Source organism: Meles meles, chromosome X, assembly GCF_922984935.1.
Source record: "Meles meles chromosome X, mMelMel3.1 paternal haplotype, whole genome shotgun sequence".
In the NCBI taxonomy this organism is placed as follows: Eukaryota; Metazoa; Chordata; class Mammalia; order Carnivora; family Mustelidae; genus Meles; species Meles meles.
The window spans coordinates 68,420,677-68,709,034 of record NC_060087.1 but is presented as its reverse complement, the minus strand read 5'-3'; the positions used below and the strand labels follow the sequence as shown (position 1 = coordinate 68,709,034).

The following is a 288,358-nucleotide window of genomic DNA, read 5'->3' as shown; positions in this document are numbered from 1 at the left end:
GAAGAGCACTGGGTGTTGAATGGAAATGTTGAATTACTATATTTTACACCTGAAACTATAGTGAACTGCATGATAACTAATTGGAATTTGAATAAAAACTAAAAAGAAAAAACAAAAACAAACAAACAAACAAAAACAAATAAAACAAAAAGGAGACAAAGAAAAAAAGGTTTCTTAACTGTAGAGAACTGTAGAGGGGACATGGGTGGGAGGACAGATGAAATACATGAAGGGGACTGAGTACACTTTTCATAATAAACACTGAGTAATGTATAGATTTACTGAATCAATATATTATATACCTTAAACTAAGACAACACTCTATATTACCTATACTGGAATTTTTTAAGTGAAATAGTAATTTTTTTAATGTATTAGCAACATTTGGAAAAGTTTGACAAAAATTTATTCTAACTCTATTCTATTCTAACTCTAGAGGTTCCCAATGAATATGGTTGCTTAGACTTCAGTTCCAATAGGTTTCCAATGGTAGAAATCAGAAATGAGCAACAACAAAAATTGCTAGAACAAAAACATGAATTCAGCAAAGTTGCCACACATAAAATCACCATACAGAAATATGTTGCACATCTATACACCAATAATGAAGGAGAAGAAAGAGAAATTGAGGAATCAAACCCATTTACCATTGACCAAAAAACCATAAGATGCTCAGGAATAAACCTACCAAAGAGGTAAAAGATCTGGACTCTGAAAACTATAGAAAGAAATTGAAAAGGACACAAAGAAATGGAAAGGCATTCTATGTTCATAGATTGGAAGAACAAACATTGTTAAAATGTCTATAGTATGCAAAGCAACCTACACATATAATTCAATCCTTATAAAAATACTACCAGCATTTTTCACAGAGTTATAAGAAACAATCCTAAAATTTGTATGGAGCCAGACAAGACCCTAAATCATCAAAGCAATCTTGAAAAAGCAAAGCAAAGTGAGAGGCATCACAATTCCAGACTTCAGCTATATAACAAAGCTGTAACCACCAAGACATGATGGTACTGGTACAAACACAAACACATAGATTACAGGAGCAGAACAGAAAATCCAGAAAAGGACTCCCGTGTATATGGTCAACTAATCTATGACAAATCAGAAAAGAATATCCAATGGGGGGGAGGTTTCCTTAACAAAATGCTTTTGGGAAAGTTGGATAGCAACATGAAGAAGAATGAAACTAGACTACTTTCTTATACTACAAAAAAAATTTAATTCAAAATGGATGAAAGACCTACATATGTGACACAAATCTGTCAAAATCCTAGAAGAAAACACAGCCAGCAATGTCTTTGACCTCGTCTGCAGCAAATTCTTACTAGACAGGTTGCTGGAGACAAGGGAAACTAAAGCAAAAATGAATTATTGGAATTTCATCAAGATAAAGAGCTTCTGCACAACAAAGGAAACAAGGAAACTAAAAGGCAGGCTATGGAATGGGAGAAGATACTTGGAAGTGACATATCAGATAAATGGTTAGTATCCAAAATCTATAAAGAACTTATTAATCTCAACACCCCCAAAACAAATAGTCCAGTTAAGAAATGGGCAGAAGACATCAATAGACAACCAGACACATGAAAAACTGTTCAACATCATTCATCATCAGGGAAATACAAATCAAAACCATGATGAGGGGCACCTGGGTGTCTCAGTCAGTTAAGTGTCTGCCTTCACCTCAGGTCATGATCCCAAGGTCCTGGGATCAAGCCCTGTGTGGGGCTCCCTGCTCAGTGGGGAGTCTATTTCTCCCTCTCCTTCTGCCCTTGGTACTGCTCTCTCTCTCACTCTTACTTGCTCACTCTTTCTCAAATAAATAAAATCTTTTAAAAAATGATGATATTCTACCTCATACACGTCAGAATGGCTAAAATTAACAATGCAAGAAACAACAGGTGTTGGTGAGGATGTGGAGAATGGGGAACCCTCTTACACTGTTGGTAGGAATGCAAAATAGGGCAGCCACTTTGGAAAACAGTATCTGGAAAAAAAGTATGGAGGCTCCTCAAAAAGTTAAAAATAGAACTACCCTACAACCCAGCAATTTGCACTGCTAGGTATTTACTCAAAGGATAAAATGATGCAGATTAAAAGAGGTGAATGAACCCTGATGTCTACAGAAGCATTATCAACAATACCCAGGACACAGGGTTCATGACCTGAGCAAAGATAGAAACTAGGGATGCCTGGGTGGCTCAGTTGTTAAGCATCTGTCTTTAGCTGGGGTCATGATCCAGGGTCCTGGATCAAGTCCTGCATCAGGCTTCTTGTGCATCAGTGAGACTGCTTCTCCTTCTCCCCCTCCCCCTGCTTGTGTTCCTTCTCTCACTGTGTCTCTCTTAAATAAATAAATTAAATCTTAAAAGAAAAAGAAATTTTACTGACTGAGACACCCAGGAGTCCCAATTTCTTCATTTTCTAAGTATCAGTTTCCTCTTCTGAAATTGAGGGGGTTGGATTAAATTATCTCTGTTTCCTTCCACCTGTAAGGTTTGGTCCAATATTGTACTTCTCTTCCTAAAGACTAAAAATAATAAATAGAAAGTGTGTTTTACCCTGAAAAGGAAATGGGACAAGCACGAAGTCATTACTTATAAATTACTAAAATCAATAATTCTCTGAATGTATGGTTGTTGTTTTAACACATTTAATCAATAAATGCAGCAATTAATGCTTTACATGTAAATAATTTCACAAGTTTGGAAAGAGTGAAGAAATGAGAATTCTTGTGCATTTACATCAGTGAAATTCAAACTTATAGAAAGATTTAGTTTTTGGATCAATATAAATTACAGATAATTTTGTACTATTCAAACCTAATTTTATTTTATTTATTTTTTATCTTTTTTATTTTATTATATTATGTTAGTCACCATACAGCACATCATTAGTTTTTGATGTAGTGTAGTGTTCAATGATTCATTGCTTGTGTATAACACCAGGTGCTCCACTCAATACATGCCCTCTTCATGTCCATCACTGTACTAACCCATCCTCCTCCCCTCTGAAACACTCAGTTTATTTCTTGGAGTCCATAGACTCTCATGGTTTGCCTCCCACTCTCATTTCCTCTCTGTTCATTTTTCCCTTCCTTTTCCTAATGTCCCCCATGTTATTCCTTATATTCCACAGATAAGTGAAACCATATGATAATTTTCTTTCTCTGCTTAATTTATTTCACTTAGCATAATCTCCTCCAGTTCCATGCATGTTGATACAAACTTTGGGTATTCATACTTTCTGATGGCTGAACAATGTTCCATTGTATATATGGAACACATATTCTTTGTTTATTTGTCTGTTGAAAGGCATCTCAACTCCTTCCACAGTTTGGCTATCATGAACATTGTTGCTATGAACATTGGGGAGCATGTGGCCCTTCTTTTCACTACATCTGTATCTTTGGGGTAAATATCCAATAGTGTAATTGCTGGGTCATAAGGTAGCTCTATTTTTAAAGTCTTGAGGAACCTCCAAAGTAGCTGTACCAGATTGCATTCCCATAAGAGTGTAAGAGGATTCGCCTTTCTCCACATCCTCTCCAACATTTATTGTTTCCTGCCTTGTCAATTTTTGTCATTCTAACCAGTGTAAGGTGGTATCTCAGTGTGGTTTTGATTTGAATTTCCCTGACGGCTAATGATATTGAACTTTTTTGTGTGTGTCTGTTAGCCATTTGTATGTCTTCTTTGGAGAAGTGTCTGTTCATGTCTTTTGCCCATTTCTTGACTGGATTATTTGTTTTTTGGGTGTTGAGTTTGAAAAGTTCTTTATAGATCTTGGGTACTAGCACTGTATCTGTAGTGTCACTTGCAAATATCCTCTCCCATTCCATGGGTTGCCTCTTTGTTTTGGTGATTGCTTACTTTGCTGTGCAGAAGCTTATTATCTTGATGAAATCCCAAAAGTTCATCCCCAAACCAGGCAAAGACCCTATCAAAAAAGGAGAATTACAAGCCAATATCCTGGATGAAAATGGATGCTAAAATTCTCAACAAGAACCTAGTTAATAGGGTCCAACAGCACATTAAAAGGATTATCTATCATGACCAGGTGGGATTTATTCCTGGGGATACAAGGGTGGTTCAACATATCCAAACCAATCAATATTATAGAGCACATTAACAAAAGAAGAGACAAGAACCGTATAATCCTCTCAATTGTTGCAGAAAAAGCATTTGACAAAATTCAGCATCCTTTTGCTGATTAAAAATCTTCAGAGTATAGAGATAGAAGGAACATTCCTCCATTTCATAAAAACTATCTATGAAAAGCCCACAGCAAATACCATTTTCAATGGGGAAAAGCTGAGAGTCTTTCCCTTAAGAACAGGACCATGAAAAGGATGCCACTCTCACCACCATTGTTAAACATAGTACTAGAAGTCCCAGCAACAGTAATCAGACCAAATTAAAAAAAAAGAAAAAAAAAAGAAAAGAAAAGAAAAAGAAAAAAAAGAAAGAAAGAAAAGATATTTAAATTGGCAAAGAAGTCCAACTCTCTCTCTTCACAAATGACATGAAACTTTATGTGGAAAACCCAAAAGACTCCACCCCCAAACTACTAGAACTCATACAGCAATTCAGCAATGTGGCAAGATACAAAATCAATGCACAGAAATCAGTTGATTTCTTATACACTGATAATGAAACTATAGAAAGGGAAATTAGAGAATCAATTGCAATTACAAGAGCACCAAAAACCATAAGATACCTTGGAATAAACCAACCAAAGAGGTGAAGGATCTATTCTTTAGAAACAACAGAACACTCATGAAAGAAATTGAAGAAGACACAAAAGATGGAAAAACATTCCATGCTCATGCATCAGAAGAATAAATATTTTCAACATTTTGAGGAACCTCCATGCTGTTTTCCAGAGTGGTTGCACCAGCTTGCATTCCCACCAACAGTGGAGGAGGGTTCCCCTTTCTCCGCATCCTCGCCAGCATCTGTCATTTCCTGACTTGTTCATTTTAGCCATTCTGACTGGTGTGAGGTGATATCTCATTGTGGTTTTGGTTTGTATTTCCCTGATGCCGAGTGACGTGGAGCACTTTTTCATGTGTCTGTTGGCCATCTGGATGTCTTCTTTGCAGAAATGTCTGTTCATGTCCTCTGCCCATTTCTTGATTGGATTGTTTGTTCTTTGGGTGTTGAGTTTGCTAAGTTCCTTATAGATTTTGGATACTAGCCCTAGAATTACCCTATGACCCAGCAATTGCACTACTGGGTATTTACCCTAAAGATACAAACATAGTGATCCGAAGGGGCACGTGTACCCGAATGTTTATAGCAGCAATGTCTACAATAGCCAAGCTATGGAAAGAACCTAGTTGTCCATCAACAGATGAATGGATAAAGAAGATGTGGTATATATACACAATGGAATACTATGCAGTCATCAAAAGAAATGAAATCTTGCCATTTGCAACGACATGGATGGAACTAGAGCGTATCATGGTTAGTGAAATAAGTCAATCAGAGAAAGACAACTATCATATGATCTCCCTGGTATGAGGACATGGAGAAGCAACATGGGGAGTTAGGGGGATAGGAGAAGAATAAATGTAACAAGATGGGATTGGGAGGGAGACAAACCATAAATGACTCTTAATCTCACAAAACAAACTGGGGGTTGCTGGGGGGAGGTGGTATTGGGAGAGGGGGAGGGGTCTATGGACATTGGGGAGGGTATGTGCTATCGTGAGTGCTGTGAAGTGTGTAAACCTGGCGATTCACAGACCTGTACCTCTGGAGTTAAAAATACATTATATGTTTATTAAAAAAAAAAAAAGAAGAAGAAATATTGTTAAAATGCCTATGCTGCCCAGAGGAGTCTATATTTTCAACACCATCACAATCAAATCACCAATGGCATTTTTCAAAGACCTGGAACAAACAAACTTGAAATTTGTAAGGAACTAGAAAAGACCCCATACTGCCAAAGAAATGTTGAAAAAGAAAAACAAACCTGGGGACATCATGTTGCCCGATTACAAGTTATATTACAAAGCTGTGATCACCAAGACAGCATGGTACTGGCACAAAAACAGACACAAAAATCAGTGGAACAGAAGAGATAGCACAGATATGGACCCTCAACTCTAGGGTCAACTAATCTTTGAGAAAGCAGGAAAAAAATATCCAATGGATAAATGTCTTTCCAATAAATGATGCTGGGAAAACTGGACAACCACATACAGAAGAATGAAACTTGATCATTCTCTTATACCATACACAAATATGAACTCAAAATGGATGAAAGACCTCAATGTGAGATAGGAATCCATCAAAATCCTAGAGCAGAACATAGACAGTAACTTCTTTGACATTGGCCACATCAACTTCTTTCAAGACATGTCTCCAAAGGCAAGGGAAGGGAAACAAAAAAAAAATCAAACCTAATTTTAATTAAGTTGATATTACATCATAACCTGAGAAGGGGAAAAATTCTCCCTTGCCTTTGGACAACATTTCATGCTCATGGATAGGAAGAATAAACATTGTTAAAATTTCTATGCTGGGACCCTGGGTGGCTCAGTCAGTTAAGTGGCTGTCTTCAGCTCAGGTCATGATCTCAGGTTCCTGGGATTAAATCCCGCTCACATCAGGTTCCTTGTTCAGCAGGGAGCCTGCTTCTCTTATGCCTGCTCTGCCAGCTTCTACCCCTGCTTGTGCTCCCTCTTTCTCAGATAATTAATTAATTAATTAATTAATGAAAAGTCTATGCTTCCCAGAGCAGTCTATACTTTCAATGAATTATTAGATATAAGCAATTTAATCAATTTTTAAGTGTACTCATGAAATATAAGATTTGTCTAATATAACATGTTATATGAAGTCCAATTGTTTTTCAGTGTATAGAGAAAACTGTATAGAGAAATAGGAATGGCCTTTAATAAGTCTTTGCATAGAGAAGCCACTCCACACTGGTGAAAGACCACCATTATGTGGTACTCTACCTGAATACAGATATGGCAGCATTGCTCTAATAGAAAGAGAACCGGGCTGCTTGAGCATTGCAGTGCTCTTTCTGAAGTTACATAGTGTGACTCATAAACGGTTGGAAGCACTAGATGCTTCCATTTCCACGGATATTTGGCATAAATAGAAAATATGGGAGGCAAAAATGAGTCAGAGTTCTTTTTTAAAAAGATTTTATTTATTTATTTATTTATGTGACAGTGGGAGAGACAGAGAGAGAGTGTGTGCCTGAGAGGGGTTAGGGATATGCAGAGAACCTCAGGAAGACTGCAATGAGCAGAGAGCTGACGTGGGGATTGATCCCACAACAATGATATCATGTCCTGAGTAGAATTTAAGTGTCAGGTGCTCAACTGAGTCACCCAGGTGCCCCCATTTTTCTGATTTATTGCATTTAACAGAATATAAGGCTCACATAGAAAATAATATACCATTTATTGAGTTCTCATGATGGGCCAGATACTTTGTTAAGCTTCTTTGCACCTTTTTTATTGCTTAAATACTTTTTAAAATTATGTTCAGTTATTCACCATATAGTACATCATTAGTTTTTGATGTAGTGTTCAATGATTCATTAGTTGCATATAACACCCAGTGCTCCTCACAACATGTGCCTCTCTTTTAAGGCAACACAATCATGCAACTAGTAAGTAGCAGAGCTGGGATTTAAACCCAGATTCATGTAATTTCAAATCCTATCATCTTTTATTTTACATATATATATATTAATGTATTTGAGAGAGAGTGAGAGTGGGAGAGCACAAGCAGGGGGAATGGCAGAGGGAAAACGAGAAGGAGGCTCCTTGCTGGGCAGGGAGACCAAAGTGGTGCTCAATCTCAGAACCTGGGGATCATGAGTCAAAGTCAGACACTTAACCAATTGAGCCACACAGGTGCCCCTAATCCTATGTACTTAGTTATCATTCCGTAATACTCTCCTCTACATCAAACCCAGCTTAAGAAAAAAACTGACCTCATCAAAATAAAAATAATTTAATTATATGAAATATTTTCTTAAATTAAATATTAAAACATGATTATGTTTGTTCTGCAATGACTATTTATTGAAATATATTCTGCAACCCCCTCACTCTAACATCATCAGAATGTTTTTTAAATGATTTGCTTATTTATTTGACAAAGAGTGTGTGGAGAGGGGCAGAGAGAGAGGGAGAGAGAGAGAATACCAAGCAGACTCTCCACGAAATGTAGAGCCTGATGCAAATGTAGAGCCTGATCCTAAGACCCTGAGATCATCACCTAAGTTGAATCCAAGAGTTAGCCACTTAACCAAATGCACCACCCAGGTACACCACAACATTGCCAGACAACATCTGGGCCTTGATCTCAGATTAGAAAATAAAAGAAAACAGAGAGGAGTCAAGATGGCGGGGAAGTAGGAGGAGGTGCCATTTCAACCTGTACCCTAAAGTGAGCTGATTACCTACCAAAGAACTCCAACCACCCATGAAATCAGCCTGAGATCAGAATTATACACGTCTGGATCTTTACAGGAGCAGAAGACACCAGTGGCAGGTAAAGCAGAGTGGGAACATTGGACTGATATCGGAAGATAAACAAAAGGGGGAGAGAGCCACCAGACGTGACCTATTGGAAAGTAATACCCCAATACGAGAGTGCCTTGCATCTGGGGACCAGCATTAACTTGGAGTCTGGTTGAAAGCACTCAAAAAAAAAAAAAAAAAAAAGCAAAGGATCGTGGGGGAAATAGTGGGAATCAGGGCGGTTAGGGACAGGGACCTAAGTCCCCAGACCCAGGACAGCCTCCCCTGGCGCTGAGCCAGAGAGAGTGCAGCAGAGAAATCAGGTCTCGGTCCCTGAGCCGCCAAAATGCCTGAGCCGCCAGTGTGCCCAAGAACGAGTGGGGTCCAGCTCCCGTGAGGGGCTGGGAGCCTGGCCAGATGGCAATCCTGAACGCGCACCTCCCACACCCTCCCCTGGGAGAGGTGCTCATAGGTGATAGCCTGGAGCTCTGGCATCCGGAAAAAACAGACATTCCCAGCCCAGGACAGCAGGAAAATCTCAGTGTGTGATCTCTGCTTGGAACGTCTCTGGTGGTCTGGAGCTGCCCAGACAGCCGCCGCTGTCCTGGTATTGGGTACAACGAGGAGCTCCTGCATCCCCAGGGACCTTGACTCAGAACCGACTCTGCCAGCAGCTCTGCAGAGCATTCTGAGGCTTCTCTCTGAAAGGGAGGTCGGGGTGCAGTTTGCTCTCCTCTAAACCTCCAAAAACCATCAAAAGCTGTCAAGGCAAGAGAAAACAGATGAAAGAACATAAAAACCCCCAGAGAACAAGAGCCTGAAAAAAACTGTTTCCTCAGAGCCCACCCCCTTGAGGGGAGCGGGAGGACCTAACTCAAGGAACATCATTGTCTGAAAACCCATGTGGCAGACCCCTCCCCCAGAAAACCAACAAGGAAGGAAGAAAAAAAAAAGAAGACTACAAGAGAACAACCACCACTACTTCATAAATACACCTTTTATTTTTAACTCTTTACCAATATTCTGATTCCTTTTTTAATACATTAATACATACAGATAATTTTTAACCTATTTACCATCACACTGAGATGTCCAGTACATCAAATTCCTTAATAACCTTCTAACCTGAAATTTTGATGCATGCACCCGTGTTTTTCTTTTGCTTTTCTATTTTTTTAATTTTTTTAATTTTAACTTAGTTTAGCCTAGTTTATTCTCTTTTAATTTTTATTTTCTAATATACATATAGAGTTAAACTTCAAGGTAATCCACTTTCCCCAATCAATGCTACCCCTATAGGCAAACCAGTTTTTAATCACCCTGTAACTTAGGAAAGTTGAGTGCCTTAACAAAAACATCAAGATACATCCAGGAAGAATCAAAATAACCTTCCTCGCCAACACTGAGAATTTATAACGACTCTCCCATTTTTTTCTTCTGCTAGTGTTTCTGTGAATTTGTGTTTGTCCTGATAGTATATAAATCTTATACTTGGGGTTCTTTCTGATGAGGTTCTTCCATTTTTGTGCTTATATATATATATATTTTTTTTTTTTCTCTTGTCATATACTTTTATCAGTCTTTTTGTTTGTCTGTTTTTGTTTGTATACTTCATAAATCTTACCTTGGGGCCCATCTGGGCTGAGCTTTCTCTTTTATCTTCCCTTTTTTTCCTCTCTCTCTCTTTTATCTTTTCCTTTTTTTTTCTTTCCTCTTCTCTATTTCTTTTTCTTTTCTTTTTTCTCTCATTTGGGTGGGGAACCCTGATTGCACAAAAGCGTTCCGGGTGCACCTTGACTGCACCACAATCGATAAATCCAGCTGCATCTGTTCAGTCATCTCTTACCAAAATGACTAGGAGGAGGAATGCCCAACAGAAGAAAAATACAGAGGATGGACCTTCTGCAACAGAGCTAATGGTTATCAACATAGACAATATGTCAGAAAAGGAATTCAGGCTAACAATTATCCAGGCAATAGCTAGGTTGGAGAAAGCCATGGATGACCAAATGGAATTGATTAGGGCAGAACTGAAAGCCACCATGGATGATGTTCACAATGTTATGGCAGAACTGAAAGCCACCAGGGATGATGTTCACAATGCTCTCAATGAGTTCCAATCTAATCTAAATTCTCTAAAAGCTAGGGTAACTGAGACAGAAGATAGAATTAGTGATCTGGAGGACAAACAGAGAGAAAGGATCAGGAGGAAGCCTGGAACAAACAGCTCAGAAGCCACGAAAACAGAATCAGGGAAATAAACGATGCCATGAAACGTTCCAACGTCAGAATTATTGGAATCCCTGAAGGGGAGGAAAAAGAAAGAAGTCTAGAAGATATAGTGGAAGAAGTTGTCTATGAAAATTTCCCCAATCTCACGAATGGAAACAACGTTCATGTACTAGAGGCAGAGAGATTTCCCCCCAAGGTTTTAGATTCTGGAAAGTCCTTGTGACACCTTATAGTTAAAATGAGGAATTATGTTTCAATACAGACCCTCTTAAAAGCAGCTAGGACAAAGAAGCTAATTACATACAGAGGAAAGCCCATTAGAATAACGTCAGACCTTTCCACAGAGACCTGGCAAGCCAGGAAGGGCTGGCAAAATATATTCAGAGTACTAAATGAGAAGAACATGCAGCCAAGAATACTCTATCCAGCAAGACTGACATTCAAAATGGATGTAGAGATAAAGAGTTTCCAAGACAGGCAAGGCTTAAAAGACTATGCAACCACCAAGCTGACACTGCATGAAATATTAAGAGGGGTCCTATAAAAGAGAAAGAATTCTAAGAATATCATTGAACAGAAATATAGAAACAATCTACAGACAGAAAGACTTCAAAGGTAACACGATGTAAATAAAAAACTATCTCTCAATAATCACTCTCAATGTGAATGGCCTAAATGCGCCCATAAAACGACACAGGGTTGCAGGTTGGATAAAACGACAGGACACATCCATATGCTGTCTAAAAGAGACCCATTTGGAACCTAAGGATACACCCAGACTGAAAGTAAAGGGATGGAGAAGCATCTTTCATGCCAATGGGCCTCAAAAGAAGCCTGGCGTAGCGATTCTCATATCAGATAAATTAGATTTTAAACTGAAGACTGTAGTCAGAGATAAGGAAGGACACTACATAATTCTTTTTTTTAAGATTTTATTTATTTATTTGTCAGAGAGAGAGAGACAGAGAGAGAAAGATCACAAGTAGGCAGAGAGGTAGGCAGAGGCAGAGGGAGAAGAAGGCTCCCTGCCGAGCAAGAAGCCCAATATGGGACTCGATCCCAGGATGCTAGGATCATGACCCAAGACGAAGGCAGCCGCCCAACCAACTGAGCCACCCATACGTCCTCAACACTACATAATTCTTAAAGGGACTATCCACCAAGATGATTTAACAATTGTAAATATCTATGCCCCCAATATGGGAGCACCCAATTACATAAGAAAACTATTAATCAAGATAAAGAGTCATATTGATATGAATACAATAATAGTAGGAGATCTTAATACGCCTCTCTCAGAAATAGACAGATCATCGAAAAAGAAAATTAATAAAGAAATAAGAGCATTGAATGAAACATTGGACCAGATGTCCTCATAGACATATACAGAACATTCCACCCTAAACAACAGAATATTCATTCTTCTCAAGTACACATGAAACCTTCCCCAGAATAGACCACATACTCTGTCACAAAGCAGGAATCAACTGATACAAAAAGACTGACATTATTCCCTGCATATTCTCAGATCACAATGCATTGAAACTGGAACTTAATCACAAGGAAAAGTTCAGAAGGAACTCAAAAACCTGGAAGCTAAAGACCACCTTGCTTAAGAATGCTTGGATCAACCAGGAGAACAAAGATGAACTTAAACAATTCATGGAAACCAATGAGAATGAAGACACTTTGATCCAAAACCTATGGGATACAGCAAAGGCGGTTCTAAGGGGGAAATACATAGCCATCCAAGCCTCCCTCAAAAACATTGAAAAATCCAGAATACACCAGCTCTCTCTACACCTTAAAGAACTGGAGAATCAACAACAAATCAAACCAACTCCACATTCAAGAAGGGAAATAATCAAGATTAGAGCAGAGATCAATGAGGTAGACACCAGAGATACAATAGAACGTATCAATGAAACTAGAAGCTGGTTTTTTGAAAGAATCAATAAGATGGATAAACCATTGGCCACACTAATCCAAAAGAAAAGAGAGAAAGCCCAAATTAATACAATTATGAATGAAAAGGGAGAGATCACAACTAACACCAAGGAAATAGAAACAATCATCAGAAATTATTACCAACAGTTATATGCCAATAAGCTAAGCAACCTAGATGAAATGGATGTATTCCTGGAAAGCTACAAACTCCCAAAATTGAACCAGGAAGAAATTGAGAACCTGAATAGACCGATATCTACTAAAGAGATTGAAGCAGTGATCAAAAACCTCCCAAAAAACAAGAACCCAGGACCTGACGGATTCCCTGGGGAATTCTACCAAACTTTCAAAGAAGAAATAACACCAATTCTCCTGAAGCTGTTCCAAAAAATTGAAGCAGAAGGAAAACTTCCAGACTCTTTTTATGAAGCCAGCATTACCCTGATCCCCAAACCAGGCAAAGACCCTACCAAAAAGGAGAATTTCAGACCAATATCACTGATGAATATGGATGCTAAGATTCTCAACAAGAGCCTAGCAAACAGAATCCAGCAGCACATCAAAAGGATTATCCACCATGACCAGGTGAGTTTCATCCCTGGGTTACAAGGTTTGTTCAACATTCGCAAATCAATCAATGTGACAGAACACATCAATAAGACAAGAGAGAAGAACCACATGGTCCTCTCAATGGATGCAGAAAAAGCATTTGACAAAATCCAGCATCCGTTCCTGATGAAAACGCTTCAAAGTATAGGCATAGAGGGAACATTCCTGAACTTCATAAAATCTATCTATGAAAGACCCACAGCAAATATCATCCTCAATGGGAAAAAGCTTGCAGCTTCCCCGTTGAGATCAGGAATATGACAAGGATGCCCACTCTCACCACTCTTTTTCAACATAGTATTAGAAGTCCTAACAATGGCAATCAGACAACAAAGAGAAATAAAAGGTATCCAGATTGGCAAGGAAGAAGTCAAACTCTCTCTCTGTGCAGATGACATGATTCTTTATGTGGAAAACCCCAAAGAGTCCACCCCTAAACTATTAGAACTTATGCAGCAATTCAATAACGTGGCAGGATACAAAGTCAATGTGCAGAAATCAGTGGCTTTCTTATACACTAACAATGAAAATACAGAAAGGGAAATTAGAGAATCGATTCCATTTACTATAGCACAAAGAATCATAAGATACCTGGGAATAAACCTAACCAAAGAGGTAAAAGACCTGTACTCGAGTAACTACAGAACATTCATGAAAGAAATTGAAGAAGACACAAAAAGACGGAACACCGTTGCATGCTCTTGAATCGGAAGAATAAACATTGTTAAAATGTCTATACTGCCTAGAGCAATCTATACTTTTAATGCCATTCTGATCAAAATTCCACCGGTATTTTTCAAAGAGCTGGAGCAAATAATCCTAAAATTAGTATGGAATCAGAGGAGACCCCGAATTGCTAAGGAAATGTTGAAAAACAAAAACAAAACTGGCGGCATCACGTTACCCGATTTCAAGCTTTACTACAAAGCTGTGATCACCAAGACAGCATGGTACTGGCATAGAAACAGACACACTGACCAGTTTAACAGAGTGGAGAGCCCAGATATGGACCCTCAACTCTATGGTCAAATAATCTTTGACAAAACAGGAAAAAATATACAATGGAAAAAAGACAGTCTCTTCAATAAATGGTGCTGGGAAAACTGGACAGCGATATGTAGAAGAATGAAACTCGACCATTCTCTTACACCATACACAAAGATAAACTTGAAATGGATAAAAGACCTCAACGTGAGACAGGAATCCATCAGAATACTAGAGGAGAACATAGGCAGTAACCTCTTCTACATTGGTCACAGCAACTTCTTTCAAGACATGTCTCCAAAGGCAAAACAAACAAAAGTGAAAATGAACTTTTGGGACTTCATCAATATCAAAAGCTTTTGCACAGCAAAGGAAACAGTCAACAAAATAAAAAGGCAACCCCCGGAATGGGAGAAGATCTTTGCAAATGACAGTACAGTCAAAAGGTTGATATCCAGGATCTATAAAGAACTCCTCAAACTCAACACACACAAAACAGATAATCATATCAAAAAATGGGCAGAAGATATGAACAGACACTTCTCCAATGAAGACATACAAATGGCTATCAGACACATGAAAAAAGGTTCATCATCGCTAGCCATCAGGGAAATTCAAATTAAAAGTACATTGAGATACCACCTGACACCAGTTAGAATGGCCAAAATTAGCAAGACAGGAAACAACGTGTGTTGGAGAGGATGTGGAGAAAGGGGAACCCTCTTACACTGTTGGTGAGAATGCAAGTTGGTGAAGCCACTCTGGAGAACAGTGTGGAGATTCCTCAAGAAATTAAGAATAGAGCTTCCCTATGACCCTGCAATTGCACTTCTGGGTATTTACCCCAAAGATACAGATGTAATGAAAATAAGAGCCATCTGTACAGCAATGTTTATTGCAGCAATGGCCATGGTCGCCAAACTGTGGAAAGAACCAAGATGCTCTTCAACGAATGAATGGATAAGGAAGATGTGGTACATATACAGAATGGAGTAGTATGCCTCCATCAAAAGGATGATTACCCATCTTTTGTAGCAACATGGACGAGACTGGAAGAGATTATGCTGAGCGAAATAAGTCAAGCAGAGAGAGTCAAGTATCATATGGTCTCACTTATTTGTGGAGCATAACAAAGAACACGGAGGACATGGGGAGATAGAGAGTAGAGGGATTTGAGGGAAACTGGAAGGGGAGATGAACCATGAGAGACTATGGACTCTGAAAAACAACCAGAGGGTTTTGACGGGGCGGGGGTGGGAGGTTGAGGAACCAGGTGGTGGGTAATATGGAGGACACGTACTGCATGGAGCACTGGGTGTGGTGCAAAAACAATGAAGACTGTTACACTGAAAATAAACAAATAAAAAAAAAGAAAACACAAAGTAACAGAATATAAACACAACTATTAGTGAATGATCATTTATAACACAAAACTATATATGGTCCTCAGCTGTATTTCACGTTTTTAAAGAAAAAGATATGAAGAGTCTACAAATTATACATTTATGAACAAGATGCATCTCAAAGTCTATTATTTAGAATTTGAAGGTATTGATGTTATTAATGGTGGTCGCATTCCCAAACCATCACAAAAATCTATTTAATCCAGAACATAGGCAATACGCAGTAGTAGGCTGAGTGATACATGATCAGAGCTGGAGGTCTTGTGATATTAGAAATAGAAGTTTTCCCTTTGGTTTATTTATTTTTTTAAGATTTTATTTATTTATTTGACAGACAGAGATTACAAGTATGTGGAGAGGCAGGCAGAGAGAGAGGAGGAAGCAGGCTCCCTGCTGAGCAGAGAGCCTGATGTGGGACTCGATCCCAGGACCCTGGGATCATGACCTGAGCTGAAGGCAGAGGCTTTAAACCACTGAGCCACTCAGGCACACCATTTCCTTTGGTTTAATTAAAGACTAGCTTAGAACAAAACTTTTAAATCAGACATTTCCAAGTCAGCAACCAGCTATATCTCTTCCAGTTGTATCATTTTTTTTTAAGGGCCTGATTAGCCAGAGGGATCCATTTCATTGTAAACTTGGATTGACACTGCCTCTCCCAGAGGAACTTACTTGCGGGGCCCAGATACAAGGGCAGGCCAGGCCGGATGGAGACATCCAAGCAGTAGGGTGTGCATATATTAACTATGGTAAATTGAAATTCAATTGGCCACCCATATTGCCAACCTCTCATGACAGTGCTGTTTTCCCTGTGTGTTGCAATCTCATTGGCCACCTGTGTATAAGCCAGGCTCAACCACCTATATAAAAATTAGTCTGTGAGGCTTGGGTAGCGTGGTCGTCAGGAGCAGCATCGCCAGGAGCAGTGTAATGCATAATATTAATATATTATGCATTATATTGTATATATTTATATATAATATTTATATATCATATTTATAGTCTTTTCAAAAATAAATATTGCTGCGAAAATGGACAGCTATATGTAAAAGGTTGAAACTGGACCACTTTCTTATATCATATGCAAAAACAATTTAAAATAGATTAATGATCTAGGAGCGCCTGAGTGGCTCAGTGGTTTAAGCCGCTGCCTTCGGCTCAGGTCATGATCTCAGGGTCCTGGGATCGAGTCCCGCATTGGGCTCTCTGCTCGGCAGGGAGCCTGCTTCCCTCTCACTCTCTCTGCCTGCCTCTCTGCCTACTTGTGATCTCTCTCTGTCAAATAAATAAATAAAATCTTTAAAAAAATAGATTAATGATCTAAATGGAAGACATGAAACCATAAAACCCCTAGAAGAAAGCTTAGGCATTAATTTCTTTGACATCAGCCACTGCAACACTCTTCTAGATATGTCCCTTAAGGCCTAATGAAACAAAAGCAGAAAAAACTATTAGGACTACACCAAAATAAAAAAAAAAGCTTTTGCACAGAGAAGGAAACAATCAACAAAACTAAAAAGCAACCTATGAAATGGGAAAAGATATTTGCAAATGATATATCTAAAAAGGGATCAATATCCAAAACATATAAAGAACTTTATAACTGAACATCAAAAAAATCAAATAATCTGATGTGAAAATGAGCAGATGAACTGAATAGATACTTTTCCAGAGAGGACATACAGATGGCCAACAGACATATGAAAAGATGCTCAATATCACTACTTACCAGGGAAATGCAAATCAAAACCACAATGAGTTATAACCTTACACAAATCAGAATGACTAGAAAAATAAGACATAAAAATGATAAGACAAATAAGACAAAAAATAAGAAATAACAAATGATGAGTTTGTTGAAAAAAGGAACCATCATGCACTGTTGTTGGGAATGTCGACTGGTGCAGCCACTGTGGAAAACAGTATGGAGGTTCTTTCCAAAAAAATTAAAAAATAGAATCCCAAATGATTCAGCAATGCCACCACTATTTACCTAAATATTTACCCAAAGAAAGTGAAAACACTAATTCAAAAAGATATTTTTATTGGAGCATTATTTAAAATAGCCAAGATATAGAAGCAACCCAAGGAAGATGTGGTATATATATTTAATGGAATATTACACAGCCATAAAAAGAGAGGAGATCTTGTCATGTGTGACAACATGGATGGGCCTAGAAGGTATTATATTAAGTAAAATAAGTCAGAATGAGAAAGACATATGTCATATGATTCTGCTTATTTGTGGAACCTCAAAACAAAACAAAACAAATGGATCAACAAAAAGCATAAATAGGGGGGCACCTGGGTGGCTCAGTGGGTTAAGCCGCTGCCTTCAGCTCAGGTCATGATTCCAGGGTCCTGGGATCGAGTCCCGCATCGGGCTCTCTGCTCAGCAGGGAGCCTGCTTCCCTCTCTCTCTCTGCCTGCCTCTCTATCTACATGTGATCTCTCTCTGTCGAATAAATAATAAAATAAAATTTAAAAAAAAAAAAAGCATAAATAGGGACACCTGGCTGGCTGAGTTAATGGTGCAAGTGACTCTTGATCTTGGATTTGAGTTCAAGCCCCATGTTGGGTGTAGAGATTATTTAAAAATAAAACCTTTTTTTAAAAAAATGCCACACAGACCCATACATACAAAGAAATGATTGTTGCCAGATAGAAGAGGGTTGGGGTGATAGGCAAAATGTGTGAAGAGGAGTGGGAGATACAGGCTTCCAATTATGGAATGAATAGGTCACTGGGAGAAAAGGAAGAACATAGAAAATATAGTCAATGTTATTGTAACACCACTGTACTGTGACTAATGATATTCACAATTGTGATGAGCATGACATAATCATTATATTGTATACCTGAGACTAATATAACATGGTAGATCAAATATAATTAAATTAAAGAAATTCAAGGGATGCCTGGGTGGTTCAGTGAGTTAAGCTTCTGCTTTCAGCTAAGGTCATGATCTCAGGGTGTTGGGATTTAGCCCTGCATCAGGGTCTCTGCTCAGCAGGGAGCCTGCTTCCCTTTCTCTGCCTGCCTCTCTGCCTCCTTGTGATCTCCCTGTCAAATAAGTAAATAAAAAGTTAAAAAAAGAGATTCAAGAAGAATGTAAAAATTGGGACGCCTGGGTGGCTCAGTGGGTTAAGGCCTCTGCCTTTGGCTCAGGTCATGATCCCAGGGTCCTGGGATCAAGCCCAGCATTGGGCTTTCCGCTCGGCGGGGAGCCTGTTTCTCCCTCTCTCTCTGCCTGCCTCTCTGCCTACTTGTGATCTCTATCTGTCAAATAAATAAATAAAATCTTAAAAAAAAGTAAAAATTGAATCCCCACTGTGTGCAAGTCTTGCTACAGATCTTGCTTCTCATATCTTTCTCAGCAAAAAGTACTGGTTCTTTCCTCAGAACATCACAGTCACTGCAATTTCAAAGCTAAGCAAGCTAAGTGGGCCAAAGAAATTTTGTTGAAGACACATCTAACAAAAACTATTTTATTCTGGTCTTGGAATTTTTGAATTAATACAGTGGAGTTGGTGGGGCACCTGGGTGGCTCAGTTAGTTAAGCAACTGCCTTTGGCTGCCGTCATGATGCTAGAGGCCCAGGATTGAACATTGGGCTCCCTGCATAGGCAGTCTGCTTCTCCCTCTGACCTCTCCTCTCATGCTCTCTGTCTCTCTCTCTCTCTCAAATAAATAAAATCTTTTAAAAAAGCAGTGGAGTTGGTAAGCAGGGAAAGTTTTGTGATTCCTTGCTTGCTCTAATATCAGTGATTAAATATATAAATATTCCTTCAGTTACTCCAAAGCATTAATACATATGAAAAATGAATAGATTTCAAAATGAAGAAAATGAAAAGGCATTTTAGAGAAATTGTGATTCTATATGTTATATTTCAGGAATATTCTCAGACTAATAGTTTGTGTCATAAAAGTAAAATATAGGATATAGATACAGTATCTGATTTTCATGTACACATTTTCAAGCTAGTATTTCTTTTTATATTTAACTTTGACATTTAAATTGTCCAGCTAGATGAGAAAGTAAGTGGAAGGCACTAATCTGGAATCTGAAGATAATGAAGATCACAGTTGCCAACTACAGCCATCTGTCTGTCAGTAAAATAAAAGAAAAAATATCCATAACGGAAAAGAATTATATGCTTCAGAGTCATATAGAGTTCAAAGATACTAGATTCAAACTTTTTTTTCCCATTTTATTTATTTTTTTCAGCGTAACAGTATTCATTCTTTTTGCACAACACCCAGTGCTCCATGCAAAACGTGCCCTCCCCATTACCCACCACCTGTTCCCCCAACCTCCCACCCCGACCCTTCAAAACCCTCAGGTTGCCCCAACCTCCCACCCCTGACCCTTCAAAACCCTCAGGTTGTTTTTCAGAGTCCATAGTCTCTTATGGTTCGCCTCCCCTCCCCAATGTCCATAGCCCGCTCCCCCTCTCCCAATCCCACCTCCCCCCAGCAACCCCCAGTTTGTTTTGTGAGATTAAGAGTCATTTATGGTTTGTCTCCCTCCCAATCCCATCTTGTTTCATTTATTCTTCTCCTATCCCCCTACCCCCCCATGTTGCTTCTCCATGTCCTCATATCAGGGAGATCATATGATAGTTGTCTTTCTCTGATTGACTTATTTCACTAAGCATGATACGCTCTAGTTCCATCCACGTAGTCGCAAATGGCAAGATTTCATTTCTTTTGATGGCTGTCAGATTCAAACTTTTTTAAAGCTAAGCAAAGTTATAATGCAATATAGAAATTTTATTACTTAAGGTATTATTTGTTGTCACCATTTTTATTGCATGAAGCATTATGTTGTAAGACAGATGGATTACAAAATGTATCAATTAGTACAGCTCAAACTCCTTACACAACTGGAGGCCTAAGCTAGAGTATTCTTAAATTCCAATGCTTATGCCTTAGCTTTGTTATTAACTTCAAATGCACAAAAATCATTTAATTTCTGATATCACAAAAATACTATTTTTCACTATACAAAAACATCTTTCTCAATCCTCATGTTCTAAAAGTGCCTTTTATAAAATGAAATTTAGGATTTTTTTTTACAGTGGGGAGAAGAAAGTGTTATGTAAAAACATCCACTGAGTATTTTAACTATAATAAAAAATTCATTTTTATTTACATATAAAATAATTTTATTCAAAGTTCTTAATAGGAGCCACAAACAAGCTAATTACAAAAATTTTTTTTGTAGAGAACTTAATTATTTACCCGAGGCTGTTTATGGTATGAGGGTGAAAGAGGGAGAATCAATTACATTGCTGCTTTCTGAGCTGTAACTGATCTAATACTATCTGTAGAACCAGTGGATGGACTACTTCATTCATTGTATATAGAAATGATAATAGACAAGAATAGCTTTGCTATTCTTAGATATTCTTAATATCTAGTCTTAATAGCTCTGCTTCTTAGAAGCTCTGCTTCTAGCCCAATAACAATGGCTAATATTCCCTAGGAGTCTCAAAAGCAATATTAGACATCCATAGCTGCCTGAGCCAACTACAGTTAACTAGCAAACATTGTTCTCCTACTTATGCTGCTTGACAACAATAGCAAACAGCTTTCTAAATGAAATAGAGACCAATTTAAAACTCATAAAAGTAAATTCATATTTGTTTTACCTTTAAAAAAGGTAACAAAATACTGGTGATAAAAAACGTATTTTTTAAGTTTCTAAATATAAATATAGCCTTGAATACTAATGACAAATAAAAAGAACTATTAAGTTATAATAAAAGATACATACAATTTAATTTATCCTCAAATTTTAATATTTTAATACAAAAACTTTACATGATAACAATTGGTACTGCTAAAAGGTCAATTATTTTAATCAAAAAATGTCTAAAGTAGGATGCAATATAATATAAAACCTATCTTTAACATATCACTAATGTGTACTTACTGACTTCATAATGAATTATTAAAAATGAAAATTAGCTCTGTAATGGATGCACTAAACCATTTTTAGAATCACCCATCAAGTAGTTGGGGAAGATGGCTATGGAGGAGGAGGAGCTTAGACTCATCTTGTCCCGTGAACACAACTAGATTAACTACCAAATCATTTTAAATACCCCAGAAACTGACCTGAAGACTGACAGAACAAACTCCACTAAAGGGAGAGAAGAGGCCACATCAAAAATGTATAAAGTGCAGAGATTTGGTTTAGGGGAGAAAAGAAACACAACTGCTGTGGAGGGGAAGAAGCCCTGGTCCCACAAAAGGTGAGAGACAAAGGAGCACAAAGGGGAATACACAAGAAGACAGTTTCTCCAAAACTGATGTAGGAAAGATGTTATGGTTTGAAGCCAACAGGCAAGGAAGAATTCTTGAGATGTCTTTGGTGCAAAAAGGTGATTTTATTAAAGTACAGGGACAGGACCCATGGGCAGAAAGAGCAGCAATGGGATCATAAGGAGTGGCCCATTATATACTTTCAGGTTGGGAGGAGGTTAGCGATAGTGTAAGTCTCTAAGGGATTTTGGAAGCAAGGTTTCAGGACCTTAAAGGGGCTAGCTGTTGGTGGGAAAAAGTCATTTATAAGACCTTAGTCATAAGGCCCTTCAGATTTGTATCAGTGGGCCATATGCTTGGGGGTTTTAGAGATAAAGGAATTTTCCAAAGGAATTTTATGCATTAAAGTAGACTTACAGTATCCTGGGGGTGGGGGTCAGGCTAGGTTTGCCTTTTTCCCTTACAAAGTATTAACATAGAGGCAGTTGAGTCCCTAGAAGAATGTCACTCTGTGTTTCAAGGACTTGTCAATGGGCTATAGGTGGTAAAGAAATTTAATATGTTATTTCTTCTGCTTTGTTTCCCACATCAAAACCACTGGCTTGGGGAGTGCCTGGGTGCCTCAGTGGGTTAAAGACTCTGCCTTCAGTTCAGGTCATGATCCCAGGGTCCTGGAATCGAGCCCTGCATTGGGCTGTCTGCTAGACAGGGAGCCTGTTTCCCTTCTCTCTCTACCTGCCTCTCTGACTACTTGTGATCTGTCTGTCAAATAAAAACCAAACAAAACAAAATAAAAAAACACTGGCTTGGAAAAAAGGAGAGTCACTTAAATTTGTGACTCTGGCAACCACCAGGGCTTAAACCCTGGGGTTTTAAAGACCAGTGGTAGGGCACCTGGGTGGTTCAGTGGTTTAAGCCTCTGCCTTCAGCTCAGGTCATGATCTCAGGGTCCTGGATTTGAGCTCCACATCAGGGCTTTCTGCTCAGCAGGGAGCCTGCTATGCCCCTCTCTCTCCCCCTGCCTCTCTGCCTACTTGTGATCTCTGTCTGTCAAATAAATAAATAAATGTCTTTTAAAAAAATTAAAGATCAGTGGTGAGAATGGGATAGACCCTGGAGGGCACTGTACTGCTCCTGGAGATAAGGCAGACAAACAACCTGGGGGCAGACTGCATAAAAACAGCAATGTGAAGAACGCCTGGGGCACAACGGGGAGAGATTATGCTCTCTTCTCTAAGAGAATCCCTGATAGGCAGTGTTCACTAAGACACATTTCAGGGAATAAAGGAGCTGCATGGCACCATTTCCCTCCCCTCCCCTTCAGCATAAGCAGAGAGCACTAAGGAGCAAAATATCAACACTTGCTGCCTAGATTGCTTCTGATAAGCCTCACCACCCTGCACTCTAGTTTGAATGCCCTTTCCAGTCAATCAAGCTTGCCTCATTTCCACACCTCGCTAAAAATTACCACATTCAGGTCAGGGACCAAGCACTGCCTACAGTGCAGGCAAGGAGAGCCTCTGCAGACAACTGGACTAAAGAATAGCAGCCAAAACACAATGCAGAGCACACAGAACACAGCAGAGACACTGAATCACCAGGCTCTGTGTACTATATGAACTCTTCTTCATAAGACCATTACTTTCAGGATCAAGACACATAACTGGTTTTTCTAATACAGAGATGAACGCAGAGACTTAAACAAAATGCTAAGACAGAGGAATTTATCACAAAAGAAAGAACAAGATAGAGACACAGCCAGAGATCTAAGCAAAATATCTAATTAGCATACCTGATGGAGATTTTAAAGCAACAATCATAAAGGCACTCACTAGACTTCAGAAAGCAATAGAGACATCAATGAAATCCTTACCACAGAGATTTAAAAAAAAAAGTTTAAAAAAGAATCAATCATAAATGAAGAGTGCAATAAACAAGAAAGAATTATGCAAAATGAGAATAAACTTAGGGAAGTCAGTGACTTCACCAAACATAATAGCATTTGTTTTACAGGAGTCCCAGAAGAAGAGAAGAAAGGGGGTAGAAAATATATTTCAAGAGATAATACCTGAAAACTTCTCTAATCTGGGGAAAGAAACAGACATTCAGATCCAGGAAGTACAGAGAACTCCCATCAAAATCAAAAGAAGGACAACACCAAGACATATTATAATTAAGTTGGCAAATGTTAAGAAAAAACTCTAAAAAGCAACAAGACAAAAGTCCTTAACTTACCAGTGTAAATCTAGCTTGAGATTTCTCAACAGAAACTTGGCAAGCCAGAAGAGTGTCATGATATATTCAAAGCAATGAATGAGAAACATCTGTGGTTAAGAATATTCAATCCAGCAAGGTTATCACTCAGAATAGAAGTGGAGCTAAAGAGTTTCCCAAAGAAAATCAAAGAAGTTTGTGACCACTAAACCAGCCTTGGAAGAAGTATGATAGGGGACTCTTTGAATGCAAAGGAGATACCAAAAATGACAAAGACATGAAAGGATCAGGGAAAGTCTCCAGAAACAGACAAAACCACAAAATAGAAATAAATACATATCTATCAATAATTACTTTGAATATAAATGAAATAAATAATAAAAAGACATAGGGTATCATATGTCATAGGGTATCATAGAATAGATAAAACAAAAGACCTGTCTATATGTTGTCTACTAGACACTCATTTTAGAACTAAAGACACACAGATTATAAGTGAGGGGATGGAGAAACATTTATGATGCAAATGGACATCAAAATAAAGCCAGAGAAGTGATGCTTATATCTGACAAACTAGAAGTTAAAAAAAGCACTATAGAGGAGTCAAGATGGCAGAGAAGTAGCAGACTGAGACTACATCAGGTAGCAGGAGATCAGCTCAATAGCTTATCTAAATATTGCAAACACATATAAATCCAACGGGAGATCGAAGAGAAGAAGAACAGCAATTCTAGAAACAGAAAATCAACCACTTTCTGAAAGGTAGGCCTGGCGGAGAAGTGAATCTAAAATGACGGGAAGATAGACTGCGGGGGGAGGGGCCTGCTCCTGGCAAGCGGCAGAGTAACGGAGCACAAAATCAGGACTTTTAAAAGCCTGTTCCACTGAGGGACATTGCTCCAGAGGCTAAACTGGGGTGAAGCCCACGCGGGGTCAGCGTGGCCCCAGGTCCCGCAGGGTCACAGAAAGATCGGGGGTGTCAGCTCGCAGGTGTTAGAATGGAGAAGCCAGCTACAGAGACAGAGCTGAGGACTGAACTCTCATCTCGGGGTTACCTTGAACTGGTCGCGGGCTGGGTGAGTTCGGACCGCGGTTGGAGGCTGGGGATATGGGAGTGATTGGGTGCTGTCCTCTGGGGGCGCACTGAGGAGTGGGGCCCCGGGCTCTCGGCTCCTCCGGGCTGGAGACTAGGAGGCCACCATTTTCATTACCGTCCTCCGGAACTCTACGGAAAGCATTCAGGGAACAGGAGCTCCCAAAAGCGAACCCGAGCAGATTACTTAGTCCTGGTCCCCTGTAAGGGCGGTGCAATTCCGCCTCGGGCAAAGACACTTGAGAATCACTACAACAGGCCCCTCCCCCAGAAGATCAACAAAATATCCAGCCAGGACGAAGTTCATCTATCAAGGAAAGCAGGTTCAATACCTAAGACAGAAGCGGAATTCCAGAGGAGGAGAAAGCAAGGCATGGAAATTGTGGCTTTCTCCCCATGATTCTTTAGTCTGGCGGTTAATTCAATTTTTTTTCAATTTTTTTTCTTTCTTTTTTCTTCTTCTGCTAAATTTTTTAAAACTTTTACCCTCTTCTTTTTTTAACATTTTTGACTAGTTTATCTAAAATATATATTTTTTCTTTTTTAAAAATTTTCTTTATTTGTTTTATTTTTTAAATTTTTTCTTTTTTTTTGAACCTCTTTTTATCCCCTTTCTCACCCCCACAACTTGGGGTCTCCTCTGATTTCATTACCGTGCATTTTTATGGGGTCTTTGCCACACTTTCAGTATTTTATTTGCTCCTTCATATCCTCTTATCTGGACAAAATGACAAGGTGGAAAAAATCACCACAAACAAAAGAACAAGAGGCAGTACCAAAGGCTAGGGACCTAATCAATGTAGACATTGGTAATATGTCAGATCAAGAGTTCAGAATGACAATTCTGAAGGTTCTAGCCAGGCTCAAAAAAGGCATGGAAGATATTAGAGAAACCCTCTCTGGAGATATAAAAGCCATTTCTGGAGAAATTAAAGAACTAAAATCTAACCAAGTAGAAATCAAGAAAGCTATTAATGAGGTGCAATAAAAAATGGAGGCTCTCACTGCTAGGATCAATGAGGCAGAAGAAAGAATTAGTGATATAGAAGACCAAATGACAGAGAATAAAGAAGTTGAGCAAAAGAGGGACAAACAGCTACTGGACCATGAGGGGAGAATTTGAAAGGTAAGTGACACCATAAGATGAAACAACATTAGAATAATTGGGATTCCAGAAGAAGAAGAAACAGAGAGGGGAGCAGAAGGTCTATTGGAGAGAATTATTGGAGAGAATTTCCCTAATATGGCAAAGGGAACAAGCATCAAAATCCAGGAGGTGCAGAGAAGCCCCCTCAAATCCAAAAAGAATAGGTCCACACCCCGTCACATAATAGTAAAATTTACAAGTCTTAGTGACAAAGAGAAAATCCTGAAAGCAGCCTGGGAAAAGAAGTCTGTAACATACAATGGTAAAAATATAAGATTGGCAGCAGACTTATCCACAGAGAACTGGCAGGCCAGAAAGAGCTGGCATGATATATTCAGAGCACTAAACGAGAAAATCATGCAGCCAAGAATACTCTATCCAGCTAGGCTATCATTGAAAATAGAAGGAGAGATAAAAAGATTCCAGGACAAACAAAAACTGAAAGAATTTGTAAACACCAAACCAGCTCTACAGGAAATATTGAGCGGGGTCCTCTAAGCAAAGAGAGAGCCTAAAAGTAGTAGAACAGAAAGGTACAGAGACAATATACAGTAACAGTCACCTTACAGGCTAATAATGGCACTAAATTCATATCTCTCCATAGTTACCCTTAATGTTAATGGGCTAAATGCCCCAATCAAAAGACACAGGGTATCAGAATGGATAAAAAAACAAAACCCATCAGTATGTTGCCTACAAGAAACTCATTTTAGACGCGAAGACACCTCCAGATATAAAGTGAGGGGGTGGAAAACAATTTACCATGCTAATGGGCATCAGAAGAAAGCTGGGGTGGCAATCCTTATATCAGATCAATTAGATTATAAACCAAAGACTATAATAAGAGATGAGGAAGGACACTATATCATACTCAAAGGGTCTGTCCAACAAGAAGATCTAACAATTTTAAATATCTATGCCCCTAATGTGGGAGCAGCCAACTATATAAACCAAATAATAACAAAATCAAAGAAACACATCAATAATAATACAATAATAGTAGGGGACTTTAACACTCCCCTCACCAAAAGGGACAGATCATCCAAGCAAAAGATCAACAAGGAAATAAAGGCCTTAAATGACACACTGGACCAGATGGACATCACAGATATATTCAGAACATTTCATCCCAAAGCAACAGAATACACATTCTTCTCTAGTGCACATGGAACATTCTCCATAATAGATCACATCCTGGACCACAAATCAGGTCTCAATCAGTATCAAAAGATAGGATCATTCCCTGCATATTTTCAGATCACAATGCTCTGAAGCTACAACTCAATCACAAGAGGAAAGCTGGAAAGAACCCAAATACATGGAGACTAAACAGCATCCTTCTAAAGAATGAATGGGTCAACCAGGAAATTAAAGAAGAATTGAAAAAATTTATGGAAACAAATGATAATGAAAACACAACAGTTCAAAATCTGTGGGACACAGCAAAGGCAGTCCTGAGAGGAAAATATATAGTAGTACAAGCCTTTCTCAAGAAAGAAGAAAGGTCTCAAGTACATAACCCAACCCTACACCTAAAGGAGCTGGAGAAAGTACAAGAAAGAAACCCTAAACCCAGCAGGAGAAGAGAAATCATAATGATCAGAGCAGAAATCAATGAAATAGAAACCAAAAAAACAATAGAAAAAATAAATGAAACTAGGAACTGGTTCTTTGAAAGAATCAATAAGATTGATAAACCCCTGGCCAGACTTATCAAAAAGAAAATAGAAAGGACCCAAATAAATAAAATCATGAATGAAAGAGGACAGATCACAACTAACACCAAAGAAATACAGACAATTATAAGAATATACAATGAGCAACACTACGCAAACAAATTTGACAATCTGGAAGAAATGGATGCATTCCTAGAGACATATAAACTACCACAACTGAACCAGGAAGAAATAGAAAACCTGAACAGGCCCATAACCAGTAAGGAGATTGAAACAGTCATCAAAAATCTCCAAACAAACAAAAGCCAGACAGCTTCCCAGGGGAATTCTACCAAACATTTAAAGAAGAACTCATTCCTATTCTCCTGAAACTGTTCCAAAAATTAGAAATGGAAGGAAAACTTCCAAACTCATTTTATGAGGCCAGCATCACCTTGATCCCAAAACCAGACAAGGATCCCACCAAAAAAGAGAACTACACACCAATATCCTTGATGAACACAGATGCAAAAATTCTCACCAAAATACTAGCCAATAGGATTCAACAGTACATTAAAAGGATTATTCACCACGACCAAGTGGGATTTATTCCAGGGCTGCAGGGTTGGTTCAACATCCAAAAATCAATCAATGTGATAGAACACATTAATAAAAGGAAGAACAAGAACCATATGATCCTCTCAATAGATGCTGAACAAGCATTTGACAAAGGACAGCATCCCTTCCTGATCAAAACTCTTCAAAGTCTAGGGATAGAGGGCACATACCTCAATATTATCAAAGCCATCTATGAAAATCCCACTGCAAATATCATTCTCAATGGAGAAAAACTGAAAGCTTTTCTGCTAAGGTCAGGAACACGGCAGGGATGTCCATTATCACCACTGCTATTCAACATAGTACTAGAAGTCCTAGCCTCAGCAATCAGACAACAAAAAGAAATTAAAGGCATCCAAATCGGCAAAGAAGAAGTCAAACTATCACTCTTCGCAGATGATATGATACTATATGTGGAAAACCCAAAAGACACCACTCCAAAACTGCTAGAACTTGTACAGGAATTCAGTAAAGTGTCAGGATATAAAATCAATGCACAGAAATCAGCTGCATTTTGGTACAACAACAAAAGAGAAGAAAGCGAAATTAAGGAGTCAATCCAATTTACAATTGCACCCAAAACTATAAGATACCTAGGAATAAACATAACCAAAGAGGCTAACAATCTAGATGCAGAAAACTATAATGTACTCATGAAAGAAATTGAGGAAGACACAAAGAAATGGAAAAATGTTCCATGCTCCTGGATTGGAAGAATAAATATTGTGAAAATGTCTATGCTACCTCAAGCAATCTACACATTTAATGCAATCCCTATCAAAATACCATCCATTTTTTCAAAGAAATGAAACAAATAATCCTAAAATTTATATGGAACCAGAAAAGACTTCAAATAGCCAAAAGAATATTGAAAAAGAAAGTCAAAGTTGGTGGCATCACAATTCCGGACTTCAAGCTCTATTACAAAGCTGTCATCATCAAGACAGCATGGTACTGGCACAAAACAGACACATAGATCAATGGAACAGAATAGAGAGCCCAGAAATAGACCCTCAACTCTATGGTCAACTAATCTTGGACAAAGCAGGAAAGAATGTCCAATGGAAAAAAGACAGCCTTTTCAACAAATGGTGTTGGGAAAATTGGACAGCCACATGCAGAAAAATGAAATTGGACCACTTCCTTACACCACACACAAAAATGGACTCAAAATGGATGAAGGATCTCAATGGGAGAAAGAATCCACCGAAATCCTTGAGGAGAACACAGGCAGCAACCTTTTCGACCTCAGCCACAGCAACATCTTCCTAGGAACATCGGCAAAGGCAAGGGAAGCAAGGGCAAAAATGAACTATTGGGATTTCATCAAGATCAAAAGCTTTTGCACAGCAAAGGAAACAGTTAACAAAACCAAAAGACAACTGACAGAATGGAAGAAGATATTTGCAAACGACATATCAGATAAAGGGCTAGTATCCAAAATCTATAAGGAACTTAGCAAACTCAACACCCAAAGAACAAACAATCCAATCAAGAAATAGGCAGAGGACATGAACAGACATTTCTGCAAAGAAAACATCCAGATGGCCAACAGACAGATGAAAAAGTGCTCCACGTCGCTTGACATCAGGGAAATACAAATCAAAACCACAATGAGATATCACCTCACACCAGTCAGAATGGCTAAAATTAACAAGTCAGGAAATGACAGATGCTGGCGAGGATGCGGAGAAAGGAGAACCCTCCTCCACTGTTGGTGGGAATGCAAGCTAGTGCAACCACTCTGGAAAACAGCATGGAGGTTCCTCAAAATGTTGAAAATAGAACTACCCTATGACCCAACAATTGCACTACTGGGTATTTACCCTAAAGATACAAACACAGTGATCCGAAGGGGCACGTGTACCCGAATGTTTATAGCAGCAATGTCTACAATAGCCGAACTATGGAAAGAACCTAGATGTCCATCAACAGATGACTGGATAATGAAGAAGTTGTATATATACACAATGGAATACTATGCAGTCATCAAAAGTAATGAAATCTTGCCATTTGCGACGACGTGGATGGAACTCGAGGGTATCATGCTTAGTGAAATAAGTCAATTGGAGAAAGACAACTATCATATGATCTCCCTGATATGAGGACGTGGAGATGCAACATGGGGGTTTAGGGGGATAGGAGAAGAATAAATGAAACAAGATGAGATTGGGAGGGAGACAAACCATAAATGACTCTTAATCTCACAAAACAAACTGGGGGTTGCTGAGGGGAGGTGGGATTGGGAGAGGGGGAGGTGGTTATGGACATTGGGGAGGGTATGTGCTATGGTGAATGCTGTGAAGTGTGTGAACCTGGAGATTCAGAGACCTGTACCCCTGGGGATAAAAATATATTATATGTTTATAAAAAAAAAAAAAAGAAAGGATGAATACCCAACTTTTGTAGCAACATGGATGGGACTGGAAGTGATTATGCTGAGTGAAATAAGTCAAGCAGAGAGAGTCAAGTATCATATGGTTTCACTTATTTGTGGAGCATAACAAATGACATGGAGGATTTTGGGAGATGGAGAGGAGAAGGAAGTTGAGGGAAATTGGAAGGGGAGGCGAACCATAAGAGACTATGGACTCTGAAAAACAACCTGAGGGTTTTGAAGGGGCAGGGGTGGGAGTTTGGTGGAACCAGGTCGTGGGTAATAAGGAGGGCACATATTGCATGGAGCAGTTGGTGTTGTGCAAAAACAATGAATACTGTTATGCTGAAAAAATTAATAAATAAAAAAAATAAAACAAACATTATAACAATAAATAGAGTAGGACACTATATAATAAAGGGGACAATCCAACAAGATATAACAATTATAAATATTTATGACTCCAACATGGGAACACACAAATATATAAAACAAAAATAATATAAAGGGGCTCATTGATAATAACACAATAATACTAGAAGATTTTAACACCCTGCTTACATCAATGGATATATCATATAATCAGAAAATAAATAAGGAAGCCAGGGCTCTGAATGACACACTGAACTACATGACTTAACAAATATCTTGAGAAGATGTCCTCCTAAAACAGCAGAACACACACTCTTTTCAAGTGCACATGGAACATTCTCCAGAATAAATCACATATTAGGTCACAAAACATGCCTCAACAAATAAAAAAGACTGAAATTATACAATGCATCTTTTCTGACCACAGCATTATGAAACTAGAAGTCAACCTTCAGAAAAATTTTGGAAAGACCACAAATACATGGAGGTTTGGGGCACCTAGGTGGTTCAATCACTAAGCATCTGCCTTCTGCTCAGGTCATGATCCCAGGGATCATGCCCTGCATCAGACTCCCTGCTCAGTGGGAAGCCTGCTTCTCCCTCTCCCACTCGCCCTGCTTGTGTTCCCTCTCTCACTGTTTCTCTCTCTTTCAAATAAATAAATAAAATCTTAAAAAGAAAAACAACTGCCCTTTAAAAACAAAACAAAACAAAAAGATTACAAATACATGGAGGTTAAACAAAATGCTACTAAACAATGAATCGGTTACCCAGTAAATCAAAGAAATAACGAAAAAGTAAACAAACAAACTTGGAAACAAATGAAAATGAAAACACAATGTCCAAAACCTTTGGAAGGCAGTAAATGTGGTGCTAAGAGGGAAATACATAGCAAAACAAGTCTACCTCAGGAAGCAAGAAAAATCCCAAACAACCTTACCTTACCCCTAAAGCAACTAGAAAAGGAACCAAAAATAATATGTAAATCCAACAGAAGGAAGGAAATAATACTGATTACAGCAGAAAAAAATGATATAGAATCTAAAAACAATAGAACAGATCAATGAAACCAGGAGCTGCTTCTGTGAAAAATAAATTAATAAAATTGACCAACCTCTAGGCAGACTTAAAAAGAAAATGGAAAGGATACAAGTAAATAATATCATAAATAAGACAGAAGAAATAACAAGGAGCACCACAAAATATAAATAATTATAAGGAAATATTACAAAAAAGTATATACCAACAAAGGGGACAACCTGGAAGAAATGGATAAATTCATAGAAATATATGAACTATCATAATTGAAAGTCTAGGGCCAGATGGCATCACAGGGGAATTCTACCAAACATTAAAGAAGAGCTAATACTTTTTCTCAAACTATTCCAAAAAAATAAAAATGAGACAAAAACACAAACACATTCTGTGAGGCCAGGATTACTCTCATAGCTAAATGAGATTAAGATACCACTAAAGGGGGGAGTCAAGATGGCGTGGAAGTAGGAGGAGGCACCATTTCAACCTGTACCCTAAAGTGAGCTGATTACCTACCAAAGAACTCCGATCACCCATGAAATCAGCCTGAGATCAGAATTATACACGTCTGGATCTTTACAGGAGCAGAAGACGCCAGTGGCAGGTAAAGCAGACTGGGAACATCCGAAGATAAACAAAAGGGGGAGGGAGCCACCAGAGGTGACCTATCGGAAAGTAACACCCCAACACGAGAGTGCTCTGCGTCTGGGGACCAGCATTAACTTGGAGTCTGGTTGAAAGCACTCAAAAAACAAAGAGCAAAGGATCGCGGGGGGGTAATAGTGGGAACCTGGGCGGTTAGGGTCAGGGACCTAAGTCCCCGGACCCAGGACAGCCTCCCCTGGCGCGGAGCCAGAGAGAGTGCGGCGGAGAAATCAGGTCTCCGTCCCTGAGCGGCCACTGCACCTGAACGCCAGCGTGCCCGAGAACGAGTGGGGTCTGGCTCCCATGAGGGGCTGGGAGCCTGGCCAGACAGCAATCCTGAAACGCGCGCGTCCCACACCCTCCCTTGGGAAAGGTGCTCATAGGCGCTAGCCTGGAGCTCTGGCAGCCAGAAAAACCAGACATTCCCAGCCCGGGACAGCGGGAAAATCTCAGTGCGTGATCTCTGCTCGGAACCTCTCTGGCGGTCTGGAGCTGCCTAGACAGCCACCGCTGCCCTGGTTTTGGGTACAACGAGGAGCTCCTGCATCCCCAGGGACAGTGACTCAGAACCAACTCTGCCAGCAGCTTTTGCAAAACAGTCTGAGGCTTCTCTCTGAGAGGGAGGTTGGGGTGCTGTTTGCTCTCCTCTAAACCTCCAAAAACCATCAAAAGCTGTCAAGGCGAGAGAAAGCAGATGAAAGAACATAAAAACCCCCAGAGAACAAAAGGCTGAAAAAAAAACAGTTTCCTGAAAAAAAAAAAAGAGCTCACCCCCTTGAGGGGAGCAGGAGGACTTAACTCAGGGAACATCATTGTCTGAAAACCCACGTGGCAGGCCCCTCCCCCAGAAAACCAACCAGGAAGGAAGAAAAAAAAAAAAAAGACTACAAGAGAACAATCACCACTACTTCATAAATACAACTTTTATTTTTAACTCTTTACCAATATTCTGGTTCTTTTTAAATTTTTTAACCTATTTTTTATACTTTTTATAATTTTTTAACCTATTTACCATCACACTGAGATGTCCAGTACATCAAATTCTTTAATAACCTTCTAACCTGAACTTTTTGATACATATACCCGTGTTTTTCTTTTGTTTTTCTATTTTTTTAATTCTTTTTAATTTTAACTTAGTTTAGTCTAGTTTATTCTTTTTTAATTTTTATTTTCTACTATACATATAGAGTTAAACTTCAAGGTAATCCCCTTTCCCCAATCAATGCTACCCCTATAGGCAAACCAGTTTCTAATCCCCCTGTAACTTAGGAAAGTTGAGTCCCTTAACAAAAACATCAAGATACCTTCAGGAAGAATCAAAATAACCTTCCTCACCCACACTGAGAATCTATAACCATTCTCCCAATTTTTCCTTCTGTCAGTGTTTCTGTGAATTTGTGTTTGTCCTAATAATATATAAACCTTATACTTGGGGTTCTTTCTGATGAGGTTCTTCCCTTTTTTTTTGCTTATATATACATATTTTTTTCTCTTGTCATATACTTTTTTCACTCTTTTTGTCTGTCTGTTTTTGTTCGTATACTCCACAAATCTTACCTTGTGGCCCATTTGGGCTGAGCCTTCTCTTTTATCTTCCCTTTTTTTCCTATCTCTCTCTCTCCTTTTTTTTCCCTTTTTTTTTCCTTTTTTCCCTCTTTTCTTTCCCCTTTTTTTTTCTTTCTTCTTCTCTATTTCTTTTTCTTTTCTTTTTTCTCTCATTTGGGTGGGGAATCCTGATTGCACAGAAGCGTTCCAGGGTGAACATTGACTGCACCACAATCGATAAGTCCAGCTGCATCTGTTTAGTCATCTCTTACCAAAATGACTAGGAGGAGGAATACCCAACAGAAGAAAAATACAGAGGATGGGCCTTCTGCAACAGAGCTAATGGCTATCGACATAGACAATATGTCAGAAAAGGAATTCAGACTAACAATTATCCAGGCAATAGCTAGGTTGGAGAAAGCCATGGATGACCAAACAGAATTGATTAGGGCAGAACTGAAAGCCACCAGGGATGATGTTCAAAATGCTCTCAATGAGTTCCAATCCAATCTAAATTCTCTAAAAGCTAGGGTAACTGAGACAGAAGATAGAATTAGTGATCCGGAGGACAAACAGATAGAGAGAAAGGATCAGGAGGAAGCCTGGAACAAACAGCTCAGAAGCCACGAAAACAGAATCAGGGAAATAAACGATGCCATGAAACGTTCCAACGTCAGAATTATTGGAATCCCTGAAGGGGAAGAAAAAGAAAGAAGTCTAGAAGATATAGTGGAAGAAGTTGTCTATGAAAATTTTCCCAATCTCACGAATGGAAACAACGTTCTTGTACTAGAGGCAGAAAGATTTCCTCCCAAGATTTTAGATTCTCGAAAGTCCTCACGGCACCTTATCGTTAGAATGGGGAATTATGTTTCAAGAGAGACCCTCTTAAAAGCAGCTAGGACAAAGAAGCTTCTTACATACAGAGGAAAGCCCATTAGAATAACGTCAGACCTTTCCACAGAGACCTGGAAAGCCAGGAAGGGCTGGCAAAATATATTCAGAGTACTAAATGAGAAGAACATGCAACCAAGAATACTCTATCCAGCAAGACTGACATTTAAAATGGAAGGAGAGATAAAGAGTTTCCAAGACCGGCAAGGCTTAAAAGACTATGCAACCACCAAACTGACACTGCAGGAAATATTAAGGGGGGTCCTATAAAAGAGAAAAAATCCTAAGAATATCATTGAACAGAAATATAGAAACAATCTATAGACAGAAAGACTTCAAAGGCAACACGATGTCAATAAAAACCTATCTCTCAATAATCCCTCTCAATGTGAATGGCCTAAATGCGCCCATAAAACGACACAGGGTTGCAGATTGGATAAAACGACAGGACCCATCCATATGTTGTCTACAAGAGACCCATCTTGAACCTAAGGATACACCCAGACTGAAAGTGAAGGGATGGAGAAGCATCTTTCATGCCAATGGGCCTCAAAAGAAGGCTGGAGTAGCGATTCTCATATCAGATAAATTAGATTTTAAACTAAAGACTGTAGTCAAAGATACAGAAGGACACTACATAATTCTTAAAGGGACTATCCGCCAAGACGATCTAACAATTGTGAATATCTATGCCCCCAATATGGGAGCACCCAATTACATAAGAAAACTATTAATCAAGATAAAGAGTCATATTGATATGAATACAATAATAGTAGGAGATCTTAATACGCCTCTCTCAGAAATAGACAGATCATCGAGGCAGAAAATTAATAAAGAAATAAGAGCATTGAATGAAACATTGGACCAGATGGACCTTATCGACGTATATAGAACATTCCACCCTAAAACAACAGAATACTCATTCTTCTCAAGTGCACATGGAACCTTCTCCAGAATAGACCACATACTGGGTCACAAAGCAGGACTCAACCGATACCAAAAAACTGACATTATTCCCTGCATATTCTCCGATCACAATGCTTTGAAACTGGAGCTCAATCACAAGGAAAAGTTCAGAAGGAACTCAAACACCTGGAAGCTAAAGACCACCTTGCTTAAGAATGCTTGGATCAACCAGGAGATCAAAGACGAACTTAAACAATTCATGGAAACCAATGAGAATGAAGACACCTCGGTCCAAAACCTATGGGATACAGCAAAGGCGGTTCTAAGGGGGAAATACATAGCCATCCAAGCCTCCCTCAAAAACATTGAAAAATCCAGAATACACCAGCTGTCTCTACACCTTAAAGAACTAGAGAATCAACAGCAAATCAAACCAACTCCACATGCAAGAAGGGAAATAATCAAGATTAGAGCAGAGATCAATGAGGTAGAAACGAGAGATACAGTAGAATGTATCAATGAAACTAGAAGCTGGTTTTTTGAAAGAATTAATAAGATCGATAAACCATTGGCCACACTAATCCAAAAGAAAAGAGAGAAAGTCCAAATTAATAAAATTATGAATGAAAAAGGAGAGATCACAACTAACACCAAGGAAATAGAAACAATCATCAGAAATTATTACCAACAGTTATATGCCAATAAGCTAAGCAACCTAGATGAAATGGATGCATTCCTGGAAAGCTACAAACTCCCAAAATTGAACCAGGAAGAAATTGACAACCTGAATAGACCGATATCTAGTAATGAGATTGAAGCAGTGATCAAAAACCTCCCAAAAAACAAGAGCCCAGGACCTGACGGATTCCCTGGGGAATTCTACCAAACTTTCAAAGAAGAAATAACACCAATTCTCCTGAAGCTGTTCCAAAAAATTGAAGCAGAAGGAAAACTTCCAGACTCTTTTTATGAAGCCAACATTACCCTGATCCCCAAACCAGGCAAAGACCCTACCAAAAACGAGAATTTCAGACCAATATCACTGATGAATATGGATGCAAAGATTCTCAACAAGATCCTAGCAAACAGGATCCAGCAGCACATTAAAAAGATTATCCACCATGACCAGGTGGGATTCATCCCTGGGTTGCAAGGTTGGTTCAACATTCGCAAATCAACCAGTGTGATAGAACACATCAATAAGAGAAGAGAGAAGAACCACATGGTCCTCTCAATGGATGCAGAAAAAGCATTTGACAAAATCCAGCATCCGTTCCTGATGAAAACGCTTCAAAGTATAGGGATAGAGGGAACATTCCTGAACTTCATAAAATCTATCTATGAAAGACCCACAGCAAATATCATCCTCAATGGGAAAAAGCTTGCAGCCTTCCCGTTGAGATCAGGAACACGACAAGGATGCCCACTCTCACCACTCTTGTTCAACATAGTATTAGAAGTTCTAGCAACGGCAATCAGACAACAAAGAGAAATAAAAGGTATCCAAATTGGCAAGGAAGAAGTCAAACTCTCTCTCTTCGCAGATGACATGATTCTTTATATGGAAAACCCCAAAGACTCCACCCCCAAACTACTAGAACTCATACAGCAATTCAGTAACGTGGCAGGATACAAAGTCAATGTACAGAAATCAGTGGCTTTCTTATACACCAACAATGAAAATACAGAAAGGGAAATTAGAGAATCGATTCCATTTACTATAGCACCAAGAACCATAAGATACCTGGGCATAAACCTAACCAAAGAAGTAAAGGACCTATACTCGAGGAACTACAGAACACTCATGAAAGAAATTGAAGAAGACACAAAAAGATGGAAGACTGTTCCATGCTCTTGGATTGGAAGAATAAACATTGTTAAAATGTCTATACTGCCTAGAGCAAACTATACTTTTAATGCCATTCCAATCAAAATTCCACCGATATTTTTCAAAGAGCTGGAGCAAATAATCCTAAAATTTGTATGGAGTCAGAAGAGACCCCGAATTGCTAAGGAAATGTTGAAAAACAAAAACAAAACTGGCGGCATCATGTTACCCGATTTCAAGCTTTACTACAAAGCTGTGATCACCAAGACAGCGTGGTACTCGCATAAAAACAGACACATAGACCAGTGGAACAGAGTGGAGAGCCCAGATATGGACCCTCAACTCTATGGTCAAATAATCTTCGACAAAACAGGAAAAAATATCCAATGGAAAAAAGACAGTCTCTTCAATAAATGGTGCTGGGAAAACTGGACAGCGATATGTAGAAGAATGAAACTTGACCATTCTCTTACACCGTACACAAAGATAAACTCGAAATGGATAAAAGACCTCAACGTGAGACAGGAATCTATCAGAATCCTAGAGGAGAACATAGGCAGTAACCTCTTCGATATCAGCCCCAGCAACTTTTTTCAAGATATGTCTCCAAAGGCCAAGGAAACAAAAGCAAAAATGAACTTTTGGGACTTCCTCAAGATCAAAAGCTTCTGCACAGCAAAGGAAACAGTCAACAAAACAAAGAGGGAACCCACGCAATGGGAGAAGATATTTGCAAATGACAGTACAGACAAAAGGTTGATATCCAGGATCTATAAAGAACTTCTCAAACTCAACACACACAAAACAGATAATCATATCAAAAAATGGGCAGAAGATATGAACAGACACTTCTCCAACGAAGACATACAAATGGCTATCAGACACATGAAAAAATGTTCATCATCACTAGCCATCAGGGAGATTCAAATTAAAACCACATTGAGATACCACCTGACACCAGTTAGAATGGCCAAAATTAGCAAGACAGGAAACAACGTGTGTTGGAGAGGATGTGGAGAAAGAGGAACCCTCTTACACTGTTGGTGGGAATGCAAGTTAGTGCAGCCACTTTGGAGAACAGTGTGGAGATTCCTGAAGAAATTAAAAATAGAGCTTCCCTATGACCCTGCAATTGCACTGCTGGGTATTTACCCCAAAGATACAGATGTAGTGAAAAGAAGGGCCATTTGCACCTCAATGTTTATTGCAGCAATGGCTACGGTCGCCAAACTGTGGAAAGAACCAAGATGCCCTTCAACGGATGAATGGATAAGGAAGATGTGGTCCATATACACAATGGAGTATTATGCCTCCATTAGAAAGGATGAATACCCAACTTTTGTAGCAACATGGACGGGACTGGAAGAGATTATGCTGAGCGAAATAAGTCAAGCAGAGAGAGTCAAGTATCATATGGTCTCACTTATTTGTGGAGCATAACAAATAACATGGAGGACATGGGGAGATGGAGAGGAGAGGGAGTTGAGGGAAACTGGAAGGGGAGATGAACCATGAGAGACTATGGACTCTGAAAAACAACTAGAGGGTTATGAAGGGGTGGCGGGGGGGTGGGGGGGTTGGGAGGTTGAGGGACCAGGTGGTGGGTAATGAGGAGGGCACGTACTGCATGGAGCACTGAGTGTGATGCCAAACAATGAACACTGTTATGCTGTAAATAAACAAATAAAAAAAAATTAAAAAAAAAATGATACCACTAAAGAAGAGAACCGTAGGCCAATATCCCTGATAAACATGTATGTAAAAATTCTAAGTTAAATATGAGCAAACTGAATCTGACAATACATTAAAAGAATCATTCACAACCAAGTAGGATTTATGCCTGAGCTGCAAAAGTGGTTCAGTATTTGTAAATCCATCAATGTGATATATCACATTAATAAAAGAAAGGATAAGAATGATATGATCCTTTCAATTGATGCAGAAAAATAATTTGACAGCAACAACTCTTCATGATAAGAACCATCAACAAAGTAGGTTTAGAGGGAGTATATCTTAACATAATAAAGACCATATATGAAAAATCCACAGCTAATATCATCCTCAATGGGGAAAAACTGAGAGCTTTTCCTCTATGCTCAGGAATAAGATAGGGATGTCCACTCTCACAAATGTTATTTAACAAAGTACTACAAGTCCTAGGCACAAAAATCAGACAACAAATAGTAATAAATGACATCCAAATCAGCAAGAAAGAAGTCAAACTTTCACTATTTACAGGTGACATGATACACTATATAGAAAACCCAAAAGACTCCACAAAAAAACTGATAGAACTGATACATGAATTCAGTAAATTCCTAGGATACAAAATCAATATACAGAAGTCTGTTGGATTCCTATCCACCAATAATGAAGCAGCAGGGGAAAAAATGAAGGAATCAATCCCATTTACAATTGCAGCAGGATAATAAGTTACTTAGGAATAAACCTAACCAAAGTTTGGTTTGTAATGTGTACTCTACCTGTATTCTGAAAGCTGTAAAACACTGAAAGAAAGTGAAGATGACACAAAGAAATATAAATACATTCCATGTTCATGGATTGAAAAAATATTGTTAAAATGTATATAGTAACCACAACAATGTACACATGTAATGCAGTTCTTACCAAAATATCAACAACATTTTTCAGAGCTGGAATAATCAATTCTAAAATATTTATGGAACCACTAAAGACGCTGAGAAGCTAAAGCAACCTCGAAAAAGAAAAGCAAAGCAGGAAGCATCACAGTTTCAGACTTCACGGTGTATAATAAAGCTGTAGTGATCAAAACAGTATAGTACTTGTAAAAAATAGACACATAGGTCAATGGAAAAAAATAGAAAACCCGGAAATAAACCCATAACTATATGAGCAATTAATCTTAGACAGGCAGAAAAGAATATCTAATGCAGAAAAGAATGTCTCTTTAGCAAAATTATGTTGGTAAAACTGGATTAACACAGTCAAAAGAATGACACTGAACCACTTTCTTACACCATACACAAAAGTAAACTCAAAATTGATTAAACACCTAGATATGAGACCTAAAACCATAGAAGTGCTAGAAGAGAACACAGGCAGTAACCTATTTGACATTGACTATAACAAATTCTTTCTAGATATGTCTCCTGAAGCAAGGGAAACACAAGCAAAAATAAACTGTTGGATTACATCAAAATAAAAAAAAGTTTCTGCACAGCAAAGGAAACAATCAACAAAAGTAAAAGCCTACCAAATGGGAGAAGATATTTGCAAATAGCATGTCTGATAAAGAGTTAATATGCAAAATATATAAAGAACTTTTAATACTCAACCTCCCAAAAACAAATACTCCAATTAAAAATGAGCTTAAAGACATGAATAGACATTCTTCTAAAGAAGACATTCAGGGGGCGCCTGGGTGGCTCAGTGGGTTAAAGCCCCTGCCTTTCGCTCAGGTCATGATCCCAGGGTTCTGGGATCGAGCCCCGCATCGGGCTCTCTCCTTGGCAGGGAGCCTGCTTCCTCTTCTCTCTCTCTCTCTCTGCCTGCCTCTCTCCCTACTTGTGATCTCTATCTGTCAAATAAATTAAAAAAAAAAGAAGACGTCCAGATAGATGGCCAACAGACACATGAAAAGATGTTAAACATCACTCATTGTCAGAAAAATATAAATAAAAACCACAATGAGAGATCATCTTATACCTGTCAGAGTGGCTAAAATCAACAACACAAGAAACAACAATTGTTCACAAGGATGTTGAGGATGGGGAACCCTCTTGCACTTTTGGTGGGAATGCAGATTGATGCAGACACTGTGGAAAACAGAATGGAGTTTCTTCCAAAAGTTAACAATAAAACTACCCTACAGTCCAGCAATTGTACTACTAGGTATTTATGCAAAGAATACAAAAATATTAATTCAAAGAGATACATACACCCTGATGTTTATAACAACATTATCTATAATAACTAAATTATGGAAACAGCCCAAGTGCCCATTGACTGTTTGTTAAGGAAAATATAGTATTTATATACAATGGAATATTAATCAGCTATAAAAAATAATGAAATCTTGCCATTTACAAAGACATGGATGATGCTAGGGAGTATTATGATAAACAAAATAAGTCAGTCAGAGAAAGACAAATATGATATGAATTAACTCGTATGTGGAAACTAAGAAATAAGACAAATGAGTGAAGGGAAAAAGAGGGGGAGGAAGAGAGAGAGGCAAACCAAGAAACAGACTCTTAACTATAGAGAACAAAGCATTTTTACCAGAAGGGAGGTGGTTGGGGGGATGGGCTAAATAGGTGATGGGGATTAAGGGAGACAATTATTGTGATGAGCACCTCGGGATGCAGGGAAGTATTTTGTCATTGTACTGTACAACTGAAAAGAATATACTGTATATCAACTAACCAGAATTTAAATAAAAACTTTAAAAATCAAATAGAATAAAATCACCCATCATTAAGGCTAGATGCCTTATGTTTTTAGGTTAAAAATTGTGTTCAATATTACAATTCTCCTAATAGAGTTTTTATTATTTTTCACACAATAAAATTGCCTTCCCATTTCCCACTTCCAAAACAAAATCAATGATGTTAGTGACCATTCTGAGAACAAGTAATCCTCCATGCAGAACTTGATTCATACATAGCTCTTATACAAAAAAGTGACCAAAGCTTGCATTGTGGCTACAATTATACTTTTGCTCCATGCTTAAGACATTGATTCAATCAATGAATAACTAAAGGATGACCAAAATTTACTTTTCATGCTTAAATAACATTCAGTTAAGCCATTATTTCATTTTATTACCCACAATCAAAGTTTGAAGTAAGCATTATTGTCTACATCTCACAGATAACAAAGCTGAAATTCAGAAAGTTTTGGAGGAGGTTTTCTGTTACCATTTCAAAAAAATAAAATAAATTTTCATCACCCAAATACATTTAGTATTCAAAATCTATGAATTGACTGTTAGTTGAATTATCATTTTATCCATTTTAATTACTGATTCAAATATTTTCATAACCATTTTTAGTATAGCCATTTAGATAACCTGATAATCAGTACTCCACTTTTCAATTCAGTGTTTTCAGCCTAATTCATTGTCCAATTAATACAATGTCTTAGAAAAAATTATCTGAAACATTTTAGATCACTCTTATGTACTTCTATTTCAACTATATTCAAAATAACTGTGATTTAGGTAGAACAGAATTTTATAGGGACACTTAGGTGGCTCAACTGGTTAAGCATCTGCCTTCAGCTCAGGTCATGATTCCAGGGTTCTGGGATTGGGTCCTGCATTGAGATTCTTGCTCAGCAGGGAGCCTGCTTCTCCCTCTGCCTGCTGCTCCCCCTGCTTGTGCTGTTTCTTTCTCTGGCTCTCTGACAAATGAATCAATCTTAAAAAAAAAAAAGAATTTTACACATAAATACAAACTTATACAAGTATATATTTTTAAAAAGATATTCACATAAATAACTTTCAAATAACAAAAATGCACCTATAGCCCTAGCATAAGATGGTCTGAATAAAATTAAATTATTTCATAATTTTGTTAACCTATCTCCATAGGAAATGAGGGAAGACTGTTTTTTTCCCCCACTCCTTTTGGCAATAAAAGCAAATAAGATTATCAGATATAGCCCCCAAATCTACTGATAGTCTTAAAATAAAAGATCTTAGATTTATAAGAAAGTTATGCAAGAGATTTTCAGAGGAAGCAAGTAGTTTCACAATATTGTTTTCCTTAATTTCATTCTTTCAGAACTCAACACAGACATGGTAATAATATCACATTGCTAAATTCTTTAAAAGTCTAGGGTGCTTAAAAGAAGGAAGTCTCTTAAAAGATCCTGGATTAAAAAGGTTTGGAAAATGCCTTGGATTCTAATTAAATTTAAATCTTCTCATCTCAGCAGCTTTTCTTTAAACATGTCTTTCAGGGATGCCTGGGTGGCTCAGTCGGTTAAATGGCTGCCTTCAGCTAGGGTCATGATCCCAGGATGCTGGGATCCAGTCCCATATCAGGTTCCTTGCTTGGCAGGGAGCCTGCTTCTCCTTCTACCTCTGCCTGCCACTCTGTCTGCCTGTGCTCTCTCTTTCTCCCTCTCTCTATGACAAATAAATAAATAAATAATAACATGTCTTTCATAATAGACAATGGAAATTAAATATAAAGTGCAAACTATATCTCTCAACAAATTACCCAGACCCTAGATAGAATCATTCCTTTCAACCTAGAACATTTTATTTAAATCAGATTAATTCCTACCACTGTACTGTGACATTTATCATTAGTAAGTCCTTCTAGAAATTAGAGTAAACTAAAGTCAAATTGTATGTAGTTCTGTGGAACTTAAAAATCAATAAAAGATTTTCTTTTTTCTTTTTTTTTGTTTAATATTTTCATTTTTATTTCTTTTGTTGAATATTTTATTTTATGTTTTTTCCCTTTTTATTAATTTTTTCAGCGTAACAGTATTCATTCTTTTTGCACAACACCCAGTGCTCCATGCAAAACGTGCCCTCCCCATCACCCACCACCTGTTCCCCCAACCTCCCACCCCTGACCCTTCAAAACCCTCAGGTTGTTTTTCAGAGTCCATAGTCTCTTATGGAACTAGAGCGTATCATGCTTAGTGAAATAAGTCAATCGGAGAAAGACAACTATCATATGATCTCCCTGATATGAGGACATGGAGAAGCAACATGGGGGGGTAGGGGGATAGGAGAAGAATAAATGAAACAAGATGGGATTGGGAGGGAGACAAACCATAAATGACTCTTAATCTCACAAAACAAACTGGGGGTTGCTGGGGGGAGGTGGGATTGGGAGAGGGGGAGCGGGCGAACCATAAGATTTTCTTTTTTTTTAAGCTTCTAGAAAATCTGCAACATTTGGAAAACTGTATTCTCTTATTTCTTTTAAAACACAAATGGGATGGTCTGTCTAAATCTTAGTACAAAAGCATTTAAATGTTAATACTGTTTAGATTACCATGTGAGCATTTAGCCTTGTGATCTTATTATCATCAATAGTTAAATGCCAGTGAGAGATAGGGGCAACACAGCATACACTGCATGGTTTGCAAAAGAAGACATAATGTTATTTAACTGCTGTGGCAGAAAGTTCACTTCTACAAGAAGAGTTAATGCCGAGCTTATTTATATGATGTGCCATCTAATTACTTACCACAAGAATACCATTGGACTTAGAAACACTAATCTGTTATAACAGTTCTCCCTGGAAAGACAGAACTGCCCTAGGTAGTTCCATGCCAAATTCTCAGCATTTTGGTTATTCAATAGAGTCATACTTCTCCCCCCACCCCAAACTGGCAAGGTAGTTGGGATGTAATCATTTAATCTCTATAGAGAATAGCATAATCTTGGCCACAATAATACTTGCAGTTCTATGACTATGTGGCTATATTAGAGTTAACAGGAAATCCTAAAAGAACATAAATAGTGACCACCTCCCATATGCAGGAGATACAAGTTCCTAGATTTCTAGTGGAAAATCAGACACAATTTCTAAAAGACATTCTCTAAATCAAAGACTTGCCCAAATACATATGCTGCAATCCTTGAGAGATGGAACATTTCAACTGTCAGGTAGGAGAGAAAATTATATAAGAAGACAAAGAGAGGTTCAATGACCTTGATGGTCTTGGTAAAGCATATGGTAAATGCAGCAACCATGCCAATCAGGAGTCCAGTAAAAATGCCTCCTATTACAATCAAAACAAAACAAAACAAAATGTTTCCTTTCCCAGCCAAACTGTCCACTGCTTTGGTAAATGGTGTTTCATAGAAATATTTGAACTGCTTATAGAGCACCTGCAGAACAAAACAAAACAAAACAAAAAGACTATAGTAAATGTATCGATCAGAAAAGCCTCGAAATATGTCCTATGCATCTTTTTTAATTTTAGGTTTCTCAGCTTTGTTGTCTCCAACTTCCCTTTTCCTTCCCAACATGAGTTCCTAGAAAGTTTCCATATATCAAAAGATATTTCTTCAGATTAATGTCAAACTATGTATGATTCTGTTTGAAAATTGTCTGATGGACAGTAAAGAAACCCTTTATAGCTAAGGTATTCTTATCTTATATGACTGGGAAGACTGTTGCCTCCATTTTCCCCTTAATAAACTGACAGAAGATTAATATAGTATCAAAGAAATATTGCCATTTTCTAAAACATTAATGGCTAATAAATCACATTGTTTCAACTCATGTAATTACTCATTGGACTGAACTGATTATGGCCTAGATCACAATTCATTTTTTATTTAAGTCTCAGGGGTGAGCATAAGGAAACCTAATTCATTACCTAAAAAGTTCATGATTAGAATACTTAGAACAGTAACAGCATCATTAAGGAGAGATACTCCAAATACTAAACTACGAAGTTTTTCATTAATATGAAGTTCCTCAACTACAGAGAGTACAACCAGCCACGGGATCTACTGCAGCAATCAAACTACCAAACCAAAGGTTGTGAACAATGACAAATCTTGAATGTTGAAGTTCTTTACCTGAAACATGCCTATCACAAATGGATTCCACATGATTCCAACTACAGCATACAACAGAATGGTCCCTATGTTTTCCAAAAATGGCCAGATGGGCAAAAAATATCCCAAATCAAGGACTTTTGCTAAAAGTAAATATAGAAAAAATGTATCAGTGCCCATGACTGGTAGGGATTTGCATTTAAACTGTAAATTAGCCCTCCCATGATAAGACCTAGAAATATGAAAAGGCAATGTTCAGGTACAACTTTGGGCATCTTATGGAGGTGAAATCTTGGAAAAAAGAAATAAGAATATTATAGCATCTACATTATCAGTCATCTATATGTCACCATTCTTGTCAAGTCTCCTGATTTCAGGAAAATAGCTTCTCAGTCCTTTTACACTTTTTCATTTTCATAATGATTTAGCAAAGATGCAAAGGCATGGATAGAGGCATTTCCCTCTATAATGATAAAAATATTCACTAACAGAATAAAATTATCCATAGTTACCAAGTTTATTCAAGTGCCTATCAAATGTAGGCACATTTGAAAATGGAAACAACAATCCGTTTATTAGTTGGTAAGATTCTTTTTCTTTTTTCATGATCATACTAATGGTCATCAGAGCTTAAAAAGTATAAAACTGAAAACTATAATTTAAATGTCTGCTTTGAAAAATAAGAGCTGAAAAGGGCTTCAGTAATCATAGTTAATTCTTCATAGATAAGGAATGATAATTAATTTTCCATAAGGCAAATTGAGGTTAAAAAGGAAATTGAGGCTAAAAAGGCAAGGAGAGTTTTCATTGTTACATTGTTACATTGTTTCATTGTTACATGTTACATTGTTACATTGTTTTCTTTTCTTTTTTTTTTTAATATAGCTGGTGGCTTGCAAGTTTTTTTTTATTTTTATTTTTTCCCCATTTTATTTATTTTTTTAGCGTAACAGTATTCATTGTTTTTGCACAACACCCAGTGCTCCATGCAAAACGTGCCTTCCCCATTACCCACCACCTGTTCCCCCAACCTCCCACCCCTGAGCCTTCAAAACCCTCAGGTTGTTTTCCAGAGTTCATAGTCTCTTATGGTTCATTGTTTTCATTGTTACACAGTAAGCATGTGACAGCTGGGATGACAACCCAGCCAGGTCTCCTAACTCCTATGTTCCTGTAATTACCTCAAACTCTCAGTTGCTCTGATTGACAGACCTTTGCTTATATTAATTCATATCACTATATTATCAAAATACAGTCCCAACTTTAAAGTTTGTGATTTTTTTTTTTCCCTCACAGAATGATAAGGCGTCTTTCATCCTGTTAGGGAAATGTAGTCACCTCCAGCTGGCCACATGGCAACAGTTCTGTGTCTTATTCTGTATTTTTTTTATTTGCCTTTGCCCTAGATTAGGTGTCACAGCTTTATGCTCTAGCTTACAAGAAACCTATATATATATATATGTATATACATATACACACATATATATATACATATATATACACATATATATACATATATATATACATACATATATACATATCTTATCATCAACTCTCTTTGCTATAGAAAAGACCTTAACAATCATCTGAGCTAATCCACCCTTTCTTCTCTATGCTAATTCCCACCACTAAAATCCTCTTCTAATATACCTGTGAATTAATTGACTACAAATTTCTCCAGGATTGACACTACTTTTTACATTTATCCCCTAGCACATTTTTGGCACATAGAAATAGCTGAACACATACTTACCAAATAAATAATAAAAGAAAGCCAGCTGGCTCCTAAGATAGACTTTATTTTACAATAGTTTCAAAAGTGCTTTCATATATATTCTCCTAATTGACTCTCTTAACACACACTTAGCAATGCAAATACTGTTATTCCCACATCATAAACAATAAAAATGAGTCACAAAGTAGTACTTCACTCTTCAAGAAATACTTATTGATTGCCTAGGTCCCAGGCACTGGCTCTTAAATTGCACAAATATTCTGTAACTCAAAGTACTCTCTTTATACCACATTGCTTCCTTTCTTATCCTTTATAAAAGAAGTTTTTCTTCTAGGCATTGAAATAATTTGAAGGTTCTTCATGGGAAGGGTGGGGCCTTATTCTATTCCATGGGCCAAATATAATGCTCCATACATAAAACATGATGAAAATATTTGCTGAGTTAATAAATAAATGATAAGAGTTTGATTTTGATTTACATTCTCTTACTAAGGTTATGGCAAAAAATGATCTGGCAAAAATTTTCAGTAAAGTCCTAGTTAAACAAATGGGGCTGGATGACCTATTGGGAAATCCCTTCTGTCCTATAACCCAGAGATTAACATTTAACTAGACTATTTACTGAAACAAATATATCTAGTACTGCAAAAATGATTTAAAGGAACCTTAACTATCCATGAGTGCTAATTGTCACCCAAGACAATATGTATTTCTATCAGGAAGCCACTGAGACCAGAAGTCCAGTTCTGGTTTATGAACTTCACAAAGCATCTTCTCTCTCTGGGCCTCAGATTTCCTATCTATATAATGAGAGTATTGGATGAGAATGATCTCTAAAGGTTTTCTTTTTCCTGTTCTGACAATTTATCATGCTGTGAGGCTATGGATTTTGTATGTATTATCATTAAATATCATATCTTAGGGCTCCTGGATGGCTCAATAAGTTTAATGTCTGCCTTTGACTTAGGTCATGAACCCAGGGTCCTGGGATGGAGCCCCATGTCAGGCTCTCTGCTCAGTGGGAAGCCTGCTTCTCCCTCTCCCTTTGCCTGCTGCTCCCTCTGCTTGTGTGCTCTCTCTGTCAAATAAATAAATAAAATCTTTAATAAATAAATAAATATTACATTTCATGAATGGTAAAGCTTCAGTAGCTATAAAGTTACTTAAATAAAACTTTAGAATGCAGAACATGATTTAGAATAAATACATTAACAAATAAAATTTTAAAAACTCTTACATATTTTCTTGGCATCTTTTTTTCATTATGAACATACAAATAAATGGTCATTCAATCATAAACACATTGAACTATTAAAGGACTCAAAAGTTTTTGATATCACCAAGGGGAAAGTCAGATAAATTACTAAAATAAATAAATGTATGAATAAACAAACAAACAAACAAATAAATAAATAAATAGAGACACTAATACAGGGGAGAAATAGGAAGACCCTAGGCTTGCCTCATGCTGAATACTCAAGAAATTGATCTCAGGATTGCCAGAACAAACTGGACAACTAGAGGGAAAGAAGAGGCCACCTTGTGGAAGGTAGGAGATGAAGAGATGTGATTTGTTGGGAGAAACAGATTGTGGCTGTTATGGAAGGGAAGAGACCCTGACTGCAGGAAAAGGTGAGAGGGAAAGAGAGAGAGAAAGACAGGAGTGCACAGGAGATCACACAAGGAAAACACTTCCCCAAAGCCTTTGACTGGGTAAACAATACGGGCTAATTTTTGTTAGGTTTTACAACCAGTGGGGCTCAAAGACCAAAGTTTTAGAGGTATGCTTCATGGCCAGTGTGGAGTCCTGAGGGTGCTGCAGTGTTCCTGTGGAGAAGGAAAAACAGATAGCCCAGAAGCAAGTGGCCTGATTTCAGGATCCTCCGGGGTGCAATGGGAGAGATGTTTTCCCCCTTGGAGTACATCTGAGAGAGGTGGCTTTGCCTCTCTGGGGACAAAGGAGCCAGTAAGCAACATTATCATTTCACATAGATGCAGAGACACCTGATGAAGGTGGCTAACCTGGAAACTTGCTCTTTGGTATACTTTACTCCAAACTCCAAACCCTGTGTTTTGGTGCAACTGCCCTTCTGAGACAAATCTGCATCAATCCCAGTGTGGCAAAGCCCTTCCCAGAGGATAAAATGGATCCCTGCCATGCCAGGGCCCCAAAGTTTTGAGTTTTATATGCCAGCCACCTGCCTGGGATAGAACACAGGCATACTGTGTTGCTGGGTTGGCAGACATACTGGACATAGGGTGAAGTCAGGGATGGGAAGGAAATCTGGGACACATTAGGGAAGAATGGTTATTCTTCTGGGAGGGCTTTCCAGACACCAGCAGGTATGAGAGGATGAGGGGAGGGACTGATGCCATTTTTTTCCCTCACCCTTTAGCATAAACTACCTTCAGTAAGCAACACAGTGACAACAGTGGCAGCCTAAACCACTTACACCAAGCCCCCACCACTTTGCACTCTGAAGGCGCTCCTTTTCTCTAGTAAGTGTGTCTGAAAACCAGAACTCTGGGAACCTCCCTTGGAAGATGAGCTCAAACCCTTTGCATATACCACATCTGCTGATTCTAGAGTTCTGCGTAGCTTCAGCTCTAGTGGAAATGGCATTATGTTTCTTTTAATAAGCAGATCAGAGCACACCTAATTAAAACTTGCCAGACTTTGGCCAAATTCCAAATACTACCCATTGGAGGCATGGAGAAATTCTGCATAGGACTGATCTGAGGGAAAGAGCAGGCAAAACACAGAAGCATAGTGCACACTATATACACTAGAGACAATTTAGAAGTGCCAGGCCCCAAACAGTATATGACCTCTTTTTTATAAGGTTGTTCTTTCTTATTTAAATTCAATTAATTAACATATAGTATATTATTAGTTTCAGAGGTAGAGTTTAGGAATTCATCAGTGGCATATAAAACCCAGTGCCCATTACATCAAGTGCCCTCCTTAATGTCCATCACTCAATTACCACATCCCCCACCACCTTCCCTCCAGCAATCTTCATTTTGTTTCCTATAGTTAGGAGTGTCTTATGATTTGTCTTCCTCTCTGATTTCATCTTATTTTATTTTTCTCTCCCTTCCCCTATGATCCTCTGTTTTGTTTCTTAAATTCCACATATGAGTGAAATTATATAATTGTTTTTCTCTGATTGACTCATTTCACTTAGCATAATACCCTCTAGTTCCATCAACATCATTGCAAATGATAAGATTTTGGGGTGCTTTTTGATGGCTGAGTAATATTCCATTGTGTGTGTATTTTTATATATATACATACCACTTCTTTATCCATTCAACTATGAATGGACATCTGTGCTTTTTTTTGTATTTTGGCTACTGTGGAGATTGCTGCTATAAACGTTGGGGTGCAAGTGCCCCTTCAGACCACTCTTTGTATCATTCTGGTGAATACCTGGTAGTGTAATTGTAGGGTAGCTTTACTTTTAACTTTTTGAGGTATAAAGCTATTACTCTCAGCAGCAGAAAATGTAACAGGATTTCCTCCCCCACAGAAGAAGACAGACACCCAGACAAAATGCTAAGACAGAGGAATTTATCCCAAAAGATAGATTGAAAACAGATCACAGCCAGGGTTCTCTTTAAAACAGATATAAGTAATACACATGATCCAGAATTTAAAGCAACAGTTGTAGGATACTAACTGGAATTGAGAAAATCATAGACACCAGGGAGTTCCTTAACACAGAGACAGAAGACTTAAACACTGTTCAGACTTAAATGAAAAATACTATGATTGAGATTCAAAACTGACTGGTGTAATGATCACAAGGATGATGGAAGAAGCAGAAGAATGAATAAGTTATATAGAAGAAAAAATGTGGAAAATACCAATGAATATTGGTATTATATGATGAATAGAGGAGGGAAATAAAAATAGTAGATCATGAATGTAGACTTAGGGAACTCAGCAACTCCACAAAGCATAACAATATTTGTATCATAAGTATCCCAGAAGAAGAAGAGATGGAAAAGAAGGCAGAAGATATATTTCAGGAAATTATAGCTGAAAACCTCTAACCTGGGAAAGGTGACAGACATCCAAATACATGGGGCACAGAAAACCCCCATCAAAACCAAGAAAAGCAGGCCAACACCAAGAAATATCACTATTAAATTTGCAAACTATAAAGATAAAGAAATAATACAAAAAGCAATGAGACAAAAGAAGTCCCTACCCTACAAGGGAAGACAAATGAGGTTAGCAGAATATCTCTGCACAGAAGGCTGGCAGGCCAGAAAGGAGGGGAATGAGCTAAATGGGGGGAAAAATGTAGCCAAGAGTGTTCTCTCCAGCAAAAAAATCATTTGGAAAAGAAGGAGAGATAAAGAGGGGCACCTGGGTGGCTTAGTCAGTTAAGTGCTTGACTCTTAATATAAGCTCAGGGCTTGATCTCAAAGCTGTGAGTGCAAGTCCTGTGTTAGACTATATACTGGGTGTGGAACCTACTTAGAGAGAGAGAGAGAGAGAGACATAGTTTCCCAGACAAAAACTAATGGAGTTGGTTAGCAATAAACTACCCATGCTAGAAATATTAAAGAGAATTCTTTGAATGCAAAGAAAAAGACCAAAAGTGACAAGGAAAAGTAAGATCAGAGAAAATATCCAGAAACTATGGGGGAAAAGTCACAAAATGGTACTAAGTTCATATCTACCAATAGATGCTCTGAATGTAAATGAACTAAACACTCCAATCAAAAGACATAGGGTATCAGAATGGATAAAAGAAAAATAAGACCCATCTATATGCTACCTACAAGAGATTATTTTAGACTTGAATGTCTATTATTCTTGAAAAAAACAGCAGATTGAAAGTGAGGCAATGAAGAAATATTTATCATGCTAATGGATGCAAAAAGAAGCTAGAGTATCCATACTTGTATCAGAAAAACTGGATTTTTAAGCCAAAAACAGTAATAAAAAATTAAGAAAAGGGCACTGTAGCATAGTAAGGGGGGTTATCTAACAGGAATATCTAACAATTGTAAATAATGATGCTTCCACCTTAGGAGTATCCAAATGTTTACTACAATAACAAGCATAAAGAAACTCATTGAAAATAATAGAATAATAGTAGGGGAATTTAATACCCCCACTCACATAAATGGACACATCCTCTAAGTAGGAAAATCAATAAGAAACAATGGCTCTGAATGGCTAACTGGACCAGATGGACTTAAAAGATATATTCAGAGCATTTCATCCTAAAGCAGCAGAATACACATTCTTTTTGAGTGCATTTGAAAAATTCTCCAGAATAGATCACATAGTGGGTCACAAATCAGTCCTCAACAAATACAAAAAACTGAGATCATATCAAGAATATTTTCCAAGCACAATTCTATGAAATGTGAAGTTAACTATAAGAAAAAAATCAGAAAGACCACAACTGCTGGAGATTAAAGAACATCCAAGTGGGATGCCTGGGGTGCCTCAGTCAGTTTAGTGTCTGCCTTCAGCTCGGGTCATGTCCCAGGGTCCTGGAATCAAGTCCTGCATTGGGCTCCTTGTTTAGGCAGGAGCCTTCTTCTCCCTCTGCCCCTCCCCCCGCTTGCACCCTCTCTTTCTCTTTCTGACAAATAAATAAAAATCTTTAAAAAAAGAGAACATTCTACTAAACAATGAATGGGACAATCAGGAAGTTAAAGAAGAAATTTTTTTAAAAAGCATGGAAAAAATACATGAAAACAAATGATAAGGAAAACACCACAGTCCAAAAATTTTGGGATGCAGCAAAATCAGTCTTAAGAGAGAAATATATAGCAATATAGGCCTACTGCAAGAAGCAAGAAAAATCTCTAATGAAATCATAACTTTACACCTAAAGGAGCTAGCAAAGGAACAACAGATGAAACTTGAAGCCAGCAGAAGGGAAATTAATAAAGATTATAGGAGAAACAAATGATACAGAAACAAATAAACAAACAATAATAACAAAAACTTACTAGAAGAGATCGACAAAACTAGGAGCTAGTTCTTTGAAAAAAATTAATAAAATGAATAAACCCCTAGCCAGACATAACAGAAATAAAAGAGAAAGAACATAAATAGATAAAATCATGAATAAGAGAGTAGAGATCACAACCAATACCACAGAAATATAAACAATTATAGGAAAACAGGATGAAAAGTTATGTACCAAAAACTTGGGCAATCTGGAAAAAGTGGATAAATTCCTAAAAAGATATAAACTACCAAAACCAAAACAGGAAGAAATAGAAAACTTGAGCAGACCAATGAACAGCAAATAAATTGAATCAGTAATCAAAAATATACAAACAAAAAAAAGTCCAGGACCTGATGGATTCCCAGAGAAATTCTACCAAACATTTAAAGAAGAATTACCTAGATAGGTAATATCTATCCTCAAACTATTCCAAAAAACAGAAATGGGAGGAGAACATCCAAATTCATTCTATTGAGCCAATAGTACCTTGATTTCAAAACCAAGACTCTACTAAAAAAGAGAACTACAGGCCAATTACCCTAATGAACATGGATGCAAAAATTCTCAACAAGTCTAGCAAGTCAAATCCAACACTACACTAAAAGAATCATTCACAGGCGCCAGGGTGGCTCAGTGGGTTAAGCCTCTGCCTTCGGCTCAGGTCATGATCTCAGGGTCCTGGGATCCAGTCCCACATCGGGCTCTCTTCTCGGTGGGGAGCCTGCTTCCCCTCTCTCTCTCTGACTGCCTCTCTGCCTGCTTGTGATCTCTGTCTGTCAAATAGATAAATAAAATCTTTAAAAAAAAAGACTCTTAATCTCACAAAACAAACTGGGGGTTGCTGGGGGGAGGTGGGATTGGGAGAGGGGGAGCGGGCTATGGACATTGGGGAGGGGAGGGGAACCATAAGAGACTATGGACTCTGAAAAACAACCTGAGGGTTTTGAAGGGTCAGGGGTGGGAGGTTGGGGGAACAGGTGGTGGGTAATGGGGAGGGCACGTTTTGCATGGAGCACTGGGTGTTGTGCAAAAAGAATGAATACTGTTACGCTGAAAAAATAAATAAAATGGAAAAAAAAAAAAGACAAAACCAAAAAAAAAAAATAAAAAATAAAAAATAAAAAAAAAGAATCATTCACAATGCTCAAGTGGGATTTATTCTTGGGCTGTAAGGGTAGTTCAATATTTGCAAATCAGTCAAAGTGATAAACCACATTAATAAAAGAAAGGATAAGAACCATATGATCCTCTCAATAGATGCAGAAAAATCATTTGACAAAATACAGCATTCTTTCTTGATTAAAACTTTCCACAGTGTAGGGATAGAGGGAACATACCTCAATATCATAAATGTAGTGTGCAAAAAGCCCACAGCTAATATCATCCTCAATGAGAAAAAACTGAGAGTTTTTCCCTTAATGTCAGGAACAAGACATGGATGTCCACTCTCAATTGCTATTTTTTTTGTTTGTTTATTTTCAGCGTAACAGTGTTCATTGTTTTTGCACCACACCTAGTGCTCCATGCAGTACGTGCCCTCCCTATTTCTATTTAATATAGTACTGGAAGTCCTAGATTCAGCAATCAGACAACAAAAAGAAATAAAAGGCATCCAAATTGGCAAGGAAGAAGTCAAACATTCACTATTCACAGAGAATATGATATTCTCTTCAAAAAACCCAAAGACTGCCAAAAAAATTACCAGAACAAATACACAAATTCAATAAAGTCTCAGGACACAAAATCAATGTACAGAGATCTACTGCATTTTTATACACCAATAATAAAGCAGAAGAAAGAGAAATCAAGGAACTGGTCCTATTTGCAATTGTAGCAAAACCATGAAACCTAGGAATAAACATAAACAAACAGGTAAGGCACCTGTACTCTGTAAACTACAAAACACTGATGAAAGAAATTGAAAATGACAGAAAATAATAGACAAACATTGCATGCTAATGAAGTAGAAGAACAAATACTGTTAAAATGTCTATGCTACCTAGAAGAATCTACATATTTAAAGCAATCCTTATCAAAATACCACCAGCAGCTTTCACAAAATTAGAACAATCCTAAAATTTGTATGGAACAAGAAAAGACCCCCAATAGCCAAAGGAATGTTGAAAAAGAAAACCAAAGCTGGTGGCATCACAATCTTGGACTTCAAGTTGTATTTCAAAGTTGTAATCATCAAGACAGTATGGCACTGGAACAAAAACAGACACACAGATCAATGGAACAGAATAGAGAATTCAGAAATAGACCCTCAAATCTATGGTCAACTAATCTTTGACAAAGCAGGAAAAATATCCAATGGAAAAAAGACAGTCTCTTCAACAAAAGGTGCTGGGAAAATTGGACAGCCATATGCAGATGAAACTAGACCATTTCCTTACATCATACACAAAAATAGACTTAAAGTTGATGAAAAACCTCAATGTAAGGCAGGAATCCATCAAAATCCTAGGAGAGAACAGGCAGCAACCTCTTCAACCTTGGACTCACTCCATCTCTTATATGCACTCTCTCTCTCCAACAAAGGTTGCTTTCACCTCCTGCTGACTCACGTTTAATTTCCATTCTGTGTGAAGCCAAGGACCCTCTGAGCTGTTACTGTGGGACCCCATATGGGTTCTGGGGCCTGGCCTGCTGGAATCATCTTGGCGATCAGGACATGACCCCGGAGAGGAGCAGTGGTATCCCAAAACTGAGTCTGCATAGCACAATTTGGCCTGGGGAGGGGAAGAGTTGGTTTAATGCTGACATAATTCCTGTCTTGGTGCTTTTCTGTAAAACTGGTCTCTCCTTATGGGAGGAAGGAAACCTGGAAAAACCGATCTGATAACCTGTGTTTACACCTATCTTCCTTCTCCCAATTGCTTCAGCACCCCTGTGGCTTCTTCCTCTTCCCTGCCCCATCTCTGAGGAATTCCCAAAGTAGGCCTGTTAGCCCCAGGGCTTGTTCTATACTTTCTCTGGCTGGTGACTCAGGTGACAGGCAGGAGGTTGCTCCCCACTCCCCTTTGTGCTACTTTCACTGACTCTGAGGCTTTACTTTCACTTTAACTGAGAATTCTTTTTACTTTGGCTTCCAGACAACAAAGCTGTTAGTTGGCATGAAAGATTGAGTCACTCAGCTCCAGAGAAAAGGGACACTTGTTTCTTCCCGCTGAAAGGTGTTCTTAGGCGACAAAGAATAAGGAAGTGTAGGAGGTCATTAGTCCCGAAGTGGAGCCATCCTATAGAAAAATTATCTCCATGATAATTAATTTCTGGCTCACTTAGAGATGCACACGTGAGTATTGATAAACCAGTGCTGAGTCCCTACTGCAGCTGGGAGAAACTGAGACACATGAGAGGGGCAAATTGGCCCATTAGTGATGTTGGGCCAGTTCTCCCAATGAGCACCACATTCCATCCCCACTTTCTTTCCCCAGAGTAACTCAGATTCTTTCTCTCTTTCTTTACTTTTTGTCCACTACTGGACAGTTAGACACTCCTGTTTAGCAGTTCTGGGGTTCTGGGATTGCTTTGGGGATAGCTGGCCAATCCCATTGTTAAGGATCAAAGCTCAGAAATAAAAAAATTGTTCCTCTGCCCTGGGTTGTACCAGTTTTAGGCTTATGGGGGAGGAGACACGAATCAGGCTGGAATTGTCAAATGTTGGAAAAGGAATTTATACCTAATGTTGTTTTTATATTTTGTATACATCATCCCCTTACTATGCATGGCTCTATAACACTGCTTTGTCTGCTCTCTGAACGTTAACATTTTTGCCCTTTAAAGCTGTCTACTCCACCACTGCTTACAAAAACACTAAAAATTATATTGTCTGGAGAAATTTATAGTCTTATATAATTACCATAGGATTCAACCACAGTGGGTTTCCCTATCCTTAAGAGATTATCTTCCCTTTTGGTTTCTTGGAAAAACCATCATTTATATTCAGCTTCCATGGCTAGAACCTCAACAGCCCCTAACCTCATACTCTGTCCTATAACTCTGGAATTCCAGTACCGTTTGTTTGTTTGTTTTCATTTTTTCTAGGATTCTCTCTTTTAAACCATAAGCCTCTACTTTTACCAAAGATAATACAATTGGCATATAATGCTCTGACAAAATAGATGCCATTTTATTATGTTTGTTCTGTATGTTAGCATGCACACATCCTCATCTTGTAACCCTAGCTTAAATGCCTTTAAAACATTTGCTTTGCCAAATCCCATACTCAGGCTTGATAGATCTCCATTCCTCTGCTCATTTGTGTTGCATGCCAGAATGGGGGCAACAGTGAGCATGGCAGCAGATTTCCTATTAGAATATTTGCTACGTAATTGAGCACAATTTAAGCTGGACAAATTGAAGAGGAAGAAGCTAATATTCTATTGTAATAGTGCTTGGCCTCAATATCACTTGGGGTCTAAGAAACCTGGTCCACAAATGGGACTGTGAATTATAACACCATTTTACAGATTGATTTATATTGTAAGAAGGAAGGGAAATGTAATGAAGTGCCTCATGTTTTGGCCTTTATGGCCCTTTATCAGAACCCTAGATTAAAAGGACAATGTAAAGTTTCTGTGGTCCACATTCTTAAATCAACAGTGGGGCCTGAACTTAAACTGACTTTGACATTTGGTGTAATTTGGGGAGAACTAAAAATCTTATTGTCTCATTACTGCACCATAAAGGAGGGAATAAAATGATGCATAGTCAAGCCAGTTAATTTTGATAAAGTAAGAGAAGTAACTCAAGAAAAGGATGAAAACCCAGCTTTCTTTCAAGGTAAATTAGTGGAAGCTTTCCAGAAATATACTAATACAGATCACGATTCTCCAGAAGGACAGTCATTGTTGACTGTGTATTTTATCCTACATTCTGCAGCAGATATTAGGAGAAAATTACAGAAGACAACTTTGGGACCCCAAACTCCTATGAACCAATTTTTGGATATGGCTTTTGCTGTATTTAATTAATAGAAACAGGGCAGACGAGGAGGAGAAGTTTGTCTAAAATATGCAGCATGCCTGGCTCTTAGCCATGGCATCAGGAACCATGCCACCCCAGGATCACCCAATACGGAAGCCTGCAGGAGTCTGGCAAAACCAGTCTAGAGTCCCCAGCTTACAAAAGGTTGGGCCCCCATAAATGTACCTTCTGTAAGATGGATGGCCACAGGAAAAAGGGTTTTCCATCTCTCCTTCCTCCTGCCCACCATGGACACAACTTACATAACTGGCTTCTATATCATCCTCTGTGACTCTGGTGCCATTGGTTCCTGCTTCTCCTATTTTCACTACCAAGAAGTAAAGAACACCCCAAGATGTTAGGCCCTAGGGCCACCTTATGAGGTTCAAACTGAAGCACCTTCTAAATCAACATGAATTGAACCAAGAACCCCCTTGGACTTAAACCACCCACTTCAGATTTCCTCACAGGTGCCTCAAATAAAATTGACAGGGGGAAAAAATAAATTGACTTTTAATGGACACTGGTGCAATATCTATATTAAAGCTAATTTAATTTTTAAGTTTAAATAAAAGAGACATGTCCTTAGCTTTATCAGCATTGAATGTAATGCTTTTATTTTACCAAGGTTTATTAAAGGTTAAATAAGCTCATGTGATTTCTTACAATTTGTCAGCAAAAAGATAACTTAAAATGTTGGTTAATTTTCTCTGTCTCATAAGAGTTTTCATGAGTAATTGTTAAGAACAAGTAGGTTGAATAAGTAAAAAGGTTTATAGGTAAAATGTTTAAATAGCTTTCAGAAATTTTGGCAACCCGAAACTTTGAAGTTTTGCTAAGTTAAATGATAAATTGGATTGAATTCACTAGATATCTAAGTCTTTTCCAAATAAGATAAAATACCAAAGCATTGATTACTGAATGTAGGTTTGTGTTGTTGGCTTCTTGTTGCAGAAAAACAGTATACTTAGGTCTTGATTAACATACTTTAAAAAAAGTATTTTGTAATATTTTTCAAATGTATTTTTTCAATACATTATTGAAAAGATTACACTATAGAAAGCTTATTGAAAGATTACACTGAAGAAAAACTTACACTATAGAAAGCTTATTGAAATATTACACTATAGAAAAACATGTTTTTAAGAATTGTGAAATGTATTCAAGAATTTCATATCTAAAAAATTCTAGTGTAACAGATAGTTCACAATTTGTTATTACTCAATTTTCACTGGATACTAAGGCTCCTAAGAGTTAAAATTTTCCTAAATGTAAGTAAGACCGATGGAAATTAGGAAAACAACTTTGTATGTGGGAAAGTATAGACAGTGAAAAAGATGTAAGTAATGAAGGATAGTCAGAAGAAAAGCAGGCAGGGAGAAGAGCTGCCCCACCCCCTGCCTGCCTTAAGAGGAAATCACCTTTAAAAGGATTTTACACCACCCTGGAAGGAGCTTGCCACCCTTTCACATGTGATAGGTAGATGACAAAAACCTGATTGGGTGACAGGCACATGGAGGGTTAATCAGACTAAACAGCCCACCAACAAATCCATAAAAATCCCTAGATCTAACAGCCAAATCAGCAACCCTCTAGGGTTACTCTGCCTAAATATGGCAGATAGATTATCTGAATGGAAACTGCAGGAGACGTTCTTATGATGAGGCCTCATGAACACCTCCAAAGCAAACAATCTGCAACTGCGGGTCCATCATTTAATGAGATAGCTCAGGATTTTTATGCTTCTCAATAGGTAGGGTCTACAATCCCTTTCAGCCTAAGGAAGCCATAGAAGAGATCTTTGCCCTTCAAATCCCCTTATAAGAATAAGGAGGATAAAAATCCAATGGAGGAGGTGAAACAGGAAAACCAAAGAGACCCCATGAGAGAAAAAGCTCTTTCTGTTGTTGCTGTTGTTGTTTTTCCCTTAGCTTCTTTTCTAGATTCTATTCTTGCTAGACCTGCATCCCCACCCCACCTTACACATGTCTTGTAATACAAATAGCATATGTCCTCCTTGTAAGGGAAAAGGAGTTAACAATTCTCTAGAACAAATAACATCTATTTATCAAGGATATCATATGTGCATCCCAGATCACCAGAGCTAGACATCTTTTTTTTTTTTTAAGATTTTATTTATTTATTTGACAGAGAGAGAGATCACAAGTAGGCAGAGAGGCAGGCAGAGAGAGAGGAGGAAGCAGGCTCCCCGTGGAGCAGAGAGCCCGATGCGGGGCTCGATCCCAGGACCCTGAGATCATGACCTGAGCCGAAGGCAGCGGCTTAATCCACTGAGCCACCCAGGCGCCCCACCAGAGCTAGACATCTTGACACCAAGGTCCACTCACCCCCAACCCCAGGCTCTGAGTAATAACACCTGGGCCCTGGTCTTTGTTCTAACTGTTTCCTGGATCCCTAAGAGGAAATGTATACCAGACTTCCATCTTCAATAAAACCCCCAGACCCTAAATCAAGATTAGACCCCCCCTTTCTTTTCTGAGTCTCCTGAACACATACTCAGTCTGTTATCTGTACTCTCTCTCTTTCTCTTTCCAGTAAACTATGTTTTCACCTTCTGTTGGCTCATGTTTGATTTCCATCCTTTGTGAAGGTAAGTACCTTACTGGATGGTCCTATGTGACGCCCTTGGTCCTTGGACCTGGATGGGTGGCATGAAAACCATTGGGAACTGGATTCTGGCTGGTTAACACTCTCTCTCTCTCTCTCTATATATATATAAAGATATATCTATCTATATATATATATAAAGATATACCTATATACCTATATAAATAATATATAAATATATATAATATATATTTATATATAAATATAGATATAAAGATATTTATATCTATTTATATATAAAAATAAGTAAAAAAATAATTTATATATATAAATATATAATAATAAATATAAGTATTTATAATAAATATAATAAATAAAATATAAATAATATAATAAACTTATAATAAATATAAGTATTTATATATATAATTTATATATATAAATAAGTAAATAAATAAGTAAAGATATATATAAAGATATAAAGATATATCTATATATAGATATATCAATATATAGATATAGATAAAGATATAGATATAGATATAGATATTTATATATAAATATATATTTATATATAAATAAATATATTATTTATAATATATTATATTATATATATTTATAATATATTATAAATATATAATATAAATAAATGCATTATATTATATATTTATTTATATATAAATATGTATTTAATATAATATAATATAAATATTATATATTTATTTGTATATAATATACATAAATATATAAATATATTTATACTTATATTATATATCTATATTTATAGATATAGATATATATTTGTATATTAAATAGATATATAGATATATAGATATATCTTTATATATATCTTTATATGTATCTTTACTTATTTATTTACTACAGGACTACTCCAATTCCCAGTGCATATGCAAAAGTTTTAAGGTTTCTAAATCTCCAGAGACTTTCAAGTCCACTGCATATAAGAATCCCAAGATGTCACTGTGAAGCCACCTTTTCAGGGAAAACCATAGATGCAGAGATTTTTTTTTTTTTTCATAGAGAGGTGAAGGTGAAGGGGTTGACAAATTTAAATCAGCTGCTTTAGAAAACTCTATGAGAAAATGTTTTTCTTTATTCTGAATAACTGGCCTAATAGTTAAGAGCAGGGTGCCAGTAACTTTTTAACCATAATTCCTTTCTTTCATGTGGTATTTTTTTTTATAGGGCTTCTAAAAATAAGGCTAGGATTTTCTACTCCTACTTCCACCCCATGCAAATTATGCCTATTTCATCGGTTAATCAAACTGTCCAGGTTTCTCTATGATCAATGTGTACTTACTGCTAATAAACCTGGTGAGATTTCAAAAGAGAGGCTGACCTCCAAAATAGTTATATATCATTTTGTATTATCATTTCCTTTTGATTTTTTCTTACCTTCAAATTAGTCTTGAATTTAATCCTGATTTCTTCTTTTCTACTATTTCCCTTTCTCAAAATTTTTATTGGGGGGGGCGGTGAAGAGCAAAGATGGTGGCATCGTAGGAGGACCCTAGGCTTGTCTTGGCCCTTGAACACACTTCAATAACTATCAAATAATTCTGAATACACAAGAAATTGAACTGAGGATAGACAGAACAAACTGTACCATAAGAGGTGGAAGAGAAGCCACATAGAGGAAGTTAGGACATATGAAAACATGATTTTGGGGGCACATAGATTGTGGGTCCTGCAAAGGGTAGTGAGCCCTTGTTGCTGAGAAAGGTGATGGTGGGGAGGGGACACACCAGGAAATGCACAAGGAGAACACTTCCCCAAATCTATTGGGTGGTAAAACAAGAGGGGCTGATTTTCCTGAGTTTTTGCAACAAGCAGGGCTCAAAGACTCAAGTTTTAAAGGTCTGCAGGCTTGGCTGGGATAGAGCTCACAAAGCACTGTCCTACTCCCGAGAGATGGTAGACAAACAACCCCAGGTCAGACAGTGTGATCTGAGGATTGCCTAAGGCACATGGGGGAGACACTGCTCCCTCTACTTAAAGCACATCTTTGAGAGTTTCCATTCACAGACCCAGTTCTTCAGGGACAAAAGAGCCAGGAGGCAGCACTTCCATTCCACCCTTTCTCAGCACAGGCACAGAGAAATTTCCCAAGGGCTTCTCTCCCTGAAGCTGGCCATTTAGACTCCTTACTTGAAATCCCATGCCCCTGCATTGTCTTTTTTAAAATTCAATTACCCAGCTTATAGTATATCACTAGTTTCAGAATTTATGTTCATATCATTATCAGTTGTTCAAAACACCCAGTGCTTATCACATCACATGCCCTCCTTAATGCCCATCACCCAATTACCCCATCCCCCTACCCACATCCTCTCCTGTAACCCTCAGTAACCCTATATTTAGGAGTCACTCATGGTTTTTCTCGCTATTTGATGACTTCCTATTCAGTTTTCCCACCCTTCCCCTGTGATCCATTGTGCTGTTTTTTATATTCCATGTATGAGTGAAATAATACCCTCCAGTTTCATCCACATCAATGTAAATTGTAAGTATTCATCCTTTCTGATGGTTGAGTAATATTCCATTATATATATATATATTATATATCTATATTACATATATATATATATCACATCTTCTTTATCCACTCATCTTTTGATGGACATCTGGACTCTTACCATAGTTTGGCTATTGTGGACATTGCTGCTATGAACATTGGGGTGCAGCTGCCCCTTTGGATCTCTATATTTGCATCTTTGGGGTAAATATCTAGTAGTGCAATTGCTGGGTCCTGGGTTGCTCTATTTTTAACTTCTTGAGGATGCTCCATACATTTTCCAGAGTGGCTGTACCAGCTTGCATTCCCACCAACAGTGGAAGAGGGTTTACCTATCTCCTCATCCTCACAAACATTTGTTCTTCCCTGTCTTGTTCATTTTAGCTATTCTGACTGGTGTGAGGTGGTATCTCACAGTGGTTTTGATTTGTATTTCCCTGATGCCAGGTGATGTGGAGCATTTTTTCATGTGACTGTTGGTCATTTGGATGCCTTCTTTGGAGAAATGGCTCTTCATGTCTTCTGCCCATTTCTGGACTGGATTACATGTTTTTTGGGGTGTTGAATAATTTTTTTAAGATTTTATTTATTTGCGAGAGAGAGAGAGAAAGCATGAGAAGGGAAAAGGTCAGAGAAAGAAATAGACTCCCTGCAGAGCTGGGAGCTTGATGCAAGACTTGACCCTGGGACTCTGGGATTATGATCTGAGCCAAACACAGTCACTTAACCGACTAGACCCACTCAGGCACCCACTAGGTGTTGAGTTTGAAAAATACTTTATAGATCTTGGATACCAGCCCTTTATCTGTTATGTCTTATGAGAGTAACTTCTCCCATGCCATAGGTTGCCTTTTAGTTTTGTTGACTGTTTCCTTTGCTGTGCAGAAGTTTTTATCTTAATGAAACATGAATACGTCTTTTTTTTTTCTTTTGTTTCCCTTGTCTTTAGAGATATGTCTAGGAAGAAGTTGCTAAGTTGCTACAGCTGGGGTCAAAGAGAATGTTGCCTGTCTACTCCTCTAGGATTTTGATGCATTCCTGTCTCACATTTAGATCTTTCATCCATTTTGAGACTATTTTTGTGTATGGTGTAAGAAAATGGTCCAGCTTCATTCTTCTGCATGTGGCAGTCCAGCACCATTTATTGAAGAGACTATTCTATTTCCACAGGATATTCTTTCCTGATTTGTTGAGGATTAGTTTACCATTGAGATGAAGGTTTATTTCTGGGTTCTCTTCTCTTTTCCATTGATCCATGCATCTGTTTTTATGCCACTACTATATTGTATTGATGATTACAGCTTTGTAATTTAGCTTGAAGTGAGGCATTGTGATGCTTCCAGCTTTGGTTTTCTTTTCCAACTTTCCTTTGGCTATTTGGTGTCTTTTCTGATTCCACGCAAATTTTAGGATTGTTTGTTCCACCTCTGTGAAAAGTGTTGATGGTATTTTGATAAGGATTGCATTGAATGTGTAGATTGTCCTGGGCAACATAGACATTTTCACAATATTTCTTCTTCTAATCCATGAGCATGGAAGGCTATTCCATCTCTTTGTGTCTTCCTCGGTTACATTAATAAGTCTTCTGTAGTTTTAGAGGACAGATCTTTTACCTCTTAGATTAGATTTATTCCCAGGTATCTTAAGGTTTTTGGTGCAATTGTTAATGGGACCATTTCCTTTATTTCTCATTCTGCAGACACATTGCTAATGTATAAAAGTGTAACTGATTTCTGAGCATTTATTTTATATCCTTCCATCTTACTGAATTCCTGTATGCACTCTAGCAATGTTGGGGTGGAGTCTTTTTTGGGTTTTCACAGAAAGTAACATGTCATCTGAGAAGAAATAAAGTTAGAATTCTTCTTTGCCAATTTAAATACTTTTTTTTTTTTTTTTTTTTTTTTTTTTGCTAAGGCGAGGACTTCTAGTATTATGTTAAATAACAGTGGTGAGAGTGGACATCCCTGTCTTCTTCCTGATCTTAGGGAGAAAGCTTTTAGGTTTTCCCCACTAAGATGATATTAACGTGGCTTTTCACACATAGCTCTTATGATATCGAGGTATGTTCCCTCTATCCCTACACTGTGGAAAGTTTTAATCAAGAAAGAATGCTGTATTTTGTCAAATGTTTTTTCTGCTTCAATTGAGAGGGTCATAAGGTTCTTGTCCTTTATTTTATTAATGTGATTCATGTATGTATTATGTGTATTATGTGTATTAATCAATTCATTTGCAAATGTTGAACCACCCTTTCAGCACAGGAATAAATACTACTTGGTTGTGGTGAATAGTCCTTTTAACATACTGTTAAATCCTATTGGTTAGTATCTTGGTGAGAATTTTGGCACTGATGCTCATCAGGGATATTGGTCTGTAATTCTTTTTGACGGGGTCTTTGGTTTGAGGAACAAGGTAATGCTGGCCTGAGAGCAAGAGTTTGGAAGTTTTCTTCCCTTTTTATTTATTATTTAATTATTTTATGTTAGTCACCATACAGTACATCATTAGTTTTTGATGTGGTGTTCCATGATTCACTGTTTGTGCATAACACCCAGTACTTTATGCAATCCATGCCCTCCTTAATACTCATCACCAAGCTCACCCATCCTCTCTCCCTTCTAAAACCCTCAGTTTGTTTCCTGGAGTCTATAGTCTCTCATGGTTTATCTCTCCCTCTAATTTCCCTCCACCTTCATTTTGCCTTTCTATTTTCTCTGAAATAGCTTCAGAAGAATAGGTAATAGTTCTTATTAAAATGGTTGATAAAATTCCCCTGGGAAGCCATCTGGCCCTAGACTGTTTGTTGAGAAATTTTTGATTACTGCTTCAATTTCCTTGCTTGTTATGGATCTGTTTAAGTTTTCTATTTGTTTCTGTTTCAGTCTCAGTAGTTTTTAAATTCCCAGGAATGCATCCATTTCTTCCAGAATGCCTAACTTGTTGGCATATAGTTGCTCTTAATAAGTTCTTAAAATTATTGATATTTCTTTATTGGTGGTCATGTTGTCTCCTCTTTCATTCATGATGTTATTAATTTGGGTCCTTTCTCTTTTCTTTTGGTTAAGTCTGGCTAGAGGTTTACCAATCTCAATAATCCTTTCAATGAACCAGTATGTAGTTTCATTGATCTGTTCTACTGTTTTTTCTAGTTTCTAGTTCATTGATTTCTGCTCTAATTTTCATGATTCCTGTACCCCAGCTTGCCATAGGCTATATTTGCTGTTCTTCCTCCAGTTCCTTTAGGTATAAGGTTAGCTTGTATATTTGTGACTTTTACAATTTTTTGAGAAAGTCTTATATTGCTTTTTTTTTTTTTTCTTTTTCTCTTAGGACAGCCTTTGCTGTATCCCAAAGGTTTTGAACAGTTGTATATTCATTTTCATTTGTTTTCATGATTTTTTAAAAAATCCTTGATTTCCTGCTTGGCCCATGCATTCTTTAATAGAATGTTCTTTAGCCTTCAAGTGTTTGAGTTCTTTCCAAATTTCCTCTTGTACTTGAGTTCAAGTTCCAAAGCACTGTGGTCTGAAACTAAGCAGGGAATAATTTTTTGGTATCCACTGAGACCTGATTTGTGACCCAGCATGTTCTCTTGAGAAAAATTTGTATTCTTTTGCTTTAAGTTGGAATGCTCTGTTTATACCTGTGAAGTCCATCTGGTCCAGTGTGTCATTCAAAGCCCTTCCTGCCTTCTTGATCTTCTGCTTAGGTGATCGGTCCATTGCTGTGAGTGGGTTGATGAAGTCTCCTACTCTTATTGTATTATTATCAATCTGTTTCTTTACTTTGGTTATTAATTGTTTTATATAATTGATTATTTTAGGAGCATGATATTTATAATTGTTAGATCTCCTTGTTGGATAGACCCTTTAAGTATGATATAATGTCCCTCTTCATGCCTTAGTGCAGTCTTTGGTTTAAAATCTAATTTGTCGGGGGGAGTCAAGATGGCGGGGAAGTAGGAGGAGGCACTGTTTCAACTTGTACTCTAAAGTGAGCTGATTACCTACCAAAGAACTCCAACCACCCATGAAATCAGCCTGAGATCAGAATTATACACGTCTGGATCTCTACAGGAGCAGAAGATGCCAGTGGCAGGTAAAGCAGACTGGGAGTGTCGGACTGATATCGGAAGATAAACAAAAGGGGGAGGGAGCCACCAGAGGTGACCGATTGGAAAGTAATACCCCAACACGAGAGTGCTCTGCATCTGGGGACCAGCATTAACTTGGAGTCTGGTTGAAAGCACTCAAAAAACAAAGAGCAAAGGATCGCTGGGTGGCGGAAATAGTGGGAATCTGGGCGGTTAGGGTCAGGGACCTAAGTCCCCCGACCCAGGACAGCCTCCCCTGGTGCTGAGCCAGAGAGAGTGCAGCGGAGAAATCAGGGACCTAATTCCCCCGACCCAGGACAGCCTCCCCTGGTGCTGAGCCAGAGAGAGTGCAGCGGAGAAATCAGGTCTCGGTCCCTGAGCCACCAGTGCACCTGAATGCCAGCGCGCCCGAGAATGAGTGAGGTCTGGCTCCCGTGAGGGGCTGGGAGCCTGGCAAGACAGCAATCCTGAACCACGTGTGTCCCGTCCCACAGTCCCACACCCTCCCTTGGGATAGGTGCTCATAGGCGCTAGCCTGGAGCTCTGGCAGCCGGAAAAACCAGACATTCCCAGCCCGGGACAGCGGGAAAATCTCAGTGCGCGATCTCTGCTCGGAACCTCTCTGGCGGTCTGGAGCTGCCTAGACAGCCACCGCTGCCCTGGTTTTGGGTACAACGAGGAGCTCCTGCATCCCCAGGGAGAGTGACTCAGAACCGACTCTGCCAGCAGCTTTTGCAAAACATTCTGAGGCTTCTCTCTGAGAGGGAGGTCAGGGTGCAGTTTGCTCTCCCCTAAACCTCCAAAAACCATCAAAAGCTGTCAAGGCGAGAGAAAGCAGATGAAAGAACATAAAAACCCCCAGAGAACAAAAGGTTGAAAAAAACAGTTGCCTCAGAGCTCAACCCCTTGAGGGGAGTGGGAGGACCTAACTCAGGGAACATCATTGTCTGAAAACCCACGTGGCAGGCTCCTCCCCCAGAAAACCAACCAGGAAGGAAGAAAAAAAAAAAGACTACAAGAGAAAAACTACCACTACTTCATAAATACAACTTTTATTTTTAACTCTTTACCAAATTTCTGGTTCTTTTTTTTTTATACATACAGATAATTTTTTAACCTATTTACCACCACACTGAGATGTCCAGTACATCAAATTCTTTAATAACCTTCTAACCTGAACTTTTTGATACATACACCCGTGTTTTTCTTTTGCTTTTCTATTTTTTAATTCTTTTTTAATTTTAACTTAGTTTAGTCTAGTTTATTCTTTTTTAATTTTTATTTTCTATTATACATATAGAGTTAAATTTCAAGGTAATCCCCTTTCCCCAATCAATGCTACCCCTATAGGCAAACCAGTTTCTAATCCCCCTGTAACTTAGGAAAGTTGAATCCCTTAACAAAAACATCAAGATACATTCAGGAAGAATCAAAATAACCTTCCTCACCCACACTGAGAATTTATAACGACTCTCCCAATTTTTCCTTCTGTCAGTGTTTCTGTGAATTTGTGTTTGTCCTGATAATATATAAATCTTATACTTGGGGTTCTTTCTGATGAGGTTCTTCCCTTTTTTTTTGCTTATATATATATTTTTATTTCTCTTGTCATATACTTTTATCAGTCATTTTGTTTGTCTGTTTTTGTTTGTATACTTCATAAATCTTACCTTGTGGCCCATTTGGGCTGAGCCTTCTCTTTTATCTTCCCTTTTTTTCCTATCTCTCCCTCTCTCTCTCTCTCTCTCTTTTCCTTTTTTCTTTCCCCCCTTTTTTTCTTTCTTCTTCTCTATTTCTTTTTCTTTTCTTTTTTCTCTCATTTGGGTGGGGAATCCTGATTGCACAGAAGTGTTCCAGGGTGAACATTGACTGCACCACAATCGATAAGTCCAGCTGCATCTTTTCAGTCATCTCTTTCCGAAATGACTAGGAGGAGGAATACCCAACAGAAGAAAAATACAGAGGATGGGCCTTCTGCAACAGAGCTAATGGCTATCGACATAGACAATACATCAGAAAAGGAATTCAGACTCACAATTATCCAGGCAATAGCTAGGTTGGAGAAAGCCATGGATGACCAAACAGAATTGATTAGGGCAGAACTGAAAGCCACCAGGGATGATGTTCAAAATGCTCTCAATGAGTTCCAATCCAATCTAAATTCTCTAAAAGCTAGGGTAACTGAGACAGAAGATAGAATTAGTGATCTGGAGGACAAACAGATAGAGAGAAAGGATCAGGAGGAAGCCTGGAACAAACAGCTCAGAAGCCACGAAAACAGAATCAGGGAAATAAACGATGCCATGAAACGTTCCAACATCAGAATTATTGGAATACCTGAAGGGGAGGAAAAAGAAAGAAGTCTAGAAGATATAGTGGAAGAAGTTGTCTATGAAAATTTTCCCAATCTCACGAATGGAAACAACGTTCATGTACTAGAGGCAGAGAGATCTCCTCCCAAGATGTTAAATTCTCGAAAGTCCTCATGACAGCTTATAGTTAAAATGAGGAATTATGTTTCAAGAGAGACCCTCTTAAAAGCAGCTAGGACAAAGAAGCTCCTTATGTACAGAGGAAAGCCCATTAGAATAACGTCAGACTTGTCCACAGAGACCTGGCAAGCCAGGGAGGGCTGGCAAAATATATTCAGAGTACTAAATGAGAAGAACATGCAACCAAGAATACTCTATCCAGCAAGACTGACATTTAAAATGGATGGAGAGATAAAGAGTTTCCAAGAATGGCAAGGCTTAAAAGACTATGCAACCACCAAGCCAACACTACAGGAAATATTAAGGGGGGTCCTATAAAAGAGAAAAAAATCCTAAGAATATCATTGAACAGAAATATAGAAACAGGGGAGCCTGGGTGGCTCAGTGGGTTAAAGCCTCTGCTTTCGGCTCAGGTCATGAACCCACGGTTCTGGGATCGAGCCCCGCATCGGGCTCTCTGCTCCGCAGAGAGCCTGTTCCTCCTCTCTCTCTGACTGTCTCCCTGCCTACTTGGGATTTCTGTCTGTCAAACAAATAAATAAAAAAAAATCTTAAAAAAAGGAAATATAGAAACAATCTACAGACAGAAAGACTTCAAAGGCAACAGTATGTCAATAAAAACCTATCTCTTAATAATCACTCTCAATGTGAATGGCCTAAATGTGCTCATAAAATGACACAGGGTTGCAGATTGGATAAAACGACAGGACCCATCCATATGTTGTCTACAAGAGACCCATTTTGAACCTAAGGATACACCCAGACTGAAAGTGAAGGGATGGAGAAGAATCTTTCATGCCAATGGGCCTCAAAAGAAGGCTGGGGTAGCGATTCTCATATCAGATAAATTAGATTTTAAACTAAAGACTGTAGTCAGAGATACAGAAGGACACTACATCACTCTTAAAGAGACTTTCCGCCAAGATGATCTAACAATTGTGAATATCTATGCCCCCAATATGGGAGCACCTAATTACTTAAGAAAACTATTAATCAAGAAAAAGAGTCATATTGATATGAATACAATAATAGTAGGAGATCTTAATACGCCTCTCTCAGAAATACACAGATCATCGAAGCAGAAAATTAATAAAGAAATAAGAGCATTGAATGAAACATTGGACCAGATGGACCTCATAGACATATACAGAACATTCCACCCTAAAACAACAGAATACTCATTCTTCTCAAGTGCACATGGAACCTTCTCCAGAATAGACAACATACTGTATCACAAAGCAGGACTCAACTGATACCAAAAGCTGGACATTATTCACGGCATATTCTCCGATCACAATGCTTTGAAACTGGAACTCAATCACAAGGAAAAGTTCAGAAGGAACTCAAACACCTGGTAGCTAAAGACCACCTTGCTTAAGAATGCTTGGATCAACCAGGAGATCAAAGATGAACTTAAACAATTCATGGAAACCAATGAGAATGAAGACACTTTGGTCCAAAACCTATGGGATACAGCAAAGGCCGTTCTAAGGGGGAAATACATAGCCATCCAAGCCTCCCTCAAAAAAATGGAAAAATCCAGAATACACCAGCTGTCTCTACAACTTAAAGAACTGGAGAATCAACAACAAATCAAACCAACTCCACATGCAAGAAGGGAAATAATCAAGATTAGAGCAGAGATCAATGAGGTAGAAACGAGAGATACAGTAGAATGTATCAATGAAACTAGAAGCTGGTTTTTTGAGAGAATCAATAAGATCAATAAACCATTGGCCACACTAATCCAAAAGAAAAGAGAGAAATCCCAAATTAATAAAATTATGAATGAAAAAGGAGAGATCACAACTAACACCAAGGAAATAGAAATAATCATCAGAAATTATTACCGACAGTTATATGCCAATAAGCTAAGCAACCTAGATGAAATGGATGCATTCCTGGAAAACTACAAACTCCCAAAATTGAACCAGGAAGAAATTGACAACCTGAATAGACCGATATCTAGGAACGAGATTGAAGCAGTGATCAAATACTTCCCAAAAAACAAGAGCCCAGGACCTGACGGATTCCCTGGGGAATTCTACCAAACTTTCAAAGAAGAAATAAAACCAATTCTCCTGAAGCTGTTCCAAAAAATTGAAGCAGAAGGAAAACTTCCAGACTCTTTTTATGAAGCCAGCATTACCCTGATCCCCAAACCAGGCAAAGACCCTACCAAAAAGGAGAATTTCAGACCAATATCACTGATGAATATGGATGCAAAGATTCTCAACAAGATCCTAGCAAACAGGATCCAGCAGCACATTAAAAAGATTATCCACCATGACCAGGTAGGATTCATCCCTGGGTTGCAAGGTTGGTTCAACATTCACAAATCAATCAATGTGATAGAACACATCAATAAGAGAAGAGAGAAGAACCACATGGTCCTCTCAATGGATGCAGAAAAAGCATTTGACAAAATCCAGCATCCGTTCCTGATGAAAACGCTTCAAAGTATAGGGATAGAGGGAACATTCCTGAACTTAATAAAATCTATCTATGAAAGACCCACAGCAAATATCATCCTCAATGGGCAAAAGCTTGCAGCCTTCCCGTTGGGATCAGGAACATGACAAGGATGCCCACTCTCACCACTCTTGTTCAACATAGTATTAGAAGTTCTCGCAACGGCAATCAGACAACAAAGAGAAATAAAAGGTGTCCAAATTGGCAAGGAAGAACTCAAACTCTCTCTCTGTGCAGATGACATGATTCTTTATATGGAAAACCCCAAAGACTCCACCCCCAAACTACTAGAACTCATACAGCAATTCAGTAACGTGGCAGGATACAAAGTCAATGTACAGAAATCAGTGGCTTTCTTAGACACTAACAATGAAAATACAGAAAGGGAAATTAGAGAATCGATTCCATTTCCTATAGCACCAAGAACCATAGGATACCTGGGAATAAACCTAACCAAAGAGGTAAAGGACCTGCACTCGAGGAACTACAGAACACTCATGAAAGAAATTGAAGAAGACACAAAAAGATGGAAGACTGTTCCATGCTCTTGGATTGGAAGAATAAACATTGTTAAAATGTCTATACTGCCTAGAGCAAACTATACTTTTAATGCCATTCCAATCAAAATTCCACCAGTATTTTTCAAAGAGCTGGAGCAAATAATCCTAAAATTTGTATGGAATCAGAAGAGACCCCGAATTGCTAAGGAAATGTTGAAAAACAGAAACAAAACTGGCGGCATCACATTACCCAATTTCAAGCTTTACTACAAAGCTGTGATCACCAAGACAGCGTGGTACTGGCATAAAAACAGACACATAGACCAGTGGAATAGAGTGGAGAGCCCAGATATGGACCCTCAACTCTATGGTGAAATAATCTTCAACAAAACAGGAAAAAATATTCAATGGAAAAAAGACAGTCTCTTCAATAAATGGTGCTGGGAAAACTGGACATCGATATGTAGAAGAATGAAACTCGACCATTCTCTTACACCGTACACAAAGATAAACTTGAAATGGATAAAAGACCTCAACGTGAGACAGGAATCTATCAGAATCCTAGAGGAGAACATAGGTAGTAACCTCTTTGATATCAGACACAGCAACTTCTTTCAAGATATGTCTCCAAAGGTCAAGGAAACAAAAGCAAAAACGAACTTTTGGGACTTCATCAAGGTCAAAAGCTTCTGCACAGCAAACAAAACACAAACAAAACAGTCAACAAAACAAAAAGGCAACCCACGGAATGGGAGAAGATATTTGCAAATGACAATATAGACAAAAGGTTGATATCCAGGATCTATAAAGAACTTATCAAACTCAACACACACAAAACAGATAATCATATCGAAAAATGGGCAGAAGACATGAACAGACACTTCTCCAACGAAGACATACAAATGGCTATCAGACACATGAAAAAATGTTCATCATCACTAGCCATCAGGGAGTCTCAAATTAAAACAACATTGAGATACCACCTGACACCAGTTAGAATGGCCAAAATTAGCAAGACAGGAAACAACGTGTGTTGGAGAGGATGTGGAGAAAGGGGAACCCTCTTACACTGTTGGCGTGAATGCAAGTTAATGCAGCCACTTTGGAGAACAGTGTGGATATTCCTGAAGAAATTCAGAATAGAGCTTCCCTATGACCCTGCAATTGCACTGCTGGGTATTTACCCCAAAGATACAGATGTAGTGAAAAGAAGGGCCATCTGTACCCCAATGTTTATTGCAGCCATGGCTACAGTCGCCAAACTGTGGAAAGAACCAAAATGCCCTTCAACGGATGAATGGATAAGGAAGATGTGGTCCATATACACAATGGAGTATTATGCCTCCATCAGAAAGGATGAATTCCCAACTTTTGTAGCAACATGGACGGGACTGGAAGAGATTATGCTGAGCGAAATAAGTCAAGCAGAGAGAGTCAAGTATCATATGGTCTCATTTGTGGAGCATAACAAATAACATGGAGGACATGGGGAGATGGAGAGGAGAGGGTGTTGAGGGAAACTGGAAGGGGAGATGAACCATGAGAGACTATGGACTCTGAAAAACAACCAGAGCGTTTTGAAGGGGCGGGGGAGTCAGAGGTTGAGGAACCAGGTGGTGGGTAATAGGGAGGGCATGCACTGCTTGGAGCACTGGGTGTGATGCCAAAACAATGAACACTGTTATGCTGTAAATAAACAAATAAATGAATAAAAAAAATAGGGAGCATTTATAAAAAAAAAAAAAAAGTTGTCCAAATTGGCAAGGAAGAACTCAAACTCTCTCTCTGTGCAGATGACATGATTCTTTATATGGAAAACCCCAAAGACTCCACCCCCAAACTACTAGAACTCATACAGCAATTCAGTAACGTGGCAGGATACAAAGTCAATGTATAGAAATCAGTGGCTTTCTTAGACACTAACAATGAAAATACAGAAAGGAAATTAGAGAATCGATTCCATTTCCTATAGCACCAAGAACCATAAGATACCTGGGAATAAACCTAACCAAAGAGGTAAAGGACCTGCACTCGAGGAACTACAGAACACTCGTGGAAGAAATTGAAGAAGACACAAAAAGATGGAAGACTGTTCCATGCTCTTGGATTGGAAGAATAAACATTGTTAAAATGTCTATACTGCCTAGAGCAAACTATACTTTTAATGCCATTCCGATCAAAATTCCATCAGTATTTTTCAAGGAGCTGGAGCAAATAATCCTAAAATTTGTATGGAATCAGAGGAGACCCCGAATTGCTAAGGAAATGTAGAAAAACAGAAACAAAACTGGCGGCATCACATTACCCAATTTCAAGCTTTACTACAAAGCTGTGATCACCAAGACAGTGTGGTACTGGCATAAAAACAGACACAAAGACCAGTGGAATAGAGTGGAGAGCCCAGATATGGACCCTCAACTCTATGGTCAAATAATCTTCGACAAAACAGGAAAAAATATTCAATGGAAAGAAGACAGTCTCTTCAATAAATGGTGCTGGGAAAACTGGACATCGATATGTAGAAGAATGAAACTCGACCATTCTCTTACACCGTACACAAAGATAAACTTGAAATGGATAAAAGACCTCAACGTGAGACAGGAATCTATCAGAATCCTAGAGGAGAACATAGGTAGTAACCTCTTCGATATCAGACACAACAGCTTCTTTCAAGATATGTCTCCAAAGGCCAAGGAAACAAAAGCAAAAACGAACTTTTGGGACTTCATCAAGATCAAAAGCTTCTGCACAGCAAACAAAACACAAACAAAACAGTCAACAAAACAAAAAGGCAACCCACGGAATGGGAGAAGATATTTGCAAATGACAATATAGACAAAAGGTTGATATCCAGGATCTATAAAGAACTTATCAAACTCAACACACACAAAACAGATAATCATATCGAAAAATGGGCAGAAGATATGAACAGACACTTCTCCAACGAAGACATACAAATGGCTATCAGACACAAGAAAAAAGTATTCATCATCACTAGCCATCAGGGAGTCTCAAATTAAAACAACATTGAGATACCACCTGACACCAGTTAGAATGGCCAAAATTAGCAAGACAGGAAACAACGTGTGTTGGAGAGGATGTGGAGAAAGGGGAACCCTCTTACACTGTTGGCGTGAATGCAAGTTAATGCAGCCACTTTGGAGAACAGTGTGGATATTCCTGAAGAAATTCAGAATAGAGCTTCCCTATGACCCTGCAATTGCACTGCTGGGTATTTACCCCAAAGATACAGATGTAGTGAAAAGAAGGGCCATCTGTACCCCAATGTTTATTGCAGCCATGGCTACAGTCGCCAAACTGTGGAAAGAACCAAGATGCCCTTCAACGGCTGAATGGATAAGGAAGATGTGGTACATATACACAATGGAGTATTATGCCTCCATCAGAAAGGATAAATACCCAACTTTTGTAGCAACATGGACGGGACTGGAAGAGATTATGCTGAGCGAAATAAGTCAAGCAGAGAGAGTCAAGTATCATATGGTCTCACTTATTTGTGGAGCATAACAAATAACATGGAGGACATGGGGAGATGGAGAGGAGAGGGAGTTGAGGGAAACTGGAAGGGGAGATGAACCATGAGAGACTATGGACTCTGAAAAACAGCCAGAGGTTTTGAAGGGGTGGGGTGGTGGGAGGTTGGGGAACAGGTGGTGGGTAATAGGGAGGGCACGTTTTGCGTGGAGCACTGGGTGTTGTGCAAAAACAATGAATACTGTTACGCTGAAAAAATAAATAAAATGGAAAAAAAATAAAAAAATAAATAAAAAATAAAAAAATCTAATTTGTCTGATATAAGGATCACGATTGCAACTTTCTTTTGAGGCCCATTAGCATGATAAATTTTTCTCCGCCCCCTCACTTTCAATCTGGAGGTGACTTTAGGTATAAAATGAGTATCCTGTAGACAGAACATGGATGCATCTTGCTTTGCTGTCCAATATGATACCCTGTGTCTTTTGATTAGAGGATTTGGTCCATTTACATTCAGAGTAACTATTGTAAGGTATGAGTTTGGTTCTATTGTATTACCTGTAAAATCCCTGTTTATGTAGACTGTCTTTTTTAAAATTTCTAGTCTAGGGGCACCTGGGTGGCTCGGTGGGTTAAGGCCTCTGCCTTCGGCTCAGGTCATGATCTCAGGGTCCTGGGATCGAGCCCTGCATCGGGCTCTCTGCTCAACGTGGAGCCTGCTTCCCTTCCTCTCTCTCTGCCTGCTTGTGATCTCTGTCTGTCATGTAAATGAATAAAATCTTTAAAAAAAAATGTTTAAAATTTCTAGTCTATGTTACTTTTTGGCTCTCTCTCTGCTTAGAAGATCCCTTTTAATATTTCTTATAGAGGTGGTTTAGTGGTTACATGTTCTTTTAGTTTCTGTTTCTCCTGGAAACTCATTCTCTCTCCTTCCATTCTGAATGACAGCCATCCTGGATAAAGTATTCTTGGCTGCATGTTTTTCTCATTTTGTACCCTGAATATGTCATGCTAGCCCTTTCTGGCTTGCCATGTCCCCGTGGATAGGTCTGGTGCCAGCCTAATTTTCCTACACCTGTAATTTAAGAACCTCTTTTCTCAACTCGCTTTTAGGATTTTTTCTTTATTTCTGAAATTTGCAAGCTTCACTATTATATATTGGGGCGTTGATCTATTAATTTTTTTTTTTTTTTGCGAGTGGTCCTCTCTACCTCTTGGACTTATATGTCTGCTTCCTTTTCCTAGATTAGGGAAGTTCTCAGCTATGATTTCCTCAAATGTATCTTCTGTGTGTGTGTGTCTCTCTCTCTTTCTTCTTCCTCTGGCACCCCAATAATTCTAATATTGTTTTGCTTTGTGGTATCACTGATTTCTCAAAGCCTCCCCTCATTACTTGTTTTACTTTCTTTTCCTCAGCTTCCGTGCTTTCCATCTAGTTGTCTTCTATGTCACTTACTCTCTCTTCTTCCTCATTTACCCTAGCTGTTAGAGCATCCAATTTGACTCTTTCTCAGTTAGGACATTTTTAAATTTCAGTTTGATTTGGTCTCATTTCAACACTAAGAGATTCTCTAGTATTTTTTATGCCTAGCTAGTAACTTTTAATTGTTATCTGGAATTCCAGCTCTGATATTTTACTTATATCCATATCGATTAGATCTGTGACAGAGTATTACCTCTGGTTCTTTCTTTTCTTGTGGATTCCTCCTTCTAGTCTTTTTGCCCAGAGAAGAATGGATGAATGAGAGAACAAAAGCAAAAATATCATCCATCACCCAAGCAAATTATACACCAGACATATCGGAAGAAGTCAGAAACCAATAAAGCAAAATATAAAGAAAAAAAGTGGGGAGAGGGAGAATACATTCTCCCTTGTGATCTAAATAGAGTGTTACACTTGGTCCTAGGTGTATTTTTTTTTGTTTGTTAGAACACACTAAATCCCAAAATTGTAAAGATCACAAAGGTTATATGTATACAAAAATAAAATTGAATACAGTGAAAGGAAGCCAAAAAGATAAAATATATTTATAAAATGTAAATGTAGAAAATGAAAGTTATAAAAAGACTTAAAAGCAAAGAGTTGATTAAAAAAAGAAAGTAGTTAAAAAGAAAAAAAAAGAATAGGAAAATTTTAAAGTAAAAGATAAATAAATTAGAAAAACTTTGAATTCTAGATACTATGTTCAGCTACCACTGGAGTATTGTAGTCCTGTGTGCTTGTAAACTTGGTGTTCACCTGTTCTTTCAAGTGGTCTTCTGGAGGAGAGTCCCACTTCACTGATTCTCAGGTGTCTTTGCCTGGGCAGAGTTGCACCACCCCATGCCAGGATGCTGGGCTCAGTGTAAGCTGCTTTTGGTTGCTTTATATTCCCTGAAGGTTTTTTCATGCCTCTTTAGAAGATGAAAATAAAAATAGCCACACCCCCATCCCAGCATTGGAGCTGAAAATCTTCTCTTCAGTAAACCCTCAGGGATAAGTACTTTTCACTTTTGTGTGTCAAACTCTGCAGCCTCCTTTGGTGCATGCTTTCATCAATTCTCCTGGGGGAAGTTCATTTCTATCCTTTGCTGTGTCCCCACCTGGGGAGGGGTCACCTGGTAGTGCACATTCCCACACTGCCCCTCCCAGGGGAAGGGAAAGGTTTCTCCTTTTCCTATCCTTTGCAGGGTTCCCACATGGATAGCTCTTGCCGAACCATACTGCATTTGGCAGTTTATGGAAAAGCAAGTTGAGAGCCCCCACTTGGGTTCACTGACTGTAGCTGGTTTCCCCATTCCAATATTTGGGAACTCTGCTGGCTCAGGCACTCCTGCTCATTCTGTGACTCTGAAGATCCCAAGACCACACTGTCTTATGTAGGATTTTGCCCTGCCTCACCACCTGAGCACCTTTCAGGCAGGCATGTCTTTCACTGGAGCAGATTCCTAAAGGTTCTGATTCTGAGCACCAGGGTCATATTAATTTGCCATAACTGTATTACACAGCCTCCTTCCCCCCTCCAATTATCTTCTGATATATCTCCTCAGATTCATTTCTCCACACCTCCTACCTTGCAAAAATTTTTCACTTTTCTATTTGCAGAATTCCAGCAATTATTTTCTTACATCTCAGGTTTAATTCATAAGTGTTGAGAATGAATTGATAGTTATCTAGCTAAATTCAAGGGACCAGAAGAAATGAGGTCCCCTATTCTTCTGATGTCGAGGCTCCCTCAACATGCCTCTGCATTCTGGCATGACTGCCCTTCTCAGTCAAACTCAATCAGTCCCATCATGGTGAGATCCTCCCCTAGAAGACCAGAGCAGGTTCTGCCCTAGTACATCCCTAAAGTTTGGAGTTTTAAGATTAAGCAGGTTTGGCTGGGTTAAAGCCCAAAGTGTACTGCATTATTCCTGGCAAGCAAGCAAGTGGAGACAGATAGCATGAATGTGACTCTGTGAAAAATGCCTGGAATACATTGGGGGGAGGGTGGATTGTGCGCTCCTTTGGAATTGCTTGTCTGAATATAGTATGCACTGAAACTCCTCTCTGGGGACAAAGGAGCTGGCTGATAAGCCATTTCTTTCCCCCACTCCTCAACATAAACCAGCTGTACTAAAGAATACAGCACCCGCAGTTACTGTCTAAGCTGTTTATACCAAGTCCCCCCCCATACACACACTTTGGTGGTACTACTTTCCTCCTGCACGTGTGCCTAAGTACCAGCAATGTGAACTCCTTCCCCAGATGAGCATAAAATTTACACACAGTCTCCCAAATAGAGATTTCTGCAAGGCTTCAGTTATAGTGGAAGTATCACCAGCTCTCATTTGACAAGCAGACCAGAGAAAACCTATTTACAACTAGTCATATGCTGGCCAAAGTCCAAACACAGCCTACTGCATTCAAGGGCAGCTTCTTCAGGTGAATGTCATGAAGGATAGAATGGCTATACAACAGCTGAGTGCACACATCAGAGACATTCCCTGAAGCAGCATGCCCTGGAAAATATATGATCTTTTCCTCATAAAGTAATTATTCTCAGGTGCATGAACCATAACAGGGTTTGCTAACAGCGTAGAAGACAGAGATTTAGACAAAATGCCATATCAATCAATAATTACTCTGAATGTTAATGGGCTAAATGCTTCAATCAAAAGACATCGGATATCAGAATGGATAAAAGAAAATAACTCATCCATTGCCACTTACAAGGGCCTTATTTTAGCTCTATGATATTTGCAGATTAAAAGTGAGGGAATAGAGAAACATTTACCATGCAAATAGAAGTCAAATGAAATTAAGAGTTGGAATATTTGTATCAGACAAACTAGATTTTAAACCAAAGACTAACAAGACACAAAGGACATGATATCATAATTAAATTGCCTATCCAAGAAGAACATCTAACAATTATAAATACTTATGCTTCCAACATGGGAGCACCCAAATATATAAGAGAGTTAATAACCAATATAAAAGAACTCATTGATAATAATACAACAATAGTAGGGAACTTTAACACCCTACTTACATCAATGGACATATTGTGTAAGCAGAAAATCATCAAAGAAGCATTGGCTTTGAATGGGAGAGTGGACAAGATGGATTTTACAGATATATTCAAATCATTTCTACCTAAAGCAGCAGAATACATATTCTTTTCAAGTACCTATGGGATATTCTCCAGAAGAGATAACGTACTAGGTCAGAGTTCAGGCCTCAACAAGTATAAAAAGGTTGAGGTCATAACCATGAATACTCTCTGACCAAAACACCATGAAACCTGAATTCAACCAAAGAAAAAATTAAGAAAACCCACAAGTACATGGAGGTTAAACAACACGCTAACAATAAATTGGGCAACTAGGAAATTAAAGACAAGAAAATAAATAAATAAATAAATACTTGAAACAAATGAAAATGAAAACCCAATGGTCCAAAATCTTTGGGATGCAAGGTAAGGAGCCACAAGAGAGAAGTATATAGCAATAAAGGCCTAAATCAAGAAGCAAGAAAAATCTCAAATAAACAACCTAACTTTACACCTAAAGCAACTAGAAAAAGACCAAGAAATGCAGCTTAAAGTGAACAGAAGAAGAGAAAGAATACAAATCGGAGCAGAAATAAATATTCTAGAAAATAAACAAAACAATGTGACAGATCCATGAATCTAGGGCTGGCTCTTTGAAAAAATAAAGTTGATAAATATCTAGCCAGACTTGTCAAAAAGAAAAGGGGAAGGACCTAAATAAAATTGCAAATGAGAGGGGAGAAATAATACAGAGCAGATAAATAATTATGTGAATATTATGAAAAATAATATGTCAACCAATTGAATGACCTGGAAGAAATGGATACATTCCTAGAAACATAAAAACTACCAAAACTGCTTCTTTCCACAGTTTGGCGACTGTGGCCATTGCTGCAATAAATGTTGGGGTACAGATGGCTCTTCTTTTCACTACATCTGTATCTTTGTGGTAAATACCCAGCAGTGCAATTGCAGGGTCATAGGGAAGCTCTATTCTTAATTTCTTGAGGAATCTCCACACTGTTCTCCAAAGTGGCTGCACCAACTTGCATTCCCACCAACAGTGTGAGAGGGTTCCCCTTTCCTCAGGTCATGATCCCAGAGTCCTGGGATCGAGCCCCGCATCAGGCTCTCTGCTCAGTGGAGAGCCTGCTTCTCTTCCTCTATCTCTCTGCCTGCCTCTCTGCCTACTTGTGATCTCTGTCTGTCAAATAAATAAATAAAATCTTTAAAAAAAAGAAAAAGAGGGTTCCCCTTTCTCCACATCCTCTCCAACACACGTTGTTTCCTGTCTTGCTAATTTTGGCCATTCTAACTGGTGTCAGGTGGTATCTCAATGTAATTGTAATTTACATAAAATTGTAATTTTAATTTGAATCTCCCTGATGGCTAGTGGTGATGAACATTTTTTCATGTGTCTGATAGCCATTTGTATGTCTTCATTGGAGAAGTGTCTGTTCATATCTTCTGCCCATTTTTGACATGATTATCTGTTTTGTGTGTGTTGAGTTTGAGGAGTTCTTTATAGATCCTGGATATCAACCTTTTGTCTATATTGTCATTTGCAAATATCTTCTCCCATTCCGTGGATTGCCTCTTTGTTTTGTTGACTGTTTCCTTTTCTGTGCAAAAGCTTTTGATCTTTGTGGAAAGAACAAGATGCCCTTCAACGGATGAATGGATAAGGAAGATGTGGTCCATATACATAATGGAGTATTATGCCTCCATCAGAAAGGATGAATACCCAACTTTTGTAGCAACATGGACGGGACTGGAAGAGATTATGCTGAGCGAAATAAGTCAAGCAGAGAGAGTGAAGTATCATATGGTCTCACTTATTTGTGGAGCATAACAAAGAACACAGTGGACATGGGGAGATGGAGAGGAGAGGGAGTTGAGGGAAACTGGAAGGGGAGATGAACCATGAGAGACTATGGACTCTGAAAAACAACCAGAGGGTTTTGAAGGGGCAGGGGTGTGGGAGGTTGAGGAACCAGATGGTGGGTAATAGGGAGGGCACGTACTGCATGGAGCACTAGGTGTGGTGCAAAAACAATGAACACTGTTACGCTGAAAATAAACAAATAAAAAAAATTAAAATAAAAAAAACTACCAAAACTGAACTAGAAAAATAAAAAACATAAACAGACTTATAACAAGCAAGGCAAGTTAATCAGTAATCAAAAATCCCCAATAAACATAAGTCCAGGTCCAGATGGCTTCCCAGGAATATTCTACCAATCATTTCAAGAAGAGTTAATATTTATGTTCTCAAACTATTCCAAAAAAATGGAAATGTAAAAAAATTTTCAAATTCATTCTATTAATGAATTACCTGCTTCTAAAACCAGACAAAGTCTCCACCAAAAAAGAGAGCTACAGACCAATATCCCTGAAAGAACATTAATGCAAGAATTCTCAACAAAATACGAGAAATTTTAATCTAACAGTACTTTAAAAGAGTCACCCACCACAATGAAGTGGAATTAATTCCTGGGCTACAAGTGTGGTTCCATATTCACTCATCAGTTAGTGTGATATGCTACATTAATAATAATAAAAAAAGTATAAGTAACATATGATCTTTTCCATAGATGCAGAAATAGCATTTGACAAAGTACAAAATCCATTCATGATTAAAAAACCTCTACAAAGTGGGTTTAGAGGGAACATACCTCAACATAATAAAGACCATATATGAAAACCCCACAGCTAACATCATCCTCAATGAGAAAAAGTGAGAGATTTTCCTCTAGGGTCAGGAACAAGACAGAATGTCTACCCTCACCACTGTCATTTAACACAGTACTGGAAATCTTAGCCTCAGGAATCAGACAACAAGAAGAAATAAAAGACATCCAAATCAGGAAGGAAGATGAGAAATATTCACCTTTTGCCCATGACATGATATTCTATATAGAAAACCCAAAAGACTGCCAAAAAACTACTATAACTGATATAAAAGTTCAGTAAAGTCACAGGATTCAAAATCAATGCACAAAAATCTATTGCATGTTTTATTATTATGTTCAATTAGCCAACATATAGTACATCATTAGTTTTTGATATAGTGTTGAGTCATTAATTAGTTGCATATAATACACAGTGCTTACCACCCCAAGTGTTCTCCTTAATACCTATCACCTGGTTACCTTGTTCCCCACCCCCTTCCATTCTGTAACCCTGTTTGTTTCCCAGAGTCCAGAGTTTCTCATAGTTTGCCACCCTCTCTGATTTCTTTGCATTCAGTTTTCCCTCCCTTCTGTGGTATTTTGCATTATTCCTTATATTCTACATATAAGTGAAGCCATATGATAATTTCATTTCTCTGCTTTGACATATTTCACTTAGCATAATACCCTCTAGTTCCACCAATGTCAATGCAAATGATGGGTATTCATCCTTTCTGATGACTGAGTAATATTCCATTGTATATATGTACCACAACTTCTTTATCCATTCATCTGATGAAGAGCATCTAGGCGCCTTCCACAGTTTGGGTATTGTTGACATTGCTGCTATGAACGTTGGGGTAGATATGCCTCTTCTTTTTACTACATCTGTATCTTTGGGGTAAATACCCAGTAGTTCAATTTGTGGGTCAGAGGGTAACTCTATTTTTCACTTTTTGAGGAACCTCCATACTGTTTTCCAGAGTGGCTGCCCCAGCTTGCACTTCCTCCAACAATGGAAGAAGTTTCCCCTATATCCACAGCCTTGCTAACGTTTGTTGTTTCCTCTCTTGTTAATTTTTGCCATTCTAACTGGTTTAAGGTAGTATCTTATTGTGATTTTGATTTGTATTTCCATGATGGCTAATGATGTGGAGCATTTTTTCATGTTTCTGTTAGCCATTTGTATGTCTTCTTTGGAGAAGTGTCTGTTCATGTCTTCTGCCCATTTCTTGACTGGATTATTAGTTTTTTGGCTGTGGAGTTTGAGAAGTACATTATAGATCTTGGATACCAGCCCTTCCTCTGTAATGTCTTTTGCAAATATCTTCTCCCATTCCATGGATTGCCTCTTAGTTTTGATCAATGTTTCCTTTGCTATGCAAAAGATTTTAATCTTGGGGCGCCTGGGTGGCTCAGTGGGTTAAGCCTCTGCCTTCGCCTCAGGTCATGATCCCGGGGTCCTGGGATCGAGCCCCACATTGGGCTTTCTGCTCAGCCGAGAGCCTGCTTCTCCCTCTCTCTTTTTCTGTCTGCCTCTCTGCCTACTTGTGATCTCTGTCTGTCAAATAAATAAATAAAATCTTTAAAAAATATTTTAATCTTGATGTAGTCCCAATATTTCATTTTTGTTTGTGTTTCCCTAGACTGTGGAAATGTTTCTTGAAATATGTCACTGTGGCTGATGTTGAAGAAGTTACTGCCCGTGTTCTTCTCTAGAATTTTGATGGTTCCTGTCTCATATTGAGGTTTTTAATCCATTTTGAGTTTATCTTTGTGTATGGTGTAAAAGTATGGGCCAGTTTCATTCTTCTGTATGTAGCTGTCCAATTTTCCTAGCACCGTTTATTGAAGACATTGTCCTTTTTCTATTGGATATTCTTTCCTATTTGTTAAAGACTAGTTGGCCATAGAGTTCAGGGTCCATTTCTGGGCTCTCTGTTCTGTTCCATTGATCTATGTGTCTGTTTTTGTGCCAGTAAAATGTTGTCTTGATGACCACAGCTTTGTAATAAGGCTTGAAGTCAAGCATTGTGATGCCCCTAGGTTTGGTTTTCTTTTTCAGCATTCCCCTGAAAATTTGGGGTCTTTTCTGGTTCCATACAAATTTTAGGATTGTTTGTTCAAGCTCTGTTAAAAATGTCAATGGTATTTTAAAAGGAGTTGCATCGAAAGTATAGATTTCTCTGGGCAGCATAGACATTTAACAATGTTTATTCTTCTAATCCATGACATTGGAATGTTTTTCCAACTCTTTGTGTCTTCCTCAATTTATTTCATAAGTGTTCCATAGCTTCTAGTGTATAGATAATTTACCTCTTTGGTTAGGTTTATTCCTGGGTTTCTTATGGTTTTTGCTGGTATTGTAAATGCAGTCAATTCCTGAATTTCCATTTCTGCAGTTACACTGTTAGTGTATATAAATGCAACTGATTTATGCGCATTTATTTTTGTATCCTAACACATTGCTGAATTGCTGTATGGGTGTTAGTAATTTGGGGTTAGTCTTTTGGGTTTTCCACATATTGACTTCTTCTTTGCCAGTTTGAATGCCTTTTATTTCTCTTTGTCGTCTGATTGCTGGTGCTAGGACCTCTACAGCTATGTTGAATAATCGTGGTGAGAGTGAGCATGCCTGTCATGTTCTTTACTTTAAGGGAAAATGTCTCACTTTTTCCCCATTGAGAATGATATTTGCTGTGGGCTTTACATAGATAGCATTTATGATATTGAGTTATTTCTTCTATCCCTATGCTTTGAAGAGCTTTAATCAGCAAAGTATGCTGCATTTTGTCAAATGCTTTTCTGCATCAAAAGAATCATATGGTTCTTGTCTCTTTTGTTAATATAATCTATCACATTGATTAATTTGAGAAAGTTAAACCAACCTTGCATCCCAGAAATAAACCCCAACTAGTTCTGGTGAATAATGCTTTTATTTATTTATTTATTTATTTATTTATTTATTATTTATTTATTTTAATTTATTTGACAGGCAGAGATCACAAGTAGGCAGAGAGGCAGACAGAGAGAGAGAGACATGGAAGCAGGCTCCTTGCTGAGCAGAGAGCTGGATGCAGGATTCGATCCCCAGACCCTGGGATCATGACCTGAGCTGAAGGCAGAGGCTTTAACCCACAGACCCACCCAGGTGACCCTGAATAATGCTTTTAATGTATTGTTGGACCCTATTGATTAGTATCATGTTGAGAATTATTGCATCCATATTCATCAAGGATATTGGTCTTTAATTTTCATTTTTACTAGGGTCTTTTTCTGGTTTTGTGATCAAGGTAATTCTGGCCTCATAGAATGAGTTTGAAAGTTTTCCTTCCATTTCTATTTTTTTTGGAACACTTTTAATACAATTGGTATGATTTCTTCTTCAAATGTTTGGAAGAATTACCCTTGGAAGCAATCTGGCCCTGGACTCTTGTTTTTTGGAAGGTTTTTGATTACTGTTTTAATTTCCTTGCTGGCAATTGGTCTGTTCAGATTTTCTATTTCTTCCTGTTTCAGTCTTGGTAGTGTGTAAATTTCCAGGAATGCATCCATTTCTTTCAGATTGCCTAGTTTGTTGGCATATAGCTGCTGGTAAAATGTTCTAACAATTGACTCTTTGCTATTAGTCATGCTCTCTCCCCTTTCATTTATTATTTTAATTTTGGTCCATTCTTTTTTCTTTTGAGTAACTCTGGCCAGCAGTTTATCTTATTAATTCTTTCAAAGAAACAACTTCTAGTTTTGTTGATCTGCTCTACTGTTTTTCTGGTTTCTTTTTTATTGATTTCTGCCCTAATCTTTATTGTTTCTTTCCCCCTGCTTGGTTTAGGGTTTATTTGCTGTTCTTTCTCCGGGTCCTTTAGGGGTAAGGTTAGCATGTGCACTTTGGATTTTTCTAATTTTTTGAGAGAGGCTTGCATGGCTATGTTCTTACTTCCCTCCTAGGACCACCTTTGCATTATCCCATAGGTTTTGAATTGATGTGTTTTCATTCTCATTGGTTTCAGTGAATTCTTTATATTTTTTTAAATCTCCTGGTTGACCCATTCTTTATCATGATGTTCTTTACCCTTCAAGTGTTTGAGTTCCTTCGAAAATTGTCCCTGTGTTTGAGTTCCAGTTTCAAAGCATTGTGCTTTGAAAATACGCAGGGAACAATCTCAGTCTTTTGGTATCAGTTGAGACCTGATTTGTGAACCAGCATGTGATCTATTCTGGAGAAAGTTCCATGTGAAATTAGGGAGAATATGTATTTTGTTGTTTTAGGATGGAATGTTCTGTATATATCTACAAAGTCCATCTGGGCCAAGGTATCTTTCAAAGCTATTATTTCTTTGTTGATCTTTTGCTTGGATGACCTATTTATTGCTGTGAGTGGAGTTTTGAAGTCTCCTATTATAAATGTAGTATCAATATGTCTCTTTATTTTGGTAACCAGTTGGCTTATGTAGGTGGCTGCTCCCATGTTGGAGCCATGAATATTTGCAATTATTAGATTTTCTTGTTGGATAGACTGTTTATGTATGATATAATGTCACTCTACCTCTCTTACTGCTCTTTAGTTCAAAATCTAATTTGATATGAGGATTACTACCCCAGATTGATGTCTATTGGGCTAGTAAATGGCTTTCCATATCCTCATTTTCAATCTGGAGGTGTCTTTAGGTTCAAATGAGTCTCCTGTAGAAAGCATAGGGATGGGTGCTGTTTTTTTTTTTTTTTTAATCCAACCTGAAACCCTGTTTCTTTTGATGGGAACATTCAGCCCATTCATATTGAGAGTAATTATTGAAATATGTGAATTTATTTCCATCGAATTGTCTGCAAAGCCCCTGTAACTATTGATTGTCTTTGTTAATTACTGGTCTATATTACTCTTTGGGTCTTTCTTCATTTATAGATTCCCTCCTAATATTTCCTGCAGGGCTGGCTTGGTGGTCACATACTCTTTCAGTTTTTGCCTGTCCTGGAAGTTCTTTATCTCTCCATTCACTCTGATTGACATCCTTTTGGGTAAAGTATTCTTGATTGTATATTTTTCTCCCTTAGTAACCTGAATATGTCTTGGCAGCCCTTTCTGGCTTGCCAGGTCTCTGTGTATAGGTTGGATTTTATTCTGATATTCCTCCCTCTGTAAGAAATTGATTTCCTCTAGCCACTCTCAGGATAGCTTCCTTTGCTTTATGACTTGTAAGCTTCAATATTACATGTCAGGGTATTGATCTATTTTTATCAATTTTGGGAGAGGTCCTCTATGTCTCTTCTACATGGATGCTTTTTTCCGTCCCCAGATTAGGGAGTGTCTCAGCTATGTTTGTTCATATATACCTTCTAGTCTTCTCTCTCCACCTCCTCAGGAATCCCAATAATTCTGACACTGGAACTTTTCATGGCATCTTTGATCTAAGCTTATTTTCATGGGTTACTACCTGCCTATTTCTATCTTCTTTAGATTCCTTCCTTCCTTACTTCAACAACATCTATCAACTTATCTTCTAGATCACTAACTCATTCTTCTGCCTTATTTACTCTGGCTGTGAGAGTATCTAATTTAGACTGCATCTCATTCATAGTATATGTAAGTTAGGCTTGCCTAGATCTCTTCTCTCCCTTTAGAGATCCTATACTGTCAATAATGCTTTTTTTCAAGCCTAGCTATTTACTTCATGATTGCTACCCTGAATTCTGTCTCTGGCATCTTGCTTATATCCACATCCACTAGCTCTATGACTGGGGAGATTGTCTCTGATTCCTTTCTTTGTTGAGTTTTCCTTGTCCTAGTCATTCAGAGGAGGGATGATTGAGCAAATGAAAAGAGTAAAAAATATTAACCATGACCGAAGCAAATGCACCCTAGAAAAAACCTGAAGTGGTTGAAAGCTACCATATACACAACCAAAGGAAAGATATCTGAAACAATTAAAAATGGGGTCTGGAAAAATAGTGGAGTAGTAGGGGATCCTATTTCAATCTGTCTCCTGAATTGTGCTGGTTATCTGCCAGACCACTCTGAATACCCATGAAATCAGCCTGGGATGTAAGACAATATATCAGGATCTATACCAACAGAATATCTCTGGCAGCCAGTTTCAAATTATGAAGTAGGGACTAGCAATTCTGCAGGCAGATATTGGAAGTTAAACAGAAAGGGGAAGGAAGTGCCATAAGCGCTGGTGCTAGGAAGGTAAAATAAGACAGGAGCACAAAGGTGTCCTGCACTGGGGCCTGGGTACAGACTTGCAGACTGGTAGTCATGGAGAAAGAACTTTAGGGCAGCCCACCAGGCTGAAACCTGGATCTGAAAGGGTGTGAATCTGAACTGGGAGTGGCTGGCAGTTTTAGAAGTACAAAAGACATGCCTAGACCTGGAAGTGAAGGCTGGGAGTGCTGCTGTGGGGTACACAATGCAGGTAGCTGCAGTTTTTAGCATCGCAGAGAAAAACAGAGCCACTGTGACCTGGAGGGCTTTCTGGAGAACAGTCTGTGATCTCTCTGTTCAGAGACAGAAGTTTGGACGTAGTCATTTCTGCTCTGACTCTTGGAAAGGACACAGAAACCTGCCAGGGAAAGGTGCCAGAGAACAAAAGCCCCCTAAAACCAGTGTTCACTTAGCCCATCCCCAACCACAGGGTGCAAGACCATTCTGCCCAAACAAGGTTGCTTGAGTAACAGCTTGGTAGGCCCCTCCCCCCAGAAGACAGGCTGAAAGAACAAGAGACCAAGAACCCCAAAGTCCCTATAAATAGGTGCATCTTGCTTGGATTGTGGTCAAGAGTTTGGATTCTATAATTCCCTCAATCACCTCTCACAAGAATGACTAGGAGAAGAAACCTCCAACAGAAGAAAAATTCAGAGATTGTGACCTCTGCCACAGAACTAATAGATATGGATATAAGCAAGATGTCAGAAACAGAATTCAGGGTAACAGTTATGCAGACAATTGCTAGGTTGGAGAAAACCATTAGAGGCAAGATAGATTCTCTAAGGGCAGAAATGAGAGCTGATCTGGCAGAATTAAAAAATGTTATGAATGAGATCCAATCTAACCTAGATACTCTAACATCTAGGTTAAGTGAGGAAGAAGACTGAATTAGTGATCTAGAAGACATACTGATTGAAAAGAAGGATCAGGAGGAGGCCTGAAACAAACAGCTTAGAAGCCATGAGCACAGAATTGGAGAAATAAGTGAAACTATGAAACATTCCAATGTCAGAATTACTGGGATCCCTGAGTGGGTGGAGAGAGAGAGAGGACAAGAAGATATAGTTGAGCAAATCTTTTCCCTAATCTGGGGAATGGAACAACTGTTCATGTCCTAGAGGCAAAGAAGACACCCCCCAAGATCAATGAGGGTTGATCTTCAGAAAGACTTTCAGACATGTGATTGTGAAATTTGTGAATCATAAATTCAGGGAAAATATCTTAAGGGCATCTAGGCGGAAGAGATTCCTTATGTACAGAGAGAGGAACATCAGAATAACATCAGACCTGTCCACAGAAACCTGGCAAGCCGTAAAGGGCTGGCAAGACATATTCAGAGCACTAAATGAGAAGAACATGGAACCAAGAATAATTTATGTGACAAGGCTATCATTTAGAATGGATTGAGAGATAAAGAGCTTTCAAGGGCACCAAAGAGTGAAAGAATGTGTGACCACCAAGACAGCCATGTAAGAAATTTTAAAAGGGGTTCTATAAAAGATGAAAGATGCCAAGAGTGATATAGAACCAAAATTTACAGAGACAAACTATAAAAACAAGGACCTCATAGGCAACATGATGACAATAAATACATGTCTTTCTTTTTTTTAATTTCATTTTATTTTATTTCTTTTCAGTGTTCCAGAATTTATTTTTTATGCACCATACATATCTTTCAATAATCACTTGAATGGTCTAAACAGTCCCATAAAATGGCACAAAGTTTCAGATTGTATAAAAAAGCTGGACCCATCCATATGCTGTCTACAAGAGACTCATTTTGAACCTAAAGATACATCCAGACTGAAAGTGAAGGAATGGAGAACAATCTTTCATGCCAATGGACCTCAGAAGGTGGGGTAGCAATTTTCATATCAGATAAATTAGATTTTAAGGTAAAGACTGTAGTCAGAGATACAGAAGTCCACTGCATCATTCTTAAAGGGTCTATCCAACCAGAAGATTTAAAATTTGTAAATATCTATGCCCCCCATGGGAGCAGCCAACTACATATACCAACTGCTAATCAAAATAAAGATACATATTGATAAGAATACATTAATTGTAGGGGATCTTTACATGCCACTCTCAGCATTAGACAGATAATCTAAGCAGAAAACCAACAAAGAGCAAGAGCTTTGCATGACATACTGGACCAGATGGACCTCATAGATATATACAGAACATTCTACCATTTACCCCAGGGATACAGGTCTCTGAATCATCAGGCTTACACATTTCACAGCACTCACCATTGCACATACCCTCCCCAATGTCCATAATCCAACCACCCTATCCCTACCCTCCCATACCCCAGCAACCCTCAGTTTGTTTTGTGAGATTAGGAGTCTATTTTTGTTTGCTTCCTTCCCAATCCCACCTTGTTTCATTTTTTCATTCAAGACGCCCCAATAACCCCCCACCCTGCCTCTCAAAAATCCTCTTATCAGAGAGATCATATGATAGTTGTCTTTCTCTGATTGACTTATAGAATAGTCATTCTTCTTGAGGACAAATGGAGCTTTCTCCAGAATGGACCATATACTAGGTCACAAATCAGGTCTTAACTGATACCAGAAGATTGAGATTATTCCCCGCATAGTCTCAAACCACAGTAATTTGCAACTGGAACTCAATCACAAGAAAACATTTGGAGGAAATTCAAACACTTGAAAGCTAAAGACCATCCTGCTCAAGAATGCTTGGGTCAACCAGGAAATAAAAGAAGAACTTAAACAATTCATAGAAACCCATGAGAATGAAAACACATCAATCCAAACCCATGGGATATGGAAAAGACAGTCCTAAATGGAAAATACATGGCCATCCAAGCCTAACTCAAAAAAATAGAAAAATCCTGAGTACATCAATTCTCCTTACACCTCAAAGATCTTAAGAGTCAACAACAAATTAAACGTACCCCATGCACAAAAAGGGAAATAATTAAGATTAGAGATTAGAGATCAGTGAACTATAAACCAGAGATACAATAAAACACATCAACAAAACTAGAAGCTGGTTCTTTGAAAGAATTAATAGGATTGATAAACCACTGGCCAGACTTATCCAAAAGAAAAGTAAAAGGACTCAAATTAATAAAATTATGAATGAAAAAGGAGAGATCATGACTAACACCAAGGAAATAGAAATAATCCTCAGAAATTATTATCAACGGCTATATGCCAATAAGTTAAGCAATGTAGAAGAAATGGATGCATTCCTGGAAACCTATAAACTTCCAAGAATGAATCAGGAAGAAATTGACAACCTGAATAGACCGATATCTAGTAATGAGATTGAAGCAGTTATCAAAAACCTCCCCAAAACAAGAGCCCAGGACCTGACGGATTCCCTGGGGAATTCTACCAAACATTCAAAGAAGTAATAACTATTCTCCTGAAGCTGTTACAAAAAAAAAAAAATAGAAACAGAAGGAAAACTTCCAGACTCTTTCTATGAGGCCAGCATCACCTTGATCCCCAAACCAGGCAAAAACCCTATTAAAAAGAATTTCAAACCAATATCCCTGATAAATATGGATGCCAAGATTCTCAACAAGATCCTAGCTAATAGGATCCAGCAGTACATTAAAAAGATTATCCACCATGACCAGGTGGGATTCATCCCTGGGATGCAAGGGTGGTTCAACATTTGCAAATCAATCAATGTGATAGAACAAATCAATAAGGGAAGAAAGAAGAAACACATGGTCCTCTCAATGGATGCAGAAAAAAGCATTTGACAAAACACAGCATCCTTTCCAGATTAAAACTCTTCAGAGTGTAGGGAACATTCCTCAACTTCATAGAATCCATCTATGCAAAACCCACAGCAAATATCATTCTCAATGGGGAAAAGCTGAGAGCCTTTCCCTTAAGATCAGGAACATGACAAGGATGCCCACTCTTGCCACTATTCAACATAATGCTAGAAGTCCTAGCATCAGCAGTCAGACAACAAAAAGAAATAAAAGGTATTCAAATTGACAAAGAGGAAGTCAAACTCTCTCTCTTCGCCGATGACATGATATGTTATGTGGAAAACCCAAAAGACTCTACCCCCAAACTACTAGAACTCTTATAGCAATTCAAATTACAAATGGTAAGATTTAATTCTTTTTTATTACTGAATTCTTTAACCATTCATCTCTCAGTGGACACTTGAGCTATTTCTATGATTAGCTGCTATAAACATTTGGGTACATGCACCCCTTTGAACTAGCATTTTTATATTTGGGGGGTAAATAGTACAATTGTTGGACCATAAAGTAGTTCTACTTTTAACTTCTTGAGGAACCTCCATTCTTGTTTCCAGAATGGCTGCACCAGTTTGCACTCACCCCAACAGTGCAAGAGGAGTTCCTCTTTCTCCATATCCTTGCTACCACTTTCTGTTTCTTGTGTTATTGATTTTAGCTACTCTGACAGGTGTGAGGTGATAGATATCTCATAGTACTTTTGATTTTCATTTCCCTGATGAGCGGTGATGTTGAGCATCTTTTCCTGTGCCAGCTGTCTGTCTTCTGTGGAAAAATATCTACTCATGTTTTTTGCTCATATTGTAATTGGATCATTTATTTTTGGGGTGTTGAGTTTTATAAGCTCTTTTTTTTTTAAAGATTTTATTTATTTGACAGAGAGAGATCATAAGTAGGCAGAGAGGCAGTCAGAGAGAGTGAGAGGGAAGCAGGCTCCCCGCCGAGCAGAGAGCCCGATGCGGGACTCGATCCCAGGACCCTGAGATCATGACCCGAGCTGAAGGCAGCGGCTTAACCCACTGAGCCACCCAGGCGCCCCTATAAGCTCTTTATGTATTTTGGATACTAACCCTTTATTGGAGATGGCATTTGCAAGTATCTTCTCCCATTCAGTAGGTTGCCTTTTAGTTTTGGTGATTGTTTCCTTCTCTGTGCAGAAGCTTTTTATTTGTTTGTTTGTTTATTCATTTATATCATTTTTTAGAGAGGGGAGAAAGATGGGGGAAGGAGAAAGGGAGAGAAAGAATCTTAAAGAGGACTCAGTCTCACAACCCTGAAATCATGACCTGAGCTAAAATCAAGAGTTGGACACAAACCATGGAGCCACCCAGGCACCCCAAAGCTTTTTGTTTTGAGGCAGTCCCAATAGTTTATTTTTGTATTTGTTTCCCTCATCTCAGGATACATATCTAGAAAGAAGTTGCTACAGCCAATGTCAAAGTGGTTACTGCCTATATTCTTTTCTAGGATTTTTATGTTTTAGGTCTCATATTTATGTCTTTTATCCACTTTGAATTTAATTTTGTGTATGGTGTAAGAAAGTCATCCAGTTCCATTCTTTTGCATGTAGCTGTCCAGATTTCCCAACACCATTTATAGAAGACTATTCTTTGCCCATTGCATATTTTTTCCTGCTTTGCTGAAGATTAATTGACCATATAGATGTAGGTTTGTTTCTGGTTTTTCTACTATGTTCCTTTAATCTGTGTGTCTATTTTTGTGCCAGCACTATCCTGTTTTGGTCACTTTGTAATATAACTTGAAATCCAGAATTGTGATGCCTCCAGCTTTGCTTTGCTTTTCAACATTGCTTTGGTCATTTGGGATCTTGTATGGTTCCATACAAATTTTAAGATTGTTTGTTCTAGCTCTGTGAAAAATGCTGGTGGTATTTTGAAAGGGAATGAATTAAATGTGAGATTGCTTTGAGTAGTGTAGACATTTTAACAATATTTGTTCTTTCAAGCCATGGGCTTGGAATGTCTTTCCATTTCTTCATGCTATCTTCAATTTCTTTCACCAATGTTTTATAGATTTTAGAGTAGAGTTCTTTTACCTTTTTGATTAGGTTTGTTCTTAGGTAACTTATTGGTTTTGGTGCAATTGTAAATGGGGTTGATTCCCAGATTCTCTTTGTGCTGCTTCATTATTGGTATAAAGAAATGTAACAGATTTCTGTATGTTGATTTTATATCCTGTGACTTTACTAAATTCATGTATTAGTTATAGCAGTTTTTTGGTGGAATCTTTCATGTTTTCTATATATAGTATCCTGTCATCTGCAGATAGTGAAAGTTTAAATCTTTCCTTGTTGATTTACATGTATTTTAGTTCTTTTTGTTGTCTGACTGCTGAAGCTAGGGCTTTCAGTAATATGTTAAATAACAACAGTAAGAGTGGATATCCCTGTTTTGTTCCTGACCATAGATGAAAAGCTCTCAGTTTTTCCCATTGAGGATGATGTTAGCTGTGGGTTTTTCATATATGGCCTTTATGATGTTGAGGCATATTTGTTCTAAACCTACTTTGTTAAGAGTTTTTATCGTGAATGGATTTTGTACTTTGTCAAATGCTTTTTTTGCATCTATTAAAATGATCATATGGTTCTTATACTTTCTTTTGTTAAAGTAATGTATTGCATTGATTGATTTGTGAATTCTGAACCAAACTTGCAGCCCAGGAATAAATCCCCCTTGGTCATGGTGAACAATTTTTTAAATGTATGACTGGATTTGTTTTGCTAGTATTTTATTGAGGATTTTTCCATTTGTGTTTCTCAGAGATATTGGTCTTTAGTTGTCTTTTTTTTTTTTTAGTGCTGTCTTTATTTCGTTTGGGATGGCTCGTAGAATGAATTTTGAAGTTTCTTTTCCTATTCTACTTCTCAGAATAATTTGAGAAGAATAGGTATTAATTCTTCTTAACTACCCTACTACCTAGCAATTGTAGTGCTATATACTTACCCAAAGACTACAAAAATAGTATTTCAATGGGATACATACACCCCAGTGTTTATAGTAGCAGTATTTACAAATGTCAAATCATGGAAACAGCCCTAGTCTCCGTGTATTGATGAGTGTATAAAGAAGATGTGATATCTAGGGACACTTGGGTGGCTCAGTCAGTTACACATCTGCCTTCAACTTAGGTAATCATCTTCAGTGTCCTGGGACTGAGTACCACATCAGGGTCCTTGCTCAGAGGGGAGCCTGCTTCTCCCTCTGCCTGCTGTTCCCTCTGCTTGTTCTCTCTCTCTCTCTCTCTGACAAATGAATAAATAAACTCTTTTTTTTAGGGGCACCTGGCTAGTCCAGTGGGTTAAGCCTCTGCCTTCAGCACAGGTCATTCATGATCTCAGGGTTCTGGGATCGAGCTCCTCATTGGGCTCTCTGCTCAGCAGGGAGCCTGCTTCCCCCTCTCTCTTTGCCTGCCTCTCTGCCTACTTGTGATTTCTCTCTCTCTCTCTCTCTCTCTGTCAAATAAATGAATGAAATCTTTAAAAAATAAAATATTTTAAAAAGAGGTGTTATCTATATGTATATGCAGACATAATGGAATGTTGCTGAGCCATAAAAAAGAATTAAATCTTGCCTTTTGGAACAACATGGATGAAGCTAGAGAGTATTATGCTAAGTGAAATAAGTCAGAGAAAGACAAATACCATATGATTTCACACATATGTGGAATTTAAGAAAAAAAAATGGAAAGGTACAAAAAAAAAGGCAAACCAAAGACTGGCTCTTAACTATAGAGAACAAACTGGTGGTTACCAGAATAGAGGTTGGGGGGGGATGTGTTAAGTAGGTGATGGGGATTAAGGAGTATACTTGTTGTTGTCATGAGCACTAGATGTTGTATGGTTGTGTTAATCAGTACATTGTACACCTTAAACTACCATTATACTGTATATTAACTAACTGGAATTCAAATAAAAACTTAAAAAAATAGGCTATTATTTTCACTTCACAAAGGAAAAAAAGAAAAATGTTATATACATGTTGAAGTTCACAATTCTAATATATGACGAAACTAGGATTTGCATCAGGCAATTAGATTTAGAACCCATGCTCTTAGTCTGTACACTATATTTCCTTCATCTGTACTAGTGGAATGCAAGTTACAGAACAATATATACAATATGATTCCATCATGTGTTGAGTGTATACTATGTGCCAGGCAATTTTCCAATACTTCACATACATTAATATAACCATGATAGCATCTCTGTAAAATATTGTAATTTCCATTTCACCTATGATAAAACACGCTCAGAGAAGTTAGGTAGGATACCTTGTATTACACAGTTATAAATAGTATAATCTGGGTTTGAACCCAGGCAGTCTTGCTTCAAAGGGTGGTTACTTGTGCCTACTTCAGCAGGATATACACTAAAATTGGAACAATACAGAGAGGATTACCACGGCCCCTGTGCAAGGGTGACATGTAAATTCATGAAGTATTCCATATTTTTTTAAAAGCAGTCTTTTTCTTAACTTCCTATTATAAGAGACTTTTTTCTTATAACTGACTTAATAAATGTCATTATGTTTGTGAAAAAATGATACAGATCAAACTGTTAATAGCAGTTTCCTCTGGGAGGAGGGTTGCAGAGAGAACGTGAAGATATAATTCTACTTTTTACTTCCTATATTTCTATATGGTTTGCTTCTACAATGTGCATGAATTCATGTATTATTTGCATGATCAAAAACTAAATCATTCACATTGTTAGTGCTTAGAGTTGAGGCCACTAGCTGGCTGATGAGCTCACAAGTGTGCATAGTATGCTGCATTAGGCACAACTCTCACTAACAGCACAGGGGTCTTTGGCCCAATGAGGAAAGTTTGATAGTAATTCTTGCTACAAGTAAAAAGATAAAAATAAAATTAAATAAATAAAAATAAATAAGTCACACGCATAAAAGAATAAGAAAAAGTTTACTACCTTCTTTTTTTTTAAAGATTTTATTTATTTATTTGACAGAGATCACAAGTAAGCAAAGAGGCAGGCGGGGGTGGGGGAGCAGGCTCCATGTTGAGCAGAGAGCCCTATGCAGGACTCGATCCCAGGACCCTGAGATCATGACCTGAGCAAAGGCAAAGGCTTAACCCACTGAGACACCCAGGCGCCCAGTTTACCACCTTCTTTAGGATATATTGTTTCCAACCTTTTAATTGTCTTGTCCATTCTTTAGAATGAATTTGAACTCAGGTACAAACTGCCAAAGAAGACTTGGAAGCATAAACAAAGATCTACATAGTTGATACTTTCAGCTATGATCATCAATAGAGTTGTTGTTGTTGTTATTGTTTTACAAATAATCACTTCAAAATAATTATCACAAACATCCCATATAATAGGTTAATTCATATTTTGTCTGTCATACCAACCAATTTCTTTTAGGTTGTCAAAGACATCCTCTTCTAAAAAATAGTGCATTAATTTAGCTTGGTACCAGAGTAATGGCTCACAGCAAAATGAGAAAATAAGTTACAATCTCGCACCAGAAAGATAATGAAAACAATTATAAAAATTAGGTTTTCTAGCACTGTTACAACAAATGAATATTAAAAGAAAATGGAGATTTCACATTGTTCCTAACCCAGACTCCTTCAGTGGTTATGTCCCATCTCCTTTGCCTCTCTCACTCCTATATCCAAATTCTAGCAGTTTCCTGGCCTAAGTATCTTTGCCTTTCACTACTGTCATTTCATGTTGCATTGCTGCTACTGCTTCCAATCTTGTTCCCTTTCAAATCCACTTAACATGCTAGATTGATCCACCTTTCGCACCAATAGCTAAATCCTTCAGTGATATCTAATCATCCACGGATTAATAATAAAAGATATAATTTATTGAGTGTCTCTAAGTGAAAGGTGCCCTTAGGCAACATCTGCACTCATTTAATCTTCACAGTATATCTCCAAGTTATGGTTTTCTACACTTTTATAAAACAAAAAACAGCCTTGAAAAGACTTAGAGTAAAATTTGACATGAGACCTGAAGGTCCATGTGTTGTTGTTTTTTTTTCCTGTTTATTTCTTCAGTTTCTATTCCTCCAACTTGCTCCCAAAGCCCCAGTTACTACATTTCTTCATGAGTGTTCCTTCTATCTAAAATTTCTTCATATACTATCCTGGCATACTGTACATCTTTCAGTTTTCTGATTAGCTCTCACTTCTTCAGGGATACCTGCCTTGACCCATCTAGCCTGGTTTAGATTTCTCTACATTGCATTTGCCTCACCTTATCAATTATCACTCTAAGTAACCTGAAGGTAAATGTTTCGTCTTATTCATATTGATGTGCTTGTTCCCAAATATCATGCAAGCAGTCTGAAACTTATCATCAATAATGATTATTATCATTTTCTGAACTATTGACATATCAGATCATGTGCCAAATACTGTTATATATTCAACTCATTTAGTCCTCACCATAATGCTGTCAGGTAGGCATCAACATACCACTCTAATGATTGAGAAAACAACATTCAGAAAGAAATAATTTGCCAAAGATCCACAATTATTCAGTTATGGAGCCATGGAATCCAAATTTGTATCACACAAAAGCAGGTGCTGAGGATTTTTAGTCCTTCACTGTCAATTTCCACTGCTCATTTTTGGCAAATCCAAAAAATCCTGTAAATATTACTGTTATCTTTAACTGCTTGAAATTAAAGGCTAGAATAATGAGCTATGAATGTATTGAAGAGGAAATGGACATTAAAGAACAAGGTCATCTTTTTGCATGGGAGAGAGGGAGGAAGTGCTAAGAGAGTCAGCCACTATTGCACCCACTATTACATAAACCAAAATGTCGACTACCAGAAGGAAGACACTCCATCCTCAAAAAGGGAGGGGCATGGGAGAGGGAAAGGAGACACTTCCCTGGGCTAAGAAAAAACACATCAAAAGTTGCTGGTGGGGTTGGGAGAGGGGGAGGGGTTTATGGACATTGGGGAGGGTATGTGCTATCTTGAGTGCCATGAAGTGTGTAAACCTGGAGATTCAGTGACCTGTACCCCTGGGGATAAAAATACATTATATGTTTATTAAAAAAAAATTGGAAGGGGAGGCAAACCATAAGAGACTATGGACTCAAAAACAACCTGAGGGTTTTGAAGGGGCGGGGGTGGGAGGTTGGGGGAACCGGGTGGTGGGTAATAGGGAGGGCACGTATTGCATGGAGCACTGGGTGTTGTGCAAAAACAATGAATACTGTTACGCTGAAAAAAATCAATAAATTTAAAATTTAAAAAAAAAAGGTTGCTTTGGTGGTCCCTTCCTGTCCAAGTAAGCACTGGCACCATTTACAAACTTAGGCAATGCAAGTTTTACTTTTTCTTTTTCGTTACTCATCACGTTGTATTTTGGTCATTTTGTTCCTCAGGTTTGCAGCTGCTGTTGCCAGACGCAAAACCGAATGCTTGCCACCATTCCCAAGCAGGGAGATGGGAGAAGCAGTAGGAACATGGAGTCTATTAGTTCTCCATCTAGTCCTCCCCATCACCTAGCAGATGAGGAGAGGAAAGACTCCTTAATAGGAGTTTAACACTTCAGAGTTCTTCCCCTCCCCCCAGGACAGCAGTCACCAGGCAGCAACTTTCCTGCACCACAAGAGCACTAGTTTCACAGCCAATCCCCAGTGTTCAGGCCAATGGCCCTTAGCAACAGCCTTGGAAAAGGGCAGGGCCAGGCTTTGGGGCTTTGCATAGCTCAGCCTGAAGCGGTAGTGAAGTGACTGATTCTGAGTTACTTCTCCAAAGTAACCTTGTAGTGGAAATAATGAGCTCCATTAAAGTCTATTACACCAGCGTGTCTGGATCCAGGCAGGTGAGTGGAAAGAAAGGGGCCTCAAAGGGCAAAAAACAAGACTAGAGTGAAGACACTCTAGTTGGGGACTTCAGGATTGTGCTAATACAATACCATCCCCTCCTTGCCTTTCATACTTCAGTTTCCTCCTCTCTAGGTTTTCAAGGATGGAAGATGCAGGGAGGAACAAGGAAGGTGGTTCTTGTCCTCACCCAGATTGTGCTCCAAGAACTAACCGGTCTGGAAGGTTTCTGGGTCCTGAGCTCAGCTAATTTAAGTATTTCCAATACACCTTCAGTTGTTTTAAATGGAAGAGATAAAGAACCCTGTTCTTTAGGATGTTTAAGACAGGAGATGGAAGAGATAAAGAACACCGTTTAGGATAGGAGAGGGAAATGTCATTGGGTAAATGGCCAAAATCCTCAGAGAAGCCTGGGTAACCCCAGAAAGACAAACTGGTAATTTCTAAGAAGAACATATATTTGCATAGATCAGGCATGTCTTAGACTACAGTTTAGATAAATTATTTTGGCCACGTTGTAGGAAATATTATACAACAGTGGTTTCCAACATTGTGAGCGACATATGTAACCCTAAATTTTCTAGTAATGACTTAAAAATAGATGAGATTAATTTTAATATATTTTATCTAACACAAAATATACAAAATGTTATCATGCAACACATAATCAGTATCTAAAAAGAGATTTTACCTATATTATTTTCATATTAAGTCCTCCAAATGTAGTATGTATATTGTAATTACTGAGAATTTTATTTTGGACTAGGCCCACTTCAGGTGCTCAATACTCACATGTAGCTGGCTAATGGTTATCACATTAGGCAGCTTAGCTATAGAAGGACCTTTACATGGCTAAGAACATCATTCTGCCAAGGTTTTGGAGAAGCACAAAAACTGAAGAATTTGGAATTGATTATGAATGGTTAACATTCATCACACTCCTGTGTGTCAAGACACCATGATAGGTGCAAGGAGCAATGAGATTTGATCTCAGCCTAGAAAGAGTACATTGCTTTTGCAGAAAGCTTTATCAACTTGATTAGGGATTTCACCCAGATACTAAGAAGCAACAATAATAAGAAGCACTTTTAAAAGAAAATTTGGAGGGTTTTGACTATTTTTTAACTTTTTTAAACATTTTTAACATAACTATGTTATCATATACAGTACTAAAAGTCTGTAAGAGGGAATAATTTGGAATCAATAAGGACCACAATGGATGAAACGGAAGACTCACCCAACTGTTGGTCTGTGTTTCTCAAACTGTAACATAAAAATCATCTTGAGGACTTGTTAAAATATTCCTGGGAATCACTCCCAGATACTGTAGTTTCGGAGTGGGTTAAGGCTGATGTTGCTGGCCTAACGAACCACATTCAGACTAGCACTGGTCTATGCAACTGTACTCTTAATGATGTTCCTCTGAAAAAGTTTTGGAAAAACACTACAAAAATGTGACAAATCACATGCACCATGCTTTTGCATTTTAAAAACTCATGAGCCTCAGAAAGTAGAAATGTTGTATAATAGAATTTCAGAAACCTCTCATCTATCAGTTGCAAATAGACAGTGTTTTCTAACCATGACTGGATTACATTTTCAAGTCATCAAACAAAAAACTTTCTGCCATGCACTTTTGCAGAAATCATACTTGAATAAGCTGGGGTTTGTACTTGTCAAATTGCTTTCAGATATGTTTTCTCATTCTAGTATCAAAGATTTTATGTGGCAAAATTGCCTAAGATTATCATGTGAAAAATGTAGAAAACTCAAATTTTAAGATTTATGTTAGTTATTAACAAAAAATGTATTTATAAAATATGTTTCAAAGATAACCAATTATTACGATTTTACTTTAGCAGTAGTGTTTCAGAGGAAAAGACAATGTGGGGATATTACTACAAATATTACAGTTCATCTCAGAGGATATAGGAAGAACTGATGACTTTCATTCACTTACATTATTTATAAATCTTAATTGTCTGATATACTTTATTTTCTTTCTCTGTGGATTTTATCTCTATACTTAGGCATTGTCTCTGATTATGGTTTAGAACATGTAGTATGTTCCTTCAAAGGTATAAACCTGGTATCATGTCCATTTCCTATACAGAGCTACTATAGATATTAGCATAAATTAATGTAGTAATGAGTTGAAAAGTGTGCTTCAACTGTTAGCAGAATGTCATACCACTTCATGTGCAGTATGAAATCAATACAGCAAATAGTTATAGCCCATTAGAGATTTTTAGTTCTTACTGAAAACTTACTATATTTCTTCATATACACATTAAACATATTTACATATTACATATATACTATATATGTGTGTATGTGTTTATCAAAAGAAAATTAACCTAATTTTTGCTCCTCAAAGAAACATCACAGAATTAAAAGCTATTCCTCTTCCATAGCATAATGAATGGACAAAATAAAACATAAACCATTAGGATCAATTAATTAACATCATTCTCTCTCTCCCTATTTTTGTCTATGTAGGTGAAGCAGAGACAGGAAGAAGTTACCAGAATGTTAGATATTTACAAAATAAAGTATGAATTAATAGATATTTCTGTCAGTTTGAAAGTACTTCAAGAAATGAGGATGAAAGTTTCCACCCCTAAGGCACTACCACCTCAGATATTCAATGGCCAAGAATATTGTGGAGTAAGAGTAAATGTCCATTTTTATTTTATTTTCATTTCATGTCTTAAGGTCATATACATGGGAAAACAATACATTTATGGGTTGTGAGGGCCAGGTTTCTTCATTTATACAATAACTTAATTATGTTCTTGAAGATAAGGCAATGTGTGCTTCATTATGAAAAAACATATTGTAAAAGGAAAGAATATCATGCTGTTTGTTTTGAGATACACAGTATTGTTCATCATACATTATAGTATGAAATGACTAATATCAGGGGGAATTTTTTTTTATCTAACTTAGCTGGCAGATGTTTGCAAAGGCCCAGACAAGATAATTAACAAACTTACCTAGACACTTGAATTTAATGATTTCATAAGTGGAAATAATAACACTGATATTACAAGTTAATCTTAATTCCTTATAGGATTTTGAAATGTTTCACAAGGCAAAGGAGAACAAAGAGATTCTGAAATTCCTCAAGATGGAATGAATGCGCAGTGATGATACAAAAGATGTTTACTGAGATGGATCGGCATATACTTCCATATACATTGGTTATTTTTAATTATAATAATTGAAGTATTTCATTAAAGTTAATTGATATCTAGATTAACTTGCAATCACTAACACAGGGGCTCTTACAATTTCAATTTTGCATTAAAATAATTTCTCTTTTACAGAGTGAACATTTTATAAAGCTGTGTAAAAATTATTAAATTTCTATCAAGATCAAACTTTTCTTTTAAGTCACTTAGTAGCTGTAAGTTTATAGGCATGAAATAGACTTGTAGTGCAATTTTCAATTAACTTTCAGCTTTATTTTTAAATGTTTCTCAGTACATTTTTAAGAAGTTTACATACTGTATTGGGGCTGTTATAGCTTTTATTTATTTATTTTTAGAGAAAGAGGAGGGAGCACCAATAGGCAGAGGTAGAGGGAGAGAGAATCTTAAGCAGACTCCATGCTGAGTGTGGAACCTGACATGGGGCTCAATCTCACAACCCTGAGATCATGACCAGAGCTGAAATCAATTGTCAGAAGCTTAACTGAATGAGCCACCCAAGAGCCTGTACTGGAGCTATTTTTAAAAACGAAACAAAACAAAACAAAAAACAACAGATCATTGGGCCCCATTCCAATTCTTGCTAAATGGAAATTGGGGAGAGAATAAGAATTTGTATTTTAACAGACTCCTCGGGTAATTTTTTTTTTTGTACACTAAATTCTGGGAATTGATATTAAAGAATAACAAGTTTAGGTCACTCCTCTCTTTACCTCTACCTTTGACCTAAAATTATAGTCTTCTTCCAAATTTGTTTCTCTATCTGTGGTTTCTATATTGTTGCATTGCACCTCCATCCACCCAAACTCCAAGACAGAAACCTGAGAGTCATCCATATCACCCACTCTCTCACTTTCATATGCAATCTATTACCAAACCCTACATGAGTCTTAACACCCCAGTTACCCTACAGTTCTCTAGCTCTCCAGCTATTTACCTTTGTTCATAGCCTCATCAGTCTTGCTTGTACTATTGCAGGTACTACCTGTACTATCCCTGCTTCTAGTTTTACCATTCTGTTATTTGCCCACTGCTGCTAAATCAGTGCTTTTCAACATTTAATTAACTTTGTAAGGAACTGAGGAACTTGAAAACCATCATTTCTGGATTCTTTCTTTCTTTCTCTCCTTTCTTTTACTATTTCATTTTTTTAATTTAAATTTTGATTAGTTAACATAGAGTGCAACACTGGTTTCTGGAGTAGAATTCAGTGATTCATCAGTTATGCACAATGTCTAAAGCTCATTACAAAAAGTGCCTTCTTTAATAGCCATCATCCATCTAGCCTATTTCCCACCCACCTCCTTCCATCAACCCTGTTTTTTGCCTGTTATTAAGAGTCCCTTATGGCTTTTTCCCTCTCTTTCTTTCCCCTTTAACCATGTGTTCATCTCTCTTCTTACTTAAATTCCATGTATAGTGAGACCATATGGTATTTGTCTTTTTTGACTGATGTATTTCACTTAGCATTATACTCTAGCTCCATCCCTGTCTTTGTAAATGGCAAGATATCATTATTATTTATGGCTGAATAATATTCCACTGTATGTACCACATCTTCTTTATCCATTCATCTGTCGATGGACATTTGGGATCTTTCTATAATTTGACTATTGTTAATAACACTGCTATAAACATCAGGGTGAATATGTACCCCTTTTAGTATTTTCATATTAGTATTTTCTTATCCTTTGGATAAATACATTGTAGTGCAATTGCTGAATCATAGGGTAGTTCTATTCTATAATTTTTGAGGCTCCTCCACACTGTTTTCCAGAGTGGCTGCACCAGTTTACATTTCCACCAACAGTACAAGAGAGTTCCATTTTCATCACATCCTCACTGAAACGTGTTGTTTTGTGTATTGTTCATTATAGCCATTCTGACAGGTGGTATTTCATCATGGTTTGATTTGTATTTCCTTAATGATGACTGATGCTGAGCATCTTCACATATGTCTCTAAGCCATTTAGATGTCTTGTTGGAGAAGTGTCTATTCATGTATTCTGTCTATTTTTCAACTGAATGATTTTTTTTTCAGAATTTGAGAAGTTCTCTACAGATTTTGGACACTAACACTTTATCAGATATGTCATTTGCAAATATCTTGCCCCATTATGTAGGCTGCCTTTTAGTTTCACTTATTGTTTCCTTCACTATGCAGAACCTTTTATCTTGGTGAAATCCCAGTTGTTCATTTTTGCTCTTGTTCCCCTTGCTTGGGAGAAAAATCTAGTAAGAAGTTGCTTTGGCCTATGTGGAAGAGGTTATAACCTATGTTTTCCACTAGCATTCTGGTGGTTTCCTGTCTCATAATTAGGTCTTTAATCCATTTTGAATTTATTTTTGTTTATGGTGTAAGAAAGAGGCCCAGTTTCATTCTTTTGCATGTTGCTGTCCAGGTTTCCCAACACTATTTGTTGAATAGACTCTCTTGTTTTTCCATTGGATATTCATTGCTGTTTTGTTAAAAATTAGTTGAACAGATATTTGTGGGTCCACTTCTGGGTTCTCTATTCAATTCCATTCATTTATGACACTGCTATACTGTTTTGATAACTACAGCTTTGTTTTATAGCTTGAAATCTGGAATTGTGATGCCTCCTATTTTTTTCTTTTTCAGAATTGCTTTGGCTATTCAGGTTACTTTGTGGTTTCATATACATTTTAAGATTGTTCTAGCCCTGTGGAAAATGCCGGTGCTACTTTGCTAGGTATTGCATTGAATATGTAGATTAGTTTGGATAGTACAGACATTTTAATAATGTTTGTTCTTTTAATCCATGAGCGTGGAATGTTTTTCCATTTCTTTGTGTCCTTTTCAGTTTCTTTCATAAGTGTTCTATAGTTCTCTGAGTGCAGATCTTTTATCTCTTTGGTTAGGTTTATTCTTAAGTATCTTATTGTTTTTGGTGTAATTGCAAATGAGTCCAATTTCTTGATATTGGTGTATTACTATTGGTGTATTGATTGCTTTACTATTGCTTTACTATTGGTGTATTGATTGGAGTAACAGATTTCTGTACATTGATTTTTATAACCTACAACTTTGCTAGATTTATGTATTTTAGTAATTTTTTGGTGAAGTCTTTCAGATTTTCTACATAGATAATTATGTCATCTGCAGAATGAAAGTTTGAATTCTTCCTTGCCAATTTGGATGACTTTTATTTCGTTTTGTTGTCTGATTGCTGAGGCAAAGACTTCCAGGACTCTGTTAATTAATAATGGTGAAACTGAACTTCCCTTTCATGTTCATGACCATAGCAGAAAGGCTTTCATTTTTTTCTCCATTGAGGATGATATTAGCTGTGGGTCTTTCATAATGCCTTTATGATGTTGAGGTATGCTCCATCTACCCCAGTCTGGTGAGGGTTTTTATCAAGAAAAGATGCTGGGGGTGCCTTGGTGGCTCAGTCAGTTAAGAATCTGACTCTTGATTTTGGCTTAGGTCATGATCTCAGGGTAAAAAGATAGAGCCCCACATCAGGTTTCACATTGGCCATGGAGCCTGCTTAAGATTCTCTCTCTCCTGGGGTGCCTGGGTGGCTCAGTGCGTTAAGTCTCTGCCTTCAGCTCAGGTCATGATCTCAGGGTCCTGGAATCAAGCCCTGCATCAGGCTCTCTGCTAAGTGGGGAGCCTGCTTCCCCCTCTCTCACTGCCTGCCTACTTGTGATCTCACTCTCTCTGTCAAATAAATAAATAAAATTTTTGAAAATAAATGGGTTTTAAAAGATTATTTCTCTCCCTTCACTTTTCTATCCAAAAAAGATAAAGAAATAAAAGAATGGAAGCTCTATATTGCCAAATGCTTTTTCTGCATCTGTTAACAAGATTACATGTTTTTAATTTTTTTCTATTATCAATGTGATGTACATTGATTGATTTTTTAATATGAACCATCCCTGCAACCCAGGAAAAAATCCCACTTGGTTGTGGAGAATATTTTTTTAATGTACTGTTGAATTCAATTTGGTAGTATTTTATTAAGAATTTTTGTATTCCAGATGTAGTGAAAAGAAGGGCCATATGTACCCCAATGTTCATAGCAGCAATGGCCACAATTGCCAAACTGGCAAGAGCCAAGATGCCCTTCAATAAATGAATGGATAAAGAAGATATGGTCCATATATACAATGGAATATTACTCAGCCATCAGAAAGGATGAGTACCCAACTTTGTATCAACATGAATGGGACTGGAGGAGATTATGCTGAGTGAAGTAAGTTAAGCAGAGAAAGTCAGTTATCATATGGCTTAATTTACTTGTGGAGCATAAGGAATAACATGGAGGACTTTAGGAGAAGGAAAGGAAAAGGAATTGGGGGAAATGGAAGGAGGAGATGAAGCATGAGAGACTGTAGACTCTGAGAAACAAACTGAGGGTTTTGGAAGGGAGGGGTGAAGGGATGGGTGAGCTTGGTGGTGGGTATTAAGGAGGGTACATATTGCATGGAGCACTGGGCGTGGTGCATAAACAATGAATCTTGGAACACTGAAAAAATAAAATTTAAAATAAATTAATAAAAATTAATTAATTAGTTAATTAATTAAAGTAATTTTTGTATCCAAGTGTACCAAAGATATTGTCCTGTAATTCTCTGTTTTAGTGGGGTCTTTATCTGGTTTTGGAATCAAGGTAATGTTGGCTTCATAGAATAAATTTAGGCCTATTCCTTCCATTTACATTTTTGCAACAGTTTAAGGAGAATAGGTATTAATTCTTCTTTAAATGTTTAGTAAAATTCCTGTGGTAAGCCATCTGGCACTGGACTTTAGTTTTTCGGGAAATTTTGGATTGCTGATTCTATTTGTTTGTTGGTTATTGATTAGTTCCATTTTTCTATTCCTTCCTATTTCAGTTTTGGTAGTTTGTCATTTTGTAGGAATTTGTCCATTTCTTCCAGGTTGCCCAGTTTGATGCATATAGCTTTTCATAGTATTCTCTTATAGTTGTTTGTATTTCTGTGATGTTGGTTGTGATTTCTCCTCTTTCATTCATGATTTTATCTATTTCAGTCTTTTATCTTTTTTTCATAAGTCTGGCTAGAAGATTATCAATTTTATTAATTCATTCTACTGTGTCTTTTGTTTGTTTGTTTCCTTATCACTTATTTCTGCTCTAATCTTTATTATTTCCCTTCTTTCACTGGCTTTAGGCTTTATTTGTTATTTCTTTTCTAGCTGCTTTAGGTGTAAGGTTATGTTGTATATTTGAGACTTCTTTGCTTCTTGAGGTAGGTTTATACCACAATTATTTCCCTCTTAGGACTGCCTTTGCTACTTCCCAAAGGTTCTGGACTAACATGTTTTCATTTTCATTTTCTTTCATCTATTTTTTTAAATTCCTTTTTTATTTCTTAGTTAATCCTTTCATTCTTTAGTCAGATGTTCTTTAACCTCTACATATTTGTGGTTTTCCCAAAGTTCTTCTGGTGTTTGACTTCAAGTTTCGAATCATTGTGGTCTGAAAATATGCATGGTATGATCTCAGTCTTTTTGTATTTTTTGAGGCCTGATTTTGGATACAGTATGTGATCTGTTCTGGAAAATGTTCCATGTGCACTCGAGAAGAATATGTATATTCTGCTGCTTTGGATGAAATGCTCTAATATATCTATTAAGTCTATCTGGTCCAGTGTTTCATTCAAAGCCACCATTTCCTTGTTGATTTTCTGTTTAGTTGATCTGTCCATTGCTGTAAGTGGGGTGTTAAAGTCCATACTATTATTGATTATTATCAATGAGCTGCTTTATGTTTATTTATTGATATATAAATAACTATAAATCTATAAATAAATTGGTGCTCCCAAGTTGGGAACTTAAATATTTATAATTGTTAGATCTTCTCTTACCTATGATACAATATCCTTCATTTTTTTAAAGATTTTATTTATTTATTTGACAGACAGAGATCAGATTATTTCTTTGACAGACAAGTAGGCGGAGAGGCAGGCAGAGAGAGAGAGAGGGAGGAGGAAGCAGGCTCTCCGCCGAGCAGAGAGCCCGATGCGGGGCTCAATCCCAGGACCCTGGGATAATGACCTGAGCCGAAGGCAGAGGCTTTAACCCACTGAGCCACCCAGGTGCCCCTACAATATCCTTCTTAATCTCTCTTTGTTTTAAAATCTAGTTTGTCTGATATAAGTATGACTACTCCAGATTCATTTTGATGTCTATTAGCATGATGAATGGCTCTCCATCCCCTCACTTAAAATCTACAGGTGTCTTTAGGTCTAAAATGAGTCTTTTATAGGCAGCATATAGTTAGGTTCTGTGTGTGGTTTTTTGTTGTTGTTGTTTTGTTTTTTGATCTAGTCAGTCATCCTATGCCTTTTGATTGGGACATTTAGTCCATTTACATTCAGAATGATTATTAAAAGATATGGATTTAGTGCCAATTTATTTCCTATAGAGTTGGTGTTTCTCTTGATGTTCTCTGCTCCTTTTTAGGTTTTATTTCTTTTGGTGTTATTCTTCTTTCTTCTTCTTTTTTTTTTTTTTTCATTTAAAGAGTCACTCTTAAAGTTTCTTGCATGGATGGTTTAGTTGTCATGGATTCCTTTATATTTTTTTTGTCTAGGAAACTGTCTCTACTTCTAGTCTGAATGACAACTTTGTTGGATAAAGAATTATAGGCTGCATATTTTCCCCATTCAGCATGTTGAATATTTCCTTCCACTCCTTTCTGGACTGCCATGTTTCTGTGAACAGATCTGCTGTGAACTTGATCTGTCTTCTTTGTAGATTAAGGAATCTTTTCCCCTTGCTGCTTTCAAGACTCTTTCCTTGTCTGTGTATTTGGTGAATTTCATGTAAATTACCTTGGCAATTGCCCATTTTTGTTAAATTTAATAGGATTTTTCTGTTCTTAGATTTTGATGTCTGTGTCCTTCCCAGATTAGGAAGATTTTCAACTATAATTTGTCTCAATAAACCCTCTGCCTCTTTTTCTCTCTCTTCATTTTCTGGGGGTCCAATAATTCAAATGATATTATTTTTTTAACAAGTCACTGAATTCCTTATGTCTGTCTTCCTGGTCCATTACCTTTCTTTCTCTTTTTTTAACTTCATTATTTTCATAAAATTATATTTATTTTCATAAAATTATAATTTTATCTTCTGTAACATTGAGTCACCCCTCTGCTACATCCACCCCTGGTTTTATGGCCTCCACTTGGCATTCCATCTCAGTTATACCATTTTTCATTTAGACTGAAAGAGATGCTAGTTATTTTATTCTGCAGTAAAGGATTCTCTAGTGTGTTCTATGCTTTTTTCAAGCCTAATTAGTATCCTTATAAATGTTGTTTTAAATTATAGTACGTATATCTTACTTATATCTGTAATAATTAAATCTCTGACTATGTGTATTGCTTCTTGTTCTTTCTTTTGGGGTGAATTTCTCTGTCTTATCATTTTATCCATAAAAGAAAAGAACAAAGAGAAAAAAAAGAAACACACACACACACACACAATTAGATCCTTGGTGGGTTTTAGTCCCCTCATTAAAAGACTCAAGATCCATAAATAAATAATAAATAAATAAATAAAATGAAAGTAAACAAAAAATTTAAAGATATATAAAATACCTATATAAGTGAAAATTTTAAAACATTAAAAAGAAATTGAAAAAAATAAAATAAATGAAGAAATATATTTTTAAGATTTTTAAAAATTTATTTGTTTGAGAGAGATAGAATAGCAGACTCCTTGCAGAACAGAAAGCCCAACATGGGGCTCAACCCCAGGACCCTGAGATCATGACCTAAGCCAAAGGCAGACGGTTAACTGACTAAGCCACTCAGGTGCCCCAATGAAAAAATACTTTACAAAAATAAATAAGAGTAAAAAGTAAGTCAGATCCTATTTTACCCTAGAGCTAAAGCTTTGCAGCACTCCATGATCTGTAAACTTTGTGGGAACAAGTTGTTTGCTGATCTTCTGGAAGAGGGGCCTGTTGGGCTGATTCTCAGTTGGGCTTGTCCTAGTGGAACTGTGTTTCCAGGACTCAGGGAGGAGAGGCTTGGTGTAATTGACTCTGACTTCCACATGGTGATGCTGTTTTCCTCCCTAAAGGGTTTAAGCGCTGATACTTGGTATGAATCTGGTAGCACCCAGGCTCCATAGGCTGGGAGCTGAAAGTTTGCACTACCACCACCCCCACACACACACATACACACTCTTCAGTGAGTCCTCACAGAAAAGCAACCAATCACTCTTGTACCCTGCATTCATCTTGCCTGTGTCCAAGGGGTTTTGTGTATGTGTGTGTATATTTTGTTAGTTTGTTTGTTGTTTGTTTTAATCTCAGGTGTGCGACTGAATTCCAAAACCTCAAAACCTCAAATTTTAGTGACTCCTAGGGTGGGGGTGGACCCATGCTATTCCTCTGAGGGAAAATCTCGGGGCGCCTGGGTGGCTCAGTGGGTTAAGCCTCTGCCTTCAGCTCAGGTCATGATCTCAGGGTCCTGGGATCGAACTCTGCATGGGGCTCTCTGCTCAGGGGGAGACTACTTCCTCCTGTCTCTCTACCTGCCTCTCTGCCTACTTGTGATCTCTCTCTCTGTCAAATAAATAAATAAAATCTTAAAAAAATAAGAAAATCTCACCTCACTTTTGCCATTGGCCAGCTGGTCCCTGGAAAGCAGTTATACAAACATGCAGCAATTGTTTATGCAAAACTGAGCAGAAAGTCAGCACCTAGACTTGCTGTACTCAGCCGGTTTCCTCACTCCTATGCCTAGGAACAATGTAGCATTTAGGGTCACCATTCTTCCTGGAACCCAGGGGATCCTTAAACCAAGGTGTCACACCTAGGATTCCACCCCAGTTTGCCAACTGAGTACCCTTAAGCCAGGTACATTCCCCACTGTAGCAGACTTCTGAAAGTCCAGATTTTGCACTTCATTGCTTATAATACTTTGTGGTAGCCTGCATGAGCAAGTTCCCTCTCTGCTGCCATATCCACAGCTATATCTCCCCCAATTCATCTCTGTACCTCCTATCTTTCAAAAGGTGGTTGTTGGTTTTTGAGTCAAGATGGAAGAGAAGTAGCAGGCTGGGTTGACACCAGGTAGCAGGAGATCACCTAGATAGCTTATCAAACCATTCTGAACAACTACAAATCCAACAGGCGATCGAAGAGAAGAAAAGTAGCAATTCTAGAAACAAAATTGACCACTTTCTGAAAGGTAGGACTGGTGGAGAAGTGAATCCAAAGAGACAGGAAGATAGACCATGGGGGGAGGGTCCAGCAAGTAACAGAGCAATGGAGCACAAAATCAGAATTTTAAAACTCTGCTCCACTGAGGACATCTCTCCAGAGGCTAAACCAGGGTGAATCCCATTCAGGGACAACGTGGTCTCAGTTCCTGCGGGGCCACAGAAGGATCAGGGGTGTCTGAGTGTCACAGAGCTCACAGGTATTAGAGCAGGGAAGCCGACTACAGAGACAGAGCCAAGGAGTGAGCTCTCAACTCGGGGTTACCTTAAATTGTGATCCATGGCACAGGCCACTGCTCTGTGAGTGGGGACCCCACAAGACCCGGGGAGACTCCCCTGGAAGAGGGCAGGGATCTGCGGGGTTCAGAGACTGCGGGTGGGGGTGTATGTCAGAGACAGAGATGGTTGGTCACAGGCTGGGTGAGCTTAGAACACAGCCAGAGGCCAGGGAGATGGGAGTGATTGAGTGTTTTTCTCTGAGGGCGCACTGAGGAGTGGGGCCCTGAGGTCTCAGCTCTTCCACACCAGAGATTGGGAGGCTGCCATTTTCATTTCCATCCTCTGGAACTGTACAGAAAGTGTTCAGGAAACAAAAGATCCCAAAAGCAAACCCGAGCAGATTACTTAGCTTGGCCTCTGGTAAGGGCAGTGCAATTCTGCCTCGGGCAAAAACACTTGAGAATCACTACACAGGTCCCTCCCCAAGAAGATCAGAAAGAAATCCAGCCAAGACCAAGTTCATTTGCAAAGGAGAACAGCGGAATTGCAGAGGAGAAGAAAGCAAAGCATGGAATTCATAGCTTTCTCCCCATGATTTTTAGTCTTGCATAGTTAATTTATTTTATTTTATTTTGTTCTTCTGCTAATTTTTTTAACTTTTACCCTTTCCTCTTTAATGTTTTTTTAACTAGTTTATCTTAACAATATCTTTCAAAAAATATTTTTTGAACTATCATTATTATAGTCATATTTTATCCTTCATTGTATCTAACTTTATTTTTTTGTATACACATAGGGTTTTTACTTCTAAAAAAAAAACTTGGGATACAACTTCCTCTAATAGATCAAAATATACCCTAAATCTAGCACAGGGCTTTGTTCTAGTCTCCAGCTTGAGCAAATTCTCTCCACTTTCTTTTTCTTTATTCTCCCAACCATCTTATCAACCTCTTTTTTAGAAATTTAAAAAAAATCATGTTTATAGTCATATTCCATCCCTTCATTGTGTTTAACCTTATATATGTTTTTCATTCATTAAAATTTTGGGAGGTAGTTTCTTCTAAGAGACCAAAATTCTTCCAAAATTAAGTGCATGACCCTGTTCTATTCACCAGTCTAATATATATATATATATATATATATATATATATATATATATATATACATATATATACATATATATATACACACACACACACACGTATATATATTCCACTTTTTATATTTTCCTTATTTTTTCTTTTTTTAATTTTTTTTCCTGAACTTCTTTTTTCCCCCTCTCTTCCCCCCCACAATTTGGAGTCTCTTCTGATTTGGTTAAAGCACATTTTACTGGGGTCTTTGCCACACTTTTAGTATTTTATTCACTCCTTCATATATCCTTATCTGGATAAAATGACAAGGTGGAAAAACTCACCACTAAATAAATAAATAAATAAATAAATAAATAAATATTAAAAAACCAAGACGCAGTACCAAAGGCCAGGGACCTAATCAAAGCAGACATTGGTAATATGTGAGATCTAGAGTTCAGAATGACGATTCTCAAGGTGCTAGCTGGGCTTGAAAAAGACATGGAAGATATTAAAGAAACCATCTCTGGAGATAGAAAAGAACTAAAATCTAACCAAGTTGAAATTTATAAAAGCTATTAATGAGGTACAATAAAAATGGAGGCTCTTACTGCTAGGATAAATGAGGCAGAAGAGAGAACTAGTCTCTTCTGACCAGATGACAGAGAATAAAGAAGCTGAGCAAAAGAGAGACAAACAACTACAGGACCACGAGGGGAGAATTCAAGAGATAAGTGATACCTTAAGATGAAGCAACAGTAGAATAATTGGGATTCCAGAAGAAGAAAGAGAGAGGGGAGCATAAGGTATACTGGAAAGAATTATTGTAGGGAATTTCCCTAATATGGCAAAGGGAACAAGCATCAAAATCCAGGCGGTGCAGAGAACTCCACTCAATCAATAAGAATACATTCACACCCCATCATCTAATAATAAAACATACAAGTCTCAGTGACAAAGAGAAAATCCTGAAAGCAGCCCGGGAAAAGAAGTCTGTAACATACAATGGTAAAAACATTAGATTGGCAGCAGACTTATCCACAGAGACCTGGCAGGCCAGAAAGAACGGCATGATATATTCAGAGCACTAAATGAGAAAAACATGCAGCCAAGAATACTATATCCAGCTAGGCTATCACTGAAAATAGAAGGAGAGATAAAAAGCTTTCAGGACAAACAAAAACTGAAAATTTGCAAACACCAAACCAGCTCTACAGGAAATATTGAAAGGGGTCCTCTAAGCAAAGAGAGACCCTAAAAGTAGTAGATCAGACAGGAACAGAGACAATATACAGTAACAGTCACCTTACAGGCAATACAATGGCACTAAATTCATATCTCTCAATAGTGACCCTGAATGTAAATGGGCTAAATTCCCCAATCAAAAGACACAGGGTATCAGAATGGATTTAAAAAAAAATCAATATGCTGTCTACAAGAAACTCATTTTCGACCCAAAGTCACCTCCAGATTTAAAGTGAGGGGGTGGAAAACAATTTACCATGCTAATGGACATCAAAAGAAAGCTGGGGTGGCAATTCTTATATCAAATCAATTAGATTTTAAGCCACAGACTAAAATAAGAGATGAGGAAGGACACTATATCCTACTCAAAGGGTCTGTCCAACAAAATCTAACAATTTTAAATATCTATGCCCCTAACATGGGAGCAGCCAACTACATAAACCAATTAATAACAAAATCAAAGAGACACATCAACAATAATACAATAATAGTAGGGGACTTTAACACCCCTAATTGAAATGGATAGACCATCCAAACAAAAGATCAACAAGGAAATAAAGGCCTTAAATGACACACTGGACCAGATGGACATCACAGATATATACAGAACATCCCATCCCAAAGCAACAGAATACACATTCTTCTCTAGTTCACATGGAACATTCTCCAGAATAGATCACATCCCGGGTCATAAATCAGGTCTCAACTGGTATCAAAAGCATGGGATCATTCCCTGCATATTTACAGACCACAATGCTCTGAAGCTAAAACTCAATCACAAGAGGAAATTTGGAAAGAATCCAAATACATGGAGACTAAAGACTATACTTCTAAAGAATGAATGGGTCAATCAGGAAATTAAAGAATAATTGAAAAAATTCATGGAAAAAATAATAATAAAAACACAATGGTTCAAAATCTGTGGGACACAGGAAAGGCAGTCCTAAAAGGAAAATGTATAGTCGTACAAGCTTTTCTCAAGAAACAAGAAAGGTCTCGGGGACCCTGGGTGGCTCAGTGGGTTAAATCCACTGCCTTCAGCTTAGGTCATGATCCCAGAGTCCTGGGATTGAGCCCCACGTCAGGCTCTCTGCTCAGTTGGGAGCCTGCTTCCTCCTCTGTCTCTGCCTGCTTTTCTGCCTACTTGTGATCTCTGTCTGTCAAATAAATAAAATGTTTTAAAAAAAGAAACAAGAAAGCTCTCAAATACACAACCTAACTGTACACTTAAAGAAGCTGGAGAAAGAACAAAAAAGAAATCCTAAACCCAGGAGGAGAAGAGAAATAATAAAGATCAGAGCAGAAATCAATGAAATAGAAACCAAGAAAAAAATAGAACAAATCAATGAAACTAGGAGCTGTTCTTTGAAAGAATTAAAGACTGATAAACCCCTGGCCAGATTTATCAAAAAGAAAAGAGAAAGAACCCAAATAAATAAAATCATGAATGAAAGAGTAGAGATCACAACCAACACCAAAGTAATACAAACAATTATAAGAACATATTATGAGCAACTATACGCCAGCAAATTTGACAATCTGGAAGAAATGGATGCATTCCTAGAGACATATAAACAACCACAATTGAACCAGGAAGAAATAAAAAACCTAAACAGATCCATACCCAGTAAGGAGATTGAAGCACTCATCAAAAATCTCCCAACAAACAAGAGCCCAGGGCCAGATGGCTTCCCAGGGGAATTCTACAAACAGATAAAGAAGAATTAATTCCTGGGGCGCCTGGGTGTCTCACTGGGTTAAAGCCTCTGCCTTCGGCTCAGGTCATGATCCCAGGGTCCTGGGATCGAGCCCCGCATCAAGCCCTGCATCGGGCACTCTGCTCCGCGGGGAGCCTGCTTCTTCCTCTCTCTCTGCCTGCCTCTCTGCCTAGTTGTGATTTCTCTCTATCAAATTAATAAAATATTTTTTAAAAAAGAAGAACTAATTCCTATTCTCCTGAAACTGTTCCAAAAAATAGAAATGGAAGGAAAACTTTCAAACTCATTTTATGAGGCCAGCATTACCTTGATCCCAAAACCAGACAAGGATCCCATCAAAAAAGAGAATTACAGACCAATATCCTTGATGAACAGAGATGTGAAAATTCTCACCAAAATACTAGCCAATAGGATCCAACAGTACATTAAAAGGATTATTCACCACAAACAAGTGGGATTTATTCCAGGGCTGCAAGGTTGGTTCAACATCCACAAATCAATCAATGTGATACAAGACATTAATAAAAGAAAGAGCAAGAACCATATGATACTACCAATAGATGCTGAAAAAGCATTTGACAAAGTACAGCATCCCTTCCTGATCAAAACTCTGCAAAGTGTAGGGATAGAGGGTACATACCTCAATATCATCAAAGCCATTTATGAAAAACCCACTGTAAATATCATTCTCAATGGAAAAAAACAGAGAGCTTTTCCACTGAGGTCAGGAACACAGCAGGGATGTCCATTATCACCACTGCTATTCAACATAGTACTATAAGGCCTAGTCTCAGCAATCAGACAACAAAAAGAAATTAAAGGTATCCAAATCAGCAGTGAAGTCAAACTGTCACTCTTTGTAGATGATATGCTACTATATGTGGAAAACCCAAAAGACCCCACTCCAAATCTGCTAGAACTTATACAGGAATTCAGTAAAGTGTCAGGATATAAAATCAATGCACGGAAGTCAGTTGCATTTCTTTATACCAAGAAGAAGACAGAAGAAAGAGAAATTAAGGAGTCAATCCCATTTACAATTGCATCCCAAACCATAAGATAACTAGGAATAAACCTAACCAAAGATGCGAAGACTCTATACTCAGAAAACTATAAAGTACTCATGAAAGAAATTGAGGAAGACACACAAGAAATAGAAATATGTTCCATGCTCATGGATTGGAAGAACAAATATTGTGAAAATGTCTATGCTACCTAAAGCAATCTACACATTTAATGCAATCCCTATCAAAATCCCACCCATTTTTTTCAAAGAAATGGAACAAATAATCCTAAAAGTTGTATGGAACCAGAGAAGACTTCAAATAGCCAGAGGAATATTGAAAAAGAAAGCCAATGTTGGTGACATCACAATTCCAGAATTCAAGCTCTATTACAAAGCTGTCATCATCAAGACAGTATGGTACTGGCACAAAAACAGACACAGAGATCAATGGAAAACAATAGAGAGACCAGAAATAGACCCTCAACTCTATGGTCAACTAATCTTTGACAAAACAGGAAAGAATGTCCAATGGAAAAAAGACAGCCTCTTCAATAAATGGTGCTGGGAAAATTGGACAGCCACATGTAGAAAAATGAAATTGGACCATTTCCTTGCACCACACATGAAAATAGACTCAAAATGGATGAAGGACCTCAACGTGAGAAAGGAATCCATCAAAATCCTTGAGGAGAACACAGGGAGCAATCTCTTCAACTTCAGCCACAACAACTTCTTCCTAGGTACATTGCCAAAGGCAAGGGAATCAAGGGCAAAAATGAACTATTGGGACTTCATCAAGATCAAAAGCTTTTGCACAGCAAAGGAAACAGTTAACAAAACCAAAAGACAACTGACAGAATGAAAGAAGATATTTGCAAACAACATATCAGATAAAGGGTTAGTGTCCAAAATCTATAAGGAACTTAGCAAACTCAACACCCAAAGAACAAACAATCCAATCAAGAAATGGGCAGAGGACATGAACAGACATTTCTGCAAAGAAGACATCCAGATGGCCAAAAGACACATGAAAAAGTGCTCCACATCACTCTGCATTGGGGAAATACAAATCAAAACCACAATGAGGTACCACCTCACACCAGTCAGAATGGCTAAAATTAACAAGTCAGGAAATGACAGATGCTGGCGAGGATGCAGGGAAAGGGGAACCCTACAACACCATGCAGGTAAGAATGCAAGCTGGTGCAACCACTCTGGAAAACAGCATGGAGGTTCCTCAAAAAGTTGAAAATAGAGCTACCCTATGACCCAGAAATTGTACTACTGGGTATTTACCCTAAAGATACAAATGTAGTGATCCAAAGGGGCACATGCACCTGAATGTTTACAGCAGCAATGTCCACAATAGCCAAATTATGGAAAGAACCTAGATGTCCATCAACAGATGAATGGATTAAGAAGATGTGGTATATATACACAATGTAATACTATGGAGTCATTAAAAGACATGAAATCTTGCCATTTGCCACGATGTGGATGGTACTAGAGGATATTATGCTTAGCAAAATAAGTCAATCAGAGAAAGACAACTATCATATGATCTCCCTGTGTGAGGAAGTGGAGATGCAATGTGGGGGGTTGGGTGGTGGGAAAAGAATAAATGAAACAAGATGGGATCAGGAGGGAGACAAACCATAAGTGACTCTTAATCTTACAAAACAGAGGGTTGCCAGGGGGAGGAGGGTAGGAGGAGGGTGGTGGGGTTATGGACATTGAGGAGGGTATGTGCTATGGTGAGTGCTGTGAAGTGTGTAAACCTGGCGATTCACAGACCTGTACCCCTGGAGCAAATAATACTTTACATGTTAATAAAAAATGGTGGGTTTTTTTTTTTTTTAGATTTTTTATTTTATTTATTTGACAGATAGAGATCACAAGTAGGGAGAGAGGCAGGCAGAGAGAGAGAGAGGAGGAAGCAGGCTCCCCGCCAAGCAGAGAGCCCGATGCGGGGCTCGATCCCAGGACCCTGGGATCATGACCTGAGCGAAAGGCAGAGGCTTTAACCCACTGAGCCACCCAGGCGCCCCGGTTGTTTTTCTAATTGTAGACTTGCAGTGTATGTTCCCTCAGATATCCAGTTGATTTCTTTGGTGTTCAGAATGATTTGAAAACTATTTAGCTATATTCAAGGGATCAGACAAGCTTAGGCTCCCCCTAATCTTCCACCATTTTAATTCCTCCTTGGAGCCCATCTTTAATGATTCTAGTGGGCAGCCAAACTTGAGAAGAATAGCATTAGAGGAATTTTTCTAAAGTATGAGTTTAATGAAATTGATGTAACCTGCAGCAGAATTTCTCACAGTGGGGATAGGAAAAACACATTCTGGAAAACTTAATAAATATTCAGATTCCTGAGCCTTCCTCAGACCTCTAAAGCTGGAGCAAAAATATTCAAATTTTGAATGAGTAGTCCCAGATGATACACTGATTTTTGGAAATGTATAGGTAAGGATCTAAAGTGTATATTTGGGGCACCTGGGTGTCTCAGTGGGTTAAAGCCTCTGCCTTCAGCTCGGGTCTTGATCCCAGGGTCCTGGGATGGAGCACAACATCGGGCTCTCTACTCAGCGGGGAGCCTGCTTCCTCTCTCTCTCTGCCTGCCTCTCTGCCTACCTGTGATCTCTGTTTGTCAAATAAATAATTTAAAAAATCTATATTTGAAAAAAATGTATATTTGTTCTCTGAAACAAGGTTCTGTAGATTGTTCTTTTCCCACCTTTTAGTTATATCCAACTCTCTACCTCATTAACCCTGTTTACCTCTTTGTAATTTCCTAAATTTATCAGTTTTGCATACTCTTCTCTTCTGCACACATTTGCAGATCTACTGTGTCCTGCCAAATGCTTGACAATTACTGATATTTCAAGTAAAACTCTCTTATGATGAATTTTGTGACACCTTCCTCCCTAAAAGAATAAGACATTATTTTTTTTCTACAACCTAGATGATACCCAGTACCTATTTCTATCACAACATTAGCAACAGTTTAGAACTATTGCCTCCGTTGAAAGTCATAATAGCCAATACTTTTTCAGTGCTCACTTATGTTCCAGGATGTTCTAAAATAAATGAATAAATAAATAAATAAATAAATAAATAAATAAATAAATAACTTTAAATTACTTACCTCATGATGACCCAATGGGGTAAGTGTTATTATCATATCAAGTGAGTTGTGAATTAGTCATTTTCACCAGGCTATACATCTAATAAGTGATTACCCAGATTCTATACCCATTTCATAGACAAAATAAGAAACTCTTTCTAGACGGAGATTCTAAAAGGAGAGAAGACAGAAACAAAATGAGTCAGTGGTGTGAGTCATTACAAAACTACTCCCACAGGGTGGCCTTCCTTATGATCAGAACCCTGAGATATGTGGGAATAGAGTCCTTAAAATCCCAGCTAGTTTTAGGGGGACCATAAAACAGAAAAGACTGGTATCTTTTATTTCCAAAGTATACCCAAAGGAGTCCTACAGACTCTCTTTGTACAAAATTATAGAGTTGCAGTTCTCAACTGAATGTATAGGATGTTTGGACTGAAGGCAGCCCCATAGAGCCCTATATCTCCATTGCACTGAGATAGCATTTCAAACATTCCCACAACTCCTGTGCAAATAAAAGAAGACCAACCAAATGAGAACTATTAAAGGTTTTTTATTCAGGGATTATTATAACAAGGAGATACACTCCCCCCATCAACTGGAATTTTTCAGACTCAACACCAGGCAAAGGAGGAGAAAAGCTTTAAAGAAAAGCTTCAGATATGCCCTGCTTGGAAAGTGTTGGGATGAGGAAGCTGGAAGCAGATGAACTAGAAGCAGGGCAAACTATATTAATGTTAAGGGAGTCTATTTGGTTTTCTTCAGTTAGTCCTAAATTGGAAGCAGGGCTAAAAATTAGGAAAACTTGAAATTACTAATCAGGCCCTGGTTATTTGGGACTGATTGCTGCAGAGATTGTCTGACTTTCTGGATGGTTTACTTCAGATGTTGTGATTTGGCTTCCTGGGCTGACTCTTGCAGGTTATGGATTAGAGCTCTATTTTTGTATAAAAACTGGCCTCTGTATATTCAGTCTAACACTCTAATTCAAGAGAATATCAAAGGTGACTGAGTGTGAGCTAGCAGTTACAGAAGCCCTCTAATCAGGAAATGAATAAGAGACTTTTGTTTTGTTTTGTTTTGTTTGTTTGTTTTTTTATTTTTGATTTGTTTATTTACAGCATAACAGTGTTCATTGTTTTGGCATCACACCCAGTGCTCCATGCAGTACGTGCCCTCCCTATTACCCACCCCCTGGTTCCTCAACCTCCCACACACACACCCCCCGCCCCTTCAAAACCCTCTGGTTGTTTTTCAGAGTCCGTAGTCTCTCATGGTTCATCTCCCCTTCCAGTTTCCCTCAATTCTCTCTCCTCTCCATCTCCCCATGTCCTCCATGTTATTTGTTATGCTCCACAAATAAGTGAGACCATATGATACTTGACTCTCTCTGCTTGACTTATTTCGTTCAGCATAATCTCTTCAAGTCCTGTCCATGTTACTACAAAAGTTGGGTATTCATCCTTTCTGATGGAGGCATAATACTCCATTGTGTATATGGACCACATCTTCCTTATCCATTCATCCGTTGAAGGGCATCTTGGTTCTTTCCACAGGTTGGCGACCATGGCCATTGGTGCAATAAACATTGGGGTACAGATGGCCCTTCTTTTCACTACATCTGTATCTTTGGGGTAAATACCCAGCAGTGCAATTGCAGGGTCATAGGGAAGCTCTATTCTTAATTTCTTCAGGAATCTCCACACTGTTCTCCAAAGTGGCTGCACTAACTTGCATTCCCACCAACAGTGGAAGAGGGTTCCCTTTCTCCACATCCTCTCCAACACACGTTGTTTCCTGTCTTGCTAATTTTGGCCATTCTAACTGGTGTCACGTGGTATCTCAATGTGGTTTTAATTTGAATCTCCCTGATGGCTAGTGATGATGAACGTTTTTTCATGTGTCTGATAGCCATTTGTATGTCTTCGTTGGAGAAGTGTCTGTTCATATCTTCTGCCCATTTTTTGATATGATTATCTGTTTTGTGTGTGTTGAGTTTGAGAAGGTCTTTATAGATCCTGGATATCAACCTTTTGTCTGTACTGTCATTTGCAAATATCTTCTCCCATTCTGTGGGTTGCCTTTTTGTTTTGTTGACTGTTTCCTTTGCTGTGCAGAAGCTTTTGATCTTGATGAAGTCCCAAAAGTTCATTTTTGCTTTTGTTTCCTTGGCCTTTGGAGACATATCTTGAAAGAAGTTGCTGTGGCTGATATCGAAGAGGTTACTGCCTATGTTCTCCTCTAGGATTCTGGTGGATTCCTGTCTCACGTTGAGGTCTTTTATCCATTTCAAGTTTATCTTTGTGTACGGTGTAAGAGAATGGTCGAGTTTCATTCTTCTACATATAGTTGTCCAGTTTTCCCAGCACCATTTATTGAAGAGACTGTCTTTTTTCCATTGTATATTTTTTTCCTGTTTTGTTGAAGATTATTTGACCATAGAGTTGAGGGTCCATATCTTGGGTCTCCACTCTGTTCCACTGGTCTATGTGTCTGTTTTTATGCCAGTACCATGCTGTCTTGGTGATCACAGCTTTGTAGTAAAGCTTGAAATCGGGTAACGTGATGCCGCCAGTTTTGTTTTTGTTTTTCAACATTTCCTTAGCAATTCCAGGTCTCTTCTGATTCCATACACATTTTAGGATTATTTGCTCCAGCTCTTTGAAAAATACCGGTGGAATTTTGATCGGAATGGCATTAAAAGTATAGATTGCTCTAGGCAGTATAGACATTTTAACAATGTTTATTCTTCCAATCCAAGAGCATGGAATGGTCTTCCATCTTTTTGTGTCTTCTTCAATTTCTTTCATGAGTGTTCTGTAGTCCCTCGAGTACAGGTCCTTTACTTCTTTGGTTAGGTTTATTCCCAGGTATCTTATGGTTCTTGGTGCTATAGTAAATGGAATCGATTCTCTAATTTCCCTTTCTGTATTTTCATTGTTAGTGTATAAGAAAGCCACTGATTTCTGTACATTGACTTTGTATCCTGCCACGTTACTGAATTGCTGTATGAGTTCTAGTAGTTTGGGGGTGGAATCTTTGGGGTTTTCCATATAAAGAATCATGTCATCTGCACAGAGAGAGAGTTTGACTTCTTCCTTGCCAATCTGGATACCTTTTATTTCTCTTTGTTGTCTGATTGCCGTTGCTAGGACTTCTAATACTATGTTCAACAAGAGTGGTGAGAGTGGGCATCCTTGTCGTGTTCCTGATCTCAACAGGAAGGCAGCAAGCTTTTTCCCATTGAGGATGATATTTGCTGTGGGTCTTTCATAGATAGATTTTATGAAGTTCAGGAATGTTCCCTCTATCCCTATACTTTGAAGCGTTTTCATCAGGTACGGATGCTGGATTTTGTCAAGTTGTTTTTCTGCATCAATTGACAGGACCATGTGGTTCTTCTCTCTTCTCTTATTGATTTGTTCTATCACATTGATTGATTTGCAAATTTTGAACCAACCTTGCCACCCGGGGATGAATCCCACCTGGTCATGGTGAATAATCTTTTTAATGTGCTGCTGGATCCTGTTTGCTAGGATCTTGTTGAGAATATTTGCATCCAATAAGAGACTTTTTAAACATGGTGACTAGAGAGTAGAAAGATTTAGAGATATCAGTCACAGTTTAAAATTAGTTTATCTTTTAAAACAGAGAAAATAACTACAATGTGAATTTTTCCCTTTAACATCTTATTTGTCTAGTTTTCAGGCACAGACTAAGAAAACAGGAGGATTTTCACACAGCATAATAACACTAACTGGAGATGCCTATAGGACTGTTAATCATAGTAGTGTAAAAAGTCTTATGATTTGCAGATGATGCACTCTAACAGCCATCTACTGAGAAGGTCTTTTTCTCAACTCCCCTCCTAAATCCCCTGCAATGAACTGAATGGCAGCCCTGAACATATACATCCACATCTGGAGCACCTGTGTGTCACAGTCAGTTGAGCATCCACCTCTTCGTTTGGGCTCAGGTCATGATCTCGGGATTGTGAGATCAAGCCCTGCATTGGGCTCCATGATCAGCACAGAATCTGCTTGAAATTCCCTCTTCTTCTCATCTTCCTGCACTGCTCTTGCTGTCTCACTCTCTCAGATGAATAAATAAATTATATATTTTTAAAGATATGTCCTAATCCCTCGCACCTATGAATCTTACCTTATTTGGACAGAGAGGTTTTACAAATGTAGTTAAGGATCTTGAGATAAGAAGATCATCCTGGATTTTCCAGGTAGGTTCTAGATGTAATGAGAAGGATACCTATAAGGGTGAGGCAGAAGGATAGTATATAGAAGAGGAAGTACTGTGGCCACAAAAGCAAAGATTGGAATGATGTTACCATACACCAATAAATTCTTGGAATGAAAAGCAGTCAAAAGAGGCAAAGAATAGATTTTCCCCTAGAGCCTCCAGAAGGAATACAGAACTATTGCCACCTTAATTTCAAACATCTGGCCTCCAGGATTGTGAAAGGTTAAAAGTTTGTTGTTTTAAGCTACCCAGTTCATGGTAATTTTTTTATGAGACTCACAGGAAACTAATATGCCCCATGTACAATTTCCCCAAATTAAGACAAAAGAGAAAAAAAAAACCTGGGGTCATGGGTGAGGTCAGAAGTGGTTTCCCTTTATCCTGTTAATGAAGGGAGACAAGGATATTCCTAAGATTATACTATGTTACAGAAAGCTAGTGGAATAACACAAGAATCACTCCAAGCGCCAAGTCGTTTTTTAATAAATTTTGTAATACAGAGATTTTGAAATGGTAGGTGGCTACACAATAAAATTAATAGGGTTGTATGCTATGAGCTTTCTTTGAAAGATGAAATAAAATGATAGAAAATAATACATTATATGGCACATATTTGCATTTTTGTATTCAATTTAAATTTATTACTTCCAATAATAATTATTAATAATATTGTCTTCACTTAATGTGCCAGTCATGTGTTATCTTTTTTTTTAAGATTTTATTTATTTGACAGACAGAGATCACAAGTAGGCAGAGAGGCAGGCAGAGAGAAGGAGGGGCGAAGCAGACTCCCTGCTGAGCAGAGAGCCCAATGCAGGGCTCAATCCCAGTATCCTGAGACCATGACTTGAGCTGAACACAGAGGCTTTAACACACTGAGCCACCCAGGTGCCGCCAGCCATGTGCTATCTTATAAGTGAATGGGTCTACATCTTATAGCTGATGAAAAGAAAGGTTAGAAGATTAAATAATTTAACAAATGTCTAGAACTAGTAAGTGATACAATAATCAGGATTTGCAATGAATTGGATGGAACTAGAAGAGATTATGTTAAGTGAAATAAGTCAATCAGAGAAAGACAATTATTGTATGATATAACTTATATGTGGAATTTAAGAAACAAAACAGAGGAGCATAAAGGAAGGAAGGGAAAAAGAAAACAAGACAAAATCAGAGAGGGAAACACACCAAAAGAGACTCTTAACCACAGGAAACAAACAGGGTTGCTGAAGAGGAAGGGGGTGGGAGGATGAAGCAACTGAGTGATGGGCATTAAGGAGGGCACATGATGTAATGATGTAATATTACACTGTGTGTTATATACAACAGATGAATCACTGAACTCTACCTCTGAAACTAATAATACACTATATGTTAATTGGCTGAATGTAAATGAATAAAATAAATTTTTTAAAAAGTAAAAGAAAAAGAAAAAAAGTCTGGAAAATTTTAACAGGCTTATTGTCCCTGTAGTGAAAGTTTAGAAAGACAGGCAGGGTATTGAATATGTGTAGGCATTACTGGGGATATTAACTATATGACTCTTGGCAAATAATGTAATAATTTTCATCTGTAAATAGGGGATAATAATATCTACTTTGTATATTTGCATGGATTAAAGAAAATGATCCTTGGAAATAATTTCAAGGAACTCTGATATACAGAAAGAGCTTAATAGAGCTTAGTTGCTCTTCATTAAATTTCAGAAGAAAAGAGCATAATATTATGGCACATCCTTTTAAAAAATATTTAAATCAGAACTCAGGAAGGAAAAGTAGTCGATATTGTTCAGAAATATTGGAAGGTGAATAAAAAACCCGCAGCTACCTTGAGGAAAAGATTATGATTAAGACATACAATACATTGCCTGAGAGGAAAACCTGGGGAGTGAATCTCTTTGGGAAATTAGGGCATTCAAAAGTACACATGTAAATTCTCTAGTATGAGAATTTAGAAACCAACTCAATGCCAAGAATGAAATGCATGCTCCGAGAAGACTTGAGAAGACCCTAAACAGCACCCATTTTGGTAAAGAAGTTAAACTGTATTTGTAGATGACATGATCCTATACAAAGAAAACCTTAACAACTCCATCAGAAATCTACTGGAAGTAACAAATGAATTCAGTAAAGTTGCAGAATACAAAATTAATACCCAGAAATCAGTTGCATTTCTATACATTAATAGTGAAGTAAGAAAAAGAGAAATTAAGAAGACAATTTCATTTACAATTGCACCAAAAAGAATAAAATTCCTAATAAACTTAACCAAGATAGTAAAATATGAATGCTCTTAAAAGTGTAAAATATTGATGAAAAATTGAGGAGAACACAAACAAATGAAAAGATGTTCCATGCTTATGAATTGGAAGAATTGATGTTGTTAAAAATGTCCATACTACAAAAGTCCAATTACAAAGCAAGCTACAGATTCAATGCAATTTCAATACCTACAGCATCTTTCACAAAACTAGAACAAATAATCCTAAAATTTGCACGGAACCATAAAAGACTCTGAATAGCTAAATCAGTTCTGAAGGGAAGAAAAAACAAAGCTGGGAGTATCACAATTGTGATTTTAAGATACACTACAAAGCTGTAGTAATCCAAACAATATGGTACTGGTACAAAAATAGACACATAGACCAATGGAATAGAATGGAGACCCCAGAAATAAACCCACATTTATATGGTCAAAAATCTACCACAAAGATGGCAGGAATATCCACTGGCAAAAAGACAGTCTTTTCAGTAAATGGCGCTGGAAAACTGGGCAGCTATATATAAAAGAATGAAATTGGACCACCAAATTGGACCACTTTCTAACACCATACACAAAAATAAACTGAAAATGGATTAAAGGCAGAAATGTGATACCTGAAACCTTAAAACACCAAGAAGAGAACCCAGGCAATAATTTTTGTGACTCTGGCCATACTGACAGTTTTTCTAGATATGTCTCCTAAGACAAGGGAAACAAAACAAACTATTGGAAGTACCACAAAGAAAAAACTTTTTCAGAGTGAAAAAAACCATCAACAAAATTAAAAGGCAATCTACTGAAAGGGAGAATATAGTTGCAAATTATATATCTTACATATTAATACTTAAAAGATGTAAAGAACTTATACAACTCAACACACCTCCCCCCCCAAAAAAAAACTGATTTAAAAATGGACAGAGACCTGAATGACATTTTTCTAAAGAAGATATACTGATGGCCAAAAGACATATGAAAAGATGTTCAACATCTCTAATCATCAGGGAAATGTAAGTCAGAACTATAATGAGATTTCACCTCACACCTATAAGAATGGCTAAAATAAAAATGAAAATAAGTAACAACTGTTGATGAGCATGTGGAGAAGGGACGCTCCTTCCCTGTTGGTGGAATTGTCAATTGGTGCAGCCACTGTGAAAAGTAATATGGAGGTTTCTCAAAAAATTAAAAAAGTAGAAATACCATAGGATTCAATAATTTCACTATTGGATATTTATCCAAAGAAATTGAAAACAGTAATTCAAAAAGATATATACCCCCATATGTTTGCTGCAACATTATTTACAATAGCCAAGATATGGAGGCAAAGTAAGTGTTCATTAATAGACAAATGTATAAAGAATGTGTGGAAAACACACATACACACACACACACAGAGAAATATTAAGCAGCCACAAAAAAAATTTGAGATTGTGTGATTTGAGAGCATGGATGAACCTTGAGGGTATTATGCTAAGGGAAATAAGTCAGAGAAAGGCAAATGTCATATGATTTCACTCACAGGTGGAATCAAAGAAAGAAGAAAGAAAGAGAGAAAGAAAGAAGAAAAAGGAAGGAAGGAAAGAAGGAAGAGGACAAATGAATAAATGAAAAGCAAAATTGCACTTGTAAATATAGATAACAAACAGAAAGTTGCCAGAGGGGAGGGGGTGGGAGTTATGGGTTTTCAGTTAGGGAATGAAAAGTCATGGGAGTAAAAGGCAAAGCAGAAGGAATACAATCAATGATAATGTAACAGAGTTATATGGTGACAGATTATACCTACACTTGTGAGCATAGCATAATACATAAACTAGTCAAATCACTATGTTGTACATCTGAAACTCATGTGAAATTTTGTGTCAATAGCACTTAAACTTTTTTTTTCTAAAAAGATTGTAGCTTGAATGAACAAAGAAAAAAGAGACAAAGACTCTTAAATACAGAGAACAAATTGGTGGTCATCAGAGGGGTGGTCGGTGGGAGGATGGGTGAAAGAGATGAAGGAGATTAAGAGTACACTTATCATGAGGAACACTGAGTATTGTGTAGAATTGTTGAATCACTATATTGTACCCCTGAAATTCATATAATACTGTATGTTAATTATACTGGAATTAAAAAAATAAAAAAGGTTAAAAAAAAAAAACCTGTACCTTGATTGGCAAAAAAAGGAGAGAGAGAGAGAAAATACTGAAAATAATAAAATTAAAAAAAAATGAAGGTGGAGACAATACTATCAATCTGAGAAAAATTTAAAGGATAATAAGAGAATAATATTAACAATTGTATACCAGCAAATTAGAAAACCTAGATGAAACAGACACATTCTGAGAAATACACAAAATGCCAAAATTGACTGAAGAAAAAAATAGAAAATATATACAGGACTACAAAGAGTAGAGATTAAATCTGTCATCAAAATCCTCCCATTTCTTGGCTAGGACATCCAATACTTGTTAAATAATAGTGATGATACATTCCACTCTTGTTGAGACATTCCTGTCTTGTTTCTGACCATAGAGGAAAGGCTCTCAGTTTTTCTCATGGAGGATGATGTTAGCTGTGGGGTTGTTTGTATATTGTCTTTACTTAACTATAGAGAACAAACTGATGGTTAACAGAGGTGAGGTGGGTGGGGGAATGGGTTAAATAGGTGATGGGGATTAAGGAATGCACTTATTGTGATGAGCACTAGGTGTTGTATGGCTATGCTGAATCACTAAGTTGTACACCTGAAACTAATATTACAGTGTATGTTAACTAATGGGAATTTACATAAAAACTTAAAAAAATATCCCAACAAAGAAAATTCCAGGACCAAATAATTGTAATGGTAAATTCTACCAAACATTTGATAAAGAATTAAAACCAACTCTCAAAGTCTTCTGAAAAATAGAAGATGGAATGCCTTCTACCACATTCTATGAGGCCAGCATTACTCTCATACTAAAGCCAGATAAAAACAGCACAAGAAAGGACAATTCCACACCAACATTTCTTATAACTATACATGTAAAAACTTCAACAATTTACTTGGACACTGAATGAGAAAGTATAAAAACAATTATACACCATGAACAAGTAAGATTTGTCCCACAAATGTAGGCGGTTCATTATAAGAAAACAAATTATTGTAATACAGAACATTAATAGAACAAAGGAAAAAAAACACATGATCATCTCATTTGATGTAGTAAAAGCATTTGACAAAATTCCATGCCATTTCGTAATGAAAACTTTTAGAAAACTAGGATAGATGGCTATAATACAGAATACTAAAAAAGGACATTTATGAAAAACTGACAGCTAACATCATTCTCAATTGTTAAATTGTTAAAAGACAATTTAACAATTTTAACAAAAAATTGTTAAAAGAAAGTTAAAACTTTCCCCTAATGTCAGGAACAAGACATGGATGCCTGCTTTTGCCACTGCTGTTCAAGGTTTTACTAGAAGTTTTAACCAGAGAATAAGGAAGAAAAAAATGACCAAATTCATCCAAATTAGAAAGTACAAGGAAAAACTGTTTCTATTCACAGATGTCATAGCTATACATATTTTTTCATGGAATCCACAAGGTAGCTACTAGAGCTTAAATAAGGTCAGCAAAGTTGTAGGGTGAAAGATCAACATACAAAAAGTAGTTGTGTCTATACATGACAACAAATCTGAAAAGGAAATTAAGAAAACAATTTTTTACTATAGCATCACAAAAATATCCCTACGCATAAATTTAACCAAGGAGGTAAAATACTTTTACACTTAAAACTACAAATTAGGGATGCCTGGGTGTCTCTGTCAGTTAAGCTGCTGCCTTCGGCTCAGGTCATGATCCCAGGGTCCTGGGATCGAGTCCCACATTAGGCTCCTTGTCCATCAGGGAGCCTGCTTCTCTCTCTGCCTCTGCCTGCCACTCTGCCTTCTTGTGCTCTCTTTCTGACAAAAAAATAAATAAAATCTTTAAAAAAAACCTACCAATTATTCCTGAAAGAAATTAGAGAAGACCTAAATAAATAGAAAAACATCCTGGGTTCATGGATTTGAAGACATACTTATGATAAGAGAGCAGTACTCCCCAAAGCAATCCAGAGATTTAATGCAATCCATATCACAATTTCAACTTCCTTTTTTTTCAGATATGGAGAAATTGATCCTCAAATTCATATAGAACTACAAGGGATTCCTACTAATCAGTGCAATGTTGATAAAGAAGAACAAAGTTGGAAGACTCAAACTTCCTGATTTCAAAACTCACTACAAAACTTACTTACATTAATCAATAATAGCGTGGTACTAACATAAGGGTAGACATATAGACCAATGTAACTAAATTGAGACCCCAGAAAAAACCTATACTGTTATGGTCAGTTAATTTTTGATGAAGGTACCAAACTACTCAATGAGGAAAGAATAGTTTTTTTTTTCAACAAATGGTGCAAGTACAATCAGCTATCTACATAGAGAATAATTTATATGGACCCTGTACCTCAAACCAATATATAGAAATTAATTGAAATTGGATGAAAGACATGAATGTAAGAGCAAACACTGTAAACCTCTTAGAAATAAACATAGAGATAAATCTCTGTGTCCTTGTATTATGTAATTATTTCTTGCACCACAGATAAAAAGAGATAATTGGATTCTATTGAATTTCAAAATGTTTGTGTATCAAAGGCAACTATCAAGAATGTGAAGAGACAACAAACACGATAGGAGAAAATACTTGAAATTATGTATCTGATAAGGGTGAATATCTAGAATATATGAAGATTTATACAGCTCAGCAGCAAAGAGGACAATCCAATTTAAAAATAGGCAAAAGCTTGGATAAACATTTCTTTAAAGAAGATGCACTAATGGCCAACACATACATAAAAAGATGTTCAGCATCACTTGTTACTTGGGAAATACAAATCAAAACCATAGGGGCACCTGGGTGGCTCAGTGGATTAAAGCCTCTGCCTTTGGCTCAGGTCATGATCCTAGGATCCTGGGATCGAGCCCCGCATCCGGCTATCTGCTCAGCATGGAGCCTGCTTCCTCCTCTCTCTCTACCTGCCTCTCTGCCTACTTGTGATCTCTGTCTGTCAAAAAATAAATAAAATATTAAAAAAAACAAATCAAAACCATAATGAGATATAACTTCACACCAATTAATATGGCTGTTTTCAAAAGAAACAAAACCCAGATATTAAGAAACATTGGGGAGATTGTGGAGAAGTTGGAATGCCATGCACTATTGGTGGGAATGCAAATATCATAGCCAAGGTGGGAAAGAGTTTAGCATTCTCTCAAAAAGTTAAACGTGGAATTATCCTATGACCTCACATATACGAATTATCCTATGACCTCACATATACATTCTAGATATATGTAAATGTAAACACATGCTTATTGGAGCACTATTCACAATAGCCAAAAGGTGGACACAACCTAAATTCCATTACCAAATGAATAGATAAATTGTGGCATAAACACACAATGGACTATTATTCAGCTATAAATAATTGAAGTATTGATACCTACATCATGTATTAACCTCTAAAACATAATGCTAAATAAGAAAAGCCAGACACAAAAAGTCTGTATTTTATGATTCCATTTATATGAAATACCAATAATACATAAATCCATACAGACCAAATGCAGATTGTTGGTTACATAGTACTTGGGATAGTGGGAATAGGGAGATATTGTTTAATGGATAAGGAGTTTTATGTTGGTAAAAAATAACAAAAATTAACAAACAAGAAACTACAACATCAACTTCTGTCTGAGTTTCTAGCCTGCTAATCTGCTATACAAATTCTAGACTTTCTAGTTCCCATAGTTGTGTGAGTCAATTCCTTAAAATTATTCATATATCAGTATATACACAAATATATATGTATATGTATATATATATATATTTATATATATATATATATATAAGATGTGTATGTATATTCCACACACATATATATCACATTTATTCTGTTCTATTCCTCTAAAGAATCCTGACAGAGATTTTGGTACAAAGGGTTGTTCTATAGGAACAGAATCTTAAGGATGAGTACTTTTGTGATTTGGTTTTGGGATTTCTAGTACTGTTTCTCTAATCTGATTAGATTTGAAGGCATTACTGACTCTTTCCAATGGTATAAAGGGCATTGATAGTCCCAAGACATTAAGTTGTCAATAGAAAAAAATTAAAATATAACCACTGGATACCCCTAATCAAATACTTATAACAAGGTTCTGTGTAACCATGTATTTTATGCCATAAAATATTCTTGTCAGATTCGTGAATACAATGAGATGGCAGTCTCCCCCTAACTGCAATAGAGAAAGTGAGGAAAGGAAAAAAATATGCTGGTTTCTAATTTTTTCCCCAATTATATGGAGAGATAGATTACATGAATATAAATATGTACATATTATATGATTATAAGTGTGTATATATAGAGATATCAATGCAGATAGTGATGCATATACATATAGATGTATATTAAGATGCATTTCTCACAGGACATGTTGAGCATCTTTTCATGTGTTTGTTGGCCATCTGTATGGCTTCTTTGAAAAATGTCCTCTGTCCATTTTAATCAGATTATTTGTTTGTAGGGTGTTGCTTTATATCATTTTTTTATCACTTTGGATATTACGCTGTTTTGGATACATTGCTTGCAAATATCGTTTCCCATTCAGTAGGTTGTCCTGTCATTTTGTTAATGGATTCCTTTACTGTATAAAACCTTTTTTAATTTGATGTAATCCCAATAGTTTATTTTTGCTTTTGTTTCCCTTTTTTAAGGAGGCAGATCCAGAATTATATTGTTAAAGCCAATGTCCAAGAGACTACTACCTATATTTTATTTAGGAGTTTTATGGTTTCAGATCTCACATTTAGATCTTCAACCCATTTGGCATTTGTTTTTGTGTGTACTATAAGAAAGTGGTCCAGTTTTATCATTTTGCATGTAGCTCTCAAGTTTTCCCAACACCGTTTATTAAAGAGATGATCTGCTCCACATTGTATATCCTTGCCTCATTTGTTGTAGATTAATTGAACATAAAAGGATAGATTTATTTCAGGCCTCTATTCTATTTCATTGATTTATCTGTCTGTTTTTGTGCCAGTACCACTTTTTTTTTTTCATTTCTACAGCTTTGTAATATAGTTTGAAATCTGGGATTGTGGTACCTCCTGCTTTGCTCCTTCCCCCCCCCCCCACCAAATTGCTTTGGCTATTTGTAGTCTCTTGTGCTTCCATACAAATTTTAGGATTATTTGTTCTAATTTTGTGGAAAATGCTATTAGTATTTTGATCAAGACTGAATTGAATTTGTAGATTGCTTTGGGTAGTATGGATATTTTAACAATATTAATTATTTCAATCCATGAGCATAGACTGTTTTTGAGTTTATTTGTGTCATCTTTAATTTTTCATCATTGTCACAGTTTCCAGAGTACAGGCCTTGTACATTCTTGGTTAAATTTTTTTCCAGGTATTATATTCTTTTTGATATAATTGTAAATGAAATTCTTTTCTTCATTTCTCTTTGTGATGGTTCATTGTTAGTGTATAGAAATGTAACAGATTTCTGTATATTAATTAATTAATATCTCTGCATATTAATTTCATATCTTCAAGCTTTACTGAATTTATTTATTAGTTGTTTATTCATTATGATAGTTTTATGTGAATTCTTTAGGGTTTTCTAAATATGTTGCTATATAATCTGGAAATAGCGACAGTTTTACTTCTTCCTTACTAATCTGGTTGCCTTTTATTTTTTTTTATTTGTTTAGTTAATATATTTGTTTTTACTATCTAATTGCTGTGGCTAGGACTTCCATTACTGTATTGAATAAAAGTGGTGAAAATGGATATTTTTGTATTGCTCCTGACCTAAGAGTAAAATATTTCAGCTTTTTACTATTGAGTATGAGGTTAGCTGTGGGTTTGTCATATATGGCCTTTATTATGTTGAGATATGTTCCCTCTAAACCCACTTTATTAAGAGGTTTATCATTAATGGGTGCTGAATATTGTCAAATGCTTTTTCTGCATCTGATGAAATGATCATATGAGTTTTAGCCTTCATTTTGTTGACACCATGTATCACATTGATTAGAAGATACTGAACCATCCTTGTATGCCTGGAATAAATCCTACTTGATTATGGTAAATCGACCATAGAGTTGAGGGTCGATTTCTGGGCTCTCTATTCTGTTCCACTGAACGATGTGTCTGTTTTTGTGCCAGTACCATGTTGTCTTGGATGACAGCTTTGTAATAGAGCTTGAAGTCCGGAATTGTGATACCACCAACTTTGGCTTTCTTTTTCAATATTCCTTTGGCTATTCGAGGTCTTTTCTGGTTCCATATAAATTTGAGGATTATTTGTTCCATTTCTTTGAAAAAAATGGATGGTATTTTGATAGGGATTGCATTAAATGTGTAGCTTGCTTTAGGTAGCATGGACATTTTCACAATATTTATTCTTCCAATCCAGGAGCATGGAACATTTTTCCATTTCTTTGTGTCTTCCTCAATTTCTTTCATGAGTACTTAATAATTTTCTGTGTATAGATTCTTAGCCTCTTTGGTTAGGTTTATTCCTAGGTATCTTATAGTTTTGGGTACAATTGTAAATGGGATTGACTCCTTAATTTCTCTTTCTTCTGTCTTGTTGTTGGTGTACAGAAATGCAACTGATTTCTGTGCATTGATTTTATCATAATTTTAATGTGTCACTGATGTTTTTGTTTTAATAATTATAGCTATGTTTTTGTGTGTGCAGTGGTATCTCACTGTGGTTTTGATTTTCCCTAATGACTAATAATGTTGAACCTGTTTTCAAGAACCTGTGGACCATTTGTATATTTTTCAGGAAAAGTCTATTCAAATATTGTGCCTAATTTTAAAATGGACTAATATCTTTGAATAGTTGAATTGTAAGTTTTTTTAATATTACGGATATAATTTTTTTTCAAATATTTTATTTATTTGACAGAGAGAAATCACAACTAGGCAGAGAGGCAGGCAGCGAGAGAGGGGGAAGCAGGCTCCCCATGGAGCAGAGAGCCCGATGTGGGGCTCGATCCCAGGACCCTGGGATCACGACCTGAGCCAAAGGCAGAGGCTTTAACCCACTGAGCCACCCAGGCGCCCTGGATATAATTTTTTTTATCAGATATATGATTTACAATATTTTCCCCCATCCCATGCATTGTCTTTTCACTATCATGATGAGTGCTTTTAGAAGCACAAAACTTTCAGCTCTGATGATGTCCAATTTATTTATTTTTGTCATTTGTGTTTTTGTTGTCATATCTAAAGATGTTTGCCTAACTCAAATCCATCTTTGCTGACAAAGCAATAATAACATATATTTTTTAAAATCATGAAAACATGTGGACCCAGGACCCACACTAAGAAAATTGTAAAGCAAGACCACCATTCCATCACAAGCCTCTTTTTGCTGTTCTCACAGATAGGTCTGTACCATAACAAAATTTTCATATGTCTGTTGGCCATTTGTGTCTCTTTGGAAGTGTCTATTCAGGTTCCCTGCCCATCTTTAATTGGATTATTTGTTTTTGTTATTGTTGAGTTATATATGTTTTTTATGTGTTTCTGATATTAACCCTTTATCAAATATATGATTCACAAATATCTTCTTTGACTCAGTAGTTTGCCTTGTCATTTTGTTGATTGTTTCTTCTGCTGTGGAAAAGTTTTTATTGTGGTGTAATTCCAAGAGTTTATTTTTAATTTTTTTTCAACATCATTATTCATCAGGGAAATGCAAATCAAAATCACAATGAGATATCACTTGATACTTGTCAGAATGACCAGAATCAAAAAGATAAGACATAAGAAATATTGGTGAGAATGTGGAGGAAAAGGAACCCTCATACCTTGTTGGTGCAGCCACTATGAAAAACAAAATGTGGGTTCCTTAAAAATTTTAAAATAGAATTATCACATGTCTAGTAAAACTGCTATCTGGTATTTAGAAATACCAGATAGCAGTATTTGTGTGTGTGTGTGTGTGTGTGTGTGTGTGTGTGTGTGTGTGTGTGAGAGAGAGAGAGAGAGAGAGAAAGAAAATAAAAACACTTACTTGGGAAAGTATATGCAGCATTATTTACAATAACCAAGATATGGAAGCAACCTAAGTGTCCATCCATAGAAGCATGGATCAACAAAATGTGGTAATGGAATATTACTCAGCCATAAAAAGAAAAAGATCTTGCCATTTGTAACAACATGAATGGACCTACAAGGTATAATGCTAAATGAAATAAGTCAGACAGAAAAGACAAATACTAAAGATTTCAGTCATATGTATAATTTAAGAACCAAAACATGTTTGAAACAAAACTTTTTTTTTCTTTCTTCTTTCTTTTTTTATTATCATTAACATATAATGTATTTGTTCAGGGGTACAGGTCTGTGATTCATCAGTCTGACACAGTACACAGTGCTCACCACAATACATACCCTCCCCAATGTCCATCACCCAAACACCCAATCCCCCCACCATCCAGCAACCTTCAGTTTGTTTCCTGAGATTAAGAGTCTCTTACAGTTTTTCTCCCTCTCTGGTTTCTTCTTATTTTATTTTTTCCCTCTCTTCCCCTATGATCCTCTGTGGGTTTTTTCCTTAAAGTCCACATATCAGTGAGATGATATAAATGTCTTTCTCTGATTTATTTATTTTGCTTAGCGTAATACCCTCTAGTTCCAGCGACATCATTGCAAATAGCACTTCAGCTCAGGTCATGATCCCAGGGTCCTGGGATCGAGCCCCACATCGGGCTCTCTGCTCCATGGGGAGCCTGCTTCCCCCTCTCTCGCTGCCTGCCTCTCTGCCTAGTTGTGATTTCTCTCTGTCAAATAAATAAAATATTTGAAAAAAAAATTATATCCGTAATATTAAAAAAACTTACAATTCAACTATTCAAAGATATTAGTCCATTTTAAAATTAGGCACAATATTTGAATAGACTTTTCCTGAAAAATATACAAATGGTCCACAGGTTCTTGAAAACAGGTTCAACATTATTAGTCATTAGGGAAAATATATATATATATATATATATATATATATATATATCTCACATCTTCTTTATCCATTCATCTGCTGATGGACATCTGGGCTCTTCCCATAATTTGACTACTGTGGACATTGCTGCTATGAACATTGTGATGTATGTGCCCCTTCAGATCACCACATTTGTATCTTTGGGATAAACACCCAATAGTGCAATTTCTGGGTCATAGGGTAGCTCTATTTTTAACTTTTTGAGGAGCCTAAATACTGCACCAGCTTGCAGTGGCTGCACCACCTTGCATTCCCCAAAATTTTTCTTTATGAAGAAAAAAAATTAAAAAGAGGCAAGAAAACCAACTCTTAAATACAGAGAACAAGCTACTGGTTACCAGAGGTATGGTAGTTGGAGAGAGGGATGAAATAGATAAAGAGAATTAAAAATATACTTATCTTGATAAATGCTGAGTAATGCATAGAATTGTTGAATCTTTATATTATAAAATGTAGACATAAAACTTAGAGAGTTGTATTTTTACAACAGTTCCTTGATGACCCAGAACACCTTTTTCTTTTCTTTTTTTTTTAAGATTTTATGTATTTATTTGTCAGAGAGAAAGAGAGAGAGCACACAAGCACATGCAAGAGGAGTCAGGAAGAGGGAGAAGCAGGATCCCCACTGGGCAAGGAGTCCAATGCAGAACTCAATTTCAGGACCCTTGGGATCATGACCCATGCTGAAGGCAGACACTTAACCGACTGAGCCACTCAGGCATCCCCAGAATGACCTCTAAATATCTCCTTTTTGTATCTCCTTAGAGCGTATCAAATAAATTGTAGGGAGCAAAAAATGTAGAATGGAGTTGGAAGTGCTATTCACACTAACTATATAGACTGATGTATCACATACTGAGGTGGCAGTCACTATACCAGGTGCTCAATTTGTGGTTCTTCCCACCTCCACTACACTTTAGTTATTGTAAATTTAATACACAATCATTTCCAGTGCTTTCATTTAATATTTTATTAATATTTAGAAATAGTTGAAATCATGTATGATTTGCATGTATTTCATCTGATATTATGAGGAAATGAACTTATCCATTATTTCTCCCAAGCTCCATCTACATGAACAAACCAGTTTGCTTGTTTTGACTGACTTAACCAGTTTAAACCAGCCAGAAGCTGTCAATCACACATCATTTGACATTTTCTCCTGACGACTGGAAAAGTCACCACAAAAATCAAAACACTTCAGGAGTGAAGAGCCAGATTAAAATTAGAAAAGCTAAACACTGGAGGCAAAATCTGCACTTTCTTTTGTTTCCTAAATTATTTGCCTCAAAATACCATTTCACAGAGCAGACTTTCTGCTGCTATAGTAACAGCAACATTTAGTAGGACTAGGATCTGATACTTAAACACAAGTAAACTAAAAAAAAAAAAAGGTTTGGACCGCCGAATTTGACTTTATAGAAACATTTTTCAGAAATGTAGTGATCTTATATATGTGGTCTGGAAATAGAGGGGGCAGAAAAAGACAGTTTCTTTCATGCTAACTTTTAAGGAGAGACAACACTACAGATTTTGGAGTCACTAGGACTAAGGTAACTGCTATTTCTCAGCTGTGTGTCCCTAGTAAAATTATATAACTTCACTTTTTCCATCAAAAATATGGAAATAATAACACCTATTGCATTAATTATGGTTCTCAGAGAAACAATGTCAATAATACCAACAATATCTATATATATATGCATCTCCTATTGATGTATATAATATATAATGTATACTATATATAGAGAGAGAGAGAGAGAAAGAGAGAGAGAGAATTGGCTTAAGTGATAGTGTAGGTTGGAAAGTCTGAAATTTGCAGAACAGGTCAGTAGGCTGGAAATTCCAATAAAAACTGATGTTGCAGTCTTGAGTCCTGAGGCACTCTGAAGGCAGAATTCCTTCTTCCTCAGGGAGCCTAGGTCTTTTTCTCTTAAGGCCTTCAACTAATTGGATGAGTTTTCCCCACATGGTGAGTGATGTTTTACTCAAAGTCTACTGAATTCAATGTTAATAATATCTAAAAAATACCTCCAAGACAATATTTAAATGCATGTTTCAACAAATATCTGGGCATTAAAACCTAGCCAAGTTGATACATAAATTTAATCATTACATCTACTTCTCATGGTGTTGTGAAGATTAACTGAAATTATGTGGACAGAAGACCTGTAGAGTGGTCAGAGTATGTGCACAGTCTTCACCATGCCCAGTCACAATATAATAATTGGGATCTGAATGAAGAAAAGTAGTGAAGAAAGAAAAGGTGCTCTATGTAATCTATAGTCATTTTTGTTTTACTTAAAAGTAGGGGAATGGAAATAAAGTTACTAAAATAGGTGCCCATTACTGTCTCTCTGCTTCTTCCCCTACACTAACCCAGTATTGGGAAAATTAGTTATTTCAATGGCAATACAAATTAGTAGCTCAAAGTTTTCAAGAATCTCAGTCAGTTAAATAGTTTGAAAAGCTTCTGAAATTGAGTCCTTTTCTTTACCCTTACATTTTTAATTTGGGTCATTATGTTAACCTTCCCACAATGTGGACTTTTTAAGAAACCTGGGAAGATCACCTATTTTTAAAGTTATGCTATTTTGATGAAATTTGGGGAAAACATAATTTTTTCCATAAATCCCATGGCATGATATGTTGGAGGAATTAAAGACTTTGTCTTTAGAGCATACAGCTGTACTGGAATAAGAAATGGCACCAGATGGTAACTTAATTCCACAGGAAGAGATTCAGTGAAACAAAATGGTAAATAGGATTAATATGCACATAAAAATCATTTACATTTGTGCTGTTCTCTTTTCTCAGACTGTTTTAAAGACATAATGTTAAATAAAGGAATAAATAAAATAATCTGTTGTTGAATTTGTAACATATGGATGTAAGAAGCATAATAATAACAGCAAACAAAAGAAAGAAGTAACGGAATCATATAGAAGTAAATTTTCTATATCTCACTGGAATTAGGTCAGTATGAATCTGAGGGTGATTTTGACTAAAATGCATATTGTGGCCTCTAGACAAACAGTAGAAAGTTGAAATATAATTCAAAAATTATCAAATAAATTAAAAGATTATAATAGAAAATAACTAATTCAAAAGAAGGTAACATGGAAGGAGGAAAGGAACAAAAATATTATGAGGCATAGAAAACAAAAAGCAAGATAACAAATGTTAATCCATCTATATCAATAGTAACATTTGCAAATGGATATAAAAATCTGATCTGAAAGCAGAGTACATCAGATTGGATTAAAAGAGCAAGTTCTAACATTAAATTGCCTTTGAGGGATACACTTTGGATTCAAAGATAATAACTAGTTGAAATGTAAGGATGGAAAAGATATAGTTTGAAAACAACCACCATAAGAGAGGTAAATTGATAATACTAACATCATGCAAAATAGATCTTCAAAAAACAAAAATGTCATTAGAGAAAAAGATGGACATTTTATAATGATTTTAAAAATCAATCCATGAAGAAAATAAAGCAATTATAAAACTACATACACCTAACAAAAATTTCTAAAACAAGGAAAGCAAAAATTTGCAGAATTGAAGTGAAAAGTAGCCAACTTAGCAGTAATAGTTTGAGACCTTAAACAACATGTTTTCAATAATGAATAGAATAATTAGGCAGAAAATCAACAAAGAAATTTGAATAAAAATATAAACCAGTATGTCCTAGTAATCATCTTTAGAACAACATTAAAATACTTGCTCTTCTCAAGTGTACAGAAAATATTCTCCAGATATCATATGTTAGGCAATAAAACAAGGCCTACTAAATTTAAAAGGATTGGAATATAGGAAGTATGTTATCTAAACATAATAAACTAAAATTAGAAATTAATAACAAAAGGAAATTTGGGAAACACAAAATGTAGAAATTAAAAACAACAACAATAGCAGTCCTAAGTGACCAATGAGTCAAAGAAGAAAACAGCAAAAATTTAGAAAATATCCTATTACACTTATCTGATAGAAGAGATACCATAATCAATAAAATACTTTGATATAAGTGAAAAGAAAATCGTAACATCCCCAAACTTATGGGATACAGCTAAAGTAATCCTTAGAGGAAAATTTATAACTAACATTTTAAAATAAGAAATATCTCAAATCAATACACTAACCTTCAGCTTTAAAAAGTTAAAATAAGACAAGCAAGCTAAACTCAAGAAAGCTAAAGGTTAGTGTGGGGAATAAAAATAAGTTTAAAAAAAACCCACAAAAGTTGATATCTTGAACAATCATCAAAATTTGCATTTAGTTAGACTGATGAATGAAAAGAGCAAACTCAGAAAAGAAAAAAGGAACATCATGATCAACTACACAGAAATAAATAGGATCATATGGAACAGAATGAACAACCGTATTTCAACAAATAAGGTCATAGATAAAATGGATAATTTCCTAGAAATTAAAAAAAACTGTAAACTAAGAAGTAGAATATCAGAACAGATTTGTAACAAGTGAAGATATTTAATTAATAATACAAAGAATGTCCAAATAAAAAGGCCATGGATCAGGTGGCTTTACTGGTAATTTCTGCCAAACATTTAAAGAAAAAATTAGCACCAATCCTTACAAAAATTTGAAGAGGAAGATGAACTTCACAATTCATTCTATGAAGCCAGTATCACTGTGATACTGAAAGTAGACTAAGTCAACACAAGGGAAAAAATGACAGAACAATATTCATTAAGAATATAGATTCAACATTGCTCAAAAAACACTAGTAAATGGAATCCAGAAACATATAAAGGAGATTATGCACTATCGCCAAGAGACACTTATCCCAGGAATGCAAAGCTAGTTCAACATATTTAAATCAATTAATGTCCAGACATGATATCACCCTCAATGGGGAAAAACTGAGAACTTTCCCTCTATGGGCAGGAACTAGCAGGGATGCTACTACCGAAATCAATCTACATAAATGCAATCCAGGGATTAATATCAAATATCAACAGTATTTTTCACAGAGCTAGAGCACACGATCCCAAGATCTCTATGGAAATATAAAAACAAAACAAAACAAAAACAAACAAAAAAAAACTGGGTAACTCAGTTGGTTAGCAGCTGACTCTTGATTTTGGCTCAAGTCATGATCTCAGGGTCATGGGATCAAGCCCTTCATCAGGCAGTGTGCTGGAGATTCTTTCTTTCCCTCTGCTTCTTCCTCCTGCTCTCTCTCTCTCTCAAATAAATAAATAAATCTTGAAAAAAAAAGACCCTGAACAGTGAAAGCAACCATGAAAAAGAAATGTAAAACTGCAAGCATCACAATTCTGGGCTTCAAGTTATATTAAAAATGTGTAGTGGCCAAAACACTATAGTAGGGGCACAAAATAGACACATAAATCAATAGAATAGAAAAACCAGAAATGAACCCACAACTATGTGGTCAATTAATCTTTGACAAAACAGTAAAGAATATTCAATGGGAAGATGACAGTCTTTTCAACAAATGGTGTTGAGAAAACTGGATAACTCATGCAAACAAAGGAAAATGGACCATTTTCTTACACCATATGCAAAAATAAATTCAAAATGGGTGAAAGACCTAAATGTGAGACAGGAAACTATCAAGTGCTATAGGAGAACACAGGCAATAACCTCTTTAGCATTGGCCATCACAACTTCTTACTAGATAGGTCTCTTGAGGCAAGGGAAACAAAAGCAAAAATAAGCTATTTGACTTCATTAAGAAAAAAAGATTCAGCACAGTGAAGAAATAATCAACAAAACAAAAGACAATCTATGGAATGAGAAGATACATTTGCAAATGACATATTTGATAAAGGGTTAATATCCAAAATATATAAAGAACTCATCAAGCTCAGGACCCAAAAAATGAATGATCCAATTAAAAACCAGGCAGAAGACAAGAGTAGACATTTTTTCCAAAAAAGACATACAAATAGCTAACAGACATATGAAAAGAGGCCCAACATTACTCATCATGAGATATACAAATCAAAACTATAATGAGTCATCAATCACCTCACACCAGTCAGAATGGCTAAAATCAGCAACACAAGAAACAATAGGTGTCAGTGAGGATGTGTAGAAAGGGGAGTCCTCTCTCACAGGTGGTTGGAATGCAAACTGGTGCAGTCATTCTGGAAAACACTATGGAAGCTCCTCAAAAATTTTAAGGAGAACTATCCTAAGACCAACAATTGCACTAGTAGTTATATACCCAAAGAATTTTAAAAAATGAATAAAAGAAAAAGAATAAAAAAATGAATTCAAAGGGATGCATGCACCCCAATGTTTATAGCAGCATTATTTACAATAGCCAAATCATGAAAACAGCTCAACTGTCTATTGATAAATGAATGGATAAAGAAGATCACACACACACACACACACACACGGGATATTACTTAGCCATCAAAAAGAATGAAATTTTGCCATTTACAGTGACATGGATGGGTCTACTATAAATATAATGTTAACTGAAATAAGTAAGACAAAGAAAAATACCATATGGTTTACTCATATGTGGAATTTTTGCAACAAAACAAATGAGCAAAGGGGGAGAAAAGAGAGAGAGAGAGTCAAATCAAGAAATAGACTCTTTACTATAGAGAACGAACTGTCAGTTATCAGAGAGGAGGTGAGTGGAGAGGATTGCTTAAAAAAGTAAGAGGATTAAGAGGTGTACTTGTGATGAGCACCAGGTGTTGTATGGAAGTGTAGAATCACTATATCTTACACATGAAAAATAATGCACTGTATGTACCCAACTGGAATTTAAATAAATATTTTTTTAATTAATTTATTTATTTTTATTTGCTTATTTACAGCATAACAGTGTTCATTGTTTTGGCATCACACCCAGTGCTCCATGCAGTACGTGCCCTCCCTATTACCCACCACCTGGTTCCTCAACTTCCCACCCCCCCCTCCTGCCGCCCCTTCATAACACTCTGGTTGTTTTTCAGAGTCCATAGTCTCTTATGGTTCATCTCCCCTTCCAGTTTCCCTCAACTCCCTCTCCTCTCCATCTCCCCATGTCCTCCATGTTATTTGTTATGCTCCACAAATAAGTGAGACCATATGATACTTGACTCTCTCTGCTTGACTTATTTCGCTCAGCATAATTTCTTCCAGTCCTGTCCATGTTGCTACAAAAGTTGGGTATTCGTCCTTTCTGATGGAGGCATAATACTCCATTGTGTATATGGACCACATCTTCCTTATCCATTCATCCGTTGAAGGGCATCTTGGTTCTTTCCACAGTTTGGCGACCGTAGCCATTGCTGCAATAAACATTGGGGTACAAATGGCCCTTCTTTTCACTACATCTGTATCTTTGGGGTAAATACCCAGCAGTGCAATTGCAGGGTCATAGGGAAGCTCTATTCTTAATTTCTTCAGGAATCTGCACACTGTTCTCCAAAGTGGCTGCACTAACTTGCATTCCCACCAACAGTGTTAAGAGGGTTCCCCTTTCTCCACATCCTCTCCAACACACGTTGTTTCCTGTCTTGCTAATTTTGGCCATTCTAACTGGTGTTAGGTGGTATCTCAATGTTGTTTTAATTTGAATCTCCCTGATGGCTAGTGATGATGAACATTTTTTCATGTGTCTGATAGCCATTTGTATGTCTTCGTTGGAGAAGTGTCTGTTCATATCTTCTGCCCATTTTTTGATATGATTATCTGTTTTGTGTGTGTTGAGTTTGAGAAGTTCTTTGTAGATCCTGGATAGCAACCTTTTGTCTGTACTGTCATTTACAAATATCTTCTCCCATTCCGTGGGTTGCCTCTTTGTTTTGTTGACTGTTTCCTTTGCTGTGCAGAAGCTTTTGATCTTGATGAAGTCCCAAAAGTTCATTTTTGCTTTTGTTTCCTTGGCCTTTGGAGACATATCTTGAAAGAAGTTGCTGTGGCTGATATCGAAGAGGTTACTGCCTATGTTCTCCTCTAGGATTCCGATAGATTCCTGTCTCACGTTGAAGTCTTTTATCCATTTCGAGTTTATCTTTGTGAACGGTGTAAGAGAATGGTCGAGTTTCATTCTTCTACATATCGCTGTCCAGTTTTCCCAGCACCATTTATTGAAGAGACTGTCTTTTTTCCATTGAATATTTTTTCCTGTTTTGTCGAAGATTATTTGACCATAGAGTTGAGGGTCCATATCTGGGCTCTCCACTCTGTTCCACTGGTCTATGTGTCTGTTTTTATGCCAGTAACACGCTGTCTTGGTGATCACAGCTTTGTAGTAAAGCTTGAAATCGGGTAACGTGATGCCGCCAGTTTTGTTTTTGTTTTTCAACATTTCCTAAGCAATTCGGGGTCTCTTCTGGCTCCATACAAATTTGAGGATTATTTGCTCCAGCTCTTTGAAAAATATCGGTGGAATTTTGATCGGAATGGCATTAAAAGTATAGATTGCTCTAGGCAGTATAGACATTTTAACAATGTTTATTCTTCCAATCCAAGAGCATGGAACAGTCTTCCATCTTTTTGTGTCTTCTTCAATTTCTTTCATGAGTGTTCTGTAGTTCCTCGAGTACAGGTCCTTTACTTCTTTGGTTAGGTTTATGCCCAGGTATCTTATGGTTTTTGGTGCTATAGTAAATGGAATCGATTCTCTAATTTCCCTTTCTGTATTTTCATTGTTGGTGTATAAGAAAGCCACTGATTTCTGTACATTGACTTTGTATCCTGCCACGTTACTGAATTGCTGTATGAGTTCTAGTAGTTTGGGGGTGGAGTCTTTGGGGTTTTCCATATAAAGAATCATGTCATCTGCGAAGAGAGAGAGTTTGACTTCTTCCTTGCCAATTTGGATACCTTTTATTTCTCTTTGTTGTCTGATTGCCGTTGCTAGAACTTCTAATACTATGTTGAACAAGAGTGGTGAGAGTGGGCATCCTTGTCGTGTTCCTGATCTCAACGGGAAGGCTGCAAGCTTTTTCCCATTGAGGATGATATTTGCTGTGGGTCTTTCATAGATAGATTTTATGAAGTTCAGGAATGTTCCCTCTATCCCTATACTTTGAAGCGTTTTCATCAGGAACGGATGCTGGATTTTGTCAAATGCTTTTTCTGCATCCATTGAGAGGACCATGTGGTTCTTCTCTCTTCTCTTATTGATGTGTTCTATCACACTGATTGATTTGCGAATGTTGAACCAACCTTGCAACCCAGGGATGAATCCTACCTGGTCATGGTGGATAATCTTTTTAATGTGCTGCTGGATCCTGTTTGCTAGGATCTTGTTGAGAATCTTTGCATCCATATTCATCAGTGATATTGGTCTGAAATTCTCCTTTTTGGTAGGGTCTTTGCCTGGTTTGGGGATCAGGGTAATGCTGGCTTCATAAAAAGAGTCTGGAAGTTTTCCTTCTGCTTCAATTTTTTGGAACAGCTTCAGGAGAATTGGTGTTATTTCTTCTTTGAAAGTTTGGTAGAATTCCCCAGGGAATCCGTCAGGTCCTGGGCTCTTGTTTTTTGGGAGGTTTTTGATCACTGCTTCAATCTCATTACTAGATATCGGTCTATTCAGGTTGTCAATTTCTTCCTGGTTCAATTTTGGGAGTTTGTAGCTTTCCAAGAATGCATCCATTTCATCTAGGTTGCTTAGCTTATTGGCATATAACTGTTGGTAATAGTTTCTGATGATTGTTTCTATTTCCTTGGTGTTAGTTGTGATCTCTCCCTTTTCATTCATAATTTTATTAATTTGGGCTTTCTCTCTTTTCTTTTGGATTAGTGTGGCCAATGGTTTATCGATCTTATTGATTCTCTCAAAAAACCAGCTTCTAGCTTCATTGATACGTTCTACTGTATCTCTCGTTTCTACCTCATTGATCTCTGCTCTAATCTTGATTATTTCCCTTCTTGCATGTGGAGTTGGTGTGATTTGTTGTTGATTCTCCAGTTCTTTAAGGTGTAGAGACAGCTGGTGTATTCTGGATTTTTCAATGTTTTTGAGGGAGGCTTGGATGGCTATGTATTTCCCCCTTAGAACCGCCTTTGCTGTATCCCATAGATTTTGGACCGAGGTGTCTTCATTCTCATTGGTTTCCATGAATTGTTTAAGTTCATCTTTGATCTCCTGGTTGATCCAAGCATTCTTAAGCAAGGTGGTCTTTAGCTTCCAGGTGTTTGAGTTCCTTCTGAACTTTTCCTTGTGATTGAGTTCCAGTTTCAAAGCATTGTGATCTGAGAATATGCAGGGAATAATGTCAGTCTTTTGGTATCAGTTGAGTCCTGCTTTGTGACCCAGTATGTGGTCTATTCTGGAGAAGGTTCCATGTGCACTTGAGAAGATTGAGTATTCTGTTGTTTTAGGGTGGAATGTTCTGTATAAGTCTATGAGGTCCATCTGGTCCAATGTTTCATTCAATGCTCTTATTTCTTTATTAATTTTCTGCCTCGATGATCTGTCTATTTCTGAGAGAGGCGTATTAAGATCTCCTACTATTATTGTATTCATATCAATATGGCTCTTTATCTTGATTAATAGATTTCTTACGTAATTGGGTGCTCCCATATTGGGGGCATAGATATTCACAATTGTTAGATCGTCTTGGCGGATAGTACCTTTAAGAATTATGTAGTGTCCTTCTGTATCTCTGACTACAGTCCTTAGTTTAAAATCTAATTTATCTGATATGAGAATTGCTACTCTGGCCTTCTTTTGAGGCCCATTGGCATGAAAGATGCTTCTCCATCCCTTCACTTTCAGTCTTGGTGTATCCTTAGGTTCAAAATGGGTCTCTTGTAGACAACATATGGATGGGTCCTGTCGTTTTATCCAATCTGCAACCCTGTGTCGTTTTATGGGCGCATTTAGGCCATTCACATTGAGAGTGATTATTGAGAGATAGGTTTTTATTGACATCGTGTTGCCTTTGAAGTCTTTTTGTCTATAGATTGTTTCTATATTTCTGTTCAATGATATTCTTAGGATTTTTTCTCTTTTATAGGACCCCCCTTAATATTTCCTGCAGTGTCGGCTTGGTGGTTGCATAGTCTTTTAAGCCTTGCCGGTCTTGGAAACTCTTTATCTCTCCATCCATTTTAAATGTCAGTCTTGCTGGATAGAGTATTCTTGGTTGCATGTTCTTCTCATTTAGTACTCTGAATATATTTTGCCAGCCCTTCCTGGCTTGCCAGGTCTCTGTGGAAAGGTCTGACGTTATTCTAATGGGCTTTCCTCTGTATGTAAGAAGCTTCTTTGTCCTAGCTGCTTTTAAGAGGGTCTCTCTTGAAACAAAATTCCCCATTTTAACTATAAGGTGCCGTGAGGACTTTCGAGAATCTAAAATCTTGGGAGGAAATCTTTCTGCCTCTAGTACATGAATGTTGTTTCCATTCGTGAGATTGGGAAAATTTTCATAGACAACTTCTTCCACTATATCTTCTAGACTTCTTTCTTTTTCTTCCCCTTCAGGGATTCCAATAATTCTGACGTTGGAACGTTTCATGGCATCGTTTATTTCCCTGATTCTGTTTTCGTGGCTTCTGAGCTGTTTGTTCCAGGCTTCCTCCTGATCCTTTCTCTCTATCTGTTTGTCCTCCAGATCACTAATTCTATCTTCTGTCTCAGTTACCTTAGCTTTTAGAGAATTTAGATTGGATTGGAACTCATTGAGAGCATTTTGAACATCATCCCTGGTGGCTTTCAGTTCTGCCCTAATCAATTCTGTTTGGTCATCCATGGCTTTCTCCAACCTAGCTATTGCCTGGATAATTGTTAGTCTGAATTCCTTTTCTGACATATTGTCTATGTCGATAGCCATTAGCTCTGTTGCAGAAGGTCCATCCTCTGTATTTTTCTTCTGTTGGGTATTCCTCCTCCTAGTCATTTTGGTAAGAGATGACTAAACAGATGCAGCTGGACTTATCGATTGTGGTGCAGTCAATGTGCACCCTGGAACGCTTCTGTGCAATCAGGATTCCCCACCCAAATGAGAGAAAAAAGAAAAGAAAAAGAAATAGAGAAGAAGAAAGAAAAAAGAAAGGGAAAGAAAAAAGGAAAAAAAAAAGAGAGAGAGAGATAGGAAAAAAAGGGAAGATACAAGAGAAGGCTCAGCCCAAATGGGCCACAAGGTAAGATTTGTGGAGTATACAAACAAAAACAGACAGACAAAAAGAGTGATAAAAGTATATGACAAGAGAAAAAAGTATGTATATATAAGCAAAAAAAAGGGAAAAACCTCCTCAGAAAGAACCCCAAGTATAAGATTTATATATTTTCAGGACAGACACAAATTCACAGAAACACTGACAGAAGGAAAAATTGGGAGAATGGTTATAGATTCTCAGTGTGGGTGAGGAAGTTTATTTTGATTCTTCCTGAAGGTATCTTGATGTTTTTGTTAAGGGACTCAACTTTCCTAAGTTATAGGGGGATTAGAAACTGGTTTGCCTATAGGGGTAGCATTGATTGGGGAAAGGGGATTACCTTGAAGTTTAACTCTATATGTATAGTAGAAAATAAAAATTAAAAAAAGAATAAACTAGACTAAACTAAGTTAAAATTAAAAAAGAATTAAAAAAATAGAAAAACAAAAGAAAAACACGGGTGTATGTATCAAAAAGTTCAGGTTAGAAGGTTATTAAAGAATTTCATGTACTGGACATCTCAGTGTGATGATAAATAGGTTAAAAATTATGTGTATGTATAAAAAAAAAAGAACCAGAATATTGGCAAAGAGTTAAAAATAAAAGTTGTATTTATGAAGTAGTGGTGGTTGTTCTCTTGTAGTCTTTTTTTTTTTTTTTCTTCCTTCCTGGTTGGTTTTCTGGGGGAGGGGCCTGCCACGTGGGTTTTCAGACAATGATGTTCCCTGAGTTAGGTCCTCCAGCTCCCCTCAAGGGGGTGAGCTCTTTTTTTTTTCAGGAAACTGTTTTTTTTTTTTTTTCAGCCTTTTGTTCTCTGGGGGTTTTTATGTTCTTTCATCTGCTTTCTCTCGCCTTGACAGCTTTTGATGGTTTTTGGAGGTTTAGAGGAGAGCAAACAGCACCCCAACCTCCCTCTCAAAGAGATGCCTCAGACTGTTTTGCAAAAGCTGCTGGCAGAGTTGGTTCTGAGTCACTGTCCCTGGGGATGCAGGAGCTCCTCGTTGTGCCCAAAACCAGGGCAGCGGTGGCTGTCTAGGCAGCTCCAGACCGCCAGAGAGGTTTAGAGCAGAGATCGCACACTGAGATTTTCCCGCTGTCCCAGGCTGGGAATGTCTGTTTTTTCCAGCTGCCAGAGCTCCAGGCTAGCGCCTATGAGCACCTATCCCAAGGGAGGGTGTGGGACGCGCGCATTTCAGGATTGCCGTCATGCCAGGCTCCCAGCCCCTCACCGGAGCCAGACCCCACTCGTTCTCGTGCGCGCTGGCGTTTAGGTGCACTCGCGGCTCAGGGACGGAGACCTGATTTCTCCGCCGCACTCTCTCTGGCTCCGTGCCAGGGGAGGCTGTCCTGGGTCCGGGGACTTAGGTCCCTGACCCTAACCGCCCAGGTTCCCACTATTACCCCCCCCCACCGGGATCCTTTGCTGTTTGTTTTTTGAGTGCTTTCAACCAGACTCCAAGTTAATGCTGGTCCCCAGACGCAGAGCACTCTCGTGTTGGGGTGTTACTTTCCAATCTGTCACCTCTGGTGGCTCCCTCCCCCTTTTGTTTATCTTCTGATATCAGTCCAATGCTCCCAGTCTGCTTTACCTGCCACTGGCATCTTCTGCTCCAGTAGAGATCCAGACGTGTATAATTCTGATCTCAGGCTGATTTCATGGGTGGTCGGAGTTCTTTGGTAGGTAATCAGCTCACTTTGGGGTACAGGTTGAAATGGTGCCTCCTCCTACTTCCCCGCCATCTTGACCCTTCTAAATAAATACTTAAAATCAATTAATGTAATATACTAATAGAATAAAGGGAAAACATGATTATCTCAGTAAATACAGAAAAAGAATTTAACAAAATTCAATACTGTTGCCCAAAATATCTCACACATTGGCAAAGACTGAGTGCTCTTCCTACATCAAATTATAAATCATAGAAATACCATATGATTCCTATATATATAACCAAGAGAGATGAAAATAAGTGCTCAAATAAAACAACTGTACACAAATATTCTTAGCAGCATTATACAGAATAGCCAAAAAGAGGAAACAACCCAACTATCAACTGATTAATGGATAAACAAAATGGTTACAGCCATACAATGAGATATTATTTGCTAATAAAAAATGAAGTACTAATGCAAACTACAACATGGATGAATCTCAGAAACATGTTACTTGGATGAAGCCAGCAACAAAGGACCACATATATTGTGATTCCATTTATATGAAATATTCAAAATAATTAGATCCATAGAAACATAAATAGATTAGTTGTTGCATGAAGTTGAGGGAGTGGGAGATGGGCAGTGTCTGCTAATGGGTACAAGGTTTATTTGTTGGGTGATAAAATGTTCTAAACTTAAATCATTGTCATAGTTGTGCAACTCTAAGAATATACTAAAAGGCATTTAGTTGTATATGTTAAATGGGTGAATTTTATGGTATGTGAATTATATATTAATGAAGATATTTAAAGGAAACTATGCTCAAATAATACTTATATTAACAGTGTGTTAACATTTAGGTAGGAATTCAAAATTGTCTTTCCTAAATAAGAGAGAGACAACTGATAACATTTAGGAACAGCATGGAGGTGGTGGGGGGCAGAATACAAGAAGGCACCAATTAATCAAATGTGAATGACTCTTAATCAGTTTTACTGGAATTCTTCAAAAGAAAAGAAATATTTATTTTACAGAGAAAAAAAATAAGTCAATGCCAATCTTTCTATATTTCCACCATCCATATCAGGACAACAAAATTCACGTGAGCCTTCTTTTTTTTTTCCTTTTGCTGAATAAATGAAATATGTGAAGTGAAACATGACTCTACAAAATTCTCTGTATTTATACTTTCCTGAGGAAGTACATAATAGCCTGTTTCAAAATTCTGCTTCCATATTGGATGAGATAGACATAACAGACATATACAGAACATTCTATCCCAACACAACAAAATACATATTCTTTTCAAGCACACATGGAACATTTTTCAGAATAGATCACATATTATGCTATAAAACAAGCCTCAATGAATTTAAGAAAATTGAATCATACCATGCATCTTTTCTGACCATAATTGTATGAAACTAAAAGTAAATCACAAGAAAAAATTTGAAAAACAAAGACATGTAAAAACTAAACATTTTATTAAATGACTAATGGATCTATGAATCAATCAAAGAAGAAATTTAAAAAATACATGAAACAAATGAAACTGAAAATGCAATGGTCCAAAATCTATGGGACACAGCAAAAGCAGTTCTAAGAGGGAATTATATAGAAACATGGGCATACCTCAAGAAACAAGAAAAAACTCAAACAATGTAAACTTAGGCCAATGGAAGAAAAAAATAAGAACAAAGTCCAAGGTGAATAGAAGTACGAAAAGAATACAAATCAGAGCAGAAAAACATGGCAAAGAGAATTTAAAAACAAAAGAAAAAACTCAATGAAACCAAGGTCTTATTCCTTTAAAAAATAAACAAAATTGAAAAGCACTTAGCCAGACTTATTAAGATTAAAAAAATGGAGAGGACCCAAATAAATAAAAGCACAAATGAGTGAGAAGAATAACAACTGACACAACAGAAATACAAAAGGTTGTAAGAGAATGCTATCAAAAGTTATATGCCATCAAACCAGATAACCTATAAAAAATCGATAAATTCCTAGAAGAAATTCCAATCTTCCAAAATTCCTAGAAGCAATTCCAATCTTCCAAAATTAAAGCAAGAAGAAATAGAAAATCTGAACAGACTGATTATAAGTAATAAAATTGAATTGGTAATCAAAAACCTACCAAAAAATAAAAGCCCAGGACCACATGTATTCACAAATGAATTCTACCAGACACTTATTTTTTTTTATTTAAGTTTAATTAGCCAAAATATATTACATCATTAATCTCACAAGTAGTGTTTAGTAATTTATCAATTGTGTATAATTCCTAGTGCTTATCACATCACATGCCCTTCTTGATACCTATCAACAAATTCCCCCATACCCTCACCCACCTCCCCTCCAGCAAGGGAGGTGTTCTATAGTTTGTTCTCAGTTTTTTGTTTGTTTTGTTTTTGTTTTTGTTTTTGTTTTTATAGTTAGGAGTCTTTCATGGTCTGTCTTCCTCTTTTGTCACTTCCCATTCAGTTTTCCCTCCCTTCCACTATAATCCTCTCTAATGTTTCCTGTATTCCACATGTGAGTGAAAAAGCATGATAATTATTTTTCTCTGATTTACTCATTTCACTCAGCATGATACTTTCCAGTTCCAACCACGTTGATCCAAATGGTAAATATTCATGCTTTCTGATGGCTAAATAATGCTCCATTATATAAATATACCACATCTTCTTTATCCATTAATCTGTCAATGGACATCAGGGCCCTTTCCACAGTTTGTTATTGTGGATATTGCTGCTATGAACATTGGGGTGCAGATGCCCCCTCAGATCACTGCTTTTGTATCCTTGGGGTAAATTCAAAATAATTAAATCCATAGAAACATAAATAGATTAGTTGCTGGGTCATAGGGTAGCTCTATTTGGGAATATTTTTAGGAACCTCTATACTGTGTGTCTGTGTGGCTGTACCAGCTTGGATTTCCAATAACAGTGTAAGAGGGATACCTTTACTTCCCATCATCACCGACATTTGTTGTTCTTTGTCTTGTTAATTTTAGCCATTCTGACTGGTGTGAGGTGGTATCTCATTATGGTTTTGATTTGTATTTGTCTGATAGTGAGATTGAACATTTTTTAATGTGTCTGTTATCCATTTGTATGTCTACTTTAGAGAAGTGTCTGTTCATGTCTTCTGCCCATTTCTTGCCTGGATTATTTGTTCTTGGAGTGTTGAGTTTTACAAGTTTTTTTTTTTAATCAGTCCTGGATACTAACCTTTTATCTGATATGTCATCTGCAAATATCTTGTCCCATTATGGAGGTTGCCTTTTAGTTTTGTTGATTGTTTCCTTTGCTGTGCAGAAGCTTCTTATCTTGATGAAGTCCCAGTTGTTCATTATTCATTATTTGCTTTTGTTTCCCTTGTCTTTAGAGACATGTCTAGCAAGAAGTTGCTATGGTCAAGGCCAAAGAGGTTGCTGCCTGTGTTCTCATCTAGATTTTGGTGGATGCCTGTCTCACATTTAGGTCATTCATCCATTTTGAGTTTAACTTTGTGTATGGTGTGGGAAAATGTACCAGTTTCATTCTTCTGCATGTGGCTGTCCAATTTTCCCAGCACCATTTATTAAAGATATTGTCCTTTTTCATTGGATATTATTTTCTGTTTTGTCAAAGATTAGTTGACCATAGAGTTGAGGGCCCATTTCTGGGTTCTCCATTCTTTTCCACTGTGTTTGTGTCTATACCATACTGTCTTGATGATTACATATTTGTAATATAGCTTGAAGTCTGGCATTATGATGCCAGCAACTTTGGTTTTCTTTTTTAACATTCTTCTGGCTATTCAGAGTCTTTTGTGGTTCCATACAAATTTTAGGATTGTTTGTTCCAGCTCTCTGAAAAATATCTAAAGTATTTTGATAGGGATTGAATTGAATGGCCAAAGTCAAAGAAGTTTCTGCTTGTGTTCTCCTCTAGGATTTTGATGTGTTTATAACTTAAATTTAGGTTTTTCATCCATTTCGAATTTATTTTTGTGTATGGTGTAAGAAATTGGTCCCATTTCATTCTTTTTCATCTTGTTGTCCAGTTTTTCCACCAGTGTTTGTTGAAGAAACTATCCTTTTTTCCCCACTGGATATCCATTCCTGTTTTCTCAAAGATTAATTGACTGTGCAGTTGTGTTTATTTCTAGGTTTTCTACACTGTTCCTTTAATCCATGTGTCTATTTTTGTGCAAATACCATACTGTCTTGATGACTACAGCTCTGTAATATAGCTTGAAGTCCAGAATCGTATGCCTCCAGGTTTGCTTTTCTTTTCCAGGAATGCTTTGACTATTTGGAGTCTTTTGTGGTCCCATACAAATGTTAGGATTGCTTGTTTTAGCTCTGTGAAACAGGCTGTGGTATTTCATTGAATGTGTAGATTGCTTTGGGTAATATAGACATTTTAACAATGTTTGTTCTTCCAATCCATGCACATGGAGTGTTTTCCCATTTCTTTGGGTCCTCTTCACTTTCTTTCATAGGTGTTATAGTTTTGGTTAGGTTTATTCCTAGGTATCTTATAATTTTTGGTGCAACTTTAAATGGAATCAATTCCTTGAGGTATTTTTTTATTCCTGCTTCATTATTGAGGTATCGAAATGCAACAAATTTCTGTGCATTGATTTTATATCCTGCAACTTTCCTGAATTCATGCATTAGTTCTCACAATTTTCTGATGGAGTCTTTCAGATTTTCTACACAGAGCATCATATTGTCTGTAGTGTGTGAGCATTTGATTTCTTCATTACCAATTTAGATGCTTTTTATTTCATTTTATTGTCTGATTGCTGAGGCTAAGACTTCTGGTGCTATGTTAAAGAGTAATGCTGAGAGTGGATATCCCTGTCTTGTCTTGACTATAGATGAAAAACTCTGTTTTTCTCTATTGAGGATGTTATTAGTTGTGGGGCTTTTATATATGGCCTTTATGATGTTAAGGTATGTTCCATGTATCCCTACTTTCCTGAGAGTTTTTATCAAGAATGGATACTGTATGTTGTCAAATGTTTTTCTACTTATATGAAGAGGATCATATGGTTCTTATCCTTTTATTAATGTGATTTATCACATTGATTGAATTTTGAATATTGTACCACCCCTCCAGTCCACGAATAAATCCCACTTAATTGTGATATATAATTATTTTAATGTAATTTGAATTTGGTTTGCTAATATTTAATTGAGAATTTTTGCATCCATATTCTTCAGGGATATTGGCCTGTAATTCTACTTTTCAGTGGAGTCTTTGTTTGGTTTTGAAATCAAGGTCATGCTGGCCTCTTAGAAGAATTTTGGAGTTTTCCTTCCATATTTGTATTTTGGAACAGTTTGAGAAGAATTGGTATTGACACTTTTTTAATTGTCTGCAAGAATTCTCTTGGGGAGCCAGGTATCTGGCCCTGGACTTCTGTTTGGTGGAATATTTTTTGATTACTGCTTCAATTTCTTGGCTGGTTATGTGTCTGCTCAAATTTTCCACTTCTTCCTGTCTCAATTTTGGTAGTTTGTATGTTTCCAGATATTTATGCATTTCTTCCATATCTCCCAATTTGTTGGCATATATTTTTTCATAATATTATCTTATAATTGCTTGTATTTCTGTGGTGTTGGTTGTGATCTGTCCTCTTTCATTAGTGATTTCATGTATTTGGGTCATTTGTCTTTCTTTTTTACTTTTTGATAAGTCTGGCTAAGGATTTTTCAATTTCATTATTTTCCTTCAAGGAAGCAGCTCTTAGTTCTGTTGATCTGTTCCACTGTTTTTTTTTTCCTATATCATTTATTTCTGCTCTAATCTTTATTATTTCCCTTCTGCAGGCTTTAGGCTTTATTTGCTCTTTCTTTTCTAGCTCCTTTAGGTGTAAGGTTAGGTTGTATATTTGAGACTTTTCTAGCTTCTTGAGGTAGACCTGTATTGTTATATACCTTCCTCTTAGGATCTCCTTTTTATGCATCCTAATGGTTTTGGACCGTGGTGTTTTCATTTTCATTTGTTCCATGTATTTTTTTCCTTCTTTAATATCCAGGTTAACCCATTCATTCTTTAGTAGAATGCCTTTTGACCTCCATGTATTTATGGTCATTTCAAATTTTTTCTTATGGTTGACTTTGACCTTCATAACATTGTGGTCTGAAAATATGCATGGTATGATTCTGATCTTTTTGTATTTTTTGAAGGTTGATTTGTGGCCCATATGTGATCCATTCTGGGGAATGATCCATGTGCACTTAAAAAGAATCTGTTTTCTGCTTTTTAGGATGAAATGTTTTGAATATATGTGCTAGTCCACCTGGTCTAGTTTATCATTCAAATCCATTGTTTCCTTGTTGATTTTCTGCTTAGATGATCTGTCCATCACTGTGAGTGGGGTGTTAAAGTCTCCTACTATTACTGATTATTGTAAATAATTTTCTTTATGCTTGTTCTTATTACTAATTGATTTATATATATATATATATTTGTCTTCTCCCATGTTGGGGGCATAACTATTTACAATTGTTAGATCTTGATGGATAAACCCCTTAATTTTGATATAGTGTCCTTCTTCATCTTTTGTTACAGACTTCGTTTTAAAATCCAGTTTTTCTGATATAAGTATGGCTTCTCCACCTTTCTTTTGATGGCCTTTAGCATGATAGATGGCTCTGATCTCCTCATCTTCAAGCTGCAGATGTCTTTAGCTCTGAAATGAGTCTCTTGTAAGCAGTGTGTGGAAATTTGGTGCTTCTGGTGATGTGCTGTTACTTTCAAGTCTTTGTTGCTTTTGATCTTTCTTTGCCATTCAAAGCCTCCCCTTTAATATTTTTTGCAGGACTGGTTTAGTGGTCACAAATTCCTTTAGCTTTTGTTGCCCAGGAAACTCTTTATCTCTCCTCTATTCTGAATGATAGTCTTGTTGGGTAAAATATTCTTGATAGCATATTTTTCCCATTCAGCACATTGAATATATTATGCCACTGTCTTCTGGCCTGCCATGTATCTGTCTGTGGATAGATCTGCTGTTAACCTTATTTATCCTCCCTGGTAGGTTAAGGACCGTGTTTTCTCCCTTGCTGTTTTTAGGACACTTTCCTTGTCTATGTACTTTGTAAATTTGACTAGGATATGTCTTGGTGTGGACTGGCTTTCTGGCTTTTGTTGAATGTGATGTGAGTTCTCTGTGCCTCTTGGATTTTGAAGTCTGTTTCCTTTCCCAGATTCAGGAGGTTTTCAGCTATAATTTGCTCAAATAAACAACTTCTCTTTTATTTTCCCTCTTCTTTTGGGACTCCTATGATATGAATGTTATTACATTTTAATATGGAGCTGAGTTCCATAAGTCTACCTTCATGTTCCATTACCTTTATTTCCCTCTTCCTTTAAACTTCATTATTTTATATATTTTTATCTTCTATCACTGATTTGCTCCTCTACTTTGTCCATCTTCATTGTGTTTGCATCCAGTTAGCTTTAATTCTCAGTTATAGCATTTTTTTATTTCAGCCTGACTAGTTTTTAGGTCTTTTAGCTCTCTGCAGGAAGGGATTCTTTAGTGTTTTCTATGGGTTTCTCAAGTCCAGCTAGTATCCTTATGATTGTTGTTTTATAAATTCTGGTTCCAGCATCTTATTTATATCTGTTTTGTCTAAGTCCCTGGACATTATTTCTTCCCATTCTTTTTTGGGGGATGAATTCTTCCACCTTGTCATTTTGTCTGAGTCACTGTGTGTGTGTGGGGGGTATGTGATTGTTAGAAAAGCCTGTTATATTCCTGCTTCTGAGACTAATGGTTATATTTAGGAGAGGTCTTATATTGTCCTGGCCTGCTGCTTGATGTGGTGTTTCAGCATGTGCACTCTGCTTTTGTGTTTTGGTTACTCCTTCCCTCAGGTCAGTCATCTGCAGAGTTTCTCCTTGCTTGCAGTGGGGAGTGTTTGGACTTTTTCCACTGTTGGGTAAGTTTTACTTAGGTGTGTTTTGGTCTGCTTCTTAAAAGAAGTTTGATCCTGGGGCCCCTGGGTGGCTCAGTCAGTTAATCATCTGCCTTTGGCTCAGATCATGATCCATCGGTCCTGATATCAAGCCCCATATTGGGTTCTCTGCTCAGTGAGGAGCCTGCTTCTCCTTCTCCCTCTGCCTGTCACTCTGCCTGCTTGTGTGCTTGCTCTCTCTCTGTGCCAAATAAATAAATAAATAATAAATAAAATCTTTTAAAAATTAAATAGAAAGAAGCTTGATCCTATTTCCCATGGAGCTGAAGTTTTGCAGCAGTCTACCATCCATAGATCTGGTGTGTGCAAGGGGTTTGTTTAGGTCTTCTGGGGGAGGGTCCAGCTGTGCTGATTTCTCAGGTGGACTTGCTCTAGTGGAGATATACCCACAAAGGGTGAGTCATTTATGCAAGCTGTTCTAGCTTCCAGTGGGGGCGCTGTGTTCTCACTGAAGTTGGTTTGTACTGACGGGGAGGAGGGGAATGCATTATCTTGTTCTCTCAGTCTTATAGTGGGAAATTCACTCCTGCCACTCTTCATGAATTCCTCACAGAAGAGCAAACTCCCCTCTAGTGTCCCTAGCTTCCATGCCTTCACCCTGTGTCCAAGCTCCCTGTCTTCCAGGCTGCACAGTACCTCTGTGTTTTGTCTCAGGCCCATGGCTGGGTTTCAAAACTCCAAATTTTTGGCACCTGCATGGCACAGACCCACACTGATCTTTTATTTAGTTTTTAGAATTTTATTTATTTATTTGATAGATGGAGATCACAACTAGGCAGAGAGGCAGAGAGAGAGAGAGAGAGAGGAGGAAGTAGGCTCCCTGCTGAGCAGAGAGCCCGATGTGGGGCTTGATCCCAGGACCCTGGGATCATGACCTGAGCTGAAGGCAGAGGCTTTAACCCACTGAGCCACTCAGGCTCCCGGACACACTGATCTTTTAAGAGAGGATCTTGCCACACTGTGTCTGGTGCTGGTCTGTCCCAGAAAAGTAGTAACATGACCATGCAATGGTTCTGAATTTATACTATATTGCAACGAAAATGGAGACACCAAGATTTGCTGCTATCAGCAGGGGTCTCTGTTCCTCTGGTAGTGAGCAGGGCAGTACATGGGGTCCTGCCAGCTCTTTTGTCCCCAGAAAGGCCATGCCAACACTCCCACATGAACTCCAGGAAGGGGAACTGTTCCTCCCTGTGGGACCCAGAGGATCCTGAGACTACATTGTGCACTCCTGGGCCTCAGCCATCCTTCCCCACAGGTACACTGCTAAGCCTACCAGGCACAACCCTGACAAATTTGTAGACTAGTAAAATTTCAGACTTTGAGCACTGCTGGTTTATAAAATTGCAGTGAGTAGTCACCACCACTCCTTTTCCCAGTCAATGGTTTTAGGAAAGTTTTTCTTGACCAATCCCTTGTATGCTTTGATTCTCTCTTTCTCACTCCTCTCTCTGTGATTAAGATTCTCTCCTTTCCACAGCATCCACATTATTTTATCCCTCAAATGAACTCTCCACAGCTCCTTTAACAATGTGACCATTGTTCTACCTGTAGATACGCAGTTTGTTCTGTCACTCCTTAGAATGATTTCTTGAGTGTTCAGAATAATTTGATATTTATCTAGCTGTGTTTGAGGGATGAAGCAAGCTTAGGGCCCCCCTACACCTCCATCATCTTAACTCTGAGGTCAAAAATGTCATTTACGTGGCGCCTGGGTGGCTCAGTGGGTTAAAGCCTCTGCCTTTGGCTCAGGTCATGATCCCAAGGTCCTGGGATTGAGCCCCACATGGGGCTCTCTGCTCAGCAGGGAGCCTGCTTCCTCCTCTCTCTCTCCTGCCTCTCTGCCTACTTGTAATCTCTGTCTGTCAAACAAAATAAATAAAATCTTTAAAAAAAACAAAAAAAAAACAAAAATGTCATTTACTTTTGATGGATTTTTGACATTGTTAACTTATTTGATAGTAAAAGAATTTCAGTGCAGTTAACATACAGTACTGTATTGGTTTTAGGTGTAGCAATTCAACAATTTCATGTATTTATCAGTGCTCATCAAAATAAGTGTGAAAGGTGATTTTTAACACTATAATCCATAAGTATGTATATGTAGCATGTTGATCCTTATATTTTGAAATAATCTATTTATATAAAACAGAAAATATGTTTTGATTTTTCAGAATTTCACAGTAGCCATATTATATTATTATATTATTATTATAATAAGATATTATAGTGTCTTATTCCATCTTGTGAAAATTTGGATTGAAATGAAAAACAAACTATTAAATACAAACTATAGAATGCTTCATTGGAAAAGCACCTGGGTGGCCCAATTAGCTAACTGTCTACTTTCAGCTTAGGTCATGATCCCAGGGCCCTGGTATGGAGTCTGGCATCTGGCTCCCTGCTCAGCAGGAACTCTGCTTTTCCCTCTTCCTCAGCCTTTCTCTCTGCTTGTGTTATCTCTCTCTTTCTGTCTCTAAAATAAATAAATACATAAATAAATAAACAAAATCTTAAAAAAGAATGCTTCATTGGAGATAATGTACACTTGAAGGATGAAAAGTGGGTTGACATTGTTTTCAATACTCCACTGTGATTATTTTTTTTTAAGATTTTATTTATTTGACAGAGAAGGAGATCACAAGTAGGCAGAGAGAAAAGCAGAGAGAGAGGAGAAAGCAGGCTCCCTGCTGAGCAGAGAGCCTGATGTGGGGCTTGATCCCAGGACCCTGAGTCCATGACCTGAGTCAAAGGCAGAGGCTTAACCCACTGAGCCACCCAGGCACCCCTCCACTATGATTATTCTGAGCATGTAATAAAACTATAACATTGTATTAAACAATTGAATTAAATGTTAATTTCTTTATCTTGTTGAATATCTGTGTCATGAATAGCAGTGCTTTAAAAAGTATAAGGGAGGGGCGCCTGGGTGGCTCAGTGGGTTAAGCCACTGCCTTTGGCTCGGGTCATGATCTCGGGATCCTGGGATCGAGTCCCGCATTGGGCTCTCTGCTCAGCGGAGAGCCTGTTTCCCTTCCTCTTTCTCTGCCTGCCTCTCTTGTGATTTCTCTCTGTCAAATAAATAAAATCTTTAAAAAATAATAAAATAAAATAAAAAGTATAAGGGAGGTATTTATAAGACTCTGAATTGCTGGAGGAATGATTCACTCTTCATGTTGGTAGAATTCTATCTTACATTCCCATTTATAATATCAAAATAATTCACCATCATTAATATTAGGATAGTAAGCCACAGAAAGCAATAGTGATTTGCCACATTATTTATTATCATTTAAGAATATTTCAATTTTGTGGGGCGCCTGGGTGGCTCGGTGGGTTAAGCCGCTGCCTTCAGCTCAGGTCATGATCTCGGGGTCCTGGGATCGAGTCCCGCATCGGGCTCTCTGCTCAGCAGGGAGCCTGCTTCCAGTCCTCTCTCTCTGCCTGCCTCTCTTGTGATTTCTCTCTGTCAAATAAATAAATCTTTAAAAAAAAAAGAATATTTCAATTTTGTAATATAACTTTTCTCATAATTTAAATGAACTGAAATACAATTTTTGAATAAGTATAAAGAAATGTCCACATAGAGTATTGCAAGTAGTATGATCAACATTTAATAAAGCTCAGGAAAAGATAGTCACCAAACATTTTTTTAGCATTTTCCAGAATCTATTACAAGGCATCCTGTTTTCTCTAGAGTTCTCCATGGCCTATTTTTGAAGACAAAACAATGGAATAGCTCTTTGTGCTAGTCTAGTATGTGTAGCAAAATTTAGAATTTTAAAAAGGAAATTTAGAAATTGAATTCAAATTATTTTCTTTCTTCTTTTTTAATTTTCTCCTTTCACACGTTTTAAAACATGTATTACTCATCTAAAATTACTATTATACTATTTAGAAACTCCAGGAACACATAAATTATGTTTCTAAAAAGACTGAATTTATTTTAAAGCATTGTGTCAAGTTTGAATTTCAGCAAACAAAGCTATATCTTCATTATATGTTGATTTTGGCAAAGAGCACAGACTTGAATATATCAAATGATATAATAAAATAATTTAAATTAAAAGGGTTTTTTCAAAGTTTTAGTATGGAATTAAAGTATAATATGTATATCTTCTGGGTAAGTAATTTAAGCCATAATGTTTCTTGTTTTCTTAGAAGTTTTCATGATTAAAATTTTAAAAATAGAACTTTTTAATCTATACTTGTGCTATTCACTGGAATAGAAGAATAGAAAATATTCTCTCTGTTTAGATTAATAAATTCATGCAATATATGCCTAAGCTGAAAAAAAAAACATATCAAATATCTAAGAAGTAGTGGCATTCATGATCACAAGTTATTTTAAAAGAGGAAATGCTAAGAGTTTTTTAGCAAAGATCCTACAAAAACCAGTCTTGGGCACTGAATGCTGTGACCTATCTTATAGTAGTTAATTAAAATTCTGAGCTCTTTGCAAAAGGATGCCATTTTAAACTTGCATGCTATCATACATTCCTAACATATATACACATGTTTCACTGGGCAAGCAACTTAGAAATATGATCACATCATAGCTGTGCAGTTAAGCAGGGAACTTGTTAATTGAATGCATCTATTTTTTGTAGGAGGTCATCTGTTCTAATCACTGAAATGTACAATGAAAGGCTACATTTAGAAGCCTAGAAAACCTGTGGTTTACTACATACAGTTTCAATTACAAAATAATAGGAATGTTATAATTACCATAAGAAATTACAATTTCTAACATATCATAAATATTACCTGCAGCTATCTTTCAATCACAAAAATATCACATCAAAAGGATACATATTTTTATTAACTAAAATTAATGAGGCAATTTGGGAACAAGAGATGGATTCTTTCTTTCACTCTGCATTTTAAATTCCTCAACATAAAGCTACAGAAATACTTAAGCTGCAATAATAATACCACAAAAAAAGGACAGGTCTTTGCTTTTTAAAGTAACTGAAGTACATAAAATGCCTTGGAAGAGAACAATACAATTCCATGACATCTAAAATTTTTATGCACACCTCCCATTATCCTCATCATAATATTCATATTTTAGTTACATATTTGTTATGATTGTTTGCATGTGAAAAACCAACTAATCTATTATCTCAACATTAAGCTGATTTCTCTTGAAGCCAAGATAATTTTAAAAGCAATAGAGACTCCTTTTTCAGGATGCTTAAGGCAGAATGTTTAAGGTTCATGCTTGCTGCTTTGCCTGAGCTTCTGCTTCCTGAAATGAAAAACAAACAAAACAGATATATTTAAATATCACAAAGTGGACATCTACGTACATTTTGGATAAATTATCCTAGCTCAAATTATTAAGAATATTCAAAAGCTGGGGTGCCTGGGTGGCTCAGTCTGTTGAGCATACGACTCTTGGCTTCTCCTCAGGTCATGGCCTCAGGGTCCTGGGATCTAGCAAGTCCTGTGGCTGGTTCTACTCTCAGTGGGAAGTCTGTTTCTTTCCCTCCACCCCCTCATGTGTGCTCTTTCTCTCTCTCTCTTGAACATAAATAGATTTTTAAAAACAAAATATATTTTTTGAGGTTATATTAGATTATATATTTCAGTGAGTTGCCTTGTTCACATAATAAAAAATAGGAATCATCTTTTCATGACAGAGGATATATATATACACATTTATTATGTATATATGTATATGTATATATATGTATATGTATATATGTATATGTATATATATCTATTATGTATACATTATATACATATATGTGTGTGTATGTATATGTGTGTATATATATATATGTGTGTGTGTGTGTGTGTGTGTGTGTGTTTGTGTATCACCCACCACTAGGCTCACCTATCAAAACAGAATATTCAAAAACAAGGGGCGCCTGGGTGGCTCAGTGGGTTAAAGCCTCTGCCTTCAGCTCAGGTCATGATCCCAGGGTCCTGGGATTGAGCCCCGTGTCGGGCTCTCTGCTCTGTGGGGAGCCTGTTTCCTCCTCTCTCTCTGCCTGCCTCTCTGCCTACTTGTGATCTCTGTCTGTCAAATAAAAGCTTTAAAAAAAAGAATATTCAAAAATAAAAACAAAAACAAAAATGGCTTCTGGAGAAGACTGCCTTGCCTAAAATTTCTTAGTAGAAAAACTATAAAGGGTGCCTGGGTGGCTCAGTTGTCTGCCTTTGGCTCAGGTCATGGTCCCATGGTCCTGGGATCCAGTCCCACATCAGTCTCCCTGCTCAATGGGGACTCTGGTTCTCTCTCTCCCTCTCCCTCTGTGTGTATGCTCTCTCTCTAGCTCTCTCTCTCAAATATATGATTTTTCACCAAAATTGACTGTTCAAAAGCATTGTCACCTAAGGTTTACAGTAAATTTTGTTCAATTAAGGTTGAAATTACTTGGAAAATATGCTATTTGTTAAAATATTGTTCCTTTTAAATTTTACAACTGTAGGCAGGAAAAGAGGTCAAGTTGTTATTCTTCTCCTCTGGGCCATGAGTATCTCTAGCATAGGAACTCTGACCTATTGATGTGCTCTGGCACCTACCATAGTACTTGACACAAAATACACTGCAGGGAAAGTTTGTGGAACTAAAGATGGGTAGGAAGAATGACTTTGGTGAAAGATACTTCAGAGTTAGATTGTAGAAATCATGTGTACTAGACAATATCATTCTAAACATGTGCCATAAGTTGAATACTTGATAGTCTCAGGTGGAGTGGGGACGGTTGAATACTCCAAAATCGGCATCTGATACTATGCCCAGAAAAAGGGGAAAAAGAAAAAAAATACACTAGATTTTTACAAAACAAAAAAGAGAGAAATGAAAGAAAGAAGGACACTAGAGAAGACACTGAAATTAATGTTTAATACATCTTTACAAAACAGATAAAAAGTACTACTGACTCACCTTCCAAGACCCTTAAAAAAAAGTGGCCCTAAGCTCTTTTAAAACGTCAAACTCAGTGTCTGGCTGTCAAAATGAATATATCTTAGACCCACATTGTATATTTTGTTTCATTTTATGAAATTAAATTCCAAGAATTTCCTCACACAGAGAATGAATTTTACACCAAGATCCATCAAAGTCCTAACTCATATAGTTGGGGAAGTAGTTATATAAAAATGTAAATATGTTCTAATGTGAAGTCCTTTTTCTTTTACACATCCAATGCCTCTGAGTAACTAGTATTTTGGAAACAGCCTAATTCCCTAAAATCACATCCTATCAATCTTTGCTGTAATTTGTCATAAATACTTTAGTTCTCAGTTATCCTTTTTAATGGAAGAAATTATTATCACAAACATCCAAAACAAAAAGACAATTCAAAGTTCTTTATGATTTATCTTTTTAATACACCATCTTTAAATTATTTAGTTTTCTTTTTTTTAAGATTTTTTTAAAATTTATTATTTGACAGAGATCACAAGTAGGCAGAGAGGCAGGCAGAGAGAGAGAGGAAGAAGCAGGCTCCCTGCAGAGCAGAAACCCTGATGCAGAGCTCAATCCCAGGACCCTGGGATCATGACCCGAGCTGAAGGCAGAGTCTTTAACCCACTGAGTCACCCAGGCACTCTTATTTAGTTTTCTAATTACATTTTATACACCATTTGTGTAATTGGGCTGAAATATTTGTTACCACACATATCTAAGTAGCCAATATTTATAGTTCATGGATTATGTAATCAACCAGAGAGATTGGAAACAGAGATATGAGGCATCCTCCTCCTCTATTCTTAATATAAACATCATTCAATAAATGCACTGATTTTGAGTCAGATAATCCTGGGTTCAAATTCCAGGTCTGCTACTCAATTATTATGTAACCTTGAACAAATTATTTAAATTATCTGAGCATCAGTTTCCTCTACTGTAAGATGCCATTGAGGACACCAAGCTCATAGGTATGATATAAGGATAAAATAAAATGTATGTAGTTACAGACTATTCCTATCTAGATTTTCCACCTTATGTTATTTTAGCCTCCATGATTTCTTCATAATTAACATTAAGGAAATGCTTAAATAAAATGAAAATAATAAACAAAGAATAACGGTGGCAATAAAATCTAACCGTCAGAAAATGGCGAAAAAAAAAAAAAAGATGTATGTGAGGTGTCTAGCTCAGTGCTTGGCCCATTGCAGACATCCATCCTTCTTTCCTGCTTTTCTCCACTCCACTTCTTGCCTAATAACTTGCACCAACACCACAGCTAAGTAATATTAATATAAAATTTCTCTTGGAGATGTAGTACAATAGGATGGGCTTAGTGGAAATAGGAATGCTTCAAATCTCACAACAGAGGCAGATTCCATTGCTCCTCCCTAAAGCAGGGTGGTTCAACCAAAGCTAATGAGAACATTTCTCTAACCAGCATTCTCTACTCCGTCAACATACTAGTGAATAAGAGTTAATGACTTTTCTCTCAACATGACATCACCAAATTTTTATATTTTAGTATAAATACAATATTTTCTTTCATATCTTAAAATAATCACCTCCACTATAAAGAAATGCTAGGGCTAAGGAATGAACTTTTGTATTAATAAAAAAGAGTGATTTGTAAATATCAATATACACTGGTTTAAATGCATCCAATATAAAAAATAATATAAAAACTGTCTTCCACAGGAGGATTTATTTTATGGAAGTATATTGGTCATAAGGTACTTTTAAATATCAAGTTCTCCACTGCATTGATTTTGAATAGTTCTTAAATATAAAGACAATGTATGTTTATTATTTGGAAAGTGAAGAAAGGAGAAAAATAGTCACATTTAGCTATGGTTAAGTTCAGTCTCCTAACATAATTAGAATATAAATTATACAGTAAAAACAGCTATGTACTGCATTATAGTGTATCTTTATACAATTCCCTTTTTTATGTATTACTTATTTTTATTAGCATATAATGTATTATTTGCCCCAGGGGTACAGGTCTGTGAATCGTCAGGCTTACACACTTCATAGCACTCATTATATCACATATCCTCCCCAATATCCATAACCCAACCACCCTCTCCATACCCCTCCACCCCCCAGCAACCCTCAGTTTGTTTTGTGAGATTAAGAGTCTCTTATGGTTTGTCTCCCTCCCGATCCCATCTTGTTTCATTTTTTCCTTCCCTACCCCCCAAACTCCTCACTCTGCCTCTCAAATTCCTCTTATCAGGGAGATCATATAATAGTTGACTTTCTCTGATTGACTTATTTCGCTCAGCTCTAGTACCATCCATGTTGTTGCAAATGGCATGATTTCACTTCTTTTGATGGCTGCATAATATTCCACTGTATATATATACCACATCTTCTTTACCCATTCATCTGTTAATGGGCATCTAGGTTCTTTCCATAGTTTGGCTATTGTGGACATTGCTGCTATAAACATCAGGTGTACGTGCCCCTTCAGATCACTACCTTTGTATCTTTAGGGTAAATATCCAGTAGTGCAATTGCTGAGTCATAGGGTAACTCTATTTTCAACTTTTTATAAACTAATTTTTTAATTATTTATTTCTTTAAATATTTTTAAAAGATTTTATTACTTATTTGACAGAGAGAGAGAGAGAGAAAGCGAGCGCACAAGCAGGGAGAGCTGCAGGCAGAGGGACAGGGAGAAGCAGGATCTCTGCTGAGCAAGGAGCCCAATGTGGGGCTTGATCCCAGGACCCTGAGATCATGACTTGAGCTGAAGGCAGTTGCTTAACTGACTGAGCCACCCAGGCATGCCTACAAACACATTTTTTACTGAAAGCACTAGTTCATTCAGTAAATAAACTGTTTTTGTTGACCCTGTATTTGGATGTTTAACTTTGTTTTCAAAGTTTCAAGATTACATAATAGGTTGGCCTATCTCTAATATCTAATTTCTCCCATTTTTTTACAATTCATACAACTACCAATTTTCTTAAGACATAGATCAAATCACATTCTCTATTTAATATGCCCTATTCTGGAGACACACTGCACTACACTCTGCTCCCTGAACATACCATCATGTGAAGCTGCATCCCAGTGCAGTGGCTCCTATTGCTGCCTCTGTGAAAGACATCTTTGTGTCATTTCAGTATTTTTGAATCCTAACAGCTCAACTGTCATTTCCTTTGTGAAACTTTCCCCAAATTCCTTAGTAATAATGTATTATTATTTCCTCTGGTCACCTACACTTTTTTCAGTATATACAGAATTTACCATAATATGTGTTGGATTATAATTATAATTATATAATTATATAATTATATAAATTATATAATTAATAATAATTATTAAAATAATTATAATTATTTTTTGTTGTAGAATTATTGTATGCTTTTTCTTCACTAGGTTAAATACACTTTGAAGGTAGTGACTATGCTTCATTCTCTGTATTGGTTCCACCATTAATGTCAAGTTAGTGCTTGGCAGTCAATACTTGCTGAATGAATAAGTAAATGAATTACTCATAATTTTAATTGAAGGAGAGGGAGTAATGAGTCACAGAAAATAGATGATCTCTCCTTTCATACTTCCTATTATCTGCACTGAAATCAATGATTTAAATTGGATTTTCCTAACTTGATTAAACAAAAATACTTTACCTAACATTTCTTACAACTCAAATTATACAAAGCCTAAAATAAGACATTTTATCCATGGGAAAAGAAATTTCAGCAAGGAAACAGAAATTCACAGTGACTCAGAAAACAATGCTAGTAAATGTTCTCTGCTGAAAACATGAGCAATAACAGACTCTCAAAATTGAAGGAGTTGGAGTTCAAAGAATCTGTTTAACATAAAATTAGTTGCTAAGAACAAAACATAAAGTGATAGAACAGGTACATACATTCTGGTTAAGTCAGCCTGTATAGAAAAGAACTATGGTGAAAGGCAAAGAAATATTTAATGCCCATAGCTTTAAGACATTTCATTAAATAGGCAATCAAATTTTTGTATTCTTTTCTATATATGGTCTCCCCTGGAAACATTACCACTTGAAAAATTAATTTGTTGTTGGCAGGGAGAAAGCCCCAAATTTAGCCAGCAATTTAGTGACCAATTTTGAAACTCAAATGCTTTTAGTTAAGGCTTTTGCTTTCACACAAAGAAATAGATGCTGCCAAGAAGATTACTATGAACTAAGATCAGTTCTGCTGATGTAAAACCATGCATGACAGCTGAAATAATGGAGTCTTTAAAATTGGTAGTCAATTATGAATGGGTCAATGATAAATTTGCTGCTTTGGATAACCCAATGAGGAAATCACTCCACCTACCTCCTACTCATATACTTTACATATTTGATTATGCACATCTGTTTGCCATACCTGGGATTAAGTGCATGAAGAGAAGGAATATCTCCTTTCAGCCATGTTACACTGCCTCTAGCTTAACCTGAATACTTCATAAAGGTAGAACTCTCACTGACTAAAAAAACCCAGCAGCAATAAAATGGCTAATAAAGCAGGAAAAAAAATAATCATACCTTTGAACCAGGTGGGGCTGTCAATCCTAAAAAGGCATACACTGCATTATTTTCTCTGGCTTCAAAGAAGTCATCATAGTCCTTAATGAAAAGAAGGCAAGAAGAATTAGCAATGTACAACCAACAAAGGAAATAAAAGAATAAACTTATTCAAAATGAACTCATTGGTCAACCTTTTGGGTGGGGCATACAGACTACCTAACTTCCAAAATGCTAGAATTTTAGAAACAGAAGTGAAGACGCAAGGCATATTAGATCCTATTTAATGCGGGTTAGAATATGTGCAGTTCTGCAGGGCAGAAACTGCAAAATGACTTATTCCATATCATATAGCATTCAAATCTCTCTGAGGCCAAGTAGCTTTTTCCACAGCCCAAAGCAACCACAATTTGCCGGTAAGAGGTCGGTTATTTTTGGTAGGGAGCTGTTGTTCCTGTTTTGCATTATTTCCCCTTCATTATTGATTAAGGTAGAGATATCCTCAGAACCTACAGTATACCAGATATTAGCTAGGCCATGAGAGTAATAAACCTATGCTGTCTTCGGAGGAAAGGAATGAGATTTTCATGAAATATGACCAGAAGAGCAAATAAACCAGTAAGATGTTTCAATTCAGGGATTCAAGAAAAAACCCACATGACTGAATTTGGTTGGGCTTCCCACTGTCATCCTCTAAGTCACCAAGCATGCTTCAGAAGTAACACATAGAATTGTCTAAATTTAACTATAACATGTAATCAATAGCAAATCTACTTATAAAACACAGCCATTACCTATAGCTGGCCTTACTTTATTTAATTTAAAACACATAGAATCAAGTTTGACATTTTGGCTAATTTATTGAAAGTAAAAAGCACTCATAATTTGCTGGTTTCTCTAGAGATTCCCTCACCAATAAATCGTCAGTTACAGGGTTAAGTCCTGGCACTTGGAGGATCTGGAGATACAAAGTTTAAATATATGCAGGATTTCTGGTACTTGGAGGATTTCTTAAGCCATTGATGACCCTAAATTGGAACCTCACCCCGAGAAACATAAGTTTCTCTCTTATTTAGGGATTATTTTAACAAAGTCAGAATTATTCAGAGCCACTTGAATCTCCCCAAGGATTGATTCAAAGCATCTTACTGTGTCCCCTCCATGTTGGCAAAGGAATAAACCCTAAAGAGCAGACATTTAAGAACAGCCTCCTATGAGCTTACTCTTCAAAAAATGAAACTAATTGGATCTTGATAATAATTTCATACTGAGACACATGAGACTTATAAACTACTCAAAGTAAACAGACAATATACATCATTTCTAGACTCAACCACTTGATGGTAACCTCAAAATGCTAGTTGTAAGAGTTCAACATTCACAGAAGAGGTATTTCTTACTGCTTGTTCAAAGTAAGAATAACTCATGCCAGTCTTTAAATTCATGTGAAAGAAAGTAGGTTTCAACTATACTGAAATCTGATCATAAAGTGCTACTCTAGTTGTCTGTTTCAAGTGTTTTGGGATCAATGTGTATTATCATTTTTTGGTTCTGGACTTAGGTTTGTAACTCTGAGAGAAAAGAATATGATCCATTTCTCAATTAAGCCAGATTAATTAATTTATTCTGCAAATATGCACTTATAACCTACTACATTCTAATCATTTTTGGTGCTAAGAATACAAGATAAACAAAACATTAAGATCTTCATATCTATACAAGGCTCAATCCTAGGGAATGTAAATTTAAAATATTTACAAGGAGTATACAAAACCAATTGTGACATAGTCTGCTTCTTCTGTAGGAATTCACTTGAAAAAATAAAAGATATTTTGTTTACACCTCTGAGATTTCAATAAGATTAATACATAATGTATTCTACCATATATTGGTATCATATAAGTTACTAATCATGAAAAAATGCTCCAGTTCTTCATATACATATCAGAAGCTTTTTCAGAACCAAGATTATCCTTACAAATGTTGTACCTACTATAACAGAGCTTCATCTACATAGTAGATTGGTTATTTCCAGTCTAGAAATAAGAACCTAAGCCATAGTTCAGTGGTAGGATGTAATCCTCCACCCTCCACCCTGGGACATCTGGCAAAGTCTGGAGATACTTTTGGTTTTTCACAACTGTGAGGGTGTTACTGGTGCTCATAAATGTAAGCTGGGATGCTGCTAAATGTCCTACAATGCACAGGGCAGCCCCCAACAACAAGAATTATCCAACCCAATATGTCAGTTGTGCCAAGGTTGAGAGACCTTGAGATGTTTTAAACACGGGAATTTGATATGAAGAATTTATTTACAAAGGAACTGATGAAAGGCAAATAGGAAATAGCAAGGCAACCACCAAGATTAGCAACAGCAAGAAGGTGTTATCACAGTTATAGGGCTAAAGGAAGAAGTGCAGAAGATGATATTACAGAAACCAGGAGCTGGGATACCTAGTACCACAAAGGAGACACAGCCACTGCCATGGCCACCTCCAGAAGCGGGAAGGAAGTGAATACCTTGGCTTTTCCTCTCTTCGGTCCTCCATTCTTCCAACCAATTCTCCTGTTAATTGGCCAAGCCTAATAGGTAGCCAGTCAGCAATAGAGACTGGGAAATATAATTTACTGAGATCAGTAATCTCCCACACCATAATACAGAATGTAGGAAGAAAAGAATGAAAATGAGATCTTTGTATAAATAGGAAAATGACATATACAGTAGTTTAACAGAAAAAGTAAGAGCTTGAGAATAAAACAGATTTAGCTAGTCAGTTAACCTTCTTCTAGACCTCAGTTTTTTCATCCATAATACAGGAATAACAACACCTACCTCATGGGATTAGTATGGGAACTAACTAATAAAATACACATAAAGTATGTAGTATAATAACTGACATATCATATGCTTTCTATGAATGGTTATTATATACCCTTCTCTCTAAGAGTCTGTATAGGGAAAAATCTTAATTTTTATTTTTACTAAACTCTTATCTTAGTGCTTGATACACAGCAGGCATTAGATAAAAATTGGATTCTTCTTCCATTAACAAATATTTATTTGGTTGAGTCTCATCTCCTGCCCTTTCCTTTCCAGCTCCCTATTTCTCAGGGATACCTGATTTGTATAACACACTCCATTTCCTTACAGTGTGGTTTCTGAAGGAGAAATAAACCTGATCAATGGGGTTTCTGAAATGTTACCCTTATAACCTAAAATGTGTTTGTTTTTAAAGCCAAATGAATTAAAATTTCTACTTCAAAAAAAGTTAAGAAAATATATGCTGACTTATATTGGGCTGGATGGCCTCTGAGGCCTCTTCCAGCTTGTGGGATACAGCATTTACAGAAATTTCAATTACAGAGGCATTGAGGTTTCACTATCTAAATGAATAGCCTAATTGCCTTTTTCTTATCTTCAGAGTACATCATTACACATTGGTACTGTTAGTAACAACAGATGAAAACTTCAGGACCCTCCTTGGAAATAAAAAAATTCAATTCACAGAGAAAATATTTTGTGTCAATAAAATTCTCATTTTTCCCATGCTCCCTCCCCTTAATTTTCAGAATTGGCACACAAAAAAAGATCCCCACCAAAAAGTATCCTCTTACTTCCATGGAAACCTATAAACTAGAATATTTGGATTGCTGACTCTAATACATTTATTCTCCAGTCATGTTAATTCTGAGGACATAGCAATGCAAACAGTTCTTTACTGGAAATTCCTGTAAGCCTTACAAATGCTTTCTGTATTGACTCACCACATAGCTATGGATTCATAACCACACTCCAATTGTTTGAGGTGTGTGTGATTTTTCCAAACCTCACTTTCAACCAGCTCCGTAAGAGAAAAAAAAAAATTGTACTTGCCATGGAACCCAGAAAGGCCATAAGCTGTTAAAAATAAAGTGTTAAATATTAAATATACAGTGACAGAAGATTAAAGGAAACTACTCTATGGCTTAAATAAAGACTAAACATGGCATACTTGAAAGCACCAGTCACAAAGCAAAAGCACATTTTTGTTTTCCTTGTTTCTCAATGAGTTTACCTAACATAGCATTTTCTAAAACTTCATTAATAATACCAAAATAAAAGTATTACTGGCTTCAAGTAGGAAGTAAGATATTACTCTTTTAAATTATTTTTAATCCAAATAAGCAGCTGATTTCTCAGAACCTTCTTCATGGACATAGCAGAGATAACACGATTGCTCTAGATAGAAATAAGATGAAGTGGAAAGGCAGGTTGCCTGGCTGGCTTGGTTGATAAAGCATGCAACTTTTGATCTTGGGGTTATGAATTCAATCCACAGGTTGGTTGTAGACATTACTTTAAAATAAAATCATAAAAAAAGAAACGGAAAGGTAACTATATATTCAAGGTCGTATTTATGCATTTACAGGACATTTTGGGGGGAATGACTCATCCATTTGCTTCCTAGTAGAAATACCCCAGCTGCCTAGGATGGATGAAGAGATGAACAGGAGAAATGGCTCTATGCAAATTTGGGGGTGGGGTGAAAAGGATAGGATGGATTTGAGGTGATCCGTTTGATAAAACAAGAGTTTAAATTGATTTCTTACCCCACGGTACTGGCTTTCATTGAAAATCTGAGGTGGCAGAGGGTATCCTGTGGCTGGTCGATTGTTTTCAGGTACATTTTCTCTCATCCACTTCCGATTCTCTTCATTGGCTGCAATGTCTTTTTCTTCAAATCCTATTTTGTTAGCTTCTAAAAAACCAAGCACATCTTGCTGTTTCTTCTTAATCTAGAACCCAAAGGACAAAGAAACTATGTTGAATATACAGATTTTATTTATCAAATTTTTTTATTATGTTATCATCCATGTCCTTGCAAGTGTCAAGGAGGATTTTTGCTTTTTTATAGCTGAATAATGTTCATTTATTTATAGAATCACACTTTTATCCATTTATCTAACAGTGCACACGTGGGCTGCTTTCATAATTTGGCTATTGTATATAATGGTATAATAAACATGGGGGCGTATGCATCCTTTTGAATTAGTGTTTTTGTATTTTTGAAGTAAATACTCAGTAGTGCAATTACTAGATCATAAGGTAGTTCTATTTATAAAATTTTGAGGAAACTCCACAGTTTTCTGCAGTAGGTGCACATATTTGCATTCCTACCAATGCTACGAGAGAGTTTCCTTTTCTCCACATCCTTACCAACACTCGTTTCTTGTGTTTTTCATTTTAGACAACCTGATAGGCATGAAATGATATCTCAATGTGGTTTTAAATTGCATTTCTCAGAGTTCCTGAGTGACTCAGTCAGTTAAAACTTTTGTCTTTAGCTCTGGTCATGATCTCAGGGTCCAGGATCAAGCCCATCTGGCTCCCTGCATAGCAGGGAGTCTGCTTCTCCTTCTCCCTCTACCCCTTCCCCCTACTCATACACTCTTCTCTCTCTTTCAGTGTTGCTCTCTCTCTCTCTCAAATAAATAAAATCTTTTAGAAAAATAAAATAAATTGCATTTTTCTGATGATAAGTAATGTGGAGCATTTTTTCACGTGTCTATTGGCCATCTATATATCTTTTATTTTCTTTTACTTCAATTTTTAATTGACCTCTAGTTAGTTAACATATAGTGTAATATTGGTTTCAGGAATACAATTCATTGATTCATCACTTAACATATAACACCCAGCGCTTATTATAACAAGCGCTATCCTTAATACCCATCATCCATTTAGCCCATACCCTACTCAGCTCCCTTCACCAACACTCAGTTTGTTCTCTGTCCTTTAGAGTCTTTTATGGTTTGCTTCCCCCTCTTTTTTCCCCCTTCCCATATAGCCATCTATTTTGTTTCCTAAGTTTCACATATGAGTGAAATCATAATTGTCTTTTTCTAACTAACTTATTTTCTTAACATGGTACTAGATTGATCCAGGTGAATCATTACAAATGGCAGGATCTCATTCCTTTTGATGGCTGAGTAATATTCCATTACACACACACACACACACACACACACACACACACACACGCACACACACACATCCCACATCTTCCTTATCCATTCATCAGTTAATGGACAATAGGGCTTTTTCCATATTTCAGCTATTATTGATAATGCTGATATAAACATCAGGTGCATGTACCCCTTGAAATCTGTATTTTTGTATCCTTTGGGTAAACACCTAGTAGTACAATTTGCTGGATCATAGGGTACTTCTATTTTTAACTTTTTGAGAAACCTCCATAAAGTTTACAAAATAGCTGAACCAGTTTGCATTCCACCAGGAGTGAAAGAGGGTCCCCCTTTCTCTGCATCCTCGCTAAAATATGTTGTTTCCTAGGTTGTTTATTTCAGTCATTCTGACACGTGTGAGGTGGTATCTTATTGTGGTTTTGATTTATATTTCCCTGATGATGAGTGATGTTGAGCATCATTTCATGTTCAACATACCATCTGGATGTTTTCATTGGAAAAATGACTATTCATGTTTTCTGCCCATTTTTAAAATAGATGATTTGTTTTTTGGATGTTGAACTTACTAAGTTCTTTATAGGTTTTTGGATACTAACCCTTTATCAGATATGTCACTTGCACATATCTTCTCCCATTTGGTAAGCTGCTTTTAGTTTTGTTGATTGTCTCCTTCACCATGTAGAAGCTTTTTATTTTGATGAAGTCCCAAGAGTTAATTTTTGCTTTTGTTTCCCTTGCCTCCAGTAACATGTCTAGTAAGAAGTAGCTATGGCCAATGTCAAAGAGGGTACTGCTTGTGTTCTCCTCTAGGATTTTGATGGCTTCCTATCTCTCATTTAGGTCTACCACTTTTTTTCTTTCAATATTCTATTTAAATTTGATTTAGTTCAGGGGCACCTGGGTGGTACAGTTGATTAAGCATTTGACTCTTGGTTTTGGCTCAGGTCATGACCTCAGGGTCATGAGATCAAGCCCTACATCAGGCTCCACACTCAGCACGGAGTTGGTTTAAGACTCTCTCTCTCCCTTTGTCCCTCCCCACTGCGCATTCTCTCTCTCTCACTCTCTCTCTCAGCAAAATCAATAAATACTTTAAAAAAATGGATACAAGTTAGTTCACATATAGTGTAGTACTAATTTCAGTAGAATTTAATGATTGATTAGTTGCATATAACATCCAGTGCTCATTACTTCAAGTGCCATACTTAATGTCCCTTATCCAATTACCCCACCCCCTACCTATTTCCTCTCCTGCAACCCTGTTTGTTCCACATATTTAAGGGTATCTTATGCTTTGCCTCCCCACCGTTATCTTATTTTCTTTTCCTTCCTTCTCCCTATATTTATCTGTTTTGTTTCTTAAATTCCACATATGAGTGAAATCATACAGTATTTGTCTCTCTGACTGACTTATTTCACTTAGCATAATAAACTCTAGTTCCATCCATGCTGTTGCAAATGGCAAGATTCCATTCTTTTTGATGGCAGAATAATATTCCTGTGTGTGTGTGTGTGTGTGTGTGTGTGTGTGTGTGTGTGTGTGTGCGTGTGTGTGTGTGTGTGTGTGTATCAGTTCTTTATGCATTGATCAGTTGATGGATATCTCGGCATTTTCCATGTTCTTGGCTATTGTAGATAGTGCTGCTATAAAGATTGGGTTGCATATGCCTCTTTGAATTTTTGTATCCTTTGGATAAATACATAGTAGTGCAATTGCTGGGTCATAGGGTAAGTTTTTTTTTTCTTTTTTTTTTTTTTTTACTTTTTAGGGAACTGTTTCACAGAGTGCCTGCCCCAGTTTGCCTTCCCACCAACAGTGTAAGACGGTTCTCCTTTCTCCACATACTTGCCAACATCTGTTTTTTCCTGAGTTGTTAATTTTAGCCATTCTGACTAGTATGAGACAGTATCTCACTGTGGTTTTGATTTGTATTTCTCTGATGATGAGAGCGATCTTAAGCATTTTTTCATGTCTGTTAGCCATTTGTATTTCTTCTTTGGAGAAATATCTGTTCATGTCTTCAGTGCAGTTATTAACTGATTTGCTTTTTTAATTTTGGGGGTGTTGAATTTGTTAAGTTCTTTATAGATACTACCCCCTGATCTAATATATTGTTTGCAAATATCTTCTCCCATTCCATGGGTTGTCTTTTAGTTTTGTTTTGTTTTGTTTCTTTTTTTGATTGTTTCTTTTCATGTGCAGAAGTTTTTCCATTTTAATATATTTTTGTGTCTGGTGCAAGAAAGTGGTACAGTTTCATTCTTCTGTATGTTACTGTCCAGTTTTTCCAACACCATTTGTTGAAGAGACTGTCTTCTTTCCATTGGGTATTCTTTTCTGCTCTGTAGAAGATTAGTTGACCATATAGTTGTGGATCCATTTCTTGGTTTTCTACAGTATTCCATTGGTCTATGTGCCTGTTTTTGTGCTAGTGCCATAATGCCATGAAGACTACAACTTTGTAATATAGCTTATTCAGAATAATGGTTCCTCCAGGTTTGCTTTGCTTTTCCAGGATTGCTTTGACTATTTGGCGTCTTTTGTGGTTCCATACAAAAATTAGGATAATTTTTTTAGCTCTGTGAGAAATGCTCTTGGTACTCTGATAGGGATAGCATTAAATGTGTAGATTGATTTGGCTAAAGTAAACATTTTAACAATATTCTCCCAACCCATGAGCATGGAATTATTTTCCATTTCTCTGTGTCTTTTTCAATTTCTTTCATAAGTGTTCTATAGTTTTAAGATTACACATCTTTTATCTATTTGGTTAGGTTTATTCCTAGGTATCTTATTGTTTTTGACCCAATTATAAATGGGATCAATTTATTTTTCTGCTGCTTTGTTGTTGGTGTATAGATGACAACAGAGCTCTGTACATTGATTTTTTTTTTTTAATGTGTAACATTACACAATTCCTATATCATTTCTAGAAAGTATTTGGTAGAACTGTTTGGGTTTTCTATAGAGTGTATCATGTCTTCTGCAAAGACTCAAAGTTTGGCTTCATTCTTGCTGATTTGGATGCCTTGTATTTCTTTTTATTTTCTCATTGCTGAAGCTAAGACTTCTAGTACTAAGTTGAATAGTAATGGTGAGAGTAGACATCTCTGTCTTGTTTCTGACAATAGAGAAAAACCTCTCAGTTTTCCCCCATTGGGGATGATATTAGCTGTGGCTCTTTTGCATATGGCCTTTATGATGTTGAGTTATGTTCCATCTATAACTGCTCTTTTGAGGGTTTTTATCAAGAATGGATGCTGTATGTGGCCAAACGCTTTTTCTGCATCTATTTTGATGATCATATACAGTTCTTATCCTTTCTTTAAATAATGTGGTGTATTGCGTTGATTGATTTACAAACATTGAACCATCCTTGCAGCCCAGGAATAAATCTGACTTGATTATGAGAAATAATTCTCTTCATATACAGTTAGATTACATTTGCTCATATCTTGTTAAGAATTTTTTTTTTTTTTTGCATTCATGTTCATCAGGGTATTGTTCTGTCATTCTCCTTTTTAGTGGGGTCTTTGGGTTTGGAACCAGGGTAATGCTGGCTTCATAGAATGAGTTTGGAAGTTTTCCTCCTATTTCTATTGTTTGGAATATTTTGAGAAGAATAGTTATTAATTCTTTTTTAAATGTCTGGTAGAATTCCCCTGAGAAGCCATCTGACCCTGGACTTCTGTTTGCTGGAAGATTTTTGATTACAGATTTAATTTCTTTGCTGGTTACAGCTCTGTTCTGATTTTCCATTTCTTCCTGCTTCAGTATCAGTAGTTTTCAGATTTGTAGGACTATGTCCACTTCTTTCAGGTTGCCCAGTTTGTTGGCATATAATTTTTCATAATATTCTCCTATAATTGTTTGTATTTATGTGTTTTTTGTTGTGATCTCTCCCTTTCACTCACAATATTACTTATTTGGGTCCTTTCTATTTTCTTTTTGGTAAGTCTAGCTAGAGGTTTATCAATTTTGTTAATTCTTTCAAAGAATCAACTCTTAGTTGAGTTGATCTGTTCTGCGTTTTTTTTGTTTGTTTCTATATTGTTTATCTCTGCTCTGATCTTTATTACTTCCCTTCTTCTTTTGGCTTTAGGCTTTATTTGCTATTCCTTTTCTAGATCCTTTTAGTAGGTGTAAGGTTAGGTTTTATATTTGAAACTTGTTTGCTCCTTGAGGTAGGCCTATAATGTAATATACTTCCCTCTTAGTACCACCTTTGCTGTATCCCAACTGATTTGGACTATCATATTTTCATTTTCACTTACTTCCATTTAAAAAAAATATTCTTTAAGTTCCTGGTTAACCCATTCATTCTTTAATAGGATGTTCTTTAATATCAATGTATTTGTAGGTCTTTCCAATTTCTTTCTTTTTTTTCCTATTTTGGTGGTTAACATCAATTTCCATTGTGTTGTGGTCTTAAAATAAGCATGGTAAGGCCTTACTCTTTTTGTAATGGTTGAGGGCTGATTTCTGACCCACTATGTGATCTAGTCTGGAGAATGTTCCATGTGCCATTGAAAAGAATGTGTAATTTTCTGCTTTAGAATGAAATGTTTTGAATATATCTGTTAAGTTCATCTGGTCTAAAATCAATGAGGGAGACAAACCATAAGAGACTCTTAACTATAGGAAACAAACAGGTTTGCTGGAGAGGAGGTGGGTGGGTGGATGTGGTAACTGGGTGATGAGCATTAAGGAGGGCAATTAGCACTGGGTGTTATATCCAACTGATGAATGACTAAACTTTATTTCTAAAAGTAAAAATACACTATAGGCTAATTAATTGAATTTAAATAAAAAGAAAGTAAAATTACAAAATAAATAAAAAGGAAAAAGTTCATCTGGTCTAGTTTGTTATGCAAATCCATTGTTTCTTAATGATTTTTTGGTTAGTTGATCTATTGATGTAAGTGGGATGTTAAAGTCTCCCTACTATTACTTCATTATTATCAAAAAGTATTTTTATGTTTATTATTAATTGATGCATATTTTGTGTGCTCTCAGATTGGGGGCATATTTACAGTTGTTAAATCATCTAGTTGGATAGTCGCCATTATTATGATATAGTGCCCTTCTACATCTCTAATTACAGGCTTTGCTTTAAAATCTAGTTTTTCTAGATTTAAGTATGTGTACTCCAGCTTTCTTTTGGCATCCATTAGCATGACTGATCATTCTTCATCCCCTCACTTTCAATTTATAGGCATCTTTAGGTCTAAAATGAATCTCTTGTAAGCATTATATAGATTGGACTTTTAAAAAAATCCATTCTTATACACTATGACTTTTGATTGGAACATTTAGTCCACTTATATTCAGAGTGATTATTGATATATATGAATTTAGTGTCATTGCATTATCTGTAAAGTTGGCGTTTCTGTTGATGTTCTCTGTTCCTTTCTAGTCTTTGTTGCCTATGGTCTTTTTTCACTGTTCATAGAGTCTCGTTCAAAATTTCTTGTAAGGTTGGTTTAGTAGTCATGAACTCCTTTAGTTTTTTGTTTATTTGGGAAACTCTTTATTTTTCCTATTCTGAAGGACAGCCTTGCTGGATAAAGTATTCCTGGTTGCATATTTTTCCCCATTCAGCATGTAGAATGTATCATGCCATTCTCTTCTGGCCTGACAAATTTCTGGGGACAGATATGCTGTTAAATTTATTTGCCTTCCTTGTAGGTTAAGGACTTTTTTCCTTGATGTTTTCAGGGTTCTTTCCTTGTCCGTGTATTTTGTGATTTTGACTATGCTATTTCTTGGTGATGACCTTTTTTTTTAATTTTATTTATTTATTTGAGAGAGAGAGAGATCACAAGTAGACTGAGAGGCAGGCAGAGAGAGAGGAGGAAGCAGGCTCCCTGCTGAGCAGAAAGCCCAATGCGGGGCTTGATCCCAGGACCCTGAGATCATGACCTGGGCCGAAGGCAGAGGCTTAACCCACTGAGCCACCCAGGTGCCCCGGTGATGACCATTTTTTTATTGAATTTGTTGGGAGTTCTCTGTGGTTCTTGGATTTGAGGTCTGTATCCTTCTCTAGACTAGGGAACATTTTAGCTATAATTTGCTAAACAAACCTTCTGCTCCTTTTCTTAGTCTTCTTTTAAGACTCCTATAATATGAATGTCATTATTACACTTTAAGGAGTCACTGAATTACTTTAGTCTATATTCATGATCCAATATCTTCCTTTTCTTCTTGTTTTTAGCTTCATTATTTTCCATAATTTTTATCTTCTTTTTCACTGATTTGTTCCCTTGTTTCATCTATTCTCATTGTCATTGCATCCATTCTGTTTTGCATCTCAGTTATAGCAGTTTTTTTTTTTTTTTTTTATTTCAGCTTGACTAGTCCTTAATTCTTTTAGGTCTGTAGAAAGGGATTTTCTAGGTCTTCTATGCTTTTCTCAAGCCCCACTAATTTCCTGATGATTATTGTTTTAAAATCTGATTCAGACTTCTTGTACCTGTATTGATTAAATCCCAGCTGGGACTTTCTCCTGCTCTTTCTTTGGGGCGAATTTTTCATCTTGTCATTTTGTCGGGATCACTGTTTTTTTCTATGATTATTGGAAAGCTTGTTGTGTTCCCGCTCTTAAGAGTAATGGTTATACTAAGAAGAGGTAAAAATAAGTAAGTAAATAAGTAAGTAAATAAATAATTTTAAAAAGGTAAATCCTGGGTCTGCTGTTTGGTCTGCTTATTAAAAGAAGTTAGATACTATTTTCCCTAGAGTTGAAGATTTGCAGCCCTCTATAATCAGTAGACTTGTGTGTGAGGTGTTTGTGAGGGTCTTCTGGGGGAGGAGCCTGCTGTGCTGATTCTCACTTGCCCTAGTAGAGATGCACCTGTGAGACACACGAGGGTGGGGCTTAGTGTAAGGGACAGCAGCTTCCACTGGGTGGTGCTGTTTTGTTCACTGAGGTGGGTCAGTAATGATGGGGGGATGGGAACATGATGTTATCCCACTCTCTCCCTCAGAGCGGGAAAGCAGTGCTCATCACTTTTCAGGAGGCCCTCACAGAAGAGCAAAGAATCACCCTATTTGTGTCCCTGGCTTCATCAGATTCTTGCCTTCTCCCTGCCTACGTCCAATCTATCTGTCTGCCAGGCCACATAGTACTCCTTTTTTTCATCTCAGGCACACAGGTGAGTTTCAAAACTCCAAATTTTGGAGAACTGCCAGGTACCGACTGGCACTGCTCTGAGAGAGGGCACCGCAGCACTGAGTCTGGTCTCACTTTGTCTTGGAAATTGGTCACATAACCATGCAGCAGTTTGGAGTTTATGGTAAAGCATAGTCAGAACACACCACCAAGGTTTGCTGTCCTCAGATGGTGTCTCTCTACCTTCATCAGTAAATAGGGCTACATGTTGGTGTCTGCTGGATCTTTTGCCCATGGAGAGGCTGTGCTACTTCTCCCAAATGCAGGGGAAAGATTTCTCCCCAGGCAGCCAAGGGGATCCTCAGAAGATGTTGCCCACTCCTGGATCTCTGCCCTCCTTCCCCAATGGAGCACTGCCAAGCCTCCTTGGGACCACCCTGGCAATGGCACAAACCTCCAAAATTCAGACTTCTCACTCTGCAGCTCATAAAAACTTGCAGTGGTCAGCCCCTCTTATTTCCCAATCAATGGTTTTGGGGAAAAGATCTTCCTGTGTAATCCCCTGTACATGTCTTCAATTTCTCTGTCTCTCTCCTGCCCCCCCCCCCCCCGTCTCTGTGATCAGGGCTCTCTCCCCTTTGCAACACCTTCAGTTCTTTTCTCTTCCAAATTAACTCTCTGCAGCTCCTAACTTCCATGATGTGGCTGGCTGCTTTTCTACCTCCAGCTTTGCAGTCTTGCTCTCTCTGTCCCCAGATTGATTTTTTGTGTGTTCAAAATGATTTTATACTTATCTAGCTGTGTTCAAAGGACAGTGCAAACCCAGGGTCCTCCTACTCCTCCATCATACTCCATCTATATGTCTTCTTTGGAGAAATGTCTGTTCATGTCTTCTGCCCATGTTTTAATTTGATTATTTGTTTTGGGGGGACTATTGAGTTGTATTAGTTTGTTTTAATATATTTTAGACACTAACCCTTTATCAGATATGCCATTTGTAAATATCTGCTCCCATTTAGTAGGATGTCTTTTAGTTTTCTTGATTGTTTTCTTCACTGCATAGCAGCTTTTTATTTTCATGTGGTCCCAATAGTCTATTTTGACCTTTGTTTCCCTTACCTGAGGATATATATCCAGAAAAATGTTGCTAGATCCAAGGTCAAATACAGTAGCCTGTGCTCTCTTTTAGGATTTTTATAGTTTCAGCTCTCACATTTAGGTCTTTAATTCATTTTGAATTTATTATTGTGTGTGGTATAAGAAAGTGGTCCAGTTTCACTATTTTACATGTAGCTGACCAGTTTTCATAACACTGTTGAGGAGACTCTATCCCATGAGATCTTTTTTGCTACTTAGTCAAAAAATAATTCCTGATAGGGGCACCTGGGTGGCTCAGTGGGTTAAAGCCTCTGCCTTCGGCTCAGGTCATGATCCCAGGGTGCTGGGATCGAGCCCTGCATCAGGCTCTCTGCTCGGTAGGGAGCCTGCTTCCTCTTCTCTCTCTCTGCCTGCCTCTCTGCCTACTTGTGATCTCTGTCTGTCAAATAAATAAATAAAATCTTTAAAAGAACAATTCCTGATATAATTGTGGGTTTACTTTTGGATTTTCTATTCTGTTCTATGGATTGACGTATCTATTTCTATGGTGGTCCCCTACTGTTATGATCACTACACTTTTGTTAACATAACTTGAAGCCCAGAATTGTGATGCCTCCAACTTAGCATTTATTTTTCAAGATTGCATTGGCCATTCGAGATCTTTTGTGGTTCCATACAAGTTTTGGATTATTTTTTTTCTAGCTCTGAGAAAAATGTTGTTGGCATTTTGATAGGGATTGTATTAAATGTGTAGGTTGCTTTGGGTAGTATAGACATTTTCATAATATTTGGTCATCTAATCAATGAGCATGGATTGTCTTTCCATTTCCTTGTGTCCTCTTCAATTACTTTCACCAATGTTTTATAGTTTTCAGAAAACAGGTTTTTCACCTCTTTGCTTAGGTTTATTCCTAGATATTTTATTGTTTTTGGTGCAATTGTAATTGGGATTAATTCCTTAATTTCTCTTTCTGCTGTTTTATTATTAGTGTATAGAAATAGAGCAGATTTTTGTATGTTGATTTTGTAACTTGTGACTATTGAATTGATTTAGGAAATCTAATATCATTTTGGTGGAGACTTTAGGGTTTTCTATATATAGTAGGCATCTGAAAAGAGTGGAAGTTTTGCATCTTCCTTGCCAATTTGGATTACTCTTATTTCTTTTTGTTATCTGTTGTTGCTTGGACTTCCAGTTCTATGTTGAATAAAAGTGGTGAGAGTGGTCATCCTTGTCCTGTTCCTGATCTTAGAGGAAAAGTTCTTAGCTTTTCACCATTGAGTATGATGTTCACCATAGATTTTTCATATATGCACTTTAGTATGTTGAGGTATGCTCCCTCTAAACCTAGTGTGTTAAGGGTTTTTATCATGAATGCATGTTTTACTTTGACAAATGCTTTTTATGTTTCTATTAAAATGATCATATGGATTTCGTATTTTCTTTTATTGATGTGATCTATCACATTGATTGATATGTGAATGTTGTACCACCATTGCATACTAGGAAAAAATACCCAATTGATTGTGGTGAATAATTTTTAAATGTATTGTTGGAATCTGTTAGTATTTTGCTCATGTTTTTTGCATCTATGTTCATCAGAGATATTGCCCTGTAGTTTTCTTTCTTTCTTTCTTTCTTTTCTTTTCTATTCTTTTCTTTGGTGTCTTTATCTGGTTTTGATAATAGGGTAATTTTGGCCTCATAGAAGGCATTTGAAAGTTTCCCTTCCTCTTCTGATTTTTGGAATAGTTTGAGAATAGGTATTAACTTTTTAAATATTTGGTAGACTTTGCCTGTTAACTCATCTGGTCCTGGATTTTTGTTTGTCAGGAGTTATTTGATTACTAATTCAATTTCCTTGCTAATAATGAGTCTGTTCAAATTTTCTATTTCTTTCTGCTTCAGTTTTGGTAGTTTATATGTTTCTAGGAATTTATCCATTTCTTCTAGCTTGTGCAGTTGACTTTTTAAAAAATAATATTCTCTTAAATTTGTTTATATTTATGTGGTTTGGGTTGTTTTTTCTCCTCTCTCAATTGTGGTTTTGTTTATTTGAGTCCTTTTTCCTTTTTTCTTGGTTAGTCTGGCCAGAGGTTTATAAATTTTGTTTTTTGTTTGTTTGTTTGTTTGTTTAAAGCTTTCTGATTTTATTGATTTTTTCCTTTTTTTTTCATTTTACTTTCTATATCATTTATTTCTGTTCTAATATTTATTATTTCCTTCCATCTGCTGGTTTTAGTTTTTTTAAGATTTTATTTATTTATTTTTATAAGACAGCATGCACAAGTTGGGGGAGGGTCAAAGGAGAAGTAGAATCGTCATGGAGTAGGAGCGTGATGCAGGATTTGATCTGAGGACGTGAGCTGAAGGCAGACGCTTAACTGACTGAGCCACCAAGGCACCCTGGTTTTAGGTTTCATTTTTTCTTCTTTATCTAGCTCCTTTACGTGTAAGGTTAGGTGGTTTGAGATTTTTCTTGCTTCTTGAGGTAAACTTTTTTTGGTATAAACCTTTGCTGCATCCCAATGGTTTGGATTATTATGTTTATTTTTATTTTCATTTGTTTCCACATATTTTTTTAAAGATTCTATTTATTTATTTGACAGACAGAGATCACAAGTAGGCAGAGAGGCAGGCAGAGAGGGGGGAAGCAGACTCCCCACTGAGCAGAGAGCCTGACATGGAAATCAATCCCAGGACCCTGAGATCATGACCTGAGCCAAAAGCAGAGGCTTAACCCACTGAGTCACCCAGACACCCCTAATTTTTTAATTCTTCTTTGATTTCTGGGTTGACACATTCATTGTTTAATAGCATTTTATTTAACCTCCATGAATTTGTGGTCTTTTCAGATTTTTCCTTGTGATTGATTTCTAGTTTCTTAGTTTTGTGGTCAGAAAGGTGCATGGTATGATTTCAATCTTTTTTAATTTTTTGAGACTGGATTTATGGCTAATCTGTAGTCTATTATTATCTGTATTCTAGAGAATGTTCTATATGCATTTGAATAGAATGTGTATTCTGCTCTTTTAGAATGCAATGTTCTGAATATATCTGTTAAATCCATCTAGTCCAGTGTGTCATACATAGCAACTGTTTCCTTGTTGATTTTCTGTTTGGTTGATTTGCCCATTTATATAAATGGGATGTTAAATTCCCCTACTATATTGTGTCACTTTGATTATCTTCTTTCTGTTTGTTATTCACTGTTTTATGTATTTGGGTACTTCCATATTGGGTGCATACATATTTACAATTGTTATATCTTCTTGTTGAATTATCCACTTTATAGTATCTTTCTTTGTCTCTTATTTTAAAGTCTGTTTGCCCTGACTTCTTTTGACATCCATTTGAATGATAGATGTTTCTCCATCATCTCACTTTCAATCTGCAAGTGTCTTTAGGTCTGAAACGAGTCTCTTATAGGCAGCATATAGGTGGATCTTGTTTTATTTTTGATATGTCTTTTTTTTTTTTCATTCTCTCATCCTATGTCTTTTGATTGGAGTGTTTATTCCACTTACATTCAAAGTAATCATTGATAGATATGTATTTATTATCATTTTGTTACTTGTTTTGTGGTTGTTTCTATCACTTTCTCTTGTCCTTTCTTCTCTTGTCTCTTTCATTGTTTGATGGTTTTCTTTGGTGATATAATTTGATTCCTTTCCCTTTATACTTTCTGCTCTAAGAAGCATCCTAAAACAAACAGAAACGAACCTTTCCTTGACCATGTTACAAGTCAGAGTTACTCTACATTCAATTTTCATTGTTTAGAACAGAAATTGGATAAGAATTTATGAGCTAAACCTGCCTGTATATGAGGTTTGGAATATACCTCTACCACTCATGAGCCACTAACATGTGCTGCTAAGGTTATGTTTCAATCATATTTTCTGCCCTCAAACTCTTTCTTGTTTTTTTTTTTTCCTTTTCCAACACTGATCAAACATAATACTGATGAAACTAATAAGAAAAAAAAAACAGCATTTGTACCTGATGATTTAACAATATTTGGGGGGTTATAGATTAATAATCAGGAGTGTCTAGTAGACTAATGCATTTAATGGAAAATTCAATTAAATCAGTGGTTTTAAATCTATTGAAAACAATAGGTGTTCAGTTAATGTGAAGTGTGTCAAATAATTTGTCAATCATGTGCATATTTATAAATAAGTTTTATATAAAATGATACATAAATACAGTACTTCCAGGAACTTATCACATTAAAAGATATATTTTTTAAAGATTTATTTACTTTATTTTAAAGAGAAAGAGTGTGTGCAAGTGAGAGCATGAGTGCTGGGAGGGTTATAGGAAGAGAGGGAGAATCTCAAGTAGACTCTCCACTGAGCACAAAGCCAGACATGGAACTCAATCCCAGGATCCTGAGATCATGACTTGAGTTGAAATCAAGAGTCAGACATTTAACCAATGGAGCCAACCAGGCACCCCAACAGATATTTTTGAATAAATGAAGAGTTAATGTTATAGGTCACATGTTAAGCACTGCACATGGCCCTGGGCAAATGTCATTTTTATGTCTGTGTGAAAGACAAAAGCCATACAACATGTAAGATGAAGCTTTGAAGTCTTTCCCTCCTTCTTGAATGCTATGCTAAGAACAATGTATACTGTGCTGAGTTAAGATGGTTGTTAGGCCTAGTATCACAGAGCATTATAGCATATATTAATTGATATCTTTATCCTTCAACCATCAGCTGCAGACCCAAAATATTTTTCCTATCCTCTGGAACTACCTGACAATAACTATACATGCTTCCCAGAGTGTTTACATCTCTAGAAGTTTGAACAAGATGGGCCATAATAACACTAAGTAGGTTTTGCCCTGTCAAATGTTCAGCCTTGAATCATCAAGATATATAAATTTCCCCCTTAATTTAATCATATCTGTGAGTTTAAATTTACATATCAAATTTATTTCCAACTTCATTAGGTCCTCTAAAATATCTAAAGAAAGATAGCAGATTCCGTTCCAAGATTGCAACCTAATGGAAAATATTATACAACATGGTACTTCAATATGAAGCAAAGACAACCAAATATACAATGTGGTGAGAGTTGCCAAGTGAATGACAAAGCCAATGAGTGCAAGGACCTCAGAAGAGAGAGCAAGTGCCTACAGCTATTATTGATGTCACTTAGACTAATCTTAATAATAGCACAAATGCTGTATACTACATCTGTCTATACTGCATGAAATCTATAATTTTAGTGTAAAGATACTGTACTTAATAAAGTTTAATAAACTAGCCTGCTTTGAAAATTAAGCACACAAATATTATAACATATTGCACTAGAACAAAAAACTTGGAAACTTTCTAAATGGATACTTCACAATTTCTATGACTAAATGTTTATCCATAATTAAACTCTACAAATGAATAAACCATTGTGTGGGTGTGTGTTTGTCTTTTTTAAAGAGGTTAAATTTTGTGATCCATTCAACTTTTGCAAAGCAGAATTCAGATTTATAGATTTACTCCAATTGGTTCTGCTAATTTTAAATGCTTCCTTAAGAATGATCACTCCTCTGTGTAGGAAAATAATAAGGCTTTATTTGCTTAGCCTGTACCTAAAGATTTAACAGTGAGGTGAAGGAGGAGTGAACAAATAACATTTAAATATGCCAATATACTTACAAAATAAATCCAAAAGGAGAATCAAATCTGAATTACCACTCAGTTTGTTTGATGCTGGACAAGTGCCATGTTACCACTGTTATTACTGAGAGAGGAGGAAGCAGGCACCCTGTGGAAAGCCCAATGCAGGGGCTCAATCCCAGAACCCTACGATCATGACCTAAGCCGAAGGCAGAGGCTTCAACCCACTGAGCCACCCAGGCGCCCCTAGTTTTACTTTTACCACTTCATGTCTACACAGATACTAAGGCCCGAGTAGTTTATCTGAGGGTTTTGAAGGGGTGGGGGGTGGGAGGTTGGGGGAGCCTGGTGGTGGGTATTATGGAGGGCACGTATTGCATGGAGCACTGGGTGTGGTGCATAAACAATGAATTCTGTTACACTGAAAAAAAAAAGGCCCTAGTGTGTAAAGAAGAAAGAGTAGATATTTAAGGTAGTTTCTCAGAAATAGCTATTTCTTAAGGTAGTCATAGTAAGGAAAGTACAGTCACATTTATTTTCTAGGTTAAAAGGGCTTTTCTTGACTAAATTAATCAGTTCTGAAGAACCTCATTAATCCAGCTGTTTATTATTTAACACTTTTTTTCTGTCCGTATTTTTTCCCCAGAATCAGAAGGATTGAGGCTCAGAAGCTTCACAAGATTTAGAGTATGTGGGCTCACAGGAACTATGGTTTCATCTACCATAAAGGGACATTTTGAGATATTAGAAGGTGATCAGTAATTATTCCCAAATTCACAGGAATTTCAAGTTGTGGTTGTATTCAGACAAGACTGGGAGACAGATATTGTCTTTATTATTTATACCAATCAATCACATCTACAATTCATAGAAAGCCAGTTAAGTGACAGTTGGCAAGGTAAGTTTTTTATATATGCTATTTCATTTAATGTTTATAATAGCCCTATAAGGTAAATATTATTACCTCCACTTTACAGATCAGAATAGCAAAGCTAAAAAAGGTTAAATAAATTTACCCGAAGTTACAAAGCTAGTGAGTGGCAGGGGTGACATTTAAACCTAGTTATCTCTAACTCCAAAGCTTAAGTTTGTTCAGTGATACTTCCCTACCCAGCTTCATGATTACCTTATATAGATTTTTTTTAATTATGTAAGATTGGCAATCTCTTACAAAGAGCAATAACACCTTTTGATGTGTTCTTACTATATAATTTAATGCTAAATTCTACTTACCAGACTTTAATTTTGGTTCCATTATCATCCAAATGTGCCCACAATTTAATCAATCTCACATCATTATGAAAAAAAGTGACTAGACTACTCAATTCCAACTATAGGATCCTTTGCTGCTAGAAAAGGATTAGTGCTGGACTCCTGCCTAGGTAATAATAGGGGCTACCATTCAATCAAGAAGTGTAGCTACACTTGTGCTAAGCATAGCATAATGTATAGAGAAGTTGAACCACTAAGTTGTACACCTGAAAATAATGTAACATTGTATGTGAGCTATAATCAAATTAAAATATTATAAAAATAATCTAGTTTCTAAGTAAACACTGGGCCTCCAGGCCATTGTTCTTACCCTGATACAAGTAAAAATAAAATAAAATAGATATTATTTATAGTCTCAAGGAATTTATAAATTATAATTATAGGATTATAAATTCCATACTAGCACATAATTTAAGCAATGGAATATAGGCCCTTAATCAGTCTGGCCTCTTTCTGCTGCATGGTCATGGGTGGATTAGGGCTGGGGTAATTAGGAGAAACAAAAGAACACAGACTCCAAGTTAGGGTATGCTAATAATGTGCTGCACAATTTTATATGTACCAGGTCCCTGTTTGCATTGCACGAAATGTAATATAACTCTAAAGTTTAATTTAGTAATTATTATTTATTAAGGATTTTTTTATGGACCAGGCATTATACTAAGCCCTTTGTGTGCTTATCTTTTTCCCCCACATACTTATCTTTAGTTTCCACAACAGCTGGAGGCAGCTAAGGCAGCTGCTATTATTTTCATTCCAGACTGGTAGATAAAGAAATTATTAATGCTCAAATAAATTAGAAACTTCCTTCAAAGCCACACATTTGCTCAACATCTGTCAGAGTGAAAAGCACCACTTAAACACTAAGTATAATGAATAATGCACCACCACGCATCACCATGGTGAAACACCATGTTTGTTACCTCATACTAAATTGCACTGTCACCTTAATGATGGCTCTTTGAGTGCAGATATGGGTCAATTCTTTTGTATCATTCCTAACTCTAGACCTTGGCCTAAAGTAAGAGCGAGAAAACCCATTGGTTGTTTTAAAGGTTTTATACACAGGGTGGATTTTTCTACATAACCCCTTCAGTCTTTTCCCATTCTGAAGTTCTAATGAAACAAACATACCACAAGTAATAAAAGCCTTCCGGCACTTTAAGACTTGATAAGAAAAAGTTACAGTGAAGAAGCAGTCATTCGTATGAATCTCCCTGTTTTTATATATTAAAAAATTCTCCATTTAAAACTGTCATATATTTGGACAAATAAAGTGTGAGGTTAAGAACATTTCTAAGTGCTTCCACATAAGCATTAGTCACTTGTGGCCATAGGTAGCTACAGGAAATTAGTGCAAATGGAGAAATAGGGCAACAAGTATTTTTGGCTGTTCCCGCTGCTTTGGGAATGCCCTTAAAACAAAAACTGTCCTTGGGGCGCCTGGGTGGCTCAGTGGATTAAGCTGCTGCCTTCGGCTCAGGTCATGATCTCAGGGTCCTGGGATCGAGCCCCGCATCGGGCTCTCTGCTCCACAGGGACCCTGCTTCCTCCTCTCTCTCTCTGCCTGCCTCTCTGCCTACTTGTGATCTCTCTGTGTCAAATAAATAAGTAAAATCTTTAAAAAAAAAAAAACTGTCCTTGAAACAAATCATGGTGTTATAATCAAATATCAAAGATAAATATTTGTGACAAGTGCTAGTTTAACATATGTGTGGATCTTATGTTCCAGAAAAATTCAGGCTAAGTTTGCACTAAGAGTTTAAAAATAAACAAACCAATTTATTCCAGTTTTCACCTCCCTGATCTAAACACTTAAATCATTATCAACTCAGGGACACCTGGGTGGCTCAGTTGGTTAAAGTGGCTGCCTCTGGCTCAGGTCATGATCCCAGGGTCCTAGTATCAAGTCTTGCATTGGGCCCCTTGCTCAGTATGGAGCCTGCTTCTCCCTCAGCCTGCTCTGCCTGCAGCTCTCCATGCTTTGCGCTCTCTCTGACAAATAAATAAAATCTTTAAAAGAATCATTATCAACTCAGTACAATGAGTTTCTATACAGATTTCAATCCTCTTTAGGAGAACTTTCTTATAATAGAATAAAGGAAATTTGGTATATTAAGAGTATAAAATGCTGGTGATTTTAGAGTTAGCAAGGATATTCTCCAACTCAGTATCTCTGTATGAAACAAATTCTGGCAGTATAGAAACTTAATTACACAAACTGAGACTTCTTCCTAAAGCTACACTTCCTGCAAATGCTACAGGGTTTCTAATTCTGGTCAGACAGATTCTCCAGGCAGCCTTCCCATATAAGGATAAGCAAAAACACAGAAATCCTCCAACAGGCTAATGTAAGGTCACAGGGCAGGCATATGAAAACCAAATATGGTAGCTAAATTCTCCAGCTCACAACAGATACTTTAAAAAAAGGAGGGGGGTTGCAGTAACCACCAACTCCAAACGATCAGTTCTTGGATCGTAAGAAAAGTAAGCAATTGATCTGTTCTTATTAGTGTTAACCAGATGACAAATGCGAGCCAATCTACCATATATTATATCAGCTCTTCCTTTTTCTTCTTTTCCTTTTCAATTCTAGGGAAGGCTACCATGAAATGTGCTGCTAACATGGAGCATTCAACAACAGGGTACGGCATCTGAAGAATAAATTAGTCAAATCTGCCCCTGTACAGAAGAAAATATAGATTTCTGAAGTATCTCATGTGAATAGTTTCTGCCCCATTGTAGGGAAAGCAGTGTCTTACTCTATGATCATGAAAAATATCTGTGTAAGTAACATCCTTTGGTATTAAGGATAAGACCTGAGGGGATCCTTTTCCTCATCTGAAATCTGGGATCGGGAAAAACATCCTGAGACATGGTCCATGACCATAAAGAGAAGAGAATTTCTTCTCCTTATCACTACCAAAACCCTCACATTAAGAACCGTTAAGTTACTGTCTTTCTTTCCTGTGGCCATAGAATTTCAATTAGCATTATCATAGGCCTCTGCAATTTGGAAGCCTGGTTAATTCATTCAGAGTCAAATAAAATTAGAAGCATTTTGAGAGTGTGCATCAAGAGTCATGGAAATATTCAAGTTTCTTGATCCAGTAATTTCACTTCTAGATTCCTGGTTTAAGTAAATAATTCAAAAGAGGGTAGAAATTGTGCCTAAAGATGTTATACAATGTTTTGTTGTTTTTTTATTGTTTTCATTTATTTGTTTGACCTTTTAGCAGTGGAAGATTGAAAGTTGTCTGCATCAAAATATTTGGACTTGGGGGGCACCTGGGTGGCTCAGTGGGTTAAGCCTCTGCCTTCGGCTCAGGTCATGATCTCAGGTCCTGGGATCAAGTCCCGCATCGGGCTCTCTGCTCAGCAGTCAGCCTGCTCTTTCCTCTCTCTCTGCCTGCCTCTCTGCCTACTTGTGATCTCTTTCTCTGTCAAATAAATAAAATCTTTAAGAAAAAAAAATTTGGACTTGGTTAAATAAACCATGGTATGGTCATTCAAAAGATTGCTGACTCCAATTGAAACTGAAAACGGTATGATTATGTAGCAACAAGGAAAAGTTTTATGGTAAAAAGAGTGGAAAAGAAAGTCTAGAGAATCATGTACTTGCTATGAATCCAATTTATGAAAAGGAAAGCTTTTTTGAAGATTGGACAGGAATTCAAACACAATTTTTATGAGTGGTTATATAGATAGTAGGAATATTATCTCTTAGCACCTTGCTCAGGAGACTGACTGAGTCGTGCTGGGATCATGAGACTATGGGGATTCCCCCACCGATGTTTTTTAAGAGAGAGAGAGCTTGCACATGCAATGGGGGAGGAGAGGAAGAGGGAGAGAGAGAGAATCTTGAGCAGGCTCTACTCCCAGCATGAAGCAAAGATGGAACTTGATCTCACAACCCTGAGATCATGACCTAAGTGAAAATCCAATGTCAGATGTTTAATTGAAGAGCTACCCAGTGCTTACTCACCAAACTCCTTTAGTGGTGTTATATTGTTTTACACAATTGTTAAGAATATTTCAAAAATCAATTTATGTATATTGGGTTCTTAATAGAAGCAGCATAGTATAGTGCAAAGATTATGGAACCTGTGGCCACATATTATCATGGGACCCCCCCCACCCCATGACCCTCACCTCCTGGTATTCATGCCCTTGTATAATACCTTCCCGTGGAGTGGAGTGTGAAAATAACCTATTATTTGTTTCCAATTAATAGAACATGGCAAAGGTGATGGGATGCATCTCTAGTGATGATGTTGTAAAACTTTATCTTTCTAGCTGATCCACATTAGAGTTTCTCTCTCCTTTGTTGGAAAAAAAAAACTGCCAGGAGTATCACAGCCTCAAGGAAATGAATTCTGCTAACAACCACATGAGCTTGAAAATGGATTCTTCCATAGTGGATCCTCTAAATGACAAGCCATTCCTGGTTGGCACCTTGCTTACAGCCTTTTAGAGAACCCAGCTAATCTATATCAGATTTCCTGACCCACAAACACTGTGATATAATAAATGTCTATTGTTTTAAGCCACTAAATTTACAGTACTTTGTTACACAGCATTGAAAATTAATACAGAACATGACGGACTTCAGTTTGAATTTATATCCTCCACTTATTATCTGTGTGACAAGCAAATTAGTTAACCATGCTGAGTCTCAAGTTCCTCATTTATTAGTTGAGAGTAATAGCATTCACCTCCCAGAATGATTACAGAGAAAATTTTAGGTAAGAGAAGCAATGTACCTCTCGTGCTGCCTCCAACAAAGCAGGCTAGATTGTAAATTATATGCTCTTTCATGGCTGGAACAATATCTATCTTGATGATGATTTATACAGTGCCCATTATCATAGCTTACCTATTACAGGTGTTCTTTAAAAAAAAACAGGTGTTCCTTTTTTAATGATTTTATTCATTCATTTATTTATTTGAAAAAGAGAGAGAAAGAGTACACAGAAGTGGTGGGAGGAGCGGAGAGAAGAAGCAAACTCCCCACTGAGTAGGGAGCCTGATGAAAAGCTCCATCCCAGGACCCCAGGATCATGACCTGAGGCAAAGGCAGATGTTTAATGGACTGAGTCACCCAGGCACCTCTGTTGAAGACTTTTTGTAATTTAAAAATTATCCGTTTTGAAGGTGAGATTTACAAATCTTGAAATTAAAAATGTTCAATGCATATAGGAGACTTAACTGACTGTGCCCCATATAGCAGGTCTTCTATAAATAAATGAAAATAAGCTCTCCAGGAATGGTAGCTACTATTTTAAATATGCATAAAGAACCCCTGTTCTCAAGTTATTAAAAACAATGAATTACACCATAGTGCATCAATCATAATATAGGACAGTCTTTCCAGAACAGTATGATAATGAGGATAGGCATATGAAGGGCCAGACACTGGAATCAAACTTAAGAATATTGTATCTGCACAATTCAATGTAACTTTTTGATAAACAGCTATCAATATCAATGGAAATTGCACATAAGGATGATAAAAGGGTGTTTAAAGCAAGCAGTGCAGTCCCTAGGTAGTCACGATAGGGCAAGTGGTTTGTAAAGTGCTGGACTGATGCCTGAACATTAAAATAGTCTAATGACTTCTCTTTTTCACTTTCTGGGGCTCTGAGAAACAAGATGGGCCATCAAGCACACCAACCAAATGTTTGAGGGACCACTCGGAGACTGTAAAATTCCTCTTAAGAGACCTTAAAAAGATGAAATTCTTTACCATGTTACAGTAAGATTCTGAAGGTGTTGTGCTTAGAAATTGTCGACCAAAGTAAGAAATTGTATCCTGATAATATTCTGTAGAAAGGCACTTCTAATGTAAAGAGAATCTAATAGAAAGTTGGCTGGCAGTTAGGTATTGTCAAGCAATACATTTCTCGAGACCTATGAGACCTAGAGTCAATTTCCATTTAAAACATGCTGCCAAGGGGGCACCTGGGTGGCTTAGTATGTTAAGCCTCCAACTCTTGATTTCAGCTTAGGTCATGATCTCAGGGTCATGGGATAGAGCCCTACATATTGGGCTTTGCGCTCAATGTGGAGTCTGCTTGTCCCTCTCTTCTCTCTCTCTCTCTCTCCCTCTCAAATAAATACACATTATATGTTCATAAATAAGATCTTTTAAGGATATATTAAAATCTATTTATATATATATGGCCAGGAGTATGTTGGCTGGCTCATTTGGTAAAGCATGTGACTCCTGATCTTAGGGTCATGAGTTCAAGCCCCACACTGAGCATAGAGCTTACTTAAAAAACAATCCTGTCCAATCATAAAACTGGTATTTTTCTTAGATTGGTTGCTTTATCTGGCATCTATTAAACTGCTCCAAATGCAAAATAATTACCTCTCCCAACTGAGATATATCTGAAGCAGTAGAAAAAAAATTCTAAAGTTAACAAACTCTATACTCACAACACTTAGCTAGTGTTCACCATAAAAATCCATTAACATTTGTTACTGTTAAAAGGGTAAGACCAAAAATACAGTGAAACAATGAGTAGGGAAGTCATTGACTTAATCTCTGAAAGTCCTCCAAATTATTCTCTGAAGACCAGAAATACTCTCAAATAAAAAGACACATGCACATTCTCAGAATGCAATTCCTAATAATTCTAGGTTGAAAGAAAGTGATAGCTCCACTTCCCTTTATTTTTTCAAAGGGAAAAGAAACTATTTTTACATATGTCCTATTACATTTTTAACCCAGTAAAACAGCTTTTTGCTATAACCAAATTCTGTCTCAGTACAATAAAAAATATTTTAAGGCAATGGTTTTCTCAATTAAGAGTGGTATTGTGGTGGCAACAGAAAGAAAGGGAATAAAATGTAATGATTCAGGAAGGTTTGACCTATTACTAATGACATTAGTCAAATAGGGAGAGAATCTCCATTGCCCACCATGAAGCAAAACATCAAATGCAGGAAAAGACCATAATCCTTTTGCATGTTGATCAAATTCATGGGCATGGCACAAAATGCCCCAATTCAACTTACTCAAATTCAATTTATTTACATTTAAAAATTACCATTCTATCAAATACATAACAGGAGATATCAAATTTTTTTACACATTATCTAACTGGGTAACTTTCACAAATAATTCTGCCAGATTTTTAGATCATAGGGTCAGCTTTCCAAACAATAAAAGCTTTGTCTAACTAAATAGCATGGTTTATTAATGTAATATAATGTAAAAAATAAGCATGTTTTTTGTTTGTTTTATACACTGAAAACAAACAGCCACTCAATTAAAAAAAAAAAAAACCTCAGTCTATTCAAGGTAAAGGATTTCAAGTGGCTTTACACAAACATATAATTTCAACTTTTTTCTTTGTTTTTTAAAGGAACTTTTAAGAATCTTTACAAAGAAATGCATATTACTAAATGTTGTTTAATAATCCAAAACTTGTTTATATGACTATTTCTTTAAGGTGTGCAGGCTCAGTTGGTAGATGAATCTTTGTCCAATTACCTTCACAAACACATAAAAACATGTCCCTTATCATCCTTCCTAGAATTTCCTCGGAAAATAACTGCTAACTATATCCAGCTGATGGTGGGTCCATAGCATAATCTTGACACCTAAAATGCTGCCTATGACTTCAGGAAGCAAACACAAAAAAGTAAATACTACATTTTCAGACCACCAAATTACTGTAGTGCTAATTTTGTCCTCTATTATTGGTAAAGTGTTAACATTATAAATGAAATTAAATACTTTCCTTTCAAAGGATCACAGCAACATAAAGAATTCTGGACAAAAATAATCCATTTTCCATAGGAAAAATAACTAGTCTAAAAGGAAAAAGAAAGAAAAATAACGAGTCTGAGACTTAGCTGACCAGTGGGGCCCATGTGAACATTCCAGAGAACACTATGAATGTATCCCCAGACTAAAGCCAATATAAAGCATGTTCTAAACTGAGCAGCTGAGAATAACTTGTGTTACTTAATTAGTTAAATAAGACTGGGATCAAATGGTCCAAGCAGTTAACCAACTAACAAACTAAAGTTGCTAAACAAAAGAGGCCTGGATCATGCCATTCTGTGGGCTCATCAGTGAGTTTCTGTGCAATTTAATAGTCACCATTGTTATTTGGACTATGACCATCAAGAAGAACAGCATGAACATGGATAAGAACTAGTGTCAAGAATTGTGAAAGATCTGGGGCACCTGGGTGGCTCAGTGGGTTAAAACCTCTGCCTTCGGCTCAGGTCATGATCTCAGCATCCTGGGATCGAGCCCCGCATTGGGATCTCTGCTCAGCAGGGAGTCTGCTTCCCTCTCTCTCTCTGCCTGCCTCTCTGCCTACTTGTGATCTCTCTCTGTGTGTCAAATAAATAAAAAAAAAAGAATTGTGAAAGATCTGATATTTTTACCCCACTTGCAAACTTACAAGTAACCCAGCCAGAGTTTTAAGGATGGTGGCAGAAAACATAAGACTTCTAGCTCACAATGACAATAGTATCCAGATTACCAGCATTTTCTTATACCTTTTCTCTGTTCGTCAATTCCTTTATGGTGGCACAGGAAGCCAGGTTAAGGAACCCAGATGTTTTATACTGAACCAAACAAAAATCTTCCTTTTGCTTTAGAGGGAGAAAATATTTCATATTAAAAGACTGGTTGCATCCTTGAAAAGATAATACAGAACAAATGTAGTCAGTGCCTTTGCTCACAAGATGTGCACAAATGCAAGAGACCAGTGGATAACCGTCTGCCAACATTTACTATTTACAACTTATTTGGATATTATAAGGTTCTCAAGGCTTCTAGGTATCTGAAAAGGAAGCTATCTGAACATTGAATGTAGTTTTGGGTAATGAAATCCCATAATTTCACCACCTGGTTGAACAGAAAATTGTGAGAATTTGGTTGTACAGAAATTCTATTAAAAACAGAAATCATGGGACACCTGGGTGGTTCAGTGGGTTAAGCCTCTGCCTTCGGCTCAGGTCATGATCCCAGCATCCTGAGATCGAGCCCCGTATTGGGCTCTCTGCTCAGCAAGGAGCCTGCTTCCCTTCCTCTCTTTCTGCCTGCCTCTCTGACTACTTGTGATCTCTGTCTTTCAAATAACTAAATAAAATCTTAAAACAAAACAAAACAAACAAATAAAACAGAAATCATTCCTTCCAAACTTTTTCTTGTGGTTGAGTTCCAGTTTCAAAGAATTATGTTCTGATAATATGCAGGGGATAATCTCAGTCTTTTGGTATCAGTTGAGCCCTGATTTGTGACCCACTATGTGGTCTATTCTGGAGAAAGTTCTATGTGCGCTCGAGAAGAATGAAAATTCTTTTATTTTAGGGTAGAATATTCGGTATATACCTATGAGGTCCATCTGGCCCAATGTGTTATTCAATTCTTTGATTTCTTTATTGATTTTCTGCTTGGATGATCTGTCTATTACTGAGAGTGGTGTGTTAAGATCCCCTACAATTAATGTATTCATATCAATATGACTCTTTATCTCGATTAACAGTTGTCTTATGTAGTTGGCTTCTCCCATATTGGGGACATAAATATTTACAATTGTTAGATCTTCTTGGTGGATAGACCCTATAAAAATGATGTAGTGCCCTTTTCTATCTCTAACTAAAGTCTTTGGTTTAAAATCTAATTTATCTGATATGAAAATCACTGTCACAGCTTTCTTTGAGGCCCATTGGCATGAAAATTGCTTCTTTATCCCTTCACTTTTAGTCTGGATTTTTCCTTGGGTTCCAAATGTGTCTCTTGCAGACAGCATATGGATGGGTCCTGTCATTTTATGCAATCTGCAACCCTGTGCCATTTTATTGGAGAATTGAGGGCATTCACATTGAAAGTGATTTTTGAAAGGTATGTTTTTATTGACATCATGTTGCCTGTGAATTCCTTGTTTCTATAGATTGTCTCTGGAAATTTCTGTTCTATGTCACTCTGGAGTCCTTTCTTTAGATCCCTTTAATATTTCTTGTAGTGCCAGTTTGGCAGTCACATACTTTTTTAAACCTTGCTGGTCTTGGAAGCTCTTTCTCTCCATACATTTTGAATATCAGCCTTACTGGATAAAGTACACTTGGCTGACATTGAGATACCACCTGACACCAGTTAGAATGGCCAAAATTAGCAAGACAGGAAACAACGTGTGTTGGAGAGGATGTCGAGAAAGGGGAACCCTCTTACACTGTTGGTGGGAATGCAAGTTAGTGCAGCCACTTTGGAGAACAGTGTGGAGATTCCTGAAGAAATTAAGAATAGAGCTTCCCTATGACCCTGCAATTGCACTGCTGGGTATTTACCCCAAAGATACAGATGTAGTGAAAAGAAGGGCCATCTGTACCCCAATGTTTATTGCAGCAATGGCTACGGTCACCAAACTGTGGAAAGAACCAAGATGCCCTTCAATGGATGAATGGATAAATTCATTAATGTTTGCCAAAACAATGAACACTGTTATGCTGTAAATATACAAACAAAAAAAAAGTACACTTGGCTGCATGTTCTTCTCATTTAGTACCCTGAATATGTCTTGCCAGCCCTTTCTGGCTTGCCAGGACTCTGGGCAGGTCTGATGGTATTCTGATGTACCTTTTTCTGTATGTAAGTAATCTCTTCCTCCTAGCTGCCCTCAGAAACTCTTGTCTAAAATTATGATTTGTCAGTCTCACAATTAAGTGCCTCAGGGTCTTTCTAGATTCGTTGTTCTTCGGAGGTGTTCTTTCTGCCTCTAGGACATGAACAATTCATGTCCAGGGAAAATTTTCATGGAGAATTTGTTCAACTATTACTTCTAATCTACTCTCTTTCTCCACCCCCTCAGGGATCCCAATAATTCTGATATTGGAACACTTCATGGTGTCATTTATTTCCCTAATTCTGTTTTCATGGCTTCTAAGCTGTTTCTTCCACGCCTCCTCCTGATCCTTTTATGCTATCAATTTGTCCTCTAGATCACTAATTGTATCTTCTGACTCAGTTGCCCTAGCTGTTAGAATATTTAGATTAGATTGGATCTCATTGATAGCATTTTTAACTTCTTCCCTTTCACTTCTGCCCTTAGAGATTCTATTGTGTCACTATATTGTCACTAATGTTTTTCTCCAACCTAACCATTGTCTGAATAATTGTTACCTTGAATTCCCTTTCTGACATACTGTTTATGTCCATATCCAATAGTTCTGATGAAGAGGGCACAGTCTCTGAATTTTTCCTCTGTTGGGTGCTATGTATAGAGGAATGAAATGCGACCATTCTCTTACACCATACACAACTCAACATGGAGAAAAGATCTCAATGTGAGGCAGGAATCTATCAAAATCCTAGAGGAGAACATAGGCAGTAACCTCTTCAACATTGGTCATAGCAACTTCTTTCAAGACATGTCCCCAGGGGCACCTGTGTGTCTCAGTGGATTAAAGTCTCTGAGTTCAGCTCAGGTCATGATCCCAGGGTCCTGGGATCAAGCCCCACATCCGGCTCTCTTCTCAGCAGGGATCCTGCTTCCCTTCCTCTCTCTCTGCCTGCGTCTCTGCCTAATTGTGATCTCTGTCTGTCAAATAAATAAATAAAATCTTTAAAAAAAAGACATGTCCCCAAAGGCAATGGGAACAAAAGTGAAAAGGAACTTTTGGGACTTCATTAAGATCAAAAGTTTCTGCGCAGTAAAGGAAACAGTCAACAAAACAAAGAGGCAACCCACAAATGGGAAAAGATATTTGAAAATGACACTACAGACAAAGGCCTGATATCCAAGATCGATAAAGAATTCCTCAAACTCAACACACACAAAAAATCACATTAAAAAATGGGCAGAAGGGGGCGCCTGGGTGGCTCAATGGGTTAAGCATCTGCCTTCGACTAGGGTCATGATCCCAGGATCCTGGGATCAATCCCCATGTTGGGCTCTCTGCTCGGCAGGGAGACTGCTTTCCTTCCTCTGTCTGCCTGCCTCTCTGCCTACTTGTGATCTCTGTCTGTCAAATAAATGAATAAAATTTTTTACAAAATGGGCAGAAGACTTGAACAGACACTTCTTCAAAGAAGACATACAACTGTCTGACTGACACATGAAAAAATTCATCATCATTAGCCATCAGGGAGATTCAAATAAAAAACACATTGAGATTCCATCTTACACCAGTTAAAATGGCCAAAATCAGTAAGACAGTAAGCAACAAGTGCTGGAGAGGATGTGGAGAAAGGGGAACTCTGTTACACTGTTGGTGGGAATACCAGTTGGTACATTTGGAAAAAAGTGGGGAGATTCCTTAAGAAATTAAAAATAGAGTTACTCTATGACCCTGTAATTACACTACTGGGTGTTTATCCCAAGGATACAGATGTAGTGAAAAGAAGGACCATCTGTACCCCAATGTTCATGGCAGCAATGGCTACAGTCACCAAACTGTGGAAAGAACCAAGATGCCCTTCAATGGATGAATGGATAAAGAAGATATGGTCCATATATGGTCCTGGTCCATCAGGATGAATACTCAACTTTTGTATCAACATGGATGGGACTGGAAGAGATTATGCTGAGTGAAATAAGTCAAGCAGAGAGAGTCAATTATCATATGGTTTCACCTGCTTGTGGAGGATAAGGAATTGGAGGACATTGGGAGACGGAGGACATTGAGAGGACATTGGGAGATGGAGAGGAGAAGTGAGTTGGGGGAAATCACAGGGGAAGACAACCCATGAGAGATGTTGGATTCTGAGAAACAAACTGAAGGGTTTTGGATGGGAGGAAGGTGGGGTGTTGGGTGATCCTGGTGTTGGGTATTAAGGAAGGCACATATTGCATGGAGCACTGGGTGCAGTGCACACACAATGAATTTTGAAACACTGAAAAAATATAAAATAAAATAAAACACAAAATTAAAAAAAAAAACAGAAATCATGGATTCTTCAAGAATCCATCAATCCAGACTGAACTCTTCTTCCCCCAGGGATAATACATGTATTCAGCAGTCCCTCATAAGTTAGGTTGTTTATTTGTGAAATCAGTTCTTGTAATCAATGTCATATCTTTAACTTCTCTCACTGAAAAAAGAAATATCCATATATGTGCCAAAAGACAAAAAATAAATCATGACCTCATTTTTAAGTCTAAACAAGCTGCACAGCATTTGTTCTCTGTAAACATGCATTTGCCTTAAGGATTTTGATCCTGATTCAGGAAATGATTTGTTGAAAAATCTAATATTAGTCAAGTTTAAAAAGGAAAAAAAAACTTGGAAGTTATCACTTTTTTATTGAAAGTAAATTCTATGAAAAAAGGATTGTAATGTCAATGTTACTATGAAAATGTTATACAAACAACAATTCTTTTATATTTTGTTTTGATTTTAATCAGTATTAGAAGTAACCATACACTGTAGGGAATAAAATTACAAAAATTAAAATGCTAATTTTACCTTATCATTTTTAAAAGTGTTTTACTGTTATGACAAAAGTAGACAAAACCTGTGAAGACTCCAAGGATACTGAAAACTCAGGGTCAATTATAGATCAGTTTCCATGGTGAGCCAACAAGATATATTCTTTGCTTTAAGATCCATATGCACAAGGAGAATAAATCATTCTAAGTTATAATCTAGAGATTGGACGGTAGATAATTTTTGGAAATATATCTAAGTGCCCTAAGCATCTGACTCACTCAGATTATAGCAAAGAATCATAAGAATAATTAACAGAACACAGTTATCAAATCCACACCTATCATGGCCTTTATAAAATTTGAATGTTACTGATTAACTGTGTAATCTACCACAGCAGTAACATCTCATATTAGTGGTTTGGCAAATATGCAGTTTCCTTAAACATTCATGGATCTTGTAAAATATCTACATGATACATATTTACTAATGATTCTTCATCATAGAATCCGGCCACTTTTTAACATTAGGCTAGGGACTCACAAACATTTCAGTGACTAGTTTTTCAGGGCAACAGGAAATAATTACTAAATATTACCAGCCTTCGAGAATGTGTGAAATTCCATTTTGGGAACATAAAACAAGTAAAATGGTGGAAAAGAGATTCATTGTTATACTGCATTTAATTAAAAGAATTTTTAAATTAACATTTTTTTCTATTTTCTTCAAGCCATCCTTATATCTTAGTAAAGAAATCCACCCTTTCCCACAATCCTTTAGATTAATTCTTTTTCCACAGCCTAGCTCTTCAGGGAGCAAAAAAGGTAAAAAACACTATTTCTGTTTTACAAAAGTTTAAAATTAAGGACACTAAATTCAATTTTTTTCATTTCAGCAAAATACTTATGATAGACTTTTTAAATATTTATGTCATGTCCTAAATATCACATTAAGCACTTTGCATGATTATCTCATTTTTATAGGTCAGAAAACAGTTCTTAGAACAGTTAACCTTGTCCAAGACACAACTAGAAAACAGTGGAACAGAGAATCAAAGTAAGCATATTTTAATTTTTTTTCTAGTTCCAAGTTTTTATTTAAGCGTCTTCTTTTAACTCAGGTCATGATCCCAGGGTCCTCAGGACTGAGTCTCCCATCAGGATCCTTGCTGAGCAGGGAGCCTGTTTCTCCCTCTGCCTGATGCTCCCCTTGTTTGTACTCTCATTCTCTTTCTCTCTCTCTCTCTCTCTGATAATTTTTTGAAAAAATAAATCAATTCCAGTTAGTTAACATCCAGTGTAATAGTTTCAGGAGTAGAATCACTAAAGTGATTCATCACTTAAATTCAACACCGATTGTAAGCAGGTTTTAATTTTTTTTTAATTGAGATATAGTTGACATAATATTACATTAGTTTCAGGTGTACAATATACTGATTTGGCATTTTTTAAAGTTTTTTTTTTTGAGAGAGAGAGAGTGCAGAAGCAGGGAAAGGGAGAGAAGGAGTGGCAGACTCCTTGCTGAGCAGGGAGTCCAACAATGGGGTACTTGGTCCCAGGACCCTGGGATCATGACCTGAAGTAAAGGCAGACACTTAAATGATTGAGCCACCTAGGTGCTCTGTGATTTGACATTTCACATTTCTATGCATTACAAAATGCTCACCGAGGTAAGTGTAGTTATCATCTGTCACCACACAAAGTTATCACAATATTCCTGGCCATAATCTTTATGCTGTACTTTTCATCCCCATGATTTATTTATTTTATTAGTGGAAGTTGGTACTCTTAATCCCCTTCACCTATATTGCCCATTCCCCCACGTCTCTCACCTCTGGCAACCAGCTTGGCTTCAGCTGCATGAATCGATTATCTTCACCACCACATTATACAAATAGAAGTTAAGTAATTAAGTAAAGTATAAGGAAATGATACCAGAAATTTATTAAATAATTAGGAATTTTTTTTATTCTAAAAATTGAAAAAGGGCTAACCAGTCAAGCCAATGAAAAGACCAATGGCTTAAAACTAATAAAAGGGAAATTATTGGATTAAAATATAAAATTATATTTTAAAGACTTGAAAAAACATATTTTAAGCAGTTGTTTCTATTTACATACATGCATTTGTCCAATACATTTTCTCAGTATTCTCTACTTTTCAAATGTAGAACTGAAGGTAAAAATGAATTTAGAATGCAATTGCATAAAATCTATTAAAAAGAAAGCAATGATTATAGAGTTTTTATAGATTTTTCAACTTAGTTTATGATTATTAGGACAGAGCAGTGTTTTGCTTTGGGAAAGTCTTAGGAGATTTCTTTCACTATGTAGCATCCATTTAAAACTAGCTTTTTAAAAAAATATCAGATATTTTATCATACATGTTAAAACTGTATTTTTCCTGCTCATTACCAAATGATATGTTATGAAATATATTTTCCTTGAGTCTGTACTAAATATAGTTGTTTCCTCAGTAAATATGGTGGTTGAATAGTTCACAGAACAATTCTTGTCACAGCTTCTGGTCAATATGACAAGTGGGGTTCATCTGCATGAAAGTGTGATTAGTGAAAGACTGGAAATTCTTTTTTTTTCCTTTTTTCTTTTATCATACCACTCTGTAGTCAGTTTGACTAGAAGTTAAGACTGGAATATTTCTTATAACTACTAAATGTGCAGACACAGGTGGAATTTATTTGTCACATTAAAATTTCCTACTGAAAGGATAACTGCAATTATTTTGACCTATTCTATCAAGATATCTGGTATATCAGAGTAATTTACCCATCTAGCCTAGCACAGAGTAGAGGCCCACCAAACCTTCCCTGGCAGCTGAGAACTTATTTCCATGGAATGTTCTGATCTGGGAAGGAGATTTCCATAATTTCTGTTTATTTGGCAGGGCAACAGGACACAGAATGAAGGTTTCTAGCTTCTCCATCCAGCAGAGTATACATTCAGATATATTCAATACATGCTTAATTGTCATAAACCTACTAGTATAATTGAACAAAATGCTTCATGCCTGTCTTTTGACACCATTTAGGGAGGGAAAAGAAAGTTTAAACAAAGGTCTAAATCCAGCTTTTTTTTTTTTAAAGGACGTATAGTTTCTCTTATAAAGAACCAGAATTTGGCCCTAAAAATTTGTTTTTTGCTTTGTTGTAGTAGGAGTTGTTGTTGTTTGTGTTTTTTTCTGTTTTCTTTTGTTTTTAGAGAGAGGGGGAGGGAGAGAGAGTGCATATGTGTGGGGTGAGATGGGTAGAGGGAGAAGGAGAGAGAGAATTATAAGCGGGCTCCATGTACCCTTTGTGAAGACCGATATAGAGCTCAATCCCACAACACTGTGATCATGACCTGAGCTGAAATCAAGAGTCAGACACTGAGGAGTCAAGATGGCGGGGAAGTAGGAGGAGGCACCATTTCAACCTGTACCCTAAAGTGAGCTGATTACCTACCAAAGAACTCCGACCACCCATGAAATCAGCCTGAGATCAGAATTATACATGTCTGGATCTCTACAGGAGCAGAAGACGCCAGTGGCAGGTAAAGCAGACTGGGAACGTCCGACTGATATCGGAAGATAAACAAAAGGGGGAGGGAGCCACCAGAGGTGACCGATCGGAAAGTAACACCCCAACACGAGAGTGCTCTGCGTCTGGGGACCAGCATTAACTTGGAGTCTGGTTGAAAGCACTCAAAAAACAAACAGCAAAGGATCGCGGGGGTAATAGTGGGAACCTGGGCAGTTAGGGTCAGGGACCTAAGTTCCCGGACCCAGGACAGCCTCCCCTGGTGCGGAGCCAGAGAGAGTGCGGCAGAGAAATCAGGTCTCCTTCCCTGAGCGGCCAGTACACCTGAACGCCAGCGCAGCCAAGAACGAGTGGGGTCTGGCTCCCATGAGGGGCTGGGAGCCTGGCCAGACGGCAATCCTGAAACGCGTGCATCCCACACCCTCCCTTGGGATAGGTGCTCATAGGCGCTAGCCTGGAGCTCTGGCAGCCCTAAAACCAGACATTCCCAGCCCAGGACAGCGGGAAAATCTCAGTGTGCGATCTCTGCTCCGAACCTCTCCGGCAGTCTGGAGCTGCCTAGACAGCCACCGCTGCCCTGGTTTTGGGTACAACGAGGAGCTCCTGCATCCCCAGGGACAGTGACTCAGAACCAACTCTGCCAGCAGCTTTTGCAAAACAGTCTGAGGCTTCTCTCTGAGAGGGAGGTCTGGGTGCTGTTTGCTCTCCTCTAAACCTCCAAAAACCATCAAAAGCTGTCAAGGTGAGAGAAAGCATATGAAAGAACATAAAAACCCCCAGAGAACAAAAGGCTGAAAAAAACAGTTTCCTGAAAAAAAAAAGAGCTCACCCCCTTGAGGGGAGCAGGAGGACCTAACTCAGGGAACATCATTGTCTGAAAACCCACGTGGCAGGCCCCTCCCCCAGAAAACCAACCAGGAAGGAAGAAAAAAAAAAAAAAGACTACAAGAGAACAATCACCACTACTTCATAAATACAACTTTTATTTTTAACTCTTTACCAATATTCTGGTTCTTTTTTTTTATACATACAGATAATTTTTTAACCTATTTACCATCACACCGAGATGTCCAGTACATCAAATTCTTTAATAACCTTCTAACCTGAACTTTTTGATACATACACCCGTGTTTTTCTTTTGTTTTTCTATTTTTTTAATTCTTTTTTAATTTTAACTTAGTTTGGTCTAGTTTATTCTTTTTTAATTTTTATTTTCTACTATACATATAGAGTTAAACTTCAAGGTAATCCCCTTTCCCCAATCAATGCTACCCCTATAGGCAAACCAGTTTCTAATCCCCCTGTAACTTAGGAAAGTTGAGTCCCTTAACAAAAACATCAAGATACCTTCAGGAAGAATCAAAATAACCTTCCTCACCCACACTGAGAATCTATAACCATTCTCCCAATTTTTCCTTCTGTCAGTGTTTCTGTGAATTTGTGTTTGTCCTGATAATATATGAACCTTATACTTGGGGTTCTTTCTGATGAGGTTCTTCCCTTTTTTTTTTTTTTGATTATATATACTTTTTCTCTTGTCATATACTTTTATCACTCTTTTTGTCTGTCTGTTTTTGTTTGTATACTCCACAAATCTTACCTTGTGGCCCATTTGGGCTGAGCCTTCTCTTGTATCTTCCCTTTTTTTCCTATCTCTCTCTCTCTTTTTTTTTTCCTTTTTTCTTTCCCCTTTTTTTTTCTTTCTTCTTCTCTATTTCTTTTTCTTCTCGTTTTTCTCTCATTTGGGTGGGGAATCCTGATTGCACAGAAGCGTTCCAGGGTGCACATTGACTGCACCACAATCGATAAGTCCAGCTGCATCTGTTTAGTCATCTCTTACCAAAATGACTAGGAGGAGGAATACCCAACAGAAGAAAAATACAGAGGATGGACCTTCTGCAACAGAGCTAATGGCTATCGACATAGACAATATGTCAGAAAAGGAATTCAGACTAACAATTATCCAGGCAATAGTTAGGTTGGAGAAAGCCATGGATGACCAAACAGAATTGATTAGGGCAGAACTGAAAGCCACCAGGGATGATGTTCACAATGTTAGGGCAGAACTGAAAGCCACCAGGGATGATGTTCAAAATGCTCTCAATGAGTTCCAGTCCAATCTAAATTCTCTAAAAGCTAGGGTAACTGAGACAGAAGATAGAATTAGTGATCTGGAGGACAAACAGATAGAGAGAAAGGATCAGGAGGAAGCCTGGAACAAACAGCTCAGAAGCCACGAAAACAGAATCAGGGAAATAAACGATGCCATGAAACGTTCCAACGTCAGAATTATTGGAATCCCTGAAGGGGAAGAAAAAGAAAGAAGTCTAGAAGATATAGTGGAAGAAGTTGTCTATGAAAATTTTCCCAATCTCACGAATGGAAACAACGTTCATGTACTAGAGGCAGAAAGATTTCCTCCCAAGATTTTAGATTCTCGAAAGTCCTCACAGCACCTTATCGTTAGAATGGGGAATTTTGTTTCAAGAGAGACCCTCTTAAAAGCAGCTAGGACAAAGAAGCTTCTTACATACAGAGGAAAGCCCATTAGAATAACGTCAGACCTTTCCACAGAGGCCTGGAAAGCCAGGAAGGGCTGGCAAAATATATTCAGAGTACTAAATGAGAAGAACATGCAACCAAGAATACTCTATCCAGCAAGACTGACATTTAAAATGGATGGAGAGATAAAGAGTTTCCAAGACTGGCAAGGCTTAAAAGACTATGCAACCACCAAGCCGACACTGCAGGAAATATTAAGGGGGGTCCTATAAGAGAGAAAAAATCCTAAGAATATCATTGAACAGAAATACAGAAACAATCTATAGACAGAAAGACTTCAAAGGCAACACGATGTCAATAAAAACCTATCTCTCAACAATCACTCTCAATGTGAATGGCCTAAATGCGCCCATAAAACGACACAGGGTTGCAGATTGGATAAAACGACAGGACCCATCCATATGTTGTCTACAAGAGACCCATTTTGAACCTAAGGATACACCCAGACTGAAAGTGAAGGGATGGAGAAGCATCTTTCATGCCAATGGGCCTCAAAAGAAGGCCGGAGTAGCGATTCTCATATCAGATAAATTAGATTTTAAACTAAAGACTGTAGTCAGAGATACAGAAGGACACTACATAATTCTTAAAGGGACTATCCGCCAAGACGATCTAACAATTGTGAATATCTATGCCCCCAATATGGGAGCACCCAATTACATAAGAAAACTATTAATCAAGATAAAGAGTCATATTGATATGAATACAATAATAGTAGGAGATCTTAATACGCCTCTCTCAGAAATAGACAGATCATCGAAGCAGAAAATTAATAAAGAAATAAGAGTATTGAATGAAACATTGGACCAGATGGACCTCATCGACGTATACAGAACATTCCACCCTAAAACAACAGAATATTCATTCTTCTCAAGTGCACATGGAACCTTCTCCAGAATAGACCACATACTGGGTCACAAAGCAGGACTCAACTGATACCAAAAGACTGACATTATTCCCTGCATATTCTCAGATCACAATGCTTTGAAACTGGAGCTCAATCACAAGGAAAAGTTCAGAAGGAACTCAAACACCTGGAAGCTAAAGACCACCTTGCTTAAGAATGCTTGGATCAACCAGGAGATCAAAGACGAACTTAAACAATTCATGGAAACCAATGAGAATGAAGACACCTCGGTCCAAAACCTATGGGATACAGCAAAGGCGGTTCTAAGGGGGAAATACATAGCCATCCAAGCCTCCCTCAAAAACATTGAAAAATCCAGAATACACCAGGTGTCTCTACACCTTAAAGAACTGGAGAATCAACAACAAATCAAACCAACTCCACATGCAAGAAGGGAAATAATCAAGATTAGAGCAGAGATCAATGAAGTAGAAACGAGAGATACAGTAGAACGTATCAATGAAACTAGAAGCTGGTTTTTTGAAAGAATCAATAAGATTGATAAACCATTGGCCACACTAATCCAAAAGAAAAGAGAGAAAGCCCAAATTAATAAAATGATGAATGAAAAGGGAGAGATCACAACTAACACCAAGGAAATAGAAACAATCATCAGAAATTATTACCAACAGTTATATGCCAATAAGCTAAGCAACCTAGATGAAATGGATGCATTCCTGGAAAGCTACAAACTCCCAAAATTGAACCAGGAAGAAATTGACAACCTGAATAGACTGATATCTAGTAATGAGATTGAAGCAGTGATCAAAAACCTCCCCAAAAACAAGAGCCCAGGACCTGACGGATTCCCTGGGGAATTCTAACAAACTTTCAAAGAAGAAATAACACCAATTCTCCTGAAGCTGTTCCAAAAAACTGAAGCAGAAGGAAAACTTCCAGACTCTTTTTATGAAGCCAGCATTACCCTGATCCCCAAACCAGGCAAAGACCCTACCAAAAAGGAGAATTTCAGACCAATATCACTGATGAATATGGATGCAAAGATTCTCAACAAGATCCTAGCAAACAGGATCCAGCAGCACATTCAAAAGATTATCCACCATGACCAGGTGGGATTCATCCCTGGGTTGCAAGGTTGGTTCAACATTCGCAAATCAATCAGTGTGATAGAACACATCAATAAGAGAAGAGAGAAGAACCACATGGTCCTCTCAATGGATGCAGAAAAAGCATTTGACAAAATCCAGCATCCGTTCCTGATGAAAACGCTTCAGAGTATAGGGATAGAGGGAACATTCCTGAACTTCATAAAATCTATCTATGAAAGACCCACAGCAAATATCATCTTCAATGGGAAAAAGCTTGCAGCCTTCCCGTTGAGATCAGGAACACGACAAGGATGCCCACTCTCACCACTCTTGTTCAACATAGTATTAGAAGTTCTAGCAACGGCAATCAGACAACAAAGAGAAATAAAAGGTATCCAAATTGGCAATGAAGAAGTCAACCTCTCTCTCTTCGCAGATGACATGATTCTTTATAGGGAAAAACCCAAAGACTCCACCCCCAAACTACTAGAACTCATACAGCAATTCAGTAACGTGGCAGGATACAAAGTCAATGTACAGAAATCAGTGGCTTAATTATACACCAACAATGAAAATACAGAAAGGGAAATTAGAGAATCAATTCCATTTACTATAGCACCAAAAAGCATAAGATACCTGGGCATAAACCTAACCAAAGAAGTAAAGGACCTGTACTCGAGGAACTACAGAACACTCATGAAAGAAATTGAAGAAGACACAAAAAGATGGAAGACTGTTCCATGCTCTTGGATTGGAAGAATAAACATTGTTAAAATGTCTATACTGCCTAGAGCAATCTATACTTTTAATGCCATTCCGATCAAAATTCCACCGATATTTTTCAAAGAGCTGGAGCAAATAATCCTAAAATTTGTATGGAGCCAGAAGAGACCCCAAATTGCTAAGGAAATGTTGAAAAACAAAACAAACTGGCGGCATCACGTTACCCGATTTCAAGCTTTACTACAAAGCTGTGATCACCAAGACAGCGTGGTACTGGCATAAAAACAGACACATAGACCAGTGGAACAGAGTGGAGAGCCCAGATATGGACCCTCAACTCTATGGTCATAATCTTCGACAAAACAGGAAAAAATATTCAATGGAAAAAAGACAGTCTCTTCAATAAATGGTGCTGGGAAAACTGGACAGCGATATGTAGAAGACTGAAACTCGACCATTCTCTTACACCATACACAAAGATAAACTCGAAATGGATAAAAGACCTCAACGTTGGACAGGAATCTATCAGAATCCTAGAGGAGAACATAGGCAGTAACCTCTTTGATATCAGCCACAGCAAGTTCTTTCAAGATATGTCTCCAAAGGCAAAGGAAACAAAAGCGAAAATGAACTTTTGGGACTTCATCAAGATCAAAAGCTTCTGCACAACAAAGGAAACAGTCAACAAAACAAAGAGGCAACCCACGGAATGGGAGAAGATATTTGCAAATGACAGTACAGACAAAAGGTTGATATCCAGGATCTATAAAGAACTTCTCAAACTCAACACACACAAAACAGATAATCATATCAAAAAATGGGCAGAAGATATGAACAGACACTTCTCCAATGAAGACATACAAATGGCTATCAGACATATGAAAAAATGTTCATCATCACTAGCCATCAGGGAGATTCAAATTAAAACCACATTGAGATACCACCTGACACCAGTTAGAATGGCCAAAATTAGCAAGACAGGAAACAACGTGTGTTGGAGAGGATGTGGAGAAAGGGGAACCCTCTTACACTGTTGGTGGGAATGCAAGTTAGTGCAGCCACTTTGGAGAACAGTGTGGAGATTCCTGAAGAAATTAAGAATAGAGCTTCCCTATGACCCTGCAATTGCACTGCTGGGTATTGACCCCAAAGATACAGATGTAGTGAAAGAAGGGCCATTTGTACCCCAATGTTTATTGCAGCAATGGCTACGGTCGCCAAACTGTGGAAAGAACCAAGATGCCCTTCAACGGATGAATGGATAAGGAAGATGTGGTCCATATACACAATGGAGTATTATGCCTCCATCAGAAAGGACGAATACCCAACTTTTGTAGCAACATGGACAGGACTGGAAGAAATTATGCTGAGCGAAATAAGTCAAGCAGAGAGAGTCAAGTATCATATGGTCTCACTTATTTGTGGAGCATAACAAATAACATGGAGGACATGGGGAGATGGAGAGGAGAGGGAGTTAAGGGAAACTGGAAGGGGAGATGAACCATGAGAGACTATGGACTCTGAAAAACAACCAGAGGGTTATGAAGGGGCGGCAGGGGGGTGGGGGGGGGTGGGAGGTTGAGGAACCAGGTGGCGGGTAATAGGGAGGGCACGTACTGCATGGAGCACTGGGTGTGATGCCAAAACCATGAACACTGTTATGCTGTAAATAAACAAATAAAAATAAATAAAAAAAAAAGAGTCAGACACTTAACATACTGAATCACCCAGGAGCATGGAAAATTTTTCTTTTAATGAGAATAAGATAGTTGAAAAAAAAAGAAAAAAAACAGTTGAATTTGGTAGACTTTACATAAATTAAATTAAGCTATTGATTACAAATGAATGCATACTTTCACCAACCATATTAATTTATTTTGAAGGAGAGAAAAAGAGAAGTCAACACCAAACTTGAATTATAGAAGGCATTATACCTTATCTTAAGAAAGAAAATAGGGGCACCTGGGTGGCTCAGTGGGTTAAAGCCTCTGCTGTTGGCTCAGGTCATGATCCCAGGGACCTGGGATCGAGCCCCACACCAGGCTCTCTGCTGAAAAAATAAATAAAATGGGAAAAAAAAGTTTGAATCTAGTATCTTTGAACTCTATATGACTCTGAAGCATATAATTCTTTTCCGTTATGGATATTTTTTCTTTTATTTTACTGACAGACAGATGGCTGTAGTTGGCAACTGTGATCTTCATTATCTTCAGATTCCAGATTAGTGCCTTCCACTTACTTTCTCATCTAGCTGGACAATTTAAATGTCAAAGTTAAATATAAAAAGAAATACTAGCTTGAAAATGTGTACATGAAAATCAGATACTGTATCTATATCCTATATTTTACTTTTATGACACAAACTATTAGTCTGAGAATATTCCTGAAATATAACATATAGAATCACAATTTCTCTAAAATGCCTTTTCATTTTCTTCATTTTGAAATCTATTCATTTTTCATATGTATTAATGCTTTGGAGTAACTGAAGGAATATTTATATATTTAATCACTGATATTAGAGCAAGCAAGGAATCACAAAACTTTCCCTGCTTACCAACTCCACTGCTTTTTTAAAAGATTTTATTTATTTGAGAGAGAGAGAGAGACAGAGAGCATGAGAGGAGAGGTCAGAGGGAGAAGCAGACTGCCTATGCAGGGAGCCCAATGTTCAATCCTGGGCCTCTAGCATCATGACGGCAGCCAAAGGCAGTTGCTTAACTAACTGAGCCACCCAGGTGCCCCACCAACTCCACTGTATTAATTCAAAAATTCCAAGACCAGAATAAAATAGTTTTTGTTAGATGTGTCTTCAACAAAATTTCTTTGGCCCACTTAGCTTGCTTAGCTTTGAAATTGCAGTGACTGTGATGTTCTGAGGAAAGAACCAGTACTTTTTGCTGAGAAAGATATGAGAAGCAAGATCTGTAGCAAGACTTGCACACAGTGGGGATTCAATTTTTACTTTTTTTTAAGATTTTATTTATTTATTTGACAGATAGAGATCACAAGTAGGCAGAGAGGCAGGCAGAGAGAGAGGGAGAAACAGGCTCCCCGCCGAGCGGAAAGCCCAATGCTGGGCTTGATCCCAGGACCCTGGGATCATGACCTGAGCCAAAGGCAGAGGCCTTAACCCACTGAGCCACCCAGGCGTCCCAATTTTTACATTCTTCTTGAATCTCTTTTTTTAACTTTTTATTTACTTATTTGACAGGGAGATCACAAGGAGGCAGAGAGGCAGGCAGAGAAAGGGAAGCAGGCTCCCTGCTGAGCAGAGACCCTGATGCAGGGCTAAATCCCAACACCCTGAGATCATGACCTTAGCTGAAAGCAGAAGCTTAACTCACTGAACCACCCAGGCATCCCTTGAATTTCTTTAATTTAATTATATTTGATCTACCATGTTATATTAGTCTCAGGTATACAATATAATGATTATGTCATGCTCATCACAATTGTGAATATCATTAGTCACAGTACAGTGGTGTTACAATAACATTGACTATATTTTCTATGTTCTTCCTTTTCTCCCAGTGACCTATTCATTCCATAATTGGAAGCCTGTATCTCCCACTCCTCTTCACACATTTTGCCTATCACCCCAACCCTCTTCTATCTGGCAACAATCATTTCTTTGTATGTATGGGTCTGTGTGGCATTTTTTTAAAAAAAGGTTTTATTTTTAAATAATCTCTACACCCAACATGGGGCTTGAACTCAAATCCAAGATCAAGAGTCACTTGCACCATTAACTCAGCCAGCCAGGTGTCCCTATTTATGCTTTTTTTTTTTTTTTAAATTTTATTTTATTATTTATTCGACAGAGAGAGATCACATGTAGATAGAGAGGCAGGCAGAGAGAGAGAGGGAAGCAGGCTCCCTGCTGAGCAGAGAGCCCGATGCGGGACTCGATCCCAGGACCCTGGAATCATGACCTGAGCTGAAGGCAGTGGCTTAACCCACTGAGCCACCCAGGTGCCCCCCTATTTATGCTTTTTGTTGATCCATTTGTTTTGTTTTGTTTTGTTTTGTTTTGAGGTTCCACAAATAAGCAGAATCATATGACATATGTCTTTCTCATTCTGACTTATTTTACTTAATATAATACCTTCTAGGCCCATCCATGTTGTCACACATGACAAGATCTCCTCTCTTTTTATGGCTGTGTAATATTCCATTAAATATATATACCACATCTTCCTTGGGTTGCTTCTATATCTTGGCTATTTTAAATAATGCTCCAATAAAAATATCTTTTTGAATTAGTGTTTTCACTTTCTTTGGGTAAATATTTAGGCAAATAGTGGTGGCATTGCTGAATCATTTGGGATTCTATTTTTTAATTTTTTTGGAAAGAACCTCCATACTGTTTTCCACAGTGGCTGCACCAGTCGACATTCCCAACAACAGTGCATGATGGTTCCTTTTTTCAACAAACTCATCATTTGTTATTTCTTATTTTTTGTCTTATTTGTCTTATCATTTTTATGTCTTATTTTTCTAGTCATTCTGATTTGTGTAAGGTTATAACTCATTGTGGTTTTGATTTGCATTTCCCTGGTAAGTAGTGATATTGAGCATCTTTTCATATGTCTGTTGGCCATCTGTATGTCCTCTCTGGAAAAGTATCTATTCAGTTCATCTGCTCATTTTCACATCAGATTATTTGATTTTTTTGATGTTCAGTTATAAAGTTCTTTATATGTTTTGGATATTGATCCCTTTTTAGATATATCATTTGCAAATATCTTTTCCCATTTCATAGGTTGCTTTTTAGTTTTGTTGATTGTTTCCTTCTCTGTGCAAAAGCTTTTTTTTTTATTTTGGTGTAGTCCTAATAGTTTTTTCTGCTTTTGCTTCATTAGGCCTTAAGGGACATATCTAGAAGAGTGTTGCAGTGGCTGATGTCAAAGAAATTAATGCCTAAGCTTTCTTCTAGGGGTTTTATGGTTTCATGTCTTCCATTTAGATCATTAATCTATTTTTTTAAAGATTTTATTTATTTATTTGACAGAGAGAGATCACAAGTAGGCAGAGAGGCAGGCAGAGAGAGTGAGAGGGAAGCAGGCTCCCTGCCGAGCAGAGAGCCCAATGCGGGACTCGATCCCAGGACCCTGAGATCATGACCTGAGCCGAAGGCAGCGGCTTAAACCACTGAGCCACTCAGGCGCTCCTAGATCATTAATCTATTTTAAATTGTTTTTGCATATGATATAAGAAAGTGGTCCAGTTTCAACCTTTTACATATAGCTGTCCATTTTCGCAGCAATATTTATTTTTGAAAAGACTATAAATATGATATATAAATATTATATATAAATATATACAATATAATGCATAATATATTAATATTATGCATTACACTGCTCCTGGCGATGCTGCTCCTGACGACCACGCTACCCAAGCCTCACAGACTAACTTTTATATAGGTGGTTGAGCCTGGCTTATACACAGGTGGCCAATGAGATTGCAACACACAGGGAAAACAGCACTGTCATGAGAGGTTGGCAATATGGGTGGCCAATTGAATTTCAATTTACCATAGTTAATATATGCACACCCTACTGCTTGGATGTCTCCATCCGGCCTGGCCTGCCCTTGTATCTGGGCCCCGCAAGTAAGTTCCTCTGGGAGAGGCAGTGTCAATCCAAGTTTACAATGAAATGGATCCCTCTGGCTAATCAGGCCCTTAAAAAAAAATGATACAACTGGAAGAGATATAGCTGGTTGCTGACTTGGAAATGTCTGATTTAAAAGTTTTGTTCTAAGCTAGTCTTTAATTAAACCAAAGGAAATGGTGTGCCTGAGTGGCTCAGTGGTTTAAAGCCTCTGCCTTCAGCTCAGGTCATGATCCCAGGGTCCTGGGATCGAGTCCCACATCAGGCTCTCTGCTCAGCAGGGAGCCTGCTTCCTCCTCTCTCTCTGCCTGCCTATCTGCCTACTTGTGATCTCTGTCTGTCAAACAAATAAAGTCTTAAAAAAAAGAAAGAGAAAGAAAGAAAATAATCACAGTTCCATAATTATAAAACATAGAGGCCAGACACTGCTTAGCAGATAGAATAGAAAAAAAAATAGTTGAAAACTTCACAATATTAAAAATATTTCAGAGGTGCCTGGCTGGTTCAGTTGGTAGAGCATGCAACTCTTGATTTTGGGGTTGTGAGTTTGAGTCCCATGTTGAGTGTAGAAGTTACTTTAAAAAAAAACTTGAAAAATGTTTTAAAAATTTTTTAAATATTTTATTTATTTATTTGAACGGCAGAGATCACAAATAGGCAGAGAAGCAGGCAGAGAGAGAGGAGGAAGCAGGCTCCCTGCTGAGCAGAGAGCCTGATGTGGGGCTCGATCCCAGGACCCTGGGATCATGACCTGAGCCGAAGGCAGAGTCTTTAACCCACTGAGCCAACCAGGCGCCCCTTAAATTTATTTTTATACATTGTGAAATTTGCTTTTTTGGGGTAAAATTCTATGAATTCTGACACATGCATAAAGTCATGCAATCACCAGCAGTATCAGAATAGTTCTATTATTCCCCCCCCATTTTCTAGTTCTGCCTCTGTGTAGATTGGTTTTTATAATTAAAATTTCAGTTCACAGATATTCATCTTAACTACTATTATTGCATATTTACTTGCTGGTTTCTTTCAACCTTTTGCTGAATAAGAATTTAGTTTAGTTGTTTGTTTGTTTTTTTCAAAAAAACACAAAAGGATAAGGGTATGTATGTCAGGTCAGAAGTGCCTCTTCTGAGCTCAGAATTGCACAAAATATTCTGGGGACTACAGTAAGAAAAGATAAAAATAGTACATAAGAAGGGGGGTCATAGGAACGTGAAACGTTATAACAATATGATAGATTATATAATGAAATGTTTAATTGTGAGGTTCACATTATGAAAGGGATTCTTTCTCTAAAATGCATATGATAAATACATATATCTTTGAGAAGAGGCTCCAGTGTTTTTATCAGGTTATCAAGATGATTAATGTAGAAGGTCTATAGAAGTTTTAGAAAGCAAATAAGGATAGAGAGATAGGGTGGAAATAATTGGTAAATCTTATAATCCAATAAGCAAAAGGAAGATCAAAACTTCACATGGGGGGGAGGAGTCAAGATGGTGGAGAAATAGCAGGCTGAGACTACATCAGGTAGCAGGAGATCAGCTCGATAGCTTATCTAAACATTGCAAACACCTACACATCCAACGGGAAATTGAAGAGAAGAACAGCAATTCTAGAAACAGAAAATCAACCACTTTCTGAAAGGTAGGACTGGCGGAGAAGTGAATCTAAAACAATGGGAAGATAGACCGCGGGGGGAGGGGCCGGCTCCTGACAAGCGGCGAAGCAACAGAGCACAAAATCAGGACTTTTAAAAGCCTGTTCCTCTGAGGGACATTGCTCCAGAGGCTAAACCGGCATGAAGCCCACGCGGGGTCAGCATGGCCCCAGGTCCCGCAGGGTCACAGAAGATCGGGGGTATCAGAGTGTCACAGAGCTCGCAAGTGTTAGAACGGAGAAGGTGGCTACAGAGACAGAGCCAAGGATTGAACTCTCAGCTCGGGGTTACCTTGACCTGGTCCCGGGCTGGGTGAGCTTGGAGCCCGGCTGGAGACTGGGGATACGGGAATGATTGGGTGCTGTCCTCTGGGGGCGCACTGAGGAGTGGGACCCCGGGCTCTCGGCTCCTCCAGGCTGGAGACTAGGAGGCCACCATTTTCATTCCCGTCTTACAGAACTCTAGGGAAAGCAATCAGGGAACAGAAGCTCCCAAAAGCAGACCCGAGCGGATTACTTAGTCTGGCCCCCAGTAAGGGCGGCGCAATTCCGCCTCGGACAAAGATACTTGAGAGTCAATAAACAGGCCCCTCCCCCAAAAGATCAACAAAATATCCAGCCAGGACGAAGTTCATCTATCAAGGAAAGCAGGTTCAATACCTAAGACAGCAGCGAAATTCCAGAGGAGGAGAAAGCAAAGTGCGGAATTCGTGGCTTTCTCCCCATGATTCTTTAGTCTGGCGGTTAATTCAATTTTCTTTTCATTTTTTTTCTTTTTTCTTTTTTCTTCTTCTGCTAAATTTTTTAAAACTTTTACCCTTTTCTTTTTTTAACATTTTTGACTAGTTTATCTAAAATATATATTTTTCTTTCTTTTTAAAAATTTTTTTTATTTGTTTTATTTTTTAATTTTTTTTTTCTGAACCTCTTCTTATCCCCTTTCTCCCCCTCAAAATTTGGGTCTCTTCTGATTTGGTTACAGCGCATTTTCCTGGGGTCTTTGCCACCCTTTTAGTATTTTATTTGATCCTTCATATCCTCTTATCTGGACAAAATGACAAGGCGGAAAAATTCACCACAAACAAAAGAACAAGAGGCAGTACCGAAGGCTAGGGACCTAATCAACACAGACATTGGTAATAAGTCAGATCAAGAGTTCAGAATGACGATACTGAAGGTTCTAGCCGGGCTTGAAAAAGGCATGGAAGATATTAGAGAAACCCTCTCTGGAGAGATAAAAGCCCTTTCTGGAGAAATTAAAGAACAAAAATCTAACCAAGTTGAAATCAAAAAAGCTATTAATGAGGTGCAATAAAAAATGGAGGCTCTCACTGCTAGGATAAATGAGGCAGAAGAAAGAATTAGTGATATAGAAGACCAAATGACAGAGAATAAAGAAGCCGAGCAAAAGAGGGACAAACAGCTACTGGACCACGAGGTGAGAATTCGAGAGATAAGTGACATCATAAGACGAAACAACATTAGAATAATTGGGATTCCAGAAGAAGAAGAAAGATAGAGGGGAGCAGAAGGTCTATTGGAGAGAATTATTGGAGAGAATTTCCCTAATATGGCAAAGGGAACAAGCATCAAAATCCAGGAGGTGCAGAGAACCCCCCTCAAAGCCAACAAGAATAGTTCCACACCCCGTCACCTAATAGTAAAATTTACAAGCCTTAGTGACAAAGAGAAAACTCAGAAAGCAGCCCAGAAAAAGAAGTCTGTAACATACAATGGTAAAAATATTAGATTGGCAGCAGACTTATCCACAGAGAACTGGCAGGCCAGAAAGAGCTGGCATGATATATTCAGAGCACTAAATGAGAAAAACATGCAGCCAAGAATACTCTATCCAGCTAGGCTATCATTGAAAATAGAAGGAGAGATCAAAAGCTTCCAGGACAAACAAAAACTGAAAGAATTTGCAAACACCAAACCAGCTCTACAGGAAATATTGAAAGGGGTCCTCTAAGCAAAGAGAGAGCCTAAAAGTAGTAGAACAGAGAGGTACAGAGACAATATACAGTAACAGTCAACGTACAGACTAATAATGGCACTAAATTCATATCTCGCAATAGTGACCCTGAATGTCAATGGGCTAAATGCCCCAATCAAAAGACACAGGGTATCAGAATGGATAAAAACCCAAACCCATCATTATGTTGCCTACAAGAAACTCATTTCTTGTAGAAGACACTTCCAGAATTAAAGTGAGGGGGTGGAAAACAATTTACCATGCTAATGGGCATCAGAAGAAAGCTGGGGTGGCAATCCTTATATCAGATCAATTAGATTTTAAGCCAAAGACTATAATAAGAGATGACAAGGACACTATATCCTACTCAAAGGGTCTGTCCAACAAGAATATCTAACAATTTTAAATATCTATGGCCCTAACATGGGAGCAGCCAACTCTATAAACCAATTAATAACAAAATCAAAGAAACACATCAATAATAATACAATAATAGTAGGGGACTTTAACACTCCCCTCCCTGAAATGGACAGATCATCCAAGCAAAAGATCAACAAAGAAATAAAGGCCTTAAATGACACACTGGACCAGATGGACATCACAGATATATTAAGAACATTTCATCCCAAAGCAACAGAATACACATTCTTCTCTAGTGCACATGGAACATTCTCCAGAATAGATCACATCCTGGGCCACAAATCAGGCTTCAACTGGTATCAAAATATTAGGAACATTCCCTGCATATTTTCAGACGACAATGCCCTGAAGCTAGAACTCAATCACAAGAAGAAATTTGGAAAGAACCCAAATACATGGAGACTAAACAGTATCCTTCTAAAGAATGAATGGGTCAACCAGGAAATTAAAGAAGAATTGAAAAAATTCATGGAAACAAATGATAATGAAAACACAACGGTTCAAAATCTGTGGAACACAGCAAAGGCAGTCCTGAGAGGAAAATATATAGCGGTACAAGCCTTTCTCAAAAACAAGAAAGGTCTCAAGTACACAACCTAACCTTACACCTAAAAGAGCTGGAGAAAGAACAAGAAAGAAACCCTAAACCCAGCAGGAGAAGAGAAATCATAAAGATCAGAGAAGAAATCAATGAAATGGAAACCAAAAAAACAATAGAACAAATCAATGAAACTAGGAGCTGATTCTTTCAAAGAATCAATAAGATCGATAAACCCCTGGCCAGACTTGTCAAAAAGAAGAGAAAGGACCCAAATAAATAAAATCATGAATGGAAGAGGAGAGATCACAACTAACACCAAAGAAATACAGACAATTATAAGTATACACTATGAGCAACTCTATGCCAACAAATTTGACAATCTGGAAGAAATGGATGCATTCCTAGAGACATATAAACTACCACAACTGAATCAGGTAGAAATAGAAAACCTGAACAGGCCCATAACCAGTAAGGAGCTTGAAACAGTCATCAAAAATCTCCAAACAAACAAAAGCCCAGGGCCAGACGGCATCCCAGGGGAATTCTACCAAACATTTAAAGAAGACCTAATTCCTATTCTCCTGAAACTGTTCCAAAAAAATAGAAATGGAAGGAAAACTCCCAAACTCATTTTATGAGGCCAGCATCACCTTGATCCCAAAATCAGACAAGGATCCCACCAAAAAAGAGAACTACAGAACAATATCTTTGATGAACACAGATGCAAAAATTCTCACCAAAGTACTAGCCAATAGGATTCAACAGTACATTAAAAGGATTATTCACCACAAACAAGTGGGATTTATTCCAGGGCTGCAGGGTTGGTTCAACATCCGCAAATCAATCAATGTGATACAACACATTAATAAAAGAAAGAACAAAAACCATATGATCCTCTCAATAGATGCTGAAAAAGCCTTTGACAAAATACAGCATTCCTTCCTTATCAAAACTCTTCAAAGTGTAGGGATAGAGGGCACATACCTCAATATTATCAAAGCCATCTATGAAAAACCCACCACAAATATCATTCTCAATGGAGAAAAACTGAAAGCTTTTCCGCTAAGGTCAGGAACACAGCAGGGATGTCCATTATCACCACTGCTATTCAACATAGTACTAGAAGTCCTACCCTCAGCAATCAGACAACAAAAGGAAATGAAAAGCATCCAAATAGGCAAAGAAGTCAAACTATCACTCTTTGCAGATGATATGATACTATATGTGGAAAACCCAAAGGACTCCACTCCAAAACTGCTAGAACTTGTACAGGAATTCAGTAAAGTGTCAGGATATAAAATCAATGCACAAAAATCAGTTGCATTTCTCTACACCAACAACAAGACAGAAGAAAGAGAAATTAAGGAGTCAATCCCATTTACAATTGCACCCAAAACTATAAGATACCTACGAATAAACCTAACCAAAGAGGCTAACAATCTAGATGCAGAAAACTATAATGTACTCATGAAAGAAATTGAGGAAGACACAAAGAAATGGAAAAATGTTCCATGCTCCTGGATTGGAAGAATAAATATTGTGAAAATGTCTATGTTACCTAAAGCAATCTACACATTTAATGCAATCCCTATCAAAATACCATCCATTTTTTCAAAGAAATGGAACAAATAATCCTAAAATTTATATGGAACCAGAAAAGACCTCGAATAGCCAAAGGAATATTGAAAAAGAAACCAACGTTGGTGGCATCACAATTCCGGACTTCAAGCTCTATTACAAAGCTGTCATCATCAAGACAGCATGGTACTGGCACAAAAACAGACACATAGATCAGTGGAACAGAATAGAGAGCCCAGAAATCGACCCTCAACTCTATGGTCAACTAATCTTCGACAAAGCAGGAAAGAATGTCCAATGGAAAAAAGACAGCCTCTTCAATAAATGGTGCTGGGAAAATTGGACAGCCACACGCAGAAAAATGAAATTGGACCACTTCCTTATACCACACACGAAAATAGACTCCAAATGGATGAAGGACCTCAATGTGAGAAAGGAATCCATCAAAATCCTTGAGGAGAACACAGGCAGCAACCTCTTTGACCGCAGACGCAGCAACATCTTCCTAGGAACATCGGCAAAGGCAAGGGAAGCAAGGGCAAAAATGAACTATTGGGATTTCATCAAGATCAAAAGCTTTTGCACAGCAAAGCAAACAGTTAACAAATCCAAAAGACAACTGACAGAATGGGAGAAGATATTTCCAAATGACATATCAGATAAAGGGCTAGTGTCCAAAATCTATAAAGAGCTTAGCAAACTCAACACCCAAAGAACAAACAATCCAATCAAGTAATGGGCAGAGGACATGAACAGACATTTCTGCAAAGAAGACATCCAGATGGCCAACAGACACATGAAAAAGTGCTCCACATCACTCGGCATCAGGGAAATACAAATCAAAACCACAATGAGATATCACCACACACCAGTCAGAATGGCTAAAATTAACAAGTCAGGAAATGACAGATGCTGGCGAGGATGCGGAGAAAGGGGAACCCTCCTCCACTGTTGGTGGGAATGCAAGCTGGTGTAACCACTCTGGAAAACAGTACGGAGATTCCTCAAAATGTTGAAAATAGAACTACCCTATAACCCAGCAATTGCACTACTGGGTATTTACCCTAAAGATACAAACGCAGTGATCCGAAGGGGCACGTGTACCCGAATGTTTATAACAGCAATGTCTATAATAGCCAAACTATAGAAAGAACCTAGATGTCCATCAACAGATGAATGGATAAAGAAGATGTGGTATATATACAGAATGGAATACTATGCAGCCATCAAAAGAAATGAAATCTTGCCATTTGCGACGATGTGGATGGAACTAGAGGGTATCATGCTTAGTGAAATAAGTCAATCAGAGAAAGACAACTATCATATGATCTCCCTGATATGATGATGTGGAGATGCAACATGGGGGTTAGGAGGATAGGAGAAGAATAAATGAAACAAGATGGGATTGGGAGGGAGACAAACCATAAATGACCCTTAATCTCACAAAACAAACTGGGGGTTGCTGGGGGGAGGTGGGGTTGAGAGAGTGGGATGGGGTTATGGACATTGGGGAGGGTATGTGCTATGGTGAGTGCTGTGAAGTGTGTAAACCTGGATTCACAGACCTGTACCCCTGGGGATAAAAATACATTATATGTTTATTAAAAAAAAAAAAAAAGAAAGGATGAATACCCAACTTTTGTAGCAACATGGATGGGACTGGAAGTGATTATGCTGAGTGACATAAGTCAAGCAGAGAGAGTCAAGTATCATATGGTTTCACTTATTTCTGGAGCATACCAAATGACATGGAGGACATTGGGAGATGGAGAGGAGAAGGAACTTGAGGGAAATTGGAAGAGGAGGCGAACCATAAGAGACTATGGACTCTGAAAAACAACCTGAGGGTTTTGAAGGGGTGGGAGGTTGGGGGAACCAGGTGGTGGGTAATAGGGAGGGCACGTATTGCATGGAGCACTGGGTGTTGTGCAAAAACAATGAATACTGTTACACTGAAAAAATAAATAAATAAATTTAATAAAGTTAAAGTAAAAAAAAAAAAAACCTTCACATAGCACTTTAAGCCTTCATTTTCAAGACCAAGAAGCATTTGGGCAAGATTCCTAAGTAATGAAAAGAGATAAAATATAGTGTGAGGAAAAGTAGTACATCAATAATACGCAGAATGGATTGAAAAAATGACTGAAGGTAAGAAATTATTTTTATGTCTAAAGGGACAAGGGGTCTATTGAAAGGTATGAGTTATATAAGTGTGGAGGAAGTAGAAAATCTAAGAAACATTATTAAAGAAAAAACTGATAGTTATTGTTGGGAAACATTATGATTAGGATTTTTAAAATCAATCATTCATTTATTTATTTTTAAGATTTTATTTTTATTTATTTGAGAGAGAGTGTGTGTGTGAACCAGGGGAGGGAGAGAGACAAGTAGACTCCACACTGAGCATGGAGCCTGATGTGGGCTCCATCCCAGGACCCCAAGTCCATGACCTAAGCCAAAATCCAGAGTCAGACACTCAACTGACTGAGCCACCCAGGTGCCCCTAAAATCAATCATTCATTTAATAAGTATTTACTGAGCTGAACCTATTAGGTTCTTGGCACTTATAAGGAACAGATATAAGAGCAATAAACAAGACAGACAAGGAAGGTCCCTTCCTCTATGGAGTTTATAATCTAATGAGGAGAAGCAGGCAATAAATAGGAAAACAAATTAACAAATAGATGAAATGATTTCAGATATTAATTAATTGATAAAAGTTGTCAGTTATCCAAGTGAAAATGACTTCCAAATTTAAATGGGACAAATGCAAGAGAACAAAATATGTGTTAATTAATGGAATAGGCTTTTAAAACAAATTTTCTCATTTAATTAAAAGATGATGCTGACAATCATATGGGACCACTGGCAAAAAAAAGACATTGTAAATGAAGGCAGACCTTCTGTATGTAAGAGTGTGTGTTGAGAGGGTACATCTGAGAAGGAAAAGGTGGTGAAAGAAGGAACAGAGAGTAAAGATGATGAGTTATGTTTAAATAAATTGAGCTAGAAGTCCGCTGTTTGGGGAAGAAATCAATCCATGGGTATGATAGCCAAAAGTGCAATCTGAACAAAGAAACAAAGAAGAAAAGAAACTATCTCAGCACAACAAAACAAGATGACAAATTTAGTAAATCCTATCTTTACACATGAAGAAGTTTTTGATTATGATAAACATATGGCTATTCACAGTAAGGAATGAACAATTGGTAAATTAATGCATTGTGCTTCTCTTTTGTTTTCTACTGCCATGGTTAACTGTTAATATAAGTTCTTTGTCATTATAGAGCTGAGACTGAAATATATATATATATATATATATATATATATATATATGCATTCATACATACACACAAGTTTACATACAAGTTTTGTTATCCCTACTAGATTACAATCTGAAGGGCAGGCCCGACATTGGATTTATGTTTGTTTTCATCAGAATACCAGAATGCCTTACACATTGTGAATATTCAAAAAATATTTGTAGGTTAAGGCATGTGCAAGGCAGAAGACCTTATTTAAAATCTTTTTTTTTCTTTTTTTAAAGATTTTTATTTATTTATTTGACAGACACAGATCACAAGTAGGCAGAGAGGCAGGCAGAGAGAGAGAGGGAAGCACGCTCCCTGCTGAGCAGAGAGCCCGATGCGGGACTCGATCCCAGGACCCCGAGATCATGACCTGAGCCGAAGGCAGCGGCTTAACCCACTGAGCCACCCAGGCGCCCCCGGAAGACCTTATTTAAACCATTATGCATCACTTTGATGGTTCTCCTCTTATGAGAATACTAACTGGATTTATTCTTTTGGCACTGTAACCACTGTAAAATTATTTACTAGCAGTATTGTCAACTTTCTATCAAAGCCTGTTTTTTGATCCAATTCTAAATAAGAAGAAAAGGAACTTGAGAAAAACAGAGTATATGGATTTTCAGGCTCTAAAACTAAGCCAGAAAAGAGGCAGGCAAAGAGATAAAGAAGGTAAAAATGCTTTGCTAGTATCTCTAACTCCTTCCAGGTTTTTATCTTCCTCTCCCCAACATCTAAAATGTCTTCTGTTTATGGACAGTGAGGAATCTTTCTTAAAGTTGTTAGCCAAATATTTAACATATGAGCCACTAGAAGATCTATTTAGAATTAGCTAATGTTAAAAGATGACTATGTATGTACAGCTGGTTTTTACTCTGCCTGTATAGTTTGAGAAGGTAGACAATTCAAAAATGAAAAAAAAAATACACCTTGAGGCAACAAGCATGAAATTAAATGCTGTATAAAGGCATAATATCACAAGGTTCACAAAAGATGAGTCTCAATTAAAATCTTCATGGAAATGTGAACTGTTGTTCAACATTTTAAAGTTTAACATTATTATTTGACTACTTCCTTACAAAAGGTCATCAGAGATAGCTTCATCAATATAGTCCTAAATAAACATGACCTGTCTGGTCCTATAACTTATAAGTGTCCTTCTACCACTCCTTTTTCTTAGCTTTCTTTTCCACCTTTTTTTTTTTTTTTTTTTTTGGTCTATGTTCTATAAAGAGTTTTAAGGAGTATCTAAGGATAGGAAAGGCACATATGTTAGATACAAGGATTTTAGGAGTTGGGATGAAAAACCAACCTTGGATAGATAAAAAGATTCTAGAAAAAAAGAGGACTAAATGAATTAATAGATACAAAATGCTGAAAACAATGTCTGACACATAGTAAGCATTTAACTAATGTTAGTTTTTATTACTGATATTATTATTTCCATAGGTGAGGGAGGCAGTATTGGTGTATTGGTAATATTACTGAACTTTGACTTAAAATACTAGGCTCAAAATTTGTCTATTCTATCTACTAGATATGTGATTATAAACAAATCACTTAAATTTTCTGGGCCTCAGTTTCCTAATGTCCAAAAGAGTGACATGAGTACTTATGCATATAAATTATTGGGAGTATTAATGTGAAATATGATATTACAAGTGAAAGGACTTTTTAAATATAATAAATAATGATTTAAATCAATAAAATTTCTTGACTTTTCTCTCACTAACATATTCTCACTTGAGTCTATTTAATTCCCATGGTTCCAAGTCTCCAGGCTGTGTCTGCTTTCTTACTGAGGGTTCCCTGGTACTCAAAACCATATCAGGATTTCTTTGCACTGTTATTCTATTCTATTCTATTCTATTCTATTATTTTCTATTACATTCTTTTCTTTCTTACACACCCACCCACACGTGCACGTACACACACATACCACAAAACTTACTGAATTTCAGATTAGTTTTTCTTTTTCTCCTAGAATCCTACGTATTATATCTCAAATGGTTCCCTGTACCTAGACTAATTTCAAACACTGCCACTTCTTTTAGAAAGTCATTATTCATTCTCCAAGCTATGTAATTTTCATCACTTTAAGAAGGACTTGGTTTGGTCTCCCCAGCTCCTCAGCTCCTTAACCTTAGTTACATATAGCTACTTGATTCTTTTTGATATTGCCTCTGATGCTCAAAATGTAGACTCTTGAGTCACGTTCTTATAGACCATAATTCAGTAGAGCATCCATGAATGGCATTTTGAACAAGCATCTTGTGAGATTTCTGATGCACGTGGTCCCCATATTACACCTTGAGAAATAATGAAATGTTTATAAAGCACCTAACATTGAGTTGTTCACCAGTCCCCTTGTCCTATTTTTGCTCTTACTGTTGCCTCTCTCAGGAATGTTTTTTCCAACACAAATAGTAAAAATTTTGCTTATTTTTCTAGGTTTGGCTCAAATGTAGCCTTCCAGTCTACTTCCCCCACATCTAACACATGTGTTCTTTTCTTCTGAATAAAATATGGAACATTATCAGCACTAGGATACAAGTTTGAGTAATCATAGGGCCTCTGGGCTTTACAAACTGAAGTTTTATATCTAAGTCTGTGTCCTTGAGTTAAGTTTGCTATAAGGCCTGTAAACTGGGTTAACTAACTGAAAAGTTTACAGAACTTGGCATCCAATTGGTTTAAGGTAGTAACCCAAACCACATAGAAACTGACAAGGAAGACTGGCAGCTATGTCAGGACCAATCATTGAGAATGAGAAGTGAACAAAAAATACTTGTTAGCTAGAACAATGTGCAAGTTCTGTAAGGAGTAGTTAAGTGATACCACTCCAATGGTCTCAGGGGAAAAGATGGCTGGTTACACAACTACCCAAATGAGTTTATACAGTTGGGATTGGCTATATAGTAACAAGGAGGAAATAAGGGAGGGAGGGAGCTAACAGCAGAGTTGGCAGTGACACATGAGAAGAGTAGAAGCCTTGGGAATAGTTAATAAGTGGCAAAACAAGGATTTAAAACCAGATCAACCTAATTTCACTATACTAGTGGATTTTCAGACCTTAGTATGACTTAGAAAATAGTTCAGGAAATCTAGACATGGGCTCAGAAATATGCATTAAAAAAAAAACACCCTTCTAGGTGCAGTTGGGCAGTCTGTAGGTCATATGTGAGAAACAGTGAACTACTGCTTTTCAGTTTGCTTAAAGTATTATTTCTTTCCTTCTCCTTATAGCCCCATCAGCCTTTCAGAGATACCAAGCTACCTAGCAAGCCCAAGCATTAAAAATATAAATTCACTGGCCTCTTTCCTGTTTTCCCCACCTTTGCAAGGTCTGGGTTCTCAAAATTAGACTTCTTTAAACTTGCCAAAATATAAAAGCAACTACCTTTCTGAGACAGTTTGGTAGTGGTCTCTGCCAGACATATTAGATCCTGAACCTTTAAGCTCATAAATGCATGTTTTCTTTGTTAAAATTAACTATCATCACCATCATTATCATCATCATAAAGATACCTTACATCTTATCAAGTACCCACTATATACTAGGCACACGGTAAAGCATATCCCATTCTCTCTTAATTTTTAAAAGAAAACTGTAAGGTTGATAGTATTTTCTTTATTTGACAGAAACCAGAAACTTTATTTGACAGTCTTTGAGGGGGAAAAGTTAAGTAACCTAATCCAGATAACCAACAATAAATGGTGGTTTAAACCATTACATGGAATTTGAACCCATACATCTGAATCTAAACCCTGTGCTCTCAATTGATCAACTCTGTAGTCTCAGAAACTCAGATATTTCATGACTATTTACCAGCTCATAATTATCTGCACTGACTACTGGCATAAGTCAAAGACACTACCAAAAATTTTTAAAGGAAGACAAAAGGACTTAGTCAAAAGCTCAGAATTAGAAGATATTTGTAAATGACAGTACAGACAAAAGGTTGATATCCAGAATCTACAAAGAACTTCTCAAACTCAACACACACAAAACAGATAATCATATCAAAAAATGGGCAGAAGACATGAACAGACACTTCTCCAATGAAGACATACAAATGGCTATCAGACACATGAAAAAAGGTTCATCATCACTAGCCATCAGGGAGATTCAAATTAAAACAACATTGAGATACCACCTAACACCAGTTAGAATGGCCAAAATTAGCAAGACAGGAAACAACGTGTGTTGGAGAGGATGTGGAGAAAGGGGAACCCTCTTACACTGTTGGTGGGAATGCAAGTTAGTGCAGCCACTTTGGAGAACAGTGTGCAGATTCCTGAAGAAATTAAGAATAGAGCTTCCCTATGACCCTGCAATTGCACTGCTGGGTATTTACCCCACAGATACAGATGTAGTGAAAAGAAGGGCCATTTGTACCCCAATGTTTATTGCAGCAATGGCTACGGTCGCCAAACTGTGGAAAGAACCAAGATGCCCTTCAACGGATGAATGGATAAGGAAGATGTGGTCCATATACACAATGGAGTATTATGCCTCCATCAGAAAGGACGAATACCCAACTTTTGTAGCAACATGGACAGGACTGGAAGAAATTATGCTGAGCGAAATAAGTCAAGCAGAGAGAGTCAAGTATCATATGGTCTCACTTATTTGTGGAGCATAACAAAGAACATGGAGGACATGGGGAGATGGAGAGGAGAGGGAGTTGAGGGAAACTGGAAGGGGAGATGAACCATAAGAGACTATGGACTCTGAAAAACAACCAGAGGGTTATGAAGGGGTGGCAGGTGGGGGGGTGGGAGGTTGAGGAACCAGGTGGTGGGTAATAGGGAGGGCACGTACTGCATGGAGCACTGGGTGTGATGCCAAAACAATGAACACTGTTATGCTGTAAATAAGCAAATAAAAAAAAATATTCTTTATAATATTTAAAAAAAAAATTAAAAAAAAAAGCTCAGAATTATAATCCTTCATGATATTACTTATCCTACCTATCCTATTACCAAGTTCATACAGTTGTGATCAAGTATTTGCATGCCTCAAGATCCAGAGAGGTTTAATGATCTTGGAGTGGGACAGAATTGGGAAAAAAAAAGATGAATAACTCCAGTCAAGTTGCATCTAAGAACTTTTAATTTCCATAATGTCTAATGTTATGTTAAATATCACACATCCTCTCACAACAGAAGAAAAATTTTTCCATGTTATAGGAAAAATACTCAACAAAGAACATTTTTTCGTAACAGATCATAAAACAGTGTAATCAACAAATCACATCTACTGTCTTTGGACACAAAATAACCAACAAGTAAAGTCAATCAAAGATGAAATAATCTCTTCAATGATTGTCTAGAAACAGCATAAGTTTTCTCAACAGGAATTCAAAACATATTGTGGTAATTAAGATGGGCCTGCCAAATGAGGAAGTGCAAAAGCAAGCCTCTGTTATAATTTCTGTGGAGGTCAAGCTTACAAGTTCAAATTCACTCTCTTTACCAAATTTAACAGTAGCTGGATTTTGTAATTCTCATTATAATAATGCTAAGGTAAAATCCAGAGTATGGATCCTGGTTATGCAGATTTACTGGCTGTAAGACCTCAGCCAAGTTATTAAATACATTGAGACATTATTTTCTTATATGTAAAATGGATATAATACAGATGTATTATTGTATGTATGTATGAATATATATATTTATAAGGATGCAAGGAATAATGAAAGGATGAATAATATAAGGTGCCTGGCTTTGAGCCTGGCACCCCCAAAACACTCAATAAATAGAAAGTCTTTCCATATCCTTCTCCTCCTTTTCTTTTTTTTTCTTTCAAGATTTATTTAAGTTCAAGGTAGTTAAGATATAGTGTAGTATTAATTGTAGGGGTAGAATTCAGTGATTCATCACTTGCATATAAAACCCAGTGCTTACTGCTGGGTATTTACCCCAAAGATACAGATGTAGTGAAAAGAAGAGCCATCTGTACCCCAATGTTTATAGCAGCAATGGCTACGGTCACCAAACTGTGGAAAGAACCAAGATGCCCTTCAACAGATGAATGGATAAGGAAGATGTGGTACATATACACAATGGAGTATTATGCCTCCATCAGAAAGGATGAATACCCAACTTTTGTAGCAGCATGGATGGGACTGGAAGAGATTATGCTGAGCAAAATAAGTCAAGCAGAGAGAGTCAAGTATCATATGGTCTCACTTATTTGTGGAGCATAACAAAGAATACGGTGGACATGGGGAGATGGAGAGGAGAGGGAGTTGAAGAAAACTGGAAGGGGAGATGAACCATGAGAGACTATGGACTCTGAAAAACAACCAGAGGGTTTTGAAGGGGCGGGGGGGTGGGAGGTTGAGGAACCAGGTGGTGGGTAATAGGGAGGGCACGTACTGCATGGAGCACTGGGTGTGGTGCAAAAACAATGAACACTGTTACGCTGAAAATAAACAAATAATAAAAAAAAAAAACCCAGTGCTTACTACAAGTGTCCTCCTTAATGCCCATCATCCGTTTACCCCATCCCCCACCTATCTCCACTCCAATAACTCTCAGTTTGTTGCCTATGATTAAAAGTCTCTTATGGTTTGCCTCCCTGTTTTTTCCTTATCTTATTTTCCCTTCCCTTCTCCTATGTTCATCTGTTTGATTCTTAAATTCCACATATGAATAAAATCATCTAGTATTTGTCTTTCTCTAACTTATTTTATTTAGCATAATACACTCTAGTTCCATCCACATGAATACAAATACCAAGATTTCATTCTCTTTGATGGCTAATATTCCATTGTTTTTATATATATATATATATATATATATATATATATATATATATATATATATATACCACCTCTTCTTTATCCACTTATCTGCTGATGGAGATTTGGGCTCTTTCCATATTTTGGCTATTATGGATAGTGCTGCTGGATGCATGTGCCCCTTAGACACTATTTTTGTATGCTTTGGATAAATACCTAGTAATGCAATTGCTGGACCTCAGCTACTTCTATTTTTAACTTTTTAAGGAACCTCCCTACTGTTTCCCAGAGTGGTTGCATCAGTTTACATTCCCACCAACACTGCAAAAACATTCCCTTTTCTCCACATCCTCATCAATATTTGTTGTGTCTTGAACAGTTAATTTTAGTGATTCTGACCAGTGTGAGGTGTTATCTCATTCTGGTTTTGATTTGTATTTTCCTAATGAATGATGCTGAGCATTTTTTCATGTGTCTGTTGGCCATTTGTATGTCTTCTTTGGAGAAATGTTTGTTCATGTCTTCTGCCCATTTCTTAACCGGATTTTCTTTGGGGGGTGTTGAGTTTGATAAGTTCTTTATAGATTTTGGATACTAGCCCTTTATCTGATATATCATTTGCAAATATATTCTCTCATTCTGTTGGTTGTCTTTAAGTTTTGTTGACTGTTTCCTTTGTTGAACAAAAGCTTTTTATCCTGATGAAGTCCCAATTGTTCTTTTTGCTTTTGTTTCCCTTGCCTCTGGAGATGTGTCTAGCAAGAAGTTGCTGCAGCTGAGATGGAAGAAGTTGCTGCCTGTGTTCTCCTATAGGATTTTGATGGTTACTGTCTCACATTTAGGTCTTTCATGCATTTTGAATTTATTTTTATTTGTGGTGTTAGAAAGTGGTCTAGATTCATTCTTCTGCAAGTTTTTCTCCAATTCTCCAAAAACCTGCAAAGAAACTTTTTTCCATTGGATATTCTTTCCTGCTTTGTCAAAGATTAGTTTACCATATACCATATAGCTGTGGGTCAATTTTTGGGTTCTCTATTCTGTTTCATTCATCTATGTGCCAGAAACATACTGTCTTGATTACTACAACTTTGTAATACAGCTTGAAGTCTGGAATTGGAAAGCCTCCAGCTTTGGTTTTCTTTTTCAGCATTCTTTTGACTATTCAGGGTCTTTTCTGGTTCCATAGAAATTTGAGAATTACTTGTTCTAGCTCTGTGAATAATGTTGCTGTTATTTTGATAGAGATTGCATGGAATGTGTAGATTGCTTTGGCGAGTATAAACATTTTAATAATATTTTGTCTTTCAATCCATGAACATGGAATATTTTTCCATTTCTTTGCATCTTGTTCTATTTGTTTCATAGGTGTTCTATACTTTTTAGATTACACATTTTTAACGTCCTTGGTTAGATTTATTCCTAGGTATCATTGTTTTTGGTGTAGTTGTAAATGGGATCAATTCCTTGATTTCTCTTTTTGCTGTTTAATTATTGGTGTATTGAAATGCAATAGATTTCTGTCTGTTGATTTTATATACTGAAACTTTGTTCTATTCCTGTATTAGCTCTAACTTTTTTTGGTGGTGTTCTTCAGTTTTTATACATAGCATATCATCCCATCTGTGAAGAGTGAAAGTTTGACTTCTTCCTCACTGATTTGGATGTTTTGTGTGTTTTTTTAATTTCTTTTTGTTGTCTGATCCAGATGCTGGGTCGTCCAGTACAATATTGAACAACAATGGTGAGATTAAACATTCCTGTTTTGTTTCTGAACCTAGGGAAAAAGCTCTATTGAGGATATTAGCTGTGGGCCTTTTGTATATGGCCTTTATGATGTTGAGATATGTTCCATCCATCTCTACTTTCTTTTTTTTTTAAGATTTAATTTATTTGTCAGAGAGAGAGAGCATGCACAAGAAGGGGAAGCAGCAGGCAAAGGGAGAAGCAGGCTCCCAGCCAAGCAAGGATCCTGATGCAGGACTCAATCTCAGGACACTGGGATCATGACCTGAGTTAAGGCAGAGGTTTAACCAACTGAGCCACCCAGGTGCTGCTTCACTAGTATGTTCTTAAACCTCCATGTATTTGTGCTTTTTCCAATTTTTTTTCTTATGTTTGACTTCAAATTTCATAGTGTTTTGGTTATTCCTTCCCTCAGGCCAGTTCTCTGTAGTTTCTCCTTGCCTGCAGTAGGGAGTATTTGGACTTTTTCCACAGTCTGGAAAGTTTTACCTAAGTATGTTTTGGTCCTACTTTTTTTTTTCTTCTTCTTTCTTTTTTTTAAGATTTTATTTATTCATTTGACAGACAGAGATCATAAGGAGGCAGAGAGGCAGGCAGAGAGAGAGGAGGAAGCACGCTCTCTGCAGAGCAGAGAGCCCAATGCGGGGCTCGATCCCAAGACCCTGAGATCATGACCTGAGCTGAAGGCAGAGGCTTTAGCCATTGTGCCACTCATGTGCCCCAATGTTTTGATCTACTTATTAAAAGAGGCTTGATCCAGGGGACCCTGGTGGCATCCCTATCTCTGCTTTCTTGAGGGTTTTTATCAAGGATGCTATATTTTATCAAATTCTTTTTCTGCATCTATTTAGAGAATCATATGGTTCTTATCCTTTCTCTTATTAATGTGATGTATCACATTGATTGATTTGCACATAGTGAGCCACCCCTACAGCACAGGAATAAATCCCACCTGGTTGTGGTGAATAATGCTTTTAACATACTGCTGGATTCAATTAGCTAGTATCGTGTTGAGAATTTCTGATCCCTGTTCATCAGGGATATTGGTCTGTAATTTTTTTTTATTAACAATCTAGATTGGGATTTTGGTTTTGGCCTTTACTAGGTGTGCAACATTTTTTTATTTAATTTTATTTTTTCAGTGTTCCAAGATCCTTGTTTATGCACCACACCCAATGCTCCATGCAATAAATGTAATTCTTTTTATTGGGGCCTTCATCTGGTTTTGGAACCAAGGTAATCCTGGCCTTACAGAATGAGTTTGGAAGTTTTCCTTCCATTTCAGTTTCTTGGAACACTTTCAGAAAAATAGGTATTAATTATTTTTTAAACATTATGTAAAATAAAATGGGCAGTCATCTGGTCCCAGGCTCTTGTTTGTTGGGAGATTTTTTTTTTAATTTTTTTAAAGATTTTATTTATTTATTTGACAGATAGAGATCACAAGTTGGCAGGCAGAGAGGAAGGCAGAGAGGCAGGCAAGAGGAAGCAGACTCCCTGCTAAGCAGAGAGTCTGATGTGGGGCTTGATCCCGGGACCCTGGGATCATGATCTGAGCCAAAAGCAGAGGCTTTAACCCACTGAGCCACCCAGGTGCCCCTGTTGGGAGATTTTTGATTACCAATTCAATTTCTTTGTTGACTGTGGGTCTGTTCAGATTTTTTTATTTCTTCCTGATTTAGTTTTTTTTCTTTTTTCTGTGGTGTTGGTTGTAATATCTCTTCTTTCATTCATGATTTTATTTATTTGAGTCCTTTCTTTTCTTTTTGATAAGCCTGTTTGGGAGTTATCAGATCTATAAATTATTTCAAAGAACATGTTGCTAGTTTTGTTGATCTGTTCTACTGTTGTTGTTTTTTTTAATTCTGTATCATTGGCTTCTGCTCTAATCTTTATTATTTTTCTCCTCCTGCTGGACTTAGGCTTTATTTGCTCTTCTTTTCCCAGCTTCTACAGGGGTAAGGTTAGGTTGTGTTTTTGAGACTTTTCTTGATTCTTGAGGAAGATTTGTATTGCTATATACTTCCCTCTTAGGACCACCTTTGCCACATCCCAAAAGTTTTGGACTGTCATGTTTTCATTTTCATTTGCTCCCATGTATATTTTGACTTCTTTAATTTCCTGAGTAACCCATTCATTTTTTAGTAGGATGTTCTTTAACCTCCATGTATTTGTGTTATTTCCATTTTTTTTTTTTCTTGTGGTTCACTTCAAGTTTCACAACATTGTGGTCTGAAAATATTCATGGTATGGCCTCAGTCTTTTCGTACTTGTTGAGGTCTGATTTGTGAGCCAGTATGTGATCTATTCTGGAGAATACTCCATTTGCACCCAAAAAGAATGTGTATTCTCCTGGTTTAGGATGAAATGCTCTGAATATATCTATTAAGTCCATCTGGTCCACTGTGTCATTCAAAGCCCTTGTTTCCTTGTTGATCTTCTGTTTAAATGATCTGTCCATTGCTGTGAGTAGGGTGTTAAAGTCCCTGCTGTTATGGTATTATCATCAATGAATTTCTATACGTTTGTTATTAATTGATTAATATTTGTTAGATCTTCATGTTCAATAGATCCCTTTATTATGATAGAATGTCTTTCATCTCTTCTTACATTCTTTGGTTTAAAATCTATTTTGTCTGATATAAGGATGGCTATTTTAGCTTTGTTTTGATGTCTGTTACCATGACAAATTGTTCTCCACCCCCTCACTTTCAATCTGGAGGTGCCTTTGGGTCGAAAATGGGTCTCTTGTTAGCAGCGTATGGATTTTTTTTAATCCATTCTGACACCTTATTTCTTTTGATTGGGGCATTTAGTCCATTTATATTCAGTGTGATTATCAGTAGATATGAATTTATTGTCATTGCATTATCTGTAAAGTCACTGTTCCCATAGATTATCTTTCTACTTTTCGTTGCTTTTGGTCTCTCTTTCCCTCTCAAAGAGTCTCCTTTAATGTTTCTTGAAGAGCTGGTTTAATGTTCATGAACTCCTTTAGTTTTTGCTTGTGTTGGAAACTATCTTTCCTATTCCGAATGACAGGCTTGCTGGATAAAGTATTCTTGCCTGCATATTTTCCCATTTCACACTCTCTTCTGGCCCACAAAGTTTCAGTGAACAACTCTGCTGCTAACCTTATGTGTCCACCCTTGTGAGTTAAGGAACTCCTGTCCCTAGCTGTTTTCAGAATTCTCTCTTTATCACTGTATTTTGTGAGGTGCACTATGATATGTCTTTTTGTTGACCTGGTTTTTTTTTTTTTTTTTTTTTTTTGAGGGAAATTCTCTGTGCCTCTTGGACTTGAGTGCCTTTTTCCTTCCCCAGATTAGAGAAATTCACAGCTATAATTTGTTCAAATAAATCTTCTGCCCTTCTAACCCACTCTTCTTTTGACTCCTATGATACAGATATTACTAGTTTTATGGAATCACTGAGTTCCCTAAGTCTCCTTTGATGATCTAATAGTTTTCTCCCCCTCTTATTTTCAGCCTCATTATTTTCCACAATTTTTTCTTCTATACCACCTGTACTCTCCTTGGTGTCTGCAATCTTCATTGTGGTTATATCCAGTCAATTTTGCATCTCAGTTACAGCACTTTTTTTTTTTTCAGCCATCTTAGCTTTTAGGTCTTTTATCTCTGCAGCAAGGGTTTCTCTGCTATCTTCTATGTTTTTTTTTCCCCCAAGCTCAGCTAGTAGACTTATAATTATTGTTCTAAATTCTTGTTCAGATATATTGCTTATATCTCTATTTAAGCAAGTTTCTGATTATGATTTCTTCTTGACTCCCCCCCCCCGCCCCGGGGGAGAATTCCTCCATTCTGTCATTTTGGCTAAGTTTCTGTCTTTTGTGTGTTTTGAAAGCTTATTATGTTTCCTGTACCTGATAGTAATACTATATTAAAAAGGGGTCATACACTGTCCAGGACCTGGCACTTCAGGAAGTGTTTCTGGTGTATGCTGTGCGCACCTTACTGGTACATTTTAGTTGTTCTTTCCCATTGCTTGTTCCTCTGCAGAGTTCCTCTTTGCTTGCAGTGGGGAGTGTTTGCACATTTAACTAGGTTTGCTTTGATTTGTCTGTTAACATAAGCCTGGAAAAAAGGGGGGGAAGCAAAAAAAAAATCCTGACCGAAAATACAAAAACAAAAACAAAAACGAACAATGGAAAAGGAACAACAACAAAAAACGGCAATCAAAAAACTATACTACATAAGCTTGATTCCAAAGAATAAGAAAGGTTAAAAAAAAAAGGACAGGAAGGAAAAGAAAAGCAAAAAGAAACGTCATAAAAAAAAAAAGTGGGGGCGCCTGGGTGGCTCAGTGGGTTAAGCTGCTGCCTTCGGCTCAGGTCATGATCTCAGGGTCCTGGGATCGAGTCCCGCATCGGGCTCTCTGCTCAGCAGGGAGCCTGCTTCTCCCTCTCTCTCTCTCTCTCTCTGCCTGCCTCTCTGCCTACTTGTGATCTCTCTCTGCCAAATAAATGAATAAAATCTTTTTAAAAAAAAGTGTACGTATTGCATGGAGCACTGGGTGTGGTGAAAAAACAATGAATACTTTTATGCTGAAAAAAAAAATTTTAAAAAAGTAAGGGAAAAACCAAACTAACAAACACAAAAAAATCATAAGCCTGATTCCAAAGAAAAGAAAAGAAAAAAAGTGAAGCCTTGTCCTATTTCCACCAGCACTTCAGGTGATGCTTCGATCCACTCTATGATCATTAGACTTGGTGCATGTGGAGTGCTGCCTATGCTGGTCTTCTCAGTGAGAGGCCTATTTCAGTGGCTCAGAGTCAGACTTACCCTAGTAAACATGCACTTGCCACACACAGCAGGGTGGGGTTTGGTATAAGCAGCTCTGTCCTCCACTGGGGGCCACTGTGTTGATTTCTGAAGTTGACCACGTTATTGGTAATGAGAAAATGGGAGCACCGCACTCTCCTCCCTGGTCAGGGTATCTCATATCTCTCCACTGCTTAGGAAGCTCTCACAGAATAGTGAAGACCTTCAGTGCGCCTGCTGCCACAACTCTCCTGCTTTTTATGTTTGGTGCATGGCTGGGATTCAAAATTCCAAATCTTAAAGGACCTGCACCAAAAGGACCAGTCCCCTCTTTTGGCGTACAGTCTCGTTGCAGCACTCTGTCTGATGTTCTTTGTAGTAACTGCACAGTGCACAGAATCTATGGTACAGCGCAGTGAAAAGCAGCGACCAGATTACCCACCCTTTGTGCATGCCTCTGACTCCTGCGGATGAAAGGCTGTTTGAGGGTGCCTATAGGGTTTTGTCCTTGAAGAGACAATATGCCTTCTTTCAAATGTACTCCAGGAAGGGGAACGTTTTCTCCCAGTGTGACCTAGGAGATCCCTACACCACGTTTGCATTCTGGGTCCAGCACCTTCTTTCTCCCCAGGAATACACACCACAGCTTTCCTCTGATGAAAGTTGTACCCTTCCCAACCTCAGAGTTTGAGCACCACGAGCTGATGCAAAAAACCCTGCAACATTCAGAACCCCTTGCTCATCAGTCTGTGATGCAGAGAGATTTTCATCTTGTGCAAACCCAGTGCTGCACTCCCTCAACCCCTCTATCTCTCCCTTTTCTCTCTCCCTGGAAAAGTTCCCTCCCCTCAGTGGCGCCATAGTATTTCTCTCCCTCAATTCACTTCCAAGCATTTTGCATCTGCCAAACTGTCTCCCTCCAACTGTGGAGTTCCTTCTCCCAGTCCTCAGATCGATTTCCTGGGTATTCCATGTGATCTGACCGCAATAGAGCTGTGTTTGAGGGATGAGGAAAGGCCAAGGTCCCCCTACTTCTCTGCCATTCTAACTTTTCCATAGCCTCCTCCTTTTCTTCTACTCGATCTTCAAACTCAAGTCAAAGTTCTACCCCTCGTGTAATATATTTACATATATTATAAATAATATGTGTAATAATATATATCATATATATGTTTTTTTAAAAGATTTTATTTATTTATTTGACAGACAGAGATCACAAGTAGGCAGAGAGGCAGGCAGAGACAGAGGAGGGGAAACAGGTTCCCCGCTGAGCAGAGAGCCTGATGCGGGGCTTGATCCCAGGACCCCAAGAACATGACCTGAGCCGAAGGCAGAGGCTTTAACCCACTGAGACATCCAGGCACCCTAATAATACACACACACACACACACACACACACACACATATAATATATTTAAGTGCACTGATTTTTCCCTATTTAATCTGAATTCTTATAACAGTGGTTTCTGATCTGTAGTCAAGAGATCACTGTGAAGAGGGAAGAACAGAGGTATTACTGTAAATGACTTAAAAAGCTCTGAGTACAGGAAGCATTTTCTAGAGATTTAAAGAATAAGTCTTGAACTGAAACATATGACTATGTTTTCTAATATGTATAGAAACTGTTGTGTAAATTAAAATACAAATTCATTTCATTGCTTCTCAGCCTTTTGGCTAAGATCAAGTGTAAAATACAAATTCATTTCAAAGTATTACCAAATTTATGGTAGTTTTTCTTATTATTTATTAATCAATACATAGTAAAAATTCAAATGCTATCAGGGTATATTTCCATATTTATATTCTGAAAATCTATATCCCATTATCTCAAGTGGCTTTATAGTTTTATGATATTCTCCAGTTGTTTAGAACAGACCTGGACTAGGGTGAAGGAAGTGAGGCCCTCACCTAGATTAAAAATTTAAGGGGTGCCAAAAACCCCAATAATCAAGATAAATAATATTTTAAAGAAATGTTTAAAATAAAAATTAATACAAAAATATATGATGAACTAAATATCAAAATTTTAAATAAAGACATGATCTGATAAGGCCAAATTTAGGGTAAAGTGAGTTAAATGAATCAGACAAGTGCAGAGTCAGATACTAGTTCATAAGCATATTGAGAATTTGACCTTGTATGTCTAAAGAAAAAGGAAATGCTGGATCATTATTTCACAATATGAAAAGTGTTTTATTAAGTATTCAGTTAGATCTCTGAAAGGGTAAGCGAATATATGCCATGAGTGCTTTCCCAAAGCAGTTACTTTTAGCATGCAAAAACCAGAGCTAGCACAGGAGAGAGAATGAGAAGAGAAAGAGAAGAGAGAAAGAGATGGGTATACATTTGAAAGTCTCAATTTAGTAATAGGAAAAACCGTTCTAGGTCAGTATCAATAGAGCAGTAAAAGTCTTTCTGTTCAAAAGGGCTGACAGCTAGTCTACATTTATTATCCATGGGACAGACAAATCATCTTTTTATCATTATCATCATCATTATGATAAATTGAGTACTTAGAGTATGCCAAGCATTAAATTGAGAGCTTCATCGTGCTTGGTTATCACAGTGATTCTGTGATGTATATGTAGTCATATTGCCCCCATTTCATAAAATGAGCTTCAGAGGGGATTAAATAACTTATATACAATGTCGTACCTAGTAAAGGATTTTATGGACAATATGAATTCATCTATTTGTATGTGTAATAATAAATAATAATTACAAAAACAATATAATATCAAATGACATTGAACAATTACTGCTTTAAGCACTGTACTAATTATATTATCTCATTTAAACTTCATAACAGCCAAGTAAGGTAGGTTTATTATCTCTGTCTTACTGAGGCTTAGAGGTGTGTGCATATGAGTGTGTGTGTGCATATTTATTTGTAATAATTTTTTAATTAACATATAATGTATTATTTGTATCAATGGTACAGGTCTGTGATTCATCAGTCTTATGTAATACCCACTGTTCATTACAATACATACCCTCCCCAATGTCCATCACCCAGCTACCCCATCCTCTCCACCCCCCTTCCCTGCAGCAACCCTCAGTTTATAATTTCTAAGCACAAGAAGGAGCCACTCCTGACTGGGGTGCCATGTTAGGAAACTAAAATTTAGATATTTTTTGTATTCCTATAATGTTGTACTTGGCCAGAAACAGAGTATATCCAGTCAGTCAATCTCAAAATACCATGCCAAATCTGGGCCTTCTCACCCCAAACAAGTTTGACTATGTGTCACCAACCAACTAGATGTTTTCTACTTTTCTCTTCCTTGTTCTTTATTCTTTATTCTGTAAAAGCTTCCTGTTTCCACCCCATTTTGCAGCTCTCTAAATGAAGACTGCTTCCTTCATGATGTGTTAAATATAGTTTGTTTATATTACCTATATTGTTTAATAATTTCTTAAATACACACATACACATTAATAACATATGGACATACATATATATTTAGCATTTACTATGTGCCAGGTATTATGCTAAATACCATACACATTATCCTAGTTAATTTAATTTGCCAGTTCCCAGAGAATATTGCTACTATAGCCTTGTACCCAAAACTGCAATTTTACAACTGGGGTCTTCTAATAGTTTGGCATTAGTTTTATGTAGCTGAGTTTCACATATTATAAGGTTCTGAAAGGTTCTTCTATAGAGACATTATTGGTATCACTTATGAACACTAATAAAAGTTACAAAACAAGAACCAAAGAAGAGTACTGGAATTTAAATGTAAAGCATTCACATTTTAACCAAAACTAACTAGCATGCTAATGTGGTTTTTCTGACAGCTATATGTAATTGTTCTACATTAATAACCAATTTGCCAATTCTCTGATACCCCATGTGTCTACCAATACAATTCTGACACTATTTGCAATTAGATAAGATCCCACATTTATAGGGCTCAGTCTTGGGATGATGCCAGCCACAAGTGGTGATCCCAGGAAGCCCATACTTCTAACTACAAATTCAAGGTTTTCCACAACCCCCCCCAACCAAGATCACTAGAACAACTCATAGAACTTAGGAAAGGTCTAGGAAAAACAAAACAAAACAAAACACCTCTATTTACTATATATTGTGAAGGATAGAAATAGGCAGCCAGATAAAAAGATACATAAAGTGAGGTTTAGAAGAATCAGAAGCGCAGGAACTTTTGTCCTTGTTGAATTAGGGTGCAGCATTCTCCTGGAACATGGATATATTAAAAAACTTAGAAGTTCCCCAAATCCTGTCATTTTGGGGTTTTATGAAGATTTCATTATGTAGGCAAGATTGATTAAAATTTCTGGCCACTGGTGATTAAGCTCAGTATCCATCCTTCTCCAAGTCCCAACCCCCTAATCACTTGATTGTTTTTCTGGAGATCAGCTTTCAATCTAAAGCTATTTAGAGGTCACACCCTGCCAAGGGCCACCTCATTAGCATAAAATTCCGTGTGGTCGTTATGAATAACAAAAAGCACTCCTACCATTCAGGAAACTCCATGGGTTTAGGAGTTCTGTGCCAGGAACCAAAGACCAAATTATATATATATATATACATACATGTGTATATACACATGTATGTATATATATGTGTACATGTATGTATATATATGTGTATGTAAAATATGTATATTTTATATATAATATATGTAAAATATGTATATTTTATATATAATATATACATATTTTAATTAATTTATTGTACCACAATGGCATGCTAAACTTAAATGAGAAGTCATTATGAAAACTGTTAGCACATTAATTTTGCACAAATTGAAACTGAATATTGTTTCAAACTTAATTACACCTAACTTTTCAGCAAAAATCTGACAAGCTCATCACAAAATTGATTATACAATCACCATTTAACAGGTAGCAATTCAGTTAAAATAATAACTGCTAGTAGTTGATAAGAGTTAGGAATCCCCCTTCCAGTCAGCTATAGCAACAAGTCAACTGCTTTCTAGCAGAGAGCAATGTAAGGGCCTACTTAGCCAGAGCGAACCATTTTGTTGTTTATGCAGTAGACTTGGATTGACCCTGCCCCCCCCCAAGAGGAACTTACTTAGAAAAAAGTCTGGGAAACCAGTAAAATATGACTGACCAGCCCCTGATAACAGAGCCCATATACCAGGGATGTGTCAGGTCAGGGGGAGGTAACAGAGCCCAGAATACAAGGATGAGTCAAGCCAGGTGGAGACATCCAATAAGGAAAGCACATCCCTAACCACCCAAGAATGTGGGCCCTGCCTTTTGGGTGCCACTTCTGACCAGAGTGATAGGCTAGTTCAAATAGCTATGATAGGGTGAATTGTAATTCAATTGACCACCTGTGTGTGGCCAGGCTCAACCACATGGCCTTTGCTCTATAAAAGTTAGTCTGTGAGGCTGGGAGGGTTCGCCTCTTTGCAAGAGACGGCCCTGACCGGTCAGTTTGATTCTTGATGCTTGGCGTGAAATAAAGCTTTGCTTGACCTTCGCTTTGTATCAGTCTTGTTCCTTTGACCATGGACCCAACAGGCAAAATCCCATAGAACTGTACCACTTTATTTAGATCCTTAGTTTCAGAAAGAAATGATTAAAAAAAACAAAGTGTCCAAAACTATAAACTAATTTGTCTATTTTAAAAATGACAAACAACAGATACTGTTATTTTCAAAGGCCAATAATATGTACGAAATGGAATTCAATTTCTCTCATTAAAAAAAAAACCTAATGTCATGGAGTTAGGAATGATGAGTATTCACTTGACTGCAAATGTGCAAACAACTTCATCTGCAAGTGCATCTTTTTTAGATGACAGGTAGGTGTATGGTATATGGTCAGTGAAATGTGTCATTCTCTTTGGCAGAGAACTATTTTCTTGAAAGAGTAAGAGCAAACAATGCTTGTATTCACAGGCTTCTCACTAAAATTATATTTAAACTTATTTCTACATGAAAAATTTTTAAGAGCAATCCAACATGGATTTTCTGGCTTCTCTTCTTATAAAGCCAGACTACCAACTAGTGAATTTGCCTTTAATGGCGATGCCTTCAATAGGAAACAGAGGCAGAAGAAAAATTATTAAATTTCCTTACCCCCTGACAAGCCCATAAAACAGGCGGAGTGACATTCCTCTAGGAATTCAACTACCCCCACCTTAAGGCTTTGCTAAGGGCAAAGGGCAATCCTAGCCTGATGATACCTACCCCCCCCACCAGGATCCTATAAGTATATTTTAACAATTCCTTTGGAACTTTTATCTCTAAACCCTTCAAAATACAGGTTGACAATCACTCCCAAGCATATGGCCCGCTGATACACATCTAAAGGGTCTCACGAAAAGGTTTTATTACTGGTTGAATAACCTTTTTCCCAACAATAGCTAGCCCCTCAAGGTTCTGGAAACCTTGCTTCCAAGATTTCTTAGAGTCGTATGCCATCCCTAACCCCCTCCCAACTTGCAAGCCTATAATGCACCACTCCTCAAAACACCAGAGTAGCAGCTCTTTCTGCCCACGGGTCTTATCCCTGTGCTTTAATAAACCACCATTTTGCATCAAAGATGTCTCAAGAATTCTTTCTTGTCCATTGGCTCCAAACTCTACATCATTGAAACTTATCTATACTCTAAGACTTCATCATTTGGTGATCACAAAGGGACTTAGAGTTTTTAGATCTAGACTCCGAGTTTCAGTGCAAAATTGGTGAGTACTTTCTCTCTTCCTTTACTCTCATTTCAGGGGTTTTTCAAGGAGTATGGTCTTACTGGAACACTTTCATGTTGATTGCTCAGGCTGCAGTCCTCTAGACTGTGACCACTCAATGGGGAGGAGAATGTCTGCCTTTCAGCTGGAAGTTAGTACCCTGGCCGGAATGGTAATAAGATCCAGAAACTTGATGCCCTCTCTTTATTCCTGTTCTTATACAAAGTTGTCTGTCTTGAGCACGGGACAGCCACCTAAGTCACCAGGACGGCTGCCAATCTTAAGACTCCTGTGTGAGGTTTCTTCCTGATTGATCTAATGTGATCCCCTCTACGTCCCTGGTCTAGCCACTTCTGGCTGTGGGACCCCCACTGGGAGCTAGCCAAAACCAGTACCCGACTGAATTGAAACCCAACCGGGGACCACTTCCTAGGGAAGTTGGCTGTAAGGACCATGTGTGTTGGAATGTTGCCTAGACCATGATGGATTTCAGTCTTTACTGTTTCTTGTCAGTGTCCTCCACTACTTAAAGCTACAAAATTGGGTAACTTCCCCTTGCCAAACTTTTATAGTATTTTCCATGGGTTAAAATAGCAAAACAGTACACAAACTGCAGGACAGACAATGGCATGGCATGGCATGGTATTTTAGTCCATTCATCAGGCACCCATAGGCAGCCTAGGATGTGATGGGGTAGTGGAGGGGTGCTGGCACCCCTTCAGGGCCTTTTACAGCAGGAATGCCTTCCCAGGGAAGGCAGGATACTGATCAATAGTGATGTCTTGTGTGAGGGATGCCTCCGGTCCCTTTTGACACAGGGAACCTCTGGCATATCCTGTGTGGGACCCCACCCAGGTGTCGGAGGGTATTTAATAATGGACCTTCCTTACTTTTCTGGGAGCATGACCTCAGTAGGCTTCTTTGGTTCCCAAGTACTCTACCTTGGAGTGCCCTTTTAACCCACTGGAAACAAATTCCATTGTAAAACTCAGGAAAGGACTGATCTCCTGTAACACTGCATGGCCTCAGTGGGATCTATCAATTAGATCTCCTCTGCAGGAAATAGGGCAAATGGACCTAGGATATCTTCATTACTCATACCTAGGCCTTCATTGCTCTACACCCTGACCTAAGGGCCTTTTACAGAATGTGTTTTCCTGAATGGGTCAGCTAGTAAACTCCCTTCTGATTTATTGGATGATAATTACCTACATAAGCCTTCTCCTAGTAAAGCCAGGTTGCTGGAGGATACACAGGCCATCCCTAGCAAAGGGGACTCTGACTTTCTCTCTCTTTGTTCCAAATAGATGTGGGGGCTTCTCCCTCACTCATTTCCTGTGTTGATGGCTATAACTGGAGCCAACTGTGGTTAGTCTAACTCAAGATGGAGACTTTAAGGAATATTCTCAAGCAGCTGCTGAAACTCCTTTTGTTTCGGGGAAATTACTTGTCTTCTCTGGCCTGTCATGGACTGCCTAACCCTTCCCTCCTGGTTGGTGGGAAAACATGGCATCTGCTCCTCTATTGGAGCTGATGAGCTCTAAAACCAGGAACCCTTTCTCTGCCTTCTGGCAACACTTTGTTTTTCTGTCTTCCCCTTCTCCTGTTTTTGCACCAACTTGGGTGTGGCCTGAATAACTGGCTTCTAGACCATCTTCAGTGCCTCCTGCACCATGGCACCTCCTCTCTTCTCTGTCAAGGAACAAGAAGAGCACCCCCTGGCCCTAACACCCCCCACTCCAGATTTCCCCACCCGTGTCTCAGGTAAACATTGGAAAGTGGAGTGGGCCCGGGTGGAACGTAAATCAGTATTTGAACTAAGTTAAGTTTGTTTGTTTAATTAAGATAAACGCGTCTTTTAAGTTATTATCAGTAAATGTGACACTTCAAAGTTTACTGAAGGTCAAATAAGCTCGTGTTATCTGTTGAAATTTGTTAGCAAAGAGATGACTAAACTGATGGTTAATTGTCTGTCTCAAAGTTCTCATGGGTAACTGCTGAGATAGCTTCCAAAGTTTCTGGTAACCTGAAAGTTTAAAGTTTTGCTTGAATGACAAATGAAATTAAATTTGTTGGACATCTTGGTCTTTTCCAAATAGGATAAGGTGCTAAAACATTGTTACTGGACATAGGTTTGTGCTTTTAACTTACTGCAAAAACCTGAAAATATTTAAATTTGTTGGTAAACATGTTGTGTGCTTAACTGATTCATAAATTTGCCATCTAAAGAATTCTGTTGTAACAGTTGACAATTGGTTAATACTTAGCCATCACTAGAGATTAAGGTGCTTCTAAGAGTACAGAATTCTGCTAAGTGTAACTAAGACTGGTGGAAATAAGGAAACGACTCTGTATGTGGAAAAGTAGAAGATATGTAAGAAAGATATAAGGAATTGAAATGCATTTTGTTGAAGGTAAAGGAAGGCAATTTTGTCATAAATTAGATGGTTGTTTGGAAGGAAATGACTTGGGACAAAATCTGAATGCAAAGAAAAGTTGTAGAAGGTTTGTGAAGGGAAATCTTTGGAATGGAATTTTAGGTATGGTCAGGAAGGACTAAGATTGAAATGAATTTTTAAAAGGCACTGGTATAGAAAGCTGGTTTTCTCTCTGTTCAAAAAGACAAAGTTTTCTTAGATTAATTGATCTGCTATTAAGAAGAAAATGTAAATAGATTTCTCTTTGCCTTCCCAGAAAAAATTGTTTCTATGTTTTGTTTTATCAGATCTTTAACATTCCTAATCCTATTTAGGCATGTGCTTTAAAAGGTTTTAACAAACTTCCCCAAGATTTAAATCTTGAACAAAGTCTTGACTAATTAGACTTGCTTGTTTTGTATGGTACATTCTGGTTCTGGCTGTTAAAGTATTATGTGTCAGTGTGTCGCAGGATAACTGAGTTTCCTTGGCTATAGTATTATAGTGAACTCTTATTTCAGATGATTAACAATGTCCATTTCTGAGGTTTTTTGTCACTTATAATTGTTCTAATTCTCTTGTAAAATGAGTTTTATCAAAAAAAAAAAAAAAAGCTACTTTGCTCCCATAGCTGCTCTTTTACCAGAGAGCAAAGTCCTTCCCAGAAAGTGTTAGCTGACTTCTTTCAGTTTTTTGAGTAGGTTCAAATGTTCAACATGGGGCGTGAACTCACAACCCTGTGATCAAGAGTAATGTACTCTAACTACTGAGCCAACCAAATTCCCCTGATTCTTACAAATCATTTGCCTAAATTCAGTAAATGCACATCCCCAGCCCAATTCATGACAAAGGGGAATGGGATACAAGGCTTAGTTTAGGCTCAGCCTGGATTCATCCCTTGAGGCCGTGAGATTAGCTTACCTTTCCTGAGTATGCGTCTTGGGCCCAATAATCAAATCAGGTTTCTGTTGGGAAGGAGGATTGTGGCTGGGGAATGGCTATTGGGTGGGCAACAGTGACTTCAAGAAATGGATTCTCATTGCTCTTAAGATAAAAGTTGCATCTTTATTATGGTTATAAGTGTGGAGTTATTCTTAGAAAATATTTACAAGCCCCAAGGAGTGACTGTGGAAGCAGTTGAAACATCACCAGCATTTCGGCTCTCAGGTTGTTTAACACAATGGCTCAGTAGGAGCAGGATCCCATGATCCCCAGGGGCAGGACAAAAGTGAGAAGCTATGAAAGAATGTGACCCTCATTCTCCCCTTTCTGCACCTGGTGACTGCCAGCCCAAACATCCGACCCCTCCTTTATCCCATGACTGCCTCCCTGCGTGCCTATCTAGGGGAAAATGCAAGCCTGCTTCAAGATATCAGACAAAAGGTTGATATCCAGAGTCTATAAAGAACTCCTCAAACTCAACACACACAAAACAGATAATCATGTCAAAAAATGGGCAGAAGACATGAACAGACACTTCTCTAATGAAGACATACAAATGGCTATCAGACACATGAAAAAATGTTCATCATCACTAGCCATCAGGGAGATTCGAATTAAAACCACATTGAGATATCACCTTACACCAGTTAGAATGGCCAAAATTAGCAAGACAGGAAACAACATGTGTTGGAGAGGATGTGGAGAAAGGGGAACCCACTTACACTGGTGGTGTGAATGCAAGTTGGTGCAGCCACTTAGGAGAACAGTGTGGAGATTCCTGAAGAAATTAAAAATAGAGCTTCCCTATGACCCTGCAATTGCACTACTGGGTATTTACGTCAAAGATACAGAGGTAGTGAAAAGAAGGGCCATCTGTACCCCAATGTTTATAGCAGCAATGGCCACGGTTGCCATACTGTGGAAAGAACCAAGATGCCCTTCAATGGACGAATGGATAAGGAAGATGTGGTCCATATACACTATGGAGAATTATGCCTCCATCAGAAAGGATGAATACCCAACTTTTGTATCAACATGGACGGGACTGGAAGAGATTATGCTGAGTGAAATAAGTCAAGCAGAGAGAGTCAAGTATCATATGGTTTCACTTATTTGTGGAGCATAAGACATAACATGGAAGACATAGGGAGATGGAGAGGAGAAGGGAGTTGAGGGAAATTGAAAGGGGAGATGAACCATGAGAGACTATGGACTCTGAAAAACAACCTGAGGGTTTTGAAGGGGCAAGGGTGGGAGGTTGGGGGAGCCAGGTGGTGGGTATTATGGAGGGCACGTATTGCATGGAGCACTGAGTGTGGTGCATAAACAATGAATTCTGTTACGCTAAAAAGAAATAATAAAAAAAAGATATTTACCAAAAAAATGAGTTTTGTCTTCAAGGAGATTCATATAAAGGACTTTCAGGACAAATACAGGTATTCAATATATTGAAAATCTTAAAACTGAAATAGGTAAGAATTTCCAGAACTAACTAAAGCTGCATTCAAACTAAACCAGAGTTAGTAACATTGGACTAAATGAACTAAAAGATTATAGTGTTATGTCCTTATTTTAGACATTGCTGGTTCTCTAATTTTGCTCTTTCAGAGGAAAATTTTACTTAACTTATCTGTGACTTACAAAAATATAAAAATATTCATTTGTAAACAAATCAAAGCCTTCCTTTCTCTTTATCTGAACCCTCTGAAACTCAAGGTCTCAGTAAGTATTCTTTCTTCCATGGCAATAAGTCATTTGCATGAGTTCAATAAGAATCTGTTCTTCTTGTAACAGGACACTATTGGAAACATTGGTTATTTTACCAAGGCTTTGACTGGAATGTCATATTTGAGAAAGACATGCATAGACTCATATATGACCAGACAGCTTTAAGGAACTGAGGTTGACTTTATGAAACCTGGAGCCATAAAACCCCTTGGAACTGTTGGCCTGATACCTTGCTTACAGAGTTCCCAGCAGCCTCACCAGGTGAGTAAAGAATGTCACTTCCTGGCAGATACGGGAACCTCAGGATATTTTGGGGACCTCTAAGAGGACTCTGCCCAAATCGACAGGTATTGCAGGCATGTCTGATGGCAAGTACTTGGCTTGGCTTCTGGCCTCAGAGGCTACTAAAATTTCAACCTAGATATTCCTTATAAGAAGTTCCAGCAAAGCAGATTCTAAAAGATTTATATGATCACTCACTGTTCTTGCTGAGCTTATGTAAATAATTAGGCCAAGTTTGTTAAAACTGGATTTGTTTTTCAAATAAATTAGTCCTGACTTGGATATCTCTGGAAATGAGGGTTATTTTAGAGTGAAAAAATTCTGTTTTAATAACACACCTTTGTGGATGTTAAATTCTAGATTTGTCTTTAAATGTTGTTTACCTAAGCTACACAATTTGAGGTAAACTTCAGAAAGGTTGCACAATAGCTTGTTTAGACAATCTTCTTGCTTTTTATTCTGTGGGGATAATAACAAGACCCCATGGCACATGATTAAACAACTGAAAAATGTGATTGATTACCCAACAATTATATAACTTAACTATAACCTTGACCAATTCTGTGTGGCTAGGATAATAAAATTGCCCAAAGCCAAAAGCATACCCTACTCCATAGGATTAACTATGGACTTGTGGAGACAATAAATGACGCCAATTTCTTTATGATTGGATTGGATGATGCATGTGGAACTCCCCTTATCTCTTGACAAGTTTTCTCCCACTTGCCAGTGATCCCACTTGCCAGTAATTAGGATATTATTAAGGCTGGACCACTCAAAAAGAGCTTTTTAATGGTCTCACCCCTTAGTCATATTTATCCTAAAAGCCACCTCTATTAAGGTACAATTGCAAACAAAGGCTTTAGTTAAGCATACAACAGTGCTCTTGGTAAAGGGAGCCTCAAATCTCACTGTAGGACAGTCCCTGACTGTAATGACTTCACATCAGGTCCAGATTTGTCTTTGAAACCAAAGGCCACCCACCAATATATGACGGAGACCAACTTATTAAATACCAGGTTTCACTTACAGATATGCCTGAAATAATACTCAACCTGTCAGACTTATCTACCCTTACACCCGGACCTGACCATTCAGAGGTTATTGATCTTGCTTACTTTAGTTGACCAGATTTAAGATGTCCCTATTAAAAATAAATGACAGTTGGTTTACTGATGACAATAGTTTTCATAAAAAGAATAAGAAAAGCTGGGTATGCCATAGTGCTCACTAGAGCTTTGCAACTGCCAAAACCTAAAAAATAAATATTAGTACTGACTCCAAATATGCTTTTCTAGTCCTACATGTCCATGGAGCAATTTGGAAGAAAAGGGATTATTACCAAGCTATCACTCCACAATCAAATAGAGGCCTAAAATTATTAATTTTCTTAAGGCTGTAAACCTACCTAAAGGAGATAAGCATAATTCACTTCAAAGGACATCAAAGGATATGACCTTAGGATCCAAAGAAAGTAATATAAGGTTTACACCAGGCCACTGACTTGGGCAAAAAGGCCATGGAGGTGACAAAAACTTTGTGAAGGAAAATTGTCCCTAGGTTTGGACTCCCTTGGTCCCTACAAAGTAGCAATGGACTGCCTTTTATTACACATTAAAAAGATGGCCCTCCAAAACTAAATAGCCCTTGATATCTTAACTGTAGTTACAGAAACCCAGAATTGGAGGACTGTCTCCTAACGAGACCTGATGGTTATATGGCTCTAATTCATGTTCATGGCTCCCCAGGCTGGATAGGCCACTGTAATTGGTGCGACCAACTAACATCCATTTTTGTTTCCCTTTTGGGACTGAATGGTGTTGTCTGGCACATAAAAGGTCTTAACAAGTATATGGTTAAAGACCTTAGTGATACTCAAAATAGCATTTCTTTGTTAAATAACTGAAACACAAATGTGTAAAGCAGTTTTACAAAATAAAATGGACTTAGCTGTCCTAAGAGCAGCACAGGGCAGCACATGCGCAGTTACCAGAACAAAATTCTGTGTGTACATCCCGGATTATCACAAAAATGTCACCAGACTATAACACAAAATATGAATACCCAAATTGGGACTCTACAAAATCCTTCTTTTACTCTCAGTGATTGGTTAAGTTTCTGGTTTAAAGGAGGATTATGGTCAACAGTTAAAGATCGTTATTGACTTCTCATTGTCTAGCCTTACTAATCTTAATGTGTTGCCTTGTTCAGTGTTTATTTGATGTTGAGACTCCATTGCTGCAATGACTTCATGTCGACAGATGATCCTTACCACTCACAGAGACACTTCTTTACTGTCAGCGTTGGGTTCAGCTGCCTCTGTCTTTTGTAATTCCCCTACACATTCCTCAACTGATCAATACTGACCCATAGGTATGGACAGCTCTACACTCCTATTCAGCAGGAAGAAGTTATAGAATATGAGACCTTCTACCCTCAGCAACCTTAAAGATTTAAGGGTCAAGATTCTTCAGGGGGAAATGATGTGGGAAACAGTGGCAGAAGAAAAATTACTAAATTTCCTTATCCACTGACAAGCCCTTAAAACAGGCAGAGTGACATTCCTCTAGGGACTCAACTGCCTCCGCCTTAACACTTCGCTAAGGGCAAAGGGCGATCCTAGACTGAAGACCCCTATCCTCAACCAGGATCCTATAAGTTCTACTTTAACTAATTCCTTTGGAAACTTTATCTCTAAGCCCTCCAAGATAGTGTTGGCAATCACTCCCAAGCATATGGCCCACTAATACACATCGAAAGGGTCTCACGAAAAGGTTTTATTACTGGTAATGAATAACCATTTTCCCAACAATAGCTAGCCCCTCAAGGTCCTGGAAACCTTGCTTCCAAGATTCCTTAGAGACTTATGTCATCCCTAATCCCCTCCCATCTTGCAAGCATATAATGCACCACTCCTCAAAACCCCAGAGCAGCAGCTCTTTCTGCCCATGGGTCCTGTCCCTGTGCTTTAATAAACCACCATTTTGCATCAAAGACATCTCAAGAATTCTTTCTTGTCCATAGGCTCTGAACTCTATGTCATTGAACCTTATCTATATTCTAAGACTTCATCAGGTATATCAACATACTGTTTTCAAGAGCTCTGACCTACAAGTCAGGTAACCTGGAGTTTAGTTCCTGAGCTGTAGTTTTTTATATATATAATCACGAATTTTAAATAGCTTATTTCTAAGGAAGCTTCCTATTCTGCTATGCTGTTGTTTCATGAAGTCTTCCACTTCGACAGACAGATAACCCAAGTATAATAAGTGATGTCTAATTATTCCTGAATCTTTCTTTTCTAGAAACTAGTTGGAAAAAATAAGTCCCTGCTTTTCCCGATGAGTGTGACATAAAGAAGTATGCCTTCTAGTGACCACTTAATAAAATAGTTCTCTACTTAGTTTACAGGGATGAAATTGTTGTTATTGGAAGTGCAAACAGATAAAACTCTTCAGCCTACTGTGACTTGATCAGGAACTCCAAGAAACCAATAATTTCATTTGGGTAAAAGTAACTATAGAAGACACCTAGAATACCTTTGATCTTAAGGCAAATGAGGGAAACCCATCTAGCTCAAAGTCAAAACTGAAATACAGGAATCCACAGGCTTATCTCCATGTGCCAAGAGTCACTTAGGGGCACACATTCATTATAGGGATGAGAGAACTCAGGGTTATTAAGTCAAAAATATTAGTGCCAATAATACTATCAATACTTAAACTTACAGAGGATTTTAGAGTTTATAAAGTTTACCATCACGTTCTCAAAGCTCTATTTAATGTATCTTCTCACTTCTATCTCAGTTTTATCTCAAAATATCTCAAAAAGTTGCTATTATTCCTCCTGAAATGTTATTTTTCTTGCGTGTCATCTAACTGGTTCTTCCTTCTTTCAAGACTAAACTTAATTATCACCTCCACAGCGGGACCCTTCCTGAACACAATACCTGAAGTAAGTCTCTTGTTATGCTCTCACATTAAACCCCAAACCCTTCCTTCATGGTACTTATCACAAGCTGTAATTCCATATTTATGTATTTACATTTTTAGCATCTGCATTTTCCATTAGAATGTAAGCTTAATGAAATCAAGGGCTATGTCAGTCTTATTCATTGCTGAATCCCCATGGCCTAACACAGAGCCAAGCAACATAGTAAATACTCCAAATGTACTTGATGAATGTATAAATAAAGATACATATTCAATTATTCTTTACAACAACATCATGGAATAGGTAGAGCAAGTGCTAGTATACTCATTCTCTACTTGAGGTCACTGAGGTCCACAAAACTAAATGACCCAGTAACACAGCTATGAATAGTGGAACTGAAATTCAACTTCTGAATTTCCTACTCTAAATCCAATGGACTTATCACTACACTACACCACATGTTTAGTAAATCCCTAATTACTAGTAACACCATTTCATTTAATCACTGATACCTCCTCTATAGCCTCTGGAAATGAATTCTAGGCACCAGAGATGAATATGCATCACAGTTTCCTTGAAGAAGTGTTACCCAGGAGTGCCTGGGAGGCTCAGTCAGTTAAGTGTCTGCCTTCATCTCAGGTCTCAACCCCAGGGTCCTGGGATTGAGCACAGCTTCTGGCTTCCTGCTTAGCAGTGAGTATCCTCCTCCCTCTCCATCTGCCCCCCCCACTTGTGCTCACTCTCTCTCTCTCTCTCTCAAATAAGTAAATAATATATTTTAAAAAATAAGAGTTACCAGATTATCTATGTTCTTTTCAAAAGCAGACCTCCCTTTCATCCAGACACTCAGGATTCCCAAAATTCAATAATAGTGAATCTCAAAACCTATAAGTCCTATATATAACTTATAAGCTATAGCTCATGTGTCATACTTAATGTCATTTTGCTGAACAAAATATTTTAGAATTATATATCCAAAAAATATAAGCAAAGTAAAATGGGTAGACTATATACTATAGTTCAAAATGGACTGTTCTTGTAAACATAGTAATAATAACTACCACTAGGAAAGTTAATATGTATTCATGGGCAATCACTGTAAACATATTTACTAGAGCCCTAGTATCTAAAATTATCTGCTTGATAAAATATATAAAAGAATGAAGCTACATGGTCACAGTTTATTTTGTAATATTTCTGTAAATTAGAGAGTGCATAAATCCAAGAAATTAGTGAAGTATGTTATCTGTGAGTTAACATTCCAGACGTTAGTTTATTGTACTCAGCCCACTCCTGGTTTAGGTTATTTAACAGCATACCAGCTTATAAGAGCTGGGGAAAATGAAAGTTTACTTCTAATTCCATGATTTAAAGAGTATTTGAGATTTAAAGACTATTACTTTTAGGAAGCAAATGAATTATTGTGCCTTTAAGACTTAACCACGACAGCAAGTAAAAAAAAAAAAAAAAGTCCTTTGCAAAGCAAAAGTAAAACTTGGTTCCCTTTATGCTGGAGAGCTGTCAACAGTTCCATCTGATAGTCTGTTCAAGAATTTTTGTGCACTCTTCACATAGACTCAAGCCCCAAGGGTTTTGCAAGCAATAAGACAGGTTTTCCATGTTCTAAAACAAATCTAGCAGAGTGAGGACATATGGTGGTAAGAAATGTAAGAAATGTACAGAAGAAAATATTTTCCTTGTTTTTAAGTAGAAAAAATAAAGCGGAACTCTTAAATGAGAGACTAGTTAATTGCTTTAACGACGACTCTAGTGATCTGCTTCAGGTCAGAATAAAATGTGGCAGTTTTAAAGCCATGATACCTAAAAAATTTGCACTACATTTTTAACTGGTTTGGGAGTCTAACAAGCAATTATTCAACATTTGGCTTTGGCCCTCCATCTTTCACAATGATATCATTATAGTAAAAAGCCCAAAACTTTTATTTCAGGTACAACTTTACACATTTCCTCATGACAGGCTTGAGAGACCTGTAATACAGTCACTACTAAACCCAACATTACCTAAAAGGTACAAAAGTAGTCACAGAATTAAATGAATTAGCCAAGAATACATGATTTAACAATGACAGAGCAGGTAATTTTACTGGTTTCCTGTAGTCACAATAACACATAATTACAAATTTAGTGGCTTCAATCAACACAGATTTATTCAACTACAACTCTGGAGGTCAGAATTTGAAATTAGCCTAATTGGGCTAAAATTAAGATGGTGGTAAGGCTAGTTTCTTCTGAGGGCTCTAGATGTAATTGATTTCCCTAGCCTCTTACAGTTTCTAGAGGCCACCTGCACTTCTTGGCTTGTGATTCCTTCCTTGTAGCACTCTAACCTATTATTTCTATCATTATATCTCGTATTTCCCCTTCTGTCATCAAATACTCCTTTGCTTCCTTCTTATAAGGACGCTTGTAATTACAATTAGGTCCTACTTAGATAACTTAAGATAACCTCCCCATCTCAAGATCATAAATTTAATCATACCAGCAAAGCCCCTTTTGCCATGTGAGGCAATATTATCAGGTTCCAGAGATTAAGACTTGATATCTTTGAAGGCTAGATCCAGCCTACCTCAGGAAGAAAACTGAATTTAAACACATTCATGTTTCATCCACTAAACCAAGGATGACTTGCTCATGGTAATATGGTCTCTATGAGTTGTTTCTGGTTTTCTGTGTGATCCTGGGATTCTGGTGAAATAAATAATCCATTCTCAATCTTCTCTCTCTCCTTCTCTCTCATTTACACATTGTAAAAACAGATTATCAATGTAATTTAAAATTAAAAAAATAACAAACATATAGTAATAATAAAAATAAAAAGAAATATTTGAGTTGAATATTTTCAACAGAGCAAAACATTTTCATAGTATAAAAAAAAAAGACTGTTAAATTCTAGCTTTAAGACTGTCAGCAGTAGGGGCACCTGGGTTGCTCAGTGGGTTGAGCCTCTGCCTTCAGCTCGGGTCATGATCTCAGGGTCCTGGGATCTGGCCCCTCATCCGGCTCTCTGCTCGGCGGGGAGCCTGTTTCTCCCTCTCTCTCTCTCTGCCTGCCTCTCTGCCTACTTGTGATCTCTCTCTGTCAAATAAATGAATAAAATCTAAAAAAAAAGACTGTCAGCAGTAGACTAAGATGCAGAGTAAAAGCTTATATACCAACATTTGAAAGATGGCTGGTAATTATCTAGTGAGTTCAAGTATTACAAATGAAAAACTCTACATAAACCAGATAATTCCTACCCTCCTTCATCCCACCCCCAGAATACTTTTACCTTTATAGATAAAAAAAATTCTGGATATTAATCTGAATTATGAAGCTTAATTTTGACATCAGCAGCCTATGTAAAACCACATGTGTTCTCACAGTGACCTTACTGGTGAGCTGTATGACCTTGATCAAGTCTTTTCATCCTTCTAAAACTCACTTTTATGTGTGAAACAAGTTTAAACAAGATATTAAAAGTTATTAACATGAGTGACATAAATTGCCAACTAGAATAGATGTCCTTATTATAGTGAAATATAGAGCAATCTAAAAATACTAATTGAAGCATATAAAATTCTAATCCTCACTCTGCTACCACTTCTTTAAGAATTCCAAGGCTAGTGCAATTGCTGGGTCATAGGGTAGTTCTATTTTCAACATTTTGAGGAACCTCCATGCTGTTTTCCAGAGTGGTTGTACCAGCTTGCATTTCCACCAACAGTGGAGGAGGGTTCCCCTTTCTTCACATCCTCGCCAGCATCTGTCATTTCCTGACTTGTTAATTTTAGCCATTCTGACTGGTGTGAGGTGATATCTCATTGTGGTTTTGATTTGTATTTCCCTGATGCCGAGTGATGTGGAGCACTTTTTCATGTGTCTGTTGATCCGAAGGGGCACGTGTACCCGAATGTTTATAGCAGCAATGTCTACAATAGCCAGACTATGGAAAGAACCTAGATGTCCATCAACAGATGAATGGATAAAGAAGATGTGGTATATATACACAATGGAATACTATGCAGCCATCAAAAGAAATGAAATCATGCCATTTGCGACGACGTGGATGGAACTAGAGCATATCATGCTTAGTGAAATAAGTCAATCAGAGAAAGACAACTATCATATGATCTCCCTGATATGAGGACATGGAGAAGCAACATGGGGGGGTAGGGGGATAGGAGAAGAGTAAATGAAACAAGATGGGATTGGGAGGGAGACAAACCATAAATGACTCTTAATCTCACAAAACAAACTGGGGGTTGCTGGGGGGAGGTGGGATTGGGAGAGGGGGAGCGGGCTATGGACATTGGGGAGGGGAGGTGAACCATAAGAGACTATGTACTCTGAAAAACAACCTGAGGGTTTTGAAGGGTCAGGGGTGGGAGGTTGGGGGAACAGGTGGTGGGTAATGGGGAGGGCACGTTTTGCATGGAGCACTGGGTGTTGTGCAAAAAGAATGAATACTGTTACACTGAAAAAATAAATAAAATGAAAAAACCACAAAAAAAAAAAAAAAGAATTCCAAGGCTAGTCATTTAATATTATCATATCTTAGGTTTCTACCATTCACTAATGCTTAGCAACCTTCATATGAATTAAACATTCTATTGTTTGTCATCTTCAGGAAGCTTTTTTGAGAAGAACTAATAAGAATTATATTATATGTTAATTGTCTTTAATATAAGAAATATTAACCATTTGCTTAGTCATAAAGATGTTAGGCAGATAAAACCAGGGAAACTTTCTTAAAATCTCTCTTGGGGAAGAAAAATTTGGGGATTGAACTTTAAAATAGACCTGCATTTGGCTCCTTCTGCCAAGCTCTTTCCATAACTCTGTAGATTATATAGTCAGAAAGTTTTATATGGAGTTTAAGTTATATTGACAATCTATAACATGCTGACTCTCTTCACTGTCATATGTCTTTCTCAACAAAACAGGCAGGCAGGCAGGCAGGCACAATTCTTGTAGTACCAAATTAGATAGTTCAGGGCTCTGATCATAGTTCTATACAGACAATTACCAAATGACCAGATCATTGGAAAAATGCTCAATTGTTCCATATAGAAATCTCATCCTACTCCTCCATTACTGATGATATTCTAGAACCTCCTATTTTCAATTCTTTATACTATATCAAGGGAAACTGAGACTATTCAATTTAAACATTGGTTTATTCACTTCTGTAACAAATTACCACAAATTTAATGGCTTAAACTAACAGATATTTGTCACCTTAAATTTCTAGAAGTCAGAAGTCCAACATGTCTCAGTGGGCTATAATCAAGGTGTTGGGAAGGCTGTGTTCTCTTCTGGAGACTATAGGAGAGAATCCATTTTGTCTCTCTTTACAGCTTCTAGAAGCTGTCTGCATTCCTTGGCTTATGGCCCATCTCCATCTTTAATCCATAAATGTCTGTCAACTTGTTCTCATGTCAATCTGACACTGATTGTCCTGTCTCTATCTTTCACTTATAACAAACTCTGTGATGATATCAGTCCCTTCTGGATAATCCAAGATAATCTTCCATCTCAAAATCTTTAATCACATCTGCAAAGTTCTTTTTGCCATGTTAGGTAATATAGTTACAGGTTCCAAAGATTAGGATGTGGATATCTTTGGGAGGCCATTACTCTGTCTACCACAGTTGGCCTTAACACTAATAGTTAATCCAATGTGATTGTACGCAGGCATTCATCTATGTTAATTCACCCAATAAATGTAGCCAGTGTAGTCAAATGATCATAAAAATAACCCTCTTCAATTTGCCCTAATAGAAAAAGGGAGATTTTAAAATTACCTTTCTACTTAACTATAAAACTTAAGCACAGCTCTTATCTCTGTCACATTTATTCCAAGTGTTGTTGCCATCAGAGTCTCTCTCAGTCACAGGGACAACCTGAACACATCACTCATCTTAATATGCTTTTATTAAAATTCATTAAATTTCTCAGAAGTATAAGCGTATATATCCCAAACTACACTGAATACTTACACCAAGGTTTCAGGATTAAACGCTTTAAAGATAGTTAGTGAGACTTAAATTAGAAACTCACAGTCAGGATGTTAAAAGACAAAATATATGCATTATGTGGAATATTTGAAAGAACTAAGAACAATCAGTCTGCAGACAGATATTCAAAAACTATTTTCAAAAAACTGCAAGAAGTCATGATGTGGGTCTTACCTTAGGTAAAGGGATCTAATATCAAAGAGATGATTTAGTTCCAAATTAAAAAAAAAAAAATTCAGACCACAGGTGGAAGTTCAAATGAACCATATTTTTACTTAATTTAAAATTACTTTAAAAAATATTTATTTGAGAGAGAGAGAATGAGTGTGGGGAGGAGCAGATAGAAAAGCAGGCTCCCTGCTGAGCCGGGTGTATGATGTGGAGCTCTATTCCAGGACACTGGGATCATGACCCAAGCCAAAGGCAGATGCTTAACCAATGGAATCACCCAGGTGTCCCTAAAATTACTTTTAATAACTGGAATTGTCTAACAATGAAACAACTATTTTTTAATAAAGATTTTTTATTTATTCATTTGAGAGAGAGTGAGCAAGAGCACCAGCAGCGGGGAAGGTCAGGGAGAGACAGATTCCCTGCTGAGCAGAGTGCCCTATGCAGGACTGGATCCGCAGGATCACAACCTGAGCCAAAGGCAGCTACTTAGTGGAATGAGCCTCCCAGGCACCCCTAAAACAAAACAACACATTTGAATAATTGGTAGAAGTTGTATTTATTAACTTATTAGTTAATAATAGTAGTTATGAATAGTTACTGGTTAGTAGTAGAAGTTAACCAGAGTTGTTTAACAATGAAACAATATTTGAAGAATTACTATGTTAAGTTATCAATGGAGAAGGAAATATTTAAAAAGGCTGTAGGGGCACCTGACTGGCTCTGTTGGTCTGCTTTCAGCTCAAGTCATGATCCCAGGATCCTGGGATCAAGCCCCGCATTGGGACGGTGGGGGAGAGCCTGCTTCTCCCTCGCCCCTGCCTGCTGCTCCCCCTGCTTGTGCATGCTGTCTCTCTGTCAAATAAGTAAATAAAATTTTTCAAAAAATAAAATGAAAATAAAAGGCTGTTAAAAAAAGATGTTTGCATTGAATAAAATGTTAGACAGAGTGGGCCACAGGTCCATTTTACCTAAAAGATTCTATGAGTCTAGAATTAGGCTTTGTCAATATGTACAATATCTTCCACAAAAAACATCTTACACTAATGTTGCTTACTGTATTAAGGCAGCAACATCATTAATAAAAGTAAAATAACTAATCAACAAGCATTTACTAAATATCTCTTATGGGCTAGGGATTGAAGACATATAACACAGTTCTTATCCTCAGAGAGTTTAATGGAGCGATCAGAACATAGCCATAAAAAGGCAATAGACTATATGATGAGCATCCTCATGAAATACAAAGGCAGTATGTGCTAAAGGAGATCAGATGTAGAGAGAACTGCCTTACTTTAATATCCAGGAAGACTTCATCTGTGAAAAGGGGTAACAAATGGGTAAGACCAAAGCCTGTGAAATGAGTGGAGAAGGATAATTCAGGTAGAGGGAACATGGGGAGCAAAGTCACAGAAGTGAGACCAAAGCTGGCCTCACCTACTATTAAGGAATAGTAAACCCAGTTGTCTGGCCAAGAGCAGCACTAGTACAACACTTTCTACTGATTGGAACAAGATGGGTTTTAATACATGAATGGAAATGTTTATTTAATTGTACGTATTTATACTAATGTTTAATAGTATGTTAATAAATGTTTAATAGAAAAAATAGATAATTAGTATATTAAATCCATGATTCCACAGACACTATTGTTTGGGATAAATTAAGTGATGTATTCATGCATGCATTCATTCAAACATCCATTGATCCCATAAGCATCTATTTATTACATACTTTCTGGTGACTGGGCCCTGTGATATAGTCTGAGAACACAATGGAGATAAGCAAAGCAAACTCCTTGAATCCAGGGAATAGCAGGACATTATAATGCAATATGCAATGATATAAAAATATGCACAAGGTGTTACTGGAAATGTATAAACTTCTAATGGATTTGGAGATTCCTAAGTCATGACCTCCTACTTCTCAAGTTAAACCTTTTCAACATAACCCCATTCATAATGAAAAAAAAAAAAAAAAGGCTTTCCTAGAAGCAAAAATTCAGCTAATGTTTAGAAATCCAAAGGATTCACCAACGAATACCCAAAAGAACCTTGGGCTGAATTTAGGTTTCCAAAAATCTGACAAAGTCCTAATTAAAAAAAGAATTCATTTTTTGCAGAAAAAAATAATTCACTACCCACACTTAGGTTAAGGCACATTTCTTTTTCTGAGGACTTGAATTTATTCACAGTATAATTTGTAGTGACCCATAACTGGCTAACAGTCCAACTAGGATCATTGTATTTCCTTAATCTTAATCACATAGAATTAATGGAATGGGTATTGGGGAGTTATAGAACTTACCTCACGTTCAAAAGTCTTAAAAAAAAGGCTTGGGTGTTGAGTGAAATATAGGCTCTACTTGTACAGGGCCTTTATGAGGAAGTCAGCTTTACTTAACTTTGCATATCATTAATCAGGTTATTATCTGATCCATTGTTTTCTTTAGAAAAGACTGAAGTTGGATCAGCTTTAAATCAGCAATCTCTAAGAAGATACTATAATAACACCTCCATATGGTTTCTCTAATTACGTAAGAAAAAAAAATCTGTGTTTTTAATCCCTGAGTTGAAGAAAAAGAAGGAAAAAAGACCACTACAAAAAAAAAAAAAAATTACTGAACAAAAGATAATTAAGGGTACTTTTATAATACTATGTAAAAAAAGTGGAGTTTAAGGAAAATACAGTGGGATCGTAAGGTAGATACAAAATAAGCTTTTTGCAAAAAAATGAAGTTAATAAATATAAAATATCTTAGGTTCAGATTGTCACAGATTAATTATGAACTGAAATAATGCCTTCTAATATCTATACTTGAAGGTCCTGTATGACCTTTTCTTAGTATCCTTTTCCTTGCTTAAAATACAACCTCTTTGAGACACAACTTTGGTATTATATACCATGTTCAACAAACTGAAAATCACTGTGCATTCTTATGATGGCATAGAAAAGAAACAGAGACAGGGGAAAAGAGGGAGAGAGAAAGAGAAAGAAGGAGAGAAACAGTGAGGACAGAAAAGTCTACAATACCTCTTCTTAAAACAAGAGTTCATTTTTCAACAAAAAAAGAATAAGAGGTAGGATTCTCTTCTGTGTCAATATCAGGATTTAAAAATAAAACAACGAGCTAACATTTTCTTGAAACCTAATTTTGAACTAGTAAAAACAAACGTACAATTCTAAGTTATAAACGAAAAACAGAAAGGCCATTCTGTCTTAACAGTTTTAACAAATTATTTTGGGCTGCTAATGAATTTTTTTTTTCAAAGGAACTCAAAGTACTTGCTATTAATCATATTTTTAAAAATCTAACTAACAAGGGTTTTGAAGGGGCGGGAGTGGGAGTTTGGGGGAACCAGGTGGTGGGTAATAGGGAGGGCACGCATTGCATGGAGCACTGGGTGTTGTGCAAAAACAATGAATACTGTTACGCTGAAAAAATAAAATAAAAATTAAAAAAAAATCTAACTAACATTCATGGGAAGTAAGGATAAGGTAGTTACTTCTATTTTACAATGGGGAAAAACCAGAGATTAACCCAATATTCTAACCTGTTACCCTTTACTCCCCAATTCAACACTTGCTAATTGATTAGTACACTAAAGGTGCAAAGGATTCCAAACAAGTTACTATCAAACAACATTAAAATATCACAACCTTGGGGCACCTGGATGGCTCAGTCTGTTAAGCATTTGCCTTTAGCTCAGGTCATGATCCCAGGGTCCAAGCTCATATCGGGCTTCCTGTTCAGCAGGAAGTGTACTTTTCCTTCTTCCTCTTCCCCTAGCTCTCTGCTGGAAATCTGTCTCTTGCTTTCTCTCCTTCAAATAAATAAAATCTTTAATAAAATTCACAGCCTTCAGTAAAGAGTTCTAAAACAGTTGTGTTTTCTCTACCACAGCAAGCCGTGTAATAATTTCACGATAGAATATTTTTTTTCTGGAAATTAAAACTTTTTTTAAAAGATTTATATTTCCAGAGAGAGAGAGAATGTGGGGCCAGGAGGGACAGAGGGAGAGGGAGAGTATCTTTTCTTTCTTTCTTTTTTAAAGATTTTATTTATTTGAAAGAGAGAGTCTGAACAGGGGAAGGAACAGAGGGAGAAGCAGACTCCACACTGAGCAGGAAGCCCATACAGGGCTCCTTCTTGGGACTCCCGGATGATGACCTGAGCTGAAGGAGATGCTTGACTGGCTGAGCCACCCAGTCATCCTGGAAGGGAGCATCTTAAGCAGACTCTGCACTGATCATGGTACTGGATACAGGGCTAAGTCCCAGGACCCTGAGATCAAGACCTGAGCCAAAGCCAAGAGTCAGGTGCTTAACCAGCCACACCATCCAGATGCCCCAAAGTGTGAGTGAGAGACAGAGTGTGTGTGTGTTTTGGTTTGCTTTGTTTTTATAGAGGGAGAAATGGGGAGGGTCACAGAGCAAGGAAGAGAGAGAATCTTAAGCAGGCTCCATGCCTAGCCCAAAGCCCTACCTGGGGCTTAATCTCACAACCCTGAGATCATGACCTGAGCTGAAATCAAGAGTTAGATGCCTAACTGACTGAGCCAACCAGGCGCCCATGGGAATAAAATCTTTTAAAGGTCTTACATTAGTCATGGCATATGATTCTCTTCATTAATAATACTGTCATCTATCATAAATGAATAATTCCTAATACTTAGGCTTTAGCAAATTACTGATTTCAAAGTGCATAAACTGCTGATTTTGAGATTAATTTAAAGTCAATGAATCACAAGTCTCACGAAATATATATAGTTGGGAATCCTATAATCCTTGGAAAAGAAGGAAAAAGCCAGAGAGAACACAAAGGGAGAGACAAAAATAAGACAGTTGAGGTGTTATAAATAAAGGAATTAATGAATACACCTTAGATTTTTGTAAAGCGTAATTGTTTACACAAAAAATCAAAGCTGGGGTGACTCCAAAGTGAAGGGATTATTGAGTGGACTAAAAGACATTTTGAGGTAATAAAATAGAGGTCTAGCATGCTTTGTTCGAGAATTCCAAGGTAACTGATAGAAAGAGGCAATAAAACCACAAATCCTTAACTTGTCATTGTTGCTACATTTGACTTTAATCAGAACCATATAATAGTACCAGTGCAAAATGTATAAATATAAGTTAAATGGCAGGAAAAAGGAGAAAAAGTTAAATTCAATATTAAACTATCACTGCTTGCAGAATAGTGATTCAAGGTGAAGATCATTGTCAGGGCAACTGGAAGACGTAGACAAAATACTTTGGGGCATTTTTTGGAGGGTAAGAGAATGCTAATTCTTGTGAGACAGCATACCAACTTGCACACAAATAGTCCCTAAAGTACTTCCACTTTCAAGCCCCTCACATATACCTTGTGACTTGTAAACCATATAATTTGGTCACTAATATCTCTATATGTCCTCCCTTATTCTGGCTCAGGGAAGAGGCTGAGGATTATTCCTGGCTCTTTTCACTCTTGAGGTCCTCAAGATGACAATAAATATTTTCTGAATGAATGAATGAATTTTGGGGTAAAAGTAGGGAATGCTCATCATAGCCTATAGATCCAGAATTGGGCCTGTCCATCCTATCTAAGACTCAGCACTTGAGTATCTCTGCCAAGTTTTTATATAGTATGTGTATGTGTACATATTAAGTTTGCTCAATGTAGAAGTACTAAACCAGAGCTCTATAAACTCTCTGAAGTTGAATCTAATAATTTATTTTATATGGAGCCTCAAATTTCTAATTTCTTTCCATTAATCTGTGTCTTTTTTACTGAGTTGTTTTCACCAGATCCCAAGTCAGCCCAGAAATTTTGGAAGCTAGGTTAAGATTAGGAGGTGGAGGACTAAATGTAGAAGAACAAATTGGAAAAAAAAAGATAAATTGTACTTTCTTTTGACTAAAATAATCCATCTCATAGAAGTTAGAGATTAGAGAACAATATTTTCTGAAGAGTCAAGCTAGTTTTTACTGAAGTTTAGAGTAAGGTAAATTGTCCAGCTATTCTTCATAATTTCTGTAAGAACTTTGACTTTCCTGACTATTCTCTTACAAGGGTAATTTAAATTTACAGATAAAAATAAAGACATTTTACTACATAGTCAACACAGACTTTATATGGTAATGAAATTAGCAATGACTTTTATACTTTAAAGGCAATACTTTCTGAAGTAATTTGTATCTGTCTTGATAAGAAAATGTTCAGTGGACATTTCAACAAATAATATAAAAATGTTTACTTGGTTTCATTGTTTTCTAATTACAAATATTCATTTTTCTCTGTCATAATTTCTAAAATAATAATTCTTGAATATTTCAGCCACTAATAATTGAGTTAGTTTAAAGTTGATTCTACAATGAAATAAAACAACAACAATGTTCTGATAAATATAGGCTGGGAAAACTGACAAATAGGATTTTTTAAGGCAAAATTCCAGTTCACTTAGTTTTGTTCTATTTTAATAGCTCTAAGGTAATGTTACTTAATTCTTTTCAACTTTTTTTCTTTTTACCAAACTACTCATATCTTAGCCTACCTACTCACCTCTTCTTCAATATATAATGCATTTCTTTACACTTTTTAATCAGGTTTCTGTCCTCAGCATTCCACTGAAACTGCTATTTCCAAGATCACTAATGATTTCCTTATTTTGAATTTAAGAGCCTTTCTAAATCAGTACTCCAGTTTCTACCAAAGGATGCCACTCTGATCTCTCTTAATGAACCCTCCTGTTATCTGATGCACCTGCTTCCTTTCACCCTATCCTAAATGTGAACATCCACTAATATCCTGTACTTGTTCTTAGCCTTCTTCTCATTTCACTCTATAATTCCTCCCTTCAAATGAGCTCATTCTTTCCTTTGTTTTCAAGTACTTATTTCTGAATGACTCCAAAATCTATTCTCCAGCACCACCTTCCCCAAGTTCTAGCCACACACTTCCCACTAGCAACTGCAGAACTCCATTTGAATGACACGTTTGAACATGAATTAAACATGCCATCAATTCATGCATCAACAAATATTTATTTGGAAACTTACCATATATAAGTATATTCTGGACAGTAAGAAGTTCATGATCTGGTAGAGAAAGAAGGTAAGTAAATTGTTATCTCCATTGAATTTTCCATAATTTAGCTAGTGGTGATAATGCTGCTGTAAGCATCAGAGTACAGATATCCCTTTGAATTAGTATTTTTATATTCTTTGGGTAAATATCTAGCAGTACAATTGCTGCATTATAGGGTATTTATATTTTTAACTTCTTGAGGAACCTCCATACTGTATTCCAGCGCTGCTGTACCAGCTTGCATTCCCACCAACAGTATAAGAGGGTTCCCCTTTCTCTGCATCCTTGTTAACACTTGCTGTATCCTGACAGTTTCATCATACTGAGAGGAGAAAAGCTAAGACATAAACTGTAGAAACACTGATGTAGCCTCAAAATCTGTTCTTTTATGTACAGAAACCCACCTTGTTTGACTTAAAACAATTATTTCAGTAGAGACAATTTATATAGATTTTAAAATATTTAGGAAAAAGCTTAATCCTATTTTATACAACAGCATGCTATCTGTCTTTTTTTAATCATATGCTTTTCAACAGAATAAAGGCACTCTGTTAATCATATGGAATGAAAGTTGCCAAATAATCCTAAAATTTGTATGGAACCAGAAAAGAAGAATGTTGAAAAAGAAAATCAAAACTGGTGGTATCACAATGCTAGACTTCAAGCTATTATTACAAAGCTGTAATCATCAAGACATTATGGTATTGGAACAAAAACAGACACACAGATTAATGGAAGAGAATAAAGATACCAGAAATGGACCCTCAACTCTATGGTCAACTCAACTAATCTTTAACAAAGCAGGAAAGAATATCCAATGGAAAAAGGACAGTCACTTCAGTAAATGGTTTTGGGAAAATTGGACAGCCCATGTAGAAGAATGAAACTGGACCATTTTCTCACACCATATACAAAGGTAAACTCACAATGGATGAAAGACCTAAATGTGAGACAGGAATCTATCAAAATCCTAGAGGAAGACACAGGCAGCAACCTCTTCCAGCTCAGCCAGAGCAATTTCTCATTAAACTCATCTCCAGAGGCAAGCAAAATGACACGTTTCCAGAGGCAAGCAAAAAATGACCTATTGGGATTTCATCAAGATAAAAAGCTTCTGGGGATGCCTGGGTGGCTCAGTGGGTTAAAGTCTCTGCCTTCGGCTCAGGTCATGATCTCAGAGTCCTGGGATCGAGCCCCACATCGGGCTCTCCGCTCAGCGGGGAACCTGCTTCCCTTCCTCTCTCTCTCTCTCTGCCTGCCTCTCTGCCTACTTGTGATCTCTGTCAAATAAAAAAAATAAATAAATAAAATCTTAAAAAAAAGATAAAAAGCTTCTGCACAACAAAGGGAACATTCGACAAAACTGAAAGGTAACCTAAGGAATGGGAGAAGATGTTTGCAAATGGCATATCTGATAAAGGGCTGGTATCCAAGATCTATAAAGAACTTATCAACCTCAACACCGAAAAAACAAATAATGACTTAAGAAATGGGCAGAAGACATGAATAGATGTTTCTCCAAAGAAGACATACAAATGGCCAACAGATAACATGAAAAAAAATGCTCCTTATCCCTTGGCATCAGTGATACACAGATCAAAACCACAATGAGATACCACCTCACACCAGTCGGAATGGCTAAAATTAAGAAGTTAGGAAATGTCTTCTTTGCAGAAATGTCTGTTCATGTCCTCTGCCCATTTCTTGATTGGATTGTTGGGAGGCAAACCATAAGAGACTATGGACTCTGGAAAACAACCTGAGGGTTTTGAAGGGTAAGGGGTGGGAGGTTGGGGGAACAGGTGGTGGGTAATAGGGAGGGCACGTTTTGCATGGAGCACTGGGTGTTGTGCAAAAACAATGAATACTGTTACGCTGAAAAAATAAATAAATTAAAATAGAAAAAAAAAAGAAGTTAGGAAATGACAAATGTTGGCAGATATGCAGAGAACAGGGAGCCCTCTCACACTGTTGGTGGAATGCTAGCTCTTACAGCCACTCTAGAAAACAGTATGGAGGTTTCTCAAGAAGTTAAAAATAGAGCTACCCAGGAACCAGCAATTGCACTACTAGGTATTTACCCCAAAGAATTTGAATTTGAATTTGAATTATGTTGGCCTATAGCAACATGAAAATAATTGTTCAGGGAAGAGAATCAAAATCATAAGGGTTCAATACATGGTACAAATGCTATTTAAAAATATGCCCTTAGGCAATTTTATTAGCAACAACAAAAAAAGAACTAAAATATATCTGAAATTGATGCTACTAACCAACCTCCTTACTTTCCACAGTCCCACCTAACTCTCATGTAAAGAGTATGGATGAAGACACATTTGCCTGGTTAGGCATCATCCAGTCTTTTTCTTTCTATTCAGGCATCATCCAGTCTTAAATGGCAACTATAGATCCATCCACATGACAAGATTTTAATGCACTATTGACATAATTTTTGTTTAATACCTATACACTAAGTGAATGTGTAAATAACATAGTATTTAAGAGTGGGTTCTGGAGTCAGAAAAACTTGTGTTCTTTTTTTTTTCTTTTAAGCAGGCTTCATGCTCCATGTAGAACCTGACATGGAACTTGAACTCACAACCCTGAGATCAAAACCTGAGCTGAGACCAAGAGTTGGATGCTTAACCAAATGAGCCACTCAGGCACCCCCAAAACAACTTGGGTTCTAATCTCAGTTCTGTCATTTGTAACTCTTTGATCTTGAGCAATATACCTAATGTTTCTGGGTCTTAGAAATACTCCAATTTCATGAAATAGATCTAGTAATAGTATTTATATTGATCTTGACCAATATACCTAATGTTTCTGGGTCTTAGAGATACTCTCTCCAATTTCATGAAATAGATCTAATAATAGTACTTATTAGTGTTATTATAAAGATAAAACTAATTAAGATAACATATGTAAAGCACTGGGCACAGTGTCTGATATATATATATATATACACACATATATATACACATATATATATGTTACATAAATAAATGTTAGCTTTTACTATTAATAGAGTCAAATCTTGATTAGTCATGTTAATGAATGAGTAATAGAACAAAAAGCTCTGGGACACCTGGGTGTCTCAGTCATTAAGCAAATGCCTTCAGCTCAGGTCATGATCCTTGGGTCCTGGGATCAAGACCCATGTCTTTGGGCTCCTTGCTCAGCTGGAAGTTTGCTTCTCCCTCTCTCCCTCCCCCTGCTTGTGTTCCCTCTCTCACTGTGTCTCCCTCTATCAAATAAACAAAATCCTTAAAAAAAAATCTAACAACACTGACACTGAATACTTTTAAATATCTAATCTTTGAATTTGTCACGATATGTTTTAACTTATATTTAAACTTTACCTAATGTTCTGGCAATCGGCAAAACTTCAAACAACCTAATAAAGCCAAAATGTGAGGGACTGGACTAGCAAATAATCCCTTTGCTCAGAATTCTGTTAAACCAAGTGTAAAATGTCAGCTTTACCTCTCATATTAATAAAAACAGGCTTCATAAATGAACTGCCCCTTCTCTCTAATTATACTTTCATTTAATTTTGATCTGGATTGGAGGAAGTCATTAAGTACTAGGCATAAAAGGCTTTCTGGTAGGCTACAAAGCAGAACTGAAAGCAAACAGATGGTCATAGTCACTGACAGATTGTCAATATGTTTAATTTTATCAGTAAGAGATGAAATATCACATTCAGCCTTGATTATTCAATTAAGTAGCAGAAAATATTTCTATAAAAGATATATGTTTGATCGTGCAATGTGTATTTTAGAGAAGAATTTAGAGATTAACTACAGAGAATTAGAACATTTGACCTCAATGTGTCTGGAGTTTCAATTTATTTTTCCTCCCAGGCCAATCCAGGGGGAAAATTGACCTTAAGGTATATTGATCAAAATGCCTCCTCAATAGAGAAACTAGTCTTTGAGCTAGAGATGAATCCATTTCATCTTTCTCTTCTACCAGATCATAAACCTAAATTTATAGTAAATTCCCAAAATACATTCTTTCCTAAAACCATTTGACTTTTAAGTGCTCAAGAATCATCATTGCTGATAATTGTGTTTTCCAAGCATCTTTAAGTTGGGCCAAATTATTCCAAAAACTTTTCCACTGTTGCTGTGAAATTTAGGAAGTCAGTCATCGAATATAGGGCACCAAGTTGAAAGCACTGATTTTTTTTTAAGATTTTATTTATCTGACAGGCAGAGATCACAAGTAGGCAGAGGCAGGCAGAGAGAGAGGAAGGCTGAGCAGAGAGCCGGATGCGGGGCTCGATCCCAGGACCCTGAGATCATGACCTGAGCGGAAGGCAGTGGCTTAACACACTGAGCCACCCAGGTGCCCCGAAAGCACTGATATTGAGTTCCTGCATTAATCTAGAGAATGCTGTCATTTTCCACTGTTTAGATCATCCAAAAAGTATGTCCAAACATTCAAAGAATAGTTCCTGATTTTGTTCTTTTAAATAGTTTGTAAATACTATTTATAGTATTTACCTTTAAACAGGTAAATACCTTTAAACAGCATCCAAACAAACTTCGAAAGCTATAACAAAGACCATACATCAAATCAATGTTCATTATAAATGCAGAATCAGAGCAGCAAAATACTCTGCCACCTAAAATACAATTACATGAGAATCATATAAATGAAGAACTGTAGTGTTTTATTCCACATCTATATTATTCAAATCAAAAAAATACTGTGACTAGTGACTCATGCTTTGGCAATCACAAGCATTTATTTACTTGTTTTCATAAGTTGTTTACTGAACACTGCCATAAAAAAATTATGTGTATTTCATTTCTTACATGGATAATAGTTTATGTTTTTGCGGTCATAAAAGAGATCATTTTTAAATATCATTTCATAAATAAACCCCTCAGAAACCGTCAATGTATCACAATCTTAACATTTCTACACCAAGCATACCTAGAATACATAGAGATCATAAAACAGAGATTATTATGGGTCCAGGAAAAAGAAGTATGAGAAAAAAATCCTCCCAAACCAGTTAAAATTCTCCAAACAATCATCACCTCAGCAATTCTCATCAAAACCCAATGCTGATTTTTGTTAAAAGTTATTGAAATTTATTAAGATACACAAGGTCTGTGTTTTCTACTCCCTTTCCATTAAATATAAATGTATAGTGCATTACAATCTTGACAAAAAAGGTATATACTTCTGTGTTACAGTTGGTCAAGACACGCACAAACAGTTCTTAACAGGCAGAAATCACTTCCTATAGTCAGACAACTTTGGAATTGCATTCCTGCTAAATGATTTCCATAAAAAGAAACTGTATTAAGGTCTGAATTTCTATACCTTGACCTATAAAAATAGTCCCAAATGGGAATGTCTTCTTTATCTCCTTGGTCGTGAGTGAACAGTCATTTACCCCACTTACTGACATTCAACTTTAGACATGCTATCCCTCCTCCACATCAGCTCCTCATTTTTCTAATCCCTGTATGTGTATATGCTCAGGTAATTCTTCCACATACAGGGGATAGTCATTTCTGTACCTCTCCTCTCATGTTCACATTTATCTTCTCATGCCTCCTCTACATGCATCACTGGGACAATGTATTTCTTGGTGGTTAAATACATGTTATTGTATTTAAACAGCTTGTGTTGGATTCAAGTTCTGTGGCTTTCTAGTTATGTGACCTTGAGAAAGTTGTTTAAACTTTCTGAACCTGTATTTACTTATCTTAAAAATAGAGATAATCATAAACTTAATTCACAGGACTAGAAATTGTAAAGAAAAGGTGAGATAGTACCTGATACACTTAATTGTTCCCATTATTACTTCCTTTTTTTTTATTATTATGTTACATTAATCACCATATAGTATGTCATTAGTTTTTGATTCAAGAAAACCATTGCAAGACCAACCTACTTGCTTTCATTTCTAAACTTTTGAGAAGCAAGTGTTAATTGTATTGGTGCAGAGTTGAGTAAATACTTGAAAACTGTTTTGTTTTGTTTTGTTCTATTTTGTTTTGTTTTAATCGGTCTATGAAGGAAAAGGAGTCTTGAAATAAGAACAGAACAAATTAATGTTGTTTTGGACTTATCATAGATTCTCCTCTAGCTGATAAAACATCTAATATTGGTTATATTTATAACAACCATTAGAATGAATCAGAAAGCAGTGAGAGATTACATACTCAAAACCAAAAACTTTCTTTTAAATGCTCTTCAGAGACCTACACTTAGTAACTTATAGGACTGTCTCACTTTGACCAATTATTGTATTTCCGTTAAGATTTTTGCCCCAAAATTTCTAAATCGTGTGTTAAAAACTATATGGTAGCAATTTTAATGAAAAAACCTTAGTATTGCAAACTGAATAGTCTCTATTTATGTTATAAATGAAGTATACTCACTTTATACTGTTTTAGCACTATTTAAAAGTACCCATGCTTTTTAAAAAATAATAATTTATTTTGGCATTATGCATAATTTTGATAACAGGGTATAAAACTATAATTAAGTAAAACAACATACAAATCTCTACTGATAAGAAAAAAATCGAAACAAAACACAAGTAGCATAAATATTTCCTATTTGTATAGTCTTCAGCAATCCAGTCTAACAATGTACATAATAAGAGACAGCAGTCATTTTTTAAGGCTCTTAGAAACTTAAGTCTTAACAAAGAAAAAGGTACAATTATTCTTTAACAGAAATTATGAAAGGAGTTTATTTTTTAATCTGCTTTTGGGGGAGGTGTAGAAGAGCAAGAAAGCAAAGAGTAAATAGCAGTATTGGAACTGCATATCACCCAAAATGAAACTAACTTCCTGATCTGTTCAATCTAATAAGGAATTTAAGGTTATTAAGCTGGTCTTTAAAATTTTACAATTATTGTATTGGATTTGAGACTCGGAGTAACTCAAATATTACTTCAAAATATCAAAATTAATATATGTGGTTAATAATAAAGCAAGAAGCTCGTGAAGTGAGGTTCAAAGACAATATGAAATTTTTATGTTTTCAACCTGAACTTGCTAAAAAATGTCAAGTTTTCTGTCAGAGAACTGTCTAAACACATCCACGTATAGTGTCTAGAGAAGACAAATTTCAAAGTTCAAGGTTCTTGTGATTTCACATAACCTTCAGTTTTATCCCAAACCCACCTAGGCGTAAATAAGCAAAACAAACAGCAACAGTAAAAACATGGAATAGCTGCTGCTCTAAAGCTCAGAAGAGGAGGCAATTATTACATCCTACATCCAGAACTCTTCTATCTGCTCTTGCTACTGTTAGCTTTGCCGGAGTTGTGAAAAACAGGCACTTTCATTTATCATGGATATACAGTCGGGTTACATCCCAGTTTATCCTATTGCTTCCCACAGCTGCTGAAGAATTGTTACTCTAAATTAAAAGCACACGAATCCAGGGAGAAGCTGTCCTAGCATTTGAAGAAGCACAGCTGACGTCTACCACTACACAAGCCACTTACTTGTTAGTTCCCTTTTTAGTTCTCAATATATTTGAATATCTCAATATATTTGAAGCAGTTAGAAACTGTTAGAAGTCAAATCTTTGGGAGAAAAATAAACAGAAGTCAAAATAAGGAACACTATGGAAAGGAAAAAAAACAGGTCCCTTGTTACATTGCTTTTTTTAAAAAAACCCAGTACTTTGCACCATTTTTCTCAACTTCACCTCCCATTCAGCCTAGTCTTTAGGCTGAATTTAAACACCCTCTCCTACACACTGGCAAAATGACTCTTTGATTAAAGGGGCCTCACTTCAAAAATAATCGCAATGCCTCGGTAGGACTCCACTCAATGTCATCAACCGGCGCATGTTTTACATCCTTACAGAACGGCACACCAGCCCTTCGTCTCAGTACCTAGAACACAAATATCAAATTTCCCATTCCTGAAATTCACCAGTCTGTGATTTTACTTGACTTCTTCCACTAACCTTAAAGACCCTACATATATATATATATATATATATATATATATATATATATATATATACACACACACACACCGCTTTTCCCCATCTACCAAAACTCAGTAGCTTTTCTTTTCCTTCAAAGAAGAAATGTGATCCTAACATCATAAGGCAAACAATGCTAAACTCCACGGAAAAATGAAATCGAAGCAACAAAGGAAAGAAAGAGAAGGGCAGGACACTGAAGATAAGCGCTTGTGTGCTCTGAAGGAACAGCTGCCCAGATGAACTTCTGCAATTTAATGGTTCTGGGACAATAGGAGATTGGTGTGTAGGAAAACAAAGGCGGTTTCCCCACCCTCCTTACCGACGTAGAACCAGAAGAAGATGCAATATACACACGGATCACCATCCTGGGAACAAAGGCCGTTGTCGTTTGGGTCCTGCAAGCGGCTAGAGAGCAGCTGCAGCAAAGGCTGGAATCGAGGTAGAGGTGGAAGAGAGGTGGGAAGAGAAGAGTGGGGGAAGGTGGAAGGGGAACTCGCCCGAGTCCCGCCTCCTCCTTTGACTGCTTTCAGTGAGCTCAGAACACTGCAGTCCCCGCCCCAAAGCCTGGAAAACACAGGCTCCTTTGCATCATTTCTTTCTTTCTTTCTTTCTTTCTTTCTTTCTTTCTTTCTTTCTTTCTTTCAATAAGGAATCTCGAATAGCATCGCGAGATCTGTTGAAATATTTATTTTTGACTGTTCTCTCCCCAAGAAGTGGTAGAGGAGAAAGAAAAAACAAAAGGGAGCATTGAATTAAATTACATTAGAATGAAAGACATTTTACCACAGAAAGTGAAAGTTCCACGCATAACTTCCTGCTCAGAAATGTATGCAAATAAGAAGACAGATCTTCCTTGAAAGAAGACTCTGTGTTGAATTCAGAGTCCATGCCTTCAAAGCCTTGTGCATTTTAAGACTTCTATTATATAATGATTATTCTGAAGTTAGTTGGTAGCAGAAATTCGGCACTGAAGAAGTGAGCAATGACACAGAAGATTTAAGAAAAGTTTCAAGTTTCCCTAAGCCCAGAAATGGCAGGACTGGCTTCCTTTATGAGTTTTAGTTTTGTTATGATAGTGAATCCTGTTTCTGTGAAAATTTTCAGCAGGCCTGACTGGCAAACTCAATAATGGAGGAAGAAATTGCAAACAATAAAAAATTGAAAATACGGTATAAGAAAGTGAATGATTTTTGTTTTGTTTTATTTTTTAATTGACTGAAGAAAGGGAGTTGAATTATATGTTACAGGGATGTTGAAATGATGAACAGAGAGAACAAATGGTTATTTGTAGCTCTAAGGAAATGTATAGACAAATGATAATGTTCAGAGAGGGACACTAAAGAGTGTAATTCCATTTTCCTAGATTATGTCAAATGAACAGAAATAAGAACCTTGCAAGATGAATGAGAGTGAGTTGAAGGAGTCAGTCACCTGTCCTGCTTCTTACTTTCCCTTTGCAGTCTTTCCTCCTTCTCCATTCCAGTGGTGTAATCACTTTTGTCTAGAATCAATAATTGTAATACCTTAACTGTTCTCTGTTCACAGGATCTCCCTTCTTCAAACTATGTGATTCATACAACAACCTTGAGAGGTATATGTTATTATAACAATTTTGTAGATGAAGAAACTGAGACTCAGGAAAACAAGTAATTTCCCCAATGTCTTATAGCTGGTAAATTCCAGAATCAGGACTCAACCTCAAGTCCAACCAACTTCAAAGGTTCCCTCTTAAGCATCACTGTATCACATCCCTGAAACAGGGAAAGTACTCAGTAGTTGTTAGCTGTTTTTCCTCCTAAAATTTTACTTTCATATATCAATAAAGACAATGTAGGCTGAAATACTTTGGATAGTTCTTCAATGACTATCAAACAAAATCTAAATTATGTTTTTGAGGATCTCCTTCCATGATCCTACCCTACAATATCCATAGTCTTACTCACTGTTCCTCCAAACTTCCCTGCATAATCATTATTGACTCCTCATTGGAATCACCATATTTATTCTTATTTTCATGCCTTTGCTCTTTCTGTCCCATTCCTCACTCTCCCTCCATATCCTTATACCCTAGGCACTCTTATTTTGGAAACACCACTACACAGTGTAGCAAAATTTTTAAAAATTCAAATGTACCTATTTTCTTACTTAAATATAAATGTTAAATAAAATATATTAATATTTTATAACTCCGTTTCTAAATTCAAAATTACTTAGCACCAAGTAATTCATTAAATCATACTTGATAGTGATTTCTCTGCAACCGTTAAATATATACTTAGGAATTCTGCTACTGTAGAAGAAAAAATCTAAATTCCAAATTGTTTTCAAGTGAAATGTAATGTTGATGAATACTAAATTTAATATGTAAAGAGGCTGACATGGTCATGTTTTGTATATATTTAGTTAAGCATTTCTTTTTTTTAAGATTTTACTTATTTATTTGACAGAGAGACAGATCACAAGCAGGCAGAGAGGCATGCAGAGAGAGAGGGAAGCAGACTCCCTGCTGATCAGAAAGCCCGATGCAGGACTCGATCCCAGGACCCTGGGATCATGACCTGAGCTGAAGGCAAAGGCTTTTACCCAATGAGCCACCCAGGTGCCCCTAGTTAAGTTAAGCATTTCTTAATTGTGATTTTGTAGTCTTCTTTTTGTATTATGGAGTAAATAGAACTTTCACTTTCTCAACAGTTTAAAAATGGGAAATATTTCTGCTTCTGACAATAATGGACTGGGTGATCTCTGACAACCTTTTTGCTAAAGGCAATTTAAAATTTTAAAAGACACCTTACAAAATCTTCTTAATAGTATCAAAGACCTAGGCAGGAAAGTAAGGAATTACCAGGGTAAGAAATGGGGATGGATTACAACTCCAAAGGACTTAGTGATAACTTAGAGCTGCTTTTGCCCAGGGCCCATTTGCTGAGCAAGAAAATGAAGCTTCTAAGCAGACCTTCTCTTTTGAAGATAATCCACCTAGAGATTCCTAACCCTGAGTGGTGTGTCAGAACATAAGCAGCCTCCACTTGAGAGGGAAAAGTGCTATTCTGGAGAAACAAGTATCAATTAAGGCAAAGAGGTAGAAAGAACACAGCAAAGGTTGAAGATGAAGATTTTTCTCATCATAAACAGAACCCCCAGTGAATATAGTAAAAAAGGTTTGGGTGGAAGGAAATATGGAGATTGAAACTGAGTTGGAATTTCTGAATGGGAGATGGCTTCTATCTCTTATCCTATGCAATATGTATGACCCATATCTACCAGAAATTATTTGACTCTTGTTATGGAACTTTTCCATGTGACAGATAAGCTCGATTCTGTCTTATTCTATCTGCTCAACCTATTCCTACACTATATATCCCAATTCTACCACTGTATGGGGTTTCTATTCTGTTCCATTGATCTATGTGTCTGTTTTTCTGCCAGTACTCACTGTCTTGATGACTACAGCTTTGTAATATAGCTTGAAATCTGGAATTGTGACACCTCCAGTTTTTTGGTTTTTTTTTTTTTTTTGGTTTTGTTTTGTTTTCAGGATTCCTTTTGTTCTTCAGGGTCTTTTGTGGTTCCACAAAAAATTTAGGATTATTTTTTTCTAGTTCTGTGAAAAAATTGGTTGGTATTTTCATAGTGATAGCATTAAATATCTAGATTGCATTGGGTAGTATAGCCATTGTAACAATATTTGTTCTTCCAATCCATGAGCATGGAATGTTTTTTCCATTTCTTTGTGTCATTGTCAATTACTTTCATCAGTGATTTATACTTTTCTTCTATTAGGTTTATTCCTAAGTATTTCATGATTTTTGTGCAATTGTAAGTGGGATTGATTCCTTGATTTATCTTTCCGTTGTTTTATTATTGATGTATAAAAATGAAAGATTTCTGTACATTGATTTTGTATCCTGTGACTTTACTAAGTTCCTTTATCAATTCCAGCAGGTTTTTTGGAGAGTTTTTCAGGCTTTCTAAATAGAGTATTATGTCACCTGCAAACAATCAAAGTTTTACTTCTTCCTTGCCAGTTTGGATGCATTTTATTTCTTTGTATAGTCTGATTGTTATGGTTAGGACTTTAAGTAATATGTTGAATAAAAGTGGTAAGAGTGGACATTCCTTTCTTATTCTTGACCATAGAAGAAAAACTCAGTTTTTACATATTGAGGATGATATCAACAGTGGGTTTTTCATATATTGTCTTTTTATGTTGAGGAATGGCCTCTCATGTTGTACTTTGTCAAATGCTATTTCTGCATCTACTGAAATGATCATATGGTTCTTATCCTTTCTCTTAGTAATGTAATTTATAACACTGATCGATTTATGAATATTGATCCATATTTGCAACACAGGAATAAATTCTGCTTGATCATGGTGAATTATTTTTAAAGGATATTGTTGGATTTGATTTGCTAGAATTTTGTTGAGAATTTTTGCAGTTGTGTTCATCAGGGATAGTGAACCACAGTTCTTTTTTTTTTTTTTTTTTTTTTTTAAGTGCTGTCCTTATCTGGTTTGGTGTCAGGAGAATGTTTGCCTTATAAAATGAACATGGAAGTTTTCCTCCCATTTCTATTTTATGGAATAGTTTCAGAAGAATAGGTGTTTGGTGGAATTCACCTATGAACATGTCTTGTCCTGGACTTTTGTTTGTTCGAAGATTTTTGATTACTAATTCAGTTTCTTTGTTGATTATCAGTCTTTCCCTTTCAATTTGGTTAGGTTATATGTTTCTGGGAATCCATCCATTTCTTCCAGGTTGTCCAATTTGTTAGCATATTGTTTGCATTTTATTTTCTTATAATTATTTGTGTTTCTTATAATTGTTTATGGTGTTGGTTGTGATCTCTCCTCTCTTATTTGTGATTTTATTTATTTGGGTCCATTCTTTTTTCTTTTTGAAGAGTCTGGCTAGGGGTTTAACAATTTTATTAATTTTTTCAAGGAACCAGCTCCTGGACCCATAGATCTCTTCTATTGTGTTTTTTTTAATTTTTTCTATATTATTTATTTCTGTTCTAATCTATTATTTCCTTTCTTCTGCTTTCCTTAATTAGTCATTCTTTTTCTAGTTGCTTTAAGTGTAAGGCTACGTTGTTTATTTGAAAATTTTCTTGCTTCTTGAGGTAAGTCTATAGTGCTATATACTTTCCTCTTTTGATGGTTTTTGCTCTATCCCAAAGGTTTTGGACTGTACTGTGTTCATTTTCATTTGTTTCATGTACTTTTTAAATGTTTTTGATTTATTGGT

The 288,358-nt window shown here is 37.2% G+C and overlaps 2 protein-coding genes and 2 non-coding genes across 5 annotated transcripts; 3 read left to right on the top strand and 1 right to left on the bottom strand.

Moving 5' to 3' along the window:
- Window positions 1–99,170: 99,170 nt before the first annotated feature.
- Window positions 99,171–99,275, top strand: LOC123935658. The gene has a single exon (XR_006816946.1). It is a non-coding gene; the product is annotated as a U6 spliceosomal RNA (small nuclear RNA).
- Window positions 99,276–99,521: 246 nt separating this feature from the next.
- Window positions 99,522–99,673, top strand: LOC123935706. Its single transcript, XR_006816982.1, has one exon. It is a non-coding gene; the product is annotated as a small nucleolar RNA SNORA62/SNORA6 family (small nucleolar RNA).
- Window positions 99,674–102,592: 2,919 nt separating this feature from the next.
- On the top strand, window positions 102,593–105,780 carry LOC123934836 (SH3 domain-binding glutamic acid-rich-like protein 3). Its single transcript, XM_045994963.1, has 3 exons — window positions 102,593–102,640; window positions 105,141–105,314; window positions 105,715–105,780. The coding sequence occupies exons 1-3, from the start codon at window positions 102,593–102,595 to the stop codon at window positions 105,778–105,780; spliced, it is 288 nt and encodes a 95-aa protein (XP_045850919.1).
- Window positions 105,781–166,414: 60,634 nt separating this feature from the next.
- SH3BGRL (SH3 domain binding glutamate rich protein like) lies at window positions 166,415–283,732 on the bottom strand. 2 transcript variants are annotated; one of them, XM_045994467.1, is made up of 5 exons: window positions 283,427–283,732; window positions 275,097–275,135; window positions 178,845–179,030; window positions 174,276–174,356; window positions 166,415–168,076 (listed from the first exon to the last, which is right to left on the bottom strand). In XM_045994467.1, the coding sequence occupies exons 1-5, from the start codon at window positions 283,469–283,471 to the stop codon at window positions 168,044–168,046; spliced, it is 384 nt and encodes a 127-aa protein (XP_045850423.1). In that variant the 5' UTR covers window positions 283,472–283,732; the 3' UTR covers window positions 166,415–168,043. The 2 variants fall into 2 exon arrangements, with proteins under 2 accessions (XP_045850423.1, XP_045850425.1); XM_045994469.1 differs by lacking the exon at window positions 275,097–275,135 and having other exon boundaries at window positions 283,427–283,726.
- Between the last annotated feature and the right edge of the window lie 4,626 nt (window positions 283,733–288,358).

Excerpts from the sequence above, each read along its gene's own strand:
- LOC123934836 (XM_045994963.1), top strand. The coding sequence starts at position 102,593 with ATGAGCTCCATTAAAGTCTATTACACCAGCGTGTCTGGATCCAGGCAG. Across the intron at positions 102,641-105,140 it reads GCGTGTCTGGATCCAGGCAG|GTGAAGCAGAGACAGGAAGA; the intron begins GTGAGTGGAAAG and ends TTGTCTATGTAG. Across the intron at positions 105,315-105,714 it reads AAGAATATTGTGGAGTAAGA|GATTTTGAAATGTTTCACAA; the intron begins GTAAATGTCCAT and ends AATTCCTTATAG.
- SH3BGRL (XM_045994467.1), bottom strand. The coding sequence starts at position 283,471 with ATGGTGATCCGTGTGTATATTGCATCTTCTTCTGGTTCTACGTCG. Across the intron at positions 174,357-178,844 it reads ATGAAAGCCAGTACCGTGGG|GACTATGATGACTTCTTTGA; the intron begins GTAAGAAATCAA and ends CTTTTCATTAAG. Across the intron at positions 168,077-174,275 it reads CAGCCCCACCTGGTTCAAAG|GAAGCAGAAGCTCAGGCAAA; the intron begins GTATGATTATTT and ends TTTTCATTTCAG.